At 25.3% G+C, this 243,714-nt stretch overlaps 15 protein-coding genes across 26 annotated transcripts; 9 read left to right on the plus strand and 6 right to left on the minus strand.

Moving 5' to 3' along the window:
• Positions 1-1,186: 1,186 nt before the first annotated feature.
• On the minus strand, positions 1,187-7,348 carry LOC132918279 (heterogeneous nuclear ribonucleoprotein F). Its single transcript, XM_060979432.1, has 8 exons — positions 7,045-7,348; positions 6,545-6,801; positions 4,675-4,833; positions 3,754-3,897; positions 2,996-3,134; positions 2,323-2,719; positions 2,132-2,251; positions 1,187-2,060 (listed from the first exon to the last, which is right to left on the minus strand). The coding sequence occupies exons 2-8, from the start codon at positions 6,780-6,782 to the stop codon at positions 1,722-1,724; spliced, it is 1,536 nt and encodes a 511-aa protein (XP_060835415.1). The 5' UTR covers positions 6,783-6,801; positions 7,045-7,348; the 3' UTR covers positions 1,187-1,721.
• A 3,518-nt stretch (positions 7,349-10,866) lies between these two features.
• On the plus strand, positions 10,867-11,911 carry LOC132918451 (trafficking protein particle complex subunit 1). Its single transcript, XM_060979675.1, has 3 exons — positions 10,867-11,140; positions 11,208-11,417; positions 11,701-11,911. Exons 1-3 carry the CDS (start codon positions 11,042-11,044, stop codon positions 11,818-11,820), a joined length of 429 nt encoding a protein of 142 aa, XP_060835658.1. The 5' UTR covers positions 10,867-11,041; the 3' UTR covers positions 11,821-11,911.
• A 151-nt stretch (positions 11,912-12,062) lies between these two features.
• LOC132918448 (intraflagellar transport protein 140 homolog) lies at positions 12,063-24,835 on the plus strand. 2 transcript variants are annotated; one of them, XM_060979670.1, is made up of 21 exons: positions 12,063-12,547; positions 12,612-12,830; positions 12,923-13,190; positions 13,266-13,441; positions 13,620-13,818; positions 13,883-14,224; positions 14,292-14,559; positions 14,621-14,836; positions 14,914-15,085; positions 15,143-15,280; positions 15,339-15,487; positions 15,558-15,735; positions 15,799-16,085; positions 16,139-16,415; positions 18,062-18,222; positions 18,407-18,551; positions 18,615-18,800; positions 19,450-19,668; positions 21,827-21,981; positions 22,053-22,267; positions 24,147-24,835. In XM_060979670.1, exons 1-21 carry the CDS (start codon positions 12,404-12,406, stop codon positions 24,227-24,229), a joined length of 4,197 nt encoding a protein of 1,398 aa, XP_060835653.1. In that variant the 5' UTR covers positions 12,063-12,403; the 3' UTR covers positions 24,230-24,835. The 2 variants fall into 2 exon arrangements, with proteins under 2 accessions (XP_060835653.1, XP_060835654.1); XM_060979671.1 differs by lacking the exons at positions 21,827-21,981; positions 22,053-22,267; positions 24,147-24,835 and having other exon boundaries at positions 18,615-18,807; positions 19,450-19,655.
• A 470-nt stretch (positions 24,836-25,305) lies between these two features.
• LOC132918450 (ras-related protein Rab6) lies at positions 25,306-31,167 on the minus strand. 2 transcript variants are annotated; one of them, XM_060979673.1, is made up of 7 exons: positions 30,834-31,167; positions 30,681-30,739; positions 30,546-30,599; positions 27,663-27,768; positions 27,392-27,597; positions 27,266-27,332; positions 25,306-25,985 (listed from the first exon to the last, which is right to left on the minus strand). In XM_060979673.1, the coding sequence occupies exons 1-7, from the start codon at positions 30,901-30,903 to the stop codon at positions 25,915-25,917; spliced, it is 633 nt and encodes a 210-aa protein (XP_060835656.1). In that variant the 5' UTR covers positions 30,904-31,167; the 3' UTR covers positions 25,306-25,914. The 2 variants fall into 2 exon arrangements, with proteins under 2 accessions (XP_060835656.1, XP_060835657.1); XM_060979674.1 differs by lacking the exon at positions 25,306-25,985 and adding an exon at positions 26,033-26,506 and having other exon boundaries at positions 30,834-31,165.
• A 160-nt stretch (positions 31,168-31,327) lies between these two features.
• On the plus strand, positions 31,328-34,000 carry LOC132918449 (dihydrolipoyl dehydrogenase, mitochondrial). The gene is made up of 11 exons (XM_060979672.1): positions 31,328-31,518; positions 31,596-31,754; positions 31,825-31,963; positions 32,061-32,305; positions 32,379-32,480; positions 32,541-32,765; positions 32,828-32,964; positions 33,042-33,231; positions 33,297-33,434; positions 33,492-33,581; positions 33,662-34,000. Exons 1-11 carry the CDS (start codon positions 31,477-31,479, stop codon positions 33,728-33,730), a joined length of 1,536 nt encoding a protein of 511 aa, XP_060835655.1. The 5' UTR covers positions 31,328-31,476; the 3' UTR covers positions 33,731-34,000.
• A 2,205-nt stretch (positions 34,001-36,205) lies between these two features.
• Positions 36,206-38,687, plus strand: LOC132917337 (26S proteasome regulatory subunit 10B). The gene is made up of 8 exons (XM_060978040.1): positions 36,206-36,508; positions 36,653-36,732; positions 36,793-36,832; positions 36,897-37,132; positions 37,200-37,349; positions 37,528-37,752; positions 37,815-37,977; positions 38,074-38,687. Exons 1-8 carry the CDS (start codon positions 36,406-36,408, stop codon positions 38,262-38,264), a joined length of 1,188 nt encoding a protein of 395 aa, XP_060834023.1. The 5' UTR covers positions 36,206-36,405; the 3' UTR covers positions 38,265-38,687.
• A 943-nt stretch (positions 38,688-39,630) lies between these two features.
• Positions 39,631-41,834, plus strand: LOC132917916 (Golgi pH regulator). The gene is made up of 2 exons (XM_060978913.1): positions 39,631-39,852; positions 40,062-41,834. Exon 2 carries the CDS (start codon positions 40,190-40,192, stop codon positions 41,552-41,554), a length of 1,365 nt encoding a protein of 454 aa, XP_060834896.1. The 5' UTR covers positions 39,631-39,852; positions 40,062-40,189; the 3' UTR covers positions 41,555-41,834.
• Positions 41,835-45,846: 4,012 nt separating this feature from the next.
• Positions 45,847-62,366, plus strand: LOC132921318 (dual specificity protein phosphatase 22-B). 2 transcript variants are annotated; one of them, XM_060984289.1, is made up of 5 exons: positions 45,847-46,000; positions 61,514-61,630; positions 61,694-61,818; positions 61,901-62,092; positions 62,159-62,366. In XM_060984289.1, the coding sequence occupies exons 1-5, from the start codon at positions 45,992-45,994 to the stop codon at positions 62,172-62,174; spliced, it is 459 nt and encodes a 152-aa protein (XP_060840272.1). In that variant the 5' UTR covers positions 45,847-45,991; the 3' UTR covers positions 62,175-62,366. The 2 variants fall into 2 exon arrangements, with proteins under 2 accessions (XP_060840272.1, XP_060840263.1); XM_060984280.1 differs by having other exon boundaries at positions 61,901-62,072.
• Positions 50,839-51,977, minus strand: LOC132918104 (uncharacterized). Its single transcript, XM_060979196.1, has 2 exons — positions 51,506-51,977; positions 50,839-51,408 (listed from the first exon to the last, which is right to left on the minus strand). The coding sequence occupies exons 1-2, from the start codon at positions 51,675-51,677 to the stop codon at positions 51,122-51,124; spliced, it is 459 nt and encodes a 152-aa protein (XP_060835179.1). The 5' UTR covers positions 51,678-51,977; the 3' UTR covers positions 50,839-51,121.
• LOC132921303 (twinfilin) lies at positions 62,048-67,670 on the minus strand. 2 transcript variants are annotated; one of them, XM_060984270.1, is made up of 9 exons: positions 67,540-67,670; positions 67,333-67,454; positions 67,043-67,123; positions 65,581-65,692; positions 65,351-65,516; positions 64,861-65,107; positions 64,647-64,790; positions 62,683-62,804; positions 62,048-62,617 (listed from the first exon to the last, which is right to left on the minus strand). In XM_060984270.1, the coding sequence occupies exons 2-9, from the start codon at positions 67,355-67,357 to the stop codon at positions 62,474-62,476; spliced, it is 1,041 nt and encodes a 346-aa protein (XP_060840253.1). In that variant the 5' UTR covers positions 67,358-67,454; positions 67,540-67,670; the 3' UTR covers positions 62,048-62,473. The 2 variants fall into 2 exon arrangements, with proteins under 2 accessions (XP_060840253.1, XP_060840247.1); XM_060984264.1 differs by having other exon boundaries at positions 67,333-67,664.
• Positions 67,671-67,846: 176 nt separating this feature from the next.
• Positions 67,847-73,404, plus strand: LOC132921298 (double-strand-break repair protein rad21 homolog). Its single transcript, XM_060984250.1, has 10 exons — positions 67,847-68,109; positions 68,198-68,378; positions 68,463-68,692; positions 68,758-69,757; positions 69,847-70,062; positions 70,304-70,513; positions 71,565-71,684; positions 71,836-71,982; positions 72,045-72,203; positions 72,708-73,404. Exons 2-10 carry the CDS (start codon positions 68,235-68,237, stop codon positions 72,831-72,833), a joined length of 2,352 nt encoding a protein of 783 aa, XP_060840233.1. The 5' UTR covers positions 67,847-68,109; positions 68,198-68,234; the 3' UTR covers positions 72,834-73,404.
• A 4,636-nt stretch (positions 73,405-78,040) lies between these two features.
• On the minus strand, positions 78,041-78,984 carry LOC132918572 (52 kDa repressor of the inhibitor of the protein kinase-like). The gene is made up of 2 exons (XM_060979883.1): positions 78,222-78,984; positions 78,041-78,154 (listed from the first exon to the last, which is right to left on the minus strand). Exons 1-2 carry the CDS (start codon positions 78,822-78,824, stop codon positions 78,041-78,043), a joined length of 717 nt encoding a protein of 238 aa, XP_060835866.1. The 5' UTR covers positions 78,825-78,984.
• Positions 78,985-84,158: 5,174 nt separating this feature from the next.
• Positions 84,159-90,303, plus strand: LOC132917659 (switch-associated protein 70-like). Of its 2 annotated transcripts, XM_060978498.1 has the most exons (11): positions 84,164-84,520; positions 84,598-84,706; positions 87,515-87,634; positions 87,721-87,927; positions 88,001-88,234; positions 88,443-88,657; positions 88,799-88,979; positions 89,034-89,170; positions 89,474-89,610; positions 89,720-89,844; positions 90,025-90,303. In XM_060978498.1, the coding sequence occupies exons 2-11, from the start codon at positions 84,608-84,610 to the stop codon at positions 90,118-90,120; spliced, it is 1,551 nt and encodes a 516-aa protein (XP_060834481.1). In that variant the 5' UTR covers positions 84,164-84,520; positions 84,598-84,607; the 3' UTR covers positions 90,121-90,303. The 2 variants fall into 2 exon arrangements, with proteins under 2 accessions (XP_060834482.1, XP_060834481.1); XM_060978499.1 differs by lacking the exon at positions 90,025-90,303 and having other exon boundaries at positions 84,159-84,520; positions 89,692-89,830.
• On the minus strand, positions 90,228-92,476 carry LOC132917660 (transcription elongation factor SPT4). 3 transcript variants are annotated; one of them, XM_060978501.1, is made up of 5 exons: positions 92,412-92,476; positions 92,073-92,169; positions 90,630-90,736; positions 90,495-90,550; positions 90,228-90,412 (listed from the first exon to the last, which is right to left on the minus strand). In XM_060978501.1, the coding sequence occupies exons 2-5, from the start codon at positions 92,139-92,141 to the stop codon at positions 90,294-90,296; spliced, it is 351 nt and encodes a 116-aa protein (XP_060834484.1). In that variant the 5' UTR covers positions 92,142-92,169; positions 92,412-92,476; the 3' UTR covers positions 90,228-90,293. The 3 variants fall into 3 exon arrangements, with proteins under 3 accessions (XP_060834484.1, XP_060834483.1, XP_060834485.1); XM_060978500.1 differs by having other exon boundaries at positions 92,274-92,415; XM_060978502.1 differs by lacking the exon at positions 92,412-92,476 and adding an exon at positions 92,274-92,411 and having other exon boundaries at positions 92,073-92,188.
• An 8,542-nt stretch (positions 92,477-101,018) lies between these two features.
• Positions 101,019-238,894, plus strand: LOC132917832 (D(4) dopamine receptor-like). Of its 5 annotated transcripts, none has more exons than XM_060978771.1 (10): positions 101,019-101,096; positions 120,216-120,362; positions 122,553-122,625; positions 122,880-122,996; positions 126,750-126,858; positions 127,894-128,108; positions 134,683-134,875; positions 217,487-217,973; positions 226,133-226,336; positions 235,489-238,894. In XM_060978771.1, the coding sequence occupies exons 4-10, from the start codon at positions 122,969-122,971 to the stop codon at positions 235,567-235,569; spliced, it is 1,317 nt and encodes a 438-aa protein (XP_060834754.1). In that variant the 5' UTR covers positions 101,019-101,096; positions 120,216-120,362; positions 122,553-122,625; positions 122,880-122,968; the 3' UTR covers positions 235,570-238,894. The 5 variants fall into 5 exon arrangements, with proteins under 5 accessions (XP_060834754.1, XP_060834753.1, XP_060834757.1 ...); XM_060978770.1 differs by having other exon boundaries at positions 120,216-120,351; XM_060978774.1 differs by lacking the exon at positions 122,553-122,625.
• Positions 238,895-243,714: the final 4,820 nt, after the last annotated feature.

Genomic DNA, 243,714 nt, shown 5'->3' on the forward strand with positions numbered 1-243,714 from the left:
TTAGGAGAAGTCTGTGGTTTTTTTTTTATTTTAACATTGCTCTTTGGTTCCTGGCATTTCTAAAGTATCTCTATGTATATAATATGTGTATAAATAAATGCTTGATAAAACCTAGGTCCAGGAGTGGATATCTCAAGTTGGTCTCGTTTTTAATTTTCAGCTTTTTCAGTCGGCGGCTGCGTCCGCAGTATTATTGACAAATTATATTGAATAGAGTGAGTGCGTCTTTGGTCTACAGCTAAAATAAGTTTTATTTTAAACAATATTAAAAAAAAAATTAGGGTTAGATGTTCGCATCAAAAATATATCGGGGGAAAATGCCATACACCGAAAACAGTCCCGAGGGAATTGTCCGCGATTCATTTTATACATACCACTCGGATATATATATATATATATACATTTTTTGAAATAATAAAATAGTAATCCGTTTGGATTGTTGTTTAACATAATAACAAGAGAACATAAAGAATATTGGGAAGGAAGAAAAATGTATACATCGAAGACAATATAAATCAATTTAAAATAAAAAAATCATTTTAGTAATTAGTACGCTCACCAGCTCACCTAAACTTAATAGCGTGAGCTAAATTAGAAAAATAACAAAATATGTTGTGGTACAAGACAGTGAAGTTCATTTTGTGGTACACCCTGGGTAACTAGATACTTTATGAACTGGGACCTATCTTAATTTGTGACTGAGACGGATTCCGGCATTCGGCCAACACAAAAAATTACCTTTTTTTCGTGAGGCGCTCTTGGGAAACCCCGTCTGAGAGCTTGTTTTATTTATTAATTAATGATCGTTACGACAATTTTACAGAAGAAACATACATAATATTATTATAACAATACAGTTATAATTTAGTTGTTTACAAAATAATACAAAAAAAAAAATAAAATTTGGATTAAACAGTGTTTGTTCTTTTTTCGACAGAACTATCCTACAAATGGTTTAAATTTAATTTTATACCGTCTAAGTCCTGCACATGTACAGTGGTGGCGTAAAAAAGTATCTGGACATAATTTACTGCCACCTATGATGTAGATAACCTTGAGGATAACCATTTTCTTTACCGTTGGCTTTTATCACGATTTGAGATACGAGTATATCATAAATCATCATCATTTTTTTTTTAATCACATCCTCAATTAATGGCGTTTTATGAATTATTTTAAACGACACTTAAAAAATGTAATCATTTATTTTTCAGAAGCTTTATTACAAATACTAATATTAATCAATATAAAATTGTTTCCTTAATGTATACATTAAAAAATAGGTGTTATGCAAAACACGAGTTGCGATGTATTAAATAAAAAAAGGTTCTTTATTAACATTAAAATGCTGTTTCCCAACGGTTTCCATTCCAAATACTTTAATTTTTAAATTCCACATTATAAAATTACCTAATATTAGAATAGGAAACTCATGTTACAACATATGCCCTATAATGTCGTGACAAATTAAGCGTGTTCTCATATTCTTCAAAATTAATTATATTACAAAATCATACTATGTGAATACACCATAAATTAGGTAGTCAAAATTAAATAACACTTTAATGGTAAAACTAACATAAGTTAGTACTTAGATTTAAAGAACATAATCATAATTATATTATTAGTTAAAGAAATAAAAAAAAAATATCAATCTGCTGCAAACACATGATAATACTTTAAAGTCAAACAATTTATTTAATTTATATTTATAATCAATATTAAAAGGGATTAAATTTGGGACCAGGTCCTGACATATTTCTTGGTCCAGAAGGTCTTGGATATCCACCTCCACCCATATTATTTGAAAAAAATGAGTTAGGACCAGAGTTGTCATTACGTCGAGAAAATGAATTGTTTCCAAAAGAATTTCCCCCACCACCACCACTGCTGCTGCCGCCAAATGAATTATTTCCAAATCCTCCAAAGTTTCCACCATTGCCTGAATTTGGTGGTCCCATATCATCCATACTAAAGTTATTACCACCAGACCCTGGACCACCTCCTACTGGTCCATCCATAAATAGTTCAATGTATCTGTGTTGCATGTATGTCTTATCCTATAAATTTAAAATACATAAATATTATTTAAAAATTATAATACTGATAATGATTTCTAAGATAGTTTTACTTTTGACATAGCTCTCATAGCATCTTCTTTGTTACCAAATTCAACATTTGCTTCTCCAGATGGTCGATTATTGTTATTGAAAAGAATACGTATATCAACAGGTTCCAATGGTTCAAAAAACTAATTTGAAATATTTATCAAAATTGATACAAAAAATATATACTTTGTAAATAAAATATAAATATACTAACCGTAGCAATATCATCTTCATTTGCTTTAAAAGGCAATCCTCTCATATGTACAACATATAATGGTCTACTTGGTGGAGCATTCCAGTTATTGCTATTCCATCCTCCTCCGCCACCTCCGCTACTGCCTCCCATCATACCTTGACCACCACCGCCTCCTCTTGGTCCACCCATACTTCTACCACTACTCCATGGATCACCACCATTATCATAACCATTATTTCCAAATGACTTCATATTACGCCCAGTCCTCATAGGCATATCAAAGTACCGTCCACTACCACCACTGCCACCACTACTAGCAAAACGATCCATACGGTCATATGGAGTTTGTCTAGGTCTTCTTTGCAGAGCTTGATTGCGAATTTCTGCCAAACTACTGCGGAATATCTCAATATATCTAAAGAATCATAAAAAAATGAGTAATTTATAAAATATTATCATTTAAAATCTTAATACAATTAAGACACCTAAGAGTAACTTAAATAAAAATAATTGTTTACTATAGTAGAAATAATTAAGATTTAATTTAATAATAAAAAATAAAAAATAAAAAACAAACCACAAATAAGGAGGAGCGAAGGATTACCCTCCCGGCCTCCCTTTGTTTAACTACATGTGATTATATTACCCGCCAATTTTTCACCGGGATAATTAATAAAGGAAGACACCCCACCTGTGTCCTATTTTCTCCTTGTGTTTCTGCAGAGCTTTCTCTGCATTCTCTCTGTCTACAAATTGTACAAAAGCTTCCCCCGTACTCCGCCCCGTGAAGTCGGTTGCTATGGTTATACCGTCTGATGTCATCTCCAACCCTGTTGCCCACAATACAACCAATCATAGATAACCCAATCATTAGCACAACCAAAAACACAAAAAGTTAAATTAACAAAAGGTAAATATTATTAAATTTGAACATTTTAAAAATTTGAAGACAAGGCAATTCATTAAGATCATTTTAACTGTTATTAATTTAAACTTGTGATATTTACAAACTAAAATAGTTTATACCTACTCTTTTTTTTTGTCTTAATTTACGTTTTGGTATAATACTACTTTTTAAATCCAGCCAATACAACTTAATTTTTAATAATAATCCATTAATGTTAAATTATGGACAAATAGACAACTAGTTACCATTATTTTATGTGTAGAGGAGCATAGTAAATTGGTTAAATTTAAACATACAAAAAAAAAATAATTTGGTTTAACACTCACAATGTTTATTTTAAATAAATTATAAGCTTTACCTAGTAAAAATACTGTTAGAAATAAAATAAAAACTGTTAAACAAATATCACAAAACTAATTTAAAATATAAATCTTATTGAATTACCAAGACAAAGCAAATTTATAAGTAACCCATAAATTAGCAAGAGAAATAAAAAAATAAAATTCATTCAATATGTTATAAAATTAAATATAAAAAAATACCTTGGAAAAATTGTACAATATCATCCTTAGTAGACCCAAAGGGAAGACCTCTTAAGCGAACACAATTATCATCTAGTACACTGTCAAGTGTTGAACCAGTTTTTTTAATAACCCATTCCATTTCTGAACGTTTTGATCGAAATACTAAAAAATAAAAATATACACATTATTAAGTTTTAAAATACACATTTATAATTCACAATCAAAATGTATATGTTACTGATTGTAGACTATGGTATATTATAAGCGGAGTAAGAAAGTTATTTGCTTTATACAACTCTAAGTAAAGCAAGAATTAACTGGTTTTTTTTAGTGCATTACAGTTTTGAAGAAAATATTTTTTTTTTAATTTAAACTAATTTTTAGGTATTAAATTTAGTCTTGTTAGTACTATGTGGAAAGAAAAATCCTAGCCATTGTCTCGTTATTGAGAAAAATTGACAAGAAACAGCAAGAAAATGTACTTTTTCATAAAAGAGTAACCTCAAACTGAGGTTACATTGGGCCCGATTAACACCAGATACTGAATGACAACCTCTCAGAAGTTTTCTCATTATTTTAATAATTCCTTAGCTTGCATTTTGCTAAGATTATCACAGAAAATAATTTTTTAGTCATAGCTGATTTAAAAAAATAATATAAACATATACTAATAACAAAAACCAATTTAATCTAAGTGGTCTGAGTGAATAGAACAAAATTGGTCATTGATTGAGGTTACTCTTTTTTTTTTATATATAATTCAGAAAGGTTATTTATGAGTTATTAATTTATGAATGTCTTTTGCACAAAGAAACCTTTCACAATTTTCAATTGAGTGTTCTACTATTTAATTTGATATAATTTAGGAATAAGCCAGATTTACAATATCAATTAGTAAAACTTATTTCTAAAATATTATTAAAAATAATCAAGTTTAACCTTCAATGTAACGATTGCCCATATGCTCTCTATCTTTCTTAAGAGCAGCCTTAAGATCTTCTTCGGATTCCATTTCAACATAAGCTTCACCACTAGGTCTTCCTTCTCTAGCCATAGTCAAATGTACTCCAGCAGCACCATCTTTAACCTTTGCTTCACCTATATTATGTATAAAATTGATAAAGACATTTAATTTATTTTAAATATGAAATTATTACATAATTTAATTACCAACTTCTAAATTTGTCATTTAACTTAAAAAAATACCCCAGAATCAACTTAAATGTTAAAATATTAAGGTATAAAAATATAAATTAAGTGACTTATTAATTAACATTAAAAATTAATATTTAAAAAAGTATCAGCTCAAAAAGTATGTACTTAGCAAATTTGATTTTATGATGGTTTTTTGAAATACCATAATTAATAGGTAATACATTTTGTCAATAACAGTAAACTCTCAATTATCTATAGAACGGTGCAGCACAGCAATCACGAATAAGTGAATTCTGCAGGTACACAAATTCGTAGGATAGAAAGCAAAAACTTAAATATAAAAATGTTCATTTTATGATTTCAATGCCTCTAATACCTCTACAGCAGCGTTTCTCAAAGTGTGGGTCGCGGCCCACTGGTGGGTCGTCAGTCAATTTTTAGTGGGTCGTAAACAATTTTTTGAATTATGATGTCAATGCTGTTATTAACCATAACAGAAAACAAGCACATATTTCGCATACACCTCATTATTAAAAGTACATTTATAAAAATAAATTGGTTATAAACCTATAAAATACTAAATATATATTACAAATTTATACATATTTATATAATACAAATTTTGTTTTTTATAACTACTTTTTGAAAAGTCAAACCATGTGGGTCACGAAAGATTTTTCAGGGTAAATTTGGGCCGCGGTACTAAAAAGATTGAGAACCACTGCTCTACAGGGTATTTTTAATTAGGATACAGTTTTCTGGGCTATGTTTAGAAACTTTAGAATTGCTATAACTTATAGAAAACTGATGTATTGAACTGTTGTTATGACTTATGTCTAGTATATACTGGGCAGCATGGACCATATAATATTAACATTACTAAGGTATATATTTGTATTATATGTATTATATACATACACATTTAGGTGTGCTTTTAGTCGTTAATGGGCCTCTAAGATTTTTATTACAAAACTGGTGGTCCGCACGACCAGGGCCCCCCACATACAATATCAGGCCCCTGTACTAAATGTTAGTCCGGGCCCTTTATAAAACTTATAAATTTATAAAATAAACTAAATAGCCCCCTCCCCCCCTTGTGGGAGCCTTGCGGACAACTAAAAAGGTTGAGAACTGCTAAATTATTCTAAAATCAACACCACTATATTAAATATATCTACCCCTCCACTCCCGCCAAAAAATAAAAAAATACAAAGTATTTTTTATTATATAATAAAATATTTTAATAAACTAAATTAGTACGCAATGAAGAAAATATTTAACAATATGTATAATATATACATAATTATTGTTTCTTGTAACATAAAAAACATAACTAGATTAAACAATTCAATATTAATGTATTGAGAATAAAAAAAATTAACTTAAACATGAACGATATATATTGTAATTGTTATAAGAGTACACCAGTTTGCACAAAGTTTTATACATTGCTGGTACTCTACCATGGAATTGTGAATAGTCAGAAATTATCACTATCAATGTCTACACTAACACTGTTGTCAATCTTCACTGTACAGAAACTATGTCAGTTATCAATATTTAGGATGGATGTGCAAATTTAACAACTTTTTGTCTGCTGTTTGATATATTCTTATTTGAGTAAGGTAACTATTAAAGTTTTCTCTTAACATACCCAATATGCTTAAAAATTTGATTATATCATCAGCCGTAGCCGACCATGGTAGTCCACGCATCTTCACAACAAATCCTTCATTAGACTGACAATCGTCTTCATCAGTTTGTTCATTAGATCTTTTTTGGTCGTCATTCATTTGTGGTTGTGATGATGGTTGTTGCTGCTGCTGCTGCTGCTGTTGCTGTTGCTGTTGTGGTTGTTGTTGCTGTGGTGGTTGTTGCTGCTGTTGATTCATTGTATCTATATAATGATTACTAGAAAAATAAATAGAAATTAAAACTTATGATTCAAGATTTTCAAGGTATTGGAGTGTATCAATTAAAAATCTAGGATACAAAAAATTACATATTCAATGTATTAACGAAATTCATCAATCCACATCGGACTAAAATTTTTATAGAAGTCGATATGTATCAATTTTTTTTCTTTTGAAATATTTGTGTTATTAAAACCAACCAAATACAAAACTTATAATTTAAATAATTTAATTTGCATACCTTTTTTGTTAATATTACTGCTGCTATTATAATATATAATATTTTTTAAATTTTGATTTGGATTGAAACTAAAAAATTATATTAATCATATTTAGTATTATCGTATCTGAGAGAAATATGAGTAACAATTCAAAAACAAAAAACGGCTCATGAAAATACACAGAAACTGTAGTCTGTTAACGAAATTAGATTACTCAATCTCAAAAACAGTAATATTTCATATCATGTAGAATTTACACAAATCCATACAATGATCAATGGCATTTGCAAATAATGAAATGAATTAAATAAAGAGGGATCAAACATGTACAAATTTTAGACAAAATGGCTGTCTCGAACGTTTGTTTATAGCCAATTCATATTATTTTTTCTTCCATGATTATTGTTTTATATCCATGATTAACCGCAAACTGAAATTTATATATTTAGGTAATATATTAATTTTAAGTTTTTTTGTTGTTTGATTTCAACATTTTCTAATGTATTATAAATTCAGTTTCCTAATTATATTCACTAGATTCATAAAAGCGCAAGCATAAAATAATTTCCTTATTTACCTTACTTAAAAATCTCGATTAATAAAGACCTAACCCTTTTATATTTGCAAACTCATCTTGACCTCATGGAAAATTGGTATACTAAATAGAAAATTAAAGTGAATCAAAGCAAATTAGTACACACTACTCTCACACTTAGGCAATTTCCTTGTCCAATTGTATTTCTTTATGGCATCCCTATATACCTTCTTTGATCACAGTAAAATACATTGACCAATGGTTAACATGGGCTCAACATTTAAGCGACAAAAGATTATCCCTATAAAATCGGTTACCTATACTTATGGTGACCAGGTATACAAATTTAAAAAAAGTACATTTTTTTTGTAAAAATACAATTTGAAATTTTGAATAAATTAATACAAAACTTTGTTAATATATTTCCTACATATTAACAGATAAATTATTAAATTAACTATGCTACCAACCAATTAGATTGCATTCGCTCGAATCATAAAATATAAATTAATACCAAATTATAAAAATCATAAACATGTATTAGCCCATAATATTTTCAAAAAAAAGAGTACAATTTTATGTACTTAAGACTTAACACTATTTTTAAGGACACTAGGACATGCACCAAAAAAGAGTACTGTCCTACGAAAAATAGTACGTCTGCCGTGTCTGGTCACTATACCTATACTGCCATACTGGCTATACTTAAACATTTAATTGGTAACAAAGGCACCTCTATTAATATCAAACTCTTCGTTTTACGTCCTCGTGGACATACGGACTCCTCTAATGGGGAAATGCTAATAAGTCCAATCTAAATAATACAGATTACAAAATACAAGATTTCCAAATTATGACCTAGTAAATGCTCCTCTATTATATATATCAAACCATACTTTACACATAGATTGTAACTTAACAACAATCCATGATGAAGCTAAATGTTTCTATAGAAAAATTCATAACCGTCAATCTTCTCTTTCAAATCCTCTCATCCAGGGTTTAAAATACATCTGATTTCAGGGGACACAATTATTAATTAAACTGTTACCTTTGGGCTTTGAAAGATTTTTATAGCAAAAAAAATCTGTGGAGGTTGTAATTCCCAAAATCCCCGCTCCTATTTTATGTACCACTTACCTCACACATTAATATTACCTATTTATATGATACTGGTACGTACTAAAAATACATAAAATATATAGAAGAATGTACCTATATAAGTTTAAAATATTTTTAATTATGATGAAGTTTCTAAATATTTGGTGTTACTTATTTCTACAATCAAAACTAAAAACACGTTATAAAACTTGGGATCCAAATTTGTCATTCAGGGGACACACTTTGATTTTGAAGACACAAAAAGTGTGTTAGGGGTGAGAGGACACAGCTACTATTTCTTAGGGAATCTAGGATAAAAACGACACGGAAAAATCGATAAGGAAAAAAATTAAAATTTTATAAATAATAATAAAAATAAATTATATAGATATCATATCGAATGGTATACGGTGTACGACACGACAATAAACGTTAAATGCAGTTAAGTTTAAAATTTCAAATAGGTATTAATTAAGTATAAATATTAAATATATTATAAAAAGTCAATTATTATTTAGTTAATTATTAAATTTTAGTAAAGTATCGCGTACCTAACCTATATCAAATACTATAGATTAATCTATAGTATTTGCCTATATTTTAGATTCATAATCTTATCATAACATCCAAAATCGTAATTTAAACTTTTATTTTACTCAATAAAGGTGTCTGTTATTCTCTATATTATTATTATTATCGTTGCGACTTCGCTCATCAAAACTTTATTCTGTGTTAAAACTACGTAGGTACCTAGGTATAAAATACAATTAACGATAAAATGTGGTTTATTGCAATCCATGTGTATCATTGTAATAGGTATACAAATATAACTTTAGGCTAATGACCTGTGATGTTGAAGCCTTACTTCTAATAATATATATATATAACTTACATATTAAAAAAAATAATATAAAAGTAAAGTTTATTTCAACAAGCGTGCTTTCGAATTTCTATATGTAATTTAAAAATAATTTTATTTATGATGACAATTATTTTAATAACTTTTAACCAAAATAAACGTTCTTCACTTAGTCGTTTTTTTTCGTGTCGTTTTTTACTGATTACCATATTAGGCCCGGCTCTCATCGAGAATTTTAAACTTATCATATCTCATTTCCTCCATTTTGACTGAAACGTAAATGATGCAGAGATTTATTGCATTGAAAAAAAAAAATGAAATAAAAACACTCAAGACCTAAATCAAATTGAGTGTCATGTTATATACGCATTAGCTATTAGTATAATAGTATATAGTGTAAGTCTATTGTATATTAATTATAAGAGTATATTATTGTAGTCTGTCGATAACGAATAATGTGTAGGCGACTCACAGAATAGTGTACGCGGAATTCACGAGCGAGCCAGAGAGTGAGTCGATCCAGCACTCTTAAAACTGTACGTCGTCTCGACGACCATTAACGAATTGTACATTGAATTAAATATTTCGACTCACATTAAAATTATATTAGTATACAAATTCTTATAACTGTTTGTTGTACTTTCTCCTAATAAATTGAACCTCACACTACCGAAAAAACAACGTTCGAACGGAACAACCCGGACGAGCACAATAGTCATATCAATGGGAGGCTTCTTTCTTCAAAATTTATGTAATTCGTGTTCTATTTTTTTTTTAACTAATATTTACCTACTCATTATGTCTATAATATAGTCATATAGATAATAGATTATATATTTTCTCCTAAATATTGCATGAATTTATATTGTAATTTGTCCTACTTTAATTTTAAATGTTTGTTCGGACTCCGGATGGTAACTTATGGAGAATTACATTTTGTTAGAAAATATTAAATAATTAGTTGGAATGTAAAACTTCAGAAAATATTTTTTCTTTAGTTTATTACTGTAGGTATTTATTTAGATATACTCTTTGTCTGAAAAGTAGGTAAATCATAATATCTTCTCTACATCTTGCTCTACATGCAATAAACTATAGACATAATATAATAGATTCAAGATTGACATATATTTTGTCATATAATAATTAATACTATTATAGTATTATATATGTATATTATGTCTATGCCATGGTCTTGTATTCAAGATGGTCTATATAGTATTATTAGTATCTTCTAGGACCTTGCTCTTTGTGCAGTAAACACTCCTTCAAGTTAGGACTCGTTAGTTATTTTTGTTAGTGATATATTTTTATCAGTAACAGCTAACTGATAACAATTGATAAGAAATAACTAGGACCTATGTAATTAACTTCTATTACTTCTACCTCAGTCCTCAGATTCATTATTCTTGTCTATGCTTAAACGACCTTTTTTTTTATAGTACTTAGTACACATAGATTAGTATATTGTAATTTAATATAGATTTTAAAATGTGAAAAATAAATTAAACATTCTGTAACTATGACTATATACAACATCTATATTTTTGATCGAATGGGTACATTATTATATCATACAAACTGGAATCGTCTTAAACAATCAGGCATGAGTAGTGAAGAAGTATGTTTAGAATATTTCAATTGTATCTGATTTAATGTTGACATATATTTTATCTATGTTATTATAGGAAGCCAAATTGATGTATGGTATGTTATTTTCTATCAAGTCATTTGTTTCTAAAATATCACCACTTGATCCTAAACGTGGATTTTTATGTTACAAGACTAGTAAATACGCATTACATTATTATGAGTCTTTAACGGGTGTTAAATTTATTTTAAACACTGATGTCACAGTTAAAAATGTCAGAGATTTGTTACACCAATTATATAAAGAAGTAAGACTTACAATTGATAATTGTTAATAAAATAATAACCTTTTTTTATATAATTTTGCTAAGAGTAATACATATTTATATTATGTAGGATAATTTACATAATTGTTTTAAGCAACTTATATGAATTTGTATTATTCACAAAAAAAATTATAAAAAGGAGTCATTACTAACTATTGTTTAAATATTATTAAGTATAAATAATTATATGTAATTATTGTATGAAATTGAATTTTTTTTTTATTAACTCATTCATATATTATTTTAATCTGGATTTTTATTTCAGATTTATGTGGAATATGTTGTAAAAAACACTGAATGTGAAATGGGACAACCGATTGAGAGTGAATTATTTAAATTTAAACTTGATCAATTTATAAAACAGCATATGAAAAGTTTACAATAATAGAAATTTAATTTTATTATATAAAATGATTTAAGCTGTATAATTATTAGAACTTGAAGAAATAAATTATTTCATATATTTAATCATATAAGTCTTGGGGTTTTTTATTATGACTTGTTGGTGTCACTGTATTACCTATTAATCCCCTCCATTATTCATTGTTATTTGTAAACAAATTTGAATTATAATTTATGATTATGATACAAATTATAATTATTATTTTATTATCCAGAAATTCTGATATGTTATATGTTCCTGACTTGTGTTTCCAAATTTCTAAATTTGAAATTTGTGATATAAAATTATTCAGTGATCAGCAGGAATGACAATGCCAGAAATTATTTAGTTTTTGATCATAGCATAATATTGTTATAAAAAATTTTATCAAAACATCAGTAAAATTAATTTTTCATGCTTGATGTTGAATGTTATCCGATCATATTTAATTATTGTTATAGTTGTTATGTATTATACCTAATAGAAATGTTTGTATACCATAAATCATTTTGTTTATGTAATTTGGTTGCTATAGCTATATAGATACCTAATCTCAGACATTTGATTTTTTCTAAAATTGGTGAAAATGAGTTCGTATCTTGAATATAAGGTAAAAACTAATCAAAATGATATAACTACTGGCATAAGTTATCACCGACAACTTGGTCTATTGGCAATATTATCTTATACTGAAAATGACGAAGCACAAATACTTATTTGTGATGAATTAGTGAGTAATTAATATTGTCTATAACAATTTAATTTTGCACTATTTTTCTTATTATTATTCTCAGGGTGAGAATTTGCACAATTCTGGACCAAATATTTGTAAAGGTCGTGTAACTTCGTTTTGCTGGCATCCCACTCAGCGTACCTTAGCTATTGGTACAAATGCTGGAAAAGTATATATATGGAATGGCGGATTAGTAACTGCTTTGGACTCTATTCATGAAGAAACTATTGTATTTTCTAAATGGTCATCACTTGGTGGATGTTTAGTAACTGGGGACCAGGTCAAAAATAATTTAATTCAAATCAAATATTTACTTTAAACATTAATTTAATTTTTCATTTATTTCAATGGTAATTCTGTTTATTATATTAGACTGGTATTATTATCGGATGGAAGTCTGATAGTCGAGGGTTGCTTAAAATATCATTTAAGTCAAATATTGGAGCAATTTTATCTACAAATATTTCATTTAGAGCTGGAAAAGCTGCTACAGATATTTCTAATTTAGCCAAAATGGCAGTAGCTGGTGACCAAAGTGCCTTAGATATATTCAGTTCTTGGCGGCCTCGTACAACTACATCACATGGTCCACGGACTGTAACTTCAGACAATATAACATTTTACTGTGCTGCAGTGACTGGTAAATATTTTAAATGTCAATTATTATATATTATAACATTTATGAATTATTAAGTCATCATTTTTTTCTTTGTAGGAGAATTATATTATTTTGATGAAGATGGAGAATTCAGCATTGTTCTTATACCTAATTCAATAATTCTAAGTATTCTATGTCATGAATCAAGAGATGTTTGTATTTTAGTATGCAAAGACTTAACTGTAGCCTATTATAAATGTCATAAAAACGGTTCCTTAAGTGAAGTTTCAAAGGTTGGTTTATATGATTTATCACAATTAACTGTAATTATATACAGCCACAATATTACTGTAAACTCATTTTTATAATTTATTTAACATTTTTTTTATTTCCCCAATTTTATATTATATTATGAGTTAAGTTCCTAGTTTAACTATGAATCAAATTGTTAATAAAATATTCATGATTTAGGTTAAATTAAATGGATTGAAAGAAGATATGTGTATCATTTGGGCAGGTCCCACTTTATTAGCGTGTACAACAAACGATGTGTCTATTCGTTTCTGGGATATTGAGTCTGGTAATAGTTATGTATTAACTGCACCAAACTCTTATGCGTCTTCATTTCCTAAACAAACATTTGTAAATATTTCTTACTCAGTCGAAAAAGGTAGTTAATATTTTTCATATAACTGAAATTATATTTATTTGTATTTATTTTTATTATTATTTAGGTTTATTGTGTGGGGCAACAAATGTTGGAAATATTATTATTTGGCGTTATGATGAAGAAACTGCAGACCAATGGAATATTCATGGTTCATGTAAAATTCCAGATACTATAAAATACTGTGTTTGGAGTCCATTAAATTTAGCAGTATATGCAATGAATGGTATTTATATTTTACATGAGCATTCATTGTTGGCAAGTTATAAAGAAGAAATAGCTATTGTACAGACTTCAGCAAATGATCTTAATGTGTTTTACCCCAGTACAGATGAATCATTTAGTTTTAACACTCATTTACAAGTTATAGGTCTCGCTTTGAACAAAGAACATATATGTTTATGGAATGGTAATAAATATAGAAGCTTTTCTGAATTCTTTTTCTCTTTTATCAATTCTATTTTAAAATTTTAAAGGTAAATTAATATCAGTTTATAAAATTCAATCTAAAGAAATACCAGCAGTAGTTGGAACTTTCAATTGTGATGTGCAAGAAGCATGCATTTATGATAGAATTGTAATTGTTGCTGAGAATTGTGGCAAATTACAAATAAGAACATTTCAGGGTACTATTAAACAGGCATTGGATGTTGAAGCACCAATAGTTTGCCTCACTTTAAATACTTGCTATTTAGCAGCTGTCACATTATCTGGAGTTATTCATGTCTGGGATTTAAATAGAAGGTAATTTAATTTGTTAATTAAAATAATATTATAATATTATGATATTTTTTTTTTTCTTTAGAGAAGCAAAACCAATGTGTAAACCTAAAGATATAACATTAAACATAGATGATTATGGTGAAGCTATTCAGTTACGTTTAAACAGTAATGGTACTAAAGTATCATTTACTGCAGCAAACTTAAATTTAGTACCTATGCCACGGTTATATGTTTGGGATAGAGATTCAGATACAATACATGTGAAACATTTTGAAAAAGGTTTAGACGTTGATGAAATGTATGTAATATATAAATGTGTATAGAAATATGTATAAAATGAAATATATATTTAAATAACTTAATCTATTTTTGTAGACAATATAATGATACAAGATTTATTATTTCTCATTATTGGGATACAAATGAGCCAAATTTATTATTTTGTGAAGCTAAAAGTATTGACAAATCAGAAAATCAACTATCAAGACCAAGTTTATACACATTACCAAATAAACAGAATAAAAAAAAAAAAATGATTGGTTCCTCTGTATGTTTTATTATTTTTTCTTTAACTTGCGATATACTATTATTTTTATTTTTTTAGGTCATACTTAGTATGTTCTTTATTGAAAAAAAAGGTTTTAAAATTCAAGATATTATACATTGTCCTGATCAATTTTGTGCAATATTAGGACTTGATGCTCCGTATTATATAACATTATGTAAACGCAATACAACTACGGTAAATTAAACAATATTTACACATTTTCCATAACTTAAAATTGTTGTTAATGTTATAGAAAACTCGAGTCAAGCGCAATCTCATGAAGGAATTTGAAGGAATTCAAGACTGTAATTCTGATATTCGAGCGGCTATCATTAATTTTGGTTATAATTTATGTCTTGGAGACTTAGACCTAGCTTTTAATTTTATTACCAACATTAAGAGGCAAATACTTTATTTACTAAGTATTTCATAATACTTTATAACAAATATTTATATTCTATCTTCTGTACAGTCCTGCTGTCTGGACAAGTTTGGCTAAAATGTGTGTAAAAACAAAACGTCTAGATGTAGCTGAAATATGTCTGGGTCATATGAATGATTGTAGAGGATTAGCTATTTTACGTTCAATAAATACAGAGCCAGAACTGGCTGCGAGAGTAGCTTGTCTTGCTATGCATCTAGGAATGTATGTAAGTTTCATTTTTATCTTATTGGTATTTTGGAGTATTCTTATTTATAATTAATTGTGTTAGGATGAAGCTGAAGAACTATACAAATGTTGTAATCGCTATGATCTTCTAAATAAATTCTATAGAGCAAGAAATCAAATAACAGCCTCTTTAGATGTGGCTGAAACAAAAGATCGTATACATCTTAGAAATACATATTATAATGTAGGTCGTAATTTGGAAAATAAAGGTGATTTAGCTGGGGCTGCTGCTATGTATTGCAAGTCAGAAACACATAGTCTTACTATACCAAAAATGTTATTGGATGATCCAGTCACTTTAGAAAATTACATAATCAAAAACAAGAATATGTAAGTTCATTTAAAAAAATTGAAGACTATTTATTTAATTAATTCAATTTTAGAGTCTTATTGAAATGGTGGGCTCAGTATTTAGAAGGTAATGGTGATATGGATGGTGCAATCAAATATTATCAACAAGCAAATGATGATTTATCTACAGTCCGCGTTTTCTGTTATCTTGGTCATATGGAGCAAGCTGCTCAGATTTGTATGAACACTAACAATAAAGCTGCCTGCTGTCATCTTGCTAGGTCATATGAAATGCAAGGACTATATGAAGACGCTATAAAAATGTACGTTGATGCTACAGCTTATGTAAATGCAATTCGCTTATGTAAAGTAAGTTAAATATTAAATAATATTAATTTTAAAATAAATATTTGTAAATAAATATGAAAATAGAAATCTTATACATGCATATTCTCTGGAAATTCTCATCCAATTATCTTATTTTTTTTTTTTTATGTACTGTAGTTTGCAATGTACTCTTTCATTAAAAAAAAATCAAGATAATTGAATGAGTAGGTATTAGAGGTCTGCGGGCCCGGATAAGTCAATTTTTTATGGTTTTTTTTTTTTTAATTTTGTATTCATAAACAATAACTATAACTTACTTATAAGTTATAACAACAAGTAATAAAAACATTTAATATAATTGATATATAAAAATTCTTCAATATTAATTATCACTTTATTATTTATACATTAAGTTCTTTGAATAAAAAATTAAATAATATATAATATAACTAAATTTGAAGAACAATTCTCCATTTTTCATAGAAACCCGGTCCTGAATAGTTGATGTTGTATAAGAGTACAAAACTTTTTTGTTGTTTTTGGTTCACACTATTAAAACTTTATGATTTGTTGGTTTTTGGTCTAGAATAAAAAGGAAATAAAATTTGGAATGTTCATCAAAAAATAAAAACAATTTAAAAAAAATGCTGCTGTTAAATGGTAAAAAAATGCAATGTTGGGTGGGACTGGGCACCTATGTAAAGTTGATACCCACACATTAAACTAAATATTAGCATTATATAATATATATTTAATAACATATATACTGTATGTCCCAGAAACAGGATACACTTTATCATTCATTACCCTTTAAATATTTTTCAATCCTGTTTGGCGTTCTGAACGTTAAACTAGACTAATAGATCATAAATTCCTAAGACTTAAATTTTTTTTTAAATTGACAAAGTTAGATCTAGGTATAACTTTTTAAAAAATGTATTAAATTAAATTTTTTTTAGTTTTAGTATTTCTTTGTTATAAATACCATTTGATACTTTATACATTTATTATTAGTAATAAATTATTTACTATTTATGAATTATTATTTTATTTTATTATTACACTCTATTATGAAATTATAGAAATTATACATAATTTATTTTAAAAAAACATGTATATTCCTAGCTCTAATTTGTCAATTTTGGGTTTAGAATACATGTTGATAGATCAAAATTGCTTGAAAAAAATTGATTAATTCGAAAATGATATTAAAAATAGGGGTTGCTATTTAAAATAATGAAGTTATGTTGCGCATGCGCAAAATACATGAGTTAAAAAAATTGTAAGTCATAGGGATTTATGATCCATTAGTTTAGTTTAATGTCCCGCAAACAGAATTGAAAATTATTTAAAGGGAATGAATGATAAAGTGTACCGTGTTTTCTGGGACGTATAGTATATAATATATATAAATATATGTATATGTATAAAATATATATTAAATAAAATATAATATAATATAGTATATAATATATTATAAAATCAATAGTATTAGACATCCAAATTTTGTACATGCAAATTTTGCATTTTGTACTAGTTATTGTTATATATGAGACTTTTTTCATTTTTGTAACAATGATAAGAATCTTTATTAAAACATTGCTTTACTACTTTACAATTTGATATTGTCATATTAAATAAATAAATAAATTATGACTAAAATAAAATATTTTATTTACGATTTTTAGGAGCAATTTTTTGACAACCATCTTTGGGATATTGCTTTATTAGCAGATGTAAGAGAAAAACTGTGTGTAGCCCAGTATTTTGAAGAAATTTCACCTGATAAATCAGTTATACTATATCATCAAGCAGGTTATTTACATAAAGCTATTGATTTGGCATTTAGGTAAGTTATTTAAATATTAATCCTGTATAATTTGTGGAATATTATTTCTAATATAATTAGCGTAATTGTTTTAAAATGTATATCTTAATTTATTGTTACTTTTTTAGTTAATTTGTTGATAACATTTGAAAGTTTCTTTATTTTATACCATACTATGTCAACACATATTTAATATTAATTTTAGATATAAAAATTATGATGCAATTGTTACAATGTCACAAGAACTGAACATAGAAGATGATTCAAGTTTATTATTAAAATGTTCAACATTTTTTATGAGTCAAGGGCACTATGACAATGCAGTTAATTTATTAGCAATGGCTAACAAAGTATACTTAATTTATATAAATTATGTACTTGGTAATTTTTTAACAAAATTTGGTTAATTTTAGTTTGAAGAAGCTATGGAACAATGTCAAGAGCACAAAGTAATTATTACTGAAGCACTTGCAGATCGTCTAACACCTCCATCTGATCATGTAAAGCGTACAATTATATTAGAGAAACTGGCTGAGTGTGCTTTAATGCAAGCAAGCTACCATATAGCAGCAAAAAAATTCACCCAGGCTGGACAGAAGGTTGGAAGTAATACATTGTATATTTATATACTTTTATTATTATGAAAATGTTTTATGTTTTATTACAAAATGTTAGTCTAAAACAGTGGTTTCCAACTCAACACTAGGCACAGACCACGATTTATTTATTATCATAATACTTGTATGTTATTTATATCAGCTGTATAATATGTATAAATTATTATCGGTCACATAATTATATCTAACTACCAGCCTCTAACATTACGTACACTGTAGCCGTAAATAATATGGATTACAATTTCGCTTATTTTTTTTAAAATTTTAAAATTAAAAGATTGATAATATTGAAAAAAATTATTTGATATCACGGACCGCTTGAGGTGAGTTTACAGACCACTAGTTAGGAACCACTGGTCTAAAATAAATAGTAATAATGTTATATTTTTTATTGAAGGTATATAATCTATAAGTTATAACTGTTATAACTTATAACCAATTTTTAAGATCATGAATTCTTATATATTACATCCAACTTTAAGAACAATTTTACTAATTCCAAATTTTAATTTTTACCATTAAAATAAAAACATAACTCCAAAAACAATAATTTTATATTTTTACTCAGATTTTTATGAAAAAATTTATATGTTGGAAAATAAAAATAATTTATATTTTTAATTATGTTTAGATAAAAGCCATGAAAGCGTTATTAAAATCTGGAGACACCGAAAAAATTATATTTTATGCTAATGTATCTCGACAGCATGAAATTTATATCATGGCTGCAAATTATTTACAAACACTTGATTGGCAAGAGCGTCCAGAATTTTTAAAAACTATTGTATCATTCTATAACAAAGGAAAGGCGCCTCATCTTTTGGCCAATTTCTACATTTCTTGTGCTCAAGTAAGAATTCTTATAATTTATAATAGTTATTAGTATATGTCTGAAGATTTCAAATTTCTGTGGTTATTCATTTTTTAATTATAACAAAATAAAAAAATCAACTTAATCAAAATTTGGTTTAGTGTACAAATTTTTGTTTTTCCTATTATACATAGAAAAAAAAGTGCTGTAAATTAATTATTTTGATCTCTTTAAACTATTTCTACAAACTAGATCTAATTTTTATTCAAAATTTCACTCAAAGTTAAAAATTGAAGTATTTAATCGACAAATTGTTGTGTACTTATACATAAAAAAATCCCCATTGAAAAATTCAATAGATTCATCGCTCCACTCAGAATCTAAAAAAAGAAATTTAATTATTAAGGTACTCAAATTAATATACGACATATCATCGTATATTTTTGTGTTGCCCACTACCTGGTTGAGTACTCGGTAATAAAATGTAAACAATGTATTCCAAAAACTTAATCTTATTTATATTATAATAATATTTTTAAATTTTTAGTATAGAGATGAGTCCATTGATTTTACAATTATACGTTTTATATCTTTCTAAAAATGCCAAGTATTTGTTTAAATAATCATAAAAAAAAAAGTTATAGAAAATGGGAATTGTTAATTAAAATCAGTATTTGGCCAATTTAATTTTTTTCAGTTTAACTCAAAAACGAATAACAATAACAGTATTATGTTAAAATGTGTATTATAAATATTGATAAAAAAAATTTTGATGTGTTAAGATTCTTAAGTTCAATACAAAATTTCTCATAAATTGTTCATTAACACATTGACCAGCATGCGGCTGCCGGCATCCGTATAATAATAATTAGGTATTGATAGTTTTTAGACTGCTGGCTGCCGCAACTATATCATTCATAGGAGGCCACACAGGCGCAGGCTGCCGTAAATTAATTTAAATTTATATTATTAAATTTTCCATGGTGCTACAATAATGATCTAGAAAATGCACTATGGCGTAGCGAGAATAATTGCAATTTTTTTGATGTAAAAAACATAATTTTAAAATTTTTTTTGTATTTTTAATTTTTTTTCAAACTCAATAGTATATATACAAGTACAAATTTATAATGACACTGAAAAATGTCCATGACGTACTCATCATAAATATTTTTGTGGCCGCTGGCGACTACATGGCAGTCAACGTGTTAATCAGTTAAACATTTTTTGAAAATATCTGGTCATAATATTTTCCTATTAGAGTTTAAAGTTAATTTTAACAAAATTCATCAATATCACAAACATTTGCAAATTATTTTGTAATTAAAAATTAATGAAAATTTTTCTTTTTATATCTCAGATGTTAAGATTTATTACAAGACTCCTCTTAAGTTTTCTAATAATAATATAAAAATAAAGTTTATCGAAGGTTACATTAATTTTTTATGATCGTTTGAAGTTTAAATTTTTATATCATTTTGGATATTCACTCTTAAATTAACTTTTTCTCCACAAACAATTTTTGTTATTTTGTTGTAATAAAAACATGAATAGATACATGCAATTTTCACTTATTATTAATGTTATTATTTTCTATACGTGTTAATTTTTAAAATAATTTGACTGAATTAATTATAAACATTTGAAATTTTAATTTTATTTCTTTAGACAAAAATTCATGAGAATTTAATACAAGTTCTCACATATGTTGGATTCTTGTTTTTATATCTATATAAAACTAGACATGAGTGCAATTTTTTTTTTTAACAATTGAAGTTCAAAATCACAAAAACCTACAATTTTTTTACATTTTGTAATTAAAAATGTATATTTTGTATGTGCAATTGTTATAGTTAAGACTTAATAATTTAATATCTAAGTTTTTCATAATTAGTTACTGAAACCAAAATGTCTAAAAAATATTTAAGCATAATTAAAATTGAATACATCCGTATCAATGACCTACTCGACACCAACTTTAATAGCAGAGCAGTACCCACTTACCCACCTTCTTTTTTTTATGGCTCATATTAGTCATATTATTCACATTACACTAGATTTGAAAAACTTTTTGCTGATTTATTTTTATATGCCATACATATTACAGTGAATAGGCTACTTGGAGTATTATTGCTTATTGATATATTCTTAAAGCTGTAATATATTGTATTATTTAATCTTGTATTGTTATGAATAGTTAGAAGTTGATGAGTATCGAAACTATAATAAAGCAGTAGGAGCTTTATCAGAAGCTTTAAAAGTGTTGTCTAGAGATTGTGATCAGTATAAAACATTAATAGAAGATATCGCAAAAAAAATAACTTTGGTAAAAAAATTTCTTGATGTTAAAAGGTAAAATCCATAAGTCCTAGTATCCTTTAATTCATAATTTATTAATTTATTTTAATGATTGTATTACTTAGACAAATTGACAATGGTGATGGTGATTCAGCTATGATATTATGTCGACAAATTTTGTCAGCTCCCAATATGGATATACTTAGATATGGTGATGTATATTCAATGATGATAGATCATTATACCGTTCAAGGTGATAATAAAATAGCAGTTCAATTAGTGAATGAACTTTTAGCTCGCACACAACAAAAAGATAATTTACTTTTCTATATTGATAAAGGTTAGTATTAAATATTCATTGTATTATTTAGAAATAATATATTTAAATTAATTAATTTATAGAAATGATAATTATCATTAATTTTTGAATAACTTATAGGTATGCATTTATATATTTTGTTAGGTTATTTTGTCCCAGTTTACCTAGTTTCTCTTATAATGTACACACATGTATTAAATGCATCAATACATTTACTGAATTCAAGTTTAATGTTAATTATTATGATATATTTAATAATATCTTATGGATACTTAATAATTATATGGAGCAATGATTCTCAATTTATAAGTTGTGAAAAGTTTAATTTTTTAAATTTTATTTAACTAAAAAATTACCTAAAATCTGTCAACCATTTATTCATATAACAGGTATAGTCTGTAGTTTATACGCTTGTAGTTATGACTTATGACTAAATATTCTCTTATTTCTACCAACCCGTTTTCTTATTGCCGCTGCCGCCACAACAGAAATAAATATATATTAGTGGCCTTTTTAGATCTACTTTTCTGTCATGTTAACAATGTGGGAATCGCAATAAATTTTTGTGGAAAAATGGTTTGCAGTACTAAAACGATTGATAAATGATAAGCACTAATCTAGATTTTTATTTTGTTATTACCATAATATTACATTTTTGAAAATATGCTTAATACAACAGTATTATTCTAATACTAATAATAATTTTTATGTTAATATATCAATGCTAGGTATTTTGTTTCAATTATCAACAATAAAACTTTTTAAAAATTTATAAAATTAACTGTTGCATAATATGTGCCTTTACACTATTTGATTTATATTATATTTTATTTTTTTTCGATTAAACTACAACAAAATTTAGTTAGTATTTTAAGCTTAACAACAAACAGCTTAATAAGATAACATAAGATAATGTCTATGAAGTTTTAAGTGGAGGTTATTTACTGATGGCACTCCTAATATTTAATTTGTATAAATTATTTATAAAATAGGTCACAATACCACTTCTTTGACTTGAGGTATTTTTAATGTATAGTGATATTCAATGTAGTCAATTACATTTGTAATTTATTATATTAAGATTTATTTTCAGAACTCTATTGAAAAATGTATTAATTAGTATAATTGTAACATTAAACTAATAAATTGAAGGGATGTTTTGGTCCAAATTTTAAAATATGTTCTTACGCATAGTTTTAATTGATATTTATTATTTATTCATAATGACATTCAATAAATATAATTAGTCAGTGATTATAACCAGTATTTTATAGTTGGTAATTTATAAATACAAATATAAACATAAAAAGTACATCACTGTTAGTTGTTACTATTAAATTTAAATTCATTTTAATCTTAAGGTATTCAGTTATTGCAGTAGTTATTATGTTCACTTAAGTATAAATCATTTCTTTTTTTTATAAACTATTATGTTTCAGTACATTTATATAACATAGTTACAGCATTTACATAGATAGTACTAAATGTCAATATTTTTAATATAATAAGAAAACAAAGTATTATAGTTAAAAAAAAAACTTATTATATAGTAGATTTAAAGTTAAACAATAAATCATATATTTTAAAAAATATAAAAATTATAACATATATCAATAAAAAAAAACATACAAATCCTAGGTTCCTAAACTTACTATAAAAATTTATGATAATTATTTGTTGTTAAAACCTTATATCTTTTGACTTAAAATTATGTCAAATTTAAGGATATCAACCTAACTTGAGCTGATTAAATTATGTTAATAATAGTATAATTTTAATTAGGTATCTATAAATTGTGTATCGGGATTATTCACAATAATGTTTAAATTAGAATATATATTTAATCTAACCTTTGACACTATATTACAAATATATTCAATGATGTACTTTTTTTTTTTAGAAATTCTTCAAAAATTAGGGTTTCAAAAAGAATCTATTACCGAAAATAGCATTGATGAAGAAGAAGAAATTCCTGAAGTATAAATTAGTGTTGAGATGTTAATGTTAAAATAATGTACTTAAAATACTATTTAGCATTGTAAAAACTGCATTGTTTTACTCGCTTATTAGTTATTGTTATTTATGATTAAAGTTCTGACATTATATTGTAAATATTTATAGTAATTATACCAACATTATTTTATGTTTTTATAAAAACTTGAAATGATCTCATAATTTAGATCCCGGGGTCTTCAACCTTTTTATGCAGCGGCCACATATTATTTTTAAAAATCTTATGGGCCGTATTCATGGTAATAAAAACATTTATTTTATACAAAAATTGAGTTTTATTATAACAATTTTTATGATTAATTTTAAATTACAAACTATTATTATAATTAAAAGATATATAGATGCTAAATATCAAATGTGATCATGGGCCGCACAATATGACAGGGGCTGTTGGTTGAAGACCCCTGATTTAGACTGTATCATCATTTAGTATAGCTGCATGGCAGATAAAAATGTATAGAACATGTTACTATTATTTTAAAATTGTGAACTAAATATTTTAAAGTAAATATTATATAATATGTACAATAACAAACAATAAGCAATAAAGCATAGTTTGTTGAAAATTATTATTAATTCAAATTGCTTTTTTTTTGTCTCTTATCTTACTGCTTATTGTTATATTTTACTATTGTTTAGCATATAATAAGTATGTTTATAATGAAACTAATTATCTGTCTTACATAGTGCTCATAATATTCTACTCATTAAGGGTATTATAGTCCAAATTGAAACAATTGTATGGTATTATTAAGGTTCAGATTTTAAGCAAACATATAAATAGTTGACTTGGTAGGGTTGACAAATGGGTATTGTCTGACCGCTGCTAAAGTATCATCTCATCCTGAATAGAGTACCTATACATTTTTTGGTCTTAATTGAATTGCATAATTTCTAGAGACAACTTTTTTTCAATTCAACATGAAAGAACCCATTTTTTATTTCTTAAATTACCATTAGGTATTTATTAAGTACAAATCTATAAGTCTATTATATAAGCACATATTTTGGAGATTAAAGGTCATGAATTTAATGTTTTTTGAGAATTAGAATGTGAATTCTATGTTTATTTAACTCTTATAATTGCTTAAAAAATACAGTATTGATACAAGTATATAACCATAACTTGGAAATGCATATTCAAATGTCTAAATAGGATAATAATTAACATTTACTAATATAAGATATAACCACTCTTGTAATTTTAAAACATTTTAATAATACTTGAAATAATATAATTATTCTACTGAATATCATATAATTAACATAATACAAGAATATAATAAATACAGAACAAAACATTAAAAAAGTAATTTACTTTTAGGAAATGTACTATATTATATAGTAAAGATTTTATTGAGGCTAACAGAGTATGTGGCATTTAACTGTTAATTAAAAAAAAATTATATATATTTAATACTACAGTAGTATATCTATATAATAATAATAATAAAAAGAAAATAAGTTTTAAGTGACTAGCTATAATGAAGGTAGATACTAAAGTGATTTAACGTGGGCATAACCCACGCATTCCAATAATTGCAACTTGCCTAATTAATTTAAATGTTTTCCACGACTTAATTAAATTTATTTATATATAAAAATTAAAAAGCATTAAGATTATTACAAATGTATAAAAAATTCAACATTCAAAATTAACACATACAGCTGCTTTCAGACTCTTGTGAGTCTCCCTGATTGGCCGCATGATTCTGTAAATCGACAGCTATGTAATGTGTTAAGGATAGTAAGAAAAAAATTAATGCATACAAAGTTCAAAATTATAAAATATATTTACAATTACATTAACCACACTACTATTAGTTAAAAATTATAATGGTGAATAAATAAAAATAATTGTTTACAAAACAATAATAATGTAGCATTTATTTAAAGCTCTGGGAATGTTCAGCGATGTGAAAATATTATCATTCAATTGTTATTCATTTATTAATTACTAATTATAAATTTATTCATAATTAGATGTATTATTTTAATTAATTTCTGGTCCTACTTATCTAATATTTATATATAAATATATTGAATCATGGTCCAAAACCAGAATTATTTCATTAATGTAAAGAAAAAAAAATAGTTAGTCCTCAGAGTTTTAGACTTTATTATATGTAATAAAAATTGGATGGATTTAAACTATATAAGTTTAACTATAAATTATATATTAGCATGCACAACTCTTCTCTGGATTTGCTGCATCATTCGGTGTATCTTTAAGCACGACTTCTTGCACTGAAAACAAGCAATAGTTAAGGAAACAAACATGCCACAAAAAGAAAGGAGGAAATACCATCATTTTAATTAAAAAATAACTTAAAACCAAAAAAAAAATCAATTAATTATTTACTATATATCATTATTTTGCAACATTTAATTATTTGATATCCATGGATTTACTAATACTTAAAAAAAAAAGAAATATCAACAATTTTTGATTAAGTGTGAAAATGTCATAAGTTTTGGATAACATATATTATAGTATAGTATCTTTAAATCATAAACTAACTAAAAAATTACATGCTCACTCTCATATCTGTTTAAAATCACATATCAAAGCAAATGAACCATTCTTCTATTATTATACAAAGAAAAACGTAGAGATGTGAAGTATTTGCGTAAAAATATACAAATACTTTTAGTTTTAAACTTAAAAAAATTGAATTGGAAAAATGTTATTGATGACTCCAATACTAGTTTTATTTAGTATGGGTATTTTAAGATGAAAGCAACCATGACAAAAAAAAACCAACATAATGAACTATGACTTAGAAAATATCATGTTTCTGAAGTGTAAGAAATAATTATTCAATGAACAAATATAAATTACCATTTTATACCATGTTATGTTAACAAACCTACAAAATAATAACCAAAAGTATTTGAAAAGTATACTAATTCAGTATACTAAAATAATATATACAAGCATATGAAATTAAAAATAAATAAGCATGCAGTGCTAAAAAAGCTATATAAAATATTTAGAAAGGATACTGTCTTCAGGTGGTCGATTCTCAGCTACATCCATACCAGGTAATGCTGCTGCCACTCTTCTGAATAACTAAACACAAATAAAATTACAAAACTATTATTTTATAATGATCATTAATCAACACTAACTTGTTTAACATTGTAACCAGCTTTAGCACTAGTTTCAATAAACATGACATTTAACTCCTTTGCCTTATGTTCACCATCTTCAGCTAATACTTGTCGTTTATCCGTCAAATCAGTTTTGTTACCAACTAACATTATAATTACATCACTACCACGCTCAGTTCGAACATCATCTATCCATTTTGATGTTTGGTGAAAAGAATTGGCATCTAAACAATATTACATTTTACCACACTCAAGTTTAATTAAGTAACAATAATTTAAAATATTTTACTTGTTATATCATATACAACAACAGCAACAGTAGAATCTCTTATATAGGAAGGAATAAGACTTCTGAATCTTTCTTGTCCTGCTGTATCCCATAGCTGTAATCTTACCTGAATAAAGATTAATTAAAATTAAAACTCATAACCAAAGACCAGATTTTATGCTTTATAATTGCACTAAAATAATCTTTTATATACATAAATATTCTTTTTTGGAAAAATATATTAAATACTGAAAAAACAATTAAAAGTTTATAAAAACTAGTAACTTAAATAAGTTAAATTAATCCTAATCTTTAAATAATTATTCAAACAGTCTTATTTAATATATATTATGGTATATTTCATTTAATTATATTTTACATGTGTGATTGTAGCACATAGTTATATACCTAAAATTTAGATTTATGAATTCAAATAACAATAATAATAACATGTTTTAAATAATAAAAATAAAAACTAATTTTTTATTAAGGGTAAAAACTAACAGAGGTGAAGAAAATTTTTTTGTAGTTTTTTTTAAACCGTTACATTTTTTTTTTTTTATAAAATATTCAAATTAATCCTCAATATGGCAATATATTCATAAAAAATATTCTTTAACTTAAAATATGAAAATTAATTGTCGAGAAAACTTTTCCAATTTTTAAGTGGCTTATTTTTAAAAAATCTGGAATTCAATACTTCTATTTAGCTTAAAATAATACACAAGACCATATCTATAAAATGTTGTGAAATAAAATGTCTAAAACTAAAAAATTTGTTTATAAATTAGAATTTTATTAGTAAGAGAGGTTTTGGATCGGAGAAGTGGTCTCAATTTGTGAAGCGTGAGGTTAAGTGAAGTTTTTTTAGCTTTGATGTGATCAGCCCAAGTTAATCTTTGGTCAAGAATAAGACCTAGGTATTTGACCGATTTGTCCATTGGAATTATTTGGTTATTTATATAAACAAGGGGGCTTGTTTTAGGCCTGAAGGTATAGGTGATGTGAGTGGATTTGTTTTTGTTAATTTTAATTTTCCATAAGCTGAACCATTCTTGTAGTTGAGTTAGGTGGTCTTGGAGGTTGTTAACAGCGGTAGCTATTTCAGAGTTGGGTGAGATTATGGCTGGGTTGTCGGCTAAGGTAGCTAAAGTGGTGATAATAGATTGGGATAGGTCTGCTGTTTATATCTTATAGAGTCGGGGATATGATACTGCCTTGAGGGACGCCTGCTTTTATAGGATGTGGGTGGAGGGAAGTTTCGTCTTCACATCTTACTGAAAATCTTCAGAAGGAGAGGTATGTTTTGTGGTAAGACACATTGGGAGAGTGTTTAAAAGAAATGCTTCAATATTAGAATAGTGGCTTCTACTGGGTTAATTTGGGTGTGGTGAGAATCTATTCTCAATGTCTGATGCGAGTAAGTTTGCTTTGTCAAGGTTAGATGATGCTAGAGAGTTGTCAGGATACAGCAGGGGAGGTATTTTAATTTTTTCCTTTAGTATATTTTTAGTGGCTTTCCAAAGTGAATCGTCAGTGTTAGAGAGAGATTCCAAATAGTTGTGAAATAGAGTTATCAGAGTTATAACAGAGTTAGAAATCAGAGTTATGCTTCCGAAAAATATTTTTTAAGGAGTAAGTGAGTATATTAAGATGTCTTCTATCACTTGGTTAGGAGTTCTTTGTATTTATTAAAAATTATCTTATCTGCTTATTATGCTGAAGCACAGATTGTAAATATTCTTTCATTAAATAAAACTATTTATTTATTTTGTTAGTAAATGGCTTAACTAAGAAATAACTAGCCTATAAAAATACTATAATTGTGCAACCAGATAAGATAAGTGTAAAAATCAATTATTTTGGAGATGATTAAATTGAACTATTATTTAATATTATATTAAGTAAATTATCTATTTTTTAAATTAACAATTTTCATTCATTTTTGGTATAAACAATTGTTAAAAATGTATTAAAAATACATTTTTTATGAAGAGCTTGATAAATTGTTATTGTAATTTTAATTTGAAAAAGATACACACGAGTATATACCTAGTATATTACATTTAATAGTACAATGGTAAATTGGAAACACATGAAGTATTAAAAATCTACATTAATTAAAACAATAAGGCATACACACAATAATTATATTTTCAATTTAATTTAATTACCAATTATGGTTATTTTTCAATTTAATCAAGAGCTAAGTAATATTTTAATATTGAATTTATAACAATTATTTTTTAATAAAGTTTTTACTTTATATAGATAGATACTTTTTATAGTTAATAATTAAACATAACTAATCATATGTTCATAGATATTAGTTTGAAAAAAAAAAAAATTATGATATAGCTTGGAATATTATCTAATTTTTTTAATTTTGAAAAAAAGAACTGATAAGATTTTTCATTATCTTATAATTATTTATTTTCTATAAAATTAGTATGATATACAGGGAAAAAATTCCTTCAGTCTTAACAGGTGATTTAATAAAAAGGAATGTACTATTATTTTTACCATACATAGATATAAGTGTAGAATTAAAAAAAATAGATTATATATAAAATTTAAAAAAATAGGTTCTATCAAAAATTTAAAAAATAAAATGAAGAATCTTCTATTTTATTTCACTAACTTTAGTTTTTTGATTATATCATATAGCTATAATTAATAACTAGATTAACTATACATAATTAGTACATAATTACTATTTTATGTATGAAAAGTCTACTACAAAATAACTATTATCTTTAAGTAGATCAACATCCAAGTTTCTACTTACTACAAATTCACTACATTTAATAAAACATATTCATAATACTGAACTTGGAATAATAATAATTTTAAAAACTAATGAAAACACTCTTACTATATTAATCTAAAAAAAATACTACTCACAGTTCTATCTTCAAGATACATGGTTTTAGACAAAAAATCAATACCAATGGTGGCCTGTTAACACAAAGACAAAAATTAATTTTTTCTTGTACAATGTGATTAATTTTAGATGTAATTTTAAAAACTTAGTTTTACCTGGTAAGTATTATCGAAACTATCATACATAAATCTTGTGATGAGTGAAGTTTTACCAACTATAAAAATAAATGTAATCTGTATTACGAGAAAGTTAAATACTTATAATGTATTATTATAGATAAGTATATTGAATTATTAAGTTAATCGTACCACTTTGTTCGCCCAAAAACACTAATTTGAACTTTCTAAGAGGATTACCAAAATCTCCGGAAGACGACATACTTAACAAGATTATTTTAATTTATATGTAACATTAACTAATAATTATCAATGGCTACCACAACATGATTTTGCGAAAAACAAATCAGTATTCATAAAACAATTGTTTAATGTCAACATTAAACAATTGTTTTATTGAAGAATGATACAAATATTACATATACTAAATATTTATATAGTGATTGTTGTAAATAAAAAATAAAAAGATTAAAAAATCGCAATCTTAGTCCATTAATTTATGAGTTTAGACTAATAAACGCCACGTTCGAGTGTAATCACACATTCACATCGTAGCCATTTTGATTTGATTATCCACATTAACACACAGCTGATCATTTTACCAGGGTTATGGTAAGAAAACTCCCGGATTGTGTTATCAAAATACTTTGAACTTTGTAGAGGGGAGAGATAAAATATAATTTTTTGACATTTTGAAGGGCATAAAAAATTATACCCATAATTCATATTTTTTCATCGTTTATCGTTCTTTTTTCCGATTATAATACAAGCTACATTAGATCTGGCCCACAGTTAATAATTTCTGATTTCCCATAGTATTTTCCACTCGATCAAAATGCAATCAAATATTTTTAGTAGGTTTTCAATGGCTGTAAAGGTTGGTATTTGCTGTATACATATTAAAATACATATTTTTAGATATAACTAAAAATTGAATTCTCCATTTATGTTTAGCCAACTATACTTCAAAAGTCCAAACATGTAGAGTGTGGTTTCATATACTCTGTAGTTAATCGTCGTTATGCAAGTGGTGACTCGGTAGATTTAGTTGTTATTGGTTCTGGACCTGGTGGTTATGTTGCTGCTATTAAAGCTGCACAGTTGGGATTGAATGTAAGTGTGAATGTAATACTTTCAAGAATAAATCTTTGTTTAGACACATTTTTTATTTTGTTATGTATAGACTGTTTGTGTTGAAAAAAATCCTACACTTGGTGGTACTTGTCTGAATGTTGGTTGTATTCCTTCTAAAGCACTACTGAATAACTCTCATTATTATCATATGGCACATTCCGGTGATCTTAATTCACGAGGAGTTGAAGGTAAGTTATTTTTAGTTATTGACATGTAATTGTTAATTGTTACATCATAATAAATATTTATAATTTGTACTAATATTCTCCAATAACTATATCTTAGTTGAAAATGTGAAGCTTAACCTAGAAGCATTAATGAAAACAAAATCAAACGCTGTAAATGCATTGACTGGTGGAATCGCTCATTTATTTAAATCAAATAAAATAACATTAGCCAAAGGCCATGGTAAAATTAAGGACCCAAACACAGTATCTGTATTGAAAGAAGATGGATCTTCAGAAGATATTAAAACTAAAAATATACTTATCGCTACAGGTTCTGAAGTTACTCCTTTTCCAGGAATCGATGTAAGTTCAAACAATTTGAAATAAACATAAATTTTTTTTTATAAAATAAAAAAATACTAAATTTTATTTATAGATCGATGAAGAAACTGTTGTTTCTTCAACAGGTGCTTTAAAACTTGCAAAAGTTCCTGAAAAAATGATTGTTATTGGTGCTGGAGTTATAGGACTTGAGCTTGTGAGTTAAATTAAGTAAATAGTGATAATCTAAGTAATAATTATTTTTTAAATTTACTAGGGATCTGTTTGGAGTCGTTTAGGAGCTAAGGTAACTGCTGTTGAATTTATGCCTACAATTGGTGGTGTTGGCATTGATGGTGAAGTATCTAAGCAATTTCAAAAAATATTGACCAAACAAGGATTAGGTTTTAAATTGGGAACTAAAGTAATTAGTGCAAGTAAATCTGGAGGACAAATATTAGTTGAAGTGGAGAATGCAAAAGATTCTTCAAAAAAAGAGACGGTGAGTAATAATTTAAATACTTATTAATTTTCATAGTATTTTAATGAGTTTGTAATGTTTAGTTGGATTGTGATGTATTACTTGTGAGTGTTGGTCGTCGACCTTATACACAGAATTTAGGTTTAGAAGAGAATAGCATTGAGAAGGATGCTAAAGGAAGAATACCTGTAAATTCAAGATTTCAAACTGTTATACCTAAGTATGTAATTATATTGTTATATAATGTTTATATTCATTAGTGCTCATTTTAACTAATCATTTAAAATATATTTTTAGTATATTTGCTATTGGAGATTGTATCCATGGTCCAATGTTGGCTCATAAAGCTGAAGACGAAGGTATAGTTTGTGTTGAGGGTATAACAGGTGCACCAGTACATATTGATTATAACTGCGTACCTTCAGTTATATATACTCACCCAGAAGTAGCATGGGTTGGAAAAAGTGAAGAAGATTTGAAAAATGAAGTAATTTTGTACTTAATAGTTTAATTTGAATTGGCTTATTTTTTTCTATTGAATTATGTTTACAGGGTATTGATTATAAAGTAGGAAAATTCCCATTTGCAGCCAACAGTAGAGCTAAAACAAACAACGAAACTGATGGTTTCATTAAAGTACTCGGTGATAAAGTTACTGATAAATTATTAGGATGCCACTTAATTGGACCTGTAATATTCTTATAAATATATTGTAATTTTCTAGTATTTATAAAACTATGTTTATAGGGTGTTGGAGAGATAGTTAATGAAGCTGTTTTAGCAATGGAATATGGAGCATCCTGTGAAGATATTGCTAGAGTTTGCCATGCACATCCAGTAATTATTATTTTTTCTTTTATTACTCATTATTAAATAATTATATAATTTAATATATAAAAATGTTTTCTTAATTTTAGACGTGTTCAGAAGCATTAAGAGAGGCAAATTTAGCTGCATACTTTGGTAAAGCTATTAATTTTGGTTGAACTATTTTGTTATTCCAGAAATGAAAAGTCTTAAAACTAAACTCAGTGTAAAAATGTTCATCAATATATTTTAGATTAATACTCACTGTAAATGAAATTTGGCTTCTTTTTGTTCAATTACAATAATATCCCACTTTTTTAGATGTCACAAAATCAGTTATAAATTAATAGCAATTCAGTACCCATTTATTGCTAAAAATTAACCAAAATAGTGTTGATGAATTGAGTTAAAACTTAAAAATAAATTAACCATTTTCCTTTTAAACTGTATATGTGATATGTTGTTTCTTTATGTACTGTGGATATAAATATATATATATATTTTTTTTTTAACAAAAAACATACTTATAAGCTATTAGCAATATTATTTTAATTTTATTTGAATGGATTATGTTAATATTATATTATTTGAGTTAATTTTATGTTTGGTACTCTAAAAATCACATAAGTTTTTAATTATTTGCCCTGACACAAGTTTAATCACTACTATTAAAGTCATTATACTATATAGTATGTGTAAGTATTTATATCATAGAGAATAAACAGTAAGACAAATTTGAAGATTATGTATATAGTTATATTATCAGAATCAAATGTTATCACTTTAAAATAATGTTTAAATTTAATTATACGGAAATAAGGGATTCAAGGTGAATATCCACCTTGATGGGATTAATCTAAGACCATGATGAGATGTTACTTTGATGAAATTTCATCTTTATACTTTGTTATAAGGTCTATGGATTGTACTGCTTTTTTAACTGGATCAAATCACACAAAATGTAATAATTTAAGTATATGGTTAAAATTGTAATATTACAAAAACGTCAAAACCTGAAAACCCATTTAAATTATTTTATTCAATACAATTTTATACTTAATTGTAAATTGAGGTACAATTAACAGAGTACTTTAGAGTCAGGAGTTAAAGTTTCTATATAACAGAGTATATAGAATATTTTAAGGAATTACCTACCAAATAGAAATAGTTATGTTGATCTAAAGACGTTAATCCCATAATGAAAAAACCTAAAATTGGAGTAAAAACTAAATAAAATAATGTTGGGGAAACCATGAAAGCTTTGGGTTATCCTAAGAGTTGGTGAGCTTCTTTATTAGATGAAATATTAGCTAAATTTAAACAATTATACCATTATTATATGAATAATAACTACGTGTACATACGCACCAAAGACCAAAGTTATCCTTATTATACACGTAGATTATACGTGCTGTTTACTGAGTATTACGTTTCCTAATATTTTAACGATATAGGCCATATTGAAGATTGAACAGTGTATAAGATATAAAAACTTCAAATTGATAAATTTTTATTTTTAGAATTTGTGTTTATAAATGATATATTTCAGGGGTAGCCAAACGATTTCAAAGTCGATCGTGTTAGAATTTATTTTTAGGCTACGCATACGAACATTAATCATGGTGGTAGTTAACAACATTTCAATAAATTTTATCTATAAAAATTTTTTATGGAAGTCGATCCTCAAAGGTGAAGTATATTTTTAGTAGATCGCAGCCAAAAAAAGTTTGATATATTTTATTTTATTAAAAATCTATATATTTTTTATTAATTATAAATAATTTTTTATATTATGATAAATTTAAACTTTTAGAATATGTATTATGACATTGTATTTATAAATGATAAACCTATTTTGCAGGCATGTACACAAGGTGTTTTGGGTGTTCAAACACCCCCCGAAAATCGAAATACTTGGGAATTTTATAATTATTTACTTATTAAATTTTAATGTTAATTTTTTTATATCAATATCAATGTCTGTATTTAAAAAAAGTATTTTAAGTATACCTAATTTTCATAAAATTTTTTTGTATATTTATTAAAAAAAGTTCTACTTTTCAATAACTGATTTTCAAAAACACCCCCCCAAAACTTTTTTTTGCGTTCGTCACTGCTATTTTTCATATAATGCACATAATTATAATTCTTATAATTCACAATATTGAAGCAGTAAAATACCATTATCTACAACTTTGAATGAATCATAGAAAATAGATTTGGTAATGTAGTTAGTTACATGGCACTATGGCAGGTGGGACAAAAAAAACATTATATTAAACGGCTATGTATTTTAGATTTACCTAAATTTTAATAAAATTGTTAAAATCCATGACTTAATAAGTATTTCTGATTTCAGTATTCATGATATTTTGTTGCACAGTCTTGGAATTTTTGTTAATTCTTAGTTTTGTTGTGACTGTGTATTAAAAAATTAAAAAATTAAAAATATAATTATTAATTTTTAGGTACCTATATCATAGAACAGTGTTCTATGCACAGATATAGATAATAATTATCTATATCTGTGGTTCTATGATATATTATGGTTTATTCACGATTTGTGAAATCCCAAAGAGTAAGTATATATAATCTACCATGGTTAACTATTATAAACTAATGTTTGCGCAATGTTTTTGTGCTAGTCATCATGATAAGACAAACTGTGGTCTGTGACTTGTGAGTGGTGAAACTTCGAGGGTCGAGACTAATTGTCTTCTCAAAAATACAAATATTACAAATAAAGAACCTATTCAATACAATTTGTTTTCTCTATTTCAAATTGAAAATTATAGTTTTATAAATTTCATCTAGTATAACTATTATTATTTTTTGATTAATTAATTACATTAACATGTCATCGGCTATTGTAGTTGATTCTGTGAGGGAGAAGATTCTACAGGAAAATCGTAAAAAACTTATTGAACATAAAGAGATTTCTAGTCGTCTAAAAGGAAGTAAGTAAAAGATTAAATTTAGGTATATGTTTTAGATCCCGAGTGGAGCGGTTTATTAATTTTTTTGGGATATATGATAAGTAGTCTATAAAATGCTTTAATTTTCAACTATGTGTGTGATTTTACTATTTTTTTACTTAACAGTGCGAGAACAAGCAAAAGAGCTAACAAAACAATATGATAAATCTGAAAATGATCTAAAAGCTCTCCAGAGTGTTGGTCAAGTAAGTTAAACATTTTATCCACAGTAAAATTGAGTACTTATCCTAAATTATTAATTTTAGATTGTAGGTGAAGTATTAAAACAATTGACTGAAGACAAGTGTAAGTTTCTTTAAATTTAAATTGGCGATATACATATTTATTAACAATGATAATAATTTACTAGTTATTGTAAAAGCAACAAATGGCCCACGCTATGTAGTTGGATGTCGACGTCAACTCGATAAAGCAAAATTAAAAGCTGGTACTCGAGTGGCATTAGATATGACTACATTGACTGTAATGCGTTATTTGCCTCGTGAAGTAGATCCATTAGTGTATAAAATGTCCCACGAAGATCCTGGCGAGGTTACATATTCAGCTATTGGTGGATTATCTGAACAGATCCGTGAATTGCGAGAAGTATATATTATTTTAATTATAATATGTTATATTTATTCAATCTAAAACCTAGCATTAATATTTCCAGGTTATTGAATTACCATTATTAAATCCAGAATTATTTCAACGTGTTGGAATAACTCCTCCTAAGGGCTGTTTACTTTATGGACCTCCGGGTACTGGAAAAACATTACTGGCTAGAGCTGTAGCTAGTCAACTAGATGCCAATTTCTTAAAAGTTAGTTATTTATTATACAAATTACAAAATAACTTATTCATATGGTTTGAGTGTATGGTATATTGTTCAATGTTTAATTGATTTAAATCAATTATATTGATTTTAAAATGTATTAGTCAAATCATCAAATTATTTATTATTTTTCCAAATTCTTAGAAAAATCCTATTTTTAATTTAGGTTGTGTCAAGTGCGATTGTTGATAAATATATTGGTGAAAGCGCTCGTCTCATTCGAGAGATGTTCAACTATGCTAGAGATCATCAACCATGTATAATATTTATGGATGAAATAGATGCTATTGGTGGTCGTCGATTTTCTGAAGGAACATCTGCTGATCGTGAAATTCAAAGAACCCTTATGGAACTTTTGAATCAAATGGATGGTTTTGATTCTTTAGGTCAAGTATGTAATTATTTATTATTTATTTTAAAGTTACCAATTTCTGAATTATAATTACTTAATAGGTTAAAATGATTATGGCTACCAATCGACCAGATACATTAGATCCTGCTTTATTAAGACCTGGACGTTTAGATCGCAAAATTGAAATTCCATTACCTAATGAACAAGCTCGTTTGGATATTTTGAAAATACATGCAGCTCCTATTACTAAACAAGGAGAGATTGGTACGTATATAATCTAGAAAGGATTGCTCTATTAGTAGTTTTTAAAAAATTTAAAATTTTGTTGCATTACAATTTATTTAAAATTTTGTTTTTTAGACTATGAAGCTATTGTAAAATTATCTGATAATTTTAATGGTGCCGATTTGCGTAATGTGTGCACAGAGGCTGGTCTTTTTGCTATACGTGCTGAAAAAGATTATGTGACTCATGAAGATTTCATGAAAGCTGTAAGAAAAGTGTCAGATAATAAGAATTTGGAATCTAAATTAGATTATAAGCCAATATAAATATTTGTATTTGTAAGAAAAAATATTATCATTCATTTGCTGATAAGAGGTGTATTTAATGTTTTAACAAAAAAAAGATGATAATTGTCATCAATAAAACAATAGCATCATCTATTATTATGATTACTTATATACGTTTTAAACATTACTTTTGTACTTTGTAATATTGTAAAAAGTATTAGTAATATTTGCTAAAAACAGTTTATATTATATTTAATTTGGTAAATATTTGAAAATAAAATAAAAGTAGTTTTTTAGTTAAAATAAATTTAAGCATCATCCACAAATGATAAAATATCTTCTCTAATTTATGTAAATTATATTAACCATCCATATTAATACATATTTATCCTTAAAAACGAAACATTGAGTATTTTAATTAAATTTGTCTTGTGTATTTAATAAAGAATTAAAAACATGTTATTTTTAATCTCATTAAATTGAAACTGATTATTAAAAATTATATTCAGAAAATATGTCCAAATATCTATTTATTTGATGGCTGTATACAATAATTTGAAAATTTTCATTAATTTATATAAATAATGCAGGGTTTACATATATTACCATCTACAAAATAAAGCCTAAATTCTCCATTGTCTACAATTTTTAAAAGGGATGTCTAATCCTCTTGTACAGGTATTTCAAATAACAAATTTAGTTGGATTTTATTTTCCCTGCATTGATATGCATTTGATGATCTTTTTTTTTTTTTTTTTTAATTAAAACAATTCCTAAGAATGATCTTTTATGAGCTGTTGCGTTGTCAACAAATATGGACTTTTAAAATAGTTTTTTAAAACTTAATGCGCGTGGATATCCTTATAGCTAATTGCGGTAGTCACGAAAATAACCGTAGTCTCGTATTACAGGAAAGTACCATTTTGGTAGTCTTAAATAACAGGATTGTGATGTCAAAAATCATGGTAGTCTCGTATAACAGGAAAGTACCTTTTAATCTGTATAGATTATAGTTATAGACATGAGAAAGCAATACGTATAAATCATTTGACATAACGTAATAGTTTAATATAATATTAACTCAGAATAGATAAAGTTTAATTTAATTTCATATATTCTACTCTAGTATTCTGTGGTATAAATATTAAATACAGATTAAAGATTATACGGAATCGGATATATATTATAACTGACTGGCTGTCAAACTGAAATATAAAGAATGAATACTTATTACACCTTATTATACGTATTTAACGTATTTTCATATATTATCTGTGGACTGTGGGTATTCTGTATTTCTGTGTATTAAATATTAAGGTTTATGATTATTATTTATCAGTACTTATAATCAGGATATCAAAAATTAATAATATAATCATGAATATAATACAAATATTTCTTATCATACTATTCATACTATGGAAAAAGTTACGTGTGTAAAAAACTTCTAAATAGTAAATTTTAAAAGTTATTATTTCAATCTCAAACTCAATTTCAGAACTCGATTAAAATTGTATTATTACTTTAGTTATTAAAAGTCGAATAATTTATATTTAGTTTCAAACAATGACTCAGTTTAGAAATTAACGTACGTTCTTCACTGCAAATCAAAAGAACGAATTCTTGGGTGAGACATAGACAACCTACCTACTACCTATAAATGAATCATTTAATCATTGTAAATCAATACAATTTAAAATAATGACATCTTGTTATGTATTAAACTGAAAATTAAAAAAATTAATTTAATAGATTATTGAGGATTTGTATTGATCATTTTTTTTTTTTTATTGTAACAAAATATAATTACATTAACAATTTTTTTCTTAATTTTAGTGTTTTTATGTCCATCTTATCGATACTTATATGGTTTATATGAACAAAATGTCGTATGATGGGATGATGCAGTAAATAATATGAATATATTTGAAATTATGTAGATCATCTAAACATTAACCACAGATATGGAGTTCAATACACATTTTATGTTTGATGTCTTGGTAATTTTATTGTCACAGACTGTATTCTTTATGTGTGGTTGGGTATATTTTGTCAAGAAACTATTTAAAGATTATGAAGTGCATCATAAAACAATTCAACTAATATTTTCAGTCACGTTCTGTTTATCCTGTACAATGTTTGAATTAATCATATTTGAAATTGTTGGTATACTAGTTCCCAGCTCTCGCTATATATTTTGGAATATAATACTTTACAAGATGCTATTTATGGTTGTTGTACTTATACCATTTTACTTATGTTATTTTACTTTAAGTAATATGTACCCATTTTTTCAAAAAAAAGTTGGAATTTTGGCTTCAGTGATTTGGATATTATATTTATTCTTATTTTGGAAAATCGGTGACCCATTTCCTATGTTACCTCAAGAAAAAAAAGGACATTTATTCATAGAAAACTGTATTAGCAGAATTGGTGTGATTGGTGTAACAGTCATGGCATTACTATCTGGTTTTGGTGCTGTTAACTATCCTTATACTTCAATGGCATATTTTATAAAAGCGGTCACTGGTGATGATGTCATAAATGTGGAAAAACAACTTCTTCAAACAATAGATGTTATTACTGCTAAGAAAAAAAAAATTTTATTGGCAGAAACAAATGCTGGTGTGAGCACTTTTGGATTTATGGATATGTTAAAAAGAGTCAAGTCAAATGTATCCAGTGATTTAAGGGGAATTAAAAGTGATATTAAAGCATTAGAAGAGCTTAGTAGACATTTATTTTTGGACACACATGATCTGAACAACACTTTGGAACGCACTGCTTGGGCCAAAACGTGGAAAGGAAAATATTTCAATTTCCTGGGTTATTTTTTCTCATTATATTGTGTCTGGAAAATAATTATATCCACATTAAATATAATGTTACAAAGAGTGGGGAAAAAAGATCCAGTTACAAGAGGAATGGAGATTTTAGTGGAATTGGTTGGCATTGATGTTGATGTATCATTTTGGTCGCAACATGTATCATTTTTATTGGTTGGATGTATTGCATTCACTTCAATAAGAGGTCTCCTATTAACTTTAACAAAGTTTTTCTATGCACTTTCTAGTAGTAAATCATCAAATATTATTGTTTTAATATTTGCTCAACTTATGGGCATGTATTTTGTATCATCTGTATTATTAATGCGTATGAATATGCCAGCTGAGTATAGAGCTATTATTACAGAAGTACTTGGGGATCTACAGTTTAGTTTTTATCATCGCTGGTTTGATGTTATATTTTTAGTAAGTGCAGTATCATCTCTAACATTTTTAACATTTGCTCACAAGCAAAGTAAGGTAGACCTACCACCTATGTTTTAATATTTAATTATTGCCTAATTCAATGTATTTTATATTATATATATATATATATATATATATATATATATACCTATTACCTAATGATTGTATTTATATATATAAAATAATTATTATTTGTTAGTAGGTAACAATAAGTGATAAATTACATACTTATATCCAATTTTATATTATTAATGTGTAATTAATAGAATACATAATTTCTTCTATTAATATTTTTTATAAATGTATTCTAAATGATCTCATAAATGGTTAAAAATGATGTATGTATAAGTATAAAATAAATATTACTTAAATGCCCAAAACTGTGTTTTTCTAATCCTAAGATTATTTCAACTTTTAACGTTTAATTTTGTAATGAAAAAACTATAGGTACAGAAAAATTAAAACATGAACATTTTTAAATATAAATAGGCTGCCAGCCCGAGTGAGTAAACAATAAAGATAAATATTTTGGTAGTTGACATTAATGAGTTAAAGAACTAATTGGCTTTACACTAATTTTCCACTGAGTAATTTCAAAATATAACATGAGGTTAAGATAATTTATTACATAATTATATTTAAAATTAACAATGTAGGCACATATATATTGTAACAATATGTATAAACTTAAAAAATATGTTAACCCTTTTTAACAGTAGTAATGAATGACATGGTTCATAGATGCAGATACCCAACTTTTTTTTTGGGGGGGGAGACTAACGCCATTTCTCCATATTTTCTACAAATATGTTTAGTACTAATTATTAAATGTTGAATTGTGGGACTTAGTAAAAATTTTAGAGAAGATGTTCCTCTTAAACCATGTTAAGTAAACTCTAATATGAATCTTTGATAAAATTGATTTTGCTAAAAACTGGTTTTACGTTAAAATAACAGTTTTATCCTGATGTTTGTTTTTGTTTACCTTATTATTTTGAAAAATACCTATTGAGAGTTTTCGTTTTTGATCCAGATGTATCATATGTACCAACTATACTCGTAACGAAATAAGAACGTACCCAGTCGCAGGTCGACGTTAATTGGATTATAAAAACGTAATGAATCGATAATTTGAATTTTGAAATTCAGGAGACCGAGCTGAAAATTCTATACATATATACCTATTAAGTTTTCAAATAATCGAGGGGACAAAATAAATAATTCGAAATCAAGATAGGTGAAAAATTGATTATATACATACATACACATACGAGTACATTAATGTATTTTGACATTTATTAATTTACATTTATTTATTATATTATTATACCTATGTTATTAAGAGGGCGTCACAGTCGTCACACTTGCATGACGTGTTGTCTCCGTCTTACAAGTATGTAACATGGCAAATTTAATACGCTCAGCAGATCCTGTTTAGCTCCGTTAGTTTAAAAATTAGAGTGAATCGATCTATTATGAAACTTGAAAGAACATAATCTATGTTTGAATTGGTTTTTTACGACTATTACATTTTTAAGTGAGTTATTAGCATTTTTAATTTACGCTATATGTTATATACGCATAACTTGCTAAAAAATTGAATTATCGTAAAAAACCAACATACAAACACAGATAATGTTCTTTCCATCAAATAGGTCGATTACTCTAATTAGTACTGGATTGTTATAGCCCCGTAGCCGCCCCCGCTATCCATAGAACAATAAATACATCGTATAAATATAAAATAATGAGTTTATTTATTGATATTAAGCTAATAATTCAATGATAGATATTGATATAATATAAAAAAAATTAAAATTAAAAAATAGAATAATAATACTTTTTAAACTATGATAATTTAAAAAATGTATAAAAATGTTTATAATGTTAAAAATTATGGCTTCTGCGATTTCCAAAATTCTGCTATATCTTTTAAGATGGTGTCAAACGGATCACTATTGTTTAGTTTTGATCGCCACATAAATTTTAATTTTTTTAATATTATATCAATATACCTATAATCGAATTATTAGATTAATATCAATAAATAAACTCATTATTTTTTATTTATACGGTGTATTTATTGTTTTATGGATTGCAAGGTTTAAACCAACGGAGTTAAACGTGAATTTCTGAGTGTAAATTTGGTATGTTACATATACTTGTAATACGGAGACAAGTGACAGCACATGCTGGTGTTGCGGTCTCTTAAAGAAATCTATTATTATTTTTGGGATATAAAAACATAGAGCAACATCTTTTTTTTTCTCCAGCTTCAACTGCTGTTGTCACTTTATTTTTGTCGGCGATCGACAAACACTTAATTCACTTCTTTATTACAGCCTACAAGACCAATAGTCAGACTTACTACGTTTGATTCGATTTCAACAACTGTTTACCAATTGCAGAAGTTTAATTTGGTAAAATTATATGATTAAAGTCTAGATTAGGTATAGTAGGTTAGGTAGTAATAAACAATATACTACGATAATATTTTATCACTTTCGTTATTAGTTTAATCACGAAGAGGTACGTTAAATAGATTATCTATAATGTGTATAATCGCATTAAAAAAAATCGAATTGTAGTGTCTCCCACCGATAGACACTGAAATATGTATTTTCTTCTAATATTATAGAGGGGACCAAGAGTTTTTCGAATTAACGAGTGACGAATGTATATAATTGATATGGATAAATATTAAATTTACCTTTAGAAACCACTCTTGAAGTAGTTGAAGTTAAAGATCAAAACTTTTTTTTATTATTATTCGTGAAGGTATTCATAATACAACTCAAATTCTAAAATATTATTTATAATATATTATTACCACTTATATCCTATACTATTATAGTAGATAAACAATTTAACTGTACCTACTGTCCAATTTTCTATAGAAACTTGGTAGTCTACAACCAGGAACTACTCCTTTATTACACACGACGTTTAATATTTAAACTTTCCAAAGTCATCTAATACACAAACATCACAAATTAGTGACGTATACAGGGGGGTTTTAGGGGTTCAACCCCCCCTGAAATTAATTTCTATATACGCCACTATCACAAAGTATATAGATTAAAAATTTTAATCATTTTAATTTAAAATGAGTGTAAAGTTGAGAGGTCTCACAAGTCACAAAATATAGAGAACTATTTTTCATATTATCTATGATAAGAAACTTTGTGTTTGTATGTTAAGTTGCATTGCCACACGTATAGGTACGCCATACGGAATCATAAGTAATTTCTTTGCATCATAGCTGCCGCCTGTCGTGTATACAGTATCATATATTTTAGGTACATATAACATATACGTATATGATCTAAGGTGCATCATGACCATATGTGTAATTATAGGATATAAGAGGGCCAAGCCTCCTCCAACTTTGATTTCAGCCCCCCTGTCATAATTCCTAGACTTACCAACGGCAGTTAATTTTTAAATTTTAATTTAAAATACTGTCTAATTATTTTTATTAACATCCTGGAAAAATAATATTTTTTTTTTGGTTATTCACAAACTATATTATTAAATATGTAATGCATAAAATAATAAATCGAGTAATAATATAATCTAATGACCCTGTATAAAATCATGTCGTGTACTTACTATACACAGGATATTTTAAATGGTACCTAATAAAAATGTATTTATAATTTTTGTATAGTTTACATATTAGATTATTGCATACCTACCTTCTTATATATTTAAACAGTATATGTTAATTATTTTCTAAATTTCTGTTATTAAATAATATTTATTATAACCATTAACTTGTGTGTAACTATTGTAACTAACCATTCGGGTTCATATAGTTAATAACATACGATTTTATTTTAGTAATATATGAAAAATACATTGGTTAATTATATAATTAGGTAGTATGTACTTGAGTACCTACTTCATATTAATGCGCGGTGGGTTATTAAATCTAAAATTATATAGGTATTTTATTTTTAGTATGACACTTGTAGTAAATGACTTGCGCGTTTTCAATAGACTCAATGAAGTACGAATATCGGAATATTCAATATTATATGTACATATACAATCATTCAAAATTGAATAATATACATACAAAAAAATGGGTCAACTATATTTTTAAAGTAAAAACATATGAAAAATAATTGTTTCACGATTGAAAAAAGTTTAAGAACGCATTCTATTCCTATAATTTTCATAATTATAACGTTTAAAAAGTTTAAATTATTGTTAAAAAAGGTGCACCTTATATATGTATACTACGGAAAATGAATGCGGCAAAAACAGTGTATTCTTTTTATTATCAAGTATTGTTTTGTTTGACATGCAAAATAGCGATTTAGAAAAAAAAATATGCAAAAAAAAATAAATAACACACTGTACCTTGCTGCTCATGGAAAGGTACGAAAGCATAAATGGAAACTTAATAGCTCGAACTGTAGAAGGGATTGAACCCAAACAGATTGGTTTTGACATGCAAAACAAACGCTCGCCCGTCGCTTGGTGTTTTTCCTTATTGCCGACGCCGTCATGGATAAGGTGAGTAATTAAAATATCACTATTTTTTTAGTTAATCTTAAATATATTATTTAAAATGGATTTTGTAATTATTTGTTAGCTTAATTATTTAACTCTAATTTCTTATTTACAATTTAAAGTATACCTACATAAACATATATATATAGTGTATATGTTTTTGTGTTTTTTATAATGAGTACCATTATATATTTAGGGGTGGGGATAATCACTATTTTAATTACTCGTTTTTTTTTTATATATCTATAGATATTTGATCTAAATATTTTTATATTTGTTTAAGTCTAATATGTGATGATAATCCAAATTTGTTTCAAAACCATATATATATCATAATAATTAATTATTTAATTGTCTGCATATTTTGGATTATTATAATTTGGTTGCGGTTTTTTATTTTTAATATGGTAAGAAAGGAACATATATCGATATAACCATCCTTTACTCATACAAATACATATTTGAGTATAATGTATACATTAATCATTTGTAAATTGTATTTATTATGTATAAATACATTATATTATATCTTATATGGAAAGTATTAAAATAAATTTGTTATATGTTAAAATGAAACATAGGTACTAGCTATGAATATAAAAAAGTAGGGAAAAAACGATAACTACCTAAATCGTAAAAATGGGAAATCATATTATATTATTACTATAAATAGTTATACCTACAGTGATAATTTTTAAAATAAATGTACACATAAGTAAATTATACATTTATAGAGTAAACGACTTTTAAATATTTTAAGAAAACATATTTAGATACCTACTTACGTTGTCGTGGATGTGAGTTTTTTTTTTAGATTCACTTGGTCAGTGGAAGTTGAGTATAAATTAAAAACTAAGAATGAAGGTGAATAGTTCATAATTAAATAAATTATAAACGTTTTAATACCTAATATATTAAATTAAATTAGGTATGTAAAATATCAGTACATAAATAATTATATAATCAATGGTATAACTGCATGATTGTGTTCATCCAAATATAGTTTTAATTGATAGGTATTAGATTAAATATAAGGATTTAATAGTACCTTATATATTTGTAGGACTTATTACTTTGATAACTTATTAGTTATTACATAGTGTGTTTGTGTTACTCGTTTATGATATCATCACCAAGGAAGTACCTACTCATTACTCAAATGTTGAAATGTCTTAAGTTTATAATGTCATTATTATGGTTAGGCTGAAGCATAGACATATTAGTTTTAAATCTGTATAGTTCTATTACTTCTATAGGTAGAAGAAATTTATTTTTACAAATATCAAATAACAAATGCTAATATACAAATACCAATATAACAGCAAACAGCATCAGTGATCTAAGGGTGCCTGTATTGTATTTAGTGTACTTGTATTGTAGTTGTTAGTTGTACTACAGAATATGTAGTCGTTCATATTATAAAATTATTTGATTGTTTAATGATAATAATATAATATGTAATTATATTTATTGATATAATTTTGATTCTGGAATTTTTTACCTGATAGTTCTTGTAGGAACTATATTTGTTAATTAATAAAACGTTTTTAGAAGCATAGTGCCTTTTGTTTTTAAAGCGTTATGGTAGATATCAAAATGTCATAAGTATTACAATAATAATAATAATAATAATAATAATGCAAACAATATTAAATTAATTTTATAATAAAAGATGTTAAACGTAATGGAAACGAAAATAATTGTGTTGTTATTGTTAAATGTTATTATGTTAATACAATAGCAGATAGACATCATTGTTTATTTTGCTGTCACGAATATTAAAATGCATGTATATAATATATTATTATTTTGTATGATGTTTACTCAGACTTGCAGTCTACTTAATAAACGACGTATTTGATTTCATTTGTATTTAATATGTTGTTGAAATTTGAACAGTTTTAGTAACTGCATTAACGTATAATGTCGTATATATACCTACTAATGAGTAATGGTGTTAGAAAAAAAAATTGTTTCTGCATGGCTGCATGTCTTCACGACTAATAAACTGTACCTGCTAGTTGCTACTATATTTGTTTATTAACAGGATTAAGATTTTTTAACACTAAAGAGTACTGAAGTATATAAAAAATAGCAAAATACATAATATATATATATATTTAGATATAATATAATATCCATAAAAAGTAGGTATCACGGTATACGTCATTGAATACGCATTAAATCATTACCTTGTTAATACGTATTTTTGTGAACATTGAACTATACATCGTGTTGTTTAAAATTATTTATTTATTTCGTAATTCTTCTATGTTTTTATAAATACCATGTATAAAACATCGTGTTTTGCCAAAAGACGCACGAACGCAACACTGATCGATATGGTTAACATCACCATATATGACTATATATGATGTTATATGTATGAGCATGACTATATATTCGTATCTATTATATGTTTGTATATATTTAGTATAAAACTTGCATATTTATTGAATAGAAATATATTGGACATGGTTTATAAGATGTTTATTTTATTTAATAACACTGAGTACATACATATTATTGAATTTAAAAAGAAGGAGAAATTGTTGAAAAAATGTATTGAAAAAACGATATATAATTAATTCACAATTAAATAATTTTACATAATATCTGTCATTTTTGTAACAATTAAAAAGTAATTTTACATGCACTTTAATTTGAGCACTTCCAGCTAGCTAGATACAAAATGGTCAACAATTTAAACATTTTTCACAATGTTATTATGGTAGATATGAATATCAATTACTCACTTCAGGTCTCATGTATTTCATGTGCATACCTACGTATATTATTATTTTAATTGAATTTTAAATATATTTTTATTTTTAAATCATATATAGTTATATGAATATTGTGTACCTATGTAATTCATAAAAGAGGAAAAATTAATTTCGTAATGTTTAAAAAAAGTTCTGTAGTCCTTTTTAAACATTTATTTAAATGATAAAACATCTACGATTATAACACAAATAACAAATGTCATTTTTTTGTATACTATTTTTTATATTATGTTTGTTTTTTACGTCGCCGGCCATCTTTAACTCATTGTCATTAATTATTTGGCTTAAAATATAATAGTAATAGTCATTTTATAAAACGAATTAAATTCATTTGAACTCAAAAAAATACTTTCAAAATGTTTATTTTAATTTATAATTTAGTTATGTTAAAATATAATATGGGTTTTATATCCAACCTATATTATGAGACATCATAAATATTATGTAATTTTATGCTGTATGAAATGTGTCTATAATGAGTAATGAGTAATGACTATATATTGACTATAACGAAGTAATAATGAGTACAAAAAAATAAAATTAAAACACAAATTTCTACACATTAGTTTTGTTCGATATCCAATAATCAATACCTATACAAATTACAAATATAATAATAATTCATTTAAAGAACCTATTGTTTATAAAAATAAATTTACATATTTTTGTTATTTGAGGCCTTGAGAGTTGGGTTAGATTTCGAATACAAATAAAACTTTAATATAAAAAATAGAACATCAGAAATCCAATATCAAAGGAAATTTTACGTAATATGATTACAAATATGTGTTTAGACTTTAGATACCTATGGTATTGTATAAACTATAATCTATAAGTTTTAGGTAGCTATACATTAAATTGATTTAATTAAAAGCGATTACTAAATTACCTGATTACCTAAATTATAATAAAAGTAAGTGTTTATTTATTTGTTTAGAAAAGCATAAGATAATATTTTTATACAAATTTTGATATTTTTATGTGAAGTTTTATTTTTATTAACCGTTATTGACCTCAGTGAAAATACTTTAGTAATAATAATTTTAAAACTAATGACTGTATAGGCCGCAGATTTTTATACAATATAGAAAGTCAAAATATGTATAAATATTTATGTTCTTATTTTTGTCAAAAAAAGTATTAAAAAACATGATATATTTAATAAAAAAATTGGTATTTTACATTCATTTTAATTATTTATCAATGACCATATATTATAAAAATACCTGATGTAGATATAGCCATATTATAGGTTTGTTATAAACATTTTTTTGAAATTGCAATTAATAATTATTCATCCAATAATCTTCATTGTTGTCTTTTTGGTAACAATTGGATACAATACAACATTCATTTGGAGATTTTTAAGTTTAAATGTACGCCGATTAAGTCTCAAAATCGACTTGTAGTGGCTGAAGAAGCGTTCAAAGTCGATTAAGGATAATGGAGCATATTTCATACTCGATATATCAGACGGTGTTAATACAAAATCCATTGACGTATTTTCATTTTTATTCAAAAATATATCTTTAATAGTTTTTATTTTTCTGTAAACCAACGTTTTTAACGACTGTCGACTATATAGCTTAATTTATTTTTTTTTATAACTCCGGATTCTTCCTAAACTTCACTTAATTTTCTTACTGCATTTTTCACTTCCGCAAGACTTTAAATTAGTGTTAAATTTTATGTTTCTAATTTTTTTATTACTTAAACAAATTTGCGGAAATATATTATGTTAAATGATTGTACAATATATCAATAGTTTTTAATACAAATAAAAACTGTATAGGTATAATAATACAAAATAGTTAACATTGTAAAATGTATTAAAATATGTATTACATCAAAATTAGGAAATTTGTAATTAAAAAAACTATTATTTTTGTGGTTGGCACATTTTTATATTGTCCAGTTTTTTTTTTTTTTTTATCAAATATTCACACTGCATATAGTTCACAATACATAATTAAATATATACTTAATAATTCTTAATCTTTATTTTGCTTCCAAATAAAACTGTAGATATGTATATGTTACCGGAAATGTTGACATTTAGGAAATGATGACAATTCCTAGTAAATGTTGACAATTCCTAAAATCGGAAGGAAATGATATCATCACCTAGTATATGTTATCATTTCCTAACGATAGTAGGCAAAGATGCCAGATTTTTTAAATTTAATCTGACTTATTTAAATATTACTTTTATCAAACATAATTATTAATTAATCTAGTATCACCTTAATAAATAATCAATAAATAAACAAGAATTTTTTTAACATTTTAATTTATGTAATTTAAACTTTTTAAAAATTTTTTATGATTTGCAACGTAGTTACTCATTTTTATTTTCACATAGCAAACTTCCATGACATTTAGAATTACAAATTCTAGATGCCGATCTGCAAGCACACCTGTTCGTCTTGCATATTGTCTTACATTGACATCGGGTATATCCTTGTGCCCCTGAAATACTATTTACAGTAGCTGCCTCCCGAAGTGATAATGGTTTTTCTGTTTGACCTGCCGATTTTAAAACAGTACTTAGATCCAATAAATTTGCTTTGCAAGGATTTATTTCTGATCTTGTGTACATATGTTTTAGAAGTCCACTTTCAGTGCCTACAATTTAAAAAAAATAATAATAAATTTTTATAACGCATGAGTTTGTATACGAAGATGATTAAAACGTTAATAAGAATATTAGTGTACTTCTTACATAGCTTGTATAAATCGTCCTTAACTTCTGTTACAACAGCTAATACATTTCTTGGTGATCCACGAGCACGATCTACATCTGGAATATTCAGACGTACTGTAGTTCCAACACACATTTGTATCGAAACAATATTTATTAATTTGTACAGTAAAATATACATTTTTAATATCATTTTATAAAAAAAATAAATTAATAAATGTCATTTTATGCATTTTTTTTATATATATTTTTAGATCATCGAATTTCGGGCCCTAATGATAACATTGCCTAATAAACTACGGAAATGATGACAATTCCTAGGCGGTGATAACATTGCCTTCCGCTTTTAGGAATTGTCAACATTTACTAGGAATTGTCGTCATTTCCTAAATTGTCAACATTTCCGGTAACATATATAAAAACATTTTTAAAATAATTTGTGTAAAGTACTTGCAATGAATTAGGTTTAATATTTATGCCAAATTTATTTGTAAAAAATTTCAAACGAGCAATTCTTGTTGCTGTCTATGAAATGTTTCCTTTATGCCTTTATGTATGTAAACTCTAAAGTAATAGGTTGTAGATTCCATTTATCACAATCATGGTATCGCAAAATACAAAATTTGAAACTCCGAACTTGTTAGTTGTTCCTACAGATTATAAATCTAAAACAGAAATTGGAAAATGGTTTCGCAATAAACATTATTTAAGTTTTTCAAATTAAGTTGAATTTGCGAATTTTTTATAGATGACTTTTTGTTAAATATCTCAGAAAAAACGCTGTTCAAAAATTTAGTCACCATTTGGTAGATAATTATATTTTTAACAAGGCATTTTCCGCCTTATATATGGGCTTCGGATAGGTAGATATGATTTCTAATCAAAGGACTATAGTCTACAAATGCATGCGAGTCCTACTACTTAAAGTTCAATAAATTACTTTAGTTACACATCCAAATAGATGTCTTTATTGATGTTTTAACACAGTTAAAAATAAATACTTATATTTTAATGCAGAATACTGATACAAGACCTACAACTACGCGATACCAGAAAAAATGAACGAAATCGAAAAATATATTAATTTATATCACCAGATATTAATTACCAGATTACAGTTTTTGAATTCAGTTTTTTATAATTACTACAAAAAATTATTAAAATAATAGATAGTAGTAATTTGGCAAGTTTAAAAAACGATTTAAAAAAATATTATTTAATTTATTAGATAATATATATATATTATATATATATTTAATATTAACATAATTATTATATATATACATAAAAACTCGTTTTTTAACCACACTATATAATAATGATTAAAATTATTGTCAGTCCTAAGCCTGTAAAGTGTGATAGAGTGTTTTTAAAATGTTTAACCTCTTCATGCATGACTTTTTTATTGAAACTTTACCTACTTTTAACCCGAGTCCGAGTGTACAGTTCGATCTTTACCTAATTTTTACTCCAGTGCAGTTCGACCATTACTTTTTTTTTTAACCCAAGTGCAATAATTGAACTAAAATGAGTGCAATTTGACATTACCCCCAAGGATAATCCCTTTTGTTTCTTAAAATTTAATAGTTGTAACATAAAATATACAAAACTTTCTTAAGTAAAAGAGAGTTTTAAATATTTAATTTATAATAACTATTATTTATGTATTTATTTAATTGCCATGGGCCATGAAAAATTATATTATCTGGGAAGTAAATATACAAAACATTTTTACACAATACAAAGATATACTTATTAAAAACTTGGAAAATCATCAAGATTATAATTTAAAAAATGATAATAATAAATTCATAAATAATAAAATATAATACATATATTATTACGTTTTTGTACAATGTATGTTATATTTATGTACTTAATGTAAAGATTAATAAGAAATCACTGTATATAGCCATACAGCTAGGTATGATCGAAAATCGTGTGTTTTAGGTTATATATAAATGTATAAAGTACGAAATATAGTATGAATTACTTATACTAATAATAGTCAATAAAGTAATTAATTTTGAATATTATTAATATATATATACCTAATACCTTTTAATATAATTTAATACCTATATAATATTGATAGTTGATGGTAGATATATCTATTTACCTGTAAAAAACATAAATTATCAAGTATACCTATGATACATTATATTATAGGTTACCTGAAATCATATAATGGGCCTAAAAAAATATTTGCTATAATAGATGTGACATGAAATATAATTTAATAGTTTATATTAATAATAATAAGTGTTTAAACAAATATTGTAACAATATTAATAATTAATTATATTATTCATTAATAGTTTATACAGTTGGTTTGATTTTAGATTCTTAGTTGAGTGATGAATTTATTGATTTTACAATGATGTGAATTTTTGTTTGTGTATGTGTTTATATAAATGTGTTTTATTTGTTTAAAAACTTTAAAAATTAGAGTTAAGATTTTTTATAAGCTTTTCGAGTTAAAAAACAAAAATAACACCTAGTTATTTGTTGTAATTCAAAAATATTATTCACGGGGACTTGAAACTTTTATATATGTTATGGACCTTATGAATATTATTTGATTTTGTAATAAATTGTCTAGCTTTTTACCGTCATAAACATTATGTCTTTATGAGAAAAAAAACAAAAAATATCCTACATTTTAAATGTCTATAAATAGCTTAAATTTAGTCTACATTTTTTTATTTTTTTATTAATTATATAAAATATAAAATTATAACTTAAGTAACAGTAGAAAGTTCTAAGTTTCTACGATTAATACTTTTTGAATTAAAACAAAATAAAAATTTGATTTTGCTTAAAAAATTTCTTTTTTTTCGGTTTCTCTGATTAGGAAGTACTTAAAATATTTTACTTTAACTTATCTCATATAATGCTTTTAACAAAATTTAAATTAATCTACTATAATACTTTTAATTAAATAATTAATTTTAATAGTACCTAGTATAAATAACATATTATCATAAAAATTAAAAAATATGTATTTGCTACTTGGTGATATAGTTTGATCAGAGCTGACCTTAGGGAGGGCCAGAGAAACTGTTGCCACTGGCTTCGCGCATTTGTATGGGTCTTATAAAAAATATATTCTGAGGCATTTTCTTAAACAATTTGCTCCAAGCCTTAAAGCCAATTCTGAGTTTGATAGACAAATTCCACTCAGATTCATTTTTCGTAAACAATAATGTATCATTGAATTTAAATTTAACACATCAATTACTACAGTCACTCATTGAAATTCTCCTATACAGTATAAATTAGCATTTTAGCATTTATACTAAGCTTAGTGTAATTTCCAAAATATTTTGGCTCTTTTTTTGTTGTTAATTTTAAATATTTGAAATGTTTATTAGCCGCATGTCAAAAATACAATTTTTTTCAATGCATTTAAAGTTAGCGTTTAGTGTTTACAAGATTCATCAATATTGTGTTAATTGGCAATTTATTTTGTAGTTAAAATTTCATAAAATTATAAATGTTAACGCCTAAGTTTTAAACAAACAACTAAGGAATTCCAACATTTGCCTTATAATATTTGTTAATAATAAAATATAATATATTTAATAGCCTAATGTTTGTGTAGTGTATTACAATACATTATATGATTCATAATTTATGAAATATACTTATCATAATATGTACCGATATAGGTATGGTGTTACCTACTCACCTACGGTCCTACCATATAACCTATATATATAATTTAATTAAGGTAGTCGTATCTGGTATCTATATAACATTCAATGTCTAGGTAATTTGGTCATTGATTATAATGTGCCTATACTAATACTGGTACTGTGTACTAAGTTTCCTATAATTTTTAATTTTTAAGAACACCGATTTAGTATTTACTTACCTTTATAAAAGATTTTTTTTATGTATTGATAGTTAAGTATAGTAAGTTGGTAATTTAATCATCAGTTCATGGCCACGCATGTGTCAAAATAACGCACAATTATTTTTAACATATTAGGTACGCGAAAATTATTTTACTCCATAAAATTGTTATGCAAATTGTTCATTTTATAGTTATAGAACATTCTACATTTACATATACATTATAATGTGTATAGGATTGTATGTAGTTACTTATAAAAATTATTCTATGTACATTTCAAGTACTACAATTTAGTGCAATACACTATACACCTATAACTTTTGTTATACTTATAAATTGCAACTTTTTAGTAATAATACATGTGATTATTTTTAACATAAATATTAAACGTGCAACCTATAATAATGAAATACATAAGTTGTTTTTTTATTTAGACAATGAACAAAAATATTAAAATGCACGAATGTATAATGAATTTTTAAATCACGAAACTTACTTGCGAATTATAATATTGCCACTGTACGAAAAACACGCGAGTTTACATGGGAACGTATTTTATTACTTTCTCGTGCACTAAATATTTTGTATATCACGTCATTTTATAGTTTTATACCTATAATACTGTACCGGTAGTGCAATTAAGGCTTGGTTATGGAGATGGAGGTGATATTAGAATATATATTTTCAAATTACGTGGGTCAAAAAATGTTTTGATCCGCTTGTATTAAGACTTAGCTGAGCTCCAGAAATTATTTATTGTTCAATAGTTATCCTTATTTAAAGCTTCTTCTTATAATATAAAAACTTTTTCCATGATTATTTAATTAATTTCTACTGACAGTAGTTCAACTAAGCTTAAGCTTTACACATATTATTACTTATTTAGCATTTATGAGTTAACTTTTTTAATATGTTAAAAATTATTATATATTATAATTTATAATATTATAGGTAGTAGGTACCTAATACCTATACTCGTATCGTATATTATACATTAGTATGTTACTAATTTATAATTGGAGTCCCTCTACCTGTATAAAATGTAATGTCAACACATAATTATTAATATATTTACTTTTAGAGTTTTTAGTTATATCTATCATAATATTCTTGCATATTACATTACGTTGATATTTAAACGTATAATGTTATACCTAATATCCTTATTTAAAATATAATTAAATATACGGCTATATTGCTTATATTTAATAAAAGTTACACTTGGCGTACTTATATAGTTTTAGCACTAAATTCAAATTCAAAAATTTTCACCTACCTACATTTATAATAAAAAAAAACCTAAATTAAACAAGACTACAAGAGAAGTACTATATTATATTAATTATTAATGATTACATTAAAGAAAATTGGTGTGTAACGCACAGTAGGTATACCTCATAATGAATGTGTATAGGTATTGCATGCTGCAGAAATTATACAAAAATAAGCTTTATCTCAGAAAAATTATGGGCTTCTAAATCAACGACAATGAACTATAGTACCTATTATATTTTTTTAATTAGGTTTATTCATAATTTTTGTATATTAATATAATAATATGTCTATAGTTTTGTTATTTTTTTTATCTTTTCGAGAACAATGATATATATTATATTTTATAAGATAATAAATTATTTTTAATTTCAATTTTTCGTATTTTGTGTGAATAATGAATATTGCTAATACCTATAGTGATGTATACTGTTTTAACATTTATTTGTTTTTATTACCTATGTATAAAGTTTTTATCTGTACGATAACTTTATAGGTACCTATGTCTATATTATTTGATTTATACATTATATTAAATAAACTATTACGCAACATAGGTAATATTTACTTATGATTCACGGATAAAAAATGCCACATGTTGTAAACTGTCATTCTTATACTTTAAATAATGATAATATTACTTTTATAAATCTATATATCTATAGTCTATAAGTCTATAACACACAAAACTTCAAATATAAATATTATATTAGGTATATACACACGTACCTACATATGATACAATATAAATATACATTTATTTGAAAATTTAAAACCTGAAATATTATTTGAACAGGATGATTGATAAAAGCAGATATTTAATTAAATTATGACTTGTTTTTAACTGACGTCCATTTGAATAAATATTTCCGCTGAAATCAATTCTATCGATCCACGTAGATGCTACGTGTAGGTAACTGTTGCATAGGAATATTCAAATAAGTATAAAATGAAAAGTTTAGCTGCACTGTAGACTGTTATAGTATTCTCTATATAGTAGTCCCTATTTAGACCAATAATTACGACTTATTAGTATAATAATGCATGGAAATGAAATAATATGGGTTTTTAATGTGTAAATTGATAGCTCCATTTATGTTTTTTTTTTTTTTAATAAGAGTGTAAACATTGAACCAAGCTAATTTTTTTTCATGGCTAAACTCTTTTTCTTTATGATATTAAATAGGTATTATATGAATTTAATATATATAAGTAGGAGTGGAAGGATTATTTATTTAATATTTTAATGAATTAAAAGAATTGGAAAGTTGTTAATAGCTTTTGTCATGATATCAATAATTTATTAATATACATCTATATAAATAATAAATAGTTATACATTAGTTCTATTAAGTGCATATTATATTTTACATTTATATGCATTATTATTTCATGTAATATTTTAACTTTCATGCATTGGTTTGTTGTAATTTTTAAAGCAGGTCAATAATACGCAGAAAAAATATGCAAAATATACCTTGCCACCTTTGGAATATTTAGGCAGGAGTTTCTGGGGCCTTATAGGTACATCCTAATTGGAGGCAGGGTTATTATACTTTTATCATAAGATTTGAAAAATAAACATTGATTTTTTTTTATTATCAAATGAAGGCTTAAAAGATTCATTTATAACATTATAAGCACAGTCAAATCCCTATTTAACAAACTTGATGATTTTTTGAAAAAAACCAATCTAGTGTTGTTAGCTTTAAATGTCTTTGTATATTAAGAGGATTAATTCATATTATATTATAAAATTTAAATTTACAAATCTAGTCTATATTCTTATGTCGACTTTTTTACAATATTTCAATATTTTTAAGCGAGATATGGGTATTTTTAATTGTAACATTTTACATAGCACTACATAGTAGTCATAGCTCTCGAGGGTCAAAACTAAAAAGCTGATGTTTTCTTAATAATTTAATTTCTATGTTTAAGTGAACAGTGGGCCTAGATATACTTGTTAAATATGATATATAGTTATATTATTACTTTTAATATTATGGCCGGTAGGTCGATATAATTTTTTTCGAAAATATTGCATTTATTAAGTTTAATGGTATTAGTTATTACTTATTGTTATTTAATTATTATAATAATATATTTATACTATACTATAAAGTATATGTTTCTATAACTCAAAATTTAATAAAAATACCTCTATAAATAGTTACTATAATAAACATAAAAGTATCTACAGTAATTTGTTTTTAGACTACGACAAAAAACAAAAAATGTTTGAAGAGAAATAATATTTATTTATAATAGTTTCATGTTTCCCTGATTATTCGTTTTTGAATTATAACAAAATAAAGAAATCTAGTCAAACACTGGTTTGGCGTAAAAATTCCGTTTTTCCTTAATTTGTTGTTTGTTTTCTTGATTTAAAAAAAAAATAATGAGAATTTTTAGTTTTGACCTATTTAAAATAGAAACTAGATTCAATTTATTATCTGAAACTACCTTCTAAGTTGAAAATGAAGCATTTTATCGACCATTACCTAATTGTGTACACACAAAAAAATACACATAATTGTAAAATCATTATTCATTGTTTCACTCGGAATCTAAAAAGAAAATAATTTTTATAATTGCTATAAGTAATGTAATTCTTTTTCAAAAATATTGTTTTTAATGTCATTAAAATATCCAAAAAAATATCTGTAAAGATAATAATTACAATGTTTTTGAAAAAGAATCGAACATCGTAAACTCTACAGTGTAGAGCAGGGGTAGCCAAACTTTTTTTGGTCACGATCTACTAAAAATATATTACATCTTTGAGGATCGACTTACATAGAACATTTTTCGATAAACTTATCGATAATTTGTTCCTTACAACCACGATTAATTTTCGTGTACGTGGCCTTTTGAAATTGTCCGCGATCGACCGTTTGGCCGCCCCCGGTGTAGAGTGTAGACGAATCCCAGATAGAAAGATTAGGTATAACATAATAACATCATTATAATGTTACTTGATGACTGAATCTTATCGTACAAAATTAAATATACTTTTTTATAAGAAATAAAAATTACAAATATAATTTAACGTAATAAGTATATCATTATGTATACCTTACATAAAACACTAGCTAGTAAGCTACTTAGCTAACCTATACCATTTACCATTTACCTATGTGTTATAGATTAATTTTTAACAAAAAACAATTTGTTACAGTAAGTAACAATTTTCATTTACTATGTGGTTGTGTTCTCACTATTGAAAATTACTGAGTATGTCACAAGTTCTAAAATCGCTTCCGTTTTTGTCTTCCGGAACGATCATTGTCATACAGCGTTCAGCCTTCAGCGCACAATAATATTTATGGTAGACAAATGCAGTTTTTTTTCTTTCTTTAATGGTTTCCGGCTGAGAGTGAGGGACGAAGATACGATTTTCGTATATATAATATAGTTATATAATGACAGTTGATTTAAAGTTGAACGGGAGGTGATGACTTAACGAGTTGAACTTAGAAATAGGTTATTACTAATAGCGGTATATGACCTAACCGGAAGCTGCTAAAAATATCGGTTATTTTTTTCGTATAGAATATTTTCCAATTTTTTTATTATACTTAAATTAATATTTCATATTTTTTATAATCATTTAATTTTATCGATTAGTATTGATATAATTTTGACAGTTTTTAACTTCACCAGACTCTTTCTAATATTTTTGTTAAGTTTTTATACTTACAACTATATAACCATACATTGAAGAGTGATGACTGATCAAATAGGTATATAGTGAGGGCGTATACTGTGTTTATTTTTAGGGCGAGGACTCGATTTTTCTAGACCGTTTGAAATGTTTGAATAATGATTGTCAGAATTAAAAACTTTTTTAAAATATTTGAGCTAGGTATAGAAATTGAAAATTATTATACTTAATAAAATGTTTGATTTATATTAATTTCCATTATACTATAATTACTAAGATATAAATAAATAAATTATACTTTTCACACAGTTTAATATCACATACAATTTAGATTTAGAAAGAAAACGATCGGTTTGTTACGCCCTAAAATACACAATTGATATATAATCATAACTCATAAGTGCAAATAGCCAGAGAAGTTCCCTCTTAATATTTTCTAAAAATGACTTATGCTTAATAATAGGAACTAAATTTTAAATTGAGTGGACTACCGGCTAAGTCACACTACCCCTTTTTTCATTAATATATGACATAGGTTTTACAGTATAAACAATAATAAGTTTAGGAATTAAGTGTTTTGTCTTGTCATAGGTTTCAATATATATTAATAGAAATGACAAAAAATATTCATTGGAAAAAATAACTACCTTGTATGATTGTAGGGTAGGAAATTTTTTATACTTATGTTATGTTTATGTCTTATATGATACTATGATAAGTAAGGCATAGTCAGTATGAAAATTGCATATTTAAGGATCTTCATTTTGTAATGTTCAATACAAAAATAGTCAATATATAATTAGGCAAAATATTGACTAGGTCATACAATTTTTTTTATTATATAATTTAGGTTTATTGAATATTAATACATGAATTTGTAATAGTGCATTAATTAAGGTTTCACTAAATGTAGCAACATTTTGATTGAGATAAAAAAAAAATAATAATTAACTTATTAATTTATAGTTTTTCGACCTAAAATACCTAAACATAATTGATAATATTTCATATATTATATTATAACTATAATATTATTAGGTTTAACTTTTTTATAATTAAAAGAAGACTAATTTTTTTTTCAAGAATTCATTTTTTAAAATTACATAGATAAGGCTTCAAGTCTCAACTGAAATATTGCTTAGAACTTTAATTATCTCAAACTTTAAAGCATAGCTTGGTACTTGGTAATACAATAAATATATATTTATACATTTTTTTTTAATGATTTTAGGTGATCCCTGGTTTGTTTATTGGCAGTTTTAGAGACTCGAAAGATTTTGCTCAACTAGAAAGTAATCAAATAACTCATATAATTTCTATATTGGATGCACCAAAGAAAATTTATCAAGTCAGTATTTTTTAATTATAAAAATGCTAAACAAAGAATTATTTTAATTTTAATTTATTTCAGGATAAAAAATATTTATGTATTGAAGCTATTGATAGTCCCGAACAAAATCTTATACAATATTTTCAAATATGCAATGATTTTATACATAAAGCTCGTCTTAAAAATCAAAATGTCTTAGTTCATTGGTAGATAATGCTGGCATTTATATTTTTGTTTTAGTAAAATATTAGATCAAAATATGGCATATAATATTATGACATGTTTCAGTTTGGCTGGAATGTCTAGAAGTGTAACAATAGCTGCTGCTTATATCATGTCAGCCACTACTATTAAATTAAAACATGTTCTTCGACTTCTGAAAGCATGTCGATCAATTTCAAGTCCCAACGAAGGATTTAATAAACAACTCCAGTATTATGAGTGTAATTATTTATTAGAAGTGCGTGATCATCATAACAAGTACTTCTTGAGACAACTCAAAAGTTAATTATTCTTTTCATAATGTATTAAATTAATTTGTTTTAGGAAAGAACAAGATTAGCATCTATCAGCCATTCTAATAACCAACTTATATCAGATGAAGAATATTGTAAAAGAATCATTGGAGAAGAACACAAAAAATAAAAAAATAATTAATTAAAAATTTATGAAAAATAAAACAATCAATACAATTTTAGAATTAATACTCAATAACACTAAAAATAAATAAATAATAAAATTTTATAAAATAAAATGGAAGACCAAACATAGAAATTTCTTATAAAGGAAAAATTATAAGTTGTATAACATTACATGTTTTAACATTAATTAGATAGATTAATAATTTAATAAAATGAATACTTATTCGTTAGACTTTATTATTCTTCGAACACCTCGTCCTGGAGCTTTGGGCTTACTGAATTTTGGTTTATCAGATTCTTTTTCTGGGTATAGTTCATCTAATAGATATTTCTCATTGATGACATCATCATTATCTATTTCCAACTATAAATAAAAGTAATTTTTCACAATTAATTAATTCCATTTAATATAAAAATATAGATATTTACTTTTTTATGAATTTTTAATTTATATAAGTTTTCTAATTCTTCGATAAATGGTGATTTGCAACTGGAGTACAACATTCTCACTTTTATAGGACACGAGTATCCTGGCATTGAGTAAATGAAAACTAAAAATGAAAGATGTAATTATAGTAAAATATTTATAAGATTTTTTCAATGTATTTAATATATTTTATTTTATTAATATTTTAATTATTTACACAATATGTATAGTAGATACTTATCAAAATATTTAGTTTGTTTAGTTATTATAAAAATACAAATTTATAAATTAATTTATTTTGACTTTTAAAACTTTGCTCACTAGCATATTAAATATTTAAGTATGATGTATAAATATTTTTATTCCTGTATTAAATTGGTATACTTATAAAATAAAGAAATTCTTATGTATATGTATATACATTTTAGATTCTGAACAGAGTAATGAATGTATTGATTTTACAATGATGTGTTTTTTTTTATTTTTGTATCTGTCATCACGTTTTGGAGTAGTAATAGTGCTTTGATTTTTGACTTCAGCTCTTTTTTGAAAAGGAAATTGAATCTAGTTGGTACTATGGGAGGGGGGGGGGGTCAAAAGTAAAAAATTTCCAGTTGTTTTCAAAAGCGTCAGGAAAAACATTAAAAAAGTAACGAAAAAACGGGAATTTTTATGCATAACTACTTTTTGACAAAATCGATTTTTCGATTTTGCTGTAACTCAAAAACTGACCATTTTAAATACTTGAAATTTTCACCAAATGTTTATATTAGTGTTATCTATTTACGATTAAATTTTCAAAATATTTAGAATTTTTTTAAACTATTTATAAGCCATTGAAATTTTTGATTTTTCTTGAAATGCCGATATAAAAAAATTTTTAAAAGTTAATACAAGGTTTATTATTAGTTGTTCTTACTGAAGTAAAAAAAAAATCAAAAATCATTAGTCAAAATTTTTGTTTATAATCATTTAAAGTTAAAATATTTACAAAATATGTCAAAATTGCGAAAATTTGCAAGGAATTTTGAAGTTGAAAATTCATAAAATTTTTATGATTTATATCTAAGGTTAAAAAATCCATAACTTTTTCTTCAAATAACAGTAAAAAAAAACTTCAGCGTCAATATAGAAAAAATTTTATGAGCACATGAAATTTATTTTTTTTACGAAATTGAATAAAATAACGATACATTACAATTTAAATACAGGTAATAATATAATATATTCTACTAAATATCCTAGACTTACAAATCATTACCGTTCAGAATTGTTTTTCATATACAATGATACCTGTCATTGTATTCAAATTTAATACATCCATTATAGTGACCTACTCATCTCCATGTCTACTATACAGCAGAGCGATATCCACTTGCCCATCTTTTTTTTTAACTATATAATCTATACAATATTAATTTTTGATAAAAAGCTTTATGGTGTGATTATCTGACTTAAAGAATAAGCCATTAACCAAAGTTAATTTATTTATTATTAAAGACATCACTGGCATTCTAATGAAAGATTAGAAATAATTAAGCGAGTGAGAGTGTTAAAGTAATTATTTCCTATCAAGAGCTTGATAATTAGTGTCTTAGAGAAATTATTGAATTAAATTCTATTATAAAATTAATAAAGTAAATGTATAAATAAGCTGCTCAACTGATTAACCTATTTCCTCATTGGATAATTTAAATATAATATTCTTTATGATTGTTATAATTACTTTATAAATAATAAATTTACAGATAACTTTATCAGAGAATTGTAACTTTTAAGAATTCACATTCATTTTAAATAGGGCAATTAAGCATATTCATACCGATAGTAAAAAATATATTTTAGGCAAATGATGCTGTAACATCTCAGACAGTTTGGGATTGCTGATACAATATGGCATTAATTGATTATAGCTGTTTATGTATATAATAAAATAAAATAAGTTTTAAATGTAGTATTTACTTACAAACAGAATTTGTTTGGGTACCATTTCTCTTATGTTGGTACATATAAAGATGATATCTAGCATCATTTTTAGGAACTTGATCATTGAGAAGGTTCACAGATACGTTGTCTGAAGTAGCTAATTCAATACTCTCTTTTGTCATATCTAATACAAATGAAAACATTAAAAATAATTTCATAGAAAAAATTTTAATAATGAAAATGTTTGATTATACCAATGTAGAATTGTACATAGTTTATTTCACTACTATCCACAAATATGGAAAGTGCTGTTACAGCAGCAACAGACATAGGAAACTTGATACCAGACACTGCCTGTGATCGACTATCTACAGACACTGATGTACTATGTCCAACCTCTGCTTTTCTAAGTTCAGCGATTTCTTCTTCACGGATAGTTAAAGGTGCTGGTGCTTTTTGTGACAATCGACTTTGTTCTAATCCATCAAGAGTGACATCAACCTATAAAATAAACAAAAGCTTAAAAAACTTTAAAATTAAATTGTCTAATATATAATATATATGTAAATATTGTTTCACAACGATTTAATTTTTAAAACAAACAGAGGTATAGCAGTTCAATTAAAAAAAAAAAAACAAAAATCACAAATATTTAAATATAACCAATTGTCTAATAGTTCAATTCAAAAATTAGGGATATTATTTATTATATTATTCATGTATATTATAAACAATTCATTTTACCATGCTAGTCCCATGAAGTTCTTCTTTAATTTTAGCACTGCCAAATTCTTGTTTGAGAGTAGCTTTTGTAGATGCATATAACATCTTTTGTCGAATAGGCGCTACATCAGGACACCAACTTATAAGTAACCAATCATAATTTTTGGTGTCACTTTTTACATCAAATCTAAATATATATATAAATTGTTTAGTTTATATTACATCAGTATAACACAATATTTTTAGTATACCTATATAATACATAACACGGTACTTCTGGTAATATAAATTGTTTGACAACTTTTTCAAAATCATCTTTCCATGATTTGTGATGTTTTTCATGACCAGATAGAGAAAGTTCCTCTAAAATAAAATGATATTAATTAGTTTATAAAAAGACTGTTACAAGGTGCGGCATAATGGACTCCCATATTTCAAATAATCATTAACATGTAATCAAACTGATTAGATTTAAGTGGTTTATTTTGCTGGATTAAGTTATTAATAAGGTTTTTGGTCGTCACCATGCCGTGGTCCGGTGAACAACGTGGTTTTGTTATCGAGGCATTTTTTAAAAACGCCGAACGTATGACTGCGACGTAAAGAGCATTCCGCACTCGGTTTGGTTTAAATCTAAACGAAAGTGTCCCTGATCGGAAAACGATTTTGAATTGGGTACAAAATTTAAGAGCAACCTAGAACCATTGAAGAACTAAAGGAGGCTATCTGTCAAGAAATCTCTGGGATTCCACTTGATATGCTGGCGAGAGTGATTAGAAAACTTTCGAAAACAGCTTCTCCATATATGCGTCGCTTGTCAAAGCAATCATTTGGACGAAATAATTTTTAAAAAATACTCTAAAAAAAAAACCTTGTATAATATAGTTTTTAAAAATACATTTTTTTTTTATATCTTGTATTGTTTTTTTTTTAATTCACCTCAGAATTGTGGAAATCCATTACACTTCACTCTGTATATATACTATTTTATTTTTAATCAAATGTATTTTACCTATACATTATAACTTTTAGGTAAAGTCCATAATTAAATTATAAAACTCTAAAAATAGTGGTGAAATATTTGTAACAATGGACTTAAATAAGTTTATTTTTAAATTTCATGGATTAAATGTAAACAGAATTTATAAAGTTACATTATTGTGAAATAATTTGAAATTCAACTATATGTTTACATGTAATTATTTTATCTAGTAATACATCAGCAATATAATATAAACATGAATAGGTATGAATCCAATAATAATAATGATAAAAACTCTTTTATACTGTGGATTTTTTAAATATATTAATATAGAATATGAGTAATATACACAAAAAATAGAAATTGGACAAAAGCCAATATAAGAAACAATTTTTCAGAAATTGGATATGTTTAAAATAGTAATATTATCAAAAAAGTATGCCTAGATATATTTTATTATAACAAAACTTAATATTTGTCCTTCAATAAATGTTTATTTATTTAGAAACATACATTTTTATGTTTTATTTACAATCAAAAGTTTTGTAATATTTATTATATCATTTATTAATATTATAATCAAACATAAAAGCAAAAGAGCAATTATTAAAAAGGAAATTCAAGGAGAAATATTAAATAATGTTTAAATAACACTTCTTAACATAGCAATAACCTGATAAAATACTAAAATATTGTATTATTTCTTTAAGAATTGAAAATGATCAACTAACCGTCTACAATGGACACTTTAATGGCCCGAACACTCTTGTCTGATGTTGCTTTGCTAAAGAACTTTTTTAGTGTGTCATTTGCTGAAACAAGTAAAGAACATAATTTATTTTTTTTAAGTTAAGATATTATAATAATGTAATACATAATGAATTTTCTGATTCGATTAATAAATCTAAATTATTAAAATGCATTTTGTTCGGCTTTAAGTTATTAAAATAAATACTAAATCATTATTATTTAAATTGAATAGAATCAAAATTGATGATCAGGGACTTCACTTTTAGTTTACCTTTGATTCCTGTCTGGTGTGACATTTTTTCAATAACAAATCAGTAATCACACAAGTAAACGGTTTGAACAAATCTTGAAATTTTCAGTCCACCTTCGTCGATTGATAATGTTACGAATTATCTGTTATTTTTCAATTGTTAAATGATTATTAATTTCGTGAAGGTGGTTAAAAAATAAATTATTAAAAACTAAAGTAAAGTATTACTATTTATTATTTTATTTATTATACATTTATACTGTATTATTGTAATACAAATACTGTAAATGTGTAATCCGAAACGATGAAATCTCAATATACATTGTAGACTGTAGTCATTGTACAATAATAACAAACGAGTAACAACAATTAGGTATTATAATTATATATATTGAATGACGAGTGACGACGGTGATAAATTGATAAGAGAATTCATCCGTGGCACTATGCTTTGAAGCGCTGTTTCTCGAATAATCCTTTGTGTTTTGTACCGAACTCGTTTCCCGCCCAACGTTTACCGTTCTCCCGCCCAGTCCGCCATATTATTCATTTTGTCGTTTGTTTACCCTCATAAAACCCGTTCATCATCAGTTTACGTAAACCGTTTATTTTGTTTTTTTTAATTTTATGGTGATTTAAAACACTTACTGAATAATAATTTAATTCGATCAATTAGAATTTTGTCTTCAATGCGGTGCTTAACGATGTGCTGTATCGTCGCAGAGCCTGATTGTGTCTAAGCGTTTGACCAAAAAAGTCGTCCCGTTATCACCGACTCGTGAAATCTTCTACTGACAGGTAAATAATATATTATTTAGTTTTGGAAAATTTGCGTCTATATTTCCCAGACGCGCGATATAAAATGAACGCTACCTGTTTGTTGTAGGTTTAACATAATACGACAGTAATATTCAGCCGTCGTCATGTTTTATTCGCACTTCTCGTTGTCCAAGAAAGGGCCTCTCGCCCGTATCTGGTTGGCTGCCCATTGGGACAAGAAATTGACCAAGGCCCAAGTGTTTGAAACCAACATTGAGACATCTGTAGACGGAATTTTACAGCCAAAAGTGAGTGTAAACATGACCTAATCTGGCATACCGATGATTATTAAGCACATTGCTAATTGTGTTGATTATGTACAATTTTTATAGGTGAAAATGGCCCTACGTACGTCAGGACATCTTTTGTTGGGTGTGGTGCGAATTTATTCACGTAAAGCTAAATACCTGTTGGCTGATTGTAATGAAGCTTTTGTCAAGATTAAAATGGCTTTTCGACCTGGCATGGTTGACTTGCCCGAGGATAATCATATAGCAGCAACTAATGCTATAACACTCCCAGAAGTATTTCATGATTTTGATACAGCCATGCCAGACTTGAAGTAATTATTTTTTTGCAATCAAAACCACTTAATAAGGTATATTCAATATTTATTTTTATTTTTAGCGATGTTGATATAGAAGCTCAATTCAGTTTAAACCAGTCAAGAGCTGAAGAAATAACTTTGCATGAAGATTATAATATTAGCTCTATGGTTTCTAAAAACTCTGGTTTTGATCAAGGATTTGGATTCTCTGAAGTTGAAAATTCTGATATACTCCGTCATGGAATTGAACATTCCCTGTTGTTTAGTGAAGGTGTCGATCATTTAATGAACCGTGATAAAGAACCTATAGCTTCTACATCTACTGGATCTGGTATTTTAAGCCAAAACAGTTTAGGAATGGATGCCCCAATTAGAGATGATGGATTTGGAGGTAATATCGGTCAAGTCATCACTGATAACTTTTTTCAAGCTGGAGGTTTATTTGATGATGTACCTTCTGCTCCTATGGAAGTCAATGATGGTCAAGGTCCTCCTAGTCCTCCACCATTCAATACACCTAATCGAAATGATGATGATGATGATGATAATCACTTTATGCCTCCTAGTCCAGGTAGACAAAGCTCTGATGGTTCAAGACCCGCATCGCCTGTTAATTTACCATTCCCTAATGCTGGTGCATTAGGTCTTATACCATCACCAACACGAGATCAGACATTGATGCCTCCTCCAGATATAGATATGCATGATATGCACGATATGCATGATATTCATGATATTCAAGCATCTGAAGAACCTGAGCCATTAAATGAACAGAATACTTCTGTAGACCAAACTACTTTGGTACAAAATGAAGAAGAAAGTTTTGCTTTAGCTCCAGTTGATGCTAGTGCATTGAGAGGATTACCAAAGACTAAAAGAAAGCGAAAACTTATTGTGGATGAAGTGAAAAATATTTCTGGCGAAGAAATGAAAGCGCAATTGAGCGATACAACAGACATTGTAATTACATTAGATTTAGCACCGCCTACTAAAAGATTAATGCATTGGAAGGAGACAGGTGGTGTAGAAAAATTATTTGCTCTTCCTGGAAAAAATATACCAGCTATACCATTAGCTAAGGTAATTTCACATTTATTTTAATACATTGAACTTAACACACATTTTTGCGGTACTTAAATTTAAAAATGGATTTTTGTTTTAAATTTTAGAATTACCAAAGACATTTAACAGCAAAAACATTGAATAATGATGAATTAGATGGTGAAGGTGGTATTGAAGGAGATGAAGAAAATGTGTTACCTGCAATAGCTGGCCCGGTACCTGGACGTCGTGGTCGTAAAAGAAAAATACCTGTTGATGAAGAAAATCAAAAACCGGCTAAAAAAGATGTTGTGCCGCCAATACCGGAAGTACCATCTCAAGTTGTGAGTATTAAATATCTATTACTAGATAACTAATTATTTTTTACAATTTGTAATTATTAAAAGAATCAAATAAAATTCTAGATTTGTGAAGTATTTGATTTTGAATGTGTAAGTCTTATAATCTGATTAATACATTTTGATTCATATTAAAATATTTATTTAAGTATAATGTATAATGTTAAGAATTATTCTAATTAACTTATTATTAATATTACATAAAATGGTATTATTTTTTTCTAAGGAATCTATGGAAGTGGAAATTCCTGCACCATTGTCTGTAGCTCCTCCTACACCAGCTATTCCTGAAGAACCGGAACATGAAGAAATTAATCAACAACAGCCAATTGAACCACAACCATTTATAACATCACCATTAAATGATAATGGTCAAATGTTACCCCCTGGAACACCCGCACATAAGTCAGTTGATCCAATTAATAATGAAGAACAGGTAATTATAACTAAATATTCATTTAATATGCGATACAATTTTTAAAATTGTTAATTTTAGTTAATTGTTTGATAACTTAAAAGATAAAAAAGTGGGTACTGCTTTGCTGTATATTGGGCATTGAGTGGGTCACTGTGATAGATTTGTTAAGCTTAAATTTAATAATATATAATTGTATACAAAAAACAATTCTGAGCGGAGACGTTTTGTCAGCTTATTGAGTCATTTAATATATTATTTCATGATTTGTTTTTTGATAGGTATAGCTATAGACTTATAGCTTCAAAATAATTTATTTTACTATCAGTATTGTGGTAATTTGATTTAATTTTTTCTAAAAATATTGCATTTATTTTTTTATTAGTATATATTATTTAAGTATTATTATAATAATATATAATTTTACATATTATGTTATTGTTATTAACTTTTAATTTAAAAATCAAAAATTTCAAATATCTAAATAACTCAAAAAAGTCTTAATATTTTGTAAATTATCTATTATTTATAGGAAACGTTAACATAAACATTTGGTGAAAATTCTATCTATGGTTATTAGTTATTAAATTACGACAAAAAACAAAAATAGTTTGAGGAGAAACAGTTAGATATTATATGGATGAATATCCAATGTCATATAAATTTGAACATCAAACACTCATAAAAATGTATTTGACTTTCCGGTAAACTTATTTTTTTTATTATAGGTAGAAAAACATAAGGAATTTTGAGTTAAATTTTAAATCTTCAATATAAAAAGAAATTTTATAATTTTGTGATTTTGAATAATTTTGGCATAATTCTTATTTCAAATTATAAAAAAATATTGTGAAATATCATATTTTTGATGTTTTTAATTGGTAAATAAACTGTAAATATCGATAACATTTATTTATTGACAATTGTAGAAAAAAATCTAAAAGAAATAAAAAATTTCAATTGTTGATAAATAACTCAAAAGGGTCTTAAAAGAATTCGCATTTAAATAAAATTTGAATAATGTGTTACACGAAAAATAAAACTTTAAATTTTATTTAATTAATCGTTTTAGCTCATAAATCCATTTGATGATTTACAAGCACCCCCATCAGTCAATGATTCATCAGAAGCAAACAATCAGTCATTACAACCAGAATTACAAAACATGGGTTATGATAACCATATAAATCAAGTAAGTTAACTTCAATAATATATTGCAGGGTTATAAGTATTTTAATATATTGGAATATTTAAATTTTTTATAATATGTTAAAATTAAAAATAAAACAAATTTGTAACAGTATGTATAAGTTATTATTATGAATATTAATTATTATTTTTAGTCCAATGATTTCAATCAAGTCATAATGGATAATATGGGATATGATGGTCATCATAATGCTCCTGTTACACCAGGATTACCTTCACCAAGAGGTGGTGCAACACCTTGGCGTGACCAAGATTATGATTATCCTGCATCTGTTGGACCTGTAAGTTATAAAATCTAATATTTTAAAATAGTTTGTTTTAAACTCGTTATATTATATTTAAGGTGGAAGAACAACAAGCTCCACATGAAACAAATGAACAATATGAAGAACGAGTAATGAACAAAAGAGCTAATCAGTTGTACCACACAATTAAGACGAGATTCGCACAAAAAGACACTCTTGTTTTTGATGATCTTACCTACAGAAATCGGAGGAAAGAGGTAAATATAAGTATGGCTAAAGCATGTAGAGTGCTCTATTCTGAGTGTCACTCAATGATTGACATAAAAAGTTGTTGAAAAACATTTCTATTGCTATTACCAAAATTGGTCAGTGCTTTTTGTTACTCTTATATTTTGATATGTAGTAGTGCGTGGTATGGCAATGGTCAACTATAGGTGCTGGCATTTACAAAAGTATAACATTTGAAAATAACATATAACCATCAGCGGTCATATGAAAGTCAACATGTTAAAGCTACATGGGTTTTGTAGTATATTATTTAATTTAGTATTCCTATCAGGGTTTAAGATTTATAGTAATTGTATATACTAAAATTTAGTAGAACTCTGAACTATATTTTTGTATAAATATTAAATATATATTAAATACTTGGTAATATTAATACAGTTTCCTATGTGAATTTGAAAGTTCCAGTATTTTCTATATAGTTATTATTTATTTTATTTTATTGTTTTAATATATTGCTCTGTTTGATATTTCAGGCAGCTCAGAAGTTTTATTCAGTCCTGGTATTGAAAAAATACAAAGTCTTAGAGTTAATTCAATCTGCCCCCTATGAACCTATACAGCTTGTGAAAGGCGCATGTTTCACCGACCCAAAACTGTAAATGTTTTTATAAAATGGAGTTTATTTTAATAGTATAACAATTTTATGTAAAATGGAAATTTTGTTCAAAAGACCTATGCCAAGTACAACACTATGCGCTTTATGTAAACAAATAAATATAATTATTAAGATGTTTTTAGATAGACAAAATAGGTGTAAATCGAATTTAAGGAAATTTTGTTCATATTTATTATTTTTGTTTATAAGATTGGTATACAGAAGATTAAACTAATATTTAAATAATGTAATTTTATATATTATGTCCTCCAATTATTTGTTTGATCTTATGTATACTTTCACAATTTTTGTAGTTGACTAAATTAAGTATTAATATCAATTATAATCATGTTAAATTTTGTCAAAACCTTTAATCAGAGATTATGTGTATAACTCTGATTAAGTGTTTATCCATGATTTTAAACTTACTCTATATCAATCTCAGAAATATTTTATTTAAAGTACTTTTGGAATACACAATGAAATGTTTTTAATTTATTTATTATATATACATATGTTTATAAATTATTTATGTTTAGTGAATAGTTATAAATTAAATTATAATTAATAACAAATTTTGTATGTTTGGACTTAAATAATGGAGTCATATTATTGTGTTGATATTTAACGTTCCAATTACATTAATTTTATTATTTTAATGTAAAATACCAAAATTGTATTATAATTGTTCATAAAGGGGGTTGGAACTGTATTATCTATATCAGGGATAGCCAACCTATAGCCCACCTTGGCTAATTTTACGGCCTGCAACATTTATCACACATTTGCAAAAAAATTTATTTTTGTGCCACTAGAATATTCTGGAGTGTCCGCACAATGCAGTGCTTCTATTATTAACAATGTAATCACAACAATAATAATTCTAATCTAATTTAAAAACAACATGTTATAGTTACCAGTTTATAGCAAATTATATTGCTTAAATAAAACATGACCAATACAATAATAGCCATTATCTGCCTGTTTGCTGTGATTGAAAATTTGTTTTCCGGTTTAACTACGGGAGAATTATTTTAGTATATTTTCAATGAAGTAAGGTTTTTAGCAATTTTAAGTATAAGCGCAAAGAAAAGGAAAATAGAAGGTATAGTAAGGAGTGGAAAGAAAAGTTTTTTCTTTCTTTATACTCGTAATTTAAAACAAAATTAATTTGTTTAATTTGCCTTTAAATATTCGCTGTATTTAAGGAAAATAATGTTAAATGGCATTACGAAATCAAACATAATAATTAGGTATTTTAAATTCAATAATGAAGTGAAACAATCAAAGCTCAAAAAATGTAAGTCAATTAAAAACTAAAAAAAAAAATATTAAGTTCAGCATTACATGCATTAGGTATACATCCAATATTGTTTAAGCAAGCTATTTTGTCTCATTTTTGATTATAAAAAAAAAAAAAAATGAAAACATTTTCGGATAGTAAATTTGTGTGAAAATTTTTAAAAGCTATATAACAAAGACTATTTTATCTGATAAAAATAAACTATTTTCGAATAAAATTTATCTCGACAAACAGTGTATCATGGAATTAATGACACTTCAAATTAAATTATTGTAAAACTACGATCGAATTCAAGATTTTAAATATTCTGGAATATCAACTGATGATGCACCTGCTAAGGTTGTTGAATAAAAATGAGCTATAGAGTTACTGATCGATAAAATAGAATTCAACAACTAAACTAATAATTGCTGAAAAAGATATGATTTATTTATAATACATTAATACACTGTTTGATTCATCAACAAAATCTTGATCCCAATCCCAAGTATTATCGCTGTCATAAAAACGGTGAAATACATTTAATCAATCGATCACATGCACTTCCGCGCTGACATTTTAAGGAGTTGGAGAGAATTGGATTCAGAATATGGTGACTTGGTAGTTGGTATACTTCTGTCATGTCAGATGTACCAAATGTTAACAGTGATTTATGAGTTAGGTAGGTACCTCAAAAAATGTACTTGTTTATGAATGATAAGCAAAGACTAGTATTAAAATGGTTATTGGATTTAAGTTTTTTAGAGGATATTGGATATTGTCGAAAAACTCAACCAATTAAATACCTAAATCATTATCCATTACAGGGAAAAGATAATTTCATAGTACCTAATTGACACATCTAATCGTATTTCAGAAGAAATTATTGTTATTTGAATCTCAATTAAAAAATAATAACGTTTAATACTTCCATTAATCAATAAATTCAAAAATTCAAAACGAATCGATTACCTACATTAAATACCTATACAAAAGAAATAAAAAGACTTATAGTTGCTTTTGAGAGCCGTTTCACTAATTTAAATAAATACAAAAAAATATTTGAAATATATTCATCTCCTTTTCATATTGATTTTGAGTCGGCCCCAGAATATCTTTAAATGGAACTGATTTATTTATAATGCAATACCTAATGAATTAAGACACATTATTGAAACATTAAAATCAAAAATAGATTTTTATGACATTAATGTCATAGGAGACAAATTTTCTAATTTGAGAAATCTGGCACAAAAAGTTGTGAGTGCTTTTGAATCAACTTACACCTGTGAAGCGTTTACTTTTCGAAAATTTAATTTATTAAATATAAACACTATAAACCACACTTAAACCTAATAGACGAAAACCTGCAATATTAATTATAAATATTACGATGATGAAATACACGCATTTCTATAGATTTACAAAAGCTAAGTGAACGAGTTGAGAGACAAATATCTCACTAAATAAATAAATTATAGATACCTAATTAATGAATTATCTATATCTATAAATCATGAGTCATGACTCATGAGTAGGGCCCAGATTTATATGTAAATGTATATTATTCTTCTACAATTCACCTAGAATACCTACTTTTGATTATAAATGTCGACGTTTCGTTATTATGTGTAGATTCTATGGTTAATTTTTTATTTTTGCATATTATTTAAATGAAAATTTATATTAATTGACAATTGCATACCTATTTCTGGATAGTTATATAAATATTACCTAAGTACATATTATTTTACACAACCATAATAATAATAATAATAATATTTCTATCTTTATTCATTAAAATAGTCATATTTACGTCTGTGCAAATACCTGCTACTGTTGATCGTAAATAACTAATTATAATAATGTAGGTACATCATTACATCAATAATAAATTGATTGGGATATTAAGTTATTGGTGAAAGACGAAAAATATTATTGGAGTTTCTAGTGGCAAATTTGGTGAGGGATAGATTTCGCTAGATCTATTAATTAGACAATTAATGCTCTGTCAAAAAATCGTTGATATTCTACATTAAAAAAAATCAATAGGTAGTATGATCTGCAGGATTCAAGGGCAAGGAATGTGAAGAAGACGGAGAACTGTCAGTTGAAGATTTATCTAGTTTTAAATATGCACCAATTATATCTTGTTACGTGGAAAGAGGTTTTTTCTAGTACAAAAATAATCTTTGAGATAATCAAGTAGAAGTTTTCCATTCGATAATTTGAAATCGTTTTTTATTACTTCGTGCTGGTGCCTGGTACTCGTCTCATAAATAGCCCATAAAAATAATTTAATATAAATAGTATAATTCTTTTGAACACTATTTTATAAAAATAATGTTATTCTGAATTTCAAAATAATAATTTTCTATAATATTGTATAATACTTTTATACTTATACAAATGTAATTATAAAATGTTATTTTGCATTTTTTTTTTAATAAACTTTTATATATACATATATTAAGATTTTTGATTGTGTATCTAATATTTTTATTCATAACCATATATATAGTATTATAGTTTATTAATTTTTAAAAAAACCATTTTGCATATTTTTACATACTTATGAAATTAATTTCAATATTTTATAGATTTTTATTGCATATAAATTTGGGCCCTTCTCTTGGGTACCTATAATAATAAAAAAATATTTATGTAATGTGTGCTACGTTAAAAACAGTAATCATCATCTACGCTTGCTTATTGTTACTATAGATAGAGTTCTGTATAGGTACGATTTTAATTTCTTATTTAATTTTTGGAGGTGATGTACGAAATATTTATTATTTCTCAGGACTGTTGGGGAGACATAATTCATGATTCATGGGCCTTTTTGAAGATTAGAGAGAAAATTGACAGTAGAGTGATAAACTTTTGTAATAAATTGTTACTTTATTTAATATTTTTAGTTGTATACTTGTATTACACATTATTGTATAGTGATTGTTAGTTTAACAAAAAAATACCTAATTTTAAATCATAATGCATAATTCAACTACCTATCCTACCTAGGTACCTACTTATATCATAAAAAATTATTTAAAATTAAATGACTTGTATCATAATAACTACTCATTTATAGTTGAGTGTATAAGTTAGTAATTAGTAGTTACATGGCTTAATGGCTACATAGCACACAGATACCTAAATATTGTAATAAAATGTTGCAAATCATTATTACCTATTAGAAAGTATTATTAAAATATGATTTCTTGTATAATTACAACAATAATTTGGTCAGAAATATGAGGTTTTCGCATTTTCGCAAGAATTGTTGGTGATATAAATTGTGACCGTTTGATTGTCACAATACGTACACTATATTAGAATACGGACGTGGTGTCCGTACACCTCGTGGTCTATCGATGACATGACGTGGTCGTCCGTTCACTGAAGATTGCGTAAGTGCCGTAAGTTGTGAGCTTGTGAATCGCCGCGTCACCGTCGACAATTAGCTCTCAGAAGTACCGGCGTACCACGAGGTAGTTGCTGACTGCCGCAAGGCATACAAGTCATACAAGTATAAGACCCAGATATAAGAGATAGGTAACTCATAGTGATCTTGGTTCCTCCTTAACTTTATTAATTAATTAAAAAACATATAACATTTGTCTTAATTATTTAACAATATAAATATATATTATGATGGTCAGTGGCGTATTTTGTATGCTTTTTAGGGGGGTGTCCAGTTAATATAGGTAATAGGTATATACTTATTTGTTAATTGGTGGCAATATTTCTCTGTTTTACGTCTAATACTACTAAGTTCATAATATACTCATCAAATATTGTAATGAAACATTTTTTATTTATTTAATTAAAAGTAGTAAATAGTAAGTTAATAAAAATAAAAGCAAATAAAAATAATTTTTAAAATAGAAAATAATAAATACACTTAAAATTATTATATAAATTAATATTTAAATAATAAATTCAAGACGCCTTTTTTTTAAGCTCAATTCCTTCATAACATCATCAGTAGTAATTTGTTCATTTCTGTGAATCGATAACATGGCCAAACCATTTAATCTCTTCTATAATAAAATTTAAAATATATTAGTTTTAAATAAATAAAATAAACTATTCATAAATTATATTTACTTGAGATATCGTGTTTCGTAAGTAAGTCTTTATTCTTTTTAAATTTGAAAAGGTTCTCTCATTCGATGATGAAGAAACTGGTAATGTTGCAAAGATTTGTAGCAATTTAAAAACATTTGGATATATTTCTTGATTGCATAGTATTATTGCTTCCATTGCGTTTTTTGGTAAATTACAAGTCTCAACATTTTTTAAACGTCTTTGCCATAGTTTATATTCTGATAATAAAATAGAATCTTGACATTCACTTAAATCAGTCGTGTAAGTTTTTGCCAACTTCAAAAATGTCGTTTCATTTTGTTCAACAGATATTAGCGATTTAAAATCTAAAATTGTATTTTTGTGGTCGATGAATCTTGATTTTAGTTGTTCGATGAATGTATCTAAATAAGGTATAAATACGCTTATTCGAAAATAGGTTTCTGGTGATTCAGTGACAATATTAACTCTATTTTTTTGTCTGCCTGTTATTCTTGGCATAGATATATCTACATTAAATGTATTTGCTAAACCTTTTGAATCTTCAAAAATAGCATGAAATTCAATATCTACATTTGTTCGTAATGTCTGAAATTCTTTTAAGGTATCTTCGGCAAGGCTCATAGCTTCTACTAAATCTATATTTATCCGTTGTAATTGTTTTGATAATGGCAGTCCAAGACCAAATCCTTTAGCTACAATATGTAAACAGATAATAAATTCACCTTGTAATATGGAAGAACGCAAATTACTCGCTTGTGTAGATGTGTCTGAATCCGCCCAGTTAGAAATTAAGTCCAATGATTTAATAATACACTCAAAAAGTTCTAGAAAATCATTTACAGCATGATACCGTTCTATCCACCGAGTAGAGCATAGTCGTTTTAAAGATTTTTTTGTAATATTATACTCTTTAAATTCTTCAATTGCATTATTTAAAACATCTTTACGCTTCGGATAAATAAAAAAATCTCTAGTTTTTGAAATTGTCCCTAAACAATTCCTTATTCCTTGTACTGAGCAGAAATTAGATACAGAAAGATTTAATACATGTGCTGCGCAATGAATGTACAAGGCAAGTGGATAACTTTTGCGAATTACCGCTTGAACTCCATTGAATGCACCAGACATTGTAGAGGCACCATCGTATCCTTGTCCCCTCATATATTTCAAATCAATTCCAAATGCATGTAAACTATTTAATATTATGTTTGCTAAACCTATACCGGTCATGTCTGTTGTAGGGACAAATTGAAGAAAATCTTCATGGAGTACCTTAGTTTCAATATTTAAATATCTTACACATAAAGAAATCTGTTCTATGCCAGAGATATCTGCTGTTTCATCGGTAAGAATAGTGAAACATTTTTGAGAATTTACTCTTGTGACAATTTTTTTTAAAATAATATGATTGCAAGATTCTATTATTTCATTTTGAATTATAGGACTTATATACTTAATATTACCAGAAGATTCTAAAAATGATTTTAAGTCTGGATCTCCTTGTGCTCTATATCGAAGTATTTCTCGGAAGTTACCTTCATTTTTGTCAAGATGGACATTGTCAGCTTCTTCAATAGTTATTTTCCCTGAATCTCTATGACCTCTAAGGGAAATATTTTGTTTACCACATAATATAATTGTTTGAATTATTGGAATTATATTCTTTCGATTCTTTTCAATTTGATGTACTCTGCCTGTTTCTAATTTAGAAATTATAGATTGAAAAGGATTTTTTTGAACTTCAAGAAAATGATCAGCGCTACATACACAAGTTTTATGATATTCCCGATTTGAGTGTTCTTTGAAATCTTCTATTGCCTTTCTCCAGTTATTATATTTATTTTTTACTAGAGCACCTAATCCCTGAGAATTATGTCCATCAGACTTAGAGAAACTTACACATATTTTACAGTAAGCTCCGTTTTCTTTAGCTGAATATACCAGCCAAGGAAATTTTAAAAGCCAGGAATATTGAAATTTTAAATGTTTTGTTTTATTTTGTACAATGTATGATTTTGATGGAAATTTGTAATCTATTTGTGGAACCCAAATTTGTGTCAATACAATAGCTATTTCTTTTTCGGTTAATGTTCGATTAATATAGAATCCAATATCACGACAATTATAATCAGTATCAATGGTTAATTGGGAATCATAACTTAATGGGTTAATATTTGGAACAGTTAATGATTGTTCATTGGAATCCATTATTTTAGACGACTTTTTAAACTCACTTGATACAGTAGACGGTGATAGTTCTCGTTTGGACTGTATCTTAAAGAAAGAAGTTATAGAATTTTGATTTTTTTGTGACATTTCAATTAATATTTAATTCAATCTCTATTCTCTTTACTTTATATCTGAAATAATTATAATACAAAAATTGTATTTTCTAGGTCATAATAGTTTTATAATTAAAAATGCATGATGGATGGTTATTCTAAGTCTAACGCTCATGTGAATATGTGATCCTAGTCTTAATACTTAAATAATAATAAAGCAACGAGAAAAAATGACTTAAAAATATTACGATTCTATATAATTTAGATAAAGAACATCATATAATATGCCTATTATTAGTTTGAAAAATACTTAATTATAATGTTTTAATTTTAATGAATATTAATTTACGAATTATGTGCACTTGTGAAAAATAAATATTACAAATAATATACTCACCAATGACAATAATATGATAATATTACTATTTCACTGTATATTTTATCTGCATTGTTTCTTCGACGACGATTAAATGAAAAATGATTCAAATTCAATTGATAAATAATAATATGTTTTAAAATAAATGTACATGGACATTTAAAATCCAACGTATTAATATATATTAAAAAAAAACATCATTGTAATATATTTATATCTAAATATACACAAAAAACAAGTAACACAGACGCTTGAAGGCACGGGCCACGGAGCCGCAAGATAAAAATATAAATTGCATGTATAAAAATAACATAATATCATTTAAACATATTAATATACATTAGTACCTATATAGTAATCATCATCGATCACAATAATTTAATAATTATTACTATATATTTTGTTTGTTACATTCGATATCAGTGGTGCTATAAAAATAACAGTTTTATAAATAATTAAAACTATAATAGGATAATAAGTACATTATTTAAAACTAAATTTATTTTTTTCCGAATTAGTTTAGGACTTTATATAATATTAAAATAGTTCATAACGAATCACATATTTTTATTTGTCAAATTCCCTTTAAAATTTATCAAAATTAAAGATTGAATTTTTTTTTTTTTTTGGTTTGGGGGGTGTCCAGACACCGTGGACACCCCCCCAAAATACGCCACTGATGATGGTATACAAAACAAATGTACAATGTATATTATAATATATAATCATTATATTATATATAATATCTACATAATCATGGACACAATAATAGTATAATACAATATTATATAATCAATCTAAAAATTGTATTATTTAAATATAATAATTAGTAATTGTTCAACATACTCGAGTATATTTTATAATATATGTAAATTGTAAATAATAAATATTCCCCAATTTATTATTATTTAAGGACTTTCTATCAAATAATAGTGTTCATTTGAGGTTAAAAAAAATATTAGCTACATATAAATATAATTCAAGTATTTTGTATATTATGTTATCAATAGCGTATTAGCATTTATGTAAACTTAAAAATGATTGATGAAGTTATGGTTTTTAATTGTTGTTTGAAGTTAATATAATATTACCCTCATGGGACATGATGTTATCCTAGTTTACCTATTTGACAAATTTAATGGTAAGAATAACAGACAGTAGTAGCCAATCTCGTGTTACCTAAACTTACCACTTAAAAAGTTTAAACTAATTTTTATTGTCAGATAAAAAGTCCAAACATTTTCATTTAAAGTACTTCATCAGACATCAATAACTTCAAAATGAAGTTCGTCCGACTTTTTTACATTTATTCATATACCTAACATTAATAATTTTTTTTTTTTAAACAATAACTTACTTATGCGATTTAAAAATTACTTTATTGTCAACTCATTACCAATTTGTGTACATAAATATTGTGATTTTATATTTTTTTCTTACTTTCTCACAAAATTTAATAATCAGCTTTCAAATTGTCGGATAACCATTAATTTGTCGTAAAAAAAAGGAAACGCAGACAATTTTACATTTAATATGTATATATTTACGTTGTACATTGCATACCGCAGAGTTACGCGGACAACGCATCAAAAACCCGTATGTCATCGTCACGGTCGTATAATATAATATAGGTTGTGCATAAGCTGGTGTTGTCAAAATAGTATTATAACGTATGATATTATAATACAGTTATATAATAATAAAAACAATTATATGATTATTCGTCACGATACTTGTTTATATCGGAAAAATTTTCCAAGTAGAACATTTTTTTCTACGAATTTACTTTTAGTAGTTAGTACCATAATAACAATAATAATAATTTAATATTGACAGTAGAAATAGTTTCTGACACACACACACCAAAAATTATAAACTACAATAATAAATGGTATAATAATGTAAATAACGTGGTATACGGAGTGATCCATTTAACTGTAGGTTATACAATTATGCTTATTTTTTATGTATATAACAATAATACAATTTGGGCAAGTGGGTATCGCTCTGCTGAGTTTGCTGTACATTAGGTGTCGAGATGGGTCATTGTAATGGGTGTGTTAAATTTGAATTCAATGATATACATATTGTACACAAAAAACGATTCTGAGCGGAGACAGTTGTTGGCTTATTGATTCACTAAATATATTTTTCATGAAATGTTTTTGATATAGCTATTAAAGTAATTAATTACACTATAAGTAATTAGTATTAGTATGTTAACATACTATTGTATGTTGATTTAATTTTTTTCCGAAAATATTCCATTTATTATATTAATAGTATGTTAAGTATATTAAAATAAAATAATATATATATTTACAATAAAATGTAGGTATATTATTTTTATTGAATTTTTAATTAATACCTTACTGTATAAAAAATTGTTAAGAAACCATATTAAAAATAGGGAATATCTTAAAATTAATCTATATATATATTATTTTGAAAATTTAATTGCACGTATAATACAATTTATAATATAGGTACGTACAATTTTTAAATCTTCACGAATAATGTTATTAAATTATAAAAAAAAATAATTAATCACTATTTATTATTAAAATATGTAATTTCGTGCAAATTTGAACTTAAAATATCTATACAAAAGGATTGTGTATTTGTGTTTGTATATTTTTTAGATTTTTGAGATCAGTGTACTTGAATAATTCTTTATCATAATTTACAGAAAAAATACTAAAAAATTTTTAAATTTTAAACGCCGTAAGAGTAAAAAAAATGCTTTGATTCCACTTATCAAAACGAATTGTTTATTGTTAACAAACTTAATCTAAAAACCTGTTTATTATCAAACGTATTACATATAACAAAGTTAAGTTTGGTTATAGGAGTATATTATAGGACTAATCATGTATAAAAATTAGTCAACACTTGTGGATACAACCCAGTGTCCATACAAAGCTTTTTCTTTTTTTTTCGAAATGACGAAAACCTACTTAGAAAATTATAGCCCATACGGGTAGGTAGTTATAATATTATATATTTATATATAAATATGATATATTTTTCAATGATGTATTATTATGTTATTAGTATAATATAAATTATATAAATTAATATCTACGCATCTAGGAACCTATTTATGCTATATAAGTATATTATTTTATATGTTCCGTAGGTATAAACGCGCTGCGCCGGCATTGAATGTTCATTCATATATGGTCAAGACCGTGGTCGCGGGGAACGGATGACCGTGCGGCGGCGGCGAGAGGAACCGGACCAAGGAAGCGGTGGCGGCGGCCTTACGTCGCGGCGGCGCGCTAATGTCATACGATGGACCTCCGTCGCCGAACCTGAGCAGTGCACTGCCGCAGTTGTGATGTCGTCCGGGTTTTAAACCGCTCTAGTTTTGCGCGCGACTTTTCAATATTATTATGCATCGTGTGTAATATACGATATTATTCATATTGAGTTCTCTCGAACGATATCTAATAATTACTTTTTTTTTTATGTTTTTATAGAATACCTACACATTAATATTATAATATATGTTTATATATATATATTATATTATATAATAATCTATTTATATGTATTTAATATAATCTATAACAAACAAGTTGTAGGTATACATTATTCTGTATACACCTACTAAATTAAACACGCCGATTATAGCCTACTTCAGATTGTCGGTTGAGGTACGATCGGCATAACATTCATTGTAACCATAATAATTGTTTTGCAGTATATTATAACATAATATATTAAATTACAGTGCGTCTGCGATGGCGACGCTACTGAAGAACGTCACCAATTGCATATGGCAAGCATTCAACTCACTGGACACTGACGACACAGGAACCGTGGTTAAGTCGAAGCTCAAAGTGAGTGTATCTATATATAGTTCAATAATACTTCTATACTACATCAGTATACGTTATTATAGTATACTATACATACCTACGACCTACCCCAACCCTGCGAGTGCCGGGATACGAACATTTGGATGATGAATTAGGACTTGGGAGAGAATTTAATAAATAGTTATACCTACGATTTCTGTTTTTAAATTGTCAGTAAAATATTAGCTATACTCGTGTACATCTTATAGAAATATAAAAACCATATTATGTTTATACATATGTCGCAGCCTACGATTATAATATTAAAATTTATATTACAATTTGTGGCGTGTTATTTTTGATATTATATAAACATTATAAACTTGAATTAAATAAATTAAACCTGACTAAATACTTTTAAATTAATAATATGGAATATCTCGCGATAGCGTTTATAAATTAATACCTATTATGAATACATTATTTTGTCCCCATATAGACATATAGTAATTTAATATATACGAGTATATTTATTATTATATATAGCGTATAATTATAAAATATGTGTACACGTCCTCTGATTAGCTGTATTTGGTATTATCAGAATCATTTTAATCGTTTTGATCCCATATTGTCGTCCGCGCCAGGTGACGTCACTTTTAAAATGGTTTTTTGAACGCCGCGGATGACATTGCCGTCTATAGATATACAATATATATGTGAACTTATCGCTGGTGACGTCACGGTTGTAAAATAACAACTTTTATTTAAAATGATAGATTTTCTTAATGGCCATATAACATACACCAAAATAACATTAAACATAGTATTTTTTAGTCCATAATCTTTATGTTATCTATTCATGATTTCCGTTTGTTTTACACTTTGGTCGAAAAAAGATTAGTATAGGTACCACTATTTTTTTTTTATGAACTAAATTTAATAACGAAAACAAATCGGTTAAAGTACAATACGTATTATGTAAATATTGGAGTTCATAAACGAACTTTAATTTAAATTATAGGTTTATATTAAGATAGGTATACAATTTTATAAATAATTAATAAATAATGGGTACCTACACTTAGTAGTTGGATATGGATTTGTATGAAATTTAGAGAAATTTATATTTTTCAAAACAGTTTACTATTACTATTATAATTTATATTGATTGAATGTAAATTAAGTGTAGTATGTTGGTGGTAAAAATCATGGTTAAAGATAAATAAATAAATATCTAAAATAAAATAAATCGTGGTAAAAATTGATCTACTTGATAAATTCAATATTAGCATTTACATTTAAAAAAAAAAATAATATAATTTTGTTAACAGTTTATTATTATTGTAACATGATTAATATAATTTCTATGAATGATTTCTGATTATGCTAGTAATGACTTATGAATGTAGCTAGTGTAGGTATAGTATACAGTCTAGTCATTCTATAATACCTACATGGGCAATGATGTCATTCAGTAGTTTTACTTATTCTAACATAATTATACTGAGTAAAATTTAGATAGGTAACTATCCAAAGTAGGCATGCATCTATTTATTTTTATGATTTAGTTCTTGTATCTTAGATATATTTTGGTGTTAAATATGTAATTTTGTTTCAAATACTTTTAGATTAATTTATAAGTTTTTAATACCTATACATTTTTCAATCTGTTGCTTAAAATATGTAATGTCGCTCTATCAGATTAAACATATTAAAATTATCTATTTTAAATAGGTACCTAAATACATTTAGGTTGAAATAAAAAAAATAAAATTTGGAGTATAGACGTAGTCATTAAATTAATATAGGTACTAGTTAAATATGATTTAATCATAATATTTTAATATGAAAATATTTCTTTAAAATTATAAAAAAGTAAATAAATCAAAGTGAATATTCATAAAAAATGTTCATAAAAGGGGATTATATGTGCCATCATAATAAGGTGATTCTTTTATCATTGTACACTCATTAATTCAAAAAGTATTCATGTTTTTGAAAACATTTTTTTACAGTTTCAAATTGTTAAAAAATCAATGTTTTTATTAAAAAATATATTTTTAAATATTTTTTATCCTTATATTTTTTTAAGTTTGTTACTTTTTTGAATGACATCATAGTTTTAATTTCATATTCCAAAGCAGAATAATTTTCTGAGTATTTTGATACATAAAAATCGAATTTAGGGCGAGTAGTTTATGAGTTATACATATTTAAAGTTTAGACAAGCGGAGTAGTGGATTAACATTTTGTGAGGTAACCCCGTACCACTCCACTCCTCGAAATCTAAACTTTAAATACTTATTTATAACTCATAAACTACTCGCTCTAAATTCGATTTTTATGTATCAAAATACTCAGAAAATTATTCTGCTTTGGAATATAAAATTAAAACTATGTTGTCATTCAAAAAAGTAACAAACTTAATAAAATATAAGAATAAAAAATATTTAAAAATATATTTTTTAATAAAAACATTGATTTTTTAATAATTTGAAACTGTAAAAAAATGTTTTCAAAAACATGAATACTTTTTGAATTAATGAGTGTACAATGATAAAAGAATCACCTTGTATAGGTACGTATAATAGCCGTATAAGTATTTAACTAAAAACTATAACACAATAGAGAATTGAAATAGTTATACAAATGCGAATAAAAATAATTTAATTTTTAATTAACAAATATTGTATACATTTCTAATACAGTATTTTAATGGATCTAGGAAATTTTTTCCATGTTACTTGTATAGATATATTAATCATGTATTTTTTTCATTAATAAGTAAAGCTTTTGTAAAACTATATATTTTAATATTTTATTTTATTTTGTTATTTTTATAAATAGGTTTTAACTGCAAACATTGGTATTCTCCTTGACCTTTATGGTGTAGAGAAGGGCCTTGAACACTATAGAAGCACACAAACACTAAACTTTCAACATTACAAATATTATTTATTAAGAGAAGTATATATATAAATATTTATGATATACATAATATATGTTTAGTTGATTCAACTATACTTATTTTACTAGAAATTTTTGTGTTTTAGGTTTTTCTTTCACTTCCAAACATTTTATCTTTACCAGTTCTTCAGGGATTTGAGTCAAATATTGATGAAACATGTTGGTTAATTTGTAAAAAAGATTTTATTTCTAAATGCCAAGTATTACCAGAGGACTGTATGTATAAATTATTCAGGGTATTCTGTTTTTTGTCGGAGCTCATAGTGGATCCAGAAAGGCCAAATCGGTTTCAAGTAATTTGTTATTGAAAATATTCCTGATCAATTAATTTTCTAATTTATTTAATGAGATTATGTATCTATAAAGGTTATTATGGATACATCTGAAGTGGGCTTGGTGGCTTCACAAATTGTTACTTCATTAGGCACTGACTGGGACCAATCTGGTTTTGAAGAGCTTATTGGAAATACAAATGGATTTCAGTTTGGTACGTTTTTAACTTTATTAGAGAAGCGATATTTAGCTGACGTTGATCGTGCAGGCTTGGTTGAAGCATTAAATGCTGTTACAAATACATTCATTGATGATATCATAAAAAAAGTAAGGCGAATAAAATTGAACTTTATAATTTAAATTTGAATATTAAAAGTATTCCAAGTTATAACTCAATATTAGCATACTTAAAACGTAAAGAGGTTATATTAAACTGTATCCAATTGATTAAAAGTATAACTGTTAATTTGTAAAAAAGTATTGTACCATCATCTTTACTAAGTTTAAAAATATTTTTCATATTTTATTTTGTCAGGGAGTATTGTTGAAACGAGGTTATTTATTGCCAACACTACGAGAGTATTGGTTTGTATTAAAACCATGTCAACTATTATATTATAAGAATGAAGAAGAAAAAGAGCAGTGTGGATCTATAACATTAGATCCGAGATGTTGGGTAGATTCTAATTTACAACGTATAATGTTGCACACAACTGAAAGGACTTTTGAGTTAGCCACTAAGGATCATAGGTAAATAGAATTTTGTTAAATAAAACAGCGTCACACTACTTGCTAAGTATGTGAGGGTCATGTCTGTAGTTTAGTAAAATTTTATAATAGTTTAAAAATACAATAATAATGTGATGTCTTAGTAAATATTCAACATTCTAGGAGTCGTTTACAATGGCTATCTGCTTTAAAATTAGCAATTTCTTATTCTGCGGGTACAGAAGGTTATCAACGAACATTGTTGCGTCGTAGGCAAAAACGAAGAAAAGCTGAACTTCAAGAAAAACATCGAAGAAGCAGCATAATACATGACATGGATGTTCAGTTACAGGCAGAGAAACAAGTAAATTTATTTTAGAGCTTTAATATTATTGGTTTTATCATTGCAATATTTTAGGCTAGGGCAGCTATGGAAATTCAAGCAAAAGAGCTCAAAGTGGCTAGCGAAAAACACGTTGAAGAATTGGAAAGTCTACTTGAGGAAGAAACACAGGCAAAACGTGATGAAGAAATAGTTCGTAATTTACAAGCTAGGTAATAATAATTGTTATATCTTGGTAAAAATATGTTTAAATACTTTAAACTGATATAATAAAATATTAATGTTTATCGAAATATTTGTATAGGAATAAATCAGATATATAATTACTATATTGTTGTAATTAGTTATATACATTTTTATCATGTTTAAAATTGTTAGAATTAAGACATTCAGCTTTAACTCCTTAATAATTTAAATTAAGCTTAACTTGTTCATACAATTCACAATTATGAAATAGAATTGGTTTGTTTATTGTTTTACCCAAAATCCTTAGTTTTAATAATCATTATTTTTAGAGTGTTAAGAGAAGAATGGGAGAAAAGAGAAGAACTAGAAAGATTGCAGGAAGAACATATATTACTGTTGGAGCAAGAACGAGAAAAACGAAAAGAATTTGAGATTAAACAACGAGAGAAAGAAAACCAATTGCTAGGTAAAATGTATAGAATAATTCATTAGTAAATAGTTCATGTAAATATTATAAAATTATAGTTGAATTTGTCAAATATTTTAGCTTGAAAAAAATTGGATTATTGTTTTAGAAGCCCAACAGAGGTTAATTGAATTGGAAGCTGAAAAACAACGACTTGATGATGAATTGACGAGAGCTCAAAAAAAGATTAGTGTTTCCGAAAAAGCTGTCGCATCAATTACAATAGTAGACCCAGTAATATATTATTAATTTATATTTAAATACATAAAATAATTATTATAGTTGTATATAATGTAAAAAATGAACAATACTTAAAGATAGAGATTTAAGAATATTAAATATTGACTGTAGTTTAATGAGATAACAGTAAATAAAAAAGGTTTAAAAATTAAGAATAATTTAATGTACTTGCAGGCAGATACGTTGAATATAAAACCACAAGTTAAAGTGAGGAGAACAATGTCATTTATACCATCAACAAAGGAACGACCAATTAATTTTTATAAGTGAAAAGACTAACTATTTTTTTTTCATTTATTTATAATTATTTTTTATTATTATAATATGTCTTGTATATTAAAATGTATGGAATTTCTATAGTTAAATTATAAAACCAGTTGTACAATGAGTTACAAAATTTTATTTTTATAATAAACACGAGTAATGAAATAAAGGAAAAGTACTTATTTAAATGTTGTATCTCTAGGGCGGTATGGTATACCTCTGGCCTTCATTTCCCTTACAAAATTTGGAGGTAATCGACCAGCAACAGAAATAGCATAAATGCCTTTTGTAAATCTATCTGTAAGATTAATAGTTCATTAAATAAATAGTTAAATATTTCATATAATTAACAATAATATTAAATGAAAATTGAAACTTACTGATTTTTTGCCATCTAGCAACCCAACTGTCTTCAGGGCTCATTAGTGCAACCATTCTATGAAAACATATAAAATAAAATTATAGCAATAATTTTTTTTTTTTTTTTATAAGTAGTAGGTTAGAGTACTCTTTACCCATCAAAATTTGAACTTGTACAATCATACACATGGTCACGGTTATTTTTCATTCTCAAAAATTCATCACAATTGTCACAGCCATCAAATTCAAATTGATCAAAAGACTGTATGGAAATAATAATAAAAATAAAAAATCATTTAACTATAAATAAATTAAGTTATTAAGCATACAGCATGACTGTAAGTATAAACATACTTTAAATTACAGTAGAACCTCGATTATCCATCCCCCGATTAACCGTCAGACCGAACTTAACGCGTTTCAGTAAATAATAATAATAACAATATATATATTCCGAAACTTTCCGGCAATATCTACTAGATACGCGATAGGTACATATGTATATATATATATTATGGGTGAGATAAAAACAGTTAATTGCGATAGTGATCGCATTTATTGTTTTTGAAAAGTCAGTTAGTTTTATATTACACGTGTGTTCGTTTGCTTGACCGTTCGCGGTTTTAGTCTCTGTGTGCAAAGATTTTAAGTATATCATAATAAAAAAAAAAAAAATAATAAATAATATGTATGTATGTTTAAAAAAAATTGTGTTGCTCGCTTAACCGTCTTTTCGATCATCCGTCAAAGCTCTGGTCCCGAGACTGACGGTTAATCGAGGTTCTACTGTACTTAAAATTGTTTTAATTATTTAATCATTAACTTGCATTATATTTTATACATTTGGCAAAATGATTTTACCGACTATAAATTATAATAGAAATGTTCGTACTTAACACTTTTAATGTTTTTTGAAGCAACTTAAAAGGATGCTATACCCACATTTGTCGTCTATGTCTTAATAGTGTGTAACATTGCAAATCTATGCTCAGCAGTTAAAATTTAGTTTTTTTAGTTTTAATGGTAAAGTAAATAGGTAATGAAACTTAATGGTAATAGCTTTGGCTGTGTTTATAAGTAGGTTTTTTAAGATAATTCTGAAAGTTATGAGCTTTTTAAACTGTATTTATTTTTATATATGTAAAACTCAATAAAAAAATTGAAATACTATAAAAATCAATGACAGAGACAACAAAGGCTGGTATAGAGTACCAATTGAGTATTAATTGTGTCAAAAAAATAGTACATGAATATAAATAAAAAATGAATAGAAATGTATTTTTAGTTTAAAGTCAACTAAAAAAAAAACAATACATTTTTTTATTTATATTATATAATTGGTAAATTTGATTGCAAAAACTTCACTTAAAATACAACGTAAGGAGATAAGTTACAGATACTAATTCAAGTTAAAATATTCATATAGTTTATTAAAATATTTGGTTATAGAAAAAAATGGTGTTTAATCAAGGCTGAAATAACAGAATTAAACATTAAACAGACAGATTAAATTAGAAATATTATAAACTTTATGTTAAGATAGTAAAGTTGATAGATAAATTTTGTTTCATTACTCATTTAAGAATCAACATAATTACCTTAATTAACGAGCATACAAGACATGCTCTAGCGGATCTCATATCCTTAGGAATCGAGTCAAGCGACATTGTAGTTTGGACGATGACAGTACAGGTTCTAAAAAAACGTATGTAAACTAATTAATTTAATACACTAGAAGTGAAATTCAATTTTTATAATAACTATTAAATAAATTGATTGAAAGACTGAAAAATACAAACATGTAAAAATGTAAAGTAGGTAAACGCTATTTGCCAAAGTACTTATAACTAATGAACGATATTTAGAATATTCACAGTATATGTATTTTATGTATAATATATAATGAATAATGATTAATAATTATTATTTGTATTTACTGTATTTTGTGTGCTGTGTCCTATGATAATTGATAATATATATTTTTCTTTTATCATATTATCAAGAAAAAAAAATCATATTATTATTATCACAACCATCTGTATTTCAAAGACGCTGTAAGAATATGGTAGATATTATATAGTCTGTGGCGATATTCCCGATCGGATCATAAATTAATAACTGCAGCTGTTCCAAACACGCAAGCGCTCAGTAGTCAGTTGATTTTTTCAACGAGAATAATTAATAACATCGTTACCGTTTACCGGGAAAAAAGAATTAATACCAAGGTCCTATTTTAAAGAAAACTATATTTTTTTTCTAGGGACAAACCGGGTAGCCAGCTAGGAAACCTGGAAATGACTCGCTTTGGAATAAATGATCCGGTATTGATTTATGTACAAATTTAATAATTATAATTACACCACATATTAGTCAAATTGTCAAAATGTATTTTTGTTCAAATAGATTTCAATTAATAGATAATAATTACTTTTTCTATTTAATCTATAGTCTATATTAATTATTTATATGTGTAGAAATTATGATTTAGTAATGGTATTCAGCTCATTATTTTCTAAAAATGTGTATCTATCTACTGAAGTTATGAGTCATGATATGAATTGATTATTTTTATTGTGTAATAAAATACACAAAAAATATTATTTGATATTTAGAGTAGGTATATTAAATTAATTTTTACTATTATTATTAAATTGTACAGCAATGATTACTTTTAGCTTGTCACCATGGTGCACTCTTAGAATAAGTACTTATCACATTCTTGCTTTAAATTAATATTTATAAAAGATATTTGGGCACAGTCAATTTTATGAGAGTTATTGTCTTAAAGCTAAATAGTGGTGATAAGTAACTACTTAGTAAATACTAGGAAGATAATGAAAAAGTAGTATTGGGTATTGCCGGTAGAGGATTTTAAAGTTTTTTGTATTTATATATATATTTAAATATTATTTAATATTAATGTTTTTAAGTTGTAAGCACGAATTAATATATACCTAGTAATTTAAAAGTATTAGTATATTTTAATTCGTGGTAATAATTTATGTCTACGTATATAAAAAAATTAGATAAAATAATATTTTAATAATTACTATTTAATGAATGCGCTTCGCTAACAACTAATTATCCTACAGTAGTTATTACTAATAAAAAACATATTTATAGCTATTTTTTTTTCTATTTTTTATTTATACAATCTATACAATATTTAGTATTTATAATAAGCATAATAGATATAGTTATAAAAAGAAATACAATTAAACAGAAGGGCTTGAGTGGAGAAGCCGCCCACTGGCGACACCCCGGTAAATTTATAGCTATTTAAATAATAAATAATAAATATATAACAAAATATTTTTAGAAGTATAAATTGACAGATGGTCTCGGGGCTCTGCTCAAAATTTTTTTTTTATCGTATTCAATAATAGATCAATATCTATTGTATTCTAATTTAACGCATCCGTAACAGTTACCAACTCAATGATATGAGGGCCTATTCTAAGGATTTTTGTCAACAACACATTACATTCCATCTGCCCATCTATCAAAGGTCACACATTTATAACTCTACTCTTAACTATTCTAAAATATAATTATATAACAATAAAACTAATAAACATTGCAAAAATGAATATATTTCGACTAAAACATTTGTCATTTTAAATATAATTTTTAATAAGTATAGAATTTTATTGTGTTATATAATTATAAAAAATAAATTTTAATACTTTTAATTAATTAGGTAAATACACATTAACTACTTAAGATACTTATGTAAGTATACTTAAAACTAATTACGTAATTATATTTAAATTTATAAATTATATTAAGGGGCCTCGCTACTGTCGTCAATTTGAGCTCAAAAGAAGTAAGGTTTTGACAAAATTAAAGTTAGTTTAAGATGTCCGACTTTGATTCTGAAAAAAATTCTGAACTCAGCAGAAAATTGTCTATAGATCGTACGGAATACTTTGTAACAATTAAATCTTATATATTCTAATGAAGTGGTAATAAAAACTTGAAAATATGCATTTTTTCAAATCATAATATTAAATTTAAAATTACAATTAAAACCAAAATGTTTCGTACGATATACAGACATTTTTTTGCTGAATTTAAATATTTTTTCAGAATTAAGATCAGACAACGTTAACTAACTTTAATTTTGTCAAATCAATCAGATTCAAATACACAGATCTTGGGCGGCTAAGACGAGATTTTGGATTGCCTAAATGTTGTTCCTTAAATAATAACCGTAGCGAGGCCCCTTAATAAATTTTATTAAAAACAAGTCAAATTGTATTTAGGTATATGTTTTGTGGGAACAATAATTTATTATTATTGCAGCTTATTATGAAATATAAAAAATATAAAAGTCAAATAAATAATTAAAATCCAATTGGACCATATCAAAAAAACCGTACATATATTTCAATACTAGTATTATACTACTAGGTACTTACCGAAATGATGTGTCTGACGTCTGTATAATGTATATACTATATTTGAATAATATTATAAACACTAAGCTAATTATTACTCATTAGGTACACACTCAAACTAATATTGTACTTCAAATATGAATACACTACTGAATATACCCGTACAATAACTTTACTAATAAGTAGAAAGCCAACGATTTGTAAAATAATTATCGGTGGAATTACCGGAATTGAATCGAAAGAAACCAAGGCCTGCAAATACCTATTAAAATTTTATACTTATAAGTTATAACCCATATAAATAGTTTATTATACAATACACATAATACTAAATCATACTAGTATGATTGTAATATGTTTATGTACGGCGTAAGCAAGTACCGATAAGGTAATCTATTTCCGAAAAATAATCTTTAAAATAATACATTAGTCAAATAATTTAACATGTAATATTTAAAATTTGAAAATTAATTCACTAAAATACGCATAATTTCCACAAATTTATGACATCCGTAGTTTTTCAAAACTATAATTTTCGAATAATTTCACCAACTTCCTCACCCGTAATTTTATTATTATAACATTATCAACAACATAAAAATGTATTTCCAACAACGTAAAACATTTTCTCAATATCGCAAACAATGCTCAACAGCGCTTTATAATATACCCTGAGTGACATGACATTGCAGTAATGTACCTATTTTGCCTATATTTTACGCCAGATTACAATTAACATTTACGTAATGCATGTAAAACAATAATATAATATATTATATTGTTAATATTTATGTTTTATATACACTTCATTTCTATCAGTATTTTAGTATCGTCTTTAACCTAAATGATAGTCATTAAATATTTAAAATTTAATTTTGCTATTAAAGTATTGATGTACAGTTGATATTACAATAAACTTCAATATAAATAAATCGTTTGTTATACTCGTTTTTAGATATAAATGATATAATATGTATGTTTATACTACATAAATATTTTATTATTGAAATAAAATTAATTCATTATCACTGTATCTATTCTATGTCTAGAAGATAGCTACGAAAAATATAAAAAAAGTGACTTGAATATGGCAAATAAAAAAAAAAAATTGGTAAGAGAAATACGATTATTGTTATTATCGAAGTCTTAACAATTTACAAATAAAATTAAATCTCTAATTGTAGTTTTAATATTGTAGTTTTTTTTTTGTAAGAAAAAAACCTTAAAAGTTTAAAAGTTTTTTATATTTTTATAGCAATCTAAAAATATTAAAAAATATTACTTATTGTGGGTTTGAAGACATTATAACAAATATGACCAAAGTTCATTGGTACAATTTAGCTAGTTTTCCCTTCATATTAATAGTTTTTAGAATTTTCACTTTTATCATCTCATTTGTCGGTTTAATTGTGTTAATAATTTGTTATTAATTGTTTGTTGTTATTTTTTGTAAAGTTAAAATGTTTATCAATATTTTTGTGATTGGGTAAGTTTTGTGATGTTGAAAAAAAGGAGCTTAGTGAACTTGTTGAATAAATTTAGCCTTGTTGTAAGTGTAAGATCTGTAAAATCTAATAGTCAGAAGATATCATAATCAGTATGTAATGTAAACACTTAATATTTTATAATGTATATTATTTATGATATTTAATAGTGAAGATTAATAATATTTGAATAATAAAAATGTTTCTTACATCATTGATGTGGCTTGTAGCACTGTGTGATGGGTGTGGTATTATTGTAATTTTTATAGTTTTTTTTATTTTATCAGATAAATAATATTACAATTTTCACATATTTGCAGATTTTATATACACAGATACATCGATTCACAAATATCAGTATTCAAGGTAGTACAAAGACATTTTTTAAAAGGTATTTACAATTTAAAAATTCAAATTAAATTAAATTTTAGCATTTTTGATTATTTATTAATTAAATTAAATTATATTTTAGCATTTATAAATTTAAAAAATAGAACCTCTCTGGTTGGGTAAAATACAATTTTATTTTGATATTTCATATTAAAAATAATACTCCGGGGATGTTTTGTATTGAAGACATGATGACGGAGATATTTTGACGTATAACAAAACATATTGGAAATGTATAATGATATATTTTTTTATTGTGTTCGAAGTTAAAATTTCAAGTACCCAATCCATCTTAATAATAATTAATATTTATAGTTATTTTGTTAGAATATTTACAAACTCGTAAACCTGTATGTAAATCATGCATATAAGTGATATACAGCCATGTACAACAATAATAATATTATAGTCGCATATATTTTTTTTTTCATTAATGTTAATATATATTAAATATATAGGGTGTTAAAAAAGTTTAAAAACGGTCATTTAACTAATTGGGACTCATAAACGATAATATAATATAATTAATGAGGTTATTTAATATTTTACATAATAAATGTATACAGCCGTTGCTCCATAAAGGAATTAAAATATGCATACAGTAATTAAGAGTTTCCTAACTTTTTGAACACCTGATTCTGGTATATGAATTAGTATATTATATGTTATTAAGTGGTCATTGTAAACACTGATTGGGAATTGTATACAATGCCTGAGTTTTTCATGCCATGTGGATAATTATATGTATAGAAAATATATAATGATATGTATATAACGTTATATACTTGTATATTTTAGTGTTATACATTTATGGCCCAATCTTCGGGTAGTAAAAGGTAAGCTAATATTTTATATGAAGCAAGTAGATAAAATGTGGCCCAATTATCGACCACCCAATTATACTTCTTTTAGTTCAAATCAATAAAAATTATCTCTTATGCTAAGGTACTGAAATAAACTTATACATTTAGTACCTACGTGTTATACAAAATGACCGCACCAGTTTTAGCACTGTATACAATGCAGTCTACATGGGAAATAAATATTTATAATTTATATTGCCCAAATATAAGGTTTATTGTATACGATGCCTGGTTAGTGTTTATAATGACTAATTTTTCTACTTTAACTGTAACATTTACATAACAAAAATTCTAAAAACAAAGTAAACACTTAAATTAATCCATGATTTCATAAAATCTCATATAGTTTTTAATATTTTTTGATTTTTCAATTATACTTTAGTATTTGTGTTTAGTATTGTAATAATTTAATTTGTTTGACCCCTCTAGAAAAATGTAAAATGATGAGCCACTGATGTAGTTACCATATTTATGTAGCTTCTCATGTTTTTATTGCTTTAAAATTATACTAAATATTTGACCTCGATACATATATAAACTTGTGTAGCTGTGTAAGATAGAAATTTTACTGAAATAAAAATATTAGTGGAAATTTCAGTTATATGGGCTGGTCAAATCGTTTTATACGATGGCAGGCAGCAGAAGCGAATGGTGGTCGAGGCTGAGATTCTAGAGAAGTATTTTCAGATCCTCGATCGATTTGACGCCATTGAGGCCCGTCGAATTTGCTTGCCGACCGGATCTCAATATTTATTGCGACGAACGGCTGTAAAACATACGCAATGATTCAATGGTCAACCAACCAACTTCAAAATGCAATTTTGCTGATTAAAAAAACTAGGTAAATGAATTAATATAGTTTTAATTGCGATATATGATGTGAATCACCTAATGTTTAACGTTTTTTTAACGTATATAATTGTATTAACAAATAGAAAACAGTGAACTTATTTTTTTATTATATGAGTATGTAAAAAAACTTACAAGGAATATTGAATTCAATTTAAAAATCTTAGATATAGAAAGAATTTTTTTGATAAATTTCTAATTATAAAATAATTTTTGTTTTACTTGGTAGTATTGAAAAGTACTGAGCATTTTTATTTTTGGCTCCCCAAAGTATCAAATAAAATTTATCTGCTACCAGAAACCACCTAAAAAAACCACCCTTAAAGTTGAAAACTGGTTTTTTGTAAAATGTTTAGCAATACAATTATATTAGAACTTTCAATGTAAAATTAAAAATTAAAACCATTTACATACAGTGAGTATATACAATTATACAAACTGAGTATAGGGTATGTAAGGCTTGTGAAATTTGAATCTGGGACGTATTTTTTTTACGTTAGTTAGCATGGCTATTATACACGTCTACTAGAGTGGTTGAAGAGTTTAAAAAAAATTATAATAATCAACCTTTGTATCTTATTTTTAAGTTTTAATGTATAAAATGTATTTCCCGCATTTTAAAATATTTATTAAGTTCAATCTAGGTTATAAGATTGATTAGTTTATACATTTGTAATAAACATAATTTATAGAGAATACTTTGCACTGTAGTCTATAGTAGAATAAAAAAATAATAATTAACTCGATTAAAACAAGTTATTGTTTAAAAGTAAAAAAAAATCGATGATTCTTACTATAAATAAGATATTTTATACCCATGTAAATATTTAAAAGTTAAAATATATTTTATATTTCAATAATTTTTGTGTTATTCATCAGCTATTTCGTTAAAATTCTTAATTTATCCTAAGTACAAAATTATTTTTAACTAGATTTAAAAATGTAAATTATTTATATTTTCATTATCATACAAATGCTAATTTCATTAATTGGGTTTATAGTTAAGGTAAGAATGATAGTAGGTGTGTAGAAAAAGTTGAAAAATGTTTATATTAGTAAAATTTAATGGATATTGGATAGTTTGTATTATTCAGTTATTGTTGATACAATATTAATAGCTAATAGGTATATAATAATAGTTATGTGAACTAAAATAAAATTATTGAATTTTTAATAATATCGAACCTGTTGCCTGTTGGTATAATTTGTTTTTACTCTTTACTCTGGTATGTTAAATTATACATTTAAAGTTTGAACACCAGTATGTTGTAGATGCGGCCGATGCGGGCATGTATAATTTAGTGTTGAAAATGGTAGGAAAATCAGACAACGAAATGGGGCAGACGTTTTGAAAATAATGTTAAAATAATAAAGAGCATGTTTCTCTTAGTTAGTACATAATTTAGTTGATTATTATTCTATGGTGTGTAAACGCTCGAAGGCAAACAATAGCGGTTCTATTTTAATTATTAATTTTGCAAGATGTTGCATTGCCCGTACGCCGGAAACAATGAAAAGCTAATGTCTAAGGGCCTTACTATAGAATCATTTACTACCTAAAAACATATATCCATAAAAAATATATATTATATATAACTATAATCAGAGTAAAGCTCTCTCGATTTACAAGATCTATTTTTAATGCATTAAGTATGTTTTTATTTTTTTTTAAAGATTTGAAAATTATAGTTAAATGAAAATTACGACTAAATAAATGTACACATTTCTTTTTAAGAGGTATATAGTATATACTATACAGTTTACACATACATTTAATACATACTATATAGTATTTACATAAATATTATGATAATATTTATAAAAATGTGTACTTATTGTTTGTGTATTTTTATTTACAAAATAGAAAATGTTATTTAAAATGTATATATATATTACGTACAGAACTATGTTTCAATAGAATAGAATAAATATGTTTTTCTTTAATTACTCAGATTTACTCTAATTACTAGTATTTAAATTGTTTGATTTTGGGTATAAGAGTTTTAAGTAATCGTATATTTTTTTCAATGATTTATCTTAACTGTTTTTGATAGTTTACAAGATATACTGAATCACGTAATTAATTATTTTATTTGCACATAATATTCGTAATACATTTTTGAAATGAGTTTTTATGATAAAGAAAAATGATACGCATTATGTATTAGGCTTTATATTAGTGGTGTAATTTCAGTCTATGATTTATGTCAGTATTACATATTATTTTTGCTGATTGTACTTTTACTCTATGGATAATTATCTAAAATTTGTTTTGTTTAGTTTTTTGATTTGTTGGTCTCTCATTAATTCGGGTAGGTATTAAATAACATTAGCAATACGGTGTAATTTGCTTTTGTAAATATTTACAAAAAATTGAATAGATGGTGCGAAAAGGTTATTATTTTGTATGCCAACTTGGATACTCTGGGAAGCTCTGATTTTTTTATTAAACACGTGCTGACCTTAAAAATGGTGTGCGAACCTAACCTGTAATATAGTAACCCACTACCGCGCCACTGGTGGTGTCGCCTGTGATTGTTGGTTTCCATTGGGGTAGTCTACGGCATTTTGCGCGGTTTGGGCGCCAGTTCGCCGGCATCGCTCGCACGTTTTCGCTGTTTCTTCTGATAGATCCCGTAAGTATTGCTTTTTATATTAATTCGGTTGCTATGTGCGTAATTAAAATTTATAAAAAATAAGTACTACCTATTGTTTAAAACTTAGGCGTGATAATATGTTTGTGTTAACAAATCAGTTTTTGTTGTTTTTTTGTACTTAGAGTGTTTAAAGTAGGAAAGTATAATATAAAGTCGTAAACGTAATTTTAAATGAAATTAAAATATAAAAGTTAAAATGACTATCTATTTATTAATGTTAATTAGATTAAACCAATAATTTAATGTTTGTGTCATAAGGTAATACTATATATATATATATATAAAGCGTGAACTAAAATAAATACTCCTTGTTTTAATATTTTATTTTGGTTAATATTAAATTAAATTATATTTAAATGTGTTTAGATGTTATTTAAATTTAAACAGAACTATTTATTTAAAACACTGGTTTGAAAATATAATTTCTACAATGTAAACCGTAAATTTACAACTTTATTTAATATTTAACTTATATATATTTTGAAATACCTACCTCAAATACTTCAGTTAAAGAAGATACTCAAGTTGCTCAGGTTTTTTTTATTGTTTGGAATAAGTTAATTGTCTAATACGATATAATATACAGCTCCTAAATTATTTATAATATATTGATTGTCTAATAGCATATGTTAAGGATATACTACAGAATGAGCCAACTTTAACAGCTTCCGAAGTTAGAACTTTATCTTACATGATTTTTAAAATATTAATACATAGTTTTATTTTAATGATGCTCAAATATTATTTAACATTTGTTATTCTAATGACTATTAAGTATTTATTGTTTTGATTTAACTCATGTTATCAATTATTATTTATTGAAAATAAAATTCATAATTTTAGTGATATAATAATAATTAAACATCACGATGAATTAAGGTAAGAAGATATAAACATCAGACAACTGTGGCTAAAGATAGTATATATTTGTCACATATTTGTTTTACCAAAATGCGATAATTAAAAAAAAAAAAATTAATTTAAATTTAAATTTAAAAGTCAGTAACTAATTCTGTTTTACACCGACACAAATACACAATAATGCATTATTTAATATTATAGTGATGTGGTTTATTGTGTTAAAAAGCATCATTGCTCGTATTATTTACACAATTGTATAGATACTTTTCCTTATGGCTTATACTGTAATAAGTTATACTATTACAAGACAATATCCAAATTATATTTATAAAATACAAATGTATTTCTATTTTGTTTATTAGTAATTTATAACTAATTTTAATATAATATAATTAAATATTATGAAGTATAAATTATTTATGTTCTCAGTAATTTAGTAATTTAAAAAGTTACTTCATAAAATAATTAATATAAAAATTTCTTATAACAAAATTTGAATTTTTATAATATGCATTACCCCACGAATAAAAAACCATTTAAGCCGAATTAATAACAATTGTCCATCAAATGTAAATAATTAATGTTTTTATTAATTGCATGTTTGTAGAAAAGAGCGATTGAATTTTCAAAATTTAGATAAAACTATAGGAATGATTTTTTATTTTCAACTGCATTGTTTTTTTGTCTATTTTACTGCAATGATTATATAAACGACTTTTCAACCTTGATAATGCAAGAACATAGATTTGAAAATTAGTGTAATACCATTTATAATTTTAATTTCTATACTGACGTTTAATGATTATAAAAATTTAAAAATATCATTTTTTTATTAGCAAATAGTGTCTATAACATTTGCCCAATACTTTTTATTATATATCATAAAATACAATATATATATATATATATATTGCATAATTTTTTAATTTAATTAAAATAAAAAATATTTTTATATCTACTACCTTTAAGCAGATTTTGTGTTGGTAGTGGAGTGTTACATGTTACAAACTTAAATTACATATATTACAGTAGCATATTGATTATTAAAAATTAATTAAACATATGTATATAACAGTGTAAAGAAAAATTAAATTATAAATAAAAATAGAAAATACTTAAGTTACAAATTAGATACAATTATTAACTAAAGTGAAGAATTGTAATATATTAAATATACATAAACTATATTACAATAATATAATAAATACATTTTTATGGTTAGAAAGTTGAGACTCAAACAATATCCTTAAATCCTTTATACTTGAAATGTTTACAGTTAACGTCTTTACTTAATTATTTATATTTGTGTATCATAAGTGTATTTATATTTTATATATAAGTAAAGCTAATAGGCTATTGATACTTATCTAAATATTTATAATTTTTAATATAAAAATGAATTTCGCTTAACATATTTGAGTTAAGCAAGTATTTAACTAAATATTTTAGGGGTTTCAGTTTTATAGTTATAATTATATTGTGAATATAAAAGGTTTCGTTACCTAAAGTTTTACTTCCTTTATATATCTTCACAAGCTTTATTGAGTTAGCAATTAATTAACTTCATTAAATTAGAAAAAATAAAAATAAAAAAGTTTTAAGTTGTTACTTTGGGGTCTGAGCTACGAGGAAGTTATAGTAATGACAAATAATTTATCGAGATTTTTCAAAAATACTTTAAATAAACTAACCAGTACCCTATTTTTAGATTATAAATGAACGACAGATAATACATATCATTTCAAAATATAGTATATTTTAAAACTGTCTACTGTTTACAAAGTTTCATTTAATTATTTATTTTTTTTTTTTAATCTTACAATGGTAATCAAAAGTTGTATATTTGATACTCAAATTAATATATTTTTATTTTGATTGATTTTGCAGATATAAAGATTAAATTTTTACTAGTTTTTATTGGGTTTTAATATGAAAAATAACAGATTTTTACGCGCTTTGTGTGAGTATAATATTTGTAATACAACGTTCGATGTTTGAGTACTAGGAATCTATTTTTATTTGTTCCATTGGGAAAACTGTACTGTTTATTGTTCAACGGAACATATAGCCACTAATAAATCCAGAAACTTAAACTTTGAGTATGGTCATGTTTATAATATAAATTATTATGATGTTTTGTCGTTTTATAAGTTAGATTATTATATTCCACAAGACCAATAAAATATTTAAGTAATACAAATATTTTATGATTTAATTTAATTTGAGATTCTTTTAATAGAAATACTTATTTTGTTTATTTTTTATTAATTAATTAAAAAGTTAATGGTACCGTTAATATTATATCATACTATTAATATATAAATATTCGAAGTTTATTATTTGGTTATTGTATTTTACTGTGGGCTTAACTATTTAAAAAATATCTTTCGTTGAATAATTAATAATTTTAAAATTTTATTTTGATTGAGTAGTATTTATTATTAGTGAATAGTAAGTACTGTTAGTACTATTATTTAAGATTAAATAATATAAGTAAAATTAAAACTGTGATGGATATTTATTTTTCTTAAATGTGTTATACTATTTAATGGACAGAAGAGATATATCTACCGAATGTTAGATTTTCATATATCGTTACTCATCTAGTTCAACTAATTGAAATAAATTATTGTAATGATACTAAAAATTGTTTGTTATATTATAATGCTTTATTTTTCAGTAGTACCTACACTTTTAATAAATGTACTTTTACGTCGGAAAGCTGATATAACTTGTACCTATATTCGAATCTGTAACCTTATTGATATATAAATTGACAAATAAATTGAATCGTGTCGAATAATTTTAAGCTGATTACACACGTTGTAATTTTCTCTTCGACCTTTTTCGACATAATCCAATTTCAAGGAAATTCCAATTATAAAAATATTCACATGCTCGTTCCATGTTCCAAATTTGCAATTTAGATATAAGTCACACTAAATGGGAGTATAATTTTTTTTTATTTCCTCATATGTATGACAAAAATATTATATGAACGTGTTTGTTTTTTAGAAATTTGTATATTGCATATGTACCATAATATTTTCAAGGAAAATCATTTTGACAAAAGTGAAATTTAATGCCTGCTGGGACATTGGCTCCCAAAAGACTTGGGACGTGTGTATAATAATAATGAATAGATTACCTATTTTCGATGGAAGCATGTATGTTTTTGGTCATAGCGAAGAGAGTAAAGAAATTAATCTAAATTCAGAGATACCGATAAGGGGATTGACATAAACGCAAATAAATCGTTTTACTACGATATTGTACACCTTTTTGCACATGAATTGTGTCTTGATTAAAAATTATATACTACGTTTTTGTTTTCCGTGGCTGTGGCCTTTCGTTCTAGTTATTTGATCTACTCCGGATACCAATTTCCCGTGTTTTTCTCGGTTTATGCTTTCTTTTATTTTAGTTTTCTTACTGGATTTTCGTGAAAAAAACCACCTGTTTAAATCTTTGTTGGTTGGAATAAATTCAATGTCATTAAACGTAATCTATAATAAAACAAAGAAAACTCGCAAAGAACATTACTGACACGACGCTTATTTTATTCATATCAATAAATTATAGGTAACTGTATTTTTTATTTAAATACAATTTATAAATTATTAAAAATAATGTACAAAGATAAATAAAATTATATTTATAAATAAATTATAATTACTTAATTGTAATTGTTACACCAAAAATTAAATATGTGCTTACTATAGAATAATATTAGCTATTGTTTTGACCACAAATTTTTTTTCATAGCGATTTTGTTATTTTTACTGGACAAATTTTTTTTTTTTATTATTGATTCGTACTGTAAAATTACCAGTCAAAGAATATATAAAATATACATAGTTCTAATATTTGTAATATGTCATAGTGTTAGTTAAACTGATTTTAGAATTAAAAATGAATAATACGTAGATAAATTCCTTTACATTTTTAAAGTAGTTTTCGGGATTAAGCGCTTTAAATATATCTAAACTTTGAAATTTCATGTGAAATTTATAAATCAATAAACAGTGAAGAAATTATAAGCCTATACAAAAATTGTACTCATATTTTAATCTAATTCAATTTTATAATATATATATATTTTATTTTATATCTCACGATAAGCAATCTCCTAAGGTTTTTACGTTTTATAAATCGTTGGAAATTATTAATAAGTTATAACTGTTAATTACCTATGTAATATACTAATGAAGTCACTTTAATTATATAACCTCAAAAAAATAAAATGTTACTATTTTTATATCGTATTATCAGTATTAATATATTATTAGTTGAGAATCTTTGGTTAGTGTATGTGACATGTGTCTTTTCTATTTCTTTATTAAAACTATGATAATTAATTATTCCTTATAATTCATCAGAAGTTGAACCTTGAAGGTTTTAAATTATATGATCTTATGTATTCGAATTAAATGTATAGATGCGTGTATTGATCTAATATCGTCTATCGTGTATTGATATAAATGTATTTAGTAAATTCAACGTCAATTTAATTAAGATGACTAATCAGAGTGACGAATTGAGTATACAAGACAATACATCCAAAATAAATTTTGTTGGACTCAAAAATGTACTCAAAAACCATGGTGATTGTGATACTTGCGGTGGTAATAATGTTACAACGGAAGCTAAGGTCAGTATTGACTATTGACTATATGTTTTGAAACAATTAATGAAACAGAATGAAATGCTGATGAACTTAATTTTATTACAAGTAAATAATACAAATCGTGAATTTAAAGTTATATCAGTTGTACCTGATTTGAATAAATTATTATTTAGTTTTACGGGAAAAAAGTAATAACAATTACGCTTTAGTTTTGTTGAACATTGTGAATAGTATAGCAAATTTCCATAAATGGTCTGATAATTTTAAAATTGAATCTATACGTACTTGCCTAAGTCCAGCTAAATAATGGTTCATTGTTCGAGATTTTAATTTTTGGTACTTTGAATCTCAGTTCAGACGAACCTTTGTTATACAATCAAATATCGGTGGTCCATAGAAAACTTTAGTTGCAGGTGTGCAAAATTAAAATTAAGATGTACCTATTATATTATTACCATAAAAAATCAAAAAAGTACGTCTCTGTCAAAATCTTAATTCTGGTATTGAAGATATTAAAAAACAAGTATTGATTGGCGTTAACTCCAAAGAACTTTAAGAACTATTTTAGTATAATATATTGGATCATGATAATTCCAATGAAGACAGTTTGTTTATTTATTTATTTAATGATAATATACGCTTATAATGGACTTAGTATAATTGATACAATACAACAACAGAAATACAAGTTATAGTTATTTAATCTACAGAACATATGATAAATAAAAATCTATTAATAATTAAAAGATTACGTTAGTAAATTATTTATGATTAGATTTACCTGGTTAGGTTATCATTGAAAATCAAAGTTTTTAGTAAATTTCCTGTAGTTATATCATTCTATTAATCGGAGCAAAAAGATAGCGATTTTAGCGGTAGGTATTTGTATGGAATGTTTAAGTTACACGAGTTTTAAGACAAGGACATTTAAAGGTACGTAACTCTGTAGTTCTGGATAGTCAATTTGAGTAATTTCTAGAGCCAAAGCACATTATTAAATTTTCTTCTCTTTTCAAGTGATACGATATTAAAATGTTCTGCTAGTTGCTCGAGAGATACGTAAAAGCCTGTTTTGAACACGTTCAATCTTATTTATTAAGATAGCTTGATGAGGGTATCAAATTACTGAGCCATATTCTAAAATAGAACGAACTAGAGAGAAATATAGCATTTTTAGCAATTTAGATTATTGAATTTCCGGCAGTTACGATGTATAAACCCAAATTTACGGAGAGTTTTATTAAACATTATATTTATGTGATCGATAAAAAATAAATCACTTGATAATAAAATATTTAGATCTTAAATTTGTGATACTACTGTTAATTCTAGACCATTAATTATTTATTATTATCTTAAGTTTAAGTTTCGAAATGAAAAAAGATTTGAGAATATGTATATATATTAATAAATAAGCCATATAATGAACACAAATTATAAAATTTATCTAAACTAGATAGTTTATCGTTTTCATTAATAGAATATACTGGTAAATAATGTCCAAAGAAGTCCACGAATATTAAGACTATAGTATTTAAAGATATTTTTGACTTATAGGTGATTTTATAGGGACTTTTTATAAGAAAAACAAAACAAGGCTTCTTAATTTTTGTTCTAAGATATGTTTAATTCGTACGTATCTCGATGAATTAGGTCATGTTGGAATAGATAAAACTATACCAGTATTGTCAAAAATATATCGATTTCTGTAGATTTGTTGAAAGTCAAAACGTGCATAGACAATTGTATGAAATAAATACATTATTCTTCACTGAGAGTTAAAGCAGGTTTCTCACATAATGTCCCAAAACGTAATAAATCTTTTTAGACTATATATATTGGTTATTGCAAGTTAGAAAAGATAAGACTTAAAAATAAATATTTATTAATAATTATAGATGATTTCTCTAAATTTATCAAGTTATATGTTTTAAAATGACAAACTTAAAAGAAGTACTTAAGTATCTAAAAATAAACTTCCAAACTTACAGTAGACTAAAATGCATTATAACAGGTTGAGCTACAACCTTACTATTTTTAAGGTATTTGTTGACTTAAATGACATATACTATGGTAATTAATAGTGAGTTGAGCATCTAGGATAAATTGATAAGTTGAGTAAGCTAATAGAATCATTATTATATTATTTACTTTAATGAAATTAAATAATATTCCAGATAGATGAGATAACATATTAGAAACAGCATAATTTGCTGTGAATAACTCTATAGGAGTACGGTATAACTCCTAGTGAATTATTATTTAGTAGGTATTAGATAAAAAGGAAAAATGTATGATTTTGTTAAGGAATATTTAGATATACAGTGTAAGGAAAGTAACTACAAATATTAATAATATTATAATAAAAAACATAAGGGAGACATATATTGTATAGAAAAGGTGATTTATGGGATGTTGGAGAATCGTGATGTAACACTAGGTGTAAACAAAAAGTTAATAGCAAATTATTGAGGCCCTTATATAGTTAGAAAATTATTAGGAAACGATAGGTATGTGATAAATTACACTGAGGGGTTTCAAATTACTCAAAGACCATTCAACAGTGTTTGTATCGTTTGTGATGCCTCTAGAATGAAACCTTTGTTTTATTGTCAACATGTTGAGATTTGAGATATCAAATTTATAAAACTGCAAAATTGAATGGCTTATTTTTTCTATTTATTTTGTATTATATTAAAATTAATTAACCTTACAATTATATTTTGTATTTATATGTATAATATATTAATCAACATGTCATAGGTATTTAATAAAAATATACTATTTAGTATTTACTAAAGGTTGAATGTTGAATTGTAGGCACTATAATATAACCTCATAAGAAAAATATATTACTATTTTTAATATTGTATTATCATTATTAATATATTATAAGTAGATCAGCTCTACTAATATTAGTGTACATATATTTTTTTATGTTTTTAGTAAAACTATAAGAATTAATTATCCATTACTCTAATATTATATAATATTTTCATTGAAATAAAAAAGTTATAAAACTAATTCTTGTTTCTCCCCATTGTTACAGACGTTTTGAGGCTTTAGGCAAATTAAAAAATGTAGTCTCTACTAGTCAACAGTAACGTATTTATGTCCCTTCTACTCAAAGTTATACCAAACAATTAATAATTACAATTTGAAATCTTGATCACTCGATTACACGAAACTTATATTATAATATTAATATTAATTAATTAAAATTACTGATCAGATTCGAAAAAGTCAAGGCATTTTTATTGTAAGGAAATATTTTTTATTTAAATCAAAATATAATAGAACTTATTTTTTTGCTACAATATCGGGGAAACACTAATATTATACTGACTATAAACTGTAATCATATACTTAAATACAATTTGGTAGTAAATATATGGTCGTAAAATATTTATAATTTATAGAAAAATCAAAGAAAGCGTAGAAATAAATAATAGATAGTAAAGAAGGATATGGGTGAGATATATATATATATATATATATATATGTCTTAAATAAATTGGTGTAGTTATTAAAAATGTAGGAAAACAGACAAAAACAGAAGAAGTAATCAAAAATGTGAAAGCAAAGGGAGAAAATAACTTAATTGAAATTTCTACTTTAAATTGATAATTTAAGTTTGTAATAATACTTATTTTGAAAAATGTTGTTATAGTTACAATAGTAAAATAATATAAGCGTAAGAAATACAGTGCATGAACAAATTATTACAAACAATTAAAATATTAAGCAGCACAAAATTATTTGAAATTATATATTTTAATAACCATAATTAATAAATTAGTTGATAAATTGTTTATGACCTTGTACCTATCTATTTTGAAAAAAATATATGACGTTCAAAAATAAATATAAGATTTAACATGATATACTACCTATATTATTAATACCATTGTATTTTATAAAATTAAATTACAATAGTAAATTAATTATTGGAATAATCAATTAATTGTTTTTTTAATAGTTAGTTGTCTGTGATAATTAAATTTATCATATGAGATGTAAATTAAATCTAAAACTAAATGAATAATAAATGTAATCAATAATCATGTTGAAGTACAGTCAGCATTAAAAAAGATTCTCACTATCCGACAATAATCGAATAACAGTTAGATTAGGGTGTTTTTCATGAATTTCTGTCTTGTTGTTCTTATATTTGAGTTGAAAGTACGAATAATCGGCAGCTATGAACTTTAAACGACCAATCCTAATGCATAGATGTATCAATGTTGTGCAAGACTTTAAATTTATATACGTGAACTCGAATATGAACTGACTGTTATAACTCCCCCTTAACTTATGGAAAGGACGAAGATTTCACTAGTCTAGTGTGCAGTACAGTATTTGATAGAGTAAACCCATCAGATTGACATTTTCCGTTGACGGGAAGTGTAACATTATATAATTTTACGACACAACGTTTTTCCTATGCTGAAATTTGATTCATTAGTCTCATTGTTATTCGCGGTGGTGGTATGTTAACAATTATTTTTATGATTAGGTTGGCTCTCTATATACTCGAATAAACAGTCATTGATTATATAAATAATGTTTTTTTTTTTAACTCAACTGTTTACATTTGTAATAAATATTTTATTTTTATTTTTTAGTCGAACGTATTGAATGTATAGTACTCTATGTATACTATGATAAATATTTGGGTTTGATAACTGTAGTTATAATCCTGAATCAGATCTATGATCAAAATTGTATTTTGCACTTAAATGTATTCTATAGGAAATAGGAAGTACACATAAAGACAATTATTTCAGTATTGTTTCGACTTGTAGATAATACATTTTTTTTAAGAAGTTATGATATAAATTATTTTTTGTGTTTTGTTTTGAATTAAATTTTTATATCAGGTTCAAACAATATTTGTATTAGTTTCTCACAAAAATTTGTATTACATAAACAATAAAATAAAATACATACCGACAGGTAGAAATGTCGGATAGGGTTTAAATCATCCAAATATTAATTTCTGATTTGAAAGATCACGTTTGTAAGTTGCTGGATGACAGCCGTTTTATAACTTTTATTCTGCTGACGTTTTGCGGGTAATATATAAACTATAAATAACTAAATAGATTTTATCGTTTGTAACAATAAAAATATCGTAAGACAAGAGAAAAGTGATTGAAAACATTTAATTTAATTTATTTATACATGAAATGTTAATAACTTAATTAACTCTATAACTTGTTAAGATTATGCTACAATATACTTATTAATGTATTAAAGTTTTTTATAGTTATGCATATTATGAAACTATATCATAGTATTTTGTTTAATAAATTTAAAATAAGAAATTAAATTAACAAAAGATGATTATAAAGAAGACATTTTTTAGAACTTAAATATGCTAATCATTTTAATTTTGAAATTGACACTTTATTTTCGAAGGGTCACATGTATAATTATATTATTATTTATATTACGATATTTAAAGTTTATCTCTTTAAGTCAATTTGTAACAAAAAAAGAACTTACCATCATTCCAGCTTTTTTACATTTTCGTTTCCCAAAAATTATCTGACTCTATAATGAAGAGGATTTGCTTAGCAAGTAATAAATATTTTTTTTCATAATATAATATTAATGAGGTTTATATTCATATCGAATTTATTCTATTAATTTTCATTCAATATAATTTTATAATTATATACTTGCGCATATTCTATAGTGATTTGATATTTATTTTACGGGATCTTACTAGTTATAGGAACAATAACTATTTTTTATTATATTATATACAAATAAAAATAAAACTCAATTTATATATTGAACAAAACAGTCAACCTCTCTTCCAAATAAGAAGTAGGTAACAGATTAGCTGTCAAGAAAGAGTGTACTTCATCATTGACTAAGTCAGGGGTGGCAAATTATTTGAACGCTACGTTCCAAAAATTATCTTTTTTTTTTGAACGTGTCATGATAAATATTATATATATTATATTAAATATTTAAAAAAAAATTACATAACTTTATTGTATAATTAATTTATTACCTAGTATAAATAAATATTATAAAATAATAACATTACTTTGCTAATTATTTGTTTTCTTAATTTGATTTTTTTGTTTAATACTTGTTGTCAATTCGTTGATATTTGGTTTATAAACATATTTCAATTTTTGGCGTGCCATGGATTTGCCATTCCTGGAATAAGTCATTATGATGGAAATGTTACATTTGAATTCAATGGTAAATAATTGAATACGAAAAATGTTTCTGAGCAAAGACTGTCAGTCAGTTTATATTACCTATCAACTATTTTTTATGATTTATGTATTTAAATTGCTATTGAAATTATTTAATTTACTATTCGTAAGTTAAGTTAGTTTTTGCCGAGAATATTGTATTTCTTATTTTATTAATATTTAATTATTATAATAGTATTCTACCTATATATTTATATCATATATTATTGATATGAATGTTTGAGTCAATACTGACTTACTGCAGAGTATGAATAGTTCTGTGGTGTAAATAGGTTGTTGTATACAATTAATCTAAATATTTTGAAAATATAACTGTGACATTTTGTAAATAGAATATAACCATACATATAAAAGTTTCTAATACCAACTAATAATATTTTTAAATTACAACAAAATAACTAAAATCGTTATTCTTGATTTCAAAAGGTATGTAATATTTGGCTGTGCCAAATCGTTACAAATCCAAACCATACAGGCGTTCTAATCAATAGTCCTCCGTTTTGTTATTTCTGCACGCTGGAATATATCCAACGAGAGATTTTCAAAATGATTAAAAAATCAAAATGGTACATCAATTAGTTACCAAACATCACTCTATAATTTACTTTAAGCTACTAATCCATTTTAACTTTATAATTTATTTATTCTCATGTAAATCTCTTCCTGGAAATTCAAAGCGTTGTTTGTAACGTAGAGTAATGTAGAGCAGTGGCTCTTAATCGTTTAAGGACTACAACCCAAATTTTCCCCTGAAAATCTATCGTGACCCACAGGGTTTTCATTTTCATAGGGCCAATAGTCTTAAAAAATCAAAATTTGTTTTATTTTTTATACTATAATGTGTATAGGTATATATTATAATGGTAATGAATATGATTTTACAAATGTATTTTCAATAACGAGTCGTGTGCGAAGTGTGTGCTTGTTTCCTATTATAGTTGATTACATCAATCATTTAAATAGTTTATGGTTATATAGTATAAAATAACATAAATATATTAGAATCTGTATAATTAATAAAAATTATCACGTCCCACCAAAAATTGGCTAACGACTACAGTTTGAGAAACGCTGGTCTATAGATTTATTATAAGTAAATACGTAACATAATAATCATCACGTTGGGTTCTAACACTGGATGGCATCTCTTTCCATAAAATTTACGTAAACATTTGTACATATTATCAAATGTGGAACTACGGCCTGGGCCAACGTGAGTGGCCCAGTCTAATGAAAATGTCTGGGCATATTCTTATGCTCATAATTAATATAGGTTATTATAATAACCATTCAAATTTTATTGAATTTTAATAATTATATAGGTATATATATAAAAAAAAAAATACTTGGTCTTATATATTTATTTATGAGAAATTTTGAATTATATTTTTAAATCGAATATTAAAAATAAACGTTTAATTATAAAATAATTTTCAAATTTTCGTGATTTTGATGAATTTTGTTAAAATTTAAATTTCAAATGCTTATAAAAAAAATATACCCATGTTAATATTTTTAAATACCTCTTTTAGCAACTTAAGAACCTTATTGTATTACAATTAACATTTTCAAAGTTTTCAACTAAGTAAAATCGACGATAAAAAATGAAAAATTATTTTAAAAATGTTGGAAATTTCTCATGCTAATAAATAAATCAAAAAGAGTTAAACTATTTTGTATTGCAGATAAAATGCTAATGTAGCAAATATAAATTTCAAATAATTATGGTTATTAATTTTTGAGTTACCTACATAAAAAAATATAATTTATTTTAACAAAAATGCAGTTTGGTATCGTATATATATTCTTGTTTTTCCTTAATTTGTTTATTGTTCTCCGATATCCTTGAAAAATACTGGGAATTTTTACTTTTTTTCTCTCAAAAGAAAAAAACCATTATATTTTCTACCAGAAACTACACCCAAAGTTGGAGATAGATGCATTTTTTTAACTACTTATCGTCAGTGGCGGATCTAGGATTTTTTAATGGTGGGTGCTATCTTGTTAATAAAAATAGTCCTTAAGTCCTTATTATGTACAATTTAGGAAAAACAAAATTAATAATTTGGTACTTAAACATAATTAAGCAATATAAAAATTGTAAACAATTTAACATATATTACTTTTTTTAAATTGATGAATTATTAGTAATTTTTAATAAAAATACGCGGAATGGGGGGTGCTTCAGCTCCCATTCACCCCCCCTAAATCCGCCACTGCTTATCGTGTATACAGATGAAAAAAAAAACATTGTAAAATAAGTACATTTTTCGCTCCACTCAGAATATAAATAACTTACTTTAATTGTACGTACATAGAAATTGTCAATGGTTATCATAAGTTTGTATTTGGTTAATTATAAATATATTTTTTTAACTTCTATTTGATTGTTGATTAATTTTGTAAATATCTGTATTAATTGTTAATAAAAATATACACGATAAGTTTAGATAGTGAAAATCAATTATTGACTGATAATATATATTTTATTCTATAGTATATTTAAAGCTACTGTAGCAATTTCAGTCAACAACACCGTTGTATGGCTTATTTTGCAAAATTCTGTTTTTGTCAATAATTTAGTATGAATGAAACCTTATACTTGACCAATATATTGTATTATTTTTTATTGTTTATAATCAGTTTAAATACATAATTTATATATTTTTAGTTAAAAACTGACTCTTGAATACAAATGTCTTCATTAATACGTAGTTCTTACTTAAACCTAAAAATATAAAAGCATGTTTTTATTATAGCCTTAAAGGCATTTAAATTTCAATTTTTGACGAAATATCTATGAATTTTTAACAAAGAATAACAATTTTAAATTTTTACATAATACTAATATTATAATTATATTTTACTATACGCAATGAAATTTACTAAATGGATCTCTTTTCAACTTAATATGGTGAACTATAGTGTTTTAACGCGGTATTACGTTCAATATTTTGGAAAGCATTGTCACAAAATGGTTTATGTCTGATATCTTGTTATAACTATGTAACAACAGCTGAATAGCAATAATACTAATTTGAGTACCTAATAGTGTATATAGATAATAATTTATAATAATAACCTTGTCTGTGAATAGATATCTGATATTGGAGCCTTTCCAATTAACGGGCGTAAAAAAAGGAATGTAATTGATAAATAATGAAATAACAAATATTATAGGTATTCAAGTTTTAGGTTAGGTATTTTAGTAAATAATTCATTTTAATTATATAATAATTATTTGAATGTACACAAACATAATACATTTTTGCCTCCTCGTGGTGCTTCCTGGGTTATGCCAAATGGCTTTATTAAACTAATGTTGAGACAGTGCTTCAGAGAATGTTGAACTTGAAACAACGGGCGAAAAGAATGTAATATTTTTTAGGTAAAAAAAGTTGTGCTTTTCAAAATATTTTAATTTACTTTGATTGTTCATTTATGTCGTGTAACTCTTATCGTATTATTAATAGACAATAGTAAAATAATTAATATGTAATAAACTATATAGCATTACGAAGAAAATATAATTAGTGGTTAGAGTAATATAGGCTGACGACTGTCCCCGCTTAGAATTATTTTTCGTAAATAATAATTTATCATTGAATTCAAATTTAACAAGTCCATTACAGTGACCTATTCAATGACGAGGTACATTCATTGTCACCAATTGTTGTAGGTACAGCAGAACAATTACCTACTTACTAACTTTATTTAAAAATTTTTTTTATACTTAATTTTTGTAAATGCATAGTAATTTATACGTAAATATAAATGTATTAAATTATTTTTTAATAACATTTATTTTTTAAACTTCAAAAGATTACAATGCACGTATGAGTAATGTATATGTAATAAGTAATTTATTTACAATGAACTGTGAGTAATAAACAACTTAGGTTAAGACCTAACCTAATAATTTTAAATATTATTTAAATGTTCAATTCACAGTAAGTTCTAATTCAGTTGAGTAATCTGGGTGGATTTCTGGGAAATATGTATATGATAACCAATAAATTGTTTGAAATTGGTTTAATAAATTTAAAAAAGAAAAGAAAAGTAAACTAACCTACGTTATTCGTTTTTTAATTATAATAAAATAAAGAAATCAGTCTTGTTGAGAACTGGTTTAGTGTAAAAATTCCTGTTTTCCTACTTAAAATTAATGTATTCAATTAGGTTAACCTAACCTAATTTTTACTACCCAAAGTAACTACTAGAATTAAATTGTTACTAGAAACCACCAACATAATTAAAAATTAAAGCATTTTTACTGCCACAAAAGGCGACGATAGACAGAATAAAAATAAACATACATCATTTTAAATTCAATACATTCATCATTCTGCTAGAACAGTGGTTCCCAAACTTTTACGACCACGAAACTCTTGAGAAATAGTTTGTGTTTCGTGGAATCCACTTTTTAAAAAATAATATAAAATAATTATTTTTAATAATATAAATAATTAAAATACATATACTATAAAATAATTTTTTCAATAATCAAATACACCTTGAGATTGTTGCATGGAACATACTTTTTGGGAAACGCTGCTAGAACAAACTAAAACCAGTAAAATCTCTGAATAGCGGTCATTGTCGGTCACTGAAATTTCATTCACAAATTTTTGAAATTTACAATGTGTAAATATGTAAAAAGAAAAAATATGCATTAGATTAAATTAAATTATCATTATTTAATGTTTTAATAATAATGGTGATTCTTTTATCATTAAACACTCATTATTTTATCAAGTATTGACTGTTTTTCATTTTTTTTTCATAATATTTTGTTTCATGCTTTTCTTAAACTGTATTCCATTTTCATTTTTTTCACCTTTTTATTTAATAGTGAACCACTATCAACTTTTGATTTTCAAATGACAAATTATATTTAAAATGTACTTAATTAATATGGCTATTATTTTTTAAATAATATAATATACATTTTATACATTTTTAGCGAGATATAGCTTTTCAAAGTTGGGTGGTTTTCGGTTTTTATAGGTTAAGACTAGTAGTCGCGTGGGTAATAGATAATAATTAGAGGTACATATTTTCATATTATGATATAATAAACTTGTTATTGACTATTGACGCAGTGATGAATTTTGTGTCTGTATAGTTACCAACGTCCCACAGCCGTAATAATCTGTAAAACGACCACCTAAAAATCTCAAACCACCCAACTTTGAGCAGCTGTAACTTACTAACAGTTAAAAAAAAATAATAATTTGAACGTTAAAATTCATAAAAAATAGCACTACTATTTTATGACATTTTAAATATGGGCCATTTGAAAATCAAAAGTTGATAGTGATTTCACTATTAAATATGAGGGTGAAAAAATAAAAATGTTAAATTGTTTTAGAAAAGCAACTTTTTGCTTACAAAATAGATAACTATAGCTATTAAATTTTAATTAGTTGTGTTTCATTATTTTAGCTTTTGAACCTGATGAGTTATTTTTGTACAAAGCACTATATATTATTTCGAGTGTTCTTGTATTTTTTTTTTTTTATGAAATAATTATGATATTAAAATAGATATATGAAAACAAAAATATATACAGGACCCATCTGAGTCAAAATAAACTCTTATACGCAATAGTTATAATATCTGTATACTTTAACTTCTTGATTTCATATTGTACAAGGTGATTTACCAAGCTCACCCTATTTTTTTTAATAATGAATATATTTAAATTCTGATTTTTGGAATTTTTATGTTTGCTTTTAAGTAAGAGTATATTTTTAAATAGTCGTATCTGCTAAAAAATGTATAATAAAAAACATTGGTTCTCTTTGAAAATAGAAATTTTTTCTTATTATAGAACATTCATTTATGGTGTATAAAAATCTAAATAATTGAAAATATGGTGTTAAGTATATTTAAAAATTTAAAAAATCTGAATTTAAATGAAAATATTATTAAGGAAAAAATAGACGAGTATGGTTAGCGAATTCTATACATCTACAAACGTATTTAACATAATTTATTGAGGTGGTTTAATAGGATGTCCCTCGTCAGCTCTTCTCTTTATTGCTAAATTTTAAATTGATTTTATGAATTTGAGCTTCTTGATAATTAGAAATGTGATTAATAATATAGGTACGTGTCAATTCTGTCCTTAAATAAAACAATTCATGATTGCATCAATGCTTCCACGTTAATATTTATTGTACTTTGAAGACTTAAGGTCAGTCTGTTCACACAACAACTATATATTATTTACAGTATTCCAATTTTTACTTTCTGAGTATTATAGACGTATAAAGCAACGGCTAATTAATTGACCTCCTTTATTAATTAAAAAGTCTTAATAAAATACGTATTTACACTACCTGCATGTCAATATCCTGGTTACTATACGCAATTTTTGAGTCCAAAATGAAACATGTTCAATATTTATTAATGTTTTATTGTTAAATAAAATTAAATGTGCTTAAATTTATATTAGGTATTACTGTATTAGAATGGTAAATACATATAAACAATGCATAATAAATACTAGCTGTTCTACATTTAAAATAATATAAGGTAGATCGTAAATGATATAATGATTAGATTCTAATCATCTAATCTATTAAATGTTATTCATTTATAATAAAAAAAAATACATTATAAAAGATACTTAGAGTAATGTGTGTAATTTATCAAAACCAAAAGTAAAAACCAGTAGTCAAAACGAACTTTTTATATGGAGCTAACGATAACTATATCCGAATACTCGGAATACTGATATTAATATGTTCAATTTAGACAAAGGTGTAGTGGTGAAAGTTTATAGATAATAAAGAATATGGTTATCGTATTTGTTTTGACTACTGGTTTTTACTTTTGGTTTTGATAAAAGATTATTTTCAAAATGTTTAAAAAACATACATTTTTTGTTCTATATTTTGAAATCTGAAGTTAAAATTATAAAATAAGTCCTTAAACATCTAAAGGTCAACATATACAAAATATGCTCTAAGATTTAATCATATTTTGAAACTCTATGCAATGAAATAAATGTAGTGCTTACTTAGCATATCATACAATTGACCAAAATAAATATGCAAATTAATACAGATTCACGGTTTAGTTATTAGTTTGAAATTATTGAAATTAGAACAACTGTTTAACTAGTTAATAATTGAACTAATTTAATGAGTGAACATAGTCCTTAGGTTAGAAATTCTGAAACATTATTATCATCAAAATTTTCATGAAAATAATTTGAATATTATAAAATTGTTATTTTTTTGAATACCTATAATATTTATTGTACCTATCAATGCTAGTTTAATAAAAAAACGAAAGCACTATATTGATTATAGATTATATTTTAATTCAATGCTAAACCTTATGGTTTTCTGATTGTTTTAGTAAAATTTCTGGAATAAAAAGGATAAATATTCCCAAGAGCAAGGGGGCAATCCACCTATCGCCCTCATTCAAACGTCACCGGATATTGGTAACTATGGCAACTACCGTCGTGATATACGGACAGACGAGATAGAGGGTAGGTACAAGGTACGTTACGTTATACTGCTAGAATAATATATTATATACATTATACGTATATAGAGTGCTACAACAGCTAAAGCCTAAAACTAATACAAAAAACAATAACTATATAATACAAATTGAAAGATTGTATTAAGATTCAACATTATAATATACGTCAACAATAATTATAACTTTTAGATTTTGAGCGTAACGATGAATACATTGATTTTACAACGATATATTTTTTTTTTTTTGTGACTATGAACAAGAAAAAAAATAATAACTTATAACTAAATAAGTAGTCGATAAAATGTATCGATTTAAAAAAAGGTAGTTGTTTGTGGTAGAAAATTGGAACTAGTTGATGCTTCGGGAGGGAGGTCAACTAAGAAATATCTAATACTTCTTTTTAAAATCAGGAAAAACAAAATAAAAAATTTACTATTTTTTATCAAATAAAATTTTCGACAAAATCAATTTTGTTTTGTTGGTGTGACTTAAAAACAAATACCCGCAGATACTTTAAATTTTAACCAAATTATCATTTTTAATTTACGATAACATTTAAAAAATATTTCGACTATTTCTGAGCTATTTATTTATAGACATGAGACATTTTGTATATAAATGCCAATAAAAAGTTATTAGTTGAGTCAAAATTTTTGAAAATATAATAGAAGATTCCACAGAAGTTGTTCTTTTGTATTAAAATATTAAAAATATATAAGCACAAATTTTTTTATATTTATTTGAAATAAAAATATTGACAAGATTCGTTAAAAAAAATTGCAAACTATTTTGTAGTTAGAAATTCATAAAAAACTTTTCTTTTTATATCTAAGTTTTTAAAATTTAAAACAAGATTCCTCATTAGTAGTTCATATTGAAACCATAAAATCTAAAGAAAAGTAATTCATTTTTATAAACATTTTAAGTTCAAATTTGGATAAAATTAATTATTTAAACACGTGGTAACTAACGATATTAATTATTTTGTTATAATTTAAAAATATTATTTTGTGAACTTAAAACTACATATATCATATTATTATACATTTTTCTGTACGTAATGAGTAGGGCTAGGGACCTAACGGCCTAAAAAAACTTAGTAATATGCATGCATTTATGCCCCAAATATGTTGTTAAAATATGCATAAAAATAAATAAATCATAGTATTGGATAAAATCTTTTTTTAATATATTATATAGATAATATTTGCAAAATTATAAATTGTTCATTATTATTTTTCTTTTCCTATTTATTTTTTTTGAATTACACTTGCGTTGTACTAATAAGTAATAATGCAAATCTGCGAGAAAAACTCAAACACTAATAAATATTTATTTTATATAAATAAAATTATCGTACTAATATCTCAGGTCTAGAAAATCTATTTAAAATTAATTTTTTTTTATAAAATTATAAAACTTACCTTTATATAAATAATTGTCAAATATGCAGTAATAAATGAAATATGGTAAAATATGCAAAGTATGCGATTATTAATTTTAAATATAAACTAGTATGATTATGAAAAAAATGTATATTCTACTTAGCTATGTTTTTAATAATTATTGAAAAACATGCAAATCCCTAGAAATGCCTAGCCTTAGTAATGACATTTTTTATTTATTTAAAGATACTGTATATTTATATTATGAACCTATTTTTGTTGTTTTACGAAATTTATAGAAAAATAATATACTCACGACTCGAGTTTTAAAAGAATTTTCTTACAAAAATTAATATTATAAACAATATTTAACTACCTAATATGTATACATTTTTAAATGTTAAACTTGCACCTTTTAAATTTAATTATTAATGTAATAATATATACACAAGGCTAATAACTTAAGATGATGAAGCCTCTTTTCTCTGTTCAATAACAGAAATAAAAATAAAATTGCTAATAATATAATAACTGCTATATTTTTGGGAAAAGATGTATCAACCTACTGTCACACTAGAAGTAAAATAAATTACTAAATAGCTATATCAAAAGAGCATATTATGAAATATACTTTATGATATAGGTTGATAGTTCATAGATTGGAATTTTTTTAGTGTACAATGATATATCATTAAATTCAAATTTACCATACCCACAATAGTAGCCAATTCGACACTTAATGTATAACAAAACAGTACCCACTTGCCTATCTTTTTAAAATTGTGTTTTTTTAATTTTTACAATCTGTAACTATTTACAGGTGCTATAATTCCAGCCAGAAATGTTCAGCAACCACCCCTGTGGTTAAACATTAGTGAACTAACTTCATTGACGTATGAATAAAGTTAATTTTTAGTATTTTTCATTACTAATTTTAAAATAATGAATATTTACTTACATGCTTAGTTGTTGTTTCATTTTTTGTAATTTAACATTTAAATAACCTATATTGGATACTAGTCTAATATTATTTAGTAATTTTATAATATTATGATATTATAATTTAATTCATAATATACAGTTTCTATGATTATAATAATACTATAATTAGATATACTTATGCATATTTTCATTCTAATAATTATAGTTACAATTTAAAGTCAAGTAGAGGGAATCATCGATGCAGGATAGTTAAAATGCCGAGTACCACCATCCATTGGCCACGGATGAATCATTATGCACGTTGACCAGGACTGGCACAATGGTAAGATAATATTACTTAAATTGATAATGCACATTATATTTTATGAACAAACCTAGTTTTTATTAAAGTTTAATGAAATCTAATCGACTGACAATATACAAATATAAAGTACTAAATGAATATTAATATGGTTCATTTTTTTTTTTTACAAAATTTTAAATTTATTAATTGTTTTATCTATATCAATAATATTTATTAATAAAATATCTATTTTAATATTATCTAAATCAAAATAAATCTATACATACAACCTTCACTCTCAAACAGTGAATATGCCCAAACATTACCCTAAATAAAGTATAAATTCCCTCATCCGACACAGTTAGATACTTGGGCTTAATCCTTGACAAAAGATTGACATGGAATCAGACCTCTTTTAATTAGAAATAAATTCTCTACTTTAAACATCAAACTATTAATCTATAAAACGCTACTCAAACTGATCTAGACGTACGGACTATTACACTATGGGGTGCGGCAAAAAATCTAACATTAATAGAATTCAAACGTTTTAAAATATATCACTTCGAAAACTATCGACTACTCCGCTCTATATCTCTAATCTAACTCTTCACAATGACTTTCATATACAAACAATCGAAGAGGAAGCACATTTTTTTTATACACGCTTCCTCAAATGACTACAAACATATCCTAACCCTCTCATAAAAAATGTTTCCATTCTTCACTCTTTACACTCTTACTATCGTTCATGTTTTATATTACTCTTATTATATATAAACTTATTGTGCTAATTTGTATAGATTGTTTGTCAAATAAAAAAAAAAAAAAATGAAAAATAGTAACTTCAATATTATTATTTATAACTCTTATAAGAAATTACTAAAAATTCGCAATTATTTAATTACATTTTTATTTGAATAATATCTTCAATTTTTAATAGTCACCCCGAGTGTTCATACCTACTTGCTCCTACCCTACATTCCGAATGGGTTCCCGTTTCTGTTCATCGAAGAGTTAAAATGTCCATTTTTAAGCTATTTTTTACAATATGAAATAATATTATGTATGTATATAATTTGGACTGTTCTTTTATCACCCGAAAAGTCGTTTTTATAAGAATTTGATGACAATAAAACCATGCGGCCTAAAATTAGGTCAGTTCTTTGACTAAGTTCATAATACATACATAATGACAGACAGTACTTTTCCACCAAAAATTTGGGTAAGATTTGATAAAAATATTGATAGAACTACAAATTGTTGCAAATCGTTCCATTCAAAACTAAATAAAGAATTTACTAGCGCCAATCCTAATATACTTTTATTTTATGGAGACTTTGAACAGTGTTCAAATATTAAATTAAATTAAATTTCGTAGTAATAATACAATGAAACTTACCGACAAACAAGAAAAAACCAACCAATACTTGGAAAACTGTATGACTGACTACATTAATGGGAATCTTACACGATTAAAATATTCGAAGAAAGTTTGCTTTAAATTTGCAAGGTTAATTTAACCTAACCTATCAGTTCAACAATCTTGAATTTTATATTATTATATTTTATTATTTTTATTTTATTTATCTAAGAGATCTAAAGCTCTTCCTGCCCCTCTTAGTGCCGTGTCTGTTCGGCATACCACAATAAAATACCTTTCTTCAAACTAGAACCTATTTGGCCAAATGGGAACCGATTCGGCTACTCCACTTAGTTCTATTCGAAACTATAATACATTGGAACAATTTTTTTTGATATGATTTTGAAACCTAAATTTTTACAAAAATTGTCAAAATAATGAGCTATAATTTTATTTTTATAGTTTAAGTTTGAAAATGCAATATAATATTCCTCATAAGTATTTAAAGCTGGAACTAAAAAATCTAAACATATACACTTACTGTTATTTTTTATTGACATTTGAAGAAGTTTAAATTAAACAATTATATATTTAACTCTGAATATTGATGTTAATTATTTCGTAATAAATCAAAACATTATTTGTGGAACATGAAACTTTTACTTATTTATTTATTATATTATTATACATTTTACGCAATAGAATTTTTGATTTATTTCAAGATATTACCTATTTTTACTGTTTTACGGTATTTACAGCAATATGTTATTAGATTTTGAGTTATATAACTATATAAGTCGGTATAATATGGCATAAATATATATAATTATTATAATAATTAAATACTAATAATATAACAAATGCAATATTTTCGAAAAAATTATAACAACCTACCGTAATACTAAAAGTAAAATAAGCAATTCGATATCGCAAAGTGGTACCCACTTGCCTACCTTTTTATGTTTGGAATTAATCATTTAATTGAAAATATTGAATGCGTATAATTTAAACCCAAGAAATATGTGTTGTTTTCGAGTTCTTACATATTATATTTTTAACATATTGTACGTAGAAGTAGGTTTACTTTGCAAATTGTTGTTGTTAATTCATATCAGTGTTATTTATTATGTGTATTATAGATATTATTATGATGAGTTACGACACAGTGTACTAATGTAGGAGGATTTGTTATGTGAATCGTAAATATAGGAAGATAATTCAGAAACAATACTTTATTTTTTAATTAGGTCAAAACCATCTTCAGTGTAATTGAACACGATTTTCTTTGCGTCGATGGATAATAATAATAATAATAATAAAAAAAAAACAAGATTTTACTTTTGGACAGGAATAAAAAATCAAGCTGTTTAGCTGATTGGATTTCTATAATAGAGGACATTTTGATAGCAGGTGAAATATGAGTTATGATATATCTATTATATTTCTGTGTTATATATTTAACTGATTCATATTTTGTTGTTTTAAATGTCCTAGAATTATCTATTTTTTTAATTTATTATTCATTAATATTATGAAAAAATAAAAATAGTTAAAAATAATTTTTTTATTCAAAATTGCGAAGACTTAAAAGTAAACTAGAGAGTTATTTTAAATATAAAAGTTAAATATTTAAGAATACATTATAATATATTAGTATTAGATAAGAAAAATCATTGCATTTTATAAAATTATTAAAGATTGATTAAATACCATAAAATTATCGTACTTATCTCTTAAATACTAATATAATATATGTATTTTGTTTATTAATAAAATAAAGATATTCTCAATAAATTAGTTAATAACTAAAAATAATTTTATTTAAATATTATATATCATTTTACTCTAACTATAAATGCATTATATTATTTAGTTATACTAATATTAGTTATTGCGCTAATTTTAAATTGTTCTATTTTGATGTATAAGTAATAAGTATACATTATATTGTTAAAATCTGTAATAGTTCATTATTTTACGTTTAATATTTAATAAATATCAATTGAACACTGATGTTCTTAAATAAGATATAGCGGAAATATATAGTGGAAAATTTTAAATACACACCATGTGAAGTTATGTTAAGTATGGTTTACTATTTAAATCTATTATTTGAGATAGTGGTTAATAAGTTGTATACATTTTTTAATTAATATAAAATATTTATGATTTTTTCAATACCGTCTTCTATGAATAATTTATCGTTATTGCAAAATTATTATGAGTTTAAATACATTTATTATATTTAAATCCCGCTTAAAAATATTACTTCGAAATAATTGTATCAATATTCATATACTTCTGATTTAAAAAAATATATGACGAATATGTGAAGATTATAATATATTTGCTAAATTTGATTAAATACATTTTGTATCATAATAATTGGTAAAAAAAATATTACAAATTTATTTTTATTTTTGTTACAGTGGTCAAAATTACGTGCGTTGGGTTTTTAGCCGTACTTGGAGCTTTTTTAAACATTGTTGTACTAGTTATGTTCTACAAGAAGCCTTCACTCAGATCTCCGTCAAATAGGTCAAGTTGCTTACTTTGTACAATTGTTATTTTAATTAAACACAATCAAACGACGAGGATATTCTAGGGTTCATTATCTAGCTAAAATTGTATAGGATAATTAGTAAAAGTATAACTGTGTTGAATACCAGAATATATTATAATTAACTTTTTGAGTATATAAATAAATTATTAAGTATACGCAAATAAATTTTAATATATAAATTACATTAATAAAATTAAATATTTTTTTTTGTATTGTTAGTATATAGAATTAAAATTAAGACTTAGATGAATAATTGAGTTTTGGTCGTGAATACTCATTAAAAAAAAATATAATTAATTACATTTTATTCTTTATTTTTGTCACGCTGATTAGCTTCGGAATTTAATAAACATTTCAATGAATTAATTATAAACAGTTTTAGTATCTTCAATAGACTTTTACCAGGCATAAAATATTTATATTGAAATTAATACAAGATGATGAATATTTGTCAAAAATCCAAAGTATATAGGGTTTTAGTTATGTTTTCTAAATTAATTATTTTTTTCTTTCTGGAATTCGATACAAATAAGATATATGACACAATTCATTTCCATTGAAAATGTTAATAAAATTTTCAATATTAACAACATTTATGTAAATTGTTATCATTTAATAAGTAGGTAATGCACTAATGCCAATAGTTATTATAAACTCGTATATATATATTATTCAATTAATCTATCTAATTTTAAAATATAACCACGTAATGTGATATATATTTGATTAAAGTTTGAATTATCCTACACAATTTTATACATGATAAGATCTAAGTATAATAAATTAATATTTGTTGAACTCAGTTATTCATAATCAAGGTTTATGAACGTTTGTTAATGAGATGATAAAATTAATTTTATCGATTTGATTATTTTTAGTATGTACGTAATTTATTTCAAAATTGTATGTTTACTAATTTCATCACTTTTACCATATTTAATTATAACTATTATAATTTATATAAACTATATGAATATTAATTATTTAACGTTTATTTATGATTACTACAGATTCGTCGGTAGTTTAATTGCTTCCGATTTGCTGTCATCGACCGTCCTTGGTCCTTTACTGGTATCCGGTATAAAGACCATCAATAAAGCTCTTACGGTGTTCGTTGCTACATCTACAATATTTTCAATACTTGTTATTGCGATGGACAGATACACAGCAGTTCTTAGTCCTCTTCATTACGCGACAAATGTTACTAGGCAAAAAAGTGTTTTAGGTATGTATTTTTCTACTAATATTTGAATTTTGAATACAGACAATAAGATTTTTGGTTGGAATATTTTTCATTTCTTATTTTTTTTCTGAAATTAGCGGGCTTGTATAAATTGAGAAATGTAGTAAAATAAATATGTAAAGTTACTAAATAAAAAAAACAATATATTTGTAAATAAATATATTATTTTAAGCCCTAAATAAACATATTGGATTCAATTGTTTAATAGTATATACTCATTATAACTAATAATGCAGGGTTCGCTACATTGAAAATTAATCCACAAACTGTGGATGCTCGAATGGGAAAATAAGTCAGAATTCTACGCCTCTAAAAAAAATCATTACATCCTCCTTCATCCAAAGTTTCATTCATTAAAGATTAGTCACGCAATTCTTATACAATACTTATACCAAACTACGCACTGGCTATAATATTCTATACAATCAAGCATAAAACCGGGGTTAAATTACAATTCATACTGTATCCTCCCTAACTATGGAGATATTGCATGTGACTTTCATCATTTACTAATTGATCGTCTTGCTCTCTTCCCCATTAAACTAAATTTAAAATAACTTTTTTCTTTTTTTGGTCTTAATTTTTCATAAATTAATGCTTTTCTGCTCCACTAATGTCACCATAATAAAAGTTGTCCTCCATTATATATATTAGTTTAAATATTTAAATTATATGAGTTTCAAGTTTTATATAATATGTTCTATTTTCATTTTTTGGTTTAATTATTAATCATGTTATGTGTACTAAAAAAAATGGTTGAAATATAATAATTAATATTAAATTAATAAAAAATAATTTATATATTATTATATATCAGTATAATAACGTAGATATATTATGTAAGTAATGTTTACAAGAATTTACAGGATAATTAATAAAAATAGGTTAAACAATGAAAATGCCATTTTATATTATCATAATTGATCTATATTGAAAATACTTTTTGGTTATTTGTAGTTAAATTTATAAATTTAATTTTAAGAAAGAAGTAAGTAGGTATACAGTAATTATTGTTTTTCGTTACGTATAAAATATAAATACTTTATTGTACACAGATATTTAGTTTAATGCGTTTTACGTAATATTATTAAATAAATTCGTTAAAAATAAAATGTTGAAACTTATTTGTATAATTGTGTTGTATAATTCCCTGTATTCAATATTAAAGGTCTAGTTAATTATCAGTTAAGTAATTAGTTTTAATTAATAAAATTGTTTATACGTAGTGTTAAAAAATGTTACATTTTTCATATTAATTTAATGAATATTGAAATTAAAAACAAGATACTCAAATATATTTTAATTTATGAATTTATTAAACAGTACCTACTATAAAATTATTTATTTATTATTATTTAACTGAGCTACGTATTTTACAATGATGTATTTTGTGGAATATGTAAAAAAGTTGTTTAACATAATATTTCAGTGGTAGAAATAAAATTGAACATAATCTATAGATTTAAATAAAAATAAATATAGAATATTATTTTTAAACAGATAAATATCTAAAATAATTATAATATATTAATATTACGGAAAACACAAAGTTAGGTTGCTGTATAGTATATTTTGACTGTATTTATACCTTGTCATTGAGTAAGTTATTGTAATGGTTGTGTTAAATTTGAATTCAATAATAAACCATTGTATATAAATAGGAAAATACAATAAAATACTATTTATTAATTTAATACGTTTTTAACAATAAAACAATTTACAAATTTTCATAATTTTGAAAAATTTTATTAAAATTAAATTTCAAATGATTATAAAAAAATTGTGTTTATGGATTTCTGAAATTTTTTAACTCTTAAAAGTATAATTTTTGAGATATATTGTTTTGAATATTGAAACTTTTTGACCGATTATTACATTTTTTATTACAATTTATAAGAAAATAAAAAATTTCAAATGCTTTTATATAGTTTAAAATTAGTCTAAATATTTTGAGATTTTCACTGTTTATTGAAAATAATAATTTAGTAATAGTGAAATATTTCAAGTTACTGTCACCAATATTTGTTTAATAATAACAAAAATCGCTTAATGAGACAATGTTAATAAATCTATGCTAGAATATCTTATGTCATCAATATTTGAACTTAAATTGATTATAAAAATAAAACATGTAGCTTTACGCTAAATTTTTTTTTTATTATTCAGCAGCTTTTTTTTATGAAGAAACTTGTATAGAATGTTTAGCTATTTAGGTGTTAAAATAAACAAACACAATATAATATTATTTACAAATCTTATAAATTTTTAACAAGAAAATAATTTTATATGTTTTTATGATTAGATGAATTATATCAAAATTCACACTTTTGTCGCGTAAAAAAATGTTACTATATTTTCGATAAAAACAACATCTGGGGAATTTTGTATTTAATTATCAAACTATTTGCTTATAAACAAAAATGATAATAAACGTAAATCTAAAATAATTTAAAAAAGTTGAATACTTTAAAACTCTGTAAATAGCACAAAAAGAAACAAAATATTCTTTTTAATTGTTTAGAAAATAATTATATACATATTTTAGGAAATAATTGAGTACCTACTCAGCGTTAGTAATCGTTTAAATAAGTTACGATATATTTCTCATATTTCATTCAAATTTGAACTTGAAATGTCTATATAAAAAAATTACCTTTTTATATTCTTTAAATTGTATGGTTTAAATATGAAGTACTTATGAGAAAACTTATATTAAATCTTGTCTCTATATATTTTTAATATTTGTATATTTAATATATAAGAACAACTAATGTGAGATCTTGTATTAAATTTTTAAAATTTTGACCCAGCAAATAATTCTTTTTCTACATTTGTAGAAAAAAACTAAAAAACTTTTATCATATAATGAAAATAACATTATAAACATTTTGTGAACATTTCAAGTATCCACTGTTGTTATTTATTATTTTTTTTGAAATAGATACAGTAGAACCTCGATTAACCGTCAGTCTCGGGACCAGAGCTTTGACGGATAATCGAAAAGACGGTTAAGCGAGCAACACAATTTTTTTTAAACATACATACATATTATTTATTATTTTTTTTTAGTAATTATGATATACTTAAAATATTTGCACACAAAGAGACTAAAACCGCGAACGGTCAAGCGAACGAACACACGTGTAATATAAAACTAACTGACTTTTCAAAAACAATAAATGCGATCGCTATCGCAATTAACTGTTTTTATCTCACCCATAATATATATATATATATACATATATACCTCTCGCGTATCTAGTAGATATTGCCGGAAAGTTTCGGAATATATATATTGTTATTATTATTATTATTTACTGAAACGCGTTAAGTAGTCCGTGCAAGGTCGGCCTGGCTGTTAACCGAGAAAGACGGTTAATCGGGGGATGGATAATCGAGGTTCTACTGTATAACAAAATATCAAAAATTGTTTGAAGAGAAATATTTTTTTTATGGGCGATTATCGAAAATGTCATAAAAATTTGAACTTGAAATGCTCATAAAGAATTAATTTGACTTTTTGGAAGATTTTTTTTATATAGGTATAGGTTGAAATTCTTAAAAAGAACCTTGTATTTAATTTTCAAATCTTGGGGAAAAGAATTAAAATTTATAAGAATTTCCAACTGCAATAAAATGATTATATAAATATTTAATGAAAATTTCTGTATCTATGGTTATTAGTTTTTGAGCTACTTCAAAAAACTAAATCGATTTTGTCAACAATTAATCGCTAATCTAAAAATAGACAGTCAATTTAAATTTTAAGGTACCTACTATTTGTTCTACCGCAAATAGAGTTGATGGAAAATAAAAAAAATAAATTTAAAGAAAACTTATAAAACTATTTTATTTTTCGTTTCACTCAGAAGTTTTTACAAAATATTAAACTACTATATAGTTTATTTTGTATCATAGCGTCTGTCCACTAGATGAATTTATTTATCATAGTAATTTGATAGAATGGGTATTAAGTTAATATTTTAAAATTACATAATGATTGAACATTTTATAAATTTGTTAGAGTTTTTATTGTTAAAGGATATTATTATTATGAGCTATAAATATATTAAATCTATTACTTTAGTTATAAATATACTGACTAACACATTTAAGGATTAACTAATGAAATATCTGAGGATTTAAAATAATATTAATTTTAAAATATTTTAAAATAAATTTCATCCGTTAGTTGTATATTATTATATTAGGTATAAAATAAAATTTAGATATACAATTTGACAATTTTTGAAAATTAAAATTATTAAAACAACAATATTATGTGTATGTAGTTGCATAAGCATCATCAGATTTATTTTATTTAAACTTGGTCCTGATGAATGATTTAAATACAAAATTAAAATCATATACCTATAATTAAATTAGAAATTATAATTTCTTTTTAATATAAAATATGTAGATTTATATACACATTCTTAGTGGAGAAAATAGTTTATTATTAATAATTTATATTAATTTACATTGGTTAAAAAAAATTTAATTCATCTTATTTTGTATAGCAAATTATATGCTAATTAAAGGGCTTATCAGAATTTATAATTGTTCAATTATTGATACATTTTCAATACGGCACTTAGTATAATTATAAATTATGTTCATATTTTTGTATTACTTAAATCATGAAGTTTGTTATATTTTTGTAATTATTATGAACTCATTACTTTTAAATTATGTAGAGATAGAAATATTTAATATTTGATGGTTTTTAATAAGATAATATGAGGTACATTACATTTAAATAATACAAATTCTTCTACCACAACATATTAATGAAAACTTTTTTTTTTAATAAACATACTTTCTATCCTGACGTGAATTTATAAATTTGAAATTAAAGGTGGAGTTACATTTTTTTTTCTCCAGAAAGATGAAAACTATAATTTTATTAACATTTTTATCAAAATTATGACGAGTTTTATCAAAATTGTTTTAAGGGAGGTAATATTAATAAGGCTCTTCAGCCTCGTTTGGATCCTTGTCTATACAATCTGTATGATGATTCTAAATAAAATTATTTAATATTATGGTTTTTTCTATTTGATTAATATTTTGTTATTAGAATTTATTAAATAAAATAAAAATATTGTTATATACACATAGGTATACGTTTTAAAATATTTTTCAGAATCGTATAACTATTATAGGTATTGTTTTTAATAGTCAATGCACATACATACATGGTGTAAAAAAAAATATGACTTTATAAGCTCAGATTTAATAAGATTTTAAACAAATTGATAAAACCATTGTGAGATCTTGGGTCCACCTTTATAGCGAAACACCTTTTCAAAAAAAGAGAGAAATGGCTTATTATTTCAGTACATTATACATAAAAAAAAACCTAAAAAATATTATAAACATTACTATTTTTTCTTGCTTTTGCATTTAAATTCTTTAATAATTTCATTCTACCTAGTTGATTATCGATGAAAAATAATTTTCAGATGCCAATAAATAATAATATAGAAATACCATTAAGGTAGATAATAATTATTCATGTGTGCTAGTTAAGCGTATTTACATTAAAAATGGTGTCCGATGATGATTGTGAGATAAATACTAAGTAATGTATTTAATATTTAAAATTGAATACTTTAACTTATTTTATTGTTACAAAAAAAATCTGTTGTAAAGTAATAAGACCCTAAAAATATCTTATTTTGAGGCCCGGTATTCATGCTCCACTTTTAAATAAGTATTTCTTAATATACGTATAGTTAATAAAACCTCTTGATTATTCATTATAAATTATCTGGACGACTGAGGATAATGTGTTTGGTGTGGTTTAACTTAAACCATTTGATATACGAGTACATAATTATATGTCCCTTTTTCTGCCATTTTGATTTAAGGACATTTATAGATTTTCAATGTAGACATATATCCCTGAATCCTTAGCTGTATACTCGTGTATTCGATTAAATATTTTAAAAATTATTTTAATCTGGGAAATCCATGGTTTAATCTTTAATTATTTTTATAATTTTTTCAAGAATTGTTGATAACAAATAAATAACCTTGTTAATTCAAGTTATATAATCTCATTAAAATTATACATATTTTGGTACCTGCAATCTGATGTATTTTATTTGATTGGGTTTTCTTTGAAAAGACCAGGTTTATACTGTAGATAGAAACCATTCAATTAATACATAAATTAATATTGTATACAATAAATTATAATAGTTAAATTTATTCAATTGTTATTTATTAATTTTTGTTGTCCATATTCTTAAATTTGTACATTGTTTCTTTATTTATACAAGTATTATTAATAAATACTAAGATATTGTTTGAGTTATAATAATGAGAATTACAAGGATCTTGATAAATATTAATAATAATAATAATATTAAAAACAATAAACAAAAAGCTTAAGTAATTCTCAAGTAGGAAAAAATAATAACTAAGTCTATAGTTATATATAATATAAAATTAAATTTATACTTTATGTTTAAAATTATCATTGGCATTTACAATTATAAATTTGAATTATATAGACTTTTTTTGTTGTTAATTCATACTTAATATTCAGTCATAGGTACGGTTTGGAGCATATCAGCTGCGTTGACATCACCAATATTATTTAAGGACTTGTTAGCATATGAACAGTTTCCTGTGGCGATGATGGAAAAAACACACAGTCTGGTGTTGCTAGTGATTGCATTTTTAGTTCCTTGTGCTGCCCTTATTTTGGTGTACTTCAAAATGTACGTGGCGGCTCACAAGTAAGATCATTATTTTTAAAGTTATTTTTAGGTTTTTATATAATTTAATGATCCGATGGATTGTCTATGTAGAATAAATAATTATTAATGATCACCGCTATTGTGAATACGCAGGATAAATTATAAATTTACTCACTAAACATCCACAACAGTATCAAAAGTGTAATTCAAAATAAAGTTCTTATTAAGCATTAATTGTTTTACGTTTAAAATCGTATTCACGTATACAATATTATTGTTTTTAGTTTTAATATATATATAGGTATTACGTTTGCAAAACATTGTCACATACACACATCATAAAATAAAAATATAGTTTCGTCATATTACTTTGCTCGAGGAGCTTAAAAACGTTAATTATGTTACTTGTACGTGTTACGTGTGTACAAATATGTTCAATAGCAGGAGTAAAGGCTCGGATGTAATGTATGCTGGCGGCAACAACAACTACTCTATGGAAAACGCGTGCCGCCGATGGCAGCGGACTAATTGAGTAAACCCAATAGCGGTGGCGTTGTCGGTGAGAATATTTCTCCGACCCGACCACCTGCGTAAACTATAATAATATTATACCTACATTCACTGTACCTATATTTCTTCATTAGGGCAACAAATATCGCTGTGGTGATACCGATATAAAGATGACATAAACGTCGAATACATTACATACAGCTTCGTCATTTGAAAATTATTCTGGCGTTGATTATAATATATAATAGGTGGATGGTTTTAAAAGGTGTGAATGAAGTAAATTTGTATTAGTCTAGAGTAAAATTACTGATAGAAAATCAATATTATTTCAATAGAATACCTATTTCTACGGTTTATTTGATAACCATACATATATATTATATAATATATTGTTTACTGTCGTGTGTAATATACATAATATAATATATGTATAATCCTGTAAAATGTGTTACATATTTTTAATACTATTTACGTCGAACTAACGTAATAATCTATCTGACCTAAATGCACAGGCGCAAAAATAATTTTAAATTCTTTAAAAACGAAGATTTTTTCAATTTTGAATATTAAATTATAATATTTTAGTTTATAAGTATCTAGAAATAAATTTATGATCGATTACAGATATATACAATTTATTGTATGTGTTTTTTTTACTGACACTAGATGAAAAAAAAAGGATTTACGTAATCGTGTATAGTTTCAAAAATTATTGTGTGATATGAAAGAACGTAAAAAATAAATTTGAATATTTGCATTTAGATGAATTATTTATTTTGGTGTTTTATATAAAATAGTTTTGGATAATTTTTAAATATATTTGTATGTAATAGTTGTTTTTAATTTTTTTTTTTTTTTAAATCATTTGATATAGATAGTAAGGTGCAGTTTGTAAGACGATTAGTGGTTTTGATAAAAAAGTTAATTATGTTATTTTAACTATTCTTTAAAAAATCTTAAATATTTCATGTGGGTGTAAACCTTAAAATATATCACTGAAACTTGAATAATATATTTTATATTAGTACTCAGTAGATCCACTACATTAGATAATCGTGGTTCGGTGGAACCAATTTTGTGTATTCAGCTTAAATATTAGAGTGAAATGACTTATTATCAAACTTAAAGATAAAAAAATTATCTGTGTGCTCTCTTGGTCTTTTATGATTTTTTAATTTTAATTTTTAAGTGAATTTTGAGCATTTTTAAATATTAATATTTTAAATGGTAGTAAAAGTTTGTGGAAACTGGCATTTTTTGCGGCCAAGTAATCCGAGATAACATTATAATTTATGAATTCATGAGGGTGGATAATCAGAAAAAAAGTCAAAGATTTACATAGAAAACCGTTAGTACCAGTGAGGTGTACTAATATGTTTTTGAGTGCGGAGTAGTTTTTAATGCTTTTACATAGATTAACGGAAACTGACAATTTCAAGTTGATTTGATTGGAATAAATTTATCTATTTCATTAGATAAATTACAGGTTAGGAGGTGTTGAGTTCGACAACATTATTCTCAAACGCCGCTGACGCGGCGAAGCGATTAGGTCAACAGAAAGCTTTTTTTTCACATTGTGAACTGGAGAATTTGACGATAATGGTAGCTTCCGTTTGGAGTTGATGATTTTCTGACGCGGAAAAGTTGAATTACTCATGTTGAAAGTAAAAGTGTTTTCAATAATTTAAAATACATAAATTAACTACGGTATTTCAGTTTTCATACAATATGTGTTGCGAGTCAACACAGAGCTGGTTATCAGCTTTATTGTAAATATTTACGAATTAAATATGTAATATATTATTTGCGCATGGAGTATTAATTCATTATATCAATGTAAACCACGGTCAAATTACGCATAAATAGTTTGAAATGTATAGCTTAATCGTATTATAGTATTATTACCTATAGTTATAATCAACAATCAATCTCAAAAAAGTGTTATCTTTACCCGTTAGGATTATTATGTTTTGCATCAAATCAAACACTTAAACTTTTATCAGAAATAGCTAGTACATACGCTTATTTTAAAAATGTAATAGGTATTTAAATTATAAAATAGTTTTTAACTATAACTATAATGTAAAAAGAAAAAAAATCAATTAACTATTTATTTCATGGGGTTTATATATATTACAATATATTACTATATTATGACATACCTATCAAAACTATAAGGCACACAATAAATAAAAGCAAACAATATTTGTTTAACAACTGTAATTTTTGATATAGATATTATACTATATTATGTATAATTAATTATTGATAATAGAGATAATTTACAACTATCTTTTTGTATATGTAGCAATTTCCGCGTCAGTTTCATGAAATGAATGACATTTTTATCTATTTTACAAAATATACATCAGAATAATTTGACATAATATACAATAAAAATAATATATATTATATGTCTATAGTGTCTATACATTATGATATTTAAATATATTTTTATTTTCATTTATTTCAATAGAATAATGGGTCACACTGAGCATGTTCATGTGAAAGTCCATTAGCATCTATCTGACAGTGTTTTCTTCTGAATATAATGTCAGATAATTACATCAGTTTTATTTGCATGTATATGTATATAGGTAATTGTAAAAGTGAACCAAATATAAGATTTACATGGCGTACGGTTGTAATATAATATATATAATATAGTTTTAGACTTTATTCAGGACTCAACAAGATGTTCTTTAATAATAAACTAATATTTCGTTACATAATGTTTTAAAAATCAAAATAAATCTTACCAACGATAGAGCAACATGTATTTTACATTTATATTGAAAATACGCGCCTTTTAAAATACGGTCATACAAAGTGATAAGCGAGTGAAGAGAAATTAGTGGTTAACACATTATTGAATATATTTTCACAGCAGTTATAAAACTTTTTATTTATTCACCCTATTTCTTAATGTTGTCAAATGCAATAATTATGTATAATACTAAAATTCAAAATAATCTATAAAAGAAATCATGAAAAAGAGTTTCGGTATTTTAATAAATTAAAACGTTTAAAAACTCTTAAAAGTATGTAGGAACAAACAAAAATTATTAATAATTGAACTTTTAGATTGCTAAGGTTAAATAATATATAATATTTAATAATTACGAGGATTTTATGTTCCAGAATATAATAAATAAATGTAGTTTGTTTATATTGTAGTATTGTTTTTTTTTTTGTATATTTCGAATATTTATATATTATGTTTGACATTTGGTCTACTTAATATGCATAAAATAATGCTTATAAAATGTACTGATAAAACATAGTACATAACAATAAATAATAATATTTAAATTTGTTCTTGTTGTTGAAGGATCATGTTTTAACTTATCAAATGAAATGTAGGAATTTTCACAATTGTATGTATATTTCAATTCCGAAGCATCTCATTGTAAAACTTGTTATAGTGTTATATAATATATATATATATATATTTATGTAAACTATATAATATTATGTAAAGGTTAAGTCACAAGTGTGTTGTTGACAATAAAAAGATACTTTCATACAGGTAGAATAGACCTTTGCGTATACATATTATACATAATATTTATATTTATGGTGTTGTAAAGTTTGACGTTTAAAATTATAAGATAAAATTTAAAAACTGAAATATAAATTTAAAAATAATGATATAATTCTAAAGTTAAAGTTAAAATAAAAATATATTAGTTTGATGAGTTCCAAGTAAATTTAAATATGTCAAATAATTTGTACCTATGTAAAAATGAGAAAAATAAATACAATTTTGTATATTTTTAATATTAAAAAAGGTATTTAATTCAAAATAACTTAATTGTAAGTCAATTTCAAATGTTTCAATAATATGGAAACCCATGCTATTTACTCAAATTGTATCAGTAATAATATATGAAAAAATTATCTTTACAATTAAGTGGCTTGCAATTACTTGAAAAAAAGAGTACCCAGATAGAGTAGATACATTAAATATTGTGAAATTCGATAAAAGAATAATAAAAAAAAACTTTGATTTAATATACATTAGATAGTTTAATTTGTTTTACGTATACGCACCAGAGATAATATATATTAAATTAATTGACAAAAATAAACTATGTATTAATTCATTTCTATTTATTTGAACTAATAAAAGAACAAAAATATTTTTTATAAAGCAACAAGTTAATAATATTCAAGTATTTAAGATTTTTAATTCAAGGCTTATTTTTTTTTTTACAGTAATATTCCTATTTATGCATGGTTATTCGTTAAGGTAAAATTATATTTTCTTAAAAATAAATGTTGTGATAATAAAGTTTGATACCACTATATTTAAATTGTATAACTAATAGTTATAATATTTATTAACTATACTTTAATTAAATATGTCTAATGAGAATACATTTTAATCAAACAAATATACAATTACAAAATATCATTGCCATTATCATCAATCGAATTATACGAAAACGAACAAACATATTTTGTTAATAATACATTAATTTTTAAATATTCATATTTTTAATTAAATATTTTTTTTTTAATTTAAGCTAAAATATAATAAATATATTTAATCAATTCTTTTTTACAATTGGGTTTAATTTTGGAATAGGTAATATTTTTTTAAATATTTCTATGATAAATGAATCTAAAATAATCAATTAACTGTGATTGGATTATGGAAGATTCAAGAGACATAAACAAAGACCTTTAATTATATCTGTATAATTATATTTCATTAGCATAAATACATTTCAGTCGATTCATTTAACACAGGTGACTAAAAATACTAAATAAATTATTATTGTATAACAAGAAATAATACTGAAGGTTTGAAATTATTATTTATTAATTTACTAATGTTTATTTCATATATATTTTTTGAAATATTTAAATTTATTTTTCAGTATATTTTAAAATATTAAACTATTATTATCATGATTCAAAATTATTTTGAATAAATTATTATGCTTAATTTATTATTATTATTTTTTTTTAAATAATTACTAAAAGATAATTGATATTTGTGTCTGTAGTTAATAAACAATTATTCTTGAAATGGAACAAAAGAAAATTTCCTACAAACTTTACAATGTGCGTTTTTTAATAACTTGGTAATTATTTTTCCTTTGTGCTTTTTTGCTTTACATTTAACATATCATTATTGTATCGTTAAAAACAAAAAAATCCAAAGATTGCTCAACAAGAAAAAAAACTTAATTTTTTCTACCTCATAGAATTTTTACTGGTTATTATTTGATCAAATGTTATATAATATAATATAATATATATATTATAATATAAATTACGTGGTTACCAGTCAACACGCCGATTAAATTATTTACATTACAGTTACATTACATTTAAATTAAATTACGTAATCTATTTATATTAGTACATTGATTTACTTAGGTTGTATTATTAAAAAAAAGATGTCAGAGTTCAGTTTCGTTGATTAAATTTAATAGTTATCTGGATGTCTTAGGAATAGGTGCGAGTACCTCATACAGATTATTTCCGGTACCTAATTTTATTTGACGCGTATTTCATTGTTCTGTCGGCATTAAAGAAGTATGTGCTTAACTGAATGGATATTTCACAAGTACTTACAGTATGAATTGGATCTTCATTAACCATAATATTGGCTAAATATAGCCAAATATAACCCCCTCTTTTCTGGTTATTTCGTATCGTATGAATATGATTGATAATATAAATTGTAATAGAACTTATCATTGTACGTAACAAACTAATAAATATATATTTTTTTTTATTTTTTATTTTTTATTTACAATTTGTTACATAAAATTGAATAATAAGTAAAATAGATAAGTGAATAAAAAGTGGCTTGAAGAAAGGACAGATTTAAGAAGCCTTCCAGTGAAGAAACTTAGTCAGCTAAAACTAAAAAATATAGAATTTAAATCTCTTATAAAACACACACATTACTTTAGATATATCTACAGAATAAGATATCTGAGCAGTACTCGAATAATATAAAGATCAACAAATATATATATGGATGAATCGTAGACAAAGGAAAGGGGGGGCGGGCGTCTCAATAATATTTATAAATATACAAACTACCGAATAAATTCTCCATTTAAAGCCTAAAAGTTATATTTTTAATAACCGAGGAAAATCATACTCATCGAATTTATAATCAATAGTATTAAAAAAGTTTTAATCCAAGTTATTTTAAAATAGTAAATTCTAATCAACATAAAAATGTAATCAAATTGTAACTTATGTTTATTGCTGCCAAAGTTTTTTTTTTAAAGATAACAGTTTAATAGATAATCATTTACGTGAAAAATTAGTTAATAACTAGAACTATCTTATGTTAGTATTATAAAGGTCCGGAATTCAATGCAAAATTAATTTGTTTTGAGTATTCTAAGATAATGCATTCCATATAACATTAATTGTTAATTGGATTTTAACCGTATTGTTTTTAATCTCAAACATTGAACATTTTATTATATTTTTAATTTATATTTATACATATTTTGAAATTTTTAATGTAAAATTAGAAAGTTTGTTAAAATAATTTTTCTAAAAACAATTGTTAGATATAAACTTTGAATATGTATTGTAATGCTCACAATATTTAAAATTTGGAAAAAAATAGTTCAATGTAGAATTAAAAATAGTCTTAGTTATATAATTATATGTTCTATGTTCAAAATAAATAATACAGCTCTAAGAAGTCTAAGATTGACTTAATCTTTATTTGATAAACAAATATGATAATAGTTAATGGTTAATTGATAAAAACCACTGCCATTCACAACTTTTATAACTTTAGTATTATTACAGTTTCTTAAATATGCATTAAATTGATTTCTTATGATAATAATTTATTTTTAAGTGTATTACTCAGATAGCACATTAATATTTTTTTTATGATTTATTAAGATTCTTTTTGTAATGATATGATTTATATTGCGATAAAAAGGGATTTTTTAGGAATTAATATCCGAGACCTAATTATTATAATTATTTCACTAAATTATCAATTCAACCATTTTAAAGTGATGCTAAGTATTTTTAAAGTGTTTTAGAATTGGTGCTTAAAAAAAATAAAGAATTATTATTGAGTGTCTAAGACTATGTTAAACCATTATTTTAAAAAATACACAATTTTTGGTAGAATACGAGTGTTCATTTCAAAGTAATTGCTGTCTATAATTGTTTTATTGTTTATGATAAAAATGGATAATTTTTATGAACTGCAGACAATTACTTAATACATAAAAACATGCATTTGACATTTGTTAAATATAACTTAGACAATTTATAGTCTGATTTATTTTTTGACAAGAATTTAGAAATTATTTAGAACTCACCCGTAGAAAGTCCGTAAAATAGGTACGGCTGATAAATAATGAGGTTTTATGATGTCAATATTAAAACGCAAAAACGTCGGAATCAATAATAATCCATTAGCTAACCCGATGACACGCAATACAGGAAGCTATAACGCGGGTACAACTGATACGATTATCAATATAAACAGTAGATGGCAGTATAAAAGTATATAAGTGAAGTAATAAACTTCACCCAATACAGGGTCTTTGTTTCAAACTACAATTTATATAGCTACATAAAATGTCTGGTCTGCGGTTGATATTTTTATTACAGTATCCTACCTGTAATATAAATACGAATAAAATATACAATGTTTTTTTTATATACTTTTATAATTAAAATTGTATATAATAATGATGAATTTAATTTATCAATTCCTTTTCGAAATGGATTCAAATCTATTAATATTAATATTATAATATTTTGAGTGCGTGTGTATTAGAAGATAGTCTGATGTAAGTATTTGATTCACTTATTAAAATAAATAATAATTAATTTCTAAAATCATCCAAGTATCTGACTAATAATTTATTAAATTCAATATTTTGTTTCAATATAAATTATTACTAACAATATTCTAACAGATAAGTGGGATACTGTAATGGATGTGTCAAATTTGAATTCAATGATATATCATTGTATACAAAAAATAATTCCATGCGGAGACAGTGCCAGCTTTTATCATTACTTATTAAGTACGCTTCATGATATTATGTTATTGATATTACAATTAAAGAAAATCAATTTTACTTGTAGTATTATGATAGGTTGATTAAATTTTTGCTGAAAAAATGTATTTATTATATTATGATTAATATTAAATAGGACGCAACACTCACATGTGTTGTCTCTGTTTTACAAGTGCGCAGCATAGCAAATTTACGCTCAGCAGATCACTCTTAGCTCCGTTAGTTTAAAAATTAGAGTAAATTTACCAATTATAAAACTTGATGGTAAGAACATTATCAGTGTTTTTTATGATTATTCAGTTTTTAAGTGAGTTATGAGCATTTTTAATTTACTCTATATTATTACGCATAACATGCTAAAAAATTAAACTATCGTAAAAAACCAACGCACAAACACAGATAATGTTCTTACCATCAAGTTCCATAATAGGTCGATTCACTCTAATTTTCAAACTTACGGAGCTAAACGTGATCTGCTGAGCATAAATTTGCTATGTTACGTATTACAAAATACAGAGACAACACATGCGGGCGTGACGCACTTTTAATTATTATAATAATAATAATTGTAATTTATACAATATTATATTGTTATAATATTTAATTTTAGTAATACTTACAGTATCATAAAACAGTGTGAATAGATGTATGGTATAAATAGGTAATATTTAAAAATTAAACTACATATTTTAATGAAATGTCATTGCGTTAAATAAAAATCATAAAATACTTAACATTTTTAAATTCCTTTGAACAATGTTTTTGAATTAAAACAAAATAATAATAGCATTGTTATTTATCGTTAAAATGTCATTTAAATATGAATTTAAAATGCTTATACAAAATTATTTATTCTTTGTTTTTATTACTTTTTGTTTATTTCTAAGATTTTTTTAGTTCAAGTATAAAATATTTTTGAGAAATACTATATTCAAATTTCAAATCTTAGCTGAAAAATTGAAGATTTTATACATTTTACATCAAAATAATTATAGATTGTAATTTTAATGATTATGATGAATTTTATAAACATTTTTACAAAACTATATATAAAATAAAATCGCGCCTTTAATTATTTATATTTTCATATAGACATATTATTATTAATTTATGTTGGATATTTCATTTCATTTTCAAGAATTTTAATCCTGTGAACAATTTTGAATAATTTTGTTCGACAATTATTGTAATAATAAAAAAAATGTACTTATTAAAATAAATAATACAATAACAATACATTTATTTTAATACTGTTAATTGTTTTATTATTATTGTATAATTTGTGGTATCAAGAATGAAATTTTTTATGTTGGTGAAAATTTATATAAAATTAATTTGCCTTTACTCGACGACTATGAACTTCTGCAATGTCAATTATAGTGCAGTGTAGTTTTATAGATGTAAAATTTAAAAAGTATACATAAGTAAGTAATTTGTCAATATCGAAATACCTAATATATATAAATATTTTGTCTTCTACATTTTTTTTTAAAGATTTATTCATAATAACTAATTTATTGCATGAAAATATATTATATTTTTGGATTTATTTTATTTTGCAATTTTTAAATATTTTTTAGTACATTTTAGATGCTGAATAGAGCAACGAATGTATTTGTTTTACAGTGAGTTTTTTTTTGTGCCTATAATAATATTTTGGGACAATAAAAGTATTTTCATTTTTAACTTTAGAGGTGATGGTTTCTGGTATAAAATCAAAATTAAAAAAAAATAATAATTTTCTTAATAATCAGCGAAAATAAATAAAGGAAAAACGGGAATTTAAATCAGCTAAATCAATTTCAACAAAATTGATATTTTTTTATTATGTTATGGTTCAAAAACGAATAACTATAAAAAAATTAAAAATATATGAACATAATTTTTTTTATTGACATATAAAATGGTACGAATTCGATTTGTTGTAATTCAAAAACATTTTCATGAGGATTTGAAACTTTTACGTGTTTGATGATTATATTTTATATGATTACATAATACATTTTTTTAAATTTGTAGATTCATTTAAAAATAATATCTATTTATACTATTAATATATTCACACTGTTTTATGGTGGTTTTGACTCTTTATGTGGTATAAATTATATTTTTTATAATTAAATCTTAATATACAATAAATATATTATTTTCGGCAAGAATTATTTACTGCTTTTACTGCTTTTAATTATTTACTGCTATTTATTTTACTGCTCATTTATTTAATGTTAAATTGTATATTATAATGATTACTCCGATATACCTAAATGATATAATATTGATTATCAATTTAAAATTAATATGTATTTTAACAATTGCAATTATTTTTTTTTAAATTTATATTAAATAATAATTAGTTTTTGTATGAACATATTATAGCCTATAGGTTGTATAGATAATACTAATATGTATTCTGTTCTGGAGTTGAATGATTGTTCTAAAAAAATATAATAAAGAGTTATTTATAAAAAAAAATATAAATAATGCGCCACAAACAAAATTCTTTGACAATACTATTATTAATTTGATTTTATAAAAGTTAAATTTGAAATTATTTAATTTAAATTTATTCAAACTTTTTATTTTACATTAAATTTATCATATTTATTGGTTTATTATTATTCTATGTCAGCATAATACAATTAACAATTAATTTTGAAATATAATGTATAAATGTACATTGAATACTAAAAAAAAATATTAAATTAATACTGCATTATTTTATATAGACGAACATATATATATATATATATATATATAGTTTAAAACCTTCAATGTTTGACAGTTAAAGTTTATACAATGATAATTTCGGTTACATCCAATATCTTTCGTTTCGATAAGTTTTATTTCCAAACATTTCCCCATTAGATCGTATTTATGTATGTTCAACCGCCTTAGGTACTCGTACTTTAACAACATATTATCTTCCAAGTTCTAAGTTATGAGCATTTTATACAGTTATTATTCGATCAACAGTAAATAAACTTTTATTTTGGTAGGTATTATTTTTATAAGAAATAATCAAATGGATAAAAATGGTACACAAATAACAAAAATTATTGTATTTGTTAAAAATAATAATAAAAATGATTAATAATATTTTATTTAAATTTTGTTTATAGTTCATCTATGCCTTATTGTTTAATAATTTCATATTACAAACAAAATATCATTTTTTAAAACGATTTACTTCAAAAAGTCACTTATTTATAAAATTACTCTCGTTTTCTTTAGTTATTTTATACAAGTCTAGAAATATCATTAATTATTTCTTATATTTCTTTTTGTCTATGATTAAAACTATTCAACGAATTTAAACGTTGGAATTCATTTTTATTCTTTAAAAAAAATTCGTAGTTTTCTTAAGTGTATATTTATATGTTGATTCATAGCATAACAAACTTCTTCAATCATTGAAAATTTGAAATAAATATGTGTATATTCGTCTTTTTAGATACCTAATATTATATGCATTATATAGCTTATCTGTCGGAGAAATGTATTAATTTTAAATATTCCAGTTGATAATTTCCTTTGTCCAGTCAATGATAACTTTTGTTGTTGTATCTATCCTACAAACGTGTCATTTTCCACACTGTTATTTGATTTTTAAATTTGTTAATTTTTCACCGACTTTAATAAGTCTGTAGTTTGTATGCAACCAATCATGTATACTAAGGTAGCTCTATTTGTTTTTCCTTAGAGATTTCATCCACGAAGCTATATAATATTATGTGTATGGGCTCAAATACTAAATGTTAATTCTCAATGCACTTCTATTATACCACTAAATTATTCAATATTCTCATTAGATTTCGTATATTTGTCTCTGTTCTATTATACATATTTCCAATTAATCTACATACTTAGTAGATATCTATTTTTATAAATACCATCGTTTAACATTTTTCTCTTATAAACGTATCAGGTGTAGTCATGCTTTAATATCTTAAGAATAATAAATCCATGTTGTATTAGTTATAATGAGTTATTATCGTCATTAAAAATTTAAAAATACAACAGTTTTATCGTTGATTTTATTTATAACGTAATCGGGTCCTAAAAGTTGAACATTTTATAAGTTATAAGTGTTATAACCATTTCTATGTATTATCATATTTTAATATATTGTTTAAACAGACCATACCTATTTATTAAATTATTGTATAGAAGTAAAATATAACATTAAACATAATTGTTATTAATTTTATAATGATGTTAATAATTTAATTTAATTACAAAATATGAACCAGCAATGTGTGGTAAAACCTGTCTACGACGCCAAGTAATTATGATTTTTTTTTATTATAAAACCTACATTTTCATTATTTTGAAAACATAAAAATATAATACTTTAATAATGATACTAGAAAAATAAACTACATTAAAATAGTTATCTGATTTGCTTTCATAAATAATTGTATTACTAAAATACGCCAAAACACAATAAGGTTTAATATTAGTATATTTCTCCTCTCTACTCTCTAAATGTATTAAACGCTCGCTGAGTAAATAAAATGTTAAAAATTATTTTTATTTAATTAAGTTAAATATTATTAAATATTTTTGTAACAACTTAAAACAACATTTTCATGTTAGTAATCTATAGTTAATTGTTTAGTAGTCATTTTGCTTACAAATCAAAAAAATATTATATAACAAATATATTTTTATCCCACTAAATTTAAGAACTGTACACTTATTTTATTGAGAATATTTTTATAAAAGAAATATAAGTCGTGTTTGAAGTTGTATTTTGAACTTTTATTATTACATGCAGTAATAAAAAATATTAGGGATTATTTAAAGCATACAGATGTCTGTAATTTGAAGTTCGGGTAAAACGATATGTTGGTATTTGCTTGATTTGTATGTATTCATGAAACACATTATAAATTACATAATATACATTAATTGTATATCAAGTATTACAAATAAGAGGACGCGCCCTTGACAACCGCTTTTATTTAATGGTTAACTGAATACGCTGCTCTAAATTTGGACTCGAGTAGATTCTAAATAATTTTTTTTAACAAAATATTTTTGTGTAAATCAAAACCTCAGTGTCTTGTAATTGCTGTAAAATATCACAACATTTTCACAGTTTATTGAGGAGATCATTATAATATGTGCTGTGTTAAAGCGTTATTAAATGTTGAAACAATTAATCATCTAACTATTAATAAATTATTGAAAATACATAAAAACACCTACATTTAAAAAATGTACAGAAAAAAATTGTTTGATCAAACAAAAACTCTTATACATAGATTATATTCTACTCTAATTTTCTACGATTAGATGATTTTAGTACAAACATAATTTATACAGCATTCATCCGCGTAAACCTTGTTTTCATACTTCAAATGAAGGGTAGATTGCGTCTTTTTATGGTTATAATCAAATAGCAGATAAAGCAAAAATATGATGAGTACATTGTACATTTTTGTCGATACAATTATACTTCGTATTATTGATGGTTATTTTTATATTTTGTTTCTATTTTTTTTATAAACCATTTGGCTGCTTGAATATTATATCTTAATCATAGTTTTATTTTTATTTTCGTATGTAATTTTATCAAAAACTACATATGAATTTGAATAACTAAGTTTTTAAATTTTACGTTAAATATCTTATCTATATATATTTTGAGCCATTTTATTTACCGTGACAATATTTAATTAATAAAAGTGATTCGATTGTAAAAAGTAACGTTTATCCTTATTCAATCTCAAATTTTGTTTAGGATTGAAATTATTTGAGACAGCTTAAAGTATTGTATAGAACACCAAAATAAAACTTGATAAGTTGTTTGAAATAAATTCTTTCTTTTTAAGTTTTCGTTGTTTTAATTTATTTCATACATTTATTTTAATACAATTTGTAATATTTGCATCAAAACACGGCTTCCAATATTATTTACATTATATTCGTCATTACTTTAAATCCAATTATAGATTCTGAGCGGAGCAATGAATGTATCGATTTTGGAATTATTTGTGTTTTTTTTGTGTGTTTGAATATATGATACGTAGTCAATAATATGCTCCAATTTTTCACTTTGAAGGTGTCTTTAGATAGCAAAATGGATTTAGTTTGTACTTTAGAGAGGTCAACAATTTTCAGTATTTTTCACATTCATCATGAAAAATAAACGAAAAATGAGAATTTTTATGTAAAACCAAGTTTTTCACATAGTACATAATAACAAGAATAACTATAGATAATTGGAATTTTATAAAACGTTTATATTTCTTACGTTTAGTACAACTTTTAAAATATTAGACTATTTTTAGGTTACCTATTTATATAGACATTTGAAAATTTTATTTTTTTTTATCTAAATAAAAAAATTATAGTCGAGCACAAATATTGGAAAATTAAATAGAAGGTTCCTCATAAGTTGTTTATTTACTTTAAAAAAAATATGGAACATTAAAATTTAGAATTTATTCATATAATTTTTAAACTTTTGAAATTATTTTCTTATTAGAAATTCGTAAAAAATGTATTTGTTCTATCTACAACTAAGATTTAATACAAGATTTTTCATTAGTTTTTTTACTTACAACAAAAATTAAAAGTTTATCAGAAAGTCATTTTTTATAACCATTTAAAATTCAAATTGTTACATTGAGTATTTATTCGCATAATAACTATTATTCCATTAACAATTTTTGTTTTTTGTTGTATTCAAAATATTTGAAATTTTCACCAAACATTTATGTTTGCATTTTTACACATAGTTTAATAATTTTCTAAATACTTTGACTATTTTTGAGCTGTTAGTAGACATGAGAAATTTTCGATTTTATTTTTTTTTTTTATATTTATATGCCAATAAAAAGTTATATGCTCGGTGAAATTGTTGAAAATTTAATATTAGACTCCGCATAAGTTTTTTTTATTGGTATTTGCATACAAATATTAAAAATACATAACTACATTTTTTTATATGAATTTGAAGTTCAAATTTTTAATAAATTCTTCTCCAAAAAGTAGTTTGTAGTAAAAAAATGTATAAAATCTTCAGTTTTATATAGTTAAGGTTTGAAAATTTAATACGAAACTTCTCATTTTAAACCTTAGATATAAAAAGAACATTTTTTTATGAATTTATATCTAAAAATAATTATGATTTATTTGATTAAAATTCTAAATTTAAATAATAAACACAATAAAAAATATTGTGACTACGTATTTTTATATTTTTAATTGGATATGTTAATTTGCCATTTAGATACGTTTTTCGATATTAAATAAAAGTTCGCCCATTCCAGTTATATACAACATAAGTTCAAACCACAAGAAATCTTAAGTTATTTTATGAAAAAATATTATTTATTTATAGTTCTTCATTTTTTAATTAAGCTATTAAAAAACATTTGAAGTTTTTCTTCAAAGGGTGATTCAATACATTAAATGTTCTTAAAAAGAAATGAAACAAAATTAATCTGGGAGCATATTCAAAAAAACTTACAATGCCTTGATATTTTTAGATTTTATTGAACTAAATTTCTTTTATAATATTAATTTGTCATAGTATTTTTAATTTTTTTTAGGCACATCGTTTTAGAAAAAATAATTTTGTAATATATTTTTTAGACTCTGGAACAATGACATTTCAGGATTTGAAATATTTTATATTTAAAAAAATAGTTTTTAAAAACCTTTCAAATTAAAGGTATTCTTAATTTTTATTATTTTAATAATTGGTCATTATAACAGATAAATTATTTCATATAAATGTTAGTTCACTAAAAAATTAACCGTTTATAATACTATTTAATTATTTTAAGAACTTAGTGAATTGATATAAGTGCTTTCTCTATTTTAGGTCTCTAAAAATAATGTTCTCAAATTACAACATATTACTAAAATCTTCAGTTACTTTGTTTAAACATGCAATTTTTCTAAACAACATATATTTGCTCCGAAAATTGGGTTTGCATCAAAATTCCCATTTTTTATAAATTTTTTGTTTAATTTTTCCGATTATAATAAAAGTACTGGAAATGTTTAATTTTTATCTCTTAAAAGTACAAATTATATCCAATTTTCTATTAGAAACTACTATCAAAGTTGATGATCTAAACTTTTTTTCGAATAATTATTGTAGGAACAAAATAATAATAATAACACCACATACCACATGGCTCCACTCTGAATCTAAAATCGATAATCCCAATTTCTATAAATAATTCAAAAAAAGTCAAAATATATTAAATTATATTCTGTAAAATAAATTCTAATTAAAATATTTGGTAAACATTTTAATTATATTATGCTATTATAGTATTATATATTTTTGAATTACAATTAAATAAGATAATACTAAATAGGTTCAGTCAAAAACTAGTTTTGCATAAAAATTTTATTTTTTTTTTTCAAGACATGATTATAATAATTCTTCAAATAACTTTCTGAACTTATCTGCTAAGTTAAATAGTCAATTGAATAATAATCATGAATAATTGGATGATATTTCCGGTTTTTATAATGCATCCAATAGTAGCTGAATCATCTATATTCTATAGATAATACTGTTCATCATAGTATAATTTTTGTTATAATATGTATACTTCGTGAATTCATGTTTTCATTAATCGTACATAATCATACATTTTTTTTTCAACTTTCACTTTTATTTTATTCTTATTATATCTTTATTATAATGAATAATTAGTATAGATAAACAATTTGTTCAAAGTATGTGTTTTACTTTCGATTTTTTGGTTTTAATATGAAAAGATAATAAAGTTATATTATTGTTATATTGATAAAATATAGTTAAAACTCATTAGTTCTAAAATTTAAAAACTTTGTGTACAGTGTTATTAAACAGTGAAGATTTGAGGATTATGTAGGTATATTTATTTTCAACTTTCAGAGCTCTTAAGATAGTTTGTTGTGTTTTAATATTATCAGATAAAAATTGACAGTATAAACTTCTATTTGACTTCTGTAATATTGTTAGATAACTTTTTTAATAATTTGAAATGCAGTTTGCCATTCTATATGCTATTATAATTAATTTAAGGATTATTTTCTTTGATTTTCTTTTACAGTTGGTAATTAAAATCCTTGAGTACATAGTTTTAATGACTCCTTTTATTCTATTTAACTTGTATTTTATTTTGTTTGGATCAAAATTAAAATAAAATTAAGTAAGCACATCAACTAAGCTTATAAGATAATTTTTTCTTCTGTAATTAAATTGTTTTGTACGCCTACAAAAACCCTAAATGAAATCTTCTTAATACATAATCCACTATGTACAAAAAAAAAAAAAAACATATACACGTAATTAAATTTATTTTTAAATAAAATGAGTTAGATAACATAAAAAAAAATCATTAACCTAAATTTGTTTACATTATTGTTATATTCCTTTATTTTTATTCTTATTTTTAAGTATTGTAAATTGTACCGTATATCAAAATCTAATAAAGTATAGTTTTAATAATGAAAAATGTATGTAATAGATACAATAGTTAGTAAACAAAATGGAATATTATTATAAATATTTAATATATATTATTTTGATACAACTTAGCCGTTGTATGAGAATAATAGTAATAATTAATTAGATTCTTCAATTCGACGACACTTAAATTTCAAATAATTAAACTATAACACAAATTTAAGTAATGACTCAACTTATGCATTTAATCTTTGTATTTTTTTTTTATCGAATAATTTATTTTTAAATTCGTTCAATAAAAGTGTCGGTATAAAGTTTTGAAACGAATTATAGGCCATGAATAATTACATTAATTGTTAATAAGATGATGGTATACATAGAATCAAATGCGAAAGTTATATTAATTATCTCGGTAGGTATTAAGTAATAAATGAACACAATGGTGGGAAAATAAGTTGTGAAGAGTAACTACAAAATACTTATAAGATTCAATGGGTTCATTCAATAGTTCGGTAACAAGAATTTTTCAAGATAATAAAGTGCTTACTGCAACTTGAATGGAACTGAAATTAGTTTCTTTGATAACCGCAGTTATTATTAACGTTACATGTCGTTTTTTAAATACGAGTATATTAAGCTTAACGGCATGATTAAATTCAATTACTGAACTTATTTTTATCTAGAAAATGATGAAATATTTTATTATTTAATAATTGTACTCGCGTGTTACTTTCATTGTGGTATATGGATCTTATTACAGATGAATATTACAGCTCAATTATTATCCATGAATGTATGATCTAACGAGAATCCAATTTATAATCTTAATTTATTATTAATATAGGATCTATATTATACCAATATATAATATATTATAGATACATACGTAATTTTATAGTTGTTTGATGGGTACTTTTTTTTTAAATATAAGAAATTTTGATTGTTAATTATTGGTGTAATTGAGAAGTTTCTATAATTTTAAAATTATAAATGTTAATGTAAAAAAAACAAAAACTTTTTTAGTATTTATTCAAATAAAATATAAACAAATTTATATACTTTGACTTATAAATAAATTATTTTATAGGTCAAGTACCGAGAACCATTAAAAGGTCAGGTGAATGACTTTCTATTAACTGTCAAAATGTAATATAGTACTTACCTTAGTTACCTATACACAAATATAAATACTGTACAGTTTGAACTTCTGCATGTTTGAATGCTTTTATAAAAATATACAAAATTATGTAATATAATGTATAGTGTCAGTGTGATCTATCGACTATTTTGGATTTTGAGTGTAACGATAAACGATGAACATATTGATTTTAAAATTATATGCGTAGGTATGCGTGGTTTTTTATACAAGAGATATTTTTATAGCAGAAATACATTTTGAATCTTGAGGGTTTCTGGAAGCAAATTGGTTCTAGACTTCTAGTTATAAAAATATTAATTTGTTTCTAAAGTTCTATTATTACTAAAATGATGATTTTCTACTAGGCATTTGAAATTTGTGAACCTGAAATTCTGAAAAAAAATGATAAATATATTAAGTACATAACTATATAATGTATTTATATGTTTAGTATATATATACTTTATTTTATACAACTATACACTTTTTACAACTTTTTACAACTATATTATATATTCTTTTATTTTTTTGTATTTATTATCATCTTTTGGAACAATATACTTCAAACTTAAACTTTGAGGGCGATTTTGAGTAAAAATTTAATCTAGTTTATACTTTTTGGAATAAATAGTAAACAATTTTGGTATTTTTAATTTTTCAAAAAACTAGGAAAATAAGAAAACAAATTACAGAAATGTGGAATTTAATTTGTTTGTTTTTAATTTTTTAAATCATTATTGAATTAATTTAACACATTTATCATTATGATCTACTCAATGAAGACTGACAAGCTGACGAAATATACTAGAAGTTAAGAACTAAACAAGTGTCTTTAAGAAAAAAAAATTGAAACAGGTATATCTTAACAGAATTTATCTTACAAAGTGCAGCATATCTAAAATAAAATGGTTAGGTATTTGGCAATGGATAAAAAAAAATATTAATAACAATTAAAATGTAATTTTGTCATTCGCAACACGTGTATATATTTTTTTACTCGTTTTAAGAACAAATTAAATTTGTGTTTTAAATTGTGTCACCATTAAGTTTTATTGAACGTATATATATATATATATATATATATATATATATATATATAATGATAAATAAATTACAACATGTAGTGACATGAATATTAATCATCACTTTATTCTTATATAAAAACCAAATCTTACGACAGCTTATCTCCAGTCATACACTTTCATGCTTTAAATAATATAATATTTGATTAACAATTTACTACGTATATTAGTGGTTAGTTTTCAGCTTGAGTAATTCTACGTGTAAAACGACTTTTTGAAATTCGTCTTTTGTGTGGTACCTACCTAAAATCGTAATTTTTTGCAGTATTTGTGTAATTAATTTTCATTTTTACTTGTTATCATCGTTTGCAACAATGAAATGTATTCATATTTTTCCCCTAGTTGTGATATGCATAAATGCGTGTTACACTATTAGAACCACATTAATTTCACAAAAAACGTGTTTTTCTTTCAAACAGCTACCACCCGCCAACTGATGTAAATTCTCTAAATATAAAATTTTGTGGTAGAATATTATTATTCTTTCAACAACACGATGAATATATAATATATAAACGATCATAATATATATGTGCATAAAACGAAAAAGGCGACGTTCAAGATGGTCATCATTATCGTTTTTGAATTCTCGTCATTTATGGTGATCAGATAAGTTCAGCTGATTCGTATGTTTCGCGGCAGAGTACTAAAATGTTGGTCAGTATTATATAATATATACATATAATATTTGTCCACTGTGTGGTTTGATGCAAATTATAAATAGAAGAGTAGTAGGGCAGGGACTAAAATTCGGAGTTTTCGATCAGTTCCAACCTATATGTATATACACGGCAGTATGAAATCAGTCGCTTGAAAGTTTAGTTTCCTCAGCGGACTTATAGTGTCGACTTCTATATAGACACATTATGTCTGCCGGTCGATCATTAGGCATTTATTGAATATAATCTACTATTTGATGTATTGCGTATATTATATGCTATCGTGAAGTAGTTCTAGTACATTATCGTCTATCACTACCACTTTTCTTTATGTAAGACTTCCCCCTACCTTTTATTATTGAAAATTAATTTAATTAAGTTCTAATTTGTAAAAGTTTGATATAAATATTGCAATGGTATGAATCATCATTACAGTATTTATTTTAAATTGTGTTATTATAATTTTCATAATATTATACATATCTATATATTATATATCAGAAACGTGTGTCATCTTACCTTTGTTCTGTATTATAATATTGATATAACTATTTTTAATTACTTTAAAAATGTTTGATAAGAATTAATTTTCCTCTTACATATGCGTGTATTGAAAACTGAGGTAGTCTCGTCTCACATTTAATTCGTGGTATGCTACCAAACAATAAACAAGGTAAAATATAATATAGTATAAAGATTTTATTTTAATACACGTTGAATTGTACTCGGTATAGAACTCAGTCTCTTGTCTAATATTATTAACTATATAAAAATTCTCTCGTTTTTCTCCCTTTAGTATTAATCTGACAATGATACTCCATTCCAGAGATATAAAATATTTTATAATTACTATCATGTAACAATATAATATATTTAGAGATGATAGTCATTAAAATTGGTTTTATTTAAAATTTAAAAAAATATGTACTTAGTATTTAATTTACAGTAATAAGAAGATGGTTTTCATTTGAAAAAGTTTGTATCATTACATTTCTTAAATGAAATAACAAATCTAAGTTTATGAAAATATAGTCTTTTAGTATAATTAAAAATTTAAAAAAATCATAGTTAAAATTTGAATTAATGAAACAAATTTAAAGTATAAAAATCCAGAACTTGAATAAATTAATTATCATATGGGTAAATATTGGTTTTGTTTATTTATTTTTAATTATTCTATACAGAAGTTGGTGCTATATCTAAGCTTTGGTAAGTCCTAGGTTGAAATTATAAATTATTAAGACAATTTTGTAGTTTTACATTCTTAAAATCATATCGTAATACGTATTAAAAAATCGAATCTCCGATGTCTCTGTAAAATGCGTCTTTTACTCGTTTCGCATAATCCTGTTATGGAGTAGGTACAAGAATTTATTTTCGACTGCACTAGCAGTCCGCATTTTCCAAAATCGAGGTTTGTAGCGTGAAGGTTGAACATTTGAACTATTTTAACAGTGCACACAGCCTTTGAATTTATTCGTTAAAACGAGATTTTAGAGGTGGGTTAACGGGGTCTTATATTATTACAAATTATTATCTTCACATAGATTCGGTTTTGGTTCTGTTATATCGCTTACAGTGGTGTTAATATGCTTATTGTCGTTAATATTATTACTATATTAATAGGAGGTTCCTATATTGACAGTATTTAAAATAAGATGATCGTGATTAAGTCTGATCTGTCAGTACTCAGTAGCTACTGTACGTAATTAATTGCCAGCTCTAAATATTATAATCGCATTAATCCTTGTACTTGTATTCTATGTTTTTTTTTGTTCTCGTTTTCGTGAAAATAATCATACCAGATCGAGAGAATTTTTAAATCTTTAACCCTCGATTGTGTTTGGACACAATATTATAGTATACTATATTTATTGATCGCATCAAATTTATGTTGGATATTTTTGCTGAGTGGTATGTCAGTATAATTTTGCAAGATTTTTCCGGTTTAAAAATTTGATGAAATACCTATACAGTATTAGTTGATAGATTTACGCTGTCCCTATAAGGACATTATAATAAAATAATGATAATATTGCAGGTTACCGTTGGTTTTAAAATGTAGGAATTATTTTTATTAATTTTTTTATCGTTAGTTTTTTATCAATCGTTATGATCCATATGATTGAATAAAATTAATCATGTTTAGCGAAAAATGACAACCGTTCTTTTGTACAATCGTTATTTATACATAACAATACATATATATTATATTATTAATATAATATACATTGCAGGTAGTATACTAACAATTGGTCGTGGATTATTTTAGGTATTACACTGGTTGGGTTTTGTAAGTACTACACAGTGTCACGTCAATGGGACGCAAGATATACGATGTTTCAAGGCGTGTAAATTTGACCTTTTTTTATTTTGAGCAGATATTATTATCAATAATATAAAATTGTAACATTGCACAAATTCGGTTTCTTAAAGTTTATCTGTATTGGTGTTTGTATCGTTAAATGTTTATTGTGAACACAATATTTAATGCATATTGAAATTGCTTTCGTCAAAACGACATAGAAAGCATAAAAATTCCAGAACCTAAGTATGTATCAAAATGAATACGGGACTAACTAGTGTAGTATCTAAAATAATTCAAGATTCTACTATAGTATTAATATTTAATTTTGAGACCCAATTTATTTGCAGTGATTTTACTTATGAGTCAATTTTTTAACATTTTATAGGGACATGTAATTATTTATATTGCTTATAATATTACACACCTCAAAAAAAATAATATAATTTGTAAATACGTCACAGAACATAATATTTTAATCATATTGATATAATGTCATTAATAAAAAAATTAACTTTGATAACTAATAATATAAATATATAATAACTTCTATTTTAATATTTTTCCCTTTATGTTACTCGCTAATACCTAACTGTCGAAACTAATCGTGTAATACAATGATAAAAAAAAACTAATAATATTTTGTCATTGAAAATAAAATTCCTATAGGGTAAAATATAATTGGTATTATTAATATATTTAATCTATTTGATGGTATACCTATGTATAATACAATTGATTAATGACTAATGAGTATAGATGTTGTACTATACTATACAGTGTACCTTTATACTCGACGGCAACATTTACATTTATACAAGAATATTTGGTGATATTGTTAATTTTGTATTGTTCATTGATTCGCCTATTTCTAATAGGGTATTAAACAATCAAGTTCTTAAATACAATTAGTTCTCAAAGGCGTTTTCTTTTATTTTTCCGGAGTTCTTGTAATTTAAATTTTAATAAAAATATATTCCACAGAATTGTGTATTAAAATATAATGTTTTTAGTTGTACACGCTCAAAATGTTTACGTCCACGGGGATCGTGACTACGACGTGAATAAGTATACGCTGCTTTGTTTATATTGCTCTGTTATTGTCCGCATATTTTATTTGTATATCATTATGTTTGAATACTACTCTTTGAATACTTTGTCCTGAATATACATTAGACATTCAAACACAGTATCTATGTTTATATATATAGTATATAATGTAGGTACGTTATTATAATAGAAAGTGTTTCAACACTAAAAAGGTTTCAATAAATATTATATTATTTTTATTCATTTACATTTTTTTGTTTTCTAGTTAATTTTTTTTTTTTTTTTTAATAAATTAAATAATGTTTTTATTTTATAGTATTACTAATATTAATTATTTAAAACTCATAATAATATATATATATTTACTTGTACACATCAATATTATACGATGATAATTATTTTCCTGATGATCAATTAGTTGTGTAGAAAAATCAAAAATATTTTATTCTGCACTAGGTAGATAATGTTGTTAGTGTTTATGCAAATGTTGACTTGATTTCTAACAGAAGGGCACGAACCATTATTAAATCAATAATTTAAAACTACAAGATAGGTATAATACAAATGCAAATGAAAGTTTTAAAAATTTACTTTTAAGCTTGAAATATGGTTAATTTTTTTATACTCATAAAACTATACGAAAATATTTTGAAAATTATCTTACGATAATGCAAGAAACAATTGAAAACTTTTAATACTGTGAAAATAAGTTCTAATTATTCAAATATGCTTTAGTTTATATTCAAATGACATACAGATATACATATATCACATGTATCCTATACATAAATGTATAGATTGTTTAGAAACATACAAAATTGAAAAAAATATATTACAACTGTTTGTGCTACATTCATTGAAATCCAGACATTTTTTTGTTTTTCGTGTTATATAGATGGTTGAATAAGACATAGAAAGCAAATACATGTAGTTCAGCAGCATTCTTGGTTAAATTTGTCCAAAAAAAAAAAACAATTTTAAACGTATAAAAAAAATATTTATTTGACGTGCTGGCGTTTATGTTTTACCAAAACTCTTTTTTTCTTTTTTTCTACACGCACAGTTGTATTTATCAAAAAGAATATTATGCTAAACGTAGTTATACAGTAAGTTGTTCAATAAAACACGCCATAATTTTACGTATCATATCGTATCGGTTGAATATCGATTTTCGATTAAAATAATATCGTTTTGAAAAGCATTATTATTATACGGTATACGCGCATATATTTATAATACGATGCATCTACCATATACGAGAAATATCGATTCACTCACCGTTTTCCGGAACAAACTGTTTGCATTATAACTTTTGACATAATATAGATTGTAAACTATTTCAAACAAAACCTTTTCGTTGTTAAAGATTGTAAAAAAGAGAGAGAAAGAAACAAAACCCTATGGAAACTTAATAATTTCAGAAATAGTGATCTGGTCGAATTCATCGGCCCATTGTCAATGGAACGTTATTATTCTGTATATAAATTTGTTGTACTGAACAACGACGTTTATTTATTCCCGTTTAATAATATAGTTTCTTGAAATACTTCACGAAGACTTATAGGAATTATATTATGAAGTTTTTTCGCAATAAATTCCAATTTGAGTATTGTTGACATGTTTATTAATAATATAGTAAACTATATTTTTTATTGTTGGTTATAAATTCCAATTTCATCAAAACCTTGAGTGCTCACTAACATATTAATATAAAAGTATAAAACATATTGTTTAATTGACATATCCATTGTGGACAATCAAGTATATAAATGTAGTGATTTTTAACAGTGAACTTTTTTTAAATAATTATAGATAAGGGCGGGCATATGCAATTCTAATAATTTATAATAAGTACTATTATTTTGATCTACCCTAACTCTTATATTTTTTACCAAACTGATAAGAACTTTTGATTTTAAATTGTATTGTATAATCTGAATACTGAGTGAAATATTGTTATGAACATTTTTATGTATAAACAAAATGAGTGAAGTGGCAAGGAAAACCCCACAAAATCTGTCAAGCAACACTCCGCGTATTTAAATTTCATATACCTAATACTATTATGAGCAAAAAAAAAAAAAACTTTATTCAGTATTAAATTGTATTGTATATACCTAACAACATACTTAAAAACGTATTTTTCTCCAGATAATGAGGTTATTATAAAAGTTGATATTAGTTTTAGCAATAAACAGAGATTGACAATAAAAAAAAGGCAATATAATATTATAATGTAACGCATACATCTCAAATTTTACAATACAACCCTTTTTAAATTATTATATTCTAAAAAAACAAATGAAAATTATTAAAAATAATTACCTATTTAAAATTGATTTATAATGAAGTTGACGAGTAAATATTTTGTCTCAGTCTTATACACGTTCAACATGATATATAAAATTTGTGTTTAGTAGAGCCAACTGTAGTGTGTTTTTAGTTTTAATATTAAAGTGAATAACTAATTTCTAATACAATTCAAAAAAATAAAAATATTATATGTGTTTCTACGTTGGTTGGATAGTTGGATTTATGATATTTTTTTTAAGAAAGAGTTATGAGTACATAAAATATTAAAATTTATTAAATATGCTCATAACTCGCTTAAAAATTTAAATATCATACAAAACCAGCATAAAAATACAGATATTATTGCCCTTGTCATCAAGTTTTATATTAGGTCAATAAATTCTACTATTAAAACTAACAATACAAATTTGCAATGTCTTATAAACGTATGACGGATACATATAAGATATAACACACGCGTATGTGGGTTCATATAAATTTCCGTAAAAAAAAAATCACCATGGTTATTTGAATTCATTTGAACTTCTATTTATGAACACTTCCTAATAGCAAACACGTGTATCTAAAGTGGACAATAATTATTGATCATTTTATTCATTTAAGCGCCGGATGGTCTCGCGAATAATAAAATGATAACATGTTGACATTTTATATTATGTTCATATTCATGTCCTCGCGAATTATGTACACGTTATACGTACCTACAACTACACAGCATGCGTTGTAGGCGTTGTAATTTTATAGATATTTTGTTGTAACCAGCCCGTACTAACCACCCACAATAATAATACTATTATTGACTCTAACCAATAACGAGTAGTATATGCGTAGTACACTATTTTGTATGTTGATCGTCAACACGTGCGGTACTGGGCACGGAATAACAGCATTATACAAAAAAAAAAACCAGTCAAGATCGTTAACACGCGCGCGATAGGTATGCAATTTTTGTTTCATTGTCGAGAGCTTAGCAAACCAAAAAGTTCGTTATTACACAATTTAAAACTTCGAGGGGTTCCCGGATTTTTTTATCAAATAATAGAAAGTTTTGCAATTATAGAACTTGCTATGACAGTGTTAATATTTTTTTGTTTTTTTTTTCTGAAAAAAGTGAAAACATAACCGACTGTTGTCATACTCAAAGGTATTAGAATAATAATAGCCTATTGTTCGGTTCTTCTTCTTTACAGACTTAGTCACAGGGTTTGTATTATTATCATTATTATTATTATTATTATTGTTGTTGTTGTTGTTGTTTTTAAAGTAAATGAGAAATTATATTTTACTTTTATCTAATATTCTATCAACTGATCTAAATTCAAAGAAGTAACTTTAAGTGCACATTATAATTTATGACGACACCGAATGTTTTCGTTTTAAAATGATATTTGAAAAATCGATTCACTCGTTTTAATCGGGCGTGTGTCGTCGCATAATTTACATAATTGGTAACATTTTCTATAAAAATATAGTTTTATAATATTATTGTTCATCTATAAAATTATTTTATTCTCTTTTTTTACTTTTATTCAATCGAGGTCTAAGATATTGGCGTGGTTTTCTACTGATGACAGACGTTCAAACCTGACACTTAACTACATAATGACAAATGTAAAGCTCCACCAGAGGAGAGTGACCTGATTGAAACGTCTAATACAATTCTTGGCACAAAAGGTTCCTCCTCCCGTTTTAACGTTTCCTTTTCAACAGTCATATTTATTTTTACTTTATTTAATACTAATTTGATAATTTTAAATAAAAGTTATAAATATATAAAAAAAATGAAGGCGTGATCCCCACTTATTGTCCCGTCCTTAAGGTTTCCACACTTACTAAACATTACACCTACTGGCTATATTTTATACGTGTTTTACAGCGCAATAATATTAATTCATGACAATGTAATATTATTTCTACGTTATTGTTATTTTCGTAGATATTTTGTCATTATACGCTTTACAAATTGATGTTTACACTTCAATTTTATCAGGATTATCATTGACTATCTGTAGTACGCTTGCAGTCAGAACTTAATTGGTTATGACTGTTATGAGTTATGAGTTTATGACGTTTTGTTTTCAGTCTAATTATATATTGTTGTCTGTCTAATGGTATATCGAGGCCATCGGGAAAAATATTTTCGTCTGAATTGAGTTTTGTAGTTTTCCTATAACAACATTTTATTGTCGAATTTTGTGTAACGCGTTGTACATGTTTGTGTCACTAGTAACTTCTTTGTTCATTTTTATAACATAATATTTGCATTTAATAACGATACAAACACAATTTTATTTTAATAATAATGATTTCTGGTATATATAGGAAGTATCTATAATGTACAAACAATGTGTGTTTATAGTTTTTACTCAACTGGGTCGAAGAGATATTGATTTTTAAATAATGCATTATTGTTTTGTTTTTGGAAACACTTTTATGATTATGAAAACTTTCATTATTCTATCTTCGTCGTGTATTGATTGTAAAGAGGACATATTTTTATATTAACCTAATGAAAACGTCTAATTATAACCATTTTTAAATGAATTTTAAATGTATGCGCTTATATATATGTATATTTATATATATACATATACTAGCTAATACCCGTGCACTTCGTTGACCGTATAAAATTCACGCGTGTTAAATTTAGTTGCCTAATGATAAAATTTAGCGTGTAGATAAATAATATTTTTGGTTTTCTGATTTACAGGTATATAGATGATAATATGAAATTTCCGACATATTAACTTTACATACCTGCCCCGCCTAGTGTTACATTTTTTTTGACTATTTAGTATCAGCATTTCAGCATTTTTTTAAAATTATTTGTCTCTTACTTTGACGGACGATCCAAATTTGATTTCCTTTTCATTCTAGACCAAAAACCAACAACTCAAGTTTCAATAGTTTGAATCAAAAACAACGAAAAAGATTTGTACTGTTATGCTATATAAACTATTCAGTATTCACTTAAAATACTAATTTCTAATAATAACTTATAATTGGTATTTGGTAACGCCATTGATTATAAATATTATATAGTCTATTCAAAATGAGGTCGATAAGGGTGGCCAAGTTATGCACTTGGGCGTGGCTTTGTTCTACGAGATATGACGGGTAAATTAGCAGATGATGGTGGACTTGTTGGGAACCATCTTATCTGCGCGCCACCGACGAAAACTGATCGCCGCCCTATGGGCATACCGCACTCATTTTGACTTGAGTATATAATATTTATAGCATACACAACAGCAGACGCACTATCCCAAAATCATGAAAGCTAGAAGTTCTCTAGTCTGCATTTTCAATGCCAAAAAATCGGTTATTCGTTTTCTCTCTCTCACTCTCTCCTCTCTTTAATTGTTTTATTCATAAAAATATAAGATAAACTTATGCTACATTATAATTTATTGCCATTTACCTTAACGGTCAGTCTTACATCTTAAAAATATGTTTACTGACCGATCTTCGTGCAAATAATAAGTCAATACAAAATATTACGAATAAATAATAAAAATTACAAAATATACAAAATATTATTGTAACATTGGTAGACCCGTGCAAACTTGCAATACCTACTTATTACCGTATTACTATTTTTACTTATTATTATTCGATATTGTTTAACTAATTTTAATATTCACTTAATTTTGTAATATGTAATATCACTGATATCTATAATTATACTCGAATTCATCCGGATGTACGGGTAAACATCAATTTATCTTTTTATCGTTTTGCTTCAGTAGTTCAATGGTTCAGTCTGCAGTCTTAATCGAAAATCGCAATAAATAATACAAACACAGTATCTTATGGTTTTCCACTTCTTGATTCGCTGGAGCGCTGAACATATTTTTTTATGTAAACGCGAGAAACTTTAGACTTATTTAACAAATGCTTATAAATACTAACATAAATTGAACAACGTTAAGATTGGTATTCATTTTTTAAGTTTTAACATCCCTTGAGTCATGGGCCCCTGTGTCTCAAAGACTCAAACTCTCAACTCTCAATAAAACTAGAATATAATATGTACCTATATAACTTTTATTGAAATTGATTCAGTAGTTTTTCAGTCTATACTATATTATACTATATGATAAAACATAAAACTATTTTCATATTTAAGATTGTCTATTTTTTGTTTAAATAATAATTAATTACCAATTAAGAAACTCAGTAATTCGATTATTAGGATTTCGGGTAATATAGATTATATTTGATTATTTCGATTATTTGTATAATTGATTTTTCAATTTATTTGATTATGTATCATTCGTTAAAAATAATCGTATAGCCCTAAATATAGTAAACATTTAATATGCGCAATAATAAAAAAATTAAGGTCATTAATCGAGATAAAATCTATCCTATCTTATGATGGAGATCAAATCACACATATTGATCATAATTTTATCAAAATCGGTTGAGTAGTTTCAGAATATACCCGGCGTACATGAAAATTTTATATATAAAGATAAGTACATATATATATATATTATTTATTTATCGAAACAAATATTTGAATAATTAAAAAGTAAATATTAATAAAATTATTGATCATGTATGAAATAATTTATTTTCGTTCGTTCGTTTCCTATTTTTATTTTTATTTAAATTACAATTTAAATTAGATATTTAAAGTTATATTATTTTATTTTGTAAATCAATATAGTTTTTATACAATAATCCGTCTAATTTCATTTCTCGAAATACGGTCATTATATTCTATGTATATATGATTGAAATATAATTGTAATGTTTTACAGACTCATTTCAAGCGCACCACACATAATACTGCTGATCTACCCAATAAATTACGGGTAACTGGTCAAAAGAGTAAAACAATACATGGTGTACATGAAGTACGATTTGGGAAGGTTAAATACAGGTTGAACTATCTATAAAAAGCGTTGTCGCGAAACTATAAAAAAAATACCTTCATGTTGAGTAGATAGTTCATTTTTTTCTTCTGAAGTTTTAGTTGACTTAATTGATTGTATAACACACCGGCTCCACCACACCTGTTAGACGTTAAGTATCGTGCATTAGTTGCGAATACATCATTGATCGCGATCAAAACTAAACCATGGCTTTTAAAAATGTATGATACTATATCTTGTATAAGTTAAATATTTATAGGAATTAATTGTTTTATACTTGCAAATATTTAATAATATTTAATGGGTTCACAATTTAATTTCATTCAACTTTAATACTCGCGTTACTTATACCTATTTTTGATAAATTATAACCACATAAAAAGCAGATATAAGCCGAGTTGCACATAGAGATAAATTATGGTTTAACCTTACGTTTCTTAATGAGAACATACCATTTCTAGTTACATTAATGGGTTTTATTTTATTCGACTGTGCGTTTATATGCAATTATCTATATGAAGTTTTTACAATGCAATTGTATTGTATTGTGCGACTCTATCTGATTAAAATAATAAACATTTTGAAATTAGAATATTATTTTGTTTTTTAATAACACATTTTCGTGTTACATTTAATGTTAGTATTATGTAATTAATAATTTTCGTATTGTTTGCATAAAATATTAACTAAATTAATTTTTGTTTCTCTACCTAAATATGTTGTAAAACAAGTTTTATAATTGTTTGATTAACAACATACAGTTTTAATTTCGTGATCCTAAGTAGAATTTTCCTCAAAGTACTTCAATGCGTAAAAAATTGAATTGGATTGGTACCTATTTGATTAATTAAAAGTATTTAAAGCCTAGATGGGTGGTGTAAAACGAACAGGGTATAGCTAATGTAGATACCTTGAACAATTAGTGTAGTGTGTTTTGGTGTAGTAATATGATATGTACAATTAATTTTACTGTAGGGACAGTTAGTACCTATACTTAAATAGTCCTAATTTAGATGTTTAATATTAATGGCTTATACTTTGCAAGCTATAATTTACATTTTCTTCATCGATAAAAATTTATAACGAAAGGCTTTGCACATTCCTACACGTAATATTATTTTTTATTTTTAAAAACTGTTATCGTATAATACATTGCACGCGTTTTATAATATATGATATATATATTTTAAATTCTAAATTGTGCTAGGAGTGAGTCAGTGCAGGTCGGGTACACCTATATTATATCACGAAGTTGGGCAATCCAACTACGAATCGACGAGGCCGTGGGGCGAACGAACGAACGGCGAGTGGTACGAAATGCACAGTGCTCGTGTTGTTTCACTACCCTTTACCGCCTTGTAAGTTTGTAGGCATACAGGCTTCTTATCAGGGTCGTGGCATATTACACTTATAATACTCGGTTTACTGTTGTATTATTATAGCTGTAAGTTCAAATAACAATATGTTGGCTTATCGGCCCGTGGTCGGATTTATATTGGGCTTATTTTCTTTATATTAGTGTTTGTACGGTTTGTAGCTTGCGCGTTTCCCGTTTTTACGTCACATAATGTACAATATATATATTACAACACTGAACACATACTATACTCGTATTATATGCGTATAGTGTATAAAACGTATTAAGTTCTATAGGTAGTAGGTACGTTATGTGAATTATATGACAGCGGCTTATTCGTCGTTGCCAGATGGCTAAGTTATAAATTATTATTATTATTATTATTATTGTGTTAACGAAAAATAGCCGAACGGGATGCGAGTTTTATAGCGTCTATTAAAAATAACTACGTAGTGGGTACGAACTGAGCTCTATTTCGATTTCGGTGGTGGCATTTAATGCATGTAACTGTATAACAATATAACATACAAAAGTATAATTACCTGTTTCGCGAACAAAAAGATAATTTACTATAATCCTCTTTCACGGCGTTTAATGGTTGAGATATTTACTGACGGTGTTGTCATTTAAACTTATTGACAATATACATTTACAAGATTTCACAATTGGCCTCTTATGAGTTCCGGGCCGTGCTGGAATTTCAGGCAATCAAGTAGTTGATGTTCTTCCATTTTTCACCAAATATTACACAAAACCACCTGTTAGACAAATTCCACCTTACTAAACACGTTTAAAATCAATTACAAATGTGCTTGGAAAAATATGTAGTTATCGGTTGCATTCGACTTTGTTACAAGGTAACGTAGATCTATAACTTCTGAAATCCCATCCCATCCGTGGTTTCATATACAGCCTCTATCTAGATCTCATATCGTTAGTTTATTGAGACTCAGATTAGGACACAATTTACTTGCGTACATTCCTTTTACCTTTCTTTAAATTACTCTCTTTTTTTTACTCGCCATATTATACACGTCAGCATGTTTCACAATAGGTATGTTTTTTTTATATAACTATTAGAATTATTTATATTACTATTAATATTGAGTTAGCTTAATCAAACTGCCGAAACATTTCGTTTTATTATATTATTCGTATTTAATTATTATAATAATATATATTATTATTATTACTATAATTTTTGAATCAATACCACCTTACCGTAAAACAGTGTGAATAAGTTCATAGTATAAATAGATAATATCCTAAAACTAATCTATTTCTATATATATATATATAGTTAAATTGATTGTATACATAATATAATTTTTAAATCTCAATAAGTAATGTTTAGGAATTATAACAAAATAACTAACATCGATATTCATCATTAAAATATGTAATTTCGACAAAATTTAAACTTCAAATATCTCTAAAATATAACTGTGTTAGTATATTGTTAAGGTTTTATAGTTTTAGTATAAATTACTTGAGAGGAACATTGTATTATATTTTCGAACGTTGGCTATAGACATTGAAAGTTTTATAAAATTTATACCACAAAATGCTTGTTGTTTGTAAATTTCTGTGTTTTTAACGATTTTGTAAAAGTTTAAACTTAAAATGCATATAAAAAAAATTGTACTTACACGTGTGAATCTCTAAATGCAGAAAGGGCACATGTCCAAGATTTAAAATTTTTCAAGAAACATAAAAAACTTAATATATCTGAAAAAAATTGAATTACAAGTTGTACGTATGTTATGGAATAATATTGTTTAAGACATGGTATACATGTTTCTACAATCACTAAGAAATATAATTAAAGTCTAGGTATCTGAAGGATTTTAAGGTCGTGGACATGTGCCGTTTATGCTTCAAATTACTATTAATTTTTCGAAATACACGTTATCTTATAAATAAGTAGCTTTAATATCCATAACAATTAAAATAAAATTATTAAATAATCTACAGTAGATTATACTGTACTAATAATAAGTCACAAATATTTTATAAGTTTTAAATAATTAGAAATTTAACTATAGAAATATGTTATGTTCTATTTTGCTGCCTTGTTTGAGGTGTCTCAATTTGTAGTAAAAATATAAAATACATTATATTTTTTTAAATTGTATACTAATATATAAATAGCTTATGTGGGATCTTGTATTAAATTTTCAAAAATTTTGATTCAGTGATAAATTTGTGTAGTCGTTTATAAAAAAAAAAAAAAATCGAAAATTGCTCGTGTCTATACCAATAGTTCAAAAATAGTCAAAGTATTGAATTTAAAAAAATATAATATGTGTAAGAATTTTTTTTGTTGATATTTTAACAATTTCGTAAAAATTGTAACTTTAAAAGTTTATAAAAAAGAATTGTGACGACAAATGTTCGATATTATTTAGTTGGTAAATGAACCGTCACCTTAGATATTTATTAACTACTTACCGTATACTGGTATTATACTCATATATATATACAAAAAACACACTTACATCATTATAAAATCAATACATCATTCATCGCTCTATTAAATATCTAAAAGGAGAAGTTTGGTTCAGACGGTTAAGTTTTATAATAAATGTATTAACTTAACATTTGCTATGTTAAATTTTAATGATAACATTTCATTCTTAGTATCATATTAAGTATAAAATGTATATTATTTTCAAATCGAGTGGAAAAAATGCGTGATGAAATGTTATAGTGTCTTAGTAATTGTATGCTTGAATCAAGCATAACATCAAGCAGCTTGATGTTCCTCTATATGGCTTGAAAAGCTTTGTATATAGCGGTGGTACGTGTACCGTAATTATAAACAACCACTTAGGTAGGTACTTCAGTTACTTTTATATTTGTTTTACAATATACGACCTAATATTCATCCACTGTGCGTTACGTTTTTGTAAAAATTAATTTGGCGATCTTTTGATTTACTCGCCTCTTCTTCAAACCTTCGATCGCACAACCAAATAATTTGTGGAAATCTACGTGACTAGCGGTATAATCGGTATAGTTGGCCAGCCGTTATCATAGCCACGTCTTAAATCTAGCAAATTATTTCTACATAAATAAAAATTATTTTAGTTGTCTCTTTTTGACATCAAATAGTGTGTCTAAAGCCTAATACTTTCTTGATGCTCGTGATTCAATTTATTATGTATACGAATACGCGTTTCTATCTGCTACAACAATAAAGCACGTATCGTAATGTATACGAATAATAAAAGTACGTGTCACAGCACGCATATATTTTTATACATTAATTATGAGTATACAGAGGATACATGTTTTTTACATACTAGTCCCACATTCACCCTAACACCACTTGTTCGTCGTTCGAAATAATCGCACATGTCACGGCAAGTAGGTACGGGGTTCTGTATCGAGTATAGGTCATTAAACGGATGCGAAACGTTAACACGCATAATGCATCGCCCGCAAATGTCGTTAGAAAAGTAGAGCGTTTCCCATATGTTATTTTGTGTTCGACGTCGTTTTGAGTATAATAATAATAATAATAATAATAATAATAATAACAATAATAATGAATATAGTAACGAGATCGTCATTACAACTTCCCCGGTAGATACACTATTCACGTAATTTAATGCACATACATAGCCGCATATACTTCTCGTCTGCGTTAATTCAAGAAAACATATTGTTATTATTATTATTCCGTGTATAGTGCATGAGCTCTCTGTATCGATATCTGCAGTGTAACATAGTTGTTGTACAACGGTATTAAAAAATAAGTACCTATTGCATGGTTTTTCCTTATGTTCTTTAATATCAAAATCGATTGAGTCCGCGCGGGCAGTGTTCGTTCTATTTGTTTCACGTCCCACGACACCACGATGGATAACTGCCAACGTCGCAATGACGGCCATTGGAGTAAGAATCTGACATCGGCGCGTTAAATTTTATTAGGTAACTACATTGATTAGACTTCTACATGAGTATCGGTGATCGATAGGATATACATTTATACGTTTAAAATCTGACGAAAATAAAACCTACGGATAACCTAAAAAAATTATAAACAGACTTAAAAATAAACATTGGTTTTGTGAATTATTCATACATTATCCTCTCTTACTTCACGCCCAGTCTATACCTACTGTTTTAACTAGTGGACTAGGTTTTTCAGTCCTGCCAATTTCCTTATGTGACTGAACACAATAATATAAACCCTTTGTCTTTATTTGCTAATGCTGAAAATTAAATTACATTTTCGTACAATTCCAAACACTTAGATGTAAATAAACAATACTGAGATTTTCATATATTTTTTACTTACCTAATTGAATTACTAGAAATTTAATATCAATATATTTTAAATATTCATCCTTTTGTACAATCTAAGCATCATAATTTAGTTGCACGTATATGGATACAATAATAAAAAACAAATAAAATAAAATAAATAATGTAAAATGACCTGTGATCAAAAAACTATAAATAATTAATAACAAATATCGTACAATAATAACTTAACATTCTTATGGATATACATCGTATAAACAGGATCAAAGATATATACTATAATAATATGAGGTAAACACATACAACAAGTGCTCGAATTGGGAAAAATTAAGGAGCTCAATCCAACGATTTAAAAACGGTGTTCCAAGTGCACAATTACTTAACAAAGACCTGTGGATCTAACTTTTGCCCCCCACACCCCCTCACTAACCTTACTTATATTTTGAATACCACTTTTCAACTACATAAATATTTAAAATTCAAGTATAATATATTTTGATAGTAACACCTACGTCCCACATGTAATAGTAAAAAAAAAAAAAATAATAATAATAATTAACATACATTATTTATTCAATTTTCTAAAAAAAATGACAACATTTATAACTATTGTTATTCATATTAAAAATCGTAAAATTCGTTATATAATTGACGTAAATTGAAATCCATATTTTAATAAAAATCATTTTGGACATAAGTTTGTGTCCCCGTTCCAGTGAAAAAATATAATTGGGGTACGCAAATAAAAAAATTAGTAGAGGACCTAACCTGCACATCCCACCAATTCGAGCACTGCGGTACAACGTTGTCATAAAAATTTTAAAACAAAATTTAAGTATCCTATTAGATATATATATGTTAAAAATGTACTATACATATCAGTTATTATGTTTTTAATACATAATTAAATTGTTGTTTATAAAACCAGAAAAACCTATGATCTCCAATTCTAGATCAATAATAATTACATCTTCAAAGGTATTTGATTATCAATAATATTATAAATGTATGTTTTATTTAGCTTGTTATATTTTAAACATGATAAAAATCATATTGAATAACGGGATGGAAAAACTACACAAAAAGCAATTTATATGATTCCTGAAAAGTATTCCAAATAAATAGTTGAATGTATTGATATATTATGTTGTTTGTTTATGTTTAATTTATTGTGTATTCAAACTATTATAATATAAACAAATAACGAATTATTACTATAATTCAACATTTCCTTCGTTTTAAATTGTACATGAATACCTCATAAACTAATCAAATGTTTGAAACAATTTAATTACAAAATATTTAAAAAAAATTATAGTTTGTTACAAAATAAATAATTGTTTTGTTATTGTAAATAATATGCTTTTATTCAGCCATACTATAAAATTAAAAATATATACTCAAAAATGTTTTTACTAGAATGAGATACTTTGATATAGTTGTTTAATATTTGAAAAAGTTGTAACGAAAAATGCTATTAAAAACATAAACATATATAATATATACATTTCAATGTTTATATATATAATACATTATTAATTTTTGTTTGTTGGATATTATAACTTTTAATACATTAATTTAAATTTATCTTTTATTCGATTTTTTTTTTTTTACAAATGTCAATAATTGAAAATTGTTTTGGGTAGATTAATTTAGTATTTTACTTTAAACTATAGCAGTATAGCTACTATGCATATATAGTTAGTTTTTTGTATATTTCACATTCAAAATTTTATGATTACCTAAATGTTACCTTTTGACTAAAAATCGTATCCACTCAAGGAATCCTCTTCAAACAGTAAAACAACCTTAGTACGCTATTTTAAAAACAGAATATTTAATATCACGTGTTTTTTTAATGAAAATGTTCACTTGTAAAAAACTATGAAACTCCTGGTAACTGGCATACACACGATAACAATGGAGCAATCTCTATTCAACTCGTTGGTAATTTACAATGAGAACTTAGAAAATCCCTTCCGGATAACTCGTCAAAACCTTATGTCTTTGGATTAACTGCACTTTACTAAAGAGGATTTTGTATTGATACAAAGAAAGCACACAAAACAAAACCGAAAATCAAGGAAAATAAAAATAACTTTATTTTAAGTACTTCAATGCATTTTTCAACAATAAACGATCCTATTAATAGCAAATGAACTGAGCCGTTAAAAGCCGAGATTGGCTGCTATTCTCTCGGGGTTTAACTGTATATAAATTATAAGGAGTATTTATAGCCAAAATATGCAAGCCTATCACTACTTCAACATCAGAATGGCACTCACTCTCTAGAAGTTTGAATTGGACGAAATTAATAAACAATATACCTATGTACGGAAAAAAGACAGTCTGATATGCTATAGCGTAATCAGCAATTCTAGACCATATTATATACGACAAGGTAATGGAGATAATGTATATAATTTAATAGGTACATTAGAAGTAAATTCATTTGGCTAGAAAAAAATTAGCGATATGTACGTGTGATGGAATTGGGTGAATTGTATTGTGTTCAAATAGTAACAAAGACGGTCGAATAATTGTTTTTCTAGATTTCGAGTGAATGTATTGTTTGTACAATAATATTTTTTCTTATGTACAATATATTTTATAAGTCGACATTTCGAATAGTTCGAATTTTGAAAAAGTTTTGTTTATTGTTACTTTGAAAATCTAGTCTGGATGGCATTTTGAAGACTTATTAATTATAATGTTTCGGTTATCTCGCTAGTTTCTCAATTTGCTAAGAAAAAAATGATCGACTACCATCGAATGACTTCGAAGAAATTTCAGAAAGTGTGGTTTCGAAGAAAATATAATACAGACCAACGCGTTTTCAATCAACTTTTGTTCCTTATAACGGTTTTTTTTTGTTTTTAATTTAAAAATATGACATTTTTGCTATATCTATTGAATATATTATCATATGTCTGTTCAGAATTAATAAGACAATAGATCATTACGCAGTCTGACACAGCAAGGAAGAGGTGTAGCTTATAGGCCATAGTATTTTTTTAGGCGTATGTTGTAAACAACTTTTTTTAAGAATGGTGATGGGGTGCGATCTCCCCAACAGCTTTTCTAAATCCGTTCTTATCATATCACTGTTGTCACTGGAGCACAACTACTTACTAATAATATACATACTATTATACTTCTCTCAAAAATGAATGCTTAATCCCATTTTCTGGTTGTGGTATCATTATATATAAATAATATACGAGTACAGACATCATATTCAGAAACTATACATGTAATCGGGTGCACGTTTAATATTGTAAACCTTTCTGAACCGGTGTTTTAAATGAAAAAAATTGTTTGAATTTTATTTTCCTTGCATTTCAATTAATGACCTTTTTCAAGAAATTTAAGTGGAACGATTAATTTATTGATTTTACAATGATTGATTGCCCATCTCAAATGGGTCATTTCAACAATCTTTGGTCATTAAGAAATCGTAGTTTAATTTTGTATGACCAATGTTATTTGTTTTTGTTTGAGATTTATTTAACTGCTTCTAGAATGGAGTTGTTTCAGCGGTATAGATAGAACAGTGATTGTTTTTTTTTTTATTAACGTTGTGGTTTTTGTTTTGATAACAGCAATACCAACTCTTATGATACTAAATACCTATTCTGTTTTAATTCGTTGGTATATTTCTATAATAGTTTTTATCTTTATGATAAAAATAACGATGTATTTATATTTATTTTCATGCATGTTAATTTGTATAGTTTTTTTTTTTTTTAATGAACTCAAAACTTAGTGTTGATTTTAATTGTTGGGATCCAAGCCAATTATTGTTATTTAATTTATTTAAAAGTTTTGTAACTATATTTAAAAAAAATATCATAGTATTACCATTTACCACCGCTATGACAGGGCAATAACTAACAAAATTACTTATTTGTATTCCATAATAACTAATAGTTATATAATAATATGTTATGATAAACAGATGTGTCCTGTTAGCTGATATTTCGCACAGTTTTATCGACGCACTCGCACTCACCGAAGACAATATATACGATTTGCAAAAATATAAATTCAAATCACGATTTCCATACATAGATTCTTTACTCTTTAGGCCATAACATATTATAGACCTACGCACGCGTATAAACAGAGATGTGGATTTGCGGGTAGGATATATGTAGTAAAAGTGTGTGTTCAATGATTATGTAGCGACGCAAGGGGCGATATACGTGTCTGGAAGTATTGTGTTATAGAATACGGTGGAGGGAAATCCGTGACTCGTGTAACGATTTATGTAGCTTTCCAGAAACCAAGCAAAGTAAATCAAAAACTTAGGGACCAAAACCGTAATCAGCTTATCACGGTGTATTGATACAAATACATATATTTGTGTTATATATAATATAAACTATTTTTGCAAAGTTCATTTTATCTTCATCGATCGACAATCGTTCGCAATTTGTACTTTTCAGTGTACAATTCAATCACGTGATAATACGAACACGACACAGTTCGTTCGTATTATGAAATTTCGATTGCCTTTTTTCTGTCATTCGGCCTCTGCCATGTAATTTTCTATCTGATTACTGTGTATCCCTGCACTAAACATATCGTGTATATAAAATACAAAATACAATATTTGTGCGAGTGTGTGTAGCTGTTGCAATACTGTTAGCGACGCGTTGGCTACGACGAGGGTATGAAACAAGTTAAAAAATATTTCTTTATTTCTTTGACAGCCGCTGTATTATAAATTTGTAAACATATCAAAATATATATATATTTAATGATGGACATCACATAGATATTATTATTATTATTATTATTATACGTACAATTTATTTTTTTCAATAACGCGATGTATTGGAGCCCATCAATGAAATACAATATAACAGTATTGTTAGTGTTACGTATAGGTAAATGCATAATATAGATGGACATGATACAAATGTATATTTTATACACACAAGTGTAAAAACAAATATCAAAGTTTTCGTTTTCGATTTGTAAGCTATATTGACTCAACGGAGTGTTTTATTTAGTGGATTTAATCTCAAAACGTCCAGTGACTATTATATATATATATAGGTAAATGTTTTTATTTTCCGTCACGTAGGATTTAGTAACTATTCTATCGAGATAAAAACAATTTCTTTGTTTTTAACTTGTCAATAATTGAGTATTAAAAAAATATCGAAAACAACCAGGCACGTGTTGATTTATTTGTTTTTTCACGATTGTATAAAATACCTACTTATATAATATTTTACACAATACAAAGAGTTAATTTTTGACTATTATTATGGAGAAGGAAGCTTAGTACTTTTTGACCTTATTGTGTAAACTCAGCCAGAGTATTTAATTTAATCCGTCATAGTGTATACTATACTATAGACTATTCTTTGTGTGTTTTTCACTTTTTTCACGATATTATTTAATTTAAAACTTTTGTTAAATTTAGTTGTTACTGGTTTGAAGTTTTAATTAGTTTCATATCTAATTAGTAATTACTGAATTTGGGTACATTATTAATGTAAACGATTTTATCTACTATAAAAATGTAAAGACGATCGTGTATCGTAGATACACTAAAAAGTATTACTAGGAGGGTTTCTGAATGCCATGTTAGTAAATAGTAGTTAGATAATAATAGAGTATAAACAAAATATATTTAATTTCACTCGCATGTTTACGTGCAGAATTATGTTTTTTTTTATCCACGAAACAATTGTGTGTAGGCATATAGACTAGAAAGAAATTCGATAATGAGTTAATTTTATAAAATATTATTACAATTAGTGCATAATATTACATTCAGTATTTAATAAATATTTAATAATTGATTGATTCAACAATTTTAAGAATTATAGTATTATAGTAATATTTGGATACACCGTTATTTCTGAGCTAACAAAGTACAATTCAATGTTATACTCTGTACGCTTATTTATCATGATCTGTGCAAAGTCTAGTCAGGTATAAATGTTACGTACAATAATAAAAAAAAATAAATCATTTTAATCAATTTACAACAGAAATGGCACCTACTAGTTAATCTATAAAGACAAAGTGTAATTCGATTGATCGCCATTGCTAACGACAAAGCTTAGCCACAGTATTATCCAAACTATTTATAAAGTGTTATATTGGTTGGGGTTATGACATCAAATGTTCTGAAGTTTATGCGACAGTCGAAGTAGTAGGATTTAAATACTCGGGCCAACTATTCTACATTCTCTGGAGACCAATCAATTAAGTATAGTGAAAAACGTATATACTTAATTGTTTATCATAATAAAACAATTTTTTTTGTTTAAAAATATTTATTGGCTTATAAAAGTATTTGTGATGATTATTTATTACATTATATTTAAAATTATTAATTATATCAAGATTTTGAAATTTAAACATTTTAGGTCCCTAAGAATGTATTTTAGAATATTTTTGTTTCATTTAAGAAAAACAAATAAACAATAATGTTGATGGATTTGATGCGTTTCTAAATTCTATATTTAAACTTATTATTTCTTTTAATAGTGTAAAGCAATAATTATTGTAAAAACAATACTTAAATATACTTAATGTGTTCTACAATAAGTAATAACGTGTATTTTTCTTTATTTAGTAAAGCAAATAATGTATGAAGTTAAAATAATATTAACTCTAGAGTAGCTATATAGTAATTTCTAGACAAATATATAAACATGCGGGGATTAATCCCGTGTTTCGTTTTAAAAATTAATTTAATTTTAATATAAGGTCATAATCAACCATTTTTGATCAATTTTATAAATATATCCATACAAAATGTATTTGTCTGTAATAATACACGCTTATTTGGCTCTAGTTTGTGTAAAACACTGTTAAATATTTGACTATAATAACATAATTAATACAAATCTATGTAAAAAAAAAAAAAATAATAAAAAATAAAAACACAAAATGAGTTCAAATTTTTATAGTATAATGTGTGTTTTAGGTTAGTTTTAAAAAAACATTTAAATTAATATTATTATAAAATAAACATTATTATTATATTATAATAAATGAAAAAATTCTGATTTTCATGAAATTATAAACTATTGATTTGGAAAACAAATTTATTCAGTTTCTAACCAAAAGACATCAATAAATAAATAAATCATGTAAATTACAATTTTATTATGGCACTAGTATAAATAATCTCTAATATAAAAACTGCATACTAACAACATACGTTACATAACAAGGACATGAAATCTAAAATTATTATCATTGTGATTTTTAGAAAACATTATTATTTAATGTAAACCTTAGTATTTTCTAAAAGATAGTTGAACAATTTTGTACTCGTAATATACTGAATTACACATCTATAACAGAGGGCTAAAGGAAAAAAATTCATAGCTGAAGATTTAAATTTCTTATTTATTTGGAAATAATTAAGTGTTATGCTAAAATATTTTTAAAAATATAGGGTACCCCGTTCCCCTGTGTCTCTTTTAATATAGTTACTGATTTAAAATTCATAACCAATAATAATTTATGCTATAAGGGTTTTAGAAGTTGTAAGTGTACATCTTTTCAATACTCGGAATTCTAACTAAATTATAAATTTGAATCATACCTACTAGTTAATAATTAATGCAACTTTGTTTTTTGTTATTTTGTGTGCATATTTTTATTTTTAGGACCTAGGTTAGCAAAAATGCATTGTACGTATTATACACAAATGTACAATATACGTCATATTGTATTACCATTTTATACTGTTTGTACTCACTACTTAATAAACGATTATTATATAGTAAAAGCCAGTGAATGGAATTTTTTTAAGCTAAATTCAGGCTTTTGAAATTTAATATTTTAATTAATATATATTGTATACTTTTTAATTAAGTTTAAACAAATTATAATATGACATCTTCCAAAATAGTCGGGACACTAATTTATTATTATTTATGTATAATAAATACATTTTTGAAAATCAATATAGTATTTAAAGTATTTTAATAACATTTGAATAACAAACATTTATAAAAATGAATTAATAGAAATATTATGACGTTAGTACACTGTTTGCTTACTCCCCCTGACCAAGTGCAAAATAGAAAATACGAGTTCAGTCAAACTAATTTAGTGTTTTAATTGTACTAGAATGAATGAAATTATTTTGAAAATTAAATTTGAGAGTATTATATGTTTAAATGTTTTCTTACATTGACATTTTTATGAAATTTTAATTTTGATTTTGTAAAATGTTACAGTTTAAAAATGTTTGCATCTTGCTTTAAAATATAAACATCTTAAATACGTCACCATAAGAAGCCAGTTAATAGTTTAAATTTATGTTTGATAATAGATTAATTTACTCAAATATTTTAACTAATAATACAAGGTTGGTTCCATTAAACACAAATTTATCATATTGTGCATATGTCAGCTATAGGGAATAACGCGCCAACATCATTTTAACAATAATATTAAATTTATTACATTTAGGGTTTATAAACTTTAAATTATTATTATTTGCATTTGTAAATTTTTATAATGTGCTCCAAAAAATTATATTCATAAATTGTTTTAATAAATGTAAAATAATTCCATTTTAAAACTAATGATTAACATAGAATGTATTTTGTACACGATATTTATAAAATCGGAAAGATTATAGACCTATAGGTAGTTAATTTTTTCATATTTATTAATTTTTTTCTATAATAACTTCAATAAAATACGAGACTGACGATATTAACATTTCTCCTTTTTAGCCAACTAAAAAACAGTACCAAAATTATCAGAGTAAACACTTTATCTATATACATATTATACGAACTGATTCTATTATTAAACCAATTAACGTTGGGTTTAATAGTTATTTGATGTCATCAACGAAATGTAAAGTGCATTTTAGTTATTTAAGATTTAATTACCTGTTACAAGTTCAACGTACCTATACAGCTAAATTGAACCCAAATATTTGTCTGTTTAATATTTATTATTTGTTGAAATAATTATAAGATAAAACGTATGTGAAATGAAGGATGTGTACATATATAGTGATTTTACTGTTGTTTTCTGTATATTTTTCTGTAAACATTTATTCAGACTAAGAGTTATTGAAAAGATTAAATTTTTTATAAGGGTGCTAGGATACATTGATTGGAAATTAAATCTAGACATAATGAAAAGATAATTTTTTGATTTTCCGATTAGATTTCTTAATTGTAAGAAACATAAATTATTGACAGCCTTTGAAAACATTTGATAAATATTTGCAAGTCTAAATTAATCGAGCTCTAGTCAGAATAACTTAATAATATTAACAAAAGAAAATTAAAATTGGTTACGTAAGGTATACGTATAATTATACAAGGTGATTATTTTATGGGTTAACATTTATTATCTCAACAGTTGAAGGTTACATATGGATATATTTTTTTTAAGTATCTTACTTTTTGTAGGACATTATAGATACATTTTTAAAATTCACCTATTCCTTAGCAATACATTTTTATCAGAGTTATAGATGTGTGAAATTGATTACCAAAGGTTCAAAATTTTTAATTCAAGTTTCCTCAATAATTAGGAAATCATTTGTAAGTATTTGTCAACACAAATTAGTTAAATGTAATTTCAACCATTTTCAATCATTCATCAAATTTAAAGTCACGGCTAACTTCTACAAAACCTGATCATATTATTGTCATTTTCAAGTTTTTGCTAAAATATTGTGCACAATTTGTAAATATTTGTAAGTTCAAATGTTGTCATACCCTTCCCTTATTTATCCTTAAAAAGAGGTTAGCAATGCTTCATTGAGTTTTTTGAACTCTGAATGTACCAAAATATAGTGTGCAATCAGTAAATATTTGTAAGAACAAATTGAAATATTATAACTTATAAGTCACTTGAAAAATTTAAATTTATGCTTATCAATACTTATAAATTGCGCACTAGATTTTTACACGATCATAATTTGAAAATCTTTAAAATAATCAATATTATACAGAATACTTCTTTTATCGCTATTCATTTGTTTATAATGGTATATTTGATGAATAACTAATGAGTTGATCTTCCTTGGAATTCCTAAGTGAAGATGAATGTTACATTAATATTTTAGATAATATAGTAGATGCTATATTAATTATACCAGCTAGTTTTCTATCTTTTGACATAGCATTTATTATTCACTAGGAAAAAAAAATTCTATTTCGTGAAACATGGTATATTTTATGATTTATTTAATATAATTGTTTAAATATTAATTTTTTAACTATTTTAAGAATCAACGACTAAAAATAATTACAATTTATCAAAATATAGAAAATAAATACTAGTATTTATAATCAGTGGTAATACTAAGTTTAAATGACAAATCTTTATATTTAAAGCTCCAAATTATATCAAAAAAGTAATAGAAACTGACCGCTTGAAATTAAAATTAAAAACACATTGTTATAAATCAAAATTTTTTCCTCGGTAAGAATATATTTTTTTAAATAAATATATTATTATAGTTTTTAAAAATTGACTAGATTAATTCATGTTTGACCAATAACAAGACTAAATATTATAATTATTATGATTTTCAAGTACTTTTTGTTATTAATAGTTGTTAAAATGAATAAAAACAAAAAACAAAAAAGCAATTATTGTAAAATAATAATATTTTCATAGCGTCGCACAAAATCATTAAATTAATATCAAAAATTTGAATAAATAAACATATATATTTTCTATGTCATTGGGATTGGATATGGTAATAATATGAAGTTTATTTACAATTGTTGAATCACCTATCTTTATTGGTTAAGCTTCAGATATGCCACTACCAGACAATCTATGTATTTCAGGCGCTGGAAAAAGATATAATTTTTTAAAGTTATAATAAAGTAGAAATAAATTGTTTTGTTTGGTATGAAAGCATGTCAAATTGAAAATAGTATGAACATAAAAAGTTTTGAACTAATCAAAAGTATTAATCGGAAGATGGTGTTTTTTTATTTGAAACGAATAACTTTGGAAAGTATTGTTAAACAATTTTGTATAAACGAGAAAGTATATTTCAATTCAACAACAATATAACGCTATGGTTGTATATTATATTATTTACATAAAGTGTAGTTTAAGCGTTTTCTTAAAATAAATTGTTGAATTGTGAATTTTTCTGTCAAATTGACTTCAAAATGTAATTGACGTTAAACCTAAACGTCTATAACGCCTATATATTGCATTGTCAGATGACGAGAACCCACTGTTTTATGGTATATTGGTATAATATTATCATTATTATTTTAAACACGCACAGCGCAACGCCAAGTATATAATGGATAGTGTGAAAACCTATATTTAAGTTGACGTATGAGGATATAGCCCGTTTTTATTTTCATTAATATAGTATATAACCTGGACGTTTCATGATATTTTTGTATAATTACCTATACGTAATAAAATAATTAATAAACTTAATCTTAATCTTAATTATATAGCTTTAGATTATGCCTTAGTTGATTATATATAGAGAAAAAGTTAATACAAATGTAGAGATTTTTGATTAATGTATTATAAACTATATGAATCTTCTACCCGATATTTTTGAATTTGAATTCATTAATTTAATATCCAACGGCATGAAATAATAATTAATGATAATAACACTGAATTCATGTAGAATCACGAAGATGCTTTTATTTAATTAAAATATAGTCTCCCAAATATTGTAAAATATTATTATTACAGCTTAAAATAATAATAATTATTATTATTATTACTTCCGTATTTTTTGTTGTTAGGTATGCGCTTTAAAAATAATTATAATTAACAGCGATTAAAATGACTCAGCGACAAGTAAATGTCACTATTTTCAAATTTTCCAACTGATGTGTTAGTATATATGTATATATTTAGAAGGGTTAATTTTTTCAACAATATATAATTATAACTGGCATTTAAAAATAAATGTTTTTTAAGTTTGAAATACTAAAGACATATAGCTTAATATACTAAACTAGGACTAATGTTAAAGCCATTAAAGAAATATTTGTAAAATACATTTTTTTTTTATAGTTATGTTTTTTTATATAGTTATGTTAATGCTGCTGATATATAATAATAATATAATACTAATATAATATTATATTATTTAACTTCAGTAACAAATTTTTTTCACAAATTATGTATATAATTGTACGTTAATAATTATATTATGCTACACTAATAACTACAATTTATAAACATATTATTTTATGTATTTTCAAAATTATAATATTATACACCTAAATGTGATGAAAAAACACAAATAATGATTACATAAAACTGTAGTATAGTTGTATGTGAATGTAAACACTAGCCTAAACCATAAAAATAAATAGTAATAACTAATAGGACAACTCTAAAAAGTGATATTTCTTGTCGTTATTTAGTAACGAAAAGAAATACTATACGGGCTACGTAAGCTACATTATCATTTATACATAAAAACGTATTTATTTTTTATGATCATAGAACATTACACTAGTTTGACGTTGCATAATATATAGCCTGTAGTCTGTACACATAATAATTATTTTGAATAAGAAGCCAAAAAAAAACTGATTATTATGGACATAGCCCATTTTGCCCATAAATGACCCTACCCGTTTAGATAAATTTAAAATTAAGTTGGTAATGGTTCAGTCAAATATGGTTCTCCAAAAATTTTTTTTCTCAGTTCATAAAAGTGTTACATTTAAAAATGTAGCCTACAATGCCTATAAAACGTACTATAAAAAATTTAATTTAGTCCACAGTTAATAAAAATGGTCATTGAAGAACAAATGAAATGATTCATACACATTCGTCGTAAAGAGAATACTCGCTGCATTACATGTCCATTGCCCATAGACTTTAGGAGTTAATGTACTATCCTCAGAAATATAATTGTTTATTAAACAATCACAATATTTTGTCACTCTATCAGTAGCGCATTATTACGGTATCAAATCGTCGACAAAACAATTCAACACTTCTTTACATAAGCCTATGTCCTATCTAAATTACCTTTTCGGGATCAAAAACTTGTTTAGTTGTCTGTAGAGTGCATCATACCCAGTGGCGTATATAGAAATTAATTTCAGGGGGGGTTAAAAAAATTTCTTTTAAAAAAAGCTTTTAAGCTTTAGCTAACTTATGATACGTACGTTTATAATATAACTCTTTATAGTTTATACTATAGCGAGTAACTACCTACTTATTGTGCATTTTGAAGACACTAATTTGAAATAACAGAAATAAAAAAAAACCATAAATGCGTAATACACCGAAGAATTACATTTTCACTAAAAATACTCAATTTTTTTTTTACGGAATTTTTGATGAATTTTATCAAAACTATCTGTAGATATAATGTCTTCAAATTATATCTATTTAATTTATAATTACTTAAATAACATCCCAAAATATAATTTTAATAAAATATAACAGTTTATTTATATACTCTGTTTATGCAGTGGACTATTATAGAACACTAAAATGTTTGTATAGTCTATTTGTGTTTAAATTGTATTATTAATTACATTACTTGGCAGTTAAGCGTAGTACAAGTATATTGAATCTTCAAAAACAGCGTTGATTGAACATTCAAAAGCTGATAAATATTAATATATACATTAATATTATTGATTATTCTGAATTCACGCAAAATTGGAATATTGATATTTCCATAATTTATAATAACATATTTTGTTCAAATGCTAATGTACCTATTTTAAATTCTACCTCTAAAATTATTTTTACATCTCAGTTAATCGTAATTCGTAATGTACATAACTTTTATCTGTTTTAAATACTGAGCAAAGCTAAGAATATATTGACTTTATGATGTATTTTTTTTAATTCTGTCATCACCCTTTTGAAGCAGTAAAAATGGTTAGATTTTCAATTCCAATATTTTTTGTGATAGGATAGAAAATATAATAGATAATTTGAGAATTTAAAAGAAAAATATTCTAGTACTTACCTTTATATAAATGATTAGGACAAACATTTTTGAATTTTTTTTTTTATAAATTTCAATAGAAATTGTTTTCTGTCAAAAATTGTATGAATGTAATACAAAATTCTTCATAATTTATTATTAAAACTATTAAAAAAAAATGTTTAAGATCCATGTACTCAATTAGTTTGTATAATTTTAAGTTTAAATTTAACAAAAAAGAATTAGCAAAATCACAATATTTTTCAAATGATTTTGTAGTTAAAAAGTTATAAAATTTCCATTTTTTATATTTAAGACTTGAAATAATGTAATACTGAGTTTCCAAAAGTAGTGTATTCTAAAAAATATATTAGAAATGTAAAACATAAAAGTTCAAATTTTGATGAAGTTACTTATTAAATGATAAATAACAATGGTAAGTAATTCTATTAAAATTTAAAAACATAATTCGTGAGGACTTAAAACTTTTACATTTATTATACATTTTACTATACCAAACGTAATTTTTGATTTATTTTAAAATATTATTTATTTATACTATGAACCTATTTTTACGGTATTAACAGAAAAATGTTATTAAATTTTGATTTATTTATGATGATCTAATAATATGGTATAAATACATATTATTATAATAATTATAAATGTGAATTAATATTATAATTACAATATTTTATGAAAAAATATATCAACCTATTGACCTATTATCCTTTTATACTAAAAGTAGGTAATATAAATACCTATCATGAAATGTAGTTCGTGATGTAGGCTAATACTCTGATAGACCATCACCGTTCAGAACCGTTATTTTTATACAATGGTTTATCATTGATTTAAAATTTAATACATCCATAAAAGTGACCACTCGACAACTAAGTACAACAAAGCAGTACCTACTTGCCTACTTTTTTTTCTTTCGTCATAATCATCGACTTCTATAGGAGTTTGCATGTTTTTAAATAATTATTTAAAATCATAGCTGAGTAAAATATTAATTTGTTTCATAGCAATACGAGTGTATATTATTTAAAATTTATAGGTGCATATTTTGCATATTTGACCATTTTTCATTCATTAATGCATATTTTACAATTATTTATATAAAGGTGTAAGTTTTATAGTTTTATAAAGAAAAACTCAATTTTAAATAGATTTTCTGGACCTGAGATATTAGTTTGATGGTTTTGTCTTTTATTTATATAAAATAAATATTTTAAAATTAGTGTTTGTTTTTTTCGCCGGTCATAGTATTTATAGTATGTATTAATACTATATATAGTTACGTAATATAGTTACTAATATAGTATTTTTACTTATTGGTACAACGCAACCGTGATTCAAAGAAAAGAAATCAGAAAAGAAAAATAATAATAAACAATTTATAATTTTGACAATTTTACAAATATTATGTAGATATTAAAGTGAGAAGATTTTATTTAATACTATGATTTTCATTTTTTTTTTAATGCATATTTTAATGGCATATTTAGTGTTTCTTGGGGCATGACTGTATGAATATTTTAAGGATTTTAGGGCATGAAGTCCCTAGTCCTATGAATGAATGTTCAAAACCTATGTGCGTAAGTCTGATATAGGGTTTTATATTTAAAATAATTTATAACAATACAATACATTAAATACTAGGTAATTACATAACACTTTTATTTCATACTTTAATTCAAAGAGACAAATTATTATATTTAAAGAAAGTAAAAATACAATATAAATAAGCTATTCACTATATCTCACTCAAACTCTGCGTATTATTATTATACACTTTTATAAATGAAAACTTTTGCAAAAACATAATAAATTTTTATTTCATGTAAATTCCCAATGTCGTCGCTATTACATAAAATTAACTATATAGAATTATGCTGTATTTAGCTAAAAAGTAATTATAAAACATAGAATAACTAAAACTTCTTGATATTTGTGTGTGATGATTTAAGTGCCTTTGAAAGCATTCTTGGTTAATTAAAGGAGTATAATTATATTTTGTATAAAGACATTATACATTGTTTAATGTAGAAAAATAGAACTTAGATATTCCTTGGGAATTCCTGAAATAAGTTTAACGTGTATAGTCATAAAGGATTCTTTGTATAATAACAACACGTAAAAGCTTATTTTATAATGTGCAAGATATTATTATTTCAACATTTCGAATACAAAACAGCTTGGACAAGGTTTTGATACACGTTTTAATCAATGTATATAGTATACAATATGATGCTCTGAGAGTTTGAAATTATTATGATATTAGTTTATTGGCTCACTGTGGTTTGCGGGTATGTTTTTAAAATGGCGTTCCTACGAAATTATAAAAATGTCCCACACATTTTTTACCGATATTATAGAGCAGTTTATAGTTTCCAAATCATGCGGTGCGACACCCATGGGAGCTAGGAACTAGTTAATCTACATTATTACGTGTAGTTATTACTGAAATATATACTAATAATAACAGTTTTGAACTAAAATGCGCATTTCATTAAAGTTCGTTATTCGTTAGGTAATAGCTACATTACTACAGGTATAATCTACTATACAACTATAAAATATTATAATAGTATAATAATTTAAAATAAAAATATCATGCTTAAAACGAATGAATAAATCTAACTCTTGATATTTTAATATTTGTCGTGAATCTTGTATAGGTTGATATTAAAGAGGATAATAATAATATAAGATTTTATTTATCGCTATGGTGCAACTGAAGAGTATAACATCATAAGTTATACGTTACAGACATTACAAGGGCGTTTATATAGAGCATGTTGCCTAAAAAGGTGTGCTGTAAAAATTTGAATTTTTTTATTTAAACTCTTCAAAATAATAAAAATATTTTTAATACAAAAATAAAAATTACCTACTCGAGATAAGTATAACTTTTTAGAAAAGAAATAATGACTATATAAAAAAAATACACATTATTTTGTATTTTAATATTTTAGATTTTGCTTGGTCTGTGTCATTCGTTTTTTCCGCATCTACAACTACTTATCACTGAAAAGTATTTAGTATAATGTAAAATAAAATGTTAAACAAACGTGGGCTGCAACTTTTAGTTTTTAAGTTCTGAGTGGTAAATGATTTTGAGAACCACTACCTGATATTATATTAGTAGTAGGTACACGTGCTCAAAAAAGATTTGAAAACCTCTATATTCTACATCATATTATTTAAGTGCAAGTATGACTACGACAGATTGAGTTAAAAACTGTATAATGTTCCGTAATGACGTGACGTTATCATCGTTGGTCCAGTTTTTCCGGTTAGGTTATCTGCAGCTATTCTCGTTAAAATAATATATTGTTCGAATCAAACTCGGTGATCATCTCGTGTCTCTCGTAATCGTTGCAGCAGACAACCAAAAGCGTAGGTACGTTCATTAATAATGCATACCGATCAACTTTTTAATCAGTTATATTTAGTCTTTTTTTCAGATTGCCACGTACCTACATTAATAATCATTATCATAGTAACTGTAGGTGTCGGTTTCCGGTGGCATAGTTTTAAGATTTCTAAACCAATCTTATTATTATCATTTATTTAACGAGTTGATTTATTTATTTATAATGTCCGGTATCAAAACAAAACAAAGACGCTGGAATTTACAATTTACGATCTTACGATCATAGTGGCATAAATAATAGATATATTCTACTCGGCAAAAATATACAATCGGTGTAAGTTTTAATATTCAATGCGCATTTGATATTCGCGCGTGTGACTTAGGAGAAAGAAAATAAGAGTACCTACAATAATATACATAATAATATTAGTATTGCTATTTGTTATCATAACGCGCAGTATGTGTGTGCGTGTGTGTGTGTAATAACTTTATACTAAATTGTATAAATGTAAGCGCATTAAGCACGTAAATTGTTCTCATTTTAAGATGTAAGTAAAGTAACCTTTGAAAATAACACAGGGTCGAGTCGACGTAAGATATTTCGTGGAATAAATTATTTATATACAAAATGATATTCATAATAATATATTTTATGGTAAATATATACCGCCAAAATTGAAATACATATACACACAGGAGCGCATTCAAAGGGCTTAGAAAACAGAACATATTTTCACGGTTTTAGAACTTGAAAAGTATTATTATTAGTTTAGTTTTCTTAATACATATCACATATGTATATTTTTTGTGAAAAATATTATTTTTTCCTGCTATGGAAATATTATACGATGATCTTTGTTCAAAATTTGTCAACAATAAGTACCTACCTATTATTGTAAAACAAAATGTGTCTGATCGAAAAACGTTTTTGAAAACTTGGTAGACGGACATCTTTAATATATTTCATATTACATAATAACTAATACATTTTGATACGTGTCGTTCTACATCTGGCTGTATAGTCTTTACCTTTATTTTATTAATGGTTAAATTATTATGTCCTTTAATGGTTATTATGAGTATAATCCAAAAGGCTGCAACTGCTGATGAAATTAGTAACCTGTAGTTTGATAACGACAATTCTAGCGATGACAAGAACAGTTGCTTTATATTCGCCCACGAAAGAAAAAACACAATCAAATGTATTGTTTATCATTCTTCGGACCAAAGTGAAAAATATTATAACTCGATTCAAACAATGCATTATGCAATTTGTATACACAAATGTATGTGTAATTGAAACACAGTCCACAACATTAAACTAGAAAAGAAAATAGGTTTTATATTATATTATATTATGTGACTTACATTCAAATTAGCTATCTTTTCAAAAAGAAACTTTTTAACCTATCCAACGTTGTATATTATGGATTATACTACTATTTTAATACTTTATACTACTTTTATTCAACTAACGCGCATTAGGTATATAACTATACTATCTGCCTATTTAAATTAAAAATAAAATTACCTACTTAATTAATTGTCATTTAAGATACTAACCACAAAATTAATTTTATTTTTGAATTTTAATTAAAAACTATCAAAAGGATTATATATCATTTAAACTAATTAATATTAAAACAAATTTAAACAAATTTAAGTTTTTATAAGCTAATATCGTTCTACATATTTACATAATTCCGTCTCTTCTTAATGTATATTCTTTAAACAAATTTTATCAAGAGTACCTACATTATATTGCTGCTGGTGGTGGTATGAATTTTAAATACATTCTCAAATTCACCTGGTTTAAAGTCATTGCCGCTAATTGCACGAAACTTCCATAGAGTTCTTCATACTAATACCGTGTGTGCAGTATAATACTTCGCACATTATACGTCGTAAATGAATCATCTCCTTTTAGATGTGATATAATATATTATATTATATTATTATTATAATATGTCATTCGCCGTTTCAGCGTTACGTGAGTAGTCCCCTAATGGGATATTTTCACACATTTTGGAACTCGATTTTACTACTTCTGATGGTGAAGTTCTATAAAGCGTCTGTTATATTACCTACGTATAATATGACGTACTATCAGATAAAAATATTTTATACATAGAACTACACAATTAAAATTAAGTAAAATATATGAGAAACACAAAAATGAATTTCATAAAACAATGTTCTAAACGTATAGAAACATACTAGTAAATAACAGTTTTACATGATCTAACATAAATTTTGCTTAACAAAATATTTAGATTAATAACACTATTTAATCTTATTACTTTTTACCGGAGAAATTTCTACTACAGTGGTTCATTTTGCAAATATTTTCATAAGAGTTTACTATTAAATCGGCAACGCATTTTTTCAATTTCAAAGGAATGAATATTGTAAGTAGGTTAGTTACGTAAATGTTTAGATTTTTTTTGTCTCATTCTAGTAATAAACTCGAGCATAGCGAATGAAGATCAGAAAAAATAAGTAGCTATTTAATTTTCAATTATACAGTAAAAGGTCGCAATATGAATACAACTGTCAGTTGCAGAACAATAGCTTGTGTCTTATAAACAGAGCAAAACATGAATAAATCTTAAAATAAATTTTGAAAGTATATCATAATTATATAATGCAATAACAAAATAATGCAAACTAATTTACGTTCTTCATGAAATGTCCAAGCCCCAAGACAATTATTTTAATATTGTAGTTATTTAAAAATTTAAGTTATTTAAACCCAAAAGAACTTTCTGTTCCTTGTATACATTATACATATACTTACTGATAAAGTAAAGTAAATTAAATATGATAAGATTGCGTTCGCAGTTACCGAAATAACAAATTGTGCATAGATAGTATTGCACCAAATTGATACAGACTCGATACTTTTAAACAATACTCTTGTAGCCTGTAGGACTTATGAATGATTCTCTGTGATAATTACTATTTTTTAATTTTTATTTTACAGTATGTAAGCAGTAAGCACATAGTCTTTTATAATAGAACGCAGTGGCGTGTTTATGGTAGTTCCCCCCTCAAAAAAATAAAATAAAATAAAAATATTTAAAGACCTCAAATTATAAACAAATCAATATTCAATAATATAAGTATTTATTTATTTTGAAAATTACATACAGCACTCACACCTACACATCATATATTAAGATTATATGAATAATCAGATGCGAAATGTGATCTGACCGATCAATCGATAAAAAGTCGAAATATGGGCAATTACTGTATTCGTAGAAAAAACTATTTACCTATTATTAATCGTATGGAGACCGTTTGGCGTTCACTATTGGATCTTTATCACTATTATTTTTATTATAATTCATTCTATCGAATGTTCTTGATTATCTAATTTTACTTGTGTATTATGTCATTCTAGAGTTTTTACGAATGCCGACGATAAATTATCTCACTATTATGACACCCTCCCACCTGAAAAATATAAGTTTATAAATACGCCACTGATAGAATGGACTGGACGATGATTACTTAACTTCCTAATGGATATCGTACATAATGACATATTAAAGTGTATTAAAAATGAAAATTTTCAATATTGCATGGACATTAACTATTATTTATTTGGTATTAAGATATTAATTATTACCGACATGATGATGTACATTATTATCGATACAAAAATCTGATTAGTATTTGAAATGCCGGTAATCTAATGCATGGCAATGAACTTAGCGTATAATCATTAATAATATAACTCATTAATTCATTATTCAAAGTAAATCGTAAGTATAATAAAATATTAATGTGAAGGTTATAAATTGTTTTGCAGGTATAATAATAATTAATAATATAACCAAAGTAAATAGGTACCTTGATGAAAATTGTTACGTATTCTAAAAATTTGACGTTAATTTTTTCTCGTGATTTTTTTACAAATTTACTGTTTGATTATAACAATTAAAAATAATATGGATAAACATATTAAATCTCTAAATTACAAGTCCTTATTGTCTATTGGTGTTCAGTATAAGCAACCAATAAATTTGCGTTAATGGAAATTATTTGCAATTATTATATACATTTCAAAAATATAGTTTTTTTTCATTTGGTATTAAATCCATCATTTATTTTAAGTCTGGATAAATAAAATAAGAGACTTAACAGATATAGAGAAAGTACTAAGTCCTATTGTTGGAAGTATTATTGTTCTTCTAGGTGTCACCATATTAAACCCATCTATATATATATATTATATTATAAATAACTCCTTTCACCCGAAAAAATGTTCAAAATAAAGAAATATATGAATCATGTGAAACCAATAGCTTACGTTAGCGATCGTACAACTCAAAATGAAATATATTGAACACGCTTATCATTCTGCTGAAGAATTTTTTCAAGAAATATATGTCAGGAGTTTTTATCGTATGAAATAAGTAATGATATATAATATAAAATAAGATTACATAAATATAACCGTCATTTTTGTAACATCTGTTTAAAATCCCTGACAATCAGCGTTAAAATATTAGCATATTAACTGTACAATTTAATGCATGATATTTCTAGGAATTATCATTATTTATTGTAACTCAATAAATAAGTAATCTGTTTGTATATAAATAATAAATATTATGTTACGGGCAAATTGTTTGTTTCTATAGCATGAAAAAGCGCTCAACGTAAACAATTAGTATTAAATGTAATTATAAACAAAACTACTATTATTATTATCATAATAATCATCGTTTAATAATTATTATTAATCATTAATGTAAAAATTAAAAATTAATTGAAATATAACAATGGTTTTTATTTTATTACATATTAATTGTATAATATTCCAAAATGCGTATAGGTACTATTACTACTATTGAAAGTATTAGATTAAAAAAATTGCTCTTAATGAAAAATGATATAAAAAAAAGTTGTGGCCTTAAGTTAACAAAACCTATGTAATATTAATATTTTTTGATAATACAAAATTGTATTATTTGTTATGTATGTTATTTATGATTATGGATTACTTTTTCCACGCTAGTTTGGACAAGAGTTTTGACGGTTTGGTATTACTGCAATTTCTAATAGGTAAACAAATAATTATGTTTGAATATGAATTTATGTCAATTGACAAAATTAGGGTTAAAGTGTATAATATTATTGTTTGATGTTATACTTAATCCGTGATATATTAGGTATGTGTTTACTGTTTAGTTTACTCAACAAGTTTATTGGACAAGTCCTATTTATGAACAATAATCAGTCTAGTGACTAGTGCATGTTATAAGTCCCGTGAAAATAAGTCTTACCTAATTGTCGAAGTGTATATTGATATATTATAATCTAATTTTATGACCATAGAAGTTAAGTTAACTCCATTGAGTTAGAGTCACCGTGGTGACAATTCGACATCTACTTAAAATAATAATATTGATTATTAATAACTGTATAATATCAGATACATTTCATAAATGATAAATTTCAATTTGATGTTTTCAAGTATGGAATCTATTAGTAATACAATATTTTTATTTCGAGAGTCGTTTCATATAATTTTAAATTTGAATTGTTTTTTTTTTATTTGCGTAGTGTAGTCTATGACTTTTAGTGCGTTATGTGTGGTCTACCGTAAACTGACAATATTGACAACATTGACAATTTACAGATATTTACTAACTTATTGAAGTTCGAATAGGTTGTAGGTAGGTATCTATAATGCAGAATCAAGAAAATGGTAAATAATTACGAATCTATTACTTTCTTCAAAATACGAATTCAAAGAGATAAGAGAAAAATAATAGTAATAAAACGGAAGCGAATTAATTTTATGAAAAAAGTTTTAGTGTATAAATAACGGGCCGAGTTGTGGACATGTTGAAACGCTCGGTATGACTGCGAGCAACGTAATACATAGTTGATGGGAATGTCTGCTGAACTAGAAAAGAACATTGAAAAAATGTACTGTTTCCACCTTATTATTCTTTAATAGTCTTAAACTTTTGCATGATATAAAATTTAATTTAAAAAAAGAATATATATACTTTTGTTTGTTAAACAAACATTTGTTTTCAATGGCACAAAAAAAATGTATTTACATAATAAATAATTTATCAAATTATACTTGTATACCTACTATATATTAATTATACCTGTATATTATGATTTTCTTAAAAATTATTCACAGAATTTAAGATTTAAACCTTTTTGAAATTTACATCATTATGTTATTAAATATTTATAAATAATAATTGTTAAATTATTAATTAAGTATAATGATGATGAATTTAATTTTGAACTGTTTGCTTAATTTAATATTAAAATTATATACATTTTTATTTTCACATCATATTTGATTTTGATGGTTTATATAATAGACTTATACACACTTTATAAACTCTAAATACAGTGTATACTGCATAGCATATATCTACTCTTATTTTAAATATAGGTTTTATAGAAGATACAATTATTTTTGAACCATGACCTTACAAAATATGTATCAGATATATAATGTACGGTTAATGACGTTTTTCTTATTTTAACTGTATTCAAAAGGATGGATACCACTTAACCGACGTAATCTTTCACAATTGAAAAATGTTTCAATGGCATGTAATTACAAACAACTTTGAGTATTAAATTTCAATTTTCAGTAAAAAATAACTGTGTACTGTTCATTTCAAAAACATCAGGTTTCATCAATCACTACTAGGTATTATTATTTTAACTTTGCATCTTTGAATTAAATCATACTTGTGTACGTAATTATTTTCAAGGAGACTAAATATAATTTTCTATCTATTCCATTTATAATTAACTCGTATAAGACTAAATACTTAAAAAAAATAATAATAATAATAAATAATAAAGAAAATAAAAAAAAGTTTAAATGAAAAATGAAAAATTGTATACAGTAGATTTCAATTCCAACTCAACTTATCTGATTTTTTAATAATAATAATTGATTAGTTATGTTTGGATAATTTAAAACCATAAGAATTTGATACATGATCCCATATAAGTTTTTCTTATATATCTGTATAAATGTATAAAATACACAGTATTAGGCACAATTTTTTAACATGCAATTGAAGTTTAAATTTTTCATCAAATCAAGAAAATTACAAACTATAACTTATAAGTAATTTTATAGTAAAAAATTGTATAATATTTAAATGTAATATTATATTTCATTTAAGTATTATATTAAAAAATCTATACAAATATACAAACATGATTTTTTTTAAAGGTCATTTAAAAAAATTAATTTAAAACAAAATTAAACTTTAATTTATATTATAACTTTTATTACGTCATGACAATTTTTATTTATTTTAATATATTATTACCTATTTTTACTTATTTATGGTATTTACAGAAATATATTATTAGATTTTGAATTATATAAGTTGATAGAATATGGTATAAATATATATTATTTTAATATTATAATAAACGTAATATTTTTGGAAAAAATTATATCAATCTACCGTTATACTAAAGAAAAACAAAATACTTTAATATGTATATCAAAAAACATATCATGAAAAAATAAAATATACTTGGTGATACAGGTTGCCACTCTGACAGACCATCACCGCTCAGAATTGTTATTCATGATATTTAGTTGATATATCAAATTTGACACATCCATAAAAGTGACCCACTTGATACCAAATGTACAGCAGAGCAGTATCAAATTGTCTACCCTTTTAAAACTATATTTTTTAAAAATTTTACAATAAGTTACTATTAAGGGTGCATATTTTAGAATGGGATTTATGAATATTTAAATAAGTACAATTTATATTATTATCAAACGACACTACAAGCGTAAATGAGTGAATTATCAATAGGTAATGCGCACTTCAAGGTTACAGCAAAAGGTAAATAAACAAATGTATTGTATAATGTATTAAAACATCAAAATTACACGTTATATTTTTATAGCGTATATTGCTCAGCATTTGGTTTGGACCTAAATTTATTGATGCTTAACTAGTGATTAAAAAAAAAAAAAACGAAAAACGTTAAAGAAATATGAAATTGGCGTATTGGCGTAACAATGTTGGATTTATACTAGAATAATAAATTTAAATTTTACAAATATTTTCGATTACACTCTCTCATATACGACGAAGCTGTAAAAATATAAAATATATACTGGATGACTGATAGAAAATATCCGAAACCTAATTTACATGTGCTGTACGGTTCAATTTCGGCTGGAATAATACACTAGTGTCAAAACTACATTATTTCTATCTAGTTCCTCGAAAACTCTAAATCGACACGTTAATACACATAATATCAATACATTTATTGATTCGTTATTGTGAACAAAATATGATACGAAACTCAACCGGTGATATATTGTGTACAATATTTTATTAGAATTAATTAACTGTATAGTTCACCAAATATTATTTCACCGAATAGTAAAAAAATAAAAGAAGTAATATACTATTATACTTATTTGTCTACTTATTGTCGTGATAGAAAGTTGAGCTATTATTAATTATTCATCAAATTGATAATTGATTTATTTTTAATGTATAACGATACACTGTGAAATTATTATTGTTGGTTTCTGATTTATAACTTAAACCTCATATACTTGTTGTTTTCAAATAAAGTTTGTAATCATATTTTTATATATTTATTTTTTGAATACGTTTTTGGATTTTATATTTATTATAATACATATATATATATATATAAACGTCCTTGATTTTTTTTACTGTTATATGTTATATTTAATATCATGTCATTTCATGGTAAATGACTTTGATATTATATTTTATTGCACATTTCCTTTTTATCGTCCCTACATTACCATGCCATGATATTGGGTCCATTTTCAGTTATCTCATTAATTAAATATTTTTTTGTTCATAAATAATTATTAATTTATGTGCAATTGATATTATTGTAAACCAACTAATTAGTAATAGTGCATGTGCACTGCTATAATTATTCTTATATTTTATAGGTACTTATATGGTTCAATTTATTTATATATGTTTTACACCAATGGTCGATGTAAGTGAGTGTATATATTTAATTATTTTAAATAAATAAATGATAAACGAAGTGATGAATAGGAAGTCAACATACGAACATTCTAATTTAACAAGGGAAATAAAGAAATACTCATACACCATGATTTGTGACTACGGTAGTAGTATATGTAGTACTATTACTAATGTACTACCATAGTTGTCCGAAATTTAAAATTGTAATAATCCGAATTCGTGAAAACAAATTATATTCAATAAGACAATCCAATATTTGTGATAAAATAATGTACACGTATTAAGAAAGTAGGTAAATAGTTATATACAAGATGTTTCTTTTATCAAACAATACTCATTATTTTATTCAAAATCTAATTAACTTTTCGAAAATATTTTTTTCATTCTTTCTATCAAATTAAAACAATATTAAAAAAAATATCATATTTTTAAATTTTTTTATTATTATTATTTTTTAAGTTTTTATCTTTTTTAATGACAATATATATTTTTAAATTAACATTCTGAAGCTCGTTATATGTATTTTAAATTTAAGTTAGCAGAGTGATGAAGTGGTATGGAAATACACCACAGAATGATAGATACTTTACTACTCCGCCCAATTAAACTTTAAAGACTTTTAAGTTTTAACTCATAAACTATACTCATCCGAATTTAAAATGGTGTGTTTCAAAATACTCCGAAAAATATTCTACTTCAGAATTTTATTTCGCCCTGAAATTATGTAAAAAAAAAATATTTTTAAAAACGTTAAAGTTTTGATTTTGAAATAAAAAGTGTTGTTCAATAAAAGAATCACCCAATATATAACAATATATATATATAACAATGATGATGAAGTCTGACAAGGGTGTAACGAGGCGATCGCGTTGTTATCGTTGGTGACGACCCAACCTCGTCGTTCGATTTAGATATAAATATTTCACGGTCACCAGCGGTCGACCAAACACCCACAGACATACACACTTACACACACACCACCGCGTACTAGCACTCATAGGACTTGCTCGGCGAACCTGTCCACTTTCTGTTGAGTGCTACACACATACTATACTGCACTGTGTGGCCGATCCAGTCGGTTTAAATAGTTTACTATTAAGCGGTCGGGCACGGTTGCGTGTATTATCAGTTTATTGATTTTGTTTTTAGATTATCTAGAAAAATTATTAGCATATTTAAAATTCAAGTCTCTAGATAATTAATTGTATACAATAGTAACTAGTTATGTTGATTTATGACGGTGTGAAATATGTACTCAAATTGTGTATACACCCATGCAATCGGTGTAAAGATCCGGAGAGGCTTGGACGATAGTTCACTTATTTCTGCCAATAGCCATAAATAACATAAATCTAAATTATCTTTTTTAATTTAACAATATTTATTTTCAATCATATTAGGGCGATCAATGATCATATTATTTAAATATTAAAAAATAAAACAAATCATTTTGGATCGACTCTAAAAAAACATCCAAAAATTGTACTAATGTTTATATTTTTAATGATATTTTAGTAGTAATTTTAGTCAATTTTATGTGATAAATATCATCCTTGTTGTATTGGTTAATGGTTCATAATATTGCACTATGCAATACACCAATAAAGAATATTTCTCACGCTTATCACTTACAACTAATGCTCGTCATAACTCAATGATTGTTATACAAAAACTGTTGATTATAAATAATAAGTTATAGTTGTATTAACTTTTAATAGTTACTTATTGAAAAACAGTAAAATATTGTATTTTTTTATAAATAAATAACCAACATCTTACACCTGAGACACCTGACTTATCTAGCCATATGGCCGTACCGTACACAAACGTAAAGTATATTAAATCTGCGGTTATTACTATGTCATAAAAATGCTTGCAATGAAATAATTTAAAAATATACTTAATATTATTTTTATGTCACAAAAAATATGAATAGGTCTTATTTTTATACAAACTCAATAATATATCGTCAGTACGGTACCAACTGACATCGCGAGTACGTGTGTGTTTATCGCGCTCAGTTATCGCCAATGTCAAAGTAAATCACACACGCACCATTTCGTTTTATTACGTAACCGTTACGTTACGTCGTAACGTATCTACGTAACACCACGTATCGAGCCCGTTTATTATGATACCACCTCGATCACTGCACAAAACTTAGTCAGAACGGCAGTTGTTCTCGTCTTTCATTTTTACTCAACATGATGGAAAAAAAATCAAATCTTTTTTTTCGCCAAATCGCTACGCTACACTGTCCATGGTAGACAACGAATTAAAACCGAGGTATTTCTACCTAATAATAATACAGTTGGATATGAAAAACTACCTTAATTGAAGTCGCATCAGAGCCTACTTGTATATTGGCAATTTATGTGAAAAACGTCACAAATTTCTCAATATTTTACAAAAAACTACGGGTAATAATAGTTTTTCATGTAAGTTCACGTTTTCATTCCTAATCTACAATATAATAAATGATTACCTTATTAAGCGTATCACTCCTTTTGGTCTCACTGCAAACGCCAGTATAGGTTAGTGATTAGAAATCTTCATCATTCTACAACCCTAACCGATATTTCAAACGCTCAAACCGAATTAGAACACTCGATTACGCACACGGTTAATATAAAAAAGGATCATCGCTCTTTACCACTGTTCAACATTGAATTGACTCTTCATGAAAATAATCAATAAATCTTCAAGACTAATACACGGCTCCACTCTGCTATGATTATCGAGAAAGCACATACAATAAAATGAAATAGCTCACTCTAATGACACTGCTGTCTATATGGCAATACGCGGAACTAGTGAACTACTGTAGTCAATATATAAGATGTTGTGAAGATCATTTTACAGAAATGTGCGCCAGTAGCCTTCCAGCTAGATATACCTACATTATGCTCTGGTGCACATACAACAACATCATACAAAGGTTAAAATATACAAAAACTGACAAAATCCACAGAAAGAAACAAAAAAAAGGTAGAATTTCAAACTAAACACGCCCCTGTACACGACCACATATCATTACATATTCAATACATCCACTCTCAGTCTATCGTATGCCAGAATAATAGCCGCTCAACCAACATCTAATACTTTCAATTCAATGTTTTTAACTCTGAATGAATTCAAAACCTTAATAAACCCTTTAATCTCTCTACTAGCCGTCCTTATAAATAAATTTACAACAAACTTCCTATAATAGTCACTATTTTCAATATAAAGATTTTATTCACAAATTTCATTAAAAATCTCATTATCTATAACATTTAATTTTTATGCAATACTATGTATTATCTAATAACTGTAATCTATTTTAATTGTTCTGTCAATACTAGTATATTAGTTATATGTTATATTATATCATACGTTATTAATCTTGTAACAGCATTTATTTGCTGAAACATAAAAAAAAAAATAATAATAATATATTGTTTGCACTGCACTGAGTGCAAGAGTGTATAGTGCCCTTGTAATGGGTTGTGAGGTATAGTAAAAGATCAGATGCTCTTGACTTTAAAAAGTGATAATATTATGGTTCGGATATTTTCGGGTGTTGAATTATACGTTTGACATTAAAGATGAAAGTTTTGAACTGTAAATGGACCTTTTCGATCTGATAATATAGTATGTTCTTTCAGTCTATATCCAGCTTAAAAAACATATGTATTTTATCCATTTTTTTTCTAGAATATTTGTTTGAAAATGACTATTTAATCGAATATTGAACCAATAAGTCTTAAACATTTCAAGTTTAAATTACGAGCAGAGCCACTCAGCTAAAATTAGTGGATACCATACTTTTCTCTATACTTGTGTTAATTTAAAGTTCTTATAATGTATAAATAACGAACTATATTTGTTCAATAATCGATATTTTAGGTATTAACGTTTTAAAATTATTAAATCCTATCTAGGTGTATAATATATTTAAAAAAAATGCAAGTTTCCATACAAAAACTTTAAAAACAAAGAGTTAAACCTGAAATAAGAACGATAAAATACATATAGTAAGTAAATAAATATATAATGATATATTATGATTGCACAGTAAGTTTGCTTAATTTGTTTATAATAATATAATAATGATTATATGTAATATATTATTATTTTAGCCAATTAATATGGAAGATAAATTACGTGACGCTCAAGCGCAATCAATTGTTACTAATTTATAAAGGAAGCAAGATATTGGTTTGGTCTGTTATGCCGAATTAGGGTTGTACAGGTTATTTATATGTTACTGTTATTTGATTTGAGTTGCTCGAATAAATGAGAGTTGGTTTTGTGTTAAGTTTATATTAAATAAGGTGTTGCTATTAGTGGTGATTTCTGACTAATTTCTATTAATTTTGGTCAATGTTATTTTTATTAGAGCTATGTATTTTGGTTGGTTCGTGATTCAATAATATAGCTTATATTCAAAAAGACTCACTATTATTACTTAAGAGCAAATTAAATCATGTTAGCGATACTTAATATCTTAGGAATATACGAATATTGGTTCCGAGACATCCAAATTGGATGTCGTATATTTTTACGAAGGGTATCCCGAGATGTTACAAAAGGTTTATTCTAATTGATTCCTAGATTTTAAAATTAATTTCAATTTTTCTTCCCGTTTTAATTTTATAGGCTAAGGATTATTTAAATTTAGTTGGTATCTACCAGTTAAGTAGTCCCTATTACATGTGTAATTCGTATAGATACGTGTATTGATTCGTGGTACTATAAAGTTTCTCGTGTATTATTATACGTTCGTGTTTTTAAGTACACGATTATTTAAATATACGTATAAATGTATCATTAATTAATGGTTTATATATAATATATTTTTATAAAGTATATAAATGTTGAAAATATAATTTATTTAGTTTTGAAGTTTTAAACAATATATATAATTTATATATTTATTGTTACAGTAATTAAATTTTAGGTTTAAAAAGTTAAATAATCGTTTTTTTTTGGGCGAAATTGATTTTTCAATTAAATTAGTACAACGGTCTAATTGAACAAGTATTTAACAATCAAATAATGTATTAGATAGGACACCGCAACCAAATGTTAGTTAGTGTCTAGTGGGCTCTCTTTTCGTTTTTTCTTCATTCAATATACCTAATAGTTTTATCAAAAACTAGTATCTATGTCAGTTCTTAATAAATTATAATAATATTGCTTAATAAATATTATTTTAATTCGTAAAATATTAATTATATGTGTATATTAAATACACGTGAAATATTAATTACACGTATACACTAAATACACAAACTTCGTGTACACGTGTAATTTAAGAACACGTCTAAAATCGTTACTTCTAGTACCTACTTGTTTTTCTCATATTTTTTATAATTATGAGAAATATTGTTAGATAACCCAATTTATAATTTGTAACGTTGAATTTATCCTTTTTCTTTCACAATTTCTAATTTATTAATTTGTTATTTATAATTTCCCTTATGGGAATTAATTTACATGCGTACTGCAATTATATAGGCAATTAATTCGGGCAATTTAGATATGTGTCACATAAAATATCGGAAATCAAGTCAGATGTAAATTTTAAGGTTAGGGGATCAATTTAGCTGCAGTCATAATTTTATCAGTAAAACTGCAATGGTGAATTTACAATTTATTTGGTTATTACCTGCCATTTATTAGTGGGCCTGATTTTACTCATTACATTAATTTTCTCATTCTGATATTACCTATATACTTATAAATAAAATATTAATAAAGCAAAATTAATTTAACTAGTTAAAATATATATATATATATATATATAATAGGGGTTCGTTGTTAGAATGTGTAACGATTTTATATTATACATTTTTAATAATAAATGTAGTTATTATCTAAATTACCACTTAAAACAATACTTTATCAATTTCCGTATAATATAAAGCAAATAAAATAAAATAAAAAAATATTTTTCATTAAGTACAATTTCAAAGTTCAAATTGAATATAATTTTTGTTCACATTTTTTAAAAATTTTAATTAATATGTGAAAATTTTGAATAACCAACATTTCTAAAAACAACAATAAGAATAACAACAATTTTAATTTGTTTTTTAATAATGAGGTAATAAAATTATATAATTTCCGTAAGTTATTATTAAAATTAAATGATTAGGATCTACTGAGTAATTAGTATATGGGTTTCATATAGTTAATCATAGTACAACGAATATATTATATTATATTAAAAAATAATAAAATCGATATAATAATTGATTATTGTACCAGAAGAAAAAAACATTTTTTTAATTTTTAATATTTTGGAATTAGTAGCTATGTTAAAATCGGTCTTAAAATATAATATAATAGGGGTGAAATAACATCACCAAGCAACCCATTGTTTGCATCAATTGCGTATACGTAAACATTATAATATTCAGTACTTATAGGTAAGTAGTATCATAATGTATACATCTACACGTAATAATAGGTACTATACGTGGAATAAATATATTTTATTTTATTATGTATATATACCTACTCGGAACTACAAGATATAGCGGATGTTCGCGTGGGACTTGAGTTGGAGCACAGAACGTACAACACACTGTGTATGAAGTAAAACATATTAGAAATGCATAAACAAACGTATGATTCACGTTTAAGCGACAAAATACGGCACAATGAAACATATTATACTTGTCCACTTTGCCTGTAAACGACAAGAAAAAGTAGGTATTAGTTTAAATAAAAAAAAAACACACATACATATATATATATTTAAATATAACACAATATATATACCTACATCTCTAAAAACCGAGTTGTCCAATTCAGTTGCCCAGACAGTCTCTAAATATATATTATTTACGCATACTGTGAGTGAGGTTTAAAAGCCGACAGACTATTATACGCTACGGATCCTATTCGAATCCTGTGTCTGGAAACCACGTCCTAAATGCTCGAATTCGCAGTAACAACAAACGATCCCGACGATTTATGCTCACCGAAAAAAAATGTATACACATACATACATGCAACATCCGACAGATGAATACCATTATCCTTTTATCTGATGTATGTGGCAAAGTATATTCGATGTGCCCTTTTTTTTCTTACCATGTAAACCGAATTGAAGCGAATAAAAACAAAAACAATCATTGTGTTATTTAAGTAACGTACAAATCTCGCAAGATTATGACGTGCATTATGCCTTCGTGATTATAATAATAATAGTATAATATTTTTATTAAATATGATTATGATAATATTATATTTGTTATGATACATAATTATGACATGATCACATATACTGCTTTTTTTTTTTTAGTTGGTTTATGTAAAAATATTATTAAGAGACGACATTATAATATTATTATTTTGTTTGTGTAGAGTCTACATTGTAGACTTTAATAACAAACATTATGTTTTATTTCATTACACTATATTTTACAAAAGGTATTTAATTTAATTTCTCAAGTCATAATTGAATACAAACTTGCAATGGTTTACTATATGTTATTAACTAATGGTTTGAATAAAATTGAATTAAAATTATTTTATGTAAGTTTAAGTTATAGTATTTGTGTCATTCATTTTACAGGGGGCTGGGGCTGTGAGGTAAGATGAGTACACGAGTTTAAATGGGAATAACCTTGAAAGTCAGAGATTATAATTTTTAACAAAAACCTTTAGAATATTTTATTTTTGTTAATTAGATAACTATTAATTAATAATGAATTAGTTGTATGACAATTCAATTAGTTGATATGGAATAATATCAGTGTCTTACAATTTTCTTCTTTAGATAACTGATAATGTCTAGACGTCTACACTATTTTAATCAGATATTTGTTTTTTATTATTGAAAAGAAAAGAGGCTTCAATATCTGAGGTTATTATAGGCTTTTGTACATGTTGCATTGTATGTTACATTAGTGAATAAAATTAAAGAGTAGAAGTTTTAACATTAGGATATTTACAGATATTATACAAATTGATTAGAGGTTGTTTACAATATTGGTTTTTGTAAAAAAGTGTAAGATGAGTGTATAATTTTCTTCGTTGAGAGCTTCTTCTAGTCTGTCTGGTATTGATAGGGTGTTTCTGGTGCTTTGGGTATCTGGACAGTCTTGGATGATGTGCTGGATAGTTAAGTCTTATTGGCATTTATTGCATATAGGGGTTGGATCTTTGCTGATTAGAAATGAATGGGTCAAAAAGGAATGTCCAATTTTCGCCCTGGTTAGAGTAACTTCTTGACATCTGTTTATGTTTTGAAAATCAAATATTTTTATTATTTTAGAAATTATAACTATATTGATAATTTTTTTTTTAATATTTGTTTTATCACTTTTATATTTATGTGGTTTTTTCAAAATTATAAATAAGTATGTTTAGATGTTAGAACAATGTATAAGAGTCACATTTCACCTTATGGGAAATAGTGTGTGTAAGATGGAACAAATCACATTTTTTTTCTCTTACAATAGTACATTTTATATCTTTTAATGTGAAAAAAATATATAACTTATAAGAAACTTAATTTATATTTGATATTTAAATAATTCGATTTATTAAAAAAATCAACATAGTACGAGAAGTTAGGTGTCTTATCCTAGATACCTCTAGTACCTATTTTCTAGATATATTATGAGTTATAATTTATGAGTGTATTATATTATAAAACAAAATTAATAATATTAGATAGTAGATTTACATTTAAACCAAATCAACGTCATATTATTTTATATTCGTGTCTTCATAATATTTTTACTTGCAAATAATATCCAATTACTTCGTTTCATTATGTAACTCTAGAAAACAAGAAATATACACACCAATAACATCGTTTGTTTGAAGTGTTCAACGTATAAACGGTAAATCTAACACAACTTTATACTCAACCGAAATGATTTCACTCGTTAAAAATAAAATAAACTAAACATAAATCTTTTTTTTTTAATAATAAAAACGACAGTGTTCATACTTTTTAACTTTTTGGTTATGTTTCGTTGAATAAAATTCTAATTAATTCCGAAAAAATTCTTCTACAACAATAAATAGATAAATAGTGCTTGTGTGTCTGGAGGCATTATCGCCTCTAAATACAATGTAATAAGATCAGACTTCAGGTATTTCAATATAGGCCAATTTCAGTATCTTAATAAGGACGTGTTAATTTTTTAAAGTTATTATTATATTATTATATTCAACAATGAAGAGTGTACAATTATTATTAATCATTTTTTCAATTCAACTACAAATTCAAAAAATATTATAAGAAAGTACAAGTACGTCATCTTTACGATATCCCTGGTTTCTAAAAGTCTTGAAGCAGACATTTTTTTATCCAATTGTTTTAAATCGCAGTTTGTTTTGATACTATTGAAAAGAAATTAAATTAAAACTTGTAATAATAAGTAATCTACAATATCCAAAAAATTGTTTTAAAGTAGTTGTATCTTTAATAGAATAACGAATATAATATTATACTATAGCGAACAAGGTGAGATGCACTGTGTATAATATAATAGTACCGGAAAGAATACTTTTAAATAGTACTTGAAATACTACACAATACTTTGAAAAAGTATTTAGAATATACTTATCAAATACTTTTGATTGTTATTTTGTAAGTTTGTAATAAATTAACGCAGGTAACATATAGCATGGTAATTTATACTTATTTATTAAATTAATAATTGTTTATTGCAGGCAAAACTATATTTTTCAAAACTACATTTTTTGAAAAATAAAAATAAACAAATGTATTCAATATAAAAAATCACCATGCTAAAATTATTTAAAAATATATGCTTTTATTCAAATACTTCACAAAATCGCATAAATAAATAAATAATATGTTAACATACCAGCTATATGTACTTATTAATAGCATCGATTTGCCAGCCAGGCATACATGCCGATTTGTACGAGAATTTATGGATAGATAATAATAATATATTATGGGAAATTGACGTTGGATAGAAAACGTGAGTTTCAACGTAGTGTTCAAATATAATATTGTTAGGTGTTAATTTTCGATTTCTAGCCACGTTATACAAACATGTTAGATCATCTTCCCTCAACGCATTGATCGAACACACGCATTCATCATAAACAATAGCAGGTCGTATATATTATTGTACAACATAATAATATTAAACAATATTATAACGCATGATGGTGGTCTAACATTATCATATATTCTACATGGTGATGAATTGTTATTATTATTGCCGTATTGTCCGAGTGTACGAATAGTTGTGTGTATGAAGTGTATAACAGAAGTGTATACATATTGCGTACCACATTATAATAATGTGTTATATTATTATAATATACTACGCGCGGGGGTGTAATATTGTGGTTTTGCGGTTAAAGTCGACATTATCTGGACGATGTAGAGTTTACACAAATGCCCGGCCGGGTTAATGCCAGGGATAAAACTAGGTTCGGTTATAATACATTGTCCACGTGCAGTTGGGGTAGGTATATATTTGAGCAGCCGGCGGTAGACGTCGAGAAAAAAAAACAATATTATTTAGTAGCTTTATCTAAGAAGCATTGCGCAAGGACACCACGTCGCAATGGTGTTTTTCTGAATTTGTTTTATTACAATTTATTGATCGCACTCATACGCGCAATAAATTATTTAAAACTGCAAACATAGTAGGTACCTACCTACCTTTAATATGTATTATTTTTGCTATTTTTGCCGTAAGCTCTGGGTTTATCTCGTGACCATATGGATGATACTTTCTCGAGACAATGTCTTGTGTGATTTATACCATATTACTATTTATTAAATTCTGATGTTTTATTAAAATATATACATTTTATCGGATCGCAAAATACGCTTTATTAAAAAATTCCTATAGTGATCATTCAACCGAAAATGTTCTGTAAGAAGTTAGTCATATTTTTCTCATTCGACCTCATACGTGAAAAATCTTTGATTTTAAAATTGAGATGTGTAAATTTAAATATTGATTCTATAAGATATAGGTCATTTTCAACATAAATTAAAACTAATTAAAATTTTGAATTTTCATAAAAACGCTTATGTTATTTGTTGTATGTATATTAATTTTGTATCAAAATTAATTTTTCTTACTAAGAATAGAATAATAATTTATTTACATTTATATAATATGTACGAGAATGAAATGTAATATGCACTATACTATTATTATCAAATTTATTTCAAAAACATATTATTTATTTATTTATTTTATAAATTTGTTATTATCTACCAAACAAATTTACAAGAATTAAATATGCTATGCTGTGCAATATAATCGCTAATGAAAAATGATACCTGCTATATATTATATGTACTAATGTACTGTACGACACTACTTAGTGGAATACAACGAATAATATCGATTTTATATGCATGAATTATGGCATGTTATTTTAGTCTTTACGCATAATTGTACATAATAATTTCTAAGTAATTTATTTCCTATACCAAGCTCTCTTACTTACTTCCTTGGGAAGTACTCAGATTACTCAAGTATAAATTTTATTGTTCACTAATATATTTCTAATTCTAATCAATTTTTATATTTTAAGGATTTTATAGTATTCCTAGTTGATCATTTATAAGGCTATAATTATTAACGAAAATTCACGAATATATATTATTAATGTGGGGTGGTTGAAAAAGTTGTACACAATTCTATGCAAGTCAATATTTTCAGTAACTCTTCTATCAATTATTATTTTGGTATATTATACATATTTAAAAAATGAAATTTATTATTAAAATTATGTTACACATCCACTATAGTAATACAAAAAATATACTGTAATGTATCGTTGTATATACAGTGCCGGATTACCCATTAGATGGAGTAGGCACCCGCCTTAGGGCCTCACTCATTTAGGGGACCCGTGAAAACGGAAAACCATATTTTTTTTTATTCAATAATATATGTATTTTATTTACGAATTTACGAGACAAAAGTCAATAAGAAATATAAATATTAATTTGTAGGTATTATATTCAGTAATAAAATGAAATTATTTTGTGGATTTTGTCGTCGTAGTAAATAGGTACTTGATAATATTTATCATATATTATCTGGTGGTGACGGTGACGGCGATGAAAATAATTACATAACCGTTGTGAGTTGCAAAAAAAAATATACATGTCTAATGGTCACTAATGCTATTGTAGAACAAACTTTATCAGTCGAAATTTTTAAAAAAATTGTCAACGATCTTCAATATAACCCAAGAACGTTTAAATTCACTTGCCATTGTGACTACAGAAAATGACATTTTACAAAAAACAGACTTCAAAAACATTCTCGAAGAGTTTACTGCAAAAACATTAAGAAGAGTTAATATTTGAAAATCAAATGTTTTTTTTAAGTAAGAATTACTTACAAAATTTATTACAAAATTTTAATTGCCTAGGGACCCAAAAATGTTTAATCCGGCACTGCATACATAAATTTATTTATATAATATATAGTCAAATCTAAATTGACGCAAACTTACAGCATTTAAATCGTACTTAAATACTTTTAATGAAAAACCTAAAAAGCTTCTTATTAAATTAATAATTTGAAAAAATAATAATATTTTTACACTTTTATGGTGTCTATAATAAAAATATTCATAATAACAACGCAAGGGATGTAAAATAAAAACGTTATAAAATTAATACTCACATGTGCGTAATATGGGAAAAGCTTAATAAAATATATATTGTCTATTTTAAATTGTATTATTTAGAAACACAAAGCTTAAAACCTATTGTAATATATTTACCTTAAGTGATGCTTTTAAGCCATACATTGAAATGGATATTATTAATCGTCAATGAAACATTCAATTAATTTCGATTTTTTTTTAATATATTAGAGTAATTTTTACATTAGTTGTTGACTAACAATATTCGAATCGTCGCAAGAAATAAATTATTAAATATCTACATTTACTTTAAAAGTTATAACAAAAACTAACACTTCATTCTACAAAATACTATAAACAATATAAATTATGTATTTTGTATTTTAATAAACTTTCTAGAATTATGAGCAATACTAGTTTTGACATTTATTTTTAATAAAATAGTCTAAACAGAAATGCTAAAGTAGCTAAAATAATTTTTAATCAATGCAGTCACGGTAAAAAATAAATTATGGTCTCATCAATCTTAAATCTTACTAATATAAAGTTAATCATACTAATAATTTTTTTTTTTCGATCTTTAATATTTGTATGTTAAATTACTAATTTTAATAATAAAAATAATTATTATTGATCTATTCGAAAAACGTAAACAATTGAACATGAGTATAAAATATAAATTATATAAGTTTTTAAGGAAGTAGTAAGCTACACATTATTATAAATAATTGTACTAGATGATATTATAAAATAATAATATGACAAAACCTGTTGTTATTATAATAATTTAGTAAATATTAACATATTTTTTTTTTGTATACGTATATATAAACATAAAACAAAATTTATAAAAAGTTTAGAAGTTTTAAAAATATTGAGTGCTTACAAAAAAAAAAATTATTAAACAATGTTCGTCCTAAGGCTATACTAAGCATAAAAATTACGGTGTTACGTATTATGGCTATATCGTGGAGTTATAAGATAACTTAGCTATATATTAACTTTCATGGCATTATTCAATGTTTAGTAATTAAAACAAAATTCTAAAACATTAGCTACTCACAAAGTTATATAATGAAGTTAGCGGTTTTAAAAAAAAAACTATTAGCTTTTTACGCAAATGAAATGTAGCAATTTGAATCGTACGGTTTATGGATTAAGTTTAATCGAATCGAATTAAAAAAATACTTAATTTTGAAATATATATTTCGTGATGGGTTTCTTGTTCAATATATATAAACGCGGTCTAAAATGTTTAACGACGTTAAACAAATAAAACGTGCCTTATTCAAATTATTAAGAGTCGTCGTTTATTCGTTAATCAACCCGAATGGAGATTTCGTGTAAATATATATATGTTAAGTACATCATGGGCGTCGGTCGAGTCGAAGGCGGATTATTATTTTTTTTTTTTTTTTTATGTTTTCGAAGAAATACGCGTGCAACACTTTAATGCGTATTTATGTATATTGTACGCCCAGCATTGGTTTAGTTGACACTAATGTTTATATTCGCCCGTACTTGTATATACTATTATTATTATATATAAATATATATAGCACATTCGTATTTATTATCGTAAGTTATATATAAATATATAAATACATACAATATAAGGACCTGGCGCGTGTAAAGACCTTCTTAAAAATATATGCAACGAATATTATAATACAGAACCTCAACTCGAGATTGCATCCCAAACATTTAATACTACGTTCGTTTATCCGGCTATGCAAATATAGTAATATATCTATTATTATGTTATATCGGATTTTCGAAAAAATAATATTTATTATATTATTAGTATTTAATTATAATATTATATACTTATATCGTATTATATTATTGTTATTAAATTTTGATTCAATACCACTTTATATCGTTAAACGGTAGAATTCGATTCATAATATAAGTATATAAAGTATATAATATCTTAAAATTAAGAATTAAAAGTCTACTTATTTTTAAAATATAATTATTAATTACATATAATAAAATTAATAATATATGTAATACATAAATGTTATAGGTTCCCGTGAACAATATTTTTGAATTATACCAAAATAATGAACACCGTTATTCATTATTTAAATATGTAATTTGGTAAAAATTTGAATTTCAGACGCTCATAATAAATTAATTTGACTTTCCATTAGAAATTAAGGTTGAAAACTTAAAAAGAACCTTTTCTTAAATTTTCAAATTTTAGCTGTAAATATTAAAAATGTCGCGAATTTTTAACTACAAAATAATTTACTAATTTTTGATACAGACGACATTTTTAAGGGGTTTAAGTGTTTTAACAGTTAAAAATAAATCTTATCAAGTCTATAAATAGCTTAAAAATTAAAAAATCAATATTGCCAGTATCAACCAAAATCAATTTGCTACCAGAAACCATCCCTAGTGTTGAGAATCGAAGCATTTTTACTGTCCCAAAAGGAGATAACAGACACATGAAAAAAACACTCATCATTGTAAAATCAATACATTCATTGGAGCACTCAGAGTCTAAAATACGTAATAAAAATATTTTATTTTTTTGAAATGTCATATCTTATAAAGACTTTAAATTACGTAAAAAAAATATATTTTTCGAAAAGCATACATTTAACGTTAAAAGACTGTTTGGTAATAAAAAACTATATCACTAGACTACATACGTATTTAACAATATATGTATTTAAAAAGGAAACGGCAATAAAATATCCGGATACAATGACGTATGTAATCGAAGTGAGTACAACTAAGCTGCTGTAGCGATGTGAGAAAAAAAAGTTACGAGTAGAAAAACGGACCTTCTCGTTCTATAAACATTTCGTCACGTTTTTAGAAAGCGCCTTTATATATATTATGTACAATAATAAAAAGCTACGCGTCTTATATACACATCATAATTCATATACATTACTCTATATTATTCTATATTACCTACGTGTACGAAACACGAGGAACGTTGGATTTTTCCACATAATAATATAATAATGTTAATACGTACAATGTATTTCAATATTTGGAGATTTTAAATTGTAAATTGCAACATGTCTGGAACAACGCGTACGATAATATGAATATATTATTGTTATCGTGCCAGGTATTATCCTGGTATCGTACCTATATATTTCAGTTAATTGTGGTGCCGGTAGGTGTATGCTAGCAACAGCAACGGATTTTGTACGATTATTCTAAACGAAAATATTAAATATTATATGAATAATATGAGGTGGTATGGAAAGTTAGGCTAAAGTATAAGAAGTTTCTGAACTCGTCTCTGTAGAGTAGTTGGCTGTATAAATATACAGTGCTTGAAATATAAAACCATAGATTTTATCAATAACACAGTCAATACACATAATGAGAACATAATATATCATAATGATATATATTCTATGGGCTACGGGTGAGATCGCCAAATGGCAGCCCAAAGTGACCTTTTTAAATTTGCATATTTCGATTGTGGTTCCGAACAAAATTGACGACTACGAATTGGTTTCCAATTAGCCAATTGCCGAATTGGTTCCCGAGTTGTCTACATGTAACATACGAGTTGGTTCCCGCAAGCATTCGTGGTAATAAATCTTATTAAACTAACTTTTCAAATCATTATGATATATTCAATAAGCAACAATTTCCTTGCCATTTTCTACAGGCGTAGGACTGTCTAGAATCATTATAGATATATAAAATATTTTATACTTAAAACACTATCTAGAATACCTAGGTATGGTTAAAAATATTTCTCAGTATAATAATATACTCATATTATACACTACATACGTATTGGTCAATAATAATATTTTTCCTTACACATCAATTAACTAAATAATTACTATACTAGATACAACTAGATATAAAATTATATTTATAAACTTTCCCAGACATCGTTAAACCTAATAAAATATTATAAGATTATCGATTTGTACATATTTTGTAACATTTGTATATTGACAAGTAATTTTATTTGGGAACCAATTCGTGCACTTTATTTAACCCGGGAACCAATTCCGCATAATATACTGATTTTAGTTACTATTAAAAATAAATAAATATGTGTCTTACGCATTCACGCGAGCTAACTACAATCTACTCGTACTCGATTAGTAGTTAGAGTCTATTAAAGATAAAAACAGCAAAATATGTACTGTAAGATTAAAAAGCTAGAGATAGAGATACCACGGTATTTAAAAAAAAATAAATAATAATTCGTAAAATCAACCTATGATAAAACATAAATTCATTTTAAACTGTGTGTATATAATATTATATGCATTTTATTAATTTGGAAAAGCATGTGGGTAGGTATGTATCAAAGATATTTATGTATTTGGGTACGATTATAATATAATATATACCTACGTATGTAAATCGGTTTACCGGGTAATTTTTAATCGCTTTTTGCGTCGCTTTAAAACGTTGTAACAATGTCATAATAATCCTCTAGTACTTATGTATCATAGTTGTCATGCAGTAGAGACCAAATTCCATATCGTACGTACGTTTCGAATAAATAATATGCGTCGGACCTCAGATCTTGTTTAATGACAGTAAAATAGCCATACCCTAAAATAGTGCTTAGGCTATCCGTTTTCCTGTGTTAACCTTTTTTTTACCCAATTATATAATATATTGAAACAAACTTGCGCGAAATATTATTACTACTCGAGTGCTTAAAGTACACTGTACGTAGGTGCATCGCTTTTTCAGTCGTAATATTATTTTAATGTTTTTATAAATGTTTTGTTACTCTAAATGATTATCACATTACGCGCTTAATATAGGCACCTACTTGAATGTGTTGAAAACAACATATTATAATAAATATGCATATGAATACATTATTATACGACGAGTAATATCGTGGTAGCGGTAGTTCGTCGTGTGCGATTATTCAAAGAAATTGTCATTATACATTGACATACATAGAATAATATAGCCATGCAGTATACATTAAATATCTACCAATAATATATCTTTTGTGTGTAAAATATAATGTACAACACATGATATATTATACAATATACATAAACACGTGCGCGTACATAATATTATATATTTAATACTTATGAAATTTAAACGTGTGCGTGAGTATTAAATGATTAAAACGCATAAACACACTAAATATATTATTTCTACAATTTCGCCTCCTAAGCGTACCAGCAACTGCGCTCAGAGTTTTACGACACACGTGTACGCCCCACTTTGTACTTGCTTAATTTCGAGACCGGAAAAAACGCCTCTACTACGATATATATATAAAATATTTAATTTATAACTGTATTGAACTCGACTTCCGCCGTGTACCCATGAGTATAAGATGAGCCATTGATTACGGAGGACAGCGGTGTTCACGCGAGAAAATAGGCACGCCACACGATTTTTAGTTTCGGCGGAGCTATTGCAAGTTTTTCGACGACAAGCTCTTTTATTTTTATTTTTCGGTTAACGCTTTTTCTGGTTGTAAAAAAATAAAAATAAAACAACTTGAAATGTTTCTTGCGGCGTGACTGCTGTAGATTGGGCATTTTACACACACACATATATATATTATTATATGTGGCACTCACCATTGATTGGTTTCGAATAAGCTTATTATTATATGCTTACTACAGAGATACATGGGCCGTATCACTTGAGTATTATATTTTGTATTCTATTGGTTTTATTGATCATATTCTCTCTTCCAAGCCACTACTGTAAATTTAAATATAAAAATATAGATAGTTTGACATAGGCAATTAATAAAAATATATATAGTGTTTGTAGTGTGCATTTTAACACTTCAAACTATATTATTTTGTGTCATATAATTATTTTTTATTTCGATATCACAAAAATTGACTTGACAAACAAGACAAATGTAGGTAACTAGTGAAATGTATCACTTCGTATGCATACTGATGTATAACAAGTGGCGAACTTCTAAGTATATGTCAGATGGAAAAATGTTCAATTCCAATTGGGAAAATATAATCTCAATCTGAATAAATCAAAAATAATATTATTAGTTGGTAACCGTTCTGCTGTACGAGTGATCCTAATAATATTAGGCATATAATATGTAAATAGTAATATTTCAGTAGGTATCTCACTATCTCCTTAGTGCATAAAAATGTTTTATATATTATATTAGTCATAATTCAAATAATTGATAATAATAATAATCTTACAACAATATTGTATTCATATGTTTGTATACAATATACATGCATATAGACCGTATAGAATTTTAAAATTTTGGGTAGAAAAGGTAATCAAAGTTTTTCTGACAGAAAAAAACTACGAACTGAGCATCAATCAATATTTTGAAAAACGTTAGACATCAATATTTCCATATGCAAAAGGGTAAAGATGCTTTGTGTCGCGCAAGCGAAGCCCTCCTGACAGGGGTTTGACGGTCGAAGCGGGCAAGGAGAAGAGTTCAATTTTTTTTATCATAGTTTGTTGCAACATTATACGATATCGAAAATTATTAAAATTAGATAAACTGACGCACAGGGGAGGAGGGAATTTCACTTAGATTATCATTTTCTCGACATAATTACAACGCAGTAGACATATTATAACTATAGTTGTTGTCTTTCCATTATACTATGGTAATGCATAATAATAACATTACAATAACAGTGCACAGATTAAACACGTCCTAACTGCATTGTGCATCGTATATCCGTGTGCTTCAGGAACAGTCAGCGGACGCGCAAGCACAGCGTGTGCATGGAGCCAGAGATATCGCGGCGCAACTCGAACGCCATCTTCTCGGCGCTGCTGTTCCGGGAGGAGAGCCGGGCCATGAAAACGTCCATGATGGTGCTGTCCACGTTCCTGTTCAGCTGGACGCCGCTGTTCGTGCACGTGTCCATTGTCCGGTTGCCGGAAGAGGTGGTGTACACGTGCGCCCTGTCCGCGGCCACGCTCAACCCGCTTGTGTACGTGTTCCGGAACGACGCGTTCCGCAAGGAGATGCTGCGCGTGGTCTGTAGCCGTAAACGGTTGCGTGAATCGGCCGCGGCCAAGGCGTCCACCGGTTACCAGCAACACCGGCTGATGACGGCCCACCAGTCCGACAGCGTGTCGGTGCACAGTTTCCGAATGTCGTCCGTCGAGTGCCAACACTCGTTCGACTCGGTCACGCCGCCGCCCGCCGACTTTGTCGCCACGTACAATCCGGTAAGACGCCTCTGCCGCCGCCGCCGCACCACTGTACATACAACTCCATAAGCCCGCCGCGGTGATTTCGATTTAATGAAATGTGTTGAGACTAATCGAATAACCTGCACATGCGCAAAGGGGAGATGGATTCATCTAGCACACCCGCCCACCACCCCGCTTTCGCCCTTTGATAATGCTGCATGTCTGTTCATATTTTATATTTTATGACCGTTTTTTTTTTATAGAACTCAGATTTTTGTATACCGTTTGACGAGTCTTGAGAACTGCTCTTTTTTATCACAAATTATCAATCAGACGATTTTCTGAGTAGTTTGGAGTATATAAGTTTTGTATTCAAATTTATCCAAATAATTCGATTTAAAATTATCAATGATGGTTTCACATAATATTATAACATAAAATTGTGTAATTGTACAATGCACATTAAGTACATTATTATCACGCGTGAGATTCTTAAAGAATTACATTGCATATATATCAGCATACGGTTATGCCGAAAAAATATCTACAATATACTTATATTACTCTATATTATACTTCAAATGTAATTCATAAAATTTGAACTATTTAGAAGTTTGAATTATATATAATCATAATAATAATACGTTTGGGAAATTATTTTTTAACTGTGTGAATCTAAATATTCAAATATTGTATTGATTATGATATAATATTATAATAGAAGAGGTACGCATAAATAATTCTTAAAAAGAAGAGGGACTCGCGTCCTTCGAGTAATTACTACGTTTCATAATCTATTATAATACTCGATAAATTAATCGTCTTTATTTATTCCACTACTTAGTACTTATTCGTTTTCTAGTAAAAATTAAGTATAATATGTATTTGGTATACAACTTTTTTAAATAACCCAAATACGTGCTATTTTGTACCTATTGCAGTATTAGGGTGATCCCATTTAAGATCCTGAGTGAAGCGATGAATATATTAATTTTAAATGTTGTATGTGTTATTTGTTCTCTATATACACGAAAGTGGTTGATAAAATTTATAATAATTCAAAAACAGAAAACAGATAACTACAGAAACTTGAAATTTTCACCAAGTGTTTATATTATTATTTTTTATGTATTGTATATATTCAAAATATTTAAAGTTTTTTCGAGCTACTTACAGACAATTGAAATTATCGAATTTATTTATTTTTATTCTGAACCGAGTGATAAATTTATTAATTTTACAATGATTTGAGTTACATTTTATTTTTAAGATATAACCATATAGATTATAAGGTTTGTGTTCTATAACTCATAATATGTTAGTTTATTATGTTGATTTAGTTAGTTTATAAATATGTTATTGAAATATTTATTTGTATTTTCAGCTGCCAAAATGCATATTTATTTAAATTATTTAAATATATATATCTAATTCGAACATCTTATTTGATTATGCAATCAATGAATCTAAACTATTACATAAAATATATTTTCAATGATCTAGTAACTAAAATTAATTTTTTTGCTATATTACTATAATGTTAAAAACAAAACGTATTAATCAGAAATTTGTATAATTGGTTTAATGGTAAATAAACTCCGTCCACCATCTATAGCAATTGAAATAGGTATAATATACCTATAAGAATGGTATAGGCATCTACATATTTTATCTTTTTAAAATTTTTTTAATTATTTCTATTTACAATCGAAATGACCAATACATTTCATTCATTATGCACCAACTGCTTCATTTTATTTTTTTACTTGCACGAAAAGCTTCATTTCCCGTTGTTAGTAAAGATTTAACGCGTTTTGCACTGTGTACAAATATTAGTTAACAAATGCGATTAAATATTTGAGAATAGTTATATTAAAACGCCACTATTATGTTTGTATCCGATTAATATGTAGTATAGTGTAATACCCACGGGATTAACAGTATATAATATGTAATCAACGTCAAAGGAAAAATAACGAAACTAAATTTGTAACTCGCCCATCATATATATATAAATATATATATATAATGGTATATGCTCATAGTATGTGATAATAGATTTATAAATTATTTGTTTCCGAACATTATAACGTAATAATATACAATAATATTTAATAAGCATATGATAGTGATTTAAATTTAATACTGTCATTATTTGTTGTACTAACTATATTTACGTATATATACATTCATATGTCGTACTTATGTATTATATACAAATTGAGATTGACCACTGTCGGATAAACTTTTGTTTTTACTATTTTTAAGTATTCCTGAAATATATAGATATTTTACTTTCGTGATTAATAGTGCTACTCATCATAATTCGCACCCCGGCGACTATAATGAAACAAGTCAAAACCGGTATATTTTCAGGAGAGAGATTTTTAAATTGGCTTGTAACTTAGTTTAATATATATAATATCGACACAAGTCATCAAAACACATACATAAATACTGTTTGGAGTAGTGTCGTTTTAACCATATATGAAACGGAAAAAAATAATTTGTATGATGTTATTACCTCAAAAAGTCAAACTTTTTACTTGTGTCATTATAGTCGCCGGGGGTAACCTATAATGCTGCTTTGAATGCACCATTTAATGTTTTTAATCGTCAACGTGATTGAAAAATGTCTATATTATATTGATTTAACTGATGGCATAAAAAAACTGATTTCTAAAAATGATTAAGTATAAAGATTTTACCGCATTTTTTATTTTCAGTAGGTATACTTAAACAAAAAAAAGGTAGGTAAGTAGGTACAGATGATCTGCTGTACATAAGGTGTCGAGTGGATCATTATTCATTGTAATGAGTGTATTATATTTGAATTGAATGATTTATCATTGCATACGAAAAACTATTCTGAGCGGAGACAGTCATCAGTCAGCATATATTACTAACTATATTTCAAGATTTGTTTTTTTGATATAGGTGTAGCTATTAAAGTAATTTATCTTATTTTCAGTATTACGGTAACTTGATTTGATTTTTTTCCGAAAACATTGCATTTATTCTAGTATTAGTATTTTAATTATTTTAATAACATATATATTTATACCATATTACCATATTATATTATTGTTATTAACTTTAACTTTTGATTCAATATCACTTGCCATAAAATAATGTATTTAGGTTCACAGTATAAATAGGTAATAGATTAAAATTAATATACTTATATTGAAAATTAAATAACATTAAGTAAAATTTATAATCAGTACGATTTCTATCACCTCGGGTGCACACGTGTTTACTGCGTTCCGTATCATTATCGTCTCAGGTACAGCAGTTTATTTCATACGCTTCACATAAATTCCGTCCCAAAATCCCTTTTCCAAATGAATTGCGTCCCAGTGATATTTAACGACTACACGAATAGCGTCCCAACGTAAAAGGATTATTTTCCTTCCATTTTACACAGACTTAGGACTGTCAATAACAAAATATAACTATCGGTATGTTAAAAATATTGATTTTTGTCGTTGTTATGCAATTAGAACTTAGAATTAAGTTAAATGAAAAAGTGTAGGTTTAAATTATAAGAGGGTAATATAATAATTAAAATAAAAAAATAATTAAAAAATTATAAATATAATATTAAAAAATTTAAAAACTGGTAAAAAGTTGAATGGAAAACCTAAACTTTTTTTGTATTCTTGACTCAAACCAATCATTTGAATTTTCCTCCACCAACTTTGACCTAAATGAAACCTGCGTTCTTTCATTTTAACTGATGACCATATGATTAATAATGATGATTGAATTGCTTTTTAAAAATCGGCAAATAAAATTTTAAGTGAAAAATTAATATTATTTTTTAGAAATTCAGGTTTGAGAAGTGTAAATATTTTAGTATAAGTATCTATATTTTTACTCGAAAGTAAAGAAAATATCAGTAGTCTATAATTATTATTTTTCAAGCCATGGTTTGTAAAAAATTGTGTAAACAATTTTTGGCAACTTTTAAAAGTTTCATCCACAAATATTGAATCAACTTCACTTAAAAATGTAACCTACGCAATTCATGTAGTCGTTTAGATAAAGCCGGACGCAATTTGTGTACCCATTTATCTTTTTTTTTATTTCGAGACACAATTCGTGTATTAAACCATTCCACTATTACTTATTACGAGTATATATACCGTGTGTATTGACCAAATTGGGCGACTCTGGCCTTGAGCATAGTCTCCAGGGGGACGTGGCATTCCTTATCACTTAAATAAATTATATCGATATTATCACAGAACAAAATATTATTATAAATTATTTACTTTACAACCATAATGAACACAGAACAATAATGAATTGACAAATGCAACTATTGCAAATTTCCCATTTCTAGGATGACAGACTGCAGTGCCACACACGAGTGGTCCATGGATTGTATCTGTTTTCATAATATCGTGACAAATAGGGATACAGATTACCGACGTCTTATCAGATTAACTTTTAGAGTCCAATACTTCATACTGCGAGCCGAGCGGGGATATAGACGATATAGTCACTCGCTCAACTGATCGAGTGTCGCTTCGATATTGTTCTGTGTTATTATGCAACATCATAGTATATAATGCCACGTACAGAACCCACCTATTATATTGTCGTCTCAACTATCGATTACAACAAAATTAAAATACTATCCGTCTTTGAATTCCATCTCTTCTTAACATGAGGATAACAAAATACATTTTTTCTGTTCACCGAATTGTTTTATGACCTTATCAACTTCAGACGGCGAAACGGAAACTGACGTATTTCTGTTATATAAAAAGACAGTTGAGTATGAATAACTTTCTCCAATCAAAAATGTACTTAAATTTATTTGTACATCGGTGATTTACATAAGAATATCAGCAAATTTTCAATATTCCACAAAAAAAATGTATATATCTTCATAATTTTTCATCAACATAAATAGTAAAAATCAATTTAAAAACTAAAATATAGTAAATAATCTATTACTTTACCAATGAAAAGATGAAATCGATGCAAAAAAATATTTAAGAAGATAAAACAGTAAAAATATAATCACATAATATTAATATATTTACAAATTTGAATTTATATTTTATATTTATAACTTGTATAAATACAAGCAAAAAGCACAAAAAAAAATTAAAACTTAATAATTAGCGCATATAGGTGTGCGATTTTTAAATTTAACAAATACATCTACAGTTTCATCTAAATTGTTCTAGACTGATATTGTTAATGACAAGTTTTGATCTATTTTGAGATATTATCTATTTACACTGTTACGTCGGGATTTGGTCGATATGAAGAATGAATATGTTATGTACAAGTGTGTAGTAAAATCTTTATTTTAACGTTAACTTGATACAAAAATATAATATATGTAAAGATAAGTTGTTTGGTGAGCGGTGTTACGACCTGACTCCAATAAACTGATAAACAAGACTGTAAATGGTGTCCCGAATATCTCTAACCGTCTGCCGATCTCTTTTTCCGGTCTCCTTATATATGATCGGTTTATAAAGAGTGGTGTTCGTGGTGGTGGCGACTCCATTGATACGAGTGGTCTCGCATTTTATTTTCTTATTCTAGTCGATTCGTATTCATATCAGCGGAACTACAAATTTCGAATGCCCATCAAGTTAGCACCGGCACATTATGCTAAGGCTCTGAAAAATATATCAACAATTTGCTAAGAATTTTATCGACTTTTCTAAGAAGTAAGCTATGTGTGAACATACTAAATGATTAAATTAATCAAATAATACAATGTTCACGCTATTCGTCCTGTCCACAATGCGCTCGTATTAAATCGAAAAACGTATAGCCACACCGTAGAATTTTATACTTATGTAGTTATGTGTCATTGGGCTCGTAACAACACAATGAACCTATTTTTATTGTTTTACAGTATTTACAAAAATATATTATTAAATTTTGAGTTATAATTGTTATAAAAGTTAATAAAATATGATATAAATATTTATTATTTAAATAATTATTTATAATAATATAATAAATGCAGTATTTTGAATTTTCGAAAAAAATGATATCAACTTACCGTAGTGCTAAAAGTAAAATAAATTACTTTAATAGCTACATCACAAAAATAAATACTTGGTGATATAGACTGACAGACTGTTTCCACTCAGACACTCAGAATCATTTTTTATACACAATGATTTATTATTAAATTCAAACTTAAAACACATACAATAGTGACAAGCTTGAATATGTAGTAGATTAGTACCTACTTATATATCTTTTATTCTTACATTTTAATGAATGTACAAAACACACCTTTGTAAGACGTTTAATACAGCGTTTTATAATCAATGTATTACAATAGAATAAAGTAAATACTAAATAATTACAAAATACTTTTATTTCATAATTTAACCTTTAATCCAAAGATACGAATTAGTCTATTTAAAAAAAAAATGTAAAAATACATTAAAAATAAAATATTCACCATATCTTATTCAAACTCCACGTATAATACACTTTTGCAAAAGCACAAAACATTTTTATTTAATGAAAATTCTCATTGTAATCACTATTACATAAAATTAATTAAATAAATTATGCTATATTTATTTAAAAAGCAATTATAAAACAGAATAATTAGAACACTTCTTGAAATAGACTGATGGACTCAGTCTGTTTCTTCTCAAAAATATTTTTCATATGCGTTTAGTGGTGCAACCATAAGGGGGTGTTTTAGCGTCTAGACACTCTCCTTAAACCATAATTTTAAAAATAAATATTAAATCATTTTCATCTGGAACTATACTGTATACACTACTGGAAGATACCCCTCTTGAAAAAATACTAGTTGCATCACAGTATACAATGATGTATTATTGAATTCAAATTTACCACATACACAGTAAGTAGTGACCCACTTGATACCTAATGTACAGCAGAGCATTACCCATTTTCTTACCTTTTTTTGTTTGTTTTTGTAGATAATTTTGTTACTTTTGACTCCCCAAGTATCAACTCTTGATCAAATTTGCTATAACTCCTTAGGTTTAAACGTTGAAAATCATATCATTTTTACTGTACTAAAAGGTGATGACAGATAGGAAAAAACACTCTTAATTTTAAAATCAATACATTCATCACTCTGCTCAAAATGTAATACAAAATAATAATAAAACAATTTTCACATATGACCTTTAACACCACTGCAGTCTGTATAGTGTTTTATGGGCATAGAGTTGATCTATTCACAATGTGGTTCAATAAATTTATCTTTTTGACGCTGATATAGGTAAAAAATTATATTTTTTAATACTATTATTAATAATATTAATAATATTAACAATTTGTATTAATTCTTATAATAATATCCTATTACTATCAAACGCGTCATACTAAAAAAAATATATATATTTTTTATTTATCAATTTGTTATTTGGATAAAATACCATTATTTGTTGTTATAAATATTTGAAATTTTTGAGAATAAAAATTGACATTTATTGTGATAAAAATAAAGACATTTGTACCACGAAAAATCAAAGTTTAGAGCTAAAGTTTTATTTTATTATTTGTATAAATGAAAGCAAAAACAAAAGATATAATAGATCAGAAAAAACTTTAATGATAAATTTAAATTATTTTATCAGAACTAACATTAAATTGTAATTTTCAATTTATAAGATAACACATAATACTGAAAGTATACAGTTTTATGACCCATATTAACTATTAGCTTATTCAAATACGATATAAAACTTATGTAACGCTCATATTTTGAATTTTTAACAATTTAATAATATCGTGAATTTTTTTTTTTTATTGATAATGTTGGCAATAACTTACAGATATAAAAACATTTCTTCAGGATTAATTTTAAAAATTTGTTTCTTTACAAACTTAGTTCAAACTATTTATTGGAATAATTTAAGATAATTTTACTGTAATCTTAAAGATACACATCCTATTATCGGCTATCGCAATGAATCAGCATCTAAAAAATACGCTGCACAGAGAACGGATCGTAGAATTTTTAATGGTAATACCAATGATTGATTAATAAATAACTGTAAGGTTAAGTCTGCCGTATTAATTGATTATTAAATTATAACTGATGATGACAAAAACACCCGCTGTCATTTCATTTTTGGCAGTACAAAAATAATTAATGTGAACACATTTTTATGACGAGCAAAAATTATTGTGTTTTTATTATTATTATTATCTTGCAGATAAACGGATCAGAGCGATGTACGCGTTACGAGAGTGTTACATTCCGGTTGGCCCAGCGCCGTTGCCAATACTGCAGCAGACAGAGTTCCGACTCGTCGTTGAGTAGTAATTATCCATTGCTGGTTAATAAAAACCGTTCATCGAGCGAGCCAAACACACCAAAACATTACAACAACAACGAAAACCGAATTGTCATGTTTAAGGTAATTATTGTGATCAAACGGATATCTATCATTTAACCCTACGAGAAATACAATAAATAAATATTTTATTAGAGGTGCTACGATTTTTATACAAAATTATCAAACATAAAACTAATAATTAATTATATAATTTCTTACTTTACAAAAATAATTGTCAAGATAGACCAAGTGGTTGGGGAGGAGTACTAAACAACAAGACATGTAGCCAGAATTTTTTTTTTAAGGTCATGACTGATATAATACAAAACCTTTTATTTTTAATTTTTAAAAAATCCAAGTGGTCCAGATTCGATGGATCCCCTTGGATACTTGCCTGTTACCAGCTCTATTATATCCACCCCTATCAACATTTAAGTACAATAGACGCCACCTTTAAGACTCATAAATATAAAGTTCAGTTGCTTATTAGACTAAAAATCGTCTGGAACCAAATACATTAAAAAAGTTTGTTATGAGACTCAAATTTCATAACACAACGTAGAAAATGACAAATGTGGACATTTTTGATAACATTTTGAAATAAACTCGTTTAGAAAAGTTATTTTTGTTGTAGAGGATTAAATTCATATGTTATTTTATTATACAATGTGAGTATAAGCAATATATTTCCAGAATATTTATAAATATTAAAAAATAAATACACACAAAAATCACAATCTATTTTAATATTTTTTTTTAATAAATATTATAAATTGCATACATGTAAAATTAAAATATCAAATACTACGTGATTTAATCTGTAGTAAGTAAAAATAATAATAAAAGCTTAAAATGCATATAATTTAATATAATAATGTATTTAATTAATAATATATAATATGTACTTATTATGTTTATATAATAATATGTATTGTAGTAAAAGAAAAATAGCAAAATTAAGTTAATAATTAATTTAAATTTGTGTTTGTTCTTCTCCACTTCGCCTACATATCGGTCTTATAATATTTATTCCGTTTTAAGACTCAATTTGTGCTAGTTCCAAACTGGTGTTCACTGTATATTATAGACACCTAACTTAACATTAACTTATACAATGTTTATTTTAGTAAAAAGTATATCACAGCTACAAATCTATAGTTATGTCTAAGAATAATATACGTTTAAAGATTTTTTCTTAATCTACAGTATTATCTATAGATAATAATTCTCGAAACTTAAAAGCCGATAGTAAAAAAATGTAATAATGTCTGTTTAAAAAATAATTGACATATTATAATAATTTAAAAACTATATTCTACAATATGTTTTAACTTACTGTTGTGTGCTATATCTTTAGTAATAGTAATAGAAAAAATAATCTATATTTATAAGATACAAAATCAATACACATTTCTATAACCATGAAATATAATTTTAAAAAATATTGAGCTCTAATTTCTAATAAATATATATATATACCTAAATATAGTAAATAATTGAGATAGCTGTTATTATAACTATCATATAAAAATAAAAATCATTTAGTTTTTAAACAATATAATTATTTACGTATTTCATGTATGTGCATTTTTACGTTAAGGTTGATGTTATGGTATAATTTTAATAAAAAATATTTTTTAGTTTTTACTAGAAACTTTAAAAAAAAGTTTAAAAAAAATCATTCGATGAAGAAAAATTAAATATTATTTCATAGAATAATAAATAATAATTTAAATTTCTAAAAATGTAATTAAAACAAATTAGTGCATAGCAGTTTTACTATAATATAACAAATAAATATAATAACATATAAATCATATGCAAGTTATACATATATATATTATATTAATATATAATATTAAATAAAAATTGAATTCAAAATTAAATACAATCAATGTAATTCATTGAAAAGAAATTGATTTACTAATGACATTTTTATGGAAAGTTAATAATAAGTATGAAATGACATATGCAATATGCATGTACACTTTTGTTAGTATTGAAATAAATATAAAATCTTTAATATCTATTCAATAATATTACTTATCATAATAATTTAGAAATGAATACAAGTTGAAACATTATTAATAAGCGCCCATTATAATATTACAACAGTTTTAAAGTAATAATTCATAAGTTGACCTGGATATACCTTTAACTGTAACTATATGTATAATGTATAATATATATTGTTACTGTATAGTATTAATTCTATAAGAACTTCAAATATTTTCATTTTACATTTTACAGTGCACAAATTTGTTTCAGAATACACAATTCAATTTTATATTTAAATAAATCCATAGTTCAGGTAAAAAAAAATTAAATTTGTACATGGCCAACTCATTCATACATTAAATATTTATTAAATTCTTATATATGTTTGTCATGAATTCCCCTGTACATCTAGTACTCTAGAAGAATTAAATAAACGTCAATATTTTTGAACAATGGTCTGAAAACTGACGACTAATAATATAATTTATCCATATTAGGTTGTTTAAAATATTTTTTATACAAAATATTGGGAAAAAGGAATTTTTAAAAACATAACTGATATAATTATTATGTCCTAAAACGGTTGAACTTATATTATATTAGGCATTATTTTACTTATGAAATGTAAAATTAAATTCAGAGTTAAACGTATTTACGGTTACATTTCTGTTTTTATTTTAGTAACCAAAATTTGGTTTTCTTTTTCTAATTTGTTCAGATACTTGAAATAGTTGAAAAACTCTAATCAACTGGATTCATTATAAATTATGTTGATGTCTTTACTAAGTTCAAAATATAGTAGTTCTATTAATTATCCGTTAAATCTTAGATTCTTAGATCGTTGTAAAAACAAAAAATCCATCTTTCCAATTCTCAACAAAAAAATTATTTCTGTATCGCTGTCCGTCGCACCGGTATCGGAATCCGCCATGATGAGTATCTCTTCTGCTTGCAGATAATCGGATATGTATATATTTTGTGGCAACTGAATAATTAACTACTGATCGTCATAAACTTACAGGTGGTTCACGACGTCATGGTAACGCTCTCCGTGTCGCACAAATTTATAAAATGACTCCAACCAATAGCTATGACATATGTATGTAAAAAAAAAAAATTACCTGTCTATTGAACCTAATTTGAAACTCTTTTTAGAAAATATTTTGAACAATTTCAATTTGGATAATATAATAATACTAATCTTTATAACGGAAGAAAACTCCATTTACATTATAACATTTTTAGAGTCACTATAGCCACGGGTTGAATAATATTATTAATAATGTATTTATACGTGCGTTTGCCTTATATCGGTGTACCTACAAATTACAATACAAACTTACTTATGTACTGATACCGTCTATCAATAGGTCGTTCATTCAATTTTGATTTTGTGATAGAATACACCGCCCGGACTACTGTTGGGAACGCAAAGGTTTTGTGCCGAAATACAATGACGAACGTATACAAAATAAATATATTATACAGGTATACATTTTACTCGAATGCCTAAAAGAGTTTACTCGCAAAAACCATAATATCATCTATACCACGACGCATATTACTTACCATTTGTTATAAATAAACATATTATAGAGGGATATTACTGTCTAGCAATATGAAAACACACACAAAATACAATATTATATGCTTGTACATATAAATATTGAGTTGTATATTAATATAACAGTATCACATATAATATTATACTTACATATATATATATATAGGTGAATCCTTTATTATGTGCCTTCGTCGTTGCATAGATCATTTATTGGTTTATTGTCTGAATAGCATTAAAAATAATATCATATAGTTGAAGTGAACGGGTGTTTTGTTTTCAATTGACCTAGATTATTCTGATTTATTATCTAAATAATACTCTATTCCAAGATACCCACAATAATTACATAATAACACATAAAACATAATTTCTGATTTTTGATGATTTATTTACTTAAATGTACCTATATGAGTGTGTATTGATATGTGCAAAATAAATAATATTAAACAAAACAGCAAATATTTTTTTATTTTGAAGATCGAAACAGAATTTTTTTCTTTTCTAAGAACCATGCTAAGATCGGAACTGATGTGTTTGATCTTTTAAAAACCGAAACAAACCGATGTGAAATCAATGTGATAGAGATTCCAAACTTTTTTCCAACAAATTAATATGCACCTAAAAATGGTATCACGTTACCTAGTAATATACTATTTTACAATTAATATCGCAGTATTAGTTCTATTTTACTACATATTATTATTTTCGAAGTACAATTACAGTAGTACAAATTAGCATTGTTTCAAATGTATATTTTTTTATTACAAGAACATAAATATAATTCGTACCTTAGATTTTATGTTTTTTGGTTTTTTGATCATTGATATTTAAAATAAATAGAAATAAATACCTTTATTTGATGAAAGATCGTCAAAATTATTGTATATTACAATATGGCGCTTTAAGTATACTTATTTTATACACATAATATGAAATACATTTTTAACTTTTTTAAAGCGTTGTTAAAGTTTTGAAAAAATCATTAATTATAAAACTTCAAAATACATTATGTGCACACTTTGCTTTTAATTTTGTAGAAAAGTATTGTTTAAAAAGTACACGTTTTACCGAGAAATACTTAAAATTCTAAACATGTTTAAAAACGATTCTTTTTTTTACAAAAAAATACAATTTTTATTCTAAGATGAATATGTAAACTATTTTAATTGTTAACACATAGCAACCTGGTGATATAATTTAATTCAAATTTTATATTTTAATTCGCTATATGTAATAATAAAATATACTATTATAATCATAGCCTAAAGAAGACTTACTAATTAAAATTTAATTTTAGATGAAAATTGCTATTCATCATAAATTATTAGTCTCAAGATCAATTTTTTATTACTTAAAATCATTATAAGAAATATGTTTGTTTTTTTGTGATACTATTTTTTATACATTTTAAAACATATTAAATTCCTATATGATGTTTATATTATAAAATCTATTTGTAAAAAAGAGTTACACACGAATCAATGCATATTCTTAGCTTAATACTAACATTTATTTAATAAATTATATTTTCTATTATTATTTATTTCCTAGGTTTTGTTTAAAAAAATACAATCACTCGTATAATTCATAATAATGAAGGGAATTAAAATAAATTATAATTTAAAATATTTAAAACTAGCTCAAGTTTCAAATGTACGCTACCCAACATTCGTGTCGATTACATATAGGTACCTAATTATGTACGTAGGTAAATTTGGAACAGAACTACTAACAAAAAAAGAGGGAGAAACATTTTTACAAGCATCAAAACTTTAAATATTTATAAAAAAAAAAAATATTTTTAGGTATTTTAATAATTTTTTTATATTTATTAGAACAACTTATGAGGAACCTAATTTAATTTAATTTGCAAGGTTTTTTACGCACTACGAACAAATGCATCATATACAAATGGAAAAATAGAAGTTCTATATAGTAAAAATAGTGTTAAGTACATAATATGAAACTTACTTGTTGAGAACTTTATATTTTATTTTTAAAAACCAACAATATGAATATTTATATTAGGAACGGCAATTACATAGAATAATGGTTGGACCATAGAAATAAGCAATCACATTAATTAAGTGGAAAGGGTATAAAACGCACGAATCAAGTATTTTTTTTATCGAAGATCTTCTCTAGGGAAACAAAATTCTGTTTGTATATGACAATAGTCAGACCGATAATAATTAAAAGGATACAAGTATGGCCTTTGAAAGCACGAGTAGAACAAAAATTAAAGATCTTTGCGAATAAAGTGAGTTAAAATAATATGCGGACCCATATTGTCTAATGAGTTGAATTGCTGACGTAGAAAAAAACACAAAAATAAGCTAGATTTTGAAAATACCCGAAATTACAATCTTATTCTAACCTTATGAAGAAACAAATACGTTGACTTTAACACGTTAACCAAAGAGAGATAATAAACAAAGTTAGAGTATTTATTAAATGGTAACCAGAAAGAAGGACGTTAGAAGAAAAAGTTCAAGATAGAACGCGGAAAGTGGAAGTGATTGACAGGGAGGAAAGAACATATAGGATCGAAAAAACACTTTACTTTTGACTAAGTTATATAGAGTTGGAAAAATATTTAAACTTTCCAGGGTTGGCTTAATAAAGAATAACGATGAATATATTATGTGATAGAGCAATAATAAATTAAAACAAATATGTCAAACAATCAAAACGAAGTGCGAAATATATAGGAACAAAAAGAAAAAACGAATCAGCAGTATCGCCTTAAATATACACAAGAAGTAAAAAGTACTGAATAGAATGATGAAAAATTCATAAAGTAATAAATTTGGGAAATATTAGACAATTCCCTAAGCCCGGCATACCTAACGGAAAGAGAATAATAATCCAAATAGGTTGCGTGCAATAAAACGGCCCATCAGAAACACATGAACCGTGGATGTTCGAAGGATTATGACGTAGCAATTACCCTATAGGTAGTTGGTTTTAAATTGCGTCCAAGAACTATAATCTGTAGCTCAGTCTAGTAGAACGGAATATTTCACGGTTCAATGCGATATGTCGAAAGAACGGAATCATATTTACCAAAAATGTGTATTGTATCTGCAAAATTTCTCAACAAATATTTCTATAGTATAAAATTACACTTATAATATAATATAGTATAACTGATATCCGAGGATTTTTCTAAAAATTGTTGTAGAACATCAAATGGACATATTCTGTATTTTCAGATTTAGTATTTTTTTGTCCAAATGTTGTCCCGTTTTATTGATTTATTAACGAGTAAAAATATTTTGGAAAATATTTGCTTTGTTCTATCGCGTAAAATGTCTTCTAAAAAATAATATATGATTTTTTGGAATTTTCCATATATATATACAATACTGTGTATAAAGAATAATTTATCGACAGGCGTTATTTTGACAATACTCGTGTATGATTTGTATATATATATATATATAAATGACCATACGTCTTCTATCATAATACATAGGTGTACAGAACAGATATATTTATAATAGTGTGTATAGAACATAGATATACCTACAATATAAGTATATTATTATGATATAATTTATTAGAACCATGTAATATATCGTTTGTGAATGACGAAATCCAATTTTAGTTTACACGAAATCGTAGAAATGATAAAAATGAATATATTTACATATAAAGTGGTTGTCTATATAACTATTGATCATATTATTATGTTTCGTATGAATAGCAATAACTGAATTTGTAGATAAAAAAAAAAAATTCTCATTACTAATATAATATAACACTGCATATATTTGAGGCCAATTATTTTTAAGGATGACCTATCATTTTTACTAGTTATATAGACCGCGTGGTGATCATGATCCCCGTGGGGATATGTTATCGGCTTCACTACCTTTATATTATAGTCTCGACCTGACAAATAATACATTATATATAATATGTTTTAATGTATAATACATGGACGTACAATTTTGATTCTAAGCGTAGCGATGAATGTATTGGTTTTACAGTGATGAGTGGTTTTTTTTTATATCTTAAGAAACTTTTTATACTAGCAAAAATGCTTTGATCATAAACTGTAAGTGTGGCTTTGGATAAAAAATTGGATGTAGTTGGTAAAAAGTAAAAAGTAAAAAGTTCCCAATACTTTTCTTAATACTTGTGAAAAACTAAAAAAAAAATATGAAAAAACGGGAATGATATTTATACACTTCACCAGTTTTTGATTATATCGATTTATCTTAATTCAAAAACAAATAACTATATATATAGATACTAGAAATGTTCATAAAATATTTATTTTATTTTTTTATACACATGATTTAATTTTCAAAATATTTTGACACTTTTTGAACTATTTATAGATATTTGACATTTTTGACTTGATTCTTTTTGTCTATAAATATTGATAAAAATGTTTATGTTTTGATCAAAATGCTTAAACATTTAATGCAATTTTCCTCATAAGTTTTATGTAGTAAAATTGTTAAATTATTTTGATTTTAAAAATACACTATATTTTTAATTGTAACAGTTAAAGCTTAAAAATTTGAAATTACACTATTCTTTATTAGGTTGGTCTTGGAGTAGATTTTAAAAATATCTAAATTACATTGGCACAATTTTTTTTTATAAGAAAGTATTCAAAATTTCAGTTGTAAAAACTTATAACTCAAAATTATTAATGGTATATGGACATAAACATTTTTGGCATAACATATATCATCATGATCATTTGCTATACATAATAAAATTTTCACAGTAAGTTTATAAGTAAGTTACAAATAACATATTTATATCACAATCCAAAATTCATATCGTTCTACTGTACGTGTTATTGACTTACCTATAAGTTAATAACAATAATGAATGTTCTATTATTCTAATGATTAACAATACAGCACATGTAACGTTTTTGGAAAAAATAAGTTCAATGGACTGTTGTAATAATAGAAAAATAAATAACTTATAGTACTTTATAAAAATTAATTTTAAGATAAAAGAATAAAAATAGAAACTAACACAACGTTCACTGATCAGAATTTTTTTAATAAGTTTGCTATGGTGTATTGGTCGTATATTATTGAATTAATATTTAGTATATCTATTACTTGGCCTACTTAATAAGGTCGATAACAAAGTAGACTTGAAACCTTTTAAACGGAAGAGCAACTTTCCAGGCTTATATTTTTATATATGCATTTTTTGTATGCTAAAATATTTTTGTTTTACATAACAACATAACCATTAAACCATGTATAAATCATGATTTGCGTTAATGTACAAAAATGATTATAAAAAATAAACAACAAACCAAACATCTGGACCATTTGTTAAAAACAATTTACTTCAATTAATTACATTTAAAAAAATAATAATGTATTGTCGTATTGATATGTACCTATTTAAATTGATTAGTTTATATACATATGTATAATGCAAATATGGTATTTTTTTAAATTAAAATAACGTTAATAATAAGTTATTGTGGCACCTCTAAAAAAATGTCCATAGAACACGCACATTTTGTGCGAATTTCGTGTAGTAGTATCCATTCTTTTATAATATGATTATAATAAACATAATGAAATCAAATAAAATATTACATGGAATACAACATATTTTTTATTCTCACCATACTCCGGTTGTCTAACCTAAACTAACTCAATGTTTCTCTGCACTAAAGGTAGCGGAAGTGGAAACCAAAAGGAACAAACTACAAAGGATGATGGCGATAGACACTGATTGTCCATCGACTCGAGTTTAATAATAATATGCCAATGAAACACGAGTCAGAACTCAGCTGATCTTATACTATGCCGCAGCCAATACACAGGCACCCGCCAACGTCGACAACGTTTGTCGAAGGATATAGTCTATAGAGTAATATTTATGTATATTTTTGCATTATATAATGTTATTATTATTATGTTCCATATTGGAATCTAGATGTATCAAATTATATCGATGTGTGGTAAACTTCCTCCTCTTTCCCACACAGTTGCCAAAGAAAAAAAAAAGTATTAATTTAGTGTTAGTATGTCAATTCACGTGACGGAATAATGTCAGTTATCGGAAAACACCTGATTACTTGGATGCATAAAATATATTATACGGATAAGACTGCGGTTATTGTGATCTATAATCTATATAATATGATAAAAGTATGTCCATTTGTGCACATACCGCGACGAAACAGTTCACTGCTGATGTTAATAAACCGATGTCGCGTGTGCTGGATGACTTTTTTTCCCACAGCGAAATCCGCTCTGATCTAATCTCCATTCAACGGCGGAATAATTAAGTTTGGTTTTTCATCTTCGAAACAATTTGTTTTATATAATATATTGCACGAATAAATGTTATGTTTTGTGAATATCCCAAAAACTGTTCAAGCCGGTAACTTATGGTTTCATTAAAAATGCAAACCTAGACCATCATGTATTAATATTTATTTATTAAGTACGGAGGGATAGCCTAATGGTTAATTATTATTACAATAATATTATTAAAAAATGTATCCTACATTAACACTAAGAAAGAAAACAAGAATAAATAAATCTTATCGGACAATTCCAAATCATTTTTTAATGAATTTAGAAGCATTAGTTTTCAGTTTAGTTCAAAAGTATCGGTATATCGTAATAGTTATTATTTAGTTGTTCAAAATAATTTTATGGAGGCATCTACTGCTGTGATTAGATTTAGATTTAGCGTTTAGCGTTTAAATTCACGACGACGACTAAATCATTCTTTACACGTACGACTAATTTCTATATTATTTTTTCGTTTTCATATTATTGTGATACTTGTCTTTCTTGTGTATAAACACTATAAACGTTAGTCCTTTGAAATATGTATTAAAATTACAATTCGTTGGAAAAACGTTGTTTTATTTCGGTCCTTGTGAAATGAAAATAACAATTTTAAAGAGGCTTATAGTGAATTTTGTATACTGTTAATTTTAAACTATAAACTATGATCCATGACCATTTATTATTTTCGGTATAAATTGTAAGCGTAGTGAGAAAATGAGAAAATATATATTATTATTACAACGCTTTTAAAGTAGCTTTTTAACCCTTTTACTAGTCAACATAATATAGTTTTTTAATACTCTGATGAAAGTATTTTCATTGTCTTTATTTTAGTACTTCAAAAAATTATTTTTATAGTTAAGGTAGCTTATAAAATATAGTATTTATTATTCAAAAAATATGCGTATAATATTCCATAGTATACTTTCAAGTGCCTACTCAAATGTTATAATATTGCGGACTCCAAGTACAAAATTACTGAATAAATAAAATATAACTTGGAATCGATCACCTGTTTCTTGTATTAGGTTAGGTCAAAATAAAATAAGACAAAAAATGTTATTAAATACCATTACAATATACAGTAAAAAGAACTAAAAATCACATAATAACTACTCGTGTCGTATCAAATCAACACAAAAAACGTGTTACAAAAATGACGAGTAGGGTTTAAATATTCTTCGAATATCGATGTTCAAAAAGAATAACTTCAGCAATATATTATAATATATATAATTATTTGTATGTATATAATACTATATATTTAACCATAATTATACAATATTATGATATAAGTTATAAAAAATATAATTTATAACAGTTAAATTATAAATTTTATCGAATTTTTCCCTATGCATTTTTAACATTCACACAAAGTAGATACGATCACGATTTATCTACTCTGTCTATATTGACATAAAGAAAATTGAATAATTTCATACACAACAAACAATAAATAGATATAAGTATATATTTTTTATGATTACAAAGGAACGAAATGCTTTACGTTCGCTATTATTATATTTAATAATTTTTGAAATGCTGTGTATTTTTTTTTTATATTATCTTTACAGTCTTTTGATTGTAGTATATTATAATAATGAAATGAAATTATTAAATCAAATAATATTTTAAATTCTAATTTTATCATACACAGTAGTTTAATTATGTAATTTTTGTTTTATTTTCCAATATTTAATTGTAAATTGTATACTTCAAACTTGTTTCATATTAGCTTTTGTACAAAAACAGCAAGGAATAACTAATTATATTTTTACTATAAACAAAAAATTATATTATTTCAGTGGTGTAATTAAGGGGGGAGGGGGGTAATTGGGATTGTCGTATCCTTTCATGATCTTTTTTTTTTAAAAGACAGATTAACTACATTTATTTACTGATTTAACAATAAATATTATTGTATATTTTGTAATTATTTGTTTCCATGTGGCCCTTGTCATACGCATACATACATGTATTGTATTAAAAGGAGATGCACATGATAAATTATTTTATTTTTTTTTTTTTTTGTGGGGGGGTAAATGTAAAAATGTCACCCCTACCCCCAACCCGCCACAAACATGACCAAATTACGCCACTGAATTATTTCATCTACTTAATTTATATATATATTTGTGTATGTGTGAGTGTGTATAATATTTTAAATTAATAAATAGATAAAGTATGAATAAATTATTAAAATTAATCTATGCATTAATAAAAAAATTGAAAAGTATAAATTCTAAAATTGTTATACCATAACGACATATTATTTCAATTAGGTGCAATTATTAAAATATTCTTTTTTCGGCCAAACCTTTTTAAAATTAAAATAATTAATTTTGTTATTATTTTATAAATTAATAAACATGGACAATTTTACGCGTTAGATAAATATAACAAATAATCTGATTCGCGTTGCTTTCAAATAATTTGTAAACTTCATTTTTGAATGGACTATTCTCCATTTTGCTTTGACAACATTTTTCGAAATATGTGAATTTAAATTATGTGATCGATTTAATATCTTATATTGTATTATATAAGTGGATGAAAACAATTATATCCTTTTTTCTTTGACATTATAAATGAATTCAGATTATGTAAAACTATAACTTTGTTGCCAATATATAAGAATTATCAATACTATTTTAGTTAAATACATACGTTTTCCACATCGTTTGTTATACTCGTCTAAATATTCAATTTTAAAATATATTTTGACGTAAATTACCGATAATAATTATGAAGTAATCGTCAGTATAAAAATGTAGAAGTAATATAATTTATTCTTTATATAAATATCAATAATATTAGTGTGATAATAAATACGGATATAATATTAATAGAAACAACAATTACCTTGTTTGAATTTAAAAACAAAATAATAATATTTTAAAATTGTTAGTATTAAAAAACAGAATTATAATAATTTAAAGTAATTTATAGAAATATATAATATGTACATTGTACTTAATAGTCTATAACTGTTTTTTTATCTCTATTGTTTAATGTGATCAATTGCATTATGTTAGTTTAGTAAAATTTTCATTTTATAGTTGACAAGTGTCACAAAGATGAGTGTTGTTAAATAATGTTATAAAATGTTATTTTTTTAATTTATCATGATGTATATTACTTTATCTAATATTAATTTTTCAACTTATATACTTTTATTAAGTTTATTTTTAAACAATTTTTTTTAATTTTTTCAACAAATAAATAATTGTTTAATTTGTATTTAACAGATAATTTAAAAATATTATTTTTTATTTTATAGATAATTATAACAATAAATATAGTATATATATTGTATAACATAATTTATTTAAGCCTATATATTCATTTTTCTCGAGTATATTCATCCATCGTGATTTATTATCCTCATAGATATATATATATATTATTTAATATTGTGTAAAAGGTGTTATTGTGGTCTTAGCTCTTTGCCTTTTTACGATACGAAACCATAAATTAATTTATAATAAAATGACATAATAACATAATTATTACAAAAATGTACTGCAACGAACGAGACATTCAGTGTACTGCAGTTACTATATATACCACAGATTTATGTCGACGACTGTAATTGTAAAGGTATTCGAGAAATTCTCGAGTGAAAATATCAAACATACTTGAAATAGTTGAATATATTATGTACCTAATGTTGCGGTGAAGTTGTTTTGCAAATTTGTAACCCGGACTTTACGGGTAGGTGGTTATAATATTATATCGATTGGTAAAAATATAACCATGAGAAGAAATTAAAACGCGTGTCGATGGAATGCAAACAATCGAGTTTTTTACCCGGTCAAGTAAACATAACTTTATTTTAGTTTTTTTAAATAACGAATGAGGTAAACCTTATTGCGTTCTCAAAAGGTTTGTTAATTTGAAGAATCCTGCGAAATACTGTAACCGTAACGAAACCCTAGTTTTCTGAATTAATTTATTATTTATTTGAAACTCTCTCATTGGTTGGATGATAAAGTTTTTTGGGTGTAATAATATATCTATTGGTCTTTTCAGAATGTGTGTGTGTGTTTATTATCATGTCAAAGTGCGGAACATTATATTTTAATTTTTGACTTTCAATGATTTTGTAGATTTTGGAATTTTTGGAAACTGTAAAAAAAATGTATATAATGTTCTGTAGTAAAACAATTATAAAGTTATTTAATTTTGTTTAAATTAAGAAAATAATGACTCTTGAGCTTTAAAATATTGATTTGTTATTAATGCTTATTAGGTCCCAACTAGCGTATATTACATTGATTTATTATATGCAGCAAGAGATTTCAAAACATTAATTCTATTCTTATGTTCTAATATATACATTTATATTATAAATTCTTACTACTCGTATTTATATTATACGAAATGTTAACACATTATGTACAGCTATAATAAACACACTTACATAATAATATAGGTGTACGTTTTTAAATGCCGAAGATATAATTAAATAACGGGTGCAATCGGTGGTTACTCAAGTAAGGTCGGTTAGTACTTTCAGCCACAAACTTACAAACATATATAATCCGGCACAAAAACCGTAGCAGATACTAGGATACTTGATTTAGATTAACACTTAATTGAAACACAAAACAATGTAATCATTCCTCGACGGCGGTTTTACATTAGTAACCACGATTGCACGAGGATTCATGTTTATGTCGCTTCTATCTATAATATTGAAGTATTATTTAAAGTTTGCTTATTTTTGTTATCGATTTGCATTGTTTAATATATTATAAAGGTTTTTTTTGATACATCTCAATTTTTTCATCAATAAGCCTATTTAATATTATACAATCATATTATGTTGTATTATTTTATTTTTCCTTGTATTTATAACGAGGTATAAATGAGTAATGATAAAACAGCCGTTTCACTTCAAATTCACTAAATCGCATACTAAAAGATGTTGGATAATAGTGATAATACTGTATGTAACTTATTTTATAAAGTACAATATTAAGTGTTAAACTATAGAATATTTAATTAAATAATTCTAGTTAAAAAAATATTCAATTATAAAGTCATATGTATATATAACATACCTATATTACACTGCAAAACATACAGGGTAGATGATACAATTATACGTATACACCATGCAAAACAATGAATAGGTAATTATTTTCTTCAAATGATTATTAAAAATATCAGACAAATTGTTTTATTTATTAATACTATAAAAATTTTTAATTTTACAAATCTCAATAGAGATAAGGATAATTTCTTAAATACTATTTTAACACAATAAACGAGAAAGGAGGCATTAAAAAATAAAATAAAAATACAATCGATAATTTGTTTTTACAATAACCGTATGAGTGAGTATAATATAGATATACTTAATATTAATCAAGAATTAATTTGGATTTATGTTTTCTGTCCCATTAGCGATTTAATCGACTACATCAGGGGTCTACGACCTTTTTATGCTTGCGGTCCGCATTCATAGTAAAAACATGTATTTTATACAAAAATTCAGTTTTGTTATTACAATTTTTATAATTTAAATTTTAAATTATAAGCTATCATTATCATTAAAACATATATAGATGCTAATAAGTTTCAAATGTGATTGTAGACTACACATTATGACAAGGCGGTTTGAAGACCCCTGATCTAGATGGAGTTCTAGGAATATTATTTGAGTTAAAATCTCTAATGAGGGGTTCGGGTTGTTGATTACCTGAAATCGGAATCATTTATAGAAGGTTAGTGCAGTTTTTGATATTATGTTGTGATTGGATATATAAAAATGTTCACCCACCCATTATCAGGCAGAGTGTCCACAGTAGCGTACTTAAAGCGGGGGATTTCCACCCATTTTATAATTTGACTATATTTATACTTTATACAAATAAATATATAATGTAATAAACTTTTCACCAAAATAATAATAATAATAATAATAAGTTGTAAATATTCTATACTCAGTGTACTTGATTGAAATACAATCGACTCTCGATAATTCGAAACTTTTGGTAATTCGAAGTAAATTCTCGTTCTCTTAAAAATCTCATGGTAATTCTAATAAAAACAATTTATTTAAGCAAACTTGATAATTCAAAATTACATTTCGGGAAAACTGGTCACTAACACGTGAAAATTTAAAGTTTCATCCGTTCAATCGAGTATTTTTAAAAATGGGGATTTACCATAGAAATTCAAGAAATAGAAAATGTCAGTTAAATATTGCATCGATACATATACTGTCAATTTATTTCCAGGTCGATAAAATGGATATTTCACTGGTTATGTCAATATGGATGAAGATATTGCTGTGTGAGAAGTCCTTTATGATACTGACATTTTGGAAAATACATTAAACATTGATGAAGACAATGAAGGTGACACAGACCCTCTTGTGACTTTGAAACAAGCCAGTTCATCATTGGAAGAAAAAATTACGTAACTTTTTTCTCCAGTCAGAAGTCGATGTCAAGGTTTTCAATGATTTATTTATTTATTTCGAGTAAATAACTCAAGATAATGGTATTGCAAAAATGAAACTAATTCAGTTCAATGAATCAGAAAACAATTACTGATTTATTCAAAAAATAATAACCTTCATAAAATAAAATTTTAATATTCATAATTAATTTAATATATTTAATAATAATAATAATAATAAATGTATATTTATATTTAAAAAGCAATAAATAGCTGTAATACCTGCTGCTTAATTTTCTGAAATATTTAATAATTTTAATAAAGAAAAACAAAAATTTTTCATAACTTAGTAATTCAACATTTTTTTTCGCTCTCTTAATATTTTGAACTAATACTCAGCAATTAGAACTCTCGGTAATTCGAAATTTTTTATAAGTCCCGCCAACTTCAAATTATCGAGAGTCGACTGTACTTGGATTTTTTTAAGTTTGATAATTTAGCTGGAAATTATTTTAAAATATTTTTGTAAAACTAATATTTAAAAAAAAATAGAAATTAAAGAAATGAAAAATGTATCATTTATGATATTTTTAAAGATATACAAGGTAATTTTACTTACGTATAGTTTTAAAACTATAAATATTTTTGAAAATACATGAAACATTTTTTACATGATTCTAAGTCGTTATAAAATAACATTTTTGAAAACAATTTTACTTACAATTGTATTTATTATTTTAAATATTTTACGTTTCAGACTTTTTTGAACGGCATACACAATTTTAATTTAATATCTTAAAGCAGAGTATATATTATATGCTTTAATATATACCAAGACATAAAAATTAAATTTTCAATGAGTGGATAGTTAAGTAGTATTAGATGCCAGCTATATTTTAAAAGTATTTAGTGTATAGATAAACGGGGTTTTATTGGGGTATCCCGAAAAATATTGTTTATTATAACTTAAAATACTTAACACTACTGCAAGTTTGAAATTTTATTTTATTATAATTTTCTGAAAAATATTGTTTATATGTAAAAAAAAATTATTTTTTATTAAATGCGGTATTTTTATGACTACCTAAAAACTTTAAACAATTTAAACTATATACAAATAATACTCCCTAAAACATGTTTACCTTTTGGAACAATATAAGTGTTGAGTGTTGAGAGTTGACTAA

This window comes from Rhopalosiphum padi, chromosome 1, assembly GCF_020882245.1.
Source record: "Rhopalosiphum padi isolate XX-2018 chromosome 1, ASM2088224v1, whole genome shotgun sequence".
NCBI classification, from domain to species: Eukaryota; Metazoa; Arthropoda; class Insecta; order Hemiptera; family Aphididae; genus Rhopalosiphum; species Rhopalosiphum padi.

Bases quoted from the DNA above. Each gene is read 5' to 3' on its own strand.
- LOC132918450 (XM_060979673.1), bottom strand. From the start codon at position 30,903: ATGTCGTCTTCCGGAGATTTTGGTAATCCTCTTAGAAAGTTCAAATTA. The intron at 27,333-27,391 runs GTTAGTGTTGAT...ATTTGTGTTTAG, and splicing joins CTGGTTACAATGTTAAACAA to TTATTCAGAAGAGTGGCAGC. The intron at 25,986-27,265 runs GTATCCTTTCTA...CACATTACATAG, and splicing joins GAATCGACCACCTGAAGACA to CTGTCGATTTACAGAATCAT.
- LOC132918448 (XM_060979670.1), top strand. From the start codon at position 12,404: ATGAGTTCGTATCTTGAATATAAGGTAAAAACTAATCAAAATGATATA. The intron at 12,548-12,611 runs GTGAGTAATTAA...TATTATTCTCAG, and splicing joins TACTTATTTGTGATGAATTA to GGTGAGAATTTGCACAATTC. The intron at 18,223-18,406 runs GTAAGTTATTTA...TATTAATTTTAG, and splicing joins GCTATTGATTTGGCATTTAG to ATATAAAAATTATGATGCAA.
- LOC132917659 (XM_060978498.1), top strand. From the start codon at position 84,608: ATGGCGACGCTACTGAAGAACGTCACCAATTGCATATGGCAAGCATTC. The intron at 87,928-88,000 runs GTAATTTGTTAT...GTATCTATAAAG, and splicing joins AAAGGCCAAATCGGTTTCAA to GTTATTATGGATACATCTGA. The intron at 89,845-90,024 runs GTAATATATTAT...ATGTACTTGCAG, and splicing joins CAATTACAATAGTAGACCCA to GCAGATACGTTGAATATAAA.
- LOC132917660 (XM_060978501.1), bottom strand. From the start codon at position 92,141: ATGTCGCTTGACTCGATTCCTAAGGATATGAGATCCGCTAGAGCATGT. The intron at 90,737-92,072 runs GTAATTATGTTG...ATTTCCATACAG, and splicing joins TTGTATGCTCGTTAATTAAG to TCTTTTGATCAATTTGAATT. The intron at 90,551-90,629 runs GTAAAGAGTACT...ATGTTTTCATAG, and splicing joins ACAAGTTCAAATTTTGATGG to AATGGTTGCACTAATGAGCC.
- LOC132921303 (XM_060984270.1), bottom strand. From the start codon at position 67,357: ATGTCACACCAGACAGGAATCAAAG. The intron at 65,108-65,350 runs GTAAAATGAATT...TTTATTTTATAG, and splicing joins AACTTCATGGGACTAGCATG to GTTGATGTCACTCTTGATGG. The intron at 64,791-64,860 runs GTATAATCAAAC...CATTTGTATTAG, and splicing joins CTATGTACAATTCTACATTG to ATATGACAAAAGAGAGTATT.
- LOC132917337 (XM_060978040.1), top strand. From the start codon at position 36,406: ATGTCATCGGCTATTGTAGTTGATTCTGTGAGGGAGAAGATTCTACAG. The intron at 36,509-36,652 runs GTAAGTAAAAGA...TTTACTTAACAG, and splicing joins TTCTAGTCGTCTAAAAGGAA to TGCGAGAACAAGCAAAAGAG. The intron at 36,733-36,792 runs GTAAGTTAAACA...TATTAATTTTAG, and splicing joins CTCTCCAGAGTGTTGGTCAA to ATTGTAGGTGAAGTATTAAA.
- LOC132918572 (XM_060979883.1), bottom strand. From the start codon at position 78,824: ATGAGCCTTGCCGAAGATACCTTAAAAGAATTTCAGACATTACGAACA. The intron at 78,155-78,221 runs GTAAATATAATT...ATTTTATTATAG, and splicing joins TACGAAACACGATATCTCAA to AAGAGATTAAATGGTTTGGC.
- LOC132917832 (XM_060978771.1), top strand. From the start codon at position 122,969: ATGCACGTTGACCAGGACTGGCACAATG. The intron at 122,997-126,749 runs GTAAGATAATAT...TTTTTGTTACAG, and splicing joins TGACCAGGACTGGCACAATG to TGGTCAAAATTACGTGCGTT. The intron at 128,109-134,682 runs GTATGTATTTTT...CTTAATATTCAG, and splicing joins TAGGCAAAAAAGTGTTTTAG to TCATAGGTACGGTTTGGAGC.
- LOC132918449 (XM_060979672.1), top strand. From the start codon at position 31,477: ATGCAATCAAATATTTTTAGTAGGTTTTCAATGGCTGTAAAG. The intron at 31,755-31,824 runs GTAAGTGTGAAT...TGTTATGTATAG, and splicing joins CTGCACAGTTGGGATTGAAT to ACTGTTTGTGTTGAAAAAAA. The intron at 32,481-32,540 runs GTGAGTTAAATT...TAAATTTACTAG, and splicing joins GAGTTATAGGACTTGAGCTT to GGATCTGTTTGGAGTCGTTT.
- LOC132921318 (XM_060984280.1), top strand. The intron at 61,819-61,900 runs GTAGATAATGCT...GACATGTTTCAG, and splicing joins CAAAATGTCTTAGTTCATTG to TTTGGCTGGAATGTCTAGAA. The intron at 62,073-62,158 runs GTGCGTGATCAT...AATTTGTTTTAG, and splicing joins AGTGTAATTATTTATTAGAA to GAAAGAACAAGATTAGCATC.
- LOC132917916 (XM_060978913.1), top strand. From the start codon at position 40,190: ATGGAGTTCAATACACATTTTATGTTTGATGTCTTGGTAATTTTATTG.
- LOC132921298 (XM_060984250.1), top strand. From the start codon at position 68,235: ATGTTTTATTCGCACTTCTCGTTGTCCAAGAAAGGGCCTCTCGCCCGT. The intron at 68,379-68,462 runs GTGAGTGTAAAC...CAATTTTTATAG, and splicing joins ACGGAATTTTACAGCCAAAA to GTGAAAATGGCCCTACGTAC. The intron at 71,983-72,044 runs GTAAGTTATAAA...ATTATATTTAAG, and splicing joins ATCCTGCATCTGTTGGACCT to GTGGAAGAACAACAAGCTCC.
- LOC132918451 (XM_060979675.1), top strand. From the start codon at position 11,042: ATGACTATATACAACATCTATATTTTTGATCGAATGGGTACATTATTA. The intron at 11,141-11,207 runs GTATGTTTAGAA...ATGTTATTATAG, and splicing joins CAGGCATGAGTAGTGAAGAA to GAAGCCAAATTGATGTATGG. The intron at 11,418-11,700 runs GTAAGACTTACA...TTTTTATTTCAG, and splicing joins TACACCAATTATATAAAGAA to ATTTATGTGGAATATGTTGT.
- LOC132918279 (XM_060979432.1), bottom strand. From the start codon at position 6,782: ATGAATCAACAGCAGCAACAACCACCACAGCAACAACAACCACAACAG. The intron at 4,834-6,544 runs GTATGTTAAGAG...TACATAATATAG, and splicing joins CAAATTTTTAAGCATATTGG to GTGAAGCAAAGGTTAAAGAT. The intron at 2,720-2,995 runs GTGGGGTGTCTT...ATGATTCTTTAG, and splicing joins AAGGAGAAAATAGGACACAG to ATATATTGAGATATTCCGCA.
- LOC132918104 (XM_060979196.1), bottom strand. From the start codon at position 51,677: ATGATATTAAAAATGTATATTTTACTGTACAAATTAATAAATATTGTT. The intron at 51,409-51,505 runs GTAAGAAGTACA...TTTAAATTGTAG, and splicing joins GGACGATTTATACAAGCTAT to GCACTGAAAGTGGACTTCTA.